Source organism: Erithacus rubecula (genome assembly GCF_903797595.1).
Source record: "Erithacus rubecula genome assembly, chromosome: 2".
NCBI classification, from domain to species: domain Eukaryota; kingdom Metazoa; phylum Chordata; class Aves; order Passeriformes; family Muscicapidae; genus Erithacus; species Erithacus rubecula.
In genome coordinates this window covers 43,220,406-43,508,763 of record NC_136685.1, presented here as the reverse complement: position 1 = coordinate 43,508,763, position 288,358 = coordinate 43,220,406, and the positions used below count along the sequence as shown (strand labels likewise).

General features: G+C 39.3%; 3 protein-coding genes and 4 long non-coding RNA genes across 21 annotated transcripts; 4 read left to right on the top strand and 3 right to left on the bottom strand.

The window, feature by feature from the left end:
• Window positions 1-19,480: 19,480 nt before the first annotated feature.
• LOC306798612 lies at window positions 19,481-60,306 on the top strand. Its single transcript, XR_013773413.1, has 3 exons — window positions 19,481-20,935; window positions 24,280-24,417; window positions 60,152-60,306. It is a non-coding gene; the product is annotated as an uncharacterized lncRNA (long non-coding RNA).
• Window positions 60,307-79,818: 19,512 nt separating this feature from the next.
• CEP57L1 (centrosomal protein 57 like 1) lies at window positions 79,819-97,286 on the bottom strand. 5 transcript variants are annotated; one of them, XM_079298747.1, is made up of 13 exons: window positions 97,140-97,285; window positions 96,450-96,587; window positions 94,413-94,537; window positions 90,397-90,541; window positions 88,478-88,657; window positions 87,773-87,894; window positions 87,243-87,359; window positions 86,894-86,971; window positions 85,073-85,171; window positions 84,273-84,350; window positions 83,940-84,169; window positions 82,420-82,564; window positions 79,819-80,331 (listed from the first exon to the last, which is right to left on the bottom strand). In XM_079298747.1, exons 2-13 carry the CDS (start codon window positions 96,466-96,468, stop codon window positions 80,116-80,118), a joined length of 1,554 nt encoding a protein of 517 aa, XP_079154873.1. In that variant the 5' UTR covers window positions 96,469-96,587; window positions 97,140-97,285; the 3' UTR covers window positions 79,819-80,115. The 5 variants fall into 5 exon arrangements, with proteins under 5 accessions (XP_079154873.1, XP_079154874.1, XP_079154876.1 ...); XM_079298748.1 differs by lacking the exon at window positions 87,243-87,359 and having other exon boundaries at window positions 97,140-97,286; XM_079298750.1 differs by lacking the exons at window positions 94,413-94,537; window positions 96,450-96,587 and having other exon boundaries at window positions 97,140-97,284.
• Window positions 97,287-103,643: 6,357 nt separating this feature from the next.
• SESN1 (sestrin 1) lies at window positions 103,644-178,781 on the top strand. 7 transcript variants are annotated; one of them, XM_079298731.1, is made up of 11 exons: window positions 162,058-162,548; window positions 168,984-169,111; window positions 169,482-169,547; window positions 170,441-170,641; window positions 171,532-171,714; window positions 172,834-173,076; window positions 174,300-174,447; window positions 175,282-175,394; window positions 175,633-175,823; window positions 176,054-176,198; window positions 177,662-178,781. In XM_079298731.1, exons 2-11 carry the CDS (start codon window positions 169,076-169,078, stop codon window positions 177,746-177,748), a joined length of 1,413 nt encoding a protein of 470 aa, XP_079154857.1. In that variant the 5' UTR covers window positions 162,058-162,548; window positions 168,984-169,075; the 3' UTR covers window positions 177,749-178,781. The 7 variants fall into 7 exon arrangements, with proteins under 7 accessions (XP_079154856.1, XP_079154862.1, XP_079154860.1 ...); XM_079298730.1 differs by lacking the exons at window positions 162,058-162,548; window positions 168,984-169,111 and adding an exon at window positions 103,644-104,325; XM_079298736.1 differs by lacking the exons at window positions 162,058-162,548; window positions 168,984-169,111 and adding an exon at window positions 126,944-127,109 and having other exon boundaries at window positions 169,482-169,945.
• LOC306798610 lies at window positions 129,833-134,155 on the top strand. The gene is made up of 2 exons (XR_013773411.1): window positions 129,833-130,037; window positions 133,835-134,155. It is a non-coding gene; the product is annotated as an uncharacterized lncRNA (long non-coding RNA).
• A 2,667-nt stretch (window positions 178,782-181,448) lies between the features above and the next one.
• ARMC2 (armadillo repeat containing 2) lies at window positions 181,449-243,159 on the bottom strand. Of its 4 annotated transcripts, none has more exons than XM_079298696.1 (21): window positions 242,963-243,159; window positions 242,666-242,718; window positions 241,373-241,464; window positions 239,914-240,145; window positions 239,228-239,300; window positions 236,860-237,031; window positions 235,383-235,605; window positions 232,209-232,259; window positions 222,825-222,895; window positions 219,098-219,190; window positions 216,136-216,314; window positions 214,766-214,868; window positions 212,088-212,308; window positions 207,768-207,913; window positions 205,477-205,576; window positions 193,054-193,375; window positions 191,506-191,628; window positions 189,651-189,764; window positions 188,213-188,345; window positions 185,888-186,045; window positions 181,449-181,802 (listed from the first exon to the last, which is right to left on the bottom strand). In XM_079298696.1, the coding sequence occupies exons 4-21, from the start codon at window positions 240,129-240,131 to the stop codon at window positions 181,669-181,671; spliced, it is 2,634 nt and encodes an 877-aa protein (XP_079154822.1). In that variant the 5' UTR covers window positions 240,132-240,145; window positions 241,373-241,464; window positions 242,666-242,718; window positions 242,963-243,159; the 3' UTR covers window positions 181,449-181,668. The 4 variants fall into 4 exon arrangements, with proteins under 4 accessions (XP_079154822.1, XP_079154824.1, XP_079154823.1 ...); XM_079298698.1 differs by having other exon boundaries at window positions 235,398-235,605; window positions 239,228-239,285; XM_079298697.1 differs by lacking the exon at window positions 242,666-242,718 and having other exon boundaries at window positions 235,398-235,605; window positions 242,963-243,153.
• A 14,494-nt stretch (window positions 243,160-257,653) lies between these two features.
• On the bottom strand, window positions 257,654-273,973 carry LOC306798609. Its single transcript, XR_013773410.1, has 4 exons — window positions 273,658-273,973; window positions 271,638-271,752; window positions 265,834-266,038; window positions 257,654-261,912 (listed from the first exon to the last, which is right to left on the bottom strand). It is a non-coding gene; the product is annotated as an uncharacterized lncRNA (long non-coding RNA).
• Window positions 273,974-274,247: 274 nt separating this feature from the next.
• Window positions 274,248-283,077, top strand: LOC306798607. 2 transcript variants are annotated; one of them, XR_013773407.1, is made up of 3 exons: window positions 274,248-274,903; window positions 276,091-280,412; window positions 280,934-283,077. It is a non-coding gene; the product is annotated as an uncharacterized lncRNA (long non-coding RNA). The 2 variants fall into 2 exon arrangements; XR_013773408.1 differs by having other exon boundaries at window positions 276,091-281,222; window positions 282,891-283,077.
• Window positions 283,078-288,358: the final 5,281 nt, after the last annotated feature.

The following is a 288,358-nucleotide window of genomic DNA, read 5'->3' as shown; positions in this document are numbered from 1 at the left end:
GAACAACTTTTCCCCATTTACTAACAATGCATATTGTCACCTTGCTCTTGAAGATAAACCTTCAAAGGGTTTTTACTTACTGTCTGCATGAAACCTGTCTGGGTCTGTATACAGATCACAGCTTGCAGAAAGGCAAAAACTTTCCTCATTCAGCAGCCATATCAGCTGATTATCAATGTCATTGTTAATGTCTTTGGTCCTAGATTGTTTCCTCTTATGTTATTGCTGCTTCTTGGGTGAAAATTGAAAGGATATTGCTGGTAATGCTGACAGCTTGTACCTGAGCTGCAAAACCCAGAGTTACTAACACAGAGTTAAAGTGGAACTCAATTAAATGCAAAAGCTGTTGTTTCTAATGTCTAAGAAAAGTGTTAGGGTAAAGGAAAAAAAAAAAAATGAACCCCAAGGTGTGAACATTTAGTATAATATAGTTGAATAGTATATTGCTTAAATATTGCAAAACCAATTCATGGATGATCTTGACAGAAGGTAAGAAAAAAAATATTTGCAAATACTTGCAACTACTCACAAAACCTGAAATTTTCTGGAAGTTTTGCAGCTCGCCCCATGCCCTTTCAATTCATAATAATTAGTGTATCAGCATTCATTCCTGCAGCAAGAGACATCTCAGTGAAGCAGAAGATTCCTGCTGTCCCAAATCTACTGTATCATATGAGACCACAATTGTGTCTTTTCTGATCCTGTTAAAAGCCAAGATTAAAAGACATGGAGAGGTGTTAAAAGATGGAGATCTGTTCCAAATGACACCAAATTCCCTAGTAAATTCTAGTATTCAGTTTAATTTCTGAAAAACAGAGATGCAGCCATTTAATGCCAACTCTTCAGCTACCAAGAAAAATCCCCACTGACTCAAAAGCTTTGCTATCAGCTTCAATGTGATTTAGCCCTGATTAATATCTCTGTGCAATATCTGTGTTTAATTAATATCTGTGTTTCTCACCTTGTGTAGCATCTCCCACTAACTTCAGCTAAAAAGATGCAAGTGTTTCTGCAGTGTGTAATCCTGCACTCAATATGTTTATTGAGACACTTCTCAGATATGATCCAAGGTGTTAGCTGTGGTTAGCTGTTTCTGGCATTATTTCAGGGTGTTTTTTATTTCAGGGTATATTTTATTATATTCAAGGGACTCTGGCCTCTTGCTGAAGAAGCAGGAGAGCAGCTGACCACAGTGCACAACAACCCAGTCTGGCCAGATGCATCAGGTGTGCACACATTCTGCAGCAGGGGCTTGAGAGGGCTGCCTACACAAACATCACATGAACCCAGAAAGAAGAACAGCAACTGTTCTACACTGCTGAGACAGGCCAGGAACTAGTGCAACAGAGAGGGGAGAAGAGGAAGATGTGAAAGTGAAAGGAAAAGGACTGGAGAAAATACCTGGAGGACATGGCTCAGACTGCTAATCTGTAGATTATTCTTACTAATTGGCTGAAGTCTTAGTGCACCCAGACAATTCCTGAAGTTGGCATGATCTGTTTCAAAAACGCTTTTGCCTTTACAGTTACAACTATGGCACATAAGAGTTGCTACCCCTATATAGATAGAGGCCAAGTACTATAGCTCTGAAGTCAGGTCAGTGGCACAGTGCAATCAATTGAACAGAAAAGACAAATCTTTACATGATGCAAGCCTGGATTGCCTTATCAGAAGTATTAGTGTTAACGATTTTAAAAAATAGCCATTTAATACTGACTTATTATCTGGCAAATTATTTCTTATACTGTTTGTACTGTGTGACAACATCTGGGCAAACTTCCTTCTACCTTTTTGAAATGGAAAAAATCAAAACTTCACAGTATCCATTAAATATTCGACATAGGAATAAAAATAGCACAGGTAAAAAGGTAGCTACAATACATTGCAGGGTTTTGATGCATTTCAGATTATGTGTCTACAGTTTGATAGTGCTCCTGTGTTGAGCACAGAGAAATACAAGCTCTTCAGACAATTTTGCAGCTCTGCACCATCTTTAACAATAGTAACTCACTGCAGGAAAAAAGAAAATCTGTCACAGATGCTCTCCTTGTGCTCAGTGGCATCTATGTGACTTACAGGTTTTGCACCAACTTTTACCCTGAACTTGATTGGCTTAAAGCCAGAGAAGCCAAATATATCTGTGCATTAAGTTATCTCCCATTTCTTGATTTTCCCAGATTTGCATTGTGTCTTGTCTTCAGCAGTATGCTAATGAGCATTTCTCAGTTTCCTGCAGCAGGAACAGCTAATGTTTTCCTGCAGGAGGAAACTTTAATTAAATTTGTAGTACTTTATACTCTTCATAGCATAGAAATGGACCTTGAAAGACCATTGGAGGTTTTTTCTGTGTTCTTAACTTGCTAGGAATTTGGGTATTGCCCATCGATTTTTCTGCATGTGCTTGTCTGACTGACAGCTGTATTTTAATAACACAGAAAAAAAAAAGCAGAAACTTGAGACAGGAAGGGCTAGAAATTCCTAATCAAACTTTTACAACCACATAAATATATAAGGATTACCTTTTAAAGTTACAAAACAAACAGCTGAGAAGAAAGATTTGTTAAAAGGTTTAAGTTCCAGGTTAATTCAATTAATGGTTATAAAGCTCTAACTGCTGTCTTGAAAGCCTCTAAAAAACTCCTGCAATCTTAGGCATATATCTAACTGAACTACAAGGATGCAGTCGTGTTTGACTCCCCCACATGGTTTCTAAGTAAGCTGTTCCAAGAACAGAACTACTCCTGAAGCCTGATTTCCTACCTCTTGGCATCCTTTGTCTCCCAATTGCCTCCCCCACTAAATGCAGCTCTCATTTTATTTCCAATGATACCCCTACAAAGCAAAAGACAACACAGGTTTATGGTTTAAAGTTATTAACTGGGTGTGTTGTGCTGCTTCAGCAGCTGTGGTTTTAGAAAGCTTAGATATGGCATTTGTGTTGTCTGACTTTTCCTGAAGGTTGGTTTTGGTCTTTCTCTTCTACCTAAATGCTTTCATTACAGAGTAGGTGGCCTGTCTCCTCTTTTATATTTGGCTTAAGCTGCCTATTCAAAGATTAAAGAGGCTTCTAGAGGCATGGACACATAACTCACAACCTGTCTTTACCTGCAGTCACCATTCCTCTGGGAAACCACAGCTTCCAGATCATAAACTTGACATTGCAGTTCATCAACCTATCTACCATTTTAAACTGCACCCTCGGGTTAACTGACTTTGTGTCTTAAAGATGGTAAAAGGATTAATGACAGCAACAAAAATTCCTCATCTGATAGCTCTGCCTCAAAGCAGGTGGCTAGATTGAAATGGAAAGATGTTGCCTTGTGCACTCAAGTGAATGAGTTCTCTCTGGTTGAAATAATCCATAATTACAGTTTTGCTAAGCATACCTATAATCCTTCAGAATGAAAAGTACAAAATGAATACTGCAATTTGACATTCTCATTATTGTTTAATAGGAGTCTGGCTTTCAGGCATTGCTGGAGGAAGACAAAACCAAATAAACCTTTTTCTCAGTGTTCTCTGCAGGTAACCCTAATTAGACAAGGCCCTACATCCATTTTCAGGGGAAAGATGTGTGGAAAAAAGCCAGCACCTCTTCCCTCAGCTCTCACAGAGACTGTAATTTGCTAACTAAATTCATATTTGAGGTTTGTTAGTGTTAATGACCACATAGGTGCTAGCTGCAGCTGGGACTGTTGTATGGCAATAAAAGCATGAGCACTGCAGTTACCCTTCTCTGTTCTGCTCTCCTCAAAGGCTGATACAGCTGTTGACATCTCTGATCTCTTGAAGGGTTATTTTTTAAACAAAACAAAACAGTTCAAAGCCCAATCAAAGATAGACACCTATGAAATCAGTGGCCTCGTGTTGTCTGCACCAACTGCTGTGACTGTGTAAGTCTCTCATATAATTTTGTTTAGAAAACATGCCAGAAGTCTGAGAAATTATTTCCAGCAGAATGGCATTTGTCATCCTGACTCTGGAAAATAAACAATTCATGCTTTCACCTTGATGCTTGAAAAGATTGAAGACAGAATATGTTTTGCTCAGTTTAGGGGAGAGGCATTCTGATACACTTTGAAAGTTTTTTTCTCAATAGACCAAGAAAGCAAGGGTGAGGAGACTTTTGAGGCAGCAAAATTGTCAGTAGATGGATTCATCCAATTAAAGTGTAATCAAGTAGTTTCCAAACATTATTTTTTTTTCTGCAGGCTGTACTAAAGAATAAGCACTGCACATTTCACAGCCAAGAAAGAACCTACTCTACTAACTGTGCTAAACAGAGAGATTCTATTTACTTGACCAAAACAGTTTTTAAATTGAAGCAGTTAAAGTTCTACAGCACCTTTTACATGGAGACAATCTTAAGAGTAGATCTGATTAAATCAATGATTAGCAAATATGCACCAAGATTTGGACTTGATACATCAGTTCAGTACACTGGCATCAGTTTAGTGAAAACTAATGCCATTTGTGTGGTCTGACTGGATTAAAGCAGTTCCCTCCCCAGTACATTCATTTGTAGTCCAGGGTTTGGGGAGTGGTGGTGTAATGTGTGACAATGTGAAATAGAGGTAAGGGCAGAGAGTTCATGTCCAGTGCAGAACAGATAAAGCCAAAGGACAGCAGTTTGTCAGCTCTGCAGCACTGGTGTCAAAGCTGTGCCTGGAAAATGTCACAGGCACTGCAAACCCAGGAACAGCAGGGAGGCAGTGTCCAAGTGAGGTTCCAAAGTTCCTTGTTTAGCTTTCTGATGAGAATGGCCATTATGGCAGAGGCCTGGGGCACATCAATTCCCCAGAGTCACCAAACCCAGCCAGCTGCTGCTTTAGCTGCACTGCCCTCAGCCTCCCCAGGGCTGCTAGCATGTTCTGTCTGACATTGCACACCCATTCCCTCTGCACCACCACCTTACTCAAATTCTTGGGCAGTTTACCTCTCAACTATGGAGAGTACTGCTCACCTTTAGAGCAAGGATACTGACCCAGGGGCAACAGGATGGTCCTGAGAGGTAGCAGAAAGACAATCACAGTATCATAAAATCTGCGGAATTGGAAGGGACCCATCAGTATCCTTGAGTCCAACTTCTGTCTCTGCACAGCACCATCCCCAAGAGTCACACCATGTGCCTGAGAGTGTCGTCCAAATCCATTTGAACTCTGTCAAACTTGGTGCTGTGACCACTTCCCTGGGGGGACTGTTGCTGTGCCCAGCCACCCTCTGGGGGAAGAGCCCTTTCCTGATATCAAATCTAAACCTCCCCTGACACAACTTCACGTTGGCATTCCCTCAGGTCCTGTCACTGGTCACCAGAAAGATCAGTGTCTACCCCTTCACTCAGCCTCACAAGGATGTTGCAGACTTCAATGAGATCTCCCCTCAGTCTCCACCAGGCTGAATAGACCAAGTGACCTCAGTCACTCCTCATACAGCTTCCCCTCAAGGCCCTTCACTATCTCTGTTTTCCTCATTTGGACACTCTAATAGTTTAATGCCTTTCTTACATTGTGGCAGCCCAAACTGCCCTCAGCACTTGAGGTGAGACCTCCCCAGTGCCAAGCAGAGCAGGACAATCCCCTCCCTTGCCTGACTGCTGATGCTTTGCCTGATGCCCAAGATGCCACCAACAAGTGGACCATGACCCTAAAGCCACAGCAGGCGCAGGCCAGCACAGTGCCAAGGCTCCTTCTGCAAGACATATCCAGCACACTTGGATGGCTACAGAGCAGCTCAGAAGTTCAGACACTTGAAGGGACACACTCAGATATATGGTCAGACAGTGTTAAAACTTGAGACATCTCTTCAGAAATGCTAATATTTCCTTTTCTCAACTGTGCATTATGAGTGCATGTGCTGCATTTCTTTCTTGTTCCCTTATTTGTGAAAGATCATATGTTTCAGAAGGTTTTTCAGCTTCCCTCAAAGAAATATTTCACTCTCTGCTCTTTTTCTTCCTTCTCTTCAAACAGCTTATCCATGTTTTTAGCTTTCATTACATAGATTACTTATCTCTTGGAAGTTCTTGGCTGTTTGTAACTTCTTCTATATAGCTTTTGTTTCTAAAACATGCCATTATAAACACTTCAGGGTTAATTGCTTTACCCCAGTGCCCATACCCACCTTTCTGATTTCCTTTTAAACCCTGATGATTAATCCTCAGATGGCATGGCCAGCTAAGCTGAATGAAGAGAGACCCAATCCCACATTGTCTTCATTGGTACTGAAGATAATGAAATGTTGGTAAACAAATCTGAATTATCCTAATATCTGACAAACCTAGTCAGACCTAAATCCAAAATAAAATCTGAGTTGTGAAAATGGGGAGCACAAGGGAAAGATAGGGTCTGTTAGAAACAGAGTGCTGTATTTATATCATGGCTTGTAAGAGAGAGAAGCCTCAGAACAACATTCGTGTGGAGAACTTATTAAATTGCAACTAAAAAGTTCAGTTGCTTCCAATTTCCTCATTCTGTTGTAATTTGCTTTCTGCAATCAGCCTCTGTTCTGCAAAATATGCAAAAGTTGTTTTTAAAACAATGTATAAAAAAGGAAAGGGGGGAAATGAGCACAGTTTTTTTCCAACATTGCTGTTTGTACACAGTTTATAGAGACAGACAGTATGTCTACATGTTAGAATCTGCACTTCAGCCAAATCCAGTGGTATTACAAGGCACCCATATCAGGACAAACCCTCCTGTACAGGCAAGGTTGGAAACTTGCTGTTGGCAAATTCGATCATCATAACATAAGAAAGGAATTAGAAAGAAAGGAAAGTACCAGGAGCTGATGTCAGAAATGAAAATAAAACCAACAGAACTGCTGCTATAAAGATGATAGATGCAGTGGGTCTTCTGGAAGTAGACAGCTTGTTGGTGAAGAAAACCAATTTATTAATTCCACTCTGCTGAAAAATCTGAACATGCAGAATTTAAAGCAGTCACAGCCCAAACATTTTTCACTGGGGAGCTCTCTCAGCCTTGCTAAGGTTGGAGTTTCAGTCTGAGAAGCTCAGAATGGGGCAATTGATCCACCAGATGTGAATTTTTGATATTGCTTTTACTTTCATTATCCTTGTACTTGAATGAATAAGTTGATTTGGCTAATCCATGTTTCCCAAAAAGGGATTTGTTTCTGATGATACTCCCATAGTCATATTGTCATTGCTTAATCACATTTTGAAAATAGTTTCTAATTCCCTTTTTTAAAATTTTTCTGGCCTTGGCTTGGAAGCTTCTCCTTTCCCTAAGTATTTTTTAATGTCTGATCTTCTCTCTCAACATAGTTATCCGTAGATTGTTGGCCTGCCACTCTTCTTTCAGATAAGCTAAACAGATTGAGCCCTCTGCTTGAAAACATTTCCTGCAACCCTCAAATAATTTTTGGAACTCTCCTCTGTACTCCCTCTTTTTTTTTTTTTTTTTTTTTTTCTCATCTGTTTTACATAGTACACTCTGGAACTAGCAGCAATATTTCTGTGTTGTACATAGAGCTACAAACTCTTTTCTATTATATCTGCACTGCTCTCTTTTTTATAAACTAAAAGATTGCAGCATCCATCTTTTCCAGTACCACACTACACAGCCAGTCACCTGCTCAATTCCCTGTCCTGTCCAGGGATGCAGTCATCCAGCTCTGCACAAGCCCTGCTTTCTTCTCATTCTTCATCTGAGCAGGCACTGAAATACTTCTCAGAGGGAGAACCAAGTCACTGAGTTACCTATGTGATTCTGTACTCCTGCTCTGCCCACATCATTATTCACTGTATGTGCCTTATCAAATTCACTTACATTCCTCCCCAAATATGTCATTGGTTATTTTTATAATCTATAATTTTATATTTCTTTCTAAGCCACTGACAAAAATGAATACTGATAGCTCTGCTACCAGCCCTTGCAGAAACCCATCAGAAACCAACTAAATTTAATGAAATGCTGCATTTTTATATGTAAAAAAATATCTAGCTCTCAATCCATTTAGCATTTTTATTGATATTCTATAATACTGAAATTTATAATACCAAATTTATGTCCAGCTAACTCACACAGCCCTTCCAAATATATTTTACATCTCTAGCATAATGTTTATCTATCTAGCTCGTAATTTTATCAGCATAATGAAATGAGGTGGGTTTGACAAGACTTATTTTCCATGCAGTAATGTTGCCTGGCATTAAGTATATTGCAAGTGAAGGGTGTTCTTTTCAGTCTGACTTTGAGGAATGGGGCATTTCAGCATGTGCAGCCATGTGTAGAAGTGAAAGGCAGCTTGCTGGCATGGTGTCCTTCATATCCATGAAGGTGTTCAGATTTAAAAAAAAAACCCAAACCAAAAACCCATGTAATTAATTTATTCTGGTTTCAATGGCAATGTCCTGAATATTCCCTTGAAATTTAATGATTGGGTAGAAGACTGTTAACCTCAAGATATGTAATTTAATTTTTTAATATCTGTGTAATAAAATACTAGTAGTGTCTTTTGTGCTACTAAGATATACATCCATCACTGTTGATGACAGATGTAAAAGTAGTGCCCGTAGGTGTCATTTTGGTATGTGACTCAAACTCCTTCCAAGATGCTACAGTTTTTTTCCTTAGTTCTCTCTGCCTGGGATAGTGAGAACACTCAGACAAACATATTGTTTCAATGCCATAAAATGCAATCCAGCTCCAGTATTATGAAGTTAGTTTTTAATGCATTTCTCTCATAGAATAACAGCAGGCAAATTGCTCATTAAAGTAGGTGAGATGAAGAGGAGAATTCAGATACCAGTTTACTTTAGCTTGACAGTGTTTTGCAAGAGCTTTCCTTACAGAGATGAGCTGCCTCTGAAATGAAGCAGCATTCAGACACTTTTTTGTTGTCAAGAGCTTCCTGTAAATAGAAAGAACATAACAGAAACAATATGAGAGCAGTCATTCTCTCTCTTTTATAGAGAAGTGGGTTTCTGGAAAGGTCAATCTCAGAGAGTTTTGAGTAAACTGGGATTGAATTGTTCCTGCTTTCTAACAAAAGCTGGACCTTTTTTAAAGCAGAGATGGGAAGAGGATAGACAAGAGGGGTCCCCTAAAGATGAAAATGTAAGATAATGTTTCCTATGGGTGCACCTGCAAATCTGTAATTATATTTATATTTCATCAATTCAAGTTATTGTGTGCAAATAAGCTCAGAGAAATGCAAAACTTGATCTTTTTATTAGAAGGACTTGTCCATCTACTAATCTGTTTATTCCTTCATTGTCTCTAAAGCAAAAATGTGTATGATGAAGCTTGTTTCTTTTAAACACAAACATAAACGTGTGTATATATACATCTTACTATGTCAGGCAGCCCTCTCTCCTTTCCCTGCATTTAAACTGGAAAAAGCAGGGTCCAGGATGCTCTGCACTTGGAGTGGGGGGCAATGAAATACAAATTCTTATCTTTTTGGGATAATTTCAAAGTCAAACACAAGAAAGCTCTGCCAGAGTGAGGTGAGCTAGTTTCTAATTTTTAAAAAAGCCAAATTCTTCCAATATTTTTTCTCAGTTTCAGACTTTTCTTTTAAACCCAGTGGAGATGGCTCTCATTTCTTATTTAAACCCAGTAATTTGCAATAATTCAAGCAATTTTTGACTGAGCTATTTAGTAAAATATTCTGGTGGTTTAGCATCCCCGATACAGTTGAACTAAGTCTATGCACATCCATTTTATTAGAGTTTAAAATTACAAGCACACAAAGCCCATTTTGTTTTCACCCTTTTTAAGTTAACAAATATGATCCATTCTGCTTTCCTTTGTTTGATATGTGCAGCTAATTGGCCACTATGACAATCAATAGCCTGTTTGTTCAATCCTAATCAGCTTTATTTACAGCAGACAGGCGCTTGTCTTTCCATCCATCTTCAGTTTAATTTAGTAATTTTTGTCCTTAATCTTGTATTTCTTTAATTAAGTCTATAAACCTCATGCTGTGTTCTGCTTCATTTAAGCAGATATTAGTTTTAAAGAAATAAATCAAATGCTATGACTTCCCAAACAACAATCTAGTTAGTTTTACTTTGTCTGCCTGTCTTCTCTTCATACCTTCTGGTCAGTTATGAAATAGTAAATTTTGATGCAGTGTCATAATTCACCTTCTGAGTCAATAACTGAATTAGGAATACTATAGACTACACATACTTCCTAAACTCTTGCTTCAAGAAAGCATCAGAGATGTGTTTCATATTCTTCCCATTTGAAGACCACCATTATACCCATAATACAGTGGGGGAAAATATAGAATTTTAACCTAAAATCTGCAGTTACCAAGAGCTCCTATAGGCTCATCTATTATTTCATGAGCCTCTCCACCCTGACCACAAGTTTTACAAAAAAATTAGGCATAGTAACAAATGAAATGATAGGGAAATATCATCTTTTCAGCATCTCTCTCTGCTTAGCAGAGAAGCCTTCTGAGGGTTCTTGTGCCTTCTTGTGCCTTCTGAGGATTTTGCTTCCAGCAGTTCAGAGCCTTTATCTTACACACCAGCTTGCTCCTGCATGAGCTACAGCTGTTCCTGCTAAAGAAGACATTGGTAAGAGTAGACCCAAAATGATTATTTCCCCAGCAAGCAATGCAGTTTGGAAGTAAATGCAGTTGTAAAAGTAAAAGCATGCAACACTTTATATCACTTTTTAACTTTCAAATGCTCAAACTTTGCAGTATGAATCAGTGCAGCCTTTGGCAATAAATTTCTATTTCTGCTTCTCTGGGGAAACAGGACATGTGAATGGGAAAAAATTGATAAAATTTAATCCAAAAAAACAAGCAGTGATCCCCTCCAAAATGAAGCCCTCTTAATGGTAATGAACACTATTATGCCAAATGGGGATTCTGTTTCACACTATATTCATATACTTGGTACACCCTAATTACAGTGTCCTCAGTAAAGACAGAATTAGTGCATTCATGGAAAGTATAGTCACCAGGTTTCCTTCTTCATTGTTCCAGATGGACTTGTCCAAAGAAGCTGTGGATGCCCCAACTCTGGCATTGCTCAAAGCCAGATTGAATACAGCCTGGAACAACCTGGTCTAGTGGGGAGTGTCCCTGCCCATGGCAGGGGTATGGGGACTAGATGGTGTTTAAGGTCCCTTCCAACCTCTTAACATTCCATGATTCTATGGCTTCCTGCTGAGAATTCTTACAGAGGTTCCAGAGGACTGCTGGAGAAGTGTCTCTGCACAGAAGGTCTGCCATTAAGTGTCCTCTTACCTTCTTAGCCTTTGTGCCCCATATTAACTTTATCTGCAGCTGGGCTTTGGCCTTTCTAATTTTACCACTTTGGGTCTGAACTCCAATACTCCAGCTCTGTGGCAGGCCCATGTTTCTACTATTTGCAGTCTCCCTTTTTATATTTCAGTTCCTCAAGAAGCTTCTTGCTAAGACAAGCAAGGCCAAATTTCTGCTAAACTCCCTGGTCTTCTTTCATAACAGAGTAGCTGGTTATGAAATCTTCTCAGTTTTATTTAAAAATCAACCAGTTTTCCTCTGCACTTTTCCTCTCTTGGCAGTCTTTCAGGGATTCTGCCTATCAATTCCCTAAATAAGTTGCAGTCCATTCTCCTGAAGTCCCAAGTCCTAACTCTGCAGCATAATTTTGCAACCCTTCTCCTAATCCTGAAATATTTTCACAGTCAATACAGCCTCACCTGGTTTTCCTTGTTTGTGAGCAGCAGAAGTAGGGATTTATGACAGTTGGCTCCTCTAGCATTTGCTTTTAAGATACTATCACTAATGCTACCTGGGAACTGCCTCAGCTTTCACAATACTGTTTCCCCCTTCCAGTACATTTCCAGATAAACCCCAAGATATCAAATCAAAACTATTTTTCTCTATTCCCTCTATAGACAAATCCATCTAATTTGTCCTCTTGACCAGACAGACTGTCACAAATTCCCCACTGCAGTCATTAATCTTCACTAACATTCCCCCCTCCTCTGACCCTGACTCATAGGCTGTCAGTGGTGCATTTCCACACTCACAAGCTTTGAGCAGGGAATGAACCCCTTACACAGAACCCAATCCTCACTCCTCTTCTTCCCTGCTGATCCTTCTTAAGCACCCTGCAAGCCCCCCTGGCCATGGTGTGCAGCAGCCCACTGAGTTCCCATGCTCTGCTCAAACTGCAGCCCTCTGACTGCCCATGAGCTCCCCCCTCTCCATGTCCACTGCATCTGCAAGCTGTCCCTTCAAGGAGGGACACCAAGGTCTCCCTGCAGCCTTCTCACACACTGACCTCTTCCATTTCCACTGGTTCCTCCTTTACTCCTGGCTGTGCCCACTCCCAGGTACATCTGGGATGCTGAAAGCCCTTCTCACCCTGATGGCATTGCAGATATACCCTGATTTGCAAGCTTCTCTGTGTGAGAGAGCTGCAGACATACTTGCTTTAGACAGAAGTATATTGCCATTATCCATTTGATCTCATTTGTATTCACTGGCTTACTACCATAATTTCAGTACTAATTGAACTTTGCTGAGGAGGAATATGTTTGACTATAAAAGGAATTGATCTGAAAGTTGCAGCTTGGAAATAACTTTCCAGGTTTTAGTTTATAATTCTTGAAAGATCAGTTTTGGGGGTTCTTTTTCAAAACATAAAGCTGAATATATTTTTTATTCTAAATAACCACTAGTGTGAAAAGGGATTCTGCCCCCGTTCTTTTATCTGGCCAGCCTGCACAACAAGAAGATAAAACTCCCATCAACACATTTATCAGGGTCAGTGAAACACCACAATCTCTTCCCCCTGCCCAGAAAAAGGACAGTGGCAGTACATGAAAACATTGACATTATGACTGAATGTGTGTTCATATTTATACTTCCTCAGATCCAAGTTCGACCTCTCTGATGTTCACCTGTGTAGAAAGAATAGTGGTGGTTTCATTCAGAACAGTTTGAAGGCAGTTTTTCAGTTAGGACCCAATCCAGTTCATGTAGTTATTCAAGTTCTAAGGACCCAACGTTTTCACATTTGGAGCCTAAACACACAAGGATTCATGACAGAAAGTCATGAATTAACAGAGTCTAGTAATGGATCAGCTCCAGCTCTTCACCCAGCCATGTCCCAGAGAGAACACAGTACCAGCAGCAACAGGTTCAACCAGCACATTGTCCTTGTCTTTGTTTGCTGACACACAGATGTATTTGCTTGCTTTAGAAAAATGTTCTTTCAAGTCACCATTATTTTCAGTAGTCAGCCCTTTCCTTCAGATCAGTCATACAGTCTACTCATCCCTTCTCACTTCACTGCAGATTTCAAACACTTGTTGCTCTGTGCTAAGGCAAGAGACATCCCCCTTTCCCTGCAATTACAAACCAAACCTGTAAGAGATGGAGCGTGCACATATGGGAAAGTGACATTCAGAAGATTTCAAAAGTCTCTCAACTACAACCAGATGGTTTTTCTTCTTTACTATTTTCCTAGAATCAATGTATCAGGAAGATATTCTTCTTGCCTCCAGGCACTAAAAAAGTGCAATTTCAATTGTGTCATTTGCAAGCAATCTATTGGCAGTCCTGTGATGTATGTATTTAATGGAAGTAGCAGCACTATGGTGAAAAATCAGTCTGTATGGTGAAAACTGGATTCACTCTTAGGACTGCAAAAGTAATCACAATGTTCCCAGAGTCACTATTGACATTAATGGGCTCATATACCATCACATCAAAACTCTGAGGATCTGATGCGGGTAGTTGTTCTATGGCCTCACTCAGGTCAGTTTTCATAGACTACATTGGGATGTCTTATTTTTGCAAAGTAATGACATATGTAGCCCCAAAGAAATCAGTAGACTACTTGAAAACAAAGGCATTGTTAGAGTGAGCAGTACAATTATGCAGCAGACATAAAGTTTCTAAGAAAAATAATGCAGAATATTACAAGCTGAGGTATATCCAAACTATTCCCTGTGCTGTAACTAAAAAGAGCTTCCATCACTCTCTCTAATGTGGTACCTGTTCCATTGGGAATACATCTCTCTCAGAGAAGGTACATTATTTTTCCACTAGACGTTTTTACAAGATGCTTCAAGCAGCAGGAGACAAATGATTCACACATTCATCCACCTGGCACACTGCAGCAATTTATTCCTTTGAGTGCTCCACTTGTGGTGAGTTATACAGCAGAACAGAAACACTGATTGAGTACTCCCTCTTATTTTGTCATTTTAGATGGACACAGTTACAAAAGGGTTCTGCACTAGAGATTCATATTCATCCCTAACTTTTCTAAACTGCTCTTTGAGACCAAGATTTTCTTTCTCTCAGTCACTGAGTTGAGCTCCTGTAGCAGTTATTTCCATAATCATCCCATGGCATGGTCCCACAATCTATCAAGCAGAGAAAGTGAATGAGCAAAGCTAGTGATGAGCAAATGCCACAGCCTAGGAGTAAACAATCCAGAGCTCAGAATATGCTCTGTGACACCTATTTAATTAAAGCAAGAATATTTTTCCTAAATTAGTAGCTTGGTGAAAAAAAATCCTTTGATGATGTGAAATAATCCATTTTGTTCTTCTCTGTTTGTTGAATAGAAACATTAATTCCCTGGAAGAAGATAAAGTTCATGACTAATATTTGAAGGTGGCAACTGCTTGAGACAGGAGGTTGGACTACATGACCCACTGTGGCTCTTTCCAGCCTTACCTATTCTGTGATTCTGTGAAATGTGTAAGTTTTATACATAATATCAAAATGTCTGTTTCTGGTCATCAGGAAAGAAAGATCTCACTGGTAGGTATGAGAATTGACAGAATGAAATATATGCTGAAGACAGAGGAGCAGAAAGATTGGGGAGCAGGATTAAGAAATCCAATTTTAGGAGAAAATCCTGTGCCTGGTTCTGCTACATCAGTGAGCCTGGCCTCCCATGGCATAATGTCCCCTGCCTCCAGAGAGAAATTCAGAGCAACTGTGACCATGCTTCTTTCAGCAAGCTGTGAGGTAATGCACTTACCAGAACAAATATGCTCTTTCTGATAAGTTTGTACATACAGACCATTTAATACATGATAAAAACAATTGTATGCTCCATTTGTTGATATTTGACAATCAAGCTGCCCTCAGAAAGGGCACACAGATTAACACAAGTAGGAAGGTATGTGACAAAACTTAGATTTAGATGACAGCATTGAAATTTCACATAGGTAGGTCACTGCTAGGTATAAATGCTTGGTCACTCTCATACCACTGAACAGCCCTCTCAAGCAAATGAACACAATGCAGGGAAGCTAGAAGCATTCCTTGCATATTATGTTTCTCAGATAAGAAAGAGGCACTACTGCAGACTGTGGGCTCAGCCAACAGCTCAGTCTGCTTTCAAGGCTGCCTGGCACCTCTGCATGCCAGATCTAAGCAGTAAATGCTAATAACTACACTGGGTTCTTGCTGAAATTTTCTGTGGGTGTTTTCTTGGGTTTTTGGGTTTGTGTTTTTTGAGTTTTTTGGGGTTTTGTTCAGTTTTGTTGTTGTTGTTTGTTCTGGTTTTGGTTTGAGGGGTTTTGTTTGTTTGGTTTGGTTTTTTTTAATAACAAACATTAATTAGAGATTTCTGAAAAATTAATGTTGGAGGGAAATACATGTATTTTAGCCCTGCTTAAAAATGTGGGTGATCTTTATTCAGAGCAGCACTAGCTTTTCTCTGATTTGAGTTTCTTTTTTCCAAAATCAGCAAAAAGCTTGTTGAATCCTAAGACTCTGCTGGAGCTAACAGAACAACCCAGAGGGCTCATATATGTTCCTTAGTTACACTTTAGTTTTTCAAGTATCTGCCATCCCATTTTAGCTGATCATGCCTGAATATTTCTTGTGGCTTCTACCAGCTCCATGGACCATCTAAGCTTGCACTTCAGACCTGCAGTGGCCTCTGTTGATTGCTTTAGGATAGTGAGAAGTGGAACTGGGAGGGGCATATCTCTTCTGAGGTTGGAGTAGAGCCCAGTGACATTAGGCAGCTGGTGACCATGGACCATTTTGAGTACAGCACAGGTGGCACAGGGATTTGGTGATGGTGAGCTAGCAAAGTGGAGGGAGTGAGGGGAGACTCCACTGCCCACAGGCTGCAGGAAAGTCCAAATGGCTCCTCCTGTATCTTTCCATCCAGCTGAAACCTCACATGCATTTCTCATTTTCTCTCTCACTTGAGCCTTCTCAAACATATGGAACAGGACAGTGAAATCACAAACTCTGCACAGAAAAGGATATAGGAGGGGGGGAAAAAAAGAAAAAGAAAAGAAAAAACATGAGAAAATATAGCAAAAAATCCTGATAAGAAGCCCAGAGAAGAACTGAAATAATGTAGTCAGTAATGAAGCCAGATTAGAGTAGGAGCCCAGGAAGGACATAAAAAGTGCAGGTGTTGTAACGCTGCTATGCAAACATCCTTGAAACCCAAGCAGTCTTGTCCTAGTGTAGGCTTCTGTAGAAGCTGACATGCCTGTAGCCATGGAGTTTGTGTTAATGGAGCTCTGCCTCCAAGTCAGCTAACAGACTACATGGATGTCACGATTCCACAAGACAGCATTTCTGATTTATTGGCTGGGTTTACTTATTTTCAAAATTCCACCCACACATAGTAGCTATCCTAAAACACACAACTGAAGCTGCAAAGTCAAGCTCAGAACTCCAGAGGAGTTGGTTATGCAGCCATATGGCAGAATATCTTTCACTGATCCTATAGTGCCTGACCCACTTCTGTTTTCTGTCTCAGCCAATGTGCAGAATTGAACTGCTCTGGAAAAATGCCTTGTGAAAAAAGAGACCCAGGTATAGAAGTTCAAGTTAGAAGGTTGCCAGTGTAAAATTCATTATGCACAGGAACCATGGATCAGCAGGCCACTGCTTCTGCCTTCAGGTTATCTTTGTTTCACCAGAGAAAGTTGTTGGTAGTTTCATCATGTCCTTCTAGCATGACTAAGCAACAGCCCCAGAGCCTCCGTGCCCTCCTTCTCAAAGGCTGTCACCAGCTGTCTGCACAGTGGGACTCTGTCCCAGCTGAGACCAGAGTGCTGCCACTCGATGGAACACCACCACCAGCCTGTGTCAGAGCTCTGCCACTTGGGCTGCCACCTTCTTCCACTGCCTGCAGCTCCTGAAGCAAAGCACCAATATACAACAGTGACTGTGCTGGTGCAGCCCAGCTCCCCTTCAGCAGCTTCCCAGACACACAGTTTGGCTTTAATTTTTACTTAGCAACTGCCTCCCACACAGAGAAACCACCTTCTCCTCTTCTTGGAGAGTAAGGTCAATGCTCTGAGAATAGTTTTTAAATTTTGGTAAAGTAAATGATGCTGCTGCTAAAGAATATTTTCATAAATCATGAAATGGGGCTCGAAGTTGCTGCACTCTCTGGCTGTGATGTCACAGCCCAGTACAGTGAAACATTGCTGTAAATTACTTTTTTAAAAATAACCCAGGGAAACAAAATAAGAAACCCTGTGGGTGGCCTGAGTCACAAGGGTTGCTATATACATGCATCAAAATGAAATATGGTCACTTTATTGTAAATAAAGTGCTTCTACAATACCAAAATGAAGCAAAATCAAATCATTCAATGTGAAAGTTTGTGCCCAACCTACAATTTCACTGAACTAATGGAAAACAGGCTTGTCATTTTTTTGACTGGTTTTAGCTGCAACTGTATAATGTTGTTCTTTCCAATTGAAGCTAAAAGAGAAATTTCAGTAGAGAAATTAAATCACCAGCAAAGAAACTGCCTAGATTGCAGTTGGGTCCCAACATCCCTTCTCTCGCTGAAAAATGTGGTTTGTGGTTTTTACCTGAAGTGATCATAATTTTTTTCCCCACATTTCCCTGAAAGAAGCTAATTCTGCATCCCAACATCATGACTGACCCCTGATTTAGCAATGGCTCAGGAAGAGAGTTCCCAGTACTGCCTCTGTGAATGAAGCCCTGCAATCCTGCATTGCGGTTGCATATGAGCCTCCAGCCCTAACTCATCTTCACATTATTACAGTCCTGAGAGCAGAAATAAACCTGTCAGAAGGCAGCTGGGCACTGCATAAATTTGCTGCCAATGCTGCTATTACAAACTAACATAATCTACATCTAAGCTCATAAGCTTAAGAAATGTGTTTCTCTTTTAGGTCACTGATTGACAAGAGCTTTAAGAAATAAAGCTGTAAACACGATTTAGCTGTTGCTTAGCTAGAAATGCAGAGTATTTACCTCCATATCTGATTCCTGGTGGTTATCCATCAACCTTTGAACAACAGTTTCAACTATCTGTGTGTGTACAACTGAGAATTTTTCTTGCTTTGCCCTGTGTTTCCAGGGCTCTACGGGGACAGAGGGAGAGAACAAAACAAACAAACAAAAAAATCCAGAATAAAACCACACATCAGTGGGTATCACTGTCACAAAATATTGATCCTTCAGTAATCCCTGGGATTTGACACTGGGTATGCTTTATAGCTTAGTGCTTCTCAGCTTTCCTAAAATGTTTACAGCAAAAAGTAAATGTCATTGCAAACAGATTGCAAAACCTGTGCTGAGCAGTAATATCAAATTCATTCTGGTATCAAAGCCAAAATGCAATTTCATTACAGACCAGTTCTGTCAATAATGACCTGGCCCATGGTTGTATATTGGAGTTCTTTGTAAATATTGGGAAAAGAATATTGCTTTTGTTTGGAACTGAGCATTTATGTGTACTAATTATTGCTTCCTGCAACCACAAGCAGTGGCAGTCGGGCCTTTTATTTTCTCTTTTTCTTTGTTTTACTGTTTGTGTCCATGAATACTCAAATTGCCCTCATCCGTGCAGTAATTGTACCAACATGACACCTAAAATACTAAAAATTCTGACATTTAAATTGCTCTGCTAGGCCTAAAATATTAACACTCCAACACAAAAGAGTAGAGAAATAATTTTTTATCAGTCCAATTCAGCCTGCCTGCAAACTCCAGTGGGGAGCTGAGAGCAAATGCATTCACACACAGAGCAAGGCTTTGCTGCCTTTATGCATCAAGGCTACTTTTCCCACACAAGAAATGAGCTCCTATATTCCCCAGAGAGGGTATCTTAATTCTCCTGACCAGATGGGAGAACTACACGTGTCTAGGTCTTTCAGATATCACTAGAGTCATCTCCTGATTAATTTTCTTCTGCACATCATGGATCATGTGGATTTTGGGGCTTTCCAGCAGCTTTTGAAGCTAGAATCAAGTTTAATACTTAGCCTTTACTCTCTCTCTATGCTGTTTATAAAGCAACTTGCTAGCAAAAATACCAGACTAAAACAAAGTAATTCTCTTGTTGTTCTTCTCCAAAATACAGAATTTCCCAATAGAATATCAAGGTTAATATTATTTTTGGGTGGCTGTATGCCTAGTGCTGTGCCACAAAAAGACGGGGACAGGTTTCACTGTTGCATTGGGATCTCCCAGGACCCTAGAGTCATCCACATCTACCTTCCTGATAGCCCCCATGGGCCCCTGCTGAACTTCACTTACCAAAAACTCCTCTTCCATGCCTGTCTGAATGTGGCTTTCACGGTTGGACACAGGATACTTGCACTAGAATCACTGAGATGTGGGTATTTCAAACATTCTCTCTCAAAATTACTCTGTTTGCATTTACTGACCTTGGACCTTGACTTTCCTTTGTCTTTTCCTGTTTGTAATCCATGCAGAATGTGGTTAAATCTCAGCTCACTGCATCAGTCCCTCTCCACCTACAAGCAGGACAGAATCATCTGTCTCTTCTTTGCTGGCCCTGCCTCACCACACAGTTCAGGCTATCCATGTTTATAATAACACAAAATTAAAACCAAGGGGAAGAAACCAAGGGGTCAAGCACATGAGACAGGGGAATTTGGTCACTGGTAAGAAAATGTCTGTTCTTATGCTTGATCAAATAGACCAAGAAGCTCCATCCAGCTTCTATCCTTGCTCTCCTTGATATCTGATCATGGCTTTGCTAAGTGCTTCTGAGTGCCAAGGGAGACAATCATTGTGCTCTTGGAAATGGAGGAGCCATTAGCAAGCCATATCCCTCAATTCAGTTTATTGCTTTAATCAAGCAGCATTTTAAACACTAAGTGGCATAACACAAAGAAAGGTCAGCACAGAGCACAGAGAGGGAATTAGAGCTCTTATCTGTGAAAGGAGATGGGTGGGGACTTGGAGGGGGGAAGGAGGAGAATTTTTCGATCCAGAATATTTAGGAGATTGCCTGCTGTGAAAGAGCATAGCATTGCTCCAACATTTCTCCCTCCACAAATTGCTCCTTGGCACAAGCCATGTAATGGCCACTTCAGCCTCTGGAAAAGGCTGCTTTTATTCCTCGCTTAGGGTTAGGGTGTGAAAAATCCATAAAGCCTTGAGCTGCAGGGAGCCTGAAACTACAAAAGGCACCAAGGGTATCATGGCACTGCCTCAACATTGCTCTCTCCTGTCTTGGTTTAAAAGACAGGTGTCTGCCAAGGAAGGTGGGAAGTTTCCTGAAATGGAAAATATGAACCCCTTCCCTCCAAATTAATATAGTTATGAATTTTCAGGGCTTTCAGGTAAAGGTCTAGTAAAGGACTATCAGTTTTTTACTAGTGTATATATATGTATAACAAGGCAAAAATACAGTAAATGATAGCATTAGCCACAAACAGAACAGGAGCGCAGTGACCCTTCTCGGCCGCAGGCAGTTTCCCTTGGCGCAGTTCCGGGCACAGCCTGCAGGGGCGCTGCTGGCTCCCGGCCGGGCGGGTTCCCCAGCCAGCAGGGGGCGCTGTAGCAGGGGCTCAGCCCCCTCACGCCCTGCAGTAATGGCGGCTCGGTAAGGGAGGAAGAGAGGATGGCTCCCTCTGCAAACTCATGGGGAGCAGCTGGTCTTGGTGCCACTCCTGGTGGTTAAATAGACTGGAGCAGGAATTTCAGACTGGCAGCTGCAACAGCAGAGGTGAGCAGACCCCCGGGTGTCGTGAATTGAATTGTAGCAGTAACCCCAAATCAGTGGCAGAAGCAGAAGTAGATGGGGGTCCCGGCAGACATAGGGTGTCAGACTGAAGTGTAGCAGAAACCTTGAAGCAATGTCAGGTAACAGTGGGGCTGGACAGGGAATTGCTCCTTTGTACAGCTCACAGGGGGTGGCTGGTGCCAGTGATACCGTTAGGTTTTTTTGCTTTTTAGCCTTTTATATTTTCTCTGTCTACACTCATATATTTGTAGCTTTGTAGCCTATTGCATTAGTGATTACTCTTCCTGGTAATTTTCCATGGCCTTTCCCTAGGCAGAAAGACAAAACAAATTCCAGAACTCCAAGCCCCACAGGGTACAAGGCCCCAGGGTGATTCTTGGTTCATGGTGGGCCATGGCACTGTGGGAGCTGAGGGAAAGGACTGTGGGGGGAAGGCTGCATCTATTTGAGTAAATGTAAACAGTGAAGAAAGCAGGTGTAAGAGATACTGGGAAAGCAGTTTCTTAAACAGAAGCTGTGACAGTAGATGGAATGGTGACACCTGGGAGTGATACCCAGAGCCTCAACAAAACCCAGTGATCCCAGTGCCATCCCAGCAGGGTCTTACTTGGTTTCTGGGAGCAGCTGTGGCCCAAGAAGCAAAAATATTTGCTACTTTGGTGAGTTTACTTAGGGATAGTCATGTGAAAGGTTTTATTTATCTGCAGGCTGCTGTCAGACTTCCCCACCTAAGTCTAGAAATGGTGAATGCATTTTACCATGTGGTTTCATATATCCTGGCTTTTGCTCAATTGGGAATTTCCCCAAATTGTTTTGTGTCTTAAATCCAGAGTCTCTGACCCTGGACTGGGGAGTGACCAAGAGGATTGAAAAGTGACTGAGTGCTTAAGCAGATGGTTCCAGGTGCAAAAGTGTAAAATGCTGATAGTGAGAAAGAGGGAAAAGGAGGAGATGGATTTCAAGTGAAGAATAAAGTCAAGATGAAATTTCATCCTTTTTTTTTTTTCTTCTGCATTTTACTTGTGGAAGGCTGTTGTGTTTCCACAGCATATCCACAGCATCACAGATCAGTCATGATCTCACAGAAAAACAATGCACCACCAGCCTGGGAGGTCTGCTCCTGTAGGGAACAGACAACATGGTCCTCAAATTGTTCTTCCACCTTTAGAAGTGCCTGCTAAACCATCTGATCAGCCTTCTTTACCAGAGGATTTGAAGCAGCAAGCTGGAGTTACTATAGTAAACGTGTCATTTCCTCTCCTTTCTTTCCAAAGGGTGGAACAGCTGAGGTGTGTGTCATCCTGCATGGAGACAGTACTGGTTTCCCTAAGAGCTTTGGCTTGTTATTCATGTCTTGACAACTGCAGGACTGGGGTTTGCCTGCCTTTCCTTTAGCAGTTAGCAGGGAAGTGCTGTGTAACTGCTGGCATCTCACCACGGGTTTGGTACCTCTGCTGTCACTGGACACCTTTGCAGAACACTCTTACAAAGACACCTTCAGCTGAACTGTGTTCATTGTGAGTGAGAGGAAAGTCACTTTGGAGGTGCCTGAGACTGCAGGAGCCCAATTAAACTTGATGTATGATAATTAGGCAACCAAGGTCACGTTAGATAATCCTGTCCCAAATACTGAAGTGTTCTTTTGGCATTTTGCTTTTCAGCCCCTGGAGTATTCTCACAGTATAATGAGCTGGAATTTCAAAACATGGTGTGTTATGCATACCATCTTCTCTGTGGGTGTGGGTGCTGCGTGTCTGAACTGTTTTCCTGTCACCAGGAAATATCCCTCTTTGTATATCTGTACATTTGGTGCTGCTCACATACAACTCAGGAGTAAAAAGTTTCTCTGCACAGCTTTCCTTTTGTCCTGGCATCTGTTAAAACTGAAAAATTTATCACAACAATTTGATAAAAACAATAAATTCTTCAATAGTTGGTAAAAATAAATAAAAGACCAGCTTGGTCTTTTAATGTCTCCAGATTTTATCCGTTATGTATTTTTCTTTTTTATGTGAATAAGATTTTTATTATCAGTTATGAATTTATCTTCTTGAATTTTCTTTTTGGAAAGAAGAAAGAAGTCAGTGAGTCATAAATACTTGTTACAGCTTTTATTTTACTACTGTGCTTATGGATGTTTGATGTTTGAAGTGGGTTTATTTTCTTCAACAAAAAGCCCTTCCTGTTCTGTGGTGTGTGCTCATTGTGCAATCAAGTGCATATCAGTAACTTCATTTGTATATGACTGAGAAAGTGCACGTAAATTAGCATGCATAATGAGCTTTGAAACAATCAAAAAGGCTGAGCTCAAGGATCAGTGAGAAACCACATAACCAGATGTAGGAGGAATATTATGTGTAATGTATGTCAATTTCAGACACATCTAATGTGTGCCTAACTATTACACTTTTAAGGCAGAAAATACGGGCAGTACTCTGCTGTCTCTGTAATACATTTTCACAGTTTTACTTCGTTGCTCACGACCAACAGATCTTTTGGTTGCTGCTGCTGCTGAGGAATAATTTCCCTCTCCTCCAAATCAGACCATTTAACTTCCCTGAATGATGGCAGACCCTTCAGTCTGACAGAGAGAACATTGGGTTTCTATAACAGGTACTTCCTAGTTAAATCACTTCTGCCAGGGCTCTCTTGGGATGCCATCAAGCCCTAACACTTCCTCCAAACACCAAGTAAGAGCAGGTGCTCTTGTAAGGGTAATGACTTGCAGAGACCCATTCCTTTGAGAAGTTTTTCCTAAACTTAGAGGGAATAAATAACTTCAGAGCCTCAGTAGGAAAATATTCCATACCTTGCAGGATTGAGCTACAATAGTATTTCATTTAAAAACTATTGGAAATGCCCCTCTCATCCCGACTCAAGCAGTATCTAGTCTTTGGAGTAAGTAAAATGCCATCTCTAGACATGATCATGCATGTATCTGACAAACCTAATCTTAATATGATAGTCAGTAGAATTTGCCACCATCCTTGCTTGGATTTTAAAGTGTTTTACTTTTTAATGGGAAAGGCTAATGAAAGAACCGCTCTTCTGAGTTGCTTGCAATTTTCATTACTATGCCTTTTCCTCCCCACCTTTACTACACCCTCATAATTCTCCACCTGCCATGATCTCTATTCTTACCTGGTTTTATAACTTTGAGAGGGTTGTAAACACATTCTTCTTCTGCATCACAGGGAAGGATGAAAAATTGAGAAAGTCCTGAAGTGCAAAACCTCTGGGGGGAAAATAAGTTTACAAAACTGACATCTTTTTATGTGCAGTTTCTGACATCTTACCTGATAAACTTACTCTTCTTGAGATTGCAGGGACTGAACTTCAAGACATACAGAAAATTATTGTAGCTTACAGAATCCACTGGATCTCAGCAGCATATCCCAGCAATTACCCATTCACAGAGAAGTGGTCTTTCTGCAGTTCGATGCAGCAATCAGGCATCAATTATGGTAGGAATTACAACTTGTTGGGGATGGGGACTGGCAACTTTTTTTGATAAAAAGATGCTTTTTCAGTTGTTCACAAAGAAAGAAAAAAATGTAGGAAAAATGAATTTAAATTTTGTCCACTGTGTCTGCTCCAAGATCATGATATGTGCCTTGTAAGCATTTCCTTTCACTTAAAAGTATTAATTTTATTTAACTAAAAGTGCTGAAGGTCTTTATGTGCCTCACTGAGGGATCTCAACTCATCATGTCTGAGTACAGCTGTCCTATTAGCTGAGCATTATATCACCTTTATGTTCTGATTCATGGTTTACTACATCAGGGAGATTGTGACTGCCACAGAGGTTGACTTATGAGTTAATCTTTTTGTTTTTCTGTGGGATCTATGTCCAATTTTATAATCTCCTCTGTCAAAATATGCTTAATAAGCAGGTAGATAACTTCCATACTTATACCAATTTCAAAATAAGAGACATAAAAAGAATACTTGCTCAAAAAAAATCAGAAGGCTTAGCTGAGAGAATTCTGTCATTGCAGAGGGCATGGAGACCCTTTGGGGGCTTACTGAAAGCATTCAAAAAATGCATACCACATGTGAAGAAAGCCTTTAAAAAAGGATGAGAGGATGCTGGCATTGCTAAACAGCAAGATTAAACAGCAAGAAGTCATCCTTCAAAAGCTGAACTTTTTTTCAAAAGAAGAGTTCAGTGGTTGGTAAAATAACATCCCTAGGGGAAAGAAACCAATCCTAATGTATAAAAGCCTCTAACTTGGCCATTAAATGTCAATGCATTGAGCATGCAATAGCAAAATCTCAGAATTACAACGGATAATTCTGTCAAACTTTCAGCTCAGTGATAAAAAGATAAGCAAATTTATTCCCTCTAGGCTAAAAAAAAAATCAGAACAACCACTTCACCACTGGATAAATCTGTGTTGACAAGCCCACACAGTTCTGGTCCCCACCTGAGGAAGGAGAGAGAACTCCCAAAGGTTCCATGTTTCCCAGAGGTGAAAAGTTGCTGGGCAGAGCAAGAGGTACAGCTGGGAGCCCTGTAAAGTTGTCAGTCAAGGTCTGGAGATAAATGAGGAGTGTTTGCTCACAGCCTTTTCCAGTGTAAGGTACAGAGGTGAACAGCAGACAATCATCTCTCAGCAGCAGCAGCAGCAGCAACAACAACAACAACAACAACAGCAATCATGTATTTCTTGTACATAGCCTATAATTAGGCTGTGGGATTTCTTACTATGTTGTGTGGTGGTAAAAGTTCATAGGGCTCAGGGAGCCTGCACAGGTTCATGGAAGACAAATCTACCAAGATTAAACATTTAGCAATCATGTCTGGCTGAGAAAATGCCCGAGGAGGCCTTGAGAACATCAGTGGGAAATACCATCATATGCTTGTTCTGGAGATTTTTGTAATCTTCTCACGAGTCTGCTTTTGATCACTGTGGGAGGCAGGACTCTGAGCTGATGGACCTTTGCTCTGACCCAGTACGATCATGCTTGTGCTATCCACTGGAGCTGCATGTAATTGTAGACTGAGGATTTTTCTGGAGATTTGCAAGGAGAGGAAACTACCTAGTGCTTTTATTTCTATTTTTCCCTGCTTAAAGTACTATAAAGGCAATTCATGAGGGAAATATTTTCCTCAAAGAAGGAATTGTGTGTTAATAGGAATTAAGACAAAATGCAAATATCAGATGCTTCATCTTTCTTGTTTCTTATTGCCAGCACAATCAGTTTCCATTTTCTTCACACCAGGGCTTAGTGTGACACTAAATCACATTTAACCTCATTTGAACTTCTCTGCAAAGTTCAATCCCAGAAACTGTTATTTGCTCCTGTAATTTTCTTGCTAGTCCTGCAACTGATACAAACTCCAAGCATTTGTGTGTGTTTGAAAAAAACAAAGAACAAGGTCCTTGCTTTAGAGTTGCCTTTCAAAGGAGTTATGTGCAGCTACAGAAAAAGTTGCAGTGTGGATTGCTTTTTATATTGCAAGAACTGGTCGAACAGTGACCCTTTTTTAAAAAAGCATGAGAATCAAGTACAGAAGGATTGAGAGTGACAAAGAGGCTGCAATGAGATGACAAAGTCATGACAAGTCAGATGACAAAGTAATCTTGGTTGAGTAATATATTTACATGATGTATAGAGTGCAGTAAAAGCTTGATGTGTGGCATTGCACAGCCCAATGCAATCCAAGCATGAGGAGTCAGCTGGGTCCTGGAAGCACTTGTACAACTGTATTGAAAGAGCACTTTGATGGTTTAGCTGGGACTGATGTCCCCTGCTCTGCTGTGTGAGTCCAGGTCTCGTGAAAATCAGTGTAGAGTGCTCCTGCTAAACTTGACTCTGGACTCCAGCTCCAAGAATCCTGTCATTTAGTTTCCAAAGTTTCACGAGCACTTTTGAAAACTTTGGAAAGCTTTAGTGGGTCTCCCACTTGGTATAGGAAATTATCTTAATATCAGGAATAGGAGGCAGTAGATCTTCTGAATTATTATCCAGTCCATTAGCTACAGTAACATTCCTCACTGTGAGCATTCCTCTCACACATATGTTTTGCTGTAAATGTCCCCAGTCAGAGGCACTTTCAAACATGTGTCTAGATCACTAATATTTGTGTCTATTTGTTTAAATCACATCTGCCACTATCCCCTTTAGTTGCCACCACATTGAGTTAAAATGAAGTGCAGGTAATTTTGTTACAGATCGTTTGGAGAATTTTGAAGTCACCTTACTTCTTTTTTTAGTGCAAACATTTTGATATCTTTACCAAGAGACATTTTAGTCCTCAGGGTATGTTTCAGCCTACTGGAGTGTTACAGACAGGGTGCACCATGTGCTGCTCCTCTATTGAGTAATGCTGTGATTCAGAGCACTTTTGCTTCACAGCTCTGACTCCCACAGCTCTCGGATCCTCAGAGCTGCAGGGTGAGTAAATCGGCACTCCTCATCAGCACTCCTCCTTCCTCCATTTGCTTTGAGCTCCTCGGAGAACAACCTCCTTTGTGCTGCTTACTCCTTCCCTACCATGGGGCAAAGAACTAACCACTAACAGCCAATTAATAGAATTCCCATGATCACAGCTTAACTTGATTCTCTGTCAGGAGTTCTAGAAAGCACACTCTACAGAAATGTATATAGAGAATAGTAAAATTCTGAGATAGAATGTCATCACACTGATGTCACCAAAATGGAATTATTCTGCATGACAAATGTTGGTTTTTCTACTGACTTTCAGTTTTGGTTAATTACCCTTCTGAGCTCTCTTACCACCTGGCTGCAGTTTTCATTGATCAACATGTCTGTTGTGGTTTTGTGCAAGATATTTAGGTGGAGTGGTTTTCTCAAATATAGCATCATATAGAGTTACATAATGCCAAATTACATACCTGTGTGCTTGAGAGGCGTCTTGAATGTAATTGGCAAAAAAAGCTGGTGCCTTGTTAGGGAAAGTAAAGATGAGTCTTGCTGACAATACGAATATGTTCCAAGGTAATAGGCAGCTTTAAGTAATCATTCTCACTTCATGTTTCTTCATTTTAATGCCATTCCACTAATTATCCAATGCTAGATACTATGATTTCACCTCTAATAATTCCTTTCCCAAACCATGATTTATAGGAATACAGTTTTCTGCCTTGATTTAGGTCCAATGACACATAGTACCTACTTAGCATAACTGAGAAACAGGATTTATACTGGCATGCAAAATCTGGATGGCTTTGATGAATAAGATGTCCTGATGTGTCTGAGGTAGGACCAACAATAAATGATTGACAGTAGCTAGGTAATGACATGGAAGCAGAAGTACTCCAGCATCTTGGCAGGACAAGTATTCTGGAATTAATCTTATTGGCTTTTTTCCCAAGGATTGGTAACAGATGCTCTTTTCTCATACATGGCCTAATTTCAAAGTCAGAACAGCGTACCATATATCAAATATCAATGTGGCCTCTGAGTTGCTTTTTCCTCAGATGGGACTCTCATAACTTATTGAATGTTGTTCTTCTTTACGAAAGTCATCTCTATTTTTTGAGCACATATGCATTTTCCTTGGAGGATATTCCTAAGAATGGAGGATTTTTCCCAGTCACTATCAACAATGTAATTTATTTAAATTCCAACATACAAGTATAGTGAGAGAGTACAGATAGCCTTGTACTTATGTCCAAAGACATTAAGATGATTCTATGACACAGAAAGAAAGTAGGGCTATCTTTTTTTTTCTGTCTTTATTTTTATTTTCAAAGGACAGAAGTGAAAAAAAATCTCCCCTTTTTCTGTCAAAAAGTCCTTTTTACCATTGGCATCATATCTGATCTTTCTTCAGGCAGAACAGAGTATTTTTATTGATAATATACCTAGCATTTTTTTAGTGTGCTAGAGCTACAAAATTTTCATGCATGGGTATGTGTCTTTTAGAACCACGGTGCTAAAATCTTGAAACCCATTTGTGTTTGTAACACAAAAGCCCCTGTGCTGACAGTTATGAGGTTTGCTGTTACTGGTGAAGCTCTGACAGCAGACCCTCAGAGACCTTGCCTTCCTCCCCAGCTGTGCCTGTGCAGTCTGATGAGTTGGTCATGCAGAGCTGGTGGTGATGTACTTTCTCCTGGGGGATGTCTTGCAGCAATGACCGTGCTGTGGAGGAGCACACTGACTGTCAGGCCTTGTTAGCTCAGAGCAAGCTGGTGCCTCTGACAGCTCAGTTTTTTGGGACTGTACAGCTTCTGTGTAGGACTCCTCTTAATATTTGCAACCACATCTCTGTGAACATAAGTGACTAGATCTGAATTGTGCCCTCACCTACACCTAGTCAGCTGGTAAGAAGCAAAGGGAGCAGTGTTGCCTCATAAACCCTGAGTGGTCTCAAGAGAAGACCGAGTGGCAGATGCCCTTTGAGGACCTGCTGGTGTCTCCAGATTTACAGAGAAAGCAGAGACCCCCATACTCCACCAAAGGACCAGCTCTTTCTTGTCAAGAGCTGCTCGGTGCAAAGGGAAGAGGAACAGGCTGGTCACTGTTTAAAACCAAGTGAAGGAGATGAAAGGTACTTCCATGCTGTACTTCCCCAAGTAGTACCATTCTGGATGTGTTTGTGAGAATGGTTCTTAGGAGCACCTAAGTCTCCCAGAAACCACTAAAGATTTGGTTCGAGGCATGGAATAGATTTAAACTGTTTGTGATGGAAAACATGCTATGATCAATTTTTAAAGTAAAATGAGTGAAAAGGCAGATTTCTGTAACAGCACTTTTCACAGCGATCAGGCAGAGATGCTGTTGAAGCAATCCACTTGAGAAAAGCAGCAATAAAACAAAGGATTTCACTTCTGTGCAATTTTATCCCCAACTCTGCTGTGTGTGAGTACCCATTGCAGTCAAAAAATAGGCCCTTTTTCCCTGTGCCATGCTCTGAACAATCCTAGTGTAAGGCTGCAATTGCACAATAGCCTGTCACATGTCTTGTCTCATTGGGCATCTCATGAGATTATATTAAGCAAAGAAAACATTTCCTTGTGACTGCCACTACAACGTGGCAGAAATGCTTGACTCAAGTACTAACTAGTTGCAGGATGGCAAAAAGGCATGCAAACATTTCCTGAGGGTTTGTGATCTGGTCATATCACTTAACTTGCTGAGATGTTTTCTGATACTGTGGAAGCAACATTAAATGCAGTATGGTGCTGACTGAAGCTGAGGACTGAGAATATCAGTACAAGTCTTCTCTACAAAGAATTTTGTGAGACATAAAGATGCAAGAATATTCCAGAATGACTGAAAAGATGAAAAATAAGAAAAGTCTCTACCTTGTCCATACATTTTCCTCCTGCCCTCTTCTTTTACTTTCCTTTTTTTTTTTTTTTTTTGATTTCTGCTTTTTTATTTTCCTTATTATTAGCTAAGTACTATTGCTTTTCTCTTAAGGCTTGAGGCTTACATTCTGTTTCAATACAGTTGTTTTTTCCCCTCTTTCAGTATCTGTTCAGCCTGTTTGCTGATGCTGTGTTCTAAGTGCATTCTTCTCAGTCATGTGAGTCGCCCCTCTATGTCATGTTCCACAAACAGTGTTAAATACAGTACTTGAATAAATGGAAATTTGGGAAGCTGTTAGATGAATTGTAGCAGGATTCTTCTTAACCCTCCCACTTGGCTCAACTTTGAGCAGTCAAGAATAGAAATTTGGAAGATTGCCATCAGAGAGGTCCTTCTGAAAGCAGAAAATGGAACATTGACTTTTAAAAAACCTTGTCCCCAGAAACCATGAGAAAGGAAGTGAAAGACCAAGATGACACAGCGAGAGTGAAATCTGTGCATGCAGACACTGGAAAACACTGTTGTCATGCAATGGGTCAGGGAAGAAGCAATGCTCAGTGGGTATGTCCCTGAAAGGCCAAGGCATTTTAAACTGACCAGTCTGAATCTATCACAGAAAATGTGTGTGTTTGTGTAAAGAGCTCGTATCTGATTTTCTCCATTCGGGTCTCCAGGTATCTGTATCCCAGAGCTATCTCTATCCCACTGCTATCAGTGTGGAAGACACCCAGTCCAATCCTGGGAATCCATGGTCTTTGCCTCCACTAATTTATGAAATCCGTTGAGGAAACAGCTCCAGGACAGAGCAGGACTTGGTTTCAGGAGGGCTGGAAGTATGGGATGCAACTTCTCTGTGTGAAATGAAAAACAGTTTGTGCATCATCCTGAAACTGGACAGTTGTGGGAGAGCCATGGCCTCAGCATGTTCCAGTCCTACACACGAGTTTTCTTGTGGTAATTCCTGATATACAGCATAGCAGTTATTGCCTCCTGAGAGAAAAAGTGAACTCTGTACCCCTGCCTTAACTGCACTGGCTGTTAACCATGATGAATATCTGTAGAAACAACTTCTGTTTATAAAATTCCAGTATCTCTGGAGCTCTAGGCTTTGTGGTATTCTTAAAGCATAAATCAAACCCTAAGACCTAACCTAAGCATAACACTAACCCTAAGCAGAGCAGTAAAAGAAGCATGAGCTGAGGCCAGCACATGGCTGATGTCAAGCAGAAAGAAGGAGGAAGCAATATTGGGGCAGTGCTGTACTACCCCTGGCATGCCTTTTGTAGTTGCAGTGTCCCTGGAATTCCAGGCTTTGTGGTTTCCTTAAGCCTAACCCTAAGCATAACCCTAACCCTAAGCATAGCCCTAACCCTAAGCAGAGCAGTAAATGCAGCCTTTTTTTCAGTCTGAGATGTCCATGACCCAGCTGGTGCCAAGGAGAAAGGTGTGGAGGGAGCTGTGTTAGAGCAGTGCCATGCTTCCTTTTGCATGCATCTCATAGCTACATCAAAACCCTTCATCTGTGGCTCACACTGATTGCATTTGGATTGTCACTATAATTGTTTTTTTCCCCATGTCCTGTTGCAAGCCATATTGTAATGCATGTGAAAAGCTGTGGATGGCTTAGTGCCCAGAACAAATTCTCTTCTAGTATTAACTGACCTTCTCTTGAGGCGTTTTGTACATGACCAGCACTTTGCTAGCATGAGTCATTATCCACAAGTTGAGGAATGTGTGCCCATACTTAGAGAGCAGAGTGTGTTTGAGGTTAGAAGAAGTTATTGCAAGAAGTATATAGTGTTTTGAGGCTTCTTTGTGCCTGTCATTTCCCAGAAATTCTTTTTTTTTGTTGTTTTATTTTAGTCAAACTTTTACTTGAACATAAGATTTATCTCTCAGATTTGAAACAAGTGTATTTTAGACATAACATGATTTAGCTATGATGTGTAGAGTACAAGGTAAAGGTTTGACCTTCAAAACCTGCTGAATTTGAACAACATTTGGAAGAAACTTTCTTAAAGCATCTAATTTATAAAGCATATATGTGAGCTGCTGCACTGAGGGCATTCAGGGTCTCTTTCTCTAGGAATGTGCTTTTGCTGGCTGGGACAGGAGACAGGCAGCAACTGACACATTAAAAATGTGCATCATTATTTTAAAATATGATGTGCAATTACTAGGAGGCAGCCCACTTTTTTTGCCAGAAGACATGAAAAAACAACATTTATTACATGAATAATGCATTTTCCTGTTTTTATATATAATATGCCATTTCTTGTCTTCATATACATGAAGTATAATATGCAGTTAGTACATTCTGAAATAAGAGACATCAGTTAATCTTGGAGATTAGGTTCAGGTCCTTTTGAAGTGAGTTTTACAAGGTTTTAATGTTTTCCTTTTTCTTTTACTCTGAAAAAAGAACAAAGTAAAATTGAATGCAAAAAATTAGACCTTTGATTTGGGTGGAAAGGAGTAATAAAAGATTAAGTACTGTCTGTTGTAAACATGGAAATTATAATTGGGCAGGGTTTGTTTAACCAGCTGTGACCTACTAACTTTTGCACAAGAATGATAAGCACAAACTGTACCTGAGGAAACCAGATCCTTTTCAGAGTGAGATGGGTATTTACACTCCCCATTTCCTCTGCTTTACATCACAACCTGTAAATGATACAAGCAGAGTGAGAGCAAGAAGGGCGAGCAGGGTCTCCTCCCAGGGCAGAAGTGCATACACTGTCCAGATGTGTGTCATCTTCACTGATTCTGGTGGCCTAGGACTGTGAGCTGCCTGTCACAGATGCTGTTCTTCTCCACCTCACTGCAGGACACTGGGTGACTTCTCTGTAGCCTTGTTTGCAAAAGAGTCCAAACATTTTGTCACTCTCCTGTGATGTGGTACGGGGCTTCTTCAGAGAGAAAAGAACATCCCACTGCAGTGCCATTTCCCAAGAAACAGCTAATCCCAAATAGAACTGATTTTCTACATTACGTGAAAAAAAAAACCCCAAACCCTACCCCCCTCACCCCAAACGTGCTTTGTCATGTTCACAGAGTGACTAGTACTTCTGAAACATGGCTAACAGCCTTGACCTAGTTTCATATGCCAAATCTGGGGACAAATAAAAAGTCTGGGGGAAGGAAAGAACAGATGGCAGCACTGCACTAAACCCACAGTCCTACATTGTCCTCTTTAACTCTGCTTCACATCTACTTTTAAGACAGCAGTTCCTGCAGGAGTCCTTTACTGTCTTCTGTAAGGTAACATTTCTGCTGCACCCAGTGCTTCTGCCTCTTACTCAGAGACACTGCTGGGGCCTAGGTAAGCCAGTAAGGGTGGATGCAGACTACTATATACAGCCTTTCATTCATCCTGCTGCAGCTCAACTATATGTAACTTTAAGACAGTAAAATCACGAAAGCAAGAGAAATCACTTGACAAAATGTAGGTTTTGACAACATCAGCACCTCCCCTGACTTCCTGGGGAGAGAAAGAGGGACTTCCAGGACACAAAACATCTCATCCAAATCCAAGAGCCTGAAACAAGTTCATGTCTTTGAAGCACCTCTTGATGATCAGGGGAATCTTCTCAGATACAGGTGACTACAGTGAGATGGGCTATTCTCAAACAGTTCCCATTACCATTAATTAATTATAGTTTTACAGAAATGCATATATATGTATATTTTCAGAAAGATTTACATTATAACCAGAGTGAGTAGGCGATAGTTCCTTCCTTCCTTCCTTCCTTCCTTCCTTCCTTCCTTCCTTCCTTCCTTCCTTCCTTCCTTCCTTCCTTCCTTCCTTCCTTCCTTCCTTCCTTCCTTCCTTCCTTCCTTCCTTCCTTCCTTCCTTCCTTCCTTCCTTCCTTCCTTCCTTCCTTCCTTCCTTCCTTCCTTCCCTCCCTCCCTCCAGCTGCATATCCTTATCAGAGGGAAGAAGGGAGAGTGGGGCAGGAAAGGCAGGGCCTGCTCACCCCAGAAGCACCTGGCAACCACAAATGCACGTAGTAAGAACAGTTCAGAAGATAAGAAAGCAATTGAATTGACTCCTGCTATAGCCCTCCAAATGCAGACGAGCTGAAAACTAAATTTCTGCTTTTATTATAACTAATTGGCAGTTGCTGTCTACAAGATGCTTCTTGGCTTTGGTTAAACAAAACCAGAAAATGAATCATTAACTGGTGATAATTGATAAAGCAGGAATGAAAAGAGGCCAGAGGACTGAAAAGGGCAGGAGCAATTCTTAAGTAAAGCCTTTTATCCAGAAACTTCCAGTTGCCTTTCTGGCATGAATGCCAGTTTCTGTAGTAGCCTGTGCAGGGCAGGTTGATGCAGAAGCAACAGATGTGCTGCAGTGGTCCCCATACTGCTGGGGTCCCCAGTTCACAGACTGCAGTGGCCCCATGCTGCAGGGGTCCCTGAAACCCATACTGAAGCCAGTTCCTGCATTCCTGTACTGCATACTGCTCTCTGGGCACCCTTATATCTGCCTCCCTCCAGTAGGTGAGGTATTGCTCTTGACTTCCTTTGTATCTGAAGTACAGAAAAGCAGCATATCAAGTGATCGGAAAGTGAATGTGGCTGATGGAGAGACACAGGTAAATGTCAAAGCACAAGAGGAGAACAGGCAACTTAAGAAAATTCAGTGCTATTAAAGAAATAAAAGGGCATTCATATGTATACATACATTTTCTAGGAAGTGTCAGTTTCTTGGATGTTTCATTTTAAAGTGTAAAAGGACAATATGTAACTGATTATAAGTTAATACATTGACTTTCTTGAAAAAGTGTAATAGTAGAACTCTACAAAGTATTATAAGGTACTGAAATATTTTCCTGCTATCAACAAATTATAAGTTCAAGAGGCACAAACCAGTATCTGATCAGGGTGCACAGCATTAGGATTTGCAGAACTCCGTCTTGTTTATCCCAGCAGAGTAAATGGTCTGAAATGCTTTCTATGTCACAAGATGGATCCTCCTGAAATGTACCAAGGCTTTATTCCTTACTCAAATCCTTGTGACTCCAAGAGTAACAGGAAGTGCATGGCATGAACTGCAGGTGGATAAATTCTGCAGCTGAACTCAGGCCCTTGGTGCAAATAAATCATGTTTGATTCAGTCCTTGGTGATAAACTAGGATGGCTATCAAGAGTTACTATGACAAGCCACCACTCTTGGTCCTTGCTCCCAATGAGTTCAGGGCAGGACACTGAAACCCTTGAACCCACAGACTGAAACCATCTGGGGTGGGGGCAGCATGAGCTCAAAACTTGTCTACTAAAATAATCTGCTCTAAGATTACTACTATCTCTTCTCTTACTGTGTCCACAGAAAACTCCTTCTAAATCTAAGAGTAATTGTGCTATGAATGGCCTGTGTACAACTTTTTATGAGACTACATAAAATATTATAAAGCTTAAAAGCTTCTCAGGGCAGTCTGAGACAGGGGTACAAAATGCAGCAGCTTAGACAATACCCAACAAAACTTGGCAGATAAAAGAAGGAAAACAGCCTGTACAAAAAGCCTGTGACAGAGTTACTTTCCAGCAATTATAAACCAGATAAGAGCTACCCTAAACTGGTATAGCTCCACATGCCTGCAACTGATGAGCAGTCAAACAGCAGGGGAGGGCTAATGAGCCCCTTCTCAACTTTTATTGTTCACTAGGCTTTTAATTACAGCTTCCAGCCTCAACAAAAGCCTCTGCCTGAGTCTTAACATGTGTTTTCCTGTGCTTTCTGCTAAGCTTCTCTTTTGCTGGGGAACAAGATGACCAATAGCAAAACCACTGTGCTGGGGATTAACTTCTAAACCGTCTGTCAGGGAGTCAGCAGAAGGGTATGCCTTGCTAGACACAAGTTTTGAGAAAGGAGATCCTTGTGACATGGTCAAAAAATTGTGCTTCCTAAAAGGAGCAGTTGATACAGGATCATCTCCTAAGCTGTTGTATGCTCTTTCTTTCCTTTCCTAACTTTCCAACAAGTCACATGTCTGCAGCTTATTAACAGGTTTCATTTAAATCTTAAGTAAATAAAATTTAAAGGGTAAACAGCCCTCACTACCTAAGCTTAATCATTAAAGAAGTAGATTTACATGCTGAAAATTAGATTATCTGTTTGTTTTTCCCTTACACATATTGCTGGGATTAGAAGCAAGAGCATTTTCAAAATTTTCTTTATCTGTATGCTGGTTTTTGCAGGAGACTCTGTGCACATTCTCTATCCACCAAAAATTGCCTGAAGACTGGCAGAACACATAGCTCAAGGCACTTCCAGACTATCATTCCCTTGACAGATATGTATTTACCTTTACTTAGCAATACACACTGACTGAGGACTTTGGCCCCCAGGAACATTTTTGCAAACGTAATGCAAACCTGGCATAGCTGCAGGGTTTTTCTTCAATCCTTGCTCTTCTTTTTTTTTTTTTTTTTTCCTTGAGATAGTCCAATTATGAAGTACTTGTCTCTGATAACAGGGATGTCATCAAAGATGCTTCTTAGGCTGTAGTAGTGCAACTTCTCAGGGCATACAGGGACATACAGTGACACAGCCTATAAAAGTAAAATTTAAATATGTAATTTTGTGCAGGGCATTACCAACCCAGATAAGCCCTATCTTTGTTGAATTTCTTTCTGTATGGACATTCTTGGCATCTTCTACAACCAGATTTACAAGCTGTGCTTCCTCTGTGATGACCAGCATGATAAAAATTGTGAAGCTGGGATTTAAGAACTAAGATAAAATTTTTATTTAACCCTTTTCATCTTACAGGTGTCATCATAATGCTTTAGAAAAATACACAAATTAATGTAGCAGCCACTTTGTGGTAGCTGCTGATACTTAAGTTACAATAAGGCAGCAGAAGCAGGAAGGAGCTAAGTGAGATGATGAGTTAATTGCAGAACTGGGGATTTGACAGTGTGACCCTGAGTCAGATTTCATCATCACTGAGCTGTGCTGAAACTACTCCAACCTCGGGCTGCAAGCTGCCTCCATACCCCTCAGTGTGCCTTAGCCACCCACTGTTACCTGGGTTACAGGCAGTCTGCACCCGCAGTGTGACACAAACCCACACATTTGCAAAACAAGGCTTCCCGGAACAGCTGTCCGGCTCACAGCTCTCTCCTTGCCAAGGTGTTTCCCAAGGCTGCTCAGATGCACCTTTCCGTTCCTGGGCGTATGAAATGGCAGATCTGGATGCTGCCCCATGCCATGTTCTTGCCCAGCCTTTTGACAGAGTAGAACATTCAGTTCTAGGTGGCTTCACAACAGACTACACACCCATAGAAAGGACACATAAACTAGGCTATGGGGTTATGCCAAGTGTGGTCTGTTTCTTAGTGAAAATACACTAAAAAAGCCTATTTCTTTTTTTCTTCTTTATTGGCATTTGTGCTCAATCTCAAGATACTATATGCAAGAGAAAGGTTTCAGACATATAAACTTATCTGGGAATAAAAACAATAAAATACTGAACATTTACATATGAACACAGAGTCAAAAAAAATATCAAGTCCAACTCTGTTTGAACTTTTCTCACAAATTGTTTTACAAGCTATATTGAATTCACTGGATAGCACATCCCACTCATTCATTTCTGATCTGCTGCTCATTATTTCCACTACAATTTATCACTCATATCAATGTTCTTTATCTGGTATTTCTGCTGAAGTACCAAAAAGGTGCTGGTGTTGTTGCTTAGCATCCCACCATCAATCCTTTCTCCTCACAAAGAAACCAAGGGGCATATTTCCTACCCATCAGCATGGCTTGTACTACCTGTAATGTTATCCCATTAAACCGCCAAAATCAGCTTACAGAAATATTAATAATATTCTGAATAAAGAGTCTGTAAGTTCATACTATCCACATGAAAAAGATGACCTCAGAACAAGAGTTAGGTTTAAATTGTGATGTAATTGTATGGAAATGGCCACACTAGGTCTGTATTAAACATTTATTAGACCTACAGTAAACATCTATATCAAATATACTTATGGCATCATGAAACAATCATTCTTCTTTTGAGTTTCAGAACTTTATAAAGACACAATGTTTTCTTCTTAGCATCATGTAGGACTTACATGCACTCTGAATCTAGCAAAGACAAAACACTTGTAACATTTTCTATTAATATAATTTTTAAAACCCTCTAGATTATGTACAGTATTACAAACATCTGAACTCCAAAGTCTTAAGAAGGCTAAGCATTACAAAACATTTCAACCAGTATGCCTGGCCCTGTAGACAGCTAAGTCAGTCCTGTAAATAAATTCAGAATTATTTTATGAAAGTCTGGTTCACACCAGTTTTGTTCGCAAATTCTATATATTTCCCCAAAAGAGCCTGCATCTTGCAGAAGTTTCCTTGTACACTCACTGAGCTGGCAAGAACCTTAGGAGTACATTAAACTAAATAATTTATGCTGGCTATTTTAAAAACAGAATAGGAATTAGGGGGTTGTGTAGAAGAAGTTTGATTTCACTACCAGAATCACAAGCAGTTTAATACAGGATCTATGTTCTCACCTTTAGACACTGGATAAATAGGTATTTGCAAAAGACAAAATCTATAGTCATAATGTATGTTTACATTTATTATTTTTAATAACTAACACATCCTCTTCTAAAATTAAAGTATTTACAAAAATATTCATTAGAGAAGCCTTTCTCACAAAGCGTCCTTTTTTAGATAGGACCACTGTTGGACACTTCATATGCAAAAGCCCAGAGCAGTTCTGCACCCATCAGCAGAGCTACAGCCAGAATTTATGTCCACACGTAGGCTGGAAATAGTTTAGGGGCAATGTCCATCGACATCCACAGCCTTAATCAGCCCTGTGCTTGGGGACTGCTGCTGTTTTCCATGCCCCTCTCCATCACAAGTCTTACAGCAGTGCCCATGGGAGCCCATGGGGAGACTGTGCAGCAGAAGAAAGAACCAGGCCACTGTCTAGACACCTTGGCCACATCCCAGCCTCCTCCCCTCTGCTGGAGTTTCCACACTGCCACTGGTTTACTCTTCCCCTTAAAGTAACCACTGAGAAAGTACAAACACTAACTCAAAGCTGTCACTTCACCTATGTGCCAAAACCCAACAAAATCACTTGGGAACATCCTGATGTACTTACAGGGCTTTGCAGACTGCTGCCCAGTGCTTCTCTCTTTTGACTGAAAAGGTTCAGCATCCTATCTTGGGGTCCCCATTTGAGCAGTCAAGGGAAAATGAAAGCCTCTGGAAGCCCAAAGAGGGAAGAAAAGCATGGGAGCTGAGAAGAGTCACCTTTTCAAAGGTGAACTGATGATCTACTTCTGAATGATTCGGCTTCTTCAGATAACTTTTTCAACAACATGCATTTTACTGATTCCTTATGCATAACAGGTATAAATACACAGGGCCTTGCGGATCAGCTATGAGATGAGTTCTGGAGAATGTTACACAGTTTTATGTATTTTTAATTTCAGTACAAGCAAAATATATGGTGAAAGAAATAGTGACAAAAAGCCCCCAAACAAATAAACAAAAAACCTCTTGATACTGGCATTAAAATAGTAATAAGAATCACAAGTCTGCCTGGGCTAAACTAGATACCCTTGAATGCCCTTTTATTTTTATCTTCAAACCAGGCTGTTCAATTAGCACACAGTGTTCTGTGCTCAACTTCCAGCTAATCAGCACTGTATAATAGAGAAAAATATATATCTATGTCTTGCCAGTACCTTGTTAGTACACAGTACCCCGTGTAAAAGCCAGGAAGTAGTAAGTGGGCATAAAACTATTGAGACCAAGCTCTGTTCTACAGGAGGAGAAAAATCATATTTAATGGCCTTATCCTGGCCCACTTATTATTTGTCAAAATTTTGCAGTGTTTTCAATTGTAAACTCAATGATACTTAGAAACTCCTGAGAGGTATCTGGATTTTCTCCTTTAGTTAACTAAAGGTTTTCTCTGTGGGTTTTAATGTGAAACCAGAGTCATACAGAACCATAAAATGGCTTTGGTTGGAAGGGCCCTCAGAGATCACACCCTACCATGGGGAGGAACACCTTCCACTAAATAGGGTTGTCCAAAGCCCCATAAACCTATTATTGAAAGCCATCAAAACAGCCAGTCCTCTATTTCACTCCCAGAATTTCCAAATTTATTTCATTTGCTGAACTGCTCTGACTTGTTAGGCTCAACATGTCATTCCTAAAATACAATGAACATCAATTCTGTGCTTGCTGTCATTAAGACTGGCAGCTCTTCCTACTAAATCATTGCAGATTTGTAATTCTGTGTGTTTCTGTTTACTCTACTTTTATGCTATAATAATTCACTGCGATCATCGAAAGTCACAGAAGAAAAACATTTCTCATTGAGAATGTGTGTAACGAAGCTGTAGCAGCAGCAGACTTAGAGGCAACACCCTTTTTATAAATCAGACAACATTCTCAACTTTCAATCAGCTGCAAAAAAAAATTAATGTTGCAGAGTCACTTTTTTCAAATACGTACAAATAATTGTTTCTCTAGATTACTTTTAGTAATTTTTAGTTTTCCTCTCCACAAACACAAAAAAACTGCACTCATCCCCTCACAAATCCTATCTAAGTCCCATTGGCTCTTGGTATGAAGGAGCCTCAGCAAATTTTGCATATATTTATATAAAAATAATCCTAATTTTCAAATAGGAACAAGTGGTAGCTTTCCAAATATTTTAAGTCATATTTCAAAAGTGTCACAGGCACTTTGAAGTCCAGGAGTGCTAAAAAAGCACATTAATTCCACTGCAAATCAAGGAGAATTATTGTTGCATGTGTATCAGGAAAGGGAAAGATGATCAAAGAGGGGGAAAAAGCCATGTTTTTGAGGACTGACTTCCTTCTCTTAACTAAGTACTAACTTGACTTGGATAAGTGGCAGCTTGCAGATAGGTCTACCAAAGAACCTTTAGCTCTGTTGTAGGAAATTGATTTATTGCCCAGAGAACAACTCTTCTTAGGACAAGGAATATAAAACTTTTTAAAATCAGTGGTCAGCAATTTCCTTGGAAGGAAATGGGCAGACATGAGCTATGTCTTCCTGAGCAATTCAGCCTATAAACAAAGGCAACATAGTAAATCTGGGCACTGAGATTTCAAATACAGGGAATTTCATAATTCTGAAAGTCCTAGACCGCTATCAAACAGACTGGTCTGCACGAGGACTTATTAGTCAGTGAATCTGGCCTGGTTAAGCCTGTGCCCTTCATGGCACAGTCCATGTGTCTTGGCTAACAACCAGCCAGGCCATGGCAGAGCAGACAGCTCCCTTGGCATCATACAAACAGCTTTCCTTCACACAGGCTGAAGGGAATCACCATGAACCTTGGCCTGTTTTGGGTGGGCAACCATGCCACTCACAGCACCATTGGGTCCCTCAGTGCTGACACAGTTTGTGACATCCTGAATACATCTCCTATTCCTATGTAAGATTTGTTCCATTTTTGCATATTACTCTGGAATAACAGATGCATGACCATCTTATCACTGCCTCTGTTGGTTGTATTGATTGCCTCCAGTGTGTGAGTTTGATAAGTTAGCTAATACCCACTGACGGTAAAACAACAAAAACTGATTCAGAATGGATGCAGCAGCCCCTAAATGATTTACAGAGGAGAGGAGACATCTGAAAATGAAAAAGAGAGTGACTGCCAATCTGTGCCAAAGAAACCATTATGCATTTAGACAGTAAGAGAGCTCCATATGTTTGGAAGATCAGTTCTTTTCAACCGGTTGTTCAGTTCCCCTTGAAGACTTCAGTGCTGCAGGATCTGATTAGAAATGAATATACGTCTGTGAGAGGGAATGGAAACCAGTCTGTTGGATGAAGGAGACCCTGGCTGGCCCAAGGAGGCTGCACAGCTGGTCTCAACGCCTGGGTGCCCACCAAGTGGCTGCAGAGTGCAGCAGCCCCCAAGGACATGGGCTGTGTGCTGCCAAAAGTTGCATTTCAGTGCTGTGAAGGTTCCTGCTCAGCAGCAAGCAGGCAGCTTTGACCACACAGCACTAGGCTTTTTTCTGGGGTATCAATTTGTTCAGGCCAGTGCATCTCATCCCTACAATGCAGAGTCACTGTCCTGCTTGTGCCGGGACAGGATGCAAACCATGTAGTGGTGGAACAAGTCTGTTCTGGCACAGTTGACAGTCTCTGGGGGCAATATAGACCCCAGGATGTTCTTTACAATCATCTCCAATGTAAGAAAAGACAGTGTGTAGGACACTGCTCTAGAAAGAGCAATTCATGCTCAGATGCTTGCAAGTAACAGCTGCAGTGCATGTGATGTCTTTCCCTCCCCTCCTTATACTACAGTTATGAGTGACACAAAATGAGACAATAGAATGCCACGATAACATCTATTTTTCATTTTTAAACTCAGAAAAAAATCTAGTGGTGTGTCACAGGAAATGGTTTAGCCTCATTCCCTTAGCTGGTTCATCTCCAACAACTTTTGAACCCTCTTGACTAATTTAAATACATTTGATATAAGAACAGAGATCTCAAGGGTAAAAAGTTCCTTCCAGTTTTGCAAAATCAGCGTTCAGCTAGTGAGGAGAACTCCCTGCTCAGGGAAAAGGCAGGGAGAGTTTGATCCCTGGCTGTTTTGTTTGGCTTGCTCAGCTCTCAGGAGGCAGCAGCCAGCTGGGTTCCCAGCATCACAGCCAGGCAGTTAGCACGTGCACAGCTACAAACCTGCTGCAAAACACAGTGAGTGTTTCTTGCCTGGCTAGACAGCAAACCACGGGCATTTCCTATATTCAGGAATGGGCTGAGGATACTCCCTGGTGGTGAGGAATTGAGCACAGGGTGCATCAGGGGAGACAGAAGAAGTGTATACTAAGGAACATGGAAAGATACATCAATATAAGCACAGAGAAGGCACAACAAGCCCCAAAGAATCTATCTTTGCTCATGAATTCAATACTGTACATGAGATCACTTAGCTCACCACTGTAAGGCAGCTGTCTCTGGAAGAGACTCTGGAAGAGTAAGAACATAGAGCATAGAGCTCAACAAAGCTTAGCATGTATAAAGCAAGGGCAGCTCCTGAACACCATATATTAAATACAGGATGTTAAAAAAAAGAAAAAAAAAGAAGAAGGAAAGCCATATATGAGGAAGAATAATGCTGGTAACCCTAGGAGGTAGCTTTTTCAACCAACACTATGGCATCAGCATGGCATGGATGTTTCCCATTGTGAATGGCATTGACCATACTTCTCTTTTTGGAAGACAGGACAAACAAAAATATTGGGAATTCATGGTTTCACTATGACAGAAAAATCATATATATATATATATAAATATATATATATATGATATATATAAAAATAATATATATCTCAGATATGTATTTCAAGGTCAGGTTATGATTGTTAATCTTTTGCATACCACAGGCTTTGAAATTCCACCTTTTGTACCTTTTGCATCTGATTCATCTCCAACCCCCATCAGTCCTGTCTTGAGCATTTTTAGCTGTGCTTCATCGCTACCCCAACTCATAGACTTTGAATAAATCACTGATGTGACACCATTTATTTTTTTGTCATATGGTAATACACACCCACTAGAGTTCTTACAGTCATCAGTGTTGCTGTTCCAAGTATTGTACAGGACTTCCACTCAACTGATTATAAACAAAATTAACAGATACCCTCTTAGGGCTAAGTCTGACAAACCCCATTACTACTAGTGCAGTGTGAGGAAGAAAATGCTGCTAATCTTTCTGCTCAGGGTATGGAGAGGCTGGATCCAGTTGCACAAGGAGGCTTGCTGAATGTCTGCCAGAAGGGCATTTTTCTGAATGATCTGACAGGCCAGGATAAGTTACATCTTCCTTATTCCAGATAGGCGCAAGAGCTAAGGAAAGGGAAAATGTGTTAGGTATTTCCCTTGCTGCTCACTTTACATAAACTGCTCTCTGTTTTGTAGTACTTCAGCAGCTTAATTAAAGAAAGGAGGAATAAGGGAGGGCATTCTGTTATATTTGTATGCAGTGTTATCATCGAAACATGAGTAAATGTAGAGACTGAGGAAACATTTCATTTGTGTTAGTAAGTTGTATGCTCACTTCTACTTGGTAGAGAAGAATGCTAGAGACTGCAGCCAAGTGCAAAGAGGCTGGGAAAGGAATAGATACCAAATAAAATGTACTTCTTCTCCCTTGGTAAATTTTTAATTACATGCCACCATGCTGCAAAGTACAGGTCATGACTTAATTGGTAGCAAGAAAGAGACCTTGTGGAAAGCTTTAAAGGAGAAATGTCCATGGCCTGGCAGTCTGTAATACTGTTTTTATATATCTGTACAAAGATGAAATAAGTATGCAAAAAATACCATTGAAGACTAAAGTAATTTTCTTTCATATTTTAATACACGTATTTTTGCTTATTCTACAAATTAAGTAATTTTCCTGCCTTATATGTTCTCTTTCACAGACACTCAACTTTCCAATATGATTTTCAATTTCTTGAATGTTTGTAGGTAAGTTACATGGAAAATATCTGCAATAAAAGCAAAATTATCTATCAACATGGAGTATGACAGAAAGAAGCCAAACTAAGAATAAAAGAAAAATTGTAATAAATTCAGAAACACTTTTTATTTATTTTCCCCTTTAGATTTGGAACAGTAATGGAATTGGTCACTCTAGTCCTTGATTTAGTGATATTAGGATGATGCTTTAGTTTTCAAAAGAATTTTGTAAGAAAGGAATATGTTCTCATGATATTTTGTGGTTGACTTTAGAATGATTCATTAATGTACAAATGGAACTCCCCCAAACCAGCTTCCACTGCAAAAGCCTTATATTAGCTAAAACCAAAATCACACAGATACATTTGAAAAAATAACTTTCCTTCTGCTGTAAACAATTCATGTCTAGAAATCGACCTCCATCAGGCTCATTTCAGTGAGACACCTGCATTCAATTTACAATATTTCTTGGCATCTGAAATGATGTGATGGATACAAAACAAACAAGTGTTATACCCAGATAGCTGATGGTTGCTCAGGATTGCCCATTCAATTGACACAGAGAACACTCACAAAGGACAGCCAATTGAAAGCCTGTAATATCATAAGGGAAAATAAAGGGAAATAGGCTACCTGTTCTTATTTAGATAGGATAGCCTTTGGCAGAGAGATGAATAACATTTATTGTAGACTAAAAACTGGGAAGAGGACTGACTGCCAGAGAAGAAGTCTAAACAGACAAGTAGAGCCCATAAACATCATGACTATTAAAACAAAAATTTCATAACTTAAGAAACATTTATTCTAGATGGCCTCAGTATGACACAACCCTAACATAACCTCCCTTATCTAATGAATTATAAGAGCAGTCCATCAGCAGACAGTAAACACATGGTTTGGATACAACCACTAGCTTAGGAAACTTCTAAAGCACCAAGTGTCAGAAGCTGGACACAGTTCTGCTTTTAGTATTCCTTCCCTACAGATCCATCATTGCACTGCTTCAGATGCAAGATCACAGAAATATTGATCTGGCCTGTGATGCTTCATCTCATATAGTGTAAGAAGATGTCAGAAAGAAAGGCTTTGACTTTTCAGTACAGAGTGCAAAGGAGTAAGATACTCCCTTGCTTCCTCCTAATGCCACATCTGGTGTTTTATCAGTCAAAGAATCAGGTCACAGAGAATCTATGCTGTGAGAATGAGATAAAAACACAAAGAGGACCTAGAAGACATAGAAGGCAAAGAGGAAAAAATAGAGAACAATAAAATATATTTTAAAAGCGACTGTGTCAAACAAAACCAAAAAGAAGCAAAATTCAGTCTAAAGTTGCACTGTCTAGTGCTAGTTTTCTACCAAGGGATGTCTATTGTCTTTAAATGATAGAAGAGGAATACTGAGAAACTGAGAACTGGGGAAACACTGAGAAACAAAGGGAAGAAATGGGAGCTGAAAGAAGCAGTGCATAGAATAAAAATGTGTACTTTTATCTATAAATGACCTTCAGGAATGGAGAGACAATCAAGTCATGGGAGTGTTTCAGACAGGTCTGACAAAAGCTATTTTATGAAATAGAGGAATCCACAAATTAACTACATTTAACACTGCATAACAGGAAAAGAGATCACTAACATTTCTGATATTTCAGTCTGAATCTGAGCCCCTACCAGTTCATACAGTAATGAGCTGTGAACTTCATCACATCAAAAGAAGATGTAAAAAGATCACCTCCAAGTACCACATTAAATAAGCTATATAGGTTTATATTAATATTTTGACTGACTTAACCTTCTTCTGAAAAAGAAAATGTTATGCTTACTGGTCCTACATATTCATATGAGGTCTCATTTTCTGTCATAATTTTCCACTCAGTTCTCATACTAGAAAATGATAATTTCCTGCTATTTCTTAGGGATTTGTAAGTAAGCCACCTCAAATGAGTATGTCCTCTTAGTCCTGTTCCCAAAAGAAATTGCAGACAGGCATTGATCTGGACTGCCCATCTGCTTGCTCTAGATGACTTGTATACCAATTGGTGAGTATGAATGAAATCTGATACAGAGACAGAATTTTCAAGATACTCATTTCCTACAGGTTTCATGAACAAAGGTAAGTGAAAAGTTTCAATATAACCTCACCCCCTATTAATTACCACAAAATACTTGTGTTTGTACATATGCATGTGTATAACTGAAGGAAAAGCTCAACCAGTAGCAGCTTAACTAGAATTTCTATTTTATTAGAAAGCTGAGTATCCAAACAAGAAACAAAAACTGCCAAGAAAAATAACTTCCTTGCTTCATGGAATTTTTTGGCTGAAGTAGATCAACCTGTTTGTTAGTTTGGTCAAGAAACTTCTGTGTGTCAGGTTTTTGTCCAAGAAGTTCTTATTTAAATGAAAAAGAGTTGTGACAGAAAATTTGATTTTCCACCAAACTAAGTTGAGTGGTCATGGCTCACATATCTTAAATATATCTAGGTTTTCAACTGCTGAAAATAAATGCTCCTAGCATTTTTGATACAGACTCTGAATTTTTAAGAGGAAAGTTAGAGAAAGGGTTAAGACAAAAAAACCTGTGACTGAAATGTCATCTATCCTGCACACCCAACTTTGCTATTGCAAGAAACCACATCCCACAAATCCTTTCCATAAATGAAACAAGCCCCACTTTAAATTTGTTACTTTTCTACTGTTTACTCTTTCCCTTCTAGAACTTCGTTGTCTGATTCTTAGAAATTCCCTATTAATTTCAAGATTAAATTTATTCACAGTGATTAGATCCATTTGTTCTGCTGCCAAAACTGGCCTTTAGTTTAATAGCTTCCCTCCATTCTCAGTGGTTATCTTTCTGTTGTATTTATGGAGAAAAATCTTATCTTCTCTCAGCCTTCATTTTTGCTAGGATAAACAAGACGATCTGTTTCATTTGCTTTTGTAAAATGTGTCCTCTATTTCACCCCAACATGCTGTATATCATCTTTGCCCCTATTCCAGGCTGGATTTATCTTACCTGAACACAAATCTTCAAATTATACTTAATAATGCAGGTAAGGCCTTACCAGAACCACATAGGGGCATCGATTTCCCCTCTATCTAAAAACTCATTGAATGACTCACAGTAAGAAATAATGACTTTCCTGCCCATCACAGTTGTGATATGTTGGCAGTTTACAATCATCCTGTGGTTAGCTCCATACCCAGTTCTTTCTCTTCCTCTGTTGCTTCCAAGTAATAAGCTCAAAGCCCACAGGAGAATTTTATATTATTATGCATAACCTTAAGACTTGTGTTATTGATGCTTATCTCCTCTCTACTTCTCTAATCCTTAGAACTGTGAGTTCTTCCTGCAAGGTATTCCATTTATTTTCATATCAGTTTTATCTGACAGCACTGCAATGTCCTGGATTTAATAACACCTCCTTATGTTTTCTACTGACATCATTGCTAAAAGTGTCAAGTAGTATGGAGCTGAACAAGAAGAATTTTCATCAATAACCTGCCTCTAAGACAGCAGTTCAACATTACCCTTTGTAGTCTCTCCATTACCTCAGTCCTTATCTTGTCTTCCTGTACAAATTGCCATCTCCCCCAGCTGATAACTCCATAAATGACACTGACTTCCCTTGCCTATCTTATTTCATTATCATTGTAAAGATCAGGAGAGCTAGAGCAATTTTGATATTTCCAACTTCTGGTGGCAAGCAAAACCTGTACTTTTTGTGTTCCCCTTCTTATATTGCACTATCTTTCATTAAAAGGTTGTTAAAATATTTAAGTGTGCAAAATTCAGCAGAAGAAGGCATCTTTGTGGTTTTTTGATTTGTGAATTCTGCCTGCTCCTTTTAACAGAGTTTTGGTATCTTTACTGGGAAAGAGATTCTCCTGTCAAGATCTGAGGAGCAGCTTGGCCTTAAGTGTTGGAACTAACCCCATTTCCCATCTCCATATGCAGGCAAACACCTCTCACAACAAAAATGCTTTTTTGCATTATCTCTGCATTTTTTCCCAAGTAGAGTAGGCAGCCCATTTAAAGGAAGTAATTTTTCCACTACAAAATGCAGCTCTCTGAAATCACCACAGCTAAAATAGCACTAAACTAGCTAGCCATGCCTTCTCTGTTGCCACCTCCATCAACCAATTGCAGAGTGTGACAAGGTCCAGGACAGTCGAGAGGGAATACAGGATAAAGAACTGTTTTCTTCTGCCTTTTTCTGTTCATCAGCTTCCATCTCTAATACACAAAGACAAAGCAATTTCTAGCACCAATACAGGATCTTCTACCAATATCTCAGCAAATAACTGCTAACAAAGGAATAATTAAAAAGGAAATTGAGAAATCATTTACATATAGATAACAATGGCCTTTAAATACTTTAGGCAACCATTCAAAAATCAATTGCAAATTGTGACTGGATTTGTTTCTGACTGGCCCATGCAGGGCCAGAATTGTGCCCACTCTGACCTATTCTGGCCCCTAAAAATATGCTGGCATTTTGTCTTTTGCTTTGGAGGTAAAAGACACTGAATCTATAAGTATGGCTTTCCTCAAAGTGTATTTTATCCATAACAAATGTTATTTTATCTATTTTTCTTATATCTAATGTAAGATATTTACCATTTGAATCAAAATTCAGCAGGCTTTCATCAATATATACCTCTCAAAAGTATAAATACCACTGTAACCCGGTTCACATATTACCAGCTGAGGCCATTTCTCCTCCAAAGACTGCCCAGATCACAGCACATGTGCCAGTGTACCTATGATGCTCCCAAAACAGGAACAGCAAACACCTATGGTCTGCAGAGTTGGACCCCTTTTCTACTGATGATGGAAGCCTCCAAAAGAACAGGAACCCCAGAAAATAAAAATTATCAAAAGCTGCTGATTGGTCATGTGGAGGTTGAAATGACAACAGCTCATCATCTATTGTGTTGTGAAAGTTTTGTCAGGAACAGCTCCTGGCTCTGTGCATGGAAAGATGCTCCTTCTCTATGTCTTTCTCAGCCTGTACAGCCTGGGCCACCCTGCTCACAGCAGATGGCAGATGTGGCCGATGCTATAGCTGAGTGGCTTCATACTTTGCTGCTTATGACCAATGAATCACAGATCATAAGAAAATGTGAACAATGCCATACAGTTATTAGTAATAAATGTTTTGATTTCAACACTAGCCATTCCCTACACTGAAAAAAAAGAGCTTGGAAAGACAGCACCCCAAAGTTCGGTGTCAGAAGCTTTGCAGCTTTACCCTGTCCCCTTTAACCAGTACTTCACAATGTGCTTTTGTAACTCTGTGACTCTGGATGGGTGGGACAGGAAACTCAGCTTCACACGCTTTTTCACAGAGCTGCTACAAGGAGAACAACATCTTTCCTTTTTCCAGTGAGGACAGGAGAAGTAGCAAGCAACAACTAAGATGACTAATTGAAGAGCCCCTAACCTGCTAGAGACATCCAGCGTCAGTAATTTCATTCACATTAATTAGCATTTATCAAAATTATACCCAACCAAATTCGGAGTCCTAGACCAGGAAATAGTAGATATTATGGCAATAATTTGCTTCAACTATAACAATATTTGCTTTAATTTCAAGGGTTTTTTTCTTTGCAGACTGTACACACACACACACAAACAAAATCTGGAGACTTACCATGATCTCATGATGTACATTTTCCTTCCCATTAAGCTGATTGTTTCTACTTCCTGTCACAATGAGGTCAAGAGTTCTACCTTTCTGTGGTCATTTGCCAGGAAAAAAATCTTGTTTTAAAGGTGGATGGAATGTATCTTCACCAATCTTGAACAACAAATACATAAATAAATCAAGAATCACATAGCTAGAATTTAGCCAGGAAGTGTAATTGAACTTGCAAGATCACACTGGGACATTCTACTTGGAAGAGTTATTACTAACATAAGCAAAATGGAACTTGTGGTTTTTTGAATCCAAGAATTGTAAAAAGATTCTGGGTTTTCCACAGATAGCCAATTATCAACTATTAGCTGCAGTACTTATTTTTCTAGAGTATCTCCTTTATTGTCCGTTTTTGGTCTGTAGATGCTGTAGAATTCCTGTTAGACACACTCAAGGGCTTTGGGGATTGAGTGCACCAAACTAAAACAAGGGTGAAACTCCAACAAAATAAATGTTCCTCAAAGTAAAAATTGCAACCAACAAAAACACAGAAAGAACAAATAGCTCTCAAATAAGGATTTTATAAATTTTCTATGTAAGGAACTTTGCAATAGGTTCATATGCAAGAATGAGCTGCAATGCTTTAAGGCACATCAGATATCAAACACCAAATAAGAAAATAGAACTGAAGCTGTAACAAACATAATTATATTGGAACACATCTAAGTAGTCTCATTTGCTAATGAAAACAGAAAATGTTTAAAATTCTCTTTTGTTAGCTGACATGGTTTATTTACCACAGTGTTACATCTACTACGATTATACCTGCCCATTAGAACTGCTTGCACTTGGAAACAAACCCTCAGATAATCAAGATAAAATCACAAGGTCTGTGGGGAAAGGAATATGGGTAACATGCTCAAGCCAGAGGCAGGAATCCAGAAAACACTTGAGGCAAGGAGCTCTTGGCTTCTGGGTGTGTATCAGTTGCTGTAAGGCTGCTCTGCATAACCCACAGTGCGGGATTGGGAAGGAGGGGCAGGCCTGTACTGCAGGAACATTTGGGTTCTGTACGGGAAATCACAGTGCGTACACATCCAGCTGGGCTGTGCTCAGACAAATAATAGGCTATGGCCAAAGGGCAGGGAATGTTGTGTCACCAGGTCAAAATACTGATGCAGCGACCCTGAGGCCAGGCTGACCTCAGTAATTACTTCCATTATTACTGTTTAATATTCTGTACCCATAGGAATATTGATTCCCCAGTGGACTGCAAGATGCAATTACCAAATCCATCGTCATGAAAGGACAGTGTAAAGCTGGTGGGGGAGGAATCACTTTTTCTCCTTTTTCTTATTTTCTGAGCATCTAAACAGCATGAGACTTTTTATCTGTTGCTTGATTCACCGTAAGACTGCAATTTTTTTAAACAGTCTTACTTTTGGGTGTTGGATCCCAACTTTTTTACTATAGTGGCTGGATGCCAGGTGCCCACGAAGCTGCTTTATCACTCCACTTCTCAGCAAGGCAGGTGAGAGACAATATAACAGAATTCTCATAGAGTGAGATATGGACCAGGAGAGATTTCACCAGTTACTGTCACAGGCAAAACAGACCTGACTTGGGGAAAATTAATATATTGACATTCAAAATCAGAGTAGGGTAATGAAAAAACCCAAATCTTGAAACAACTTCTTCCCACCCCTTCCTTTTTCCTAGGGTCTACTCCATTCCTGATTATTTTACGTCCCCTTAAACGTGGGGCAAGGGCACAGGGACTGGGAGTTGCAATGAGTTAATCACATGTTGTCTTTGTCACTCCTTCCTCTTTGGTGGCAGGACTCCTCATGGTCTTCCCCTGCGTGGGGTTGCTCCCACAGGAGACAGTCCTCTACAAACTTCTCCAACCCAAGCCCTTTTCATAGACTGCAGTTCTTCTCAAGCTGCTCCAGCCTGGGTCTCCCACAAGGTCACAAGTCCTGCCAGCAAACCCATTTCAGTGTGTGTTCCTCTCTCCATGAGGCCATAGGTCCTGCTGGGAGCCTGCCCCAGCACGAGCTTCCCACAGGCTCCCAGCCTCTTTCAGGCATCCACCTGCTCTGGTGTGGGGTCCTCCAGGGGCTGCAGGTGGGTCTGTGCTCCACCATGGACCTCCATGGGCTGCAGGGGACATCCTGCCTCACCATGGTCTGCACAGGGGCTGTGGGGGAATCTCTGCTCTGGCACCTGGAGCACCTCCTCCCCCTCCTCCTCCACTGACCTTGGTGTCTGCAGGGCTGTTTTTTCTCACTTCTCTGTCTGGTTGTAATTGCTGTTGCACAGGTTTTTTTCTCCCTTCCTAAATCTGCTATCCCAGAGTCACTACACTGTCACTGGGGGACTCAGCACTGACCAGGAGTGGGCCCCCCTTGGAGCTGTAGGACATTGGCTCTGTCAGACGTGGGGGAAACTTATAGAAGCAAACAAGTCTCATGGATATATTCCCCTCTAGGCCTCTACATATAACTGACCAATAAACACAGTGACATTAGCCAACAAAATTCACATATAGCTAGAAATCAAGGCAAAAATCAACTATTCTTTATCTAAACAGAAGTTAGAAAAAAAATCTATTCATGTATGTATATCTGTAAAATTTTCATGTCAATTATCTATGTACCCACTCTGGATGAATCATACATGCTAAAATCATTTTGAGTCTTTCATATTGTTTCAGAACAAAATTTGAGATCCAGTGATGCTGCCAACATTCCATTGTTATTGCTAGCAATGTGGAAGCACTGATGGCAACAGCAGCACAACAGGAGCCTCTTGTACCAAAACCTCAACTTCTGTCTGTGGACTAAAAGTCACATTACAAAAGTACATAATTAAGCTTCTCAGCCTTCAGCCTCTGAAATCAAGAAGAAATACCCTGTGACAGGATACAGAGGAAAGCTGAGGCAGATTTTTAGACCTAAAGAAAAATGTGAGGATTTGAAATGCTCTGCTTTAATTATTAGCACAGGATTCCCAGCTATCTGAAATTTTTCTAAGTGTACTGCAAAGTACAAACTTTGTTTATATTCTCTTTAAAGTCTCTTCTCTCTTACTCTAAATATGACTAGTTCCTTATTCACTGCATTACAGAAAAATATTAGATGATAATTTTACTTACCTTTCATGCCTCCCAAATACTATTTCTAGTTGTCTCAAACAGCAGCAGATGGGGCTTTAACATGACATATGAAGCTCTGCAATCTTTCCAATGTTTCATTTCTTATGATGAGGAAATGATAGCCTACTGTTCTTGAGCTTCAGGCCTTCTATTTACGAAACCTCTATGGGTTTCATTTTTAAATTAGAACCAATCCACCTTAACACTGTAAATCCATGCAGGCTTTAATCAAAGTGTCTCATTATGGATTTCACCTACTTGGCCAAGATGGCTATGCTGTAAATTCAACCTACTTGTTGGTTTACTATGTCCTTCTGCAGTGGGGTGAAGTTGCAAACACATATATTCATCTTCTTAGGTTTTAATATATATCGAAATTCAAGATCAACCCCTGGATGTTTATGCATGATGTGAATCATTGCTCAAGACAAAGTGAATCTTTCCTCTGGGTCCAAAACATTCTGATAAACTTCAAAGTAAACATTAAAAAGCTGAAGAGATACTCAGAAGCACATTTAGAAATGTTTATTTGCTCAAATATACATTCTTGTTTGGGGAAAGATTTCTGAACATGGAGGTTGCTGCCTGGTGTAGCATCATGTTTATGGTAGGATATTATTGAAGGCTTCATCAGAAGGTTCAAGAACAGAACATAGAATAAAATACTCATGAGAGATATTTCTTCCAAATCTTGGAAAGTTAACATTAGTTTTTTTTCCTACTGAAACATGAAGATTTTTATGATACACATTTTTATTTTAAAAAAAGTAACAGGCAGTGTACTTACTACTTTAAAAACACCTGCTTCTTTTGACAACTAATCCATTTTCATATATTTGAAGAGTTCCATTTCCCTCAGCCTGAAACCTGTTGACTCTTCCAAGCTTTCCATTATCACATTTGGCAATGACTGTCACTGTTACTTTGTATTTTTTGGAGAAATTCCAAATTAAATGAAGGTGTAATTAAAGTTGCACAAAGACTCAAGCCATCTTTAGGCTCCTCTACCAAGAACAGCTGTTAAGTTCTTTTTAAATAAAAATTTTAATTACAAATGCCCACAGCTTAGGTCAGAAAAATAAATATTCCAAAAACAATGGTAGGTATGAACTCTTGAGATGACATTGTAGTACTTTTTGGTCAAATGGTAATTAGAAGATTGAAAATATGAACTAGTGCTCTTCCTTCTGGATATACCAGTAATGTCACTGTGCAATCAGCTAGATCTGACTCTTTTGCATTTACACTTAAGTAGAAAAGCATTCACATTATTTCTACACTGAAACCAAGGATTCTGAGAAAGATGCAGAAAGGCCTGGAAGGTAACCCAGTTGCTGAGAATGCAAATTTCAACACTCAGTTTCTCTGATTTAGACCTTCCTGACCTGAGGTGTTTTGAGGAAGCTAAAAGAGTGCTTGAGCAATAGACAGATAGCAAGTTTTCCATATTGGCTAACCTATAATGCTGGATAAAGTACTTTTTTTTCCTTATTCTTCTGCATGAATTCTGTCCCAGATGGAAAGAAAGCTGGCTAAAATTTCAGCTAAAAGCAAGACCTCCAGCAACAGCACATCTGTACATTTATTTCTGCCTAGATAGCTGGATTGTGAGAGCAATTCCAGAATATGCCCTTTGATGCTTTTGAAAGAGTATTATTGTATTGTTGCTGTAGAGGTTTCATTACTATTTGGCTGGAGTTTTTTCTTTATAAAACCAAGCAAATTTCCTTGTACAGAAGACCCATGATAAAAATGAAAGTTAGATTCACAGAGATAGCATGATCATACAGCAATAAAAAGTGAAGTCTGTTGGGATGAGGGCAAAAGCTTAGTGAACTAGGCAATTAGACATCCTTTTACATAGCTCTGTAACACCCATGAAAACAGGAGAATGGCCCTAGGAGATTTCTTAAAGTACATATTTTTAGTTTTAAAAGGTTTTCTATTTAAAGCCTCTCCAAGGGTACACAGGAGTGTTCATAACACCCTCTACTATTCCTATTTTGAGAACTGCTCTGTGCTGCTCCAGGACTGAGAACACAACAGTTCAAGTGTGTGAAGATGACCTCAATTAGTGCCATTTTTCCCTGCTTCTGAAGTGGTTTATCTGCCCCTTTCCACTTCCTGACATTCACAGCATTGTCCTTGAGACTGCTGAGTCCCCTAGACAGAAATACACTTCCAAGCTTCTTCTTACAAGTCCTCTCAACTTGCACAATCTTAATCTTTCAAGCTGAAATCTTTGGGCAGAAAACCTGTATGCTTCTGTGGGCCATGGTAAAATACAGTCACATCTCTGGATTTAAAGAGAGGAAGGGGACAGCCCTCAGGACAGGCAGCTGCCCTAGTGAGTAACAAAGCAACACATTGCTTAATACACATTTTAATGTCAGTTTGTTAGTTGTTTTTCTTAACTACATAATAAAGCATTGCACTTTTTTCTCAGATTAAATAAAAATGAAAAAATGTATAGCAACCATAGAGTGATATTTATAGAATACATCCAGTTGATGACTCTAGCATCCATATGTATGTGCAACAGGAAACGTTGAAAGGGAGTCTTGCACAATCCAAAGCAAACTGATTGCAAATCACTGTTTTCAAACCAAAAACCATCTGTACCTGACTTTGTTTTTTCCAGGAGAGCAATTTCACAGGTCCAGAGGTTAAGCAGTATAGCACATTGATCCACAGAGGCGTGTGCCCAGCCAAGGATTGGCTTGCTGCCACTGAATTGCTCGGAAGTTACGTTGCCTAAGATGAACCAAAAAAGGAGAAAACAAGCAGATGTCAGTATCACAGGGATTTCCACATGTCTATCATCCCAGGGCTTGTGGTAATTCAGTTTATTTATAGCATAGGGTTGTGGTTTTTGCTTGCAGGGAACCCCAGGCCAGGAAAAGACTTCAAGTTCCATAAGCTTTGGTGCACCCCAGAGTATTCTGCAAGGAAAAGAACAAGTGCACCAGCCATTTGGTGTAGACATATCTCTTCCATCCTTGTTTAACAAATATTCTTTATGAGGTTCAAGCTCAAAAGACCCATATCAAGAAACATAAAACCAGACAAAACACAAGAAAACTAGGAGAGGAATGTGAAGAGAAGCTTAATTGTTCACAGCACCAAATCCTGTTGGTATCATCTTCATCCCTTCACCTTCACTCTCAGATCAATGAAAAGCAGCACAGACTACTCAAAGATAAATTTTACTTATAGGTATAGCAGGACAGAGAGCAGATTGAAGAGTTGATTTTCTTTTCAGGTAGCTTAGTATCAGAAAAGTCAGTCTTCATAATTTGAAAATTACTGTGAAAGGAGGAAAAAAACAACACTACAAATGTTTCAATGGTATCAGTCATGAGAAATCCTTAAAGAACCTTTTAAGCTTTTGTTTTCTTGGCTGTATTGCCATCTAAATGAGAGCTGTACATGAAAAATCATGTAGAGTGAATCTGAAAAATTTAGAGCTGCACAGTTAAGAATTAGCCATGGGGTTTCCAAGCTTCTTCCTCCTCACCCTTCTAGAAGTACTGCTGGTATTATTCAGCAATCTGTAGTAGTCTCACTTAAATCAGATCCTGCTGATTAAGAAAAAGGAAGTCTGGAACATCAAATAATTTATGAATTTTTATTTACAACTGTGAAAAGTTCAAAATGGTAGGAAGTTAAATATAGTTCTGTGGAAAAAGAAATCCAATACATTAATTAAAAGACATTCAGAAAAAAATTAACATTTTTTGTTTTCCAACTCCCTTTACCTAGAAGATGTGCTTGCTCATTATATTACTGAACTACATCAGTAAATGTCCCTTCTCTGCTATTATTTCCTCTGGTGCCTGACCAAGCTACCTAGAACAGAAGCTAGACAGTGTTAAAGAAATAAAGAATGTATTTATTTGAAGGATATACCTTGGACAGGAGCCCAGACATGGCTCCACCCAAGAAGTACCCAAGATGGACTCTGAGCCATGAGTTTTCACACTTTTATAAGTTTTGGTCCATTTACATGTTGGGGTTAGTTGTCCAATTACTTCTCCAGGTTATGAAGTCCCATCCTCCAGATTGCTCTCTTCAATTCGCTGCTGCTTACACTTTTTGGACCTGAAGCTGCAACAGTGTCCTTGGTTCTCAGGCTGGAAACTAAACTGTGAAGAGAATTTGCTAACACTTTATATGAACTTCAGAGTTGTATACTAATGCAGAACAGAATCTGGAAAATATGAAAGCTAAAGCTTAAGGCATTACCTCCAGGGTGACTTTGTTGTGTATGACCCTGAAAAAGTGCAAAACTGTGACATTAACAATATGTGACAACCAATTCCACATGTTCAGTTAGGTCTTTGTAGAACATTCATCACCTAACTAACTAGAAGGATAAATAAAAGTCCCAGAAATGCAGTCAGCACGTGGTCTTGCAGAAGTATAGCAACAATTCAAGCCCTGGTCTTGGCCTGTCTTGAAAAGAGCAAACATAACTGTCATAGGTTTTCTCACATGTGGATATCTTATGTTTATCTTTCTTAATATACTGTCTGGTCACAAGCAGCAGCTGCTCCCAACCTCCTCTGGATCCTCTAAATTCACATAATGTATTATGTAAAACCCTCACTGGTCCTGTGTGTGAATATATCCATCCTCACCAATGTGAGAATTGTCATGGTTTTCCACCTCTGCAAGCTGAGGTGGAAACTGAGCACTGTGGACCTGTGCCATGAAAAAAACCACCCAGGAAACAGCAGCCAGCTCTGCAAAGATTTAAATTCCATATAATGACCTAAGAGTGGATCTGGCGTCAGAACACGGTGTTTAGTCACTAGCAAAGAACAACTAAATTAAATATCACCAAAATACTACTTTTTTACTGGTAAGACTTACACTGTGGCTTCATTTATATCATCATAGAGTAAGACATACTATACAAATTTTTCATTGTGCCTATAACTTTTTTTTTTTCTAATTATCTAAAGTTTGGGAAAAAAGTCTAAAATTCTGATACTCAATATCAACATATTTTTAAAGCCTTTTTGGCTTTCCACTTGCAAGATTTGAAGATAAACTCACATAACACAAGGACTCTAGCACTAATTAAAAGTAATACTCATTGACCGGTGTCCCAAATTGCTGTGACATCAGAACTTGTTCAGTAGAATAGTTAAACAATGAGCTTATTTTTCTAAAAAAAAAAAAACATCATCATGTTTAAGAGAGAATTGTCTACCTTTGCAGTGAGTCATTTGTTAGGTTGGTAACACCCCAGACAAGAATCCAGTACTGCAATCAGCAGAAGTGGTGCTCATTTTCAAAAACTTTGGTTTCTTGACCAGGAGTGCCACAAAGAAAATGACATACATAGATCACTAGGTGTATAATTACTGAAGTTAATCTTCCAATATAAATAAGCACTTGGTATAAGGGTATAACCATGGAAATTTTTTTAATTGTTCTCCATGTAAGAATCTAGCAAACAAATTCAAGGTTCTGTTTTTCTGCTGGTTTTGCTATTTCCTGGTGTGTAATGCACCTTTTTTGTCCCTTCAGTGTCAAATAATGATGCACAATTGTCCTGGTTTGGGAAGTCACCCCAGGACAACAGTGTACTGCAGACTTCCTCTTTTCACTGTGTGTCCTAACATCTGCCTTGGCAGGATCTCCAGTGCATCCCAGGTGTCTCAAATTCTATTCAAAGAAAGGATGGAGAAAAGAAAATGTTATTTGCCTTAGTCATTGAAATCTTAGTAAAATTTAAATGTGCTGAGAAGGACCCCTTGCAGCTTCATAGGTCTATGCTGAATTAGAATTCATTCTTTACCATAAAGTCTATGAGACACCCCTGAAAAATGTTCACCTAATTTGAACATCATGTTGGATCAGCCCGGTCAGATTTCTTTCCTTTTTCTGATACAGTTCTCTGCACTCTGTTCTTCCCTTATTCTTCTGAACACACTATCTGTTTCACTGCTCTTAATGATGGGATGCAGAGTTTGTAAAAATTTAAATCAAAGCCCTTTATAGAAGAATTAAATTCAACTTGATTGAGGTAAATAACTGACCAAATTCTGGGCTGACTTCATCATAGCAGATAGAAGAGGTTATTGATTGTGTTTTTAAATAACCTTATGGAGAACTTTCATTGAAATATCTCCACTTTCAAGATCCTCACCCTTTTTTCTGGCTATTCCTGCTCTGAGTCCTAAACATCTCAGTCAAGACTACTGCACTTTGCAAAAGAGGTGTGTGACTACAAGACTAGAGACCTTTTTAAAAAAAAAGACAATGACACATTAAGACTTCTCCCTGTTGTGCTTGTTTTGGGAGTCATATTTTAAAGAGATTACCCAAGTCTTCTAAGTACTACTTATGACTATAAAAAATGTTAATACCCAGTATATTAGCAGCAAATCAAGTAACTGGATATTTGTGTGATGGTTTTTTGCTGCAGGTTTTGGGTCTTTTCATCTTGTTCTGCTCAGGCTTACTGGGCCTTAATAAATCCTTTTTTGGTTATAAAGCAGCACTAACACACCAACATATATCTTACCTACTTTCTTCCAAGCCAAATCTCAAAGTGGAACAGAAAATGGTTTTAACATAATGTAATTTATTGGTTTGCAGGGCCTTCAGTCAATGTAACTCACATCTCTGATCTCTGATCATCCCAAGCAGTCTGCTGGGGGGGGGGGGGGGTGCAGCACTGACTCAGTCTCAGTTTCAGATAGTCTGTGTGCTGAGCTGTCACACTGGCTCACAGCTTACAGTGTGGAGGGATTCATAACACAGGTACTCCTCCAATTTTGAGTGTTGATTAAATGATAATGTGTTTAAGAAACAATGACATACATTTTGTGTTTATAGCACATGCTACATACATGTAAGGTAGGTCTCAAGTAGGTTGCCAGTAAATTGGCTTTCCTGTTCCAGTTCTTGAAAGACAGTCTGTGCAGTATATTAAAAAAACCACAGAACAAACAAAACACATTAGAGACTGTTGTTAAGGAAACACTGTTGCCTCTGCTTCTAAATTCACTGCCAAATAAACTGTAATCAGATTAGTAAATATTTATATAGGCTTTAGTTAAAGTTCAAGAATATATATTCATATCCATGTATTAGTCCAGGGGAAAGACAGGCCCCTGTGCAATAATGTCTCTCTCATTGTGAGGACTCTCTGAAGTATTTCACATCTAATCTCCAGATCAGAGACTGTGTACATGGAAGGTCAGAACTGATCTTTGTATTATTTCACCTGCCACTGAAAAAAAGAGGAATGAAAACAAAGGAATATTATCTAGAATTCAGGAGATTTTGTCCCAGCACCTGCTCCCTGGAAAGCTGACACCTCCCACTGGAAAGCAAAAGTTTTCAAATTACTTTTTCTGACTTGAAAATTTGACAATGCTGGAGCACTCTGTTCAACATTTCTTTAGTGGAAAAATAATATTTTCTAGTTCTAAGTAGCTTTCATTTAGGAATTTTACTGATTTTATTTTTAAAGGATAAATGTGATCATATTAGAAATAAAACTAAAGATATCTTTAAAATATCATCACTTCCATGTCTGCCCCCCACATTTCATTTATTTTCAAAGAAGTTTAGGATTTTTCTTGTTTCCAGATGAGGGTGGTGTGGGGTTTTTATTTGATTTATTTGTTTTACTTTTTGGTGGGGGTTTTTTGGGGGGTGTGGTTTGGGGTTTTTTGGGGGGGGATGGGGTTTGGTTGGTTGGTTTCTTGGGGGGTTTTTTGTGTGTAGGGTTTTTTATTTTTTTCTTGTAGTTTTTTTGGTTTTGTTTTGTTGTGGAGGGAGGATGGATAGGATCTTTGAAGTCTCAACACAAGCAAAAAATGGGGGCTGGAAGCCTACTTCCTTTTTGGTTATAGCTGCAGAACTTCTGTATTTGTGTTTGCTTCTATGTGTTTCAATGGAGAAAAACACACAAACAAGTTTCCAGTAAATAAGAAATAAATATGGCTTCAAAATGCTAAAAAAGTTCCTTGCAGAATACTGTCATGCTTCCTCAGGTTTTCTATATGAGAACTTTGGGAAGAGTGTTAAGCAGCAGAAATTCTACAGCTCAAAGGACAAAATACTATATATCTCACATCAAACCACTAATATCATGATTCTGTTTGGGGTATTCCACAAAAAAACTTTGGAGACTCAAAGTCCAATAAGTCTTAGGAATTACATTTGTAGTTATTTTTTCAAATCTGTGAGGCAAATGTACACATTATCTGACTTCAGTCACATTCTGTCATCCAGGATGAAAAATCACTAAGTTCTCAAGTCTACATAAATCTAATAATACATTTTAGAAGTCATTAGGAGTTACTTAAAAACATTTCCATAAACTGCAAAATGCCCTGGATTTTTCAGGAACATCTATGTTATATTTTAGTCCCACACTTACAAAGGTTGTAGTTTAAGCACATCTAAGTGAATGTTTATCTAGTAGTCATTATTGACATTGTACTTCCACATGCCTGAACTTTCTCAGGTTTGTTACAGAACACTGGTAAACACAAGATTTAACTGATTAGGGCAAGACACAGGGTTCTGAGGAATCAGTTACCCTGAATCCCTCAGATCATTCAGCAATTGATCAGAACACTGCTGGCATGGAGAGATCCAGAGCACTGCATAGGGTACTCCTGGTGAAGAACATGCTTTGGAAGGCTTGGGTGGTACCTCACCTTGGTCATGTGGCTGAGAACCCAGGCCACCAGAAACCCCAGTGCCTCCTTTGGCTGCATCTTCTGTGCTGGGATTTAGGCAACCAGCCTTGAAAGAGTGGCCAGCAGCACTGATGGTTAGGCTTCTCTCCATGGACTTGAAATACTTAAGGATCCTCACATTCCAGCACATTCTCTGGAACAAGTGAACAGTTGCATTTTCAGTTGGATGATCCTCTTGAAAAAAAATAACTGATTTTTCCAGATTATATGTCCATTTTTTTAACCATTAGCCCATGGGCTTCTCAGGGGACATAAGAAAAGAAGGGACAAGTAGGCTTTTCTCCTCGCCATGTGCTCCCTGTGGGCAGCAGCTGTGCTGCCACCAGCAACTGCAAGCTGCCTGTATAACTATACCTTTTTTCAGACAGGAAAAATGTCATTACATTTTTTTACTATTCAAGGAGATTTCTGAACCTCTCCAAAGCAAACAGTTTGGCAATATCTGTTGTCTAAAAGAAGACTGATGCTGCCTACAGAGCTAAAAGTCATGGAAGCCTGCAGTATGGAATAATGGAAAAGGAGGGCACTACTCCTTCTGTTAATATGTTTCTATCATTGTTCTTCCTTCTTTTGGGCTTTATTAAATATATACATACACAAACCGTTTTATGCATAGACTTTATCATAATAAAAAGAAAAGGGAAGGAAGTTTCATACTGTATGAAATTCATAATCCAGCCAGTAGTGAAATTATCCCAGCATATAACTCTACAATAATCTATTCTTTTCCAATCCTTAGTGGTTTGTCCTTGGGCTGTATGAAAGTCCTGTCCCTGTTTCAAAGACAAGACTGTGACAATGGACAGAACAAGGAAATTTTCTGAAGAAATTCAAAACATCTGTTTCACTAAAACCTCAGCACAGCTATGGCTAGTGACATCTGACCTCCTAGTCCATCCTCTTTCCTCCAGACATAAAAGCAAAACTAGTTTCTGGTCTCCAGCAGGTCATAGGAGCAACATGGGGTAAAATCTTGGTGTGGAAAAAGAAGTAACATCAGACTAGGCTGTAGGAAAGTTTTACTGTGACATACACACAATATCCCCAAAATATGTTGTTATATCCATTATTCTGTAAAATGAAATTAAATACTTGGTTTGGGTTTTTTTTCTCACTTCTTTTCAGCACACTCAGCACTGTAGTAAAAGAATAGCAGAAGAACAGCAAGCAAGAAAACAGCTACACCTGCCTCGGTATCAATTCCAAACCTACTCAAAAACATCAGGAGGTACTCACCAGTATCAGTGGAATTAAACTGACATTAGTGTCAGTGTAAATGAGAAGATCACTGTGAGTGAGTCATGCAGTATTTATTAATTGTGGCTCATTATGGACAGTGATTTACTTAGCATTATCCATTTCATTGTCTCAGACAATCAAGTAGATACGAAAAAAAATTTGTATCTTCTCTAATCAAATTTATTTGGATGGCATAAACTGGAATTCTTTCCAATGTATTAAGGGTTTTATAGCATTAATCTTGGCCTTGGTTTCTCTGATTACAGAAAATCCTGTTAATGTATCTTTATAAATGGGTGTGTGTCAAATTTATCCTGCTCGACATGAGACATTCTAACGAAGCTTCTAATAGAAGTGACACAGATAAACTTAGGACTACATTGGCAGTTCTGTAAATTTGCAAGTTGACATGAGTGTTTTGTCTCCAAGAATTCCTCCAAGCCAAGCAAATCTTGATGACAAACTGTCAAGCAATGAATTCTTTACATAATCCTTGCAATGACAGATTATCTGTGAACCAATTCCTCTGTCTCACTTAGTATGATCACCCTCACTCATCCACTTTTCATTGACTCTAAAGGTTTAATTTCTCAAATTTGAGAAACTCTAGGTCCTTCCATCTCTATTACTTAAAATAACATGAGGTCGAATAGCATTAAAATATGTTTTCCTAAATCAATAGCATTAATTGTACATCTCTGTTAAATATCACAGTAAGTATTTGGACTAGGCATGGGATGAAGAATTTCCATTTAAAATTTCCACTCCTAAACAACAGACAATGATGTCTGAAAAATGTGTGGGACATGAGGAAAAAAGTGATGGCACATTTTTGGCTAGCAGCTAATGTTTTATCTTAAAAGAGAGAGACCTGGACAGTACTTTTTTTTCTTTGTGGAGGATCTGATTCTAGTATTTCAGTAACTTTGATGACTAGACTGTTTCATAATTTATCAGTCACATTCCTTGCATTGCCCTCAATCAGCTACTCTTTGCCAACTCAGTTGTGGATTTAGTGCACTTGACAAAAGATGTGCAGTGCAAACGTGCTTTCTTTCCCTTTTTTCTTTTTAAAAATTAATTTTCATGTTGCTTTCAAGAGTAAACCCAATGTTTGGAGTTTTTTTCTTAAGTTTGCACTTAGCAAATGAATATTTCCTGGTCTAGGTCAGCCTGAGGTAGGAAGACCTTTTGTATTTTTTAGCAAGTGGGAAATTTTCCTGACAGAAAGTGTGGTTATATTTTTAACACAGAATTGGTATCAAGCTTGGGACACATTAAAAAGCAGGAAAGAGGGAATGCATGAGACTAAATGCTCTCTCTCTTACTTTGTTCCCTTTCCCCTGCCCCTGTATTACTGCCATGCTTGATCCTGGCCAAGTGCATGGGCATAAGACCTTCTCATTAACATGAGGGCTGCCTCAGCTCCAGTAGCTGAGACCTTTCCTCTTCAAAAAGCATCAGCAAAATGAGGAGATTTTTCAGTTTTTTCTTACCTTGCCACCAGGGCCCACTGGTGCAGGCATGAGTAGAGTGAGCCAAATCGAACATTGGGCTGTAGGTACAAAAACTTCTGTGATGTAACCCTTCTGTGCAAAATTCAGCAGCTGTGCAGGGCTTCTCAGTCCAAAGAACAATAAAGAAATAGGGACTCAAAGCCCATCTGCATCAAAGGGATACCTTCACACTCATAGTCATAGTGCTTGCCTTACAGGTAATGCAATTTCCCCAGATACTGGAGAAGTAGGTTCTATTTTTCATTCACTACCCCCAGAATGAGGCCATCTGTGCTTTTCCCTCCCCTCTACAGAATGTGGAGATTTCCTGCAGCTTCTGAGCCTCTGTGAGATGATGTCCACAGATGCCACTTCCTCCTTTAGAAGAGGAACTTGCTATCACACCTGCCCCTGCACAAAGCAGCATTTGCTCTCAGGTCCCCAGATGCTCAGCTGCTGGACATCTTCCAGCAACCAGGCAATGCCCCCGTCCTTCCTCCCCTCCCTGCCATACACAGATGCTAACCTATTCCCTAAGACCATTATCCTTCAGTAAATACTACAAAACACTTCTTGTGGCCAAATCTACACCCCAGCCCTGCTACAGCCATGTCCCCATGTTATTTTTACAGAGGTGCATTCTCACACTGTTTACACTGTACAGGAGCTGGTGAGCTCAAGGAGCAGAGGACACTTTGGCACACCACCATACACTGCAGCTGGGCAGCTCCTGCTTAGCAGCACTAGCAGGAGACTGAATTTTGAAAAAGGGGAAGGCTTGTGTCCAAACAGAAATATGCTACAGAAGCCCTCTATCAAAGCTGACAAATGCCTGCTAGACATGTTAATTGTCCATTATCCATAACTCCTACCCTTCCAAGTATCTGGTGGGACTCTTCCCAGACATGATTGTAGCTCTACTGTCCAGCAGCATGAAAAGAAGGGTAGAACTTGACCACACAGGATGTGTTTCAAACACTGCTGCTGCAAGTTGCTGGAGATCATCCATCACTCTCACACCAAATACAGACTAAAGATTCACAGGGCAAATGAGTCAGCACACCAGACCCCATCCTGCAGTGAGTCACGATCAATTTAGAGCATCTGGCCACTGCAGCACTGTTTCTAACTACTTCTCCTTTTATTTAAGAAAGCCCTCTGCTGCCCCCTCTCCAAGGTGAAATGACTGCCTGTTACAGCATATGGCGGAAGTACACCAGATTGGAAAGAATACAGGAGATTTTTTTTTCTAAGATTTGTGGAGGGGAGGGTCTACCTCTCTCATTTCCTGTTACCTCTCATCCTTAAGGAGTGATGATCAAATTCAACCATACTATATTTTGTGAGCAAATCACTATAGAAAAATAAGGAGAGTGATCTATTTTCTCCCCCCACATCGTCTAGTGAGCAGCATAGCCAGTTTAACTTCTGCTAGTGTTGATGGCTTGTACCCAAGGTTTCCAGAAAAACTACCTGCTGTAGCAAGATTCGAAAGAATGGTTTCTTTGTGAAGTACCTGGCATGGGGAAAAGGTCTGAAGACAGGGATCATAAAAGAAAACTTATTTCAGTCCTATTTTTTTTTTAAAGGCCATAAACACCTAATCTTTCTAAGAGTATCATCAAAATCAAGCCCATTACATTAGTTAAAATATTGTAAAGCTAAATTCAGCTGTAAAGCCTACATATCCAATTTCTGAATTCTGCAAATTAAGATAAGTCCTCTCTCAAATGCTTTGTTATATTTAATAATAATGAATCTTAAATAGGAACCAGTGAGAATATTAATATATACAGTACTGCCAAACACTAGGTTAAATAAAATTAACAGTAGTACAATAGTAATTAAAAAATCCACACATCTCACTTTGCAGGAGTTTTTTTTTAATTGCCACTTCTATCAGAAGTATAATTTGAAGAACATAGCAATGTTTTAGCAGTTATTAGGATTCATAAAATTTTCTTGATACAACTTCTAGCCAAGCATTATAGGAATTCCAAGGATATTAAGAACAGGAGTTTCATAAGACTCTGTCATCTGTTTTGAACAAATGGAACTTTGCATAACACAGGAGAAAAGAAAATGAAAATGTTAGGGAAGGGGACTAGGAAGTCTTTAATAAAAATGTAAATTAAATATAAAACTCTATGGAAATTACATTGCCATTAATTTCCCAAGTATTTACTTTATTCTCTTTCTTAATGGTTGGGAGTCAACAATTTCTAATCCTTTATTGCTTCTCTATTAGCCACCAAGGGTCCCAAATGAACACTTACCCACAACTTGAACATATCCACAGCATCATCTGTGGCTCTTTGACAAGCCCACTACCCCCCCTTCTAGACAGCAGGGATCTTCAAGCCTGAGCACTGAGATATTTGGATGGACTGCAGCAGTGGTTCTTTGGGAACAGAAAACTGAAGAGCTCAGCAACCTTTCTGGGCTGAAACATCCTCACATGAGCTGGATACACCACACGAGTAATAAAAGAAGAAAGAGACAGCATGCCAAGGACTTTCCATTTGTCAGGAATGTGATTATTGATAGAAAAGAGCACATAGGGACACAACTCCTCCACAGCTTCAGATAAGGTATTTATTTTCTGTAAAACTGGGAGATGAGCTACATGGTGTTCTTATTTTCATAGTGCTTCAGGCTCACCAAAGTGACAAGAGGCAGTGACCTCTTCCTCTGACACCACATCAGTGTCACTGGATGAGATATTTGCATAGATCCAGCTGTTCAGTAGCAGTTCACTACCTTTAACTGCTGTAGTTTTCCTCTTGTTATGAAGGCAGAACACTCCTGTTAAACCAGTTTCACAGATGAGGATACCAGACCTGCTCCAATTTCTCTAGGAAAATGTGGCAAGACCCCACACCCCTGACCTGCCTGTTGCACCCTGCAGCTCCATCAAGCATCCACAGCAGGAGTGAATGAGCAGTTCTTGCTGGGCAGGTGCAGGTCAGCCCTGAAGGCTGAAGGACAGGCACATTGAATAGGATGCAATTACAATGAATGAATGAGAGGTGTTAGAGGTGCCTCAGGCTCCCTGTGGATGCAAAAGATACCTGATCTGTGAAGGCACATTGCAATTTTTCCAAGCAGGCTAGGTGGCAGGTAGCATGTCCTCCAAATGTCCCAAAAAGGGATTGTATCACCACAGTCAAGAGAACCTGGGAAGATAGAACCAAAACAGAGACACTCAGTAGCCACTCCCTAGGGCACATTGTGCTCCACCGAGTTGTACCTTATTATTAGAGAATTTCTCCTTGCCTTTTAAGCACAGGTCTGAACCTTGGTCACATTACAAAAAGAGCTGTTCTGAGCAATCCCTTTGACACAAATTCCAGGGCTGATTTTGACTTGACTTGGGCGAACTTCAGAGCTTTTGAATATTTATGGAAGTGTTTGAGCTGCCTTTTGAAACTGCTGAACTGGAAAAGGGGAGGGGGGAAATATCTCTATAGCACCTTTGTAATGGATCCTTAATGAATTCAAGCATATGATATATAAACCTGAGGCAACCTTTTTCTAGAGATTTCAATTTCTCTGGAAGTGTCCAATAAATAAAATAACTTTAGATGAAATCACTTTAATCACTTATATTACTTCTACAGATTTAGAATGGAGGTCCATCAGTTTATCTCTTTTTTTCTATTCTTTCATCAAAACTTTTGCTGCCAGGCATCTACTTTAGGATTAATCTGGTTGACATAAAAGTAACCACAAAACTTATGAATATAGCTACATGTTTGTATATAGGAGGCAATACATAGTAAAGCAAGAGCAATATATTCTGGTTGCATTTTCAGCAGATATGAATAGGGATTCTTGACTATACAGAAATATTGTAGTTTGATAAGACCAGAACTATGTAAAAAACAATCCCTCCATTTGTCAAAATAAATATTTTAGACTTTATTTTTATTAAATAAAAATGAAATGTATCTTGGTATATCCTGAAGAGTATTGAGGACTAACACAACTGAAAAAAGACAAGTTCCTTGTAATTAGCTTTAAATAAGAAATCCTGTAGTCTCTCTTTTCCAAACTCCTGGCTTCATCAGCATGCCCCAGCTCTCTGACTGAGAAACCTCTGCATCATAAGCTAGAAATGTTCTCAGCATCTGCTGTTTGCAGAAGATGCTTCTAAAGTTTTGCAGAACCTAAAGCACAAAAGGAGATGGTACTAATATAAATTTCTTAAGCTGGATACAAAATCCTAGAATAAAGCAATACTGCATATTATCAGCCAAAAATAAAAGAGGTGAAAATAAATGGAATGTAAGGGGACAAAGGAGACATTCTGGTCCTGTTTATTTTCTCTTCCAGCAGACACAATGAAACCCCCTGCTATTAATTTTAACACTTCCAAATAGAAAACCAGAATTTTCAAAACAACTGTCTTTTGACCAAAGTTAATAGCATATTTCTTATCAATGGCTTTGGTAAGAATAGCATTAGCCCAGAAGGTATACTTTGAAAGTCCTGTTCAAAAACCAAGAAGCCACAAAAACTAAGCCACAAACTAAGCCAGCCTACAATGAAGGCAGTGTACATCACTGCCTAGTTGGGTAAACATTTATGCCTTCTCTTATCTCTGATAGCTCAAATGCTAATTTGAGAAAACCGTTACAGATCAGTTTATGCAATCAAACCTTTGCCCTTTTCAGCTGATCTGTTGTGCTCATTCAAGGTGCAGTTTCTAAGGCAAGTCATGCATTTAAAAGCAGTCTGTTTTTTCTGTTTAACAGCTACACATCTCCTTTGGACCCTAGGTGCACAGTGGAAATTTTTGTTTGGTTTTGCCTTTTGGATGACAAGAAAAATGAAACAGAGTTTTCCTGCTGGTATCCCGAGAACTGTGGAGTCTGGTGAGTTCCTGGGTGATGGTGTGCTGCAGCCGACCTCTAGTGGAAGGACCACAGCTCAGGGAGACACCAAACAAAAGCAGAAAAACTCGAGAAAATGCACAGAAACCACTAGTGAGAGCTGAGAGAACAAAAGTACAGCCTCAGAACCAGTATACTGAAAATATGAATGTGCGCAGTTATTAGAGCTTAGTGGGTGTGAGTTGAGCCTTTCTGCTGCTTCCTGTCAAGAGCAAAAATAACACAATCTTATTTTCCATGATGCAAAACACTGACTAGTAATAAATAGAACTTTCTTCCATGCTTTTAAAGACTGTTTTTAAACTTTTTTTTTTTTCTTTTTTTTTTTCTTTTTTTTTTTTCATTGGGAAGTACGTTTAAATTACCAGAGAAAAGAGGTCCAATCTCTTTAGTCAATATTGAAATTTTTAAGGTTATAGTCAATATCAAAGTGAGAAAGCAGAAGCTGGAACTGAGGTTTCAGCTCCTTGGTTTCAGTGTTGTGCCAGGGCAGAGTGAAACCATTGCCTTGTGGTAAGACTCTGCAAAAAAAAAAAAAAATCAGACCAGCTGGAGAACATCAAAGCTTTAAGCAACATGAGTGCAAGATCTCTGAAAGCAATGCTGTCAGTGCCCTTTACTTTTCATCCACACCGTGATTTAATTCCCTGGGTTTTTTTATCCTGAAGCAAAAGTATGTCAGAGAATGGACACACTGGGTGCATTTTTATTTTTTTCAAATCTCTTTTAAGAAAGTGCTTTCTGCCAGACCCTGAAAGACAAACAGCTGTTGGAGTTCAAGGCACCTCCACAGTCCTTGGAGAAATGCCTATCCTCTGGGAAAGGACATCAGCTAACAAATCCTTCTGCCTGAACAGAGTCCTGCTCATGCATGTACAACATTCTTCTCATACACACACCTCCCAAATCTTCTCATGTCATGAGGACTTCAAGTATGTTACTATTTCAGGGTTATCACTCCTCTGGTATCTGATTCTGGCATGATACTGCTATCACCAGCTTCTGAAACAAGGGCGTCTTGGGGATGGCTGAGTCTGGTCTGATATCAGTGTTTAAGAGTCTGTTGGCATAACACCCATTTTTAGAAGAAAACTGTTTTCTCCTTCTTTATATCACCTCAGGCTTGCTGAAGGCTTTGAAGGATACCAGTATAACTTCATCCTTGAAGAGCCAAAAGTACTGTGCTCCTGCAAGTTTGGTCATATTTTCTTCCCTTTTCTCAGCTCTTTGATGGGTATATTTAACACTGGGAGTTTGGTTGGTTTGGTTTGTTTGGCTGCTTTTTTGTCTTAGGCAAAACCATAACAGCAGCTCTTTATCTGCTACTACTTTTCCAGAGACCTTTGAAAGTAAGTATCAGCTGATTCCTCTTTATCCAGTATTGGCAAGTATCACTTATACATGCGATGATCCTAACAGGTAAGCTAGAATTTGTTAAAGTTCAGCAAGACTCTTGGGGTTTACTGGAACTACATGTAATAGACTTTTAATCTTATACTTTCATCAATAAAAGGCCATCTGTGTTTCTGTTCCATGCTTTATTTCAGCTTTGTTTTTAGTGTCATGTCTAATCATTCTGTTGTTTCATCTATGACACTCAGATTTTGACAGCAGATGAATGACAATTATGATGGTAAGATGAAACTTTCCCTCAAATATTAGATAATCAGATACTGAAGATCAAAATGATCCAGAGCACATCTGAGTGGCTTTTAATACTAATAAAGGTCTATTCGACAGAGTGGCTCAGATGAACTTTGTAATGTTGTAGGTCTTGCTTCCTTCTCTATACATTATTAGGCCATTGAATCCAAGATAATAGATCATCCCTCCTTCTATCTTGCTCATATAAGAGAAATGTGACAGGTTCAAGAGGAATGAATTCAATTTGGAATGAAGAGTTTAACATTGCTCTTCCTGCCCTGGTAGTGTCATACTCTTGGGGCAATGCTGCCTTGTCTCCCCATCATGGGACCCCTTTGAGCTAAGGAGTGAAAAATAGCTGCACCAGCACCACCAGTTAGACCAGTCAGAGCTTGGTTAGACCACTAACTAAATGCTACAGACTCCTTATTGTCCCAGGTAAATCCTTAGCACTGCTCCAAATCAATTGTCACTGGTTGGGCAGTGCCACTACAGCCAAGACCTGTGCCTTCCTCCCCTGTGCCAGTCCACAGGTACATCCACTAGAGATTTTTGGTGGAGAAAGGAGACAGAGGACAAGTCAGAGCACCTTTTCATTTCTCCACCCTGGGCATCCCACTCCTCACCTGCAAGGACAAGGCATAGATCTGGCTAGGTCCCAGAAGTGAGGGGTTGTAGTTTTCCAGAGACAGTCCTGTGAACTACAATCCTGTGTGCTACAGTTCCACACTGTTCCTGCTCTGTAACAGCATAGTTTAAATCCTAGGTTTTAAACACTCTGCAACAGGAATGCTGCTTTGCTTGCTAAATACCACTCACACAAGTAATTCTATTTAAACAACTCCCTCCCTTCCTTCAAAAGGAAAGAGAATTTGAGAATAACCACAAGCAAATACTCCTCGATATGCAGTGAGAATCTTGCTGAGCAGCTAATTCTGATCATAAGCAGACAGCTTAGAGTGAAAATCTAGAGACTCCTAGAGATACTTCAGCATAAGTCTTAAACAAGAGACTTCTTCTCTTAGTTTATCCAGAAACAGAAATATTTTAAAGAACACTGTTACAGAAAATTGGAAGGGTGAGTTTCAGGGTTTGGCATAATTGAGACAATATCTTGGCTTCTCCATCAAGTTAATCCCACAAATATCCTTCTGAGCTGCCTGTTTCTGCAGTCCAAGACACAGTAAGTCCAGAGGAGCAACCACTGCAGATTCAGGGCTCCAGACTCTGGAATTTGAGCAACAGATTTCCAGGATTCCTGCTGACTTTAAAAGCCACACTCTGGATTTCTCAAGCATACAAACCAAGGATGGCAACGTTTACAGTATTGACCTTTCTCAGATAATACATATAAACAAGCACTTAATCTGTAGGACTGTGGTTTTAAAAGAAAGCTGAGGATTCTTCACAATTTCTTCCTAAAACTCTTGAACAGGGAAGCATAACAGTATTAAAAATATCTGAAGTCCTGTGTAGAGGACTTTATAATTTTCCCAATTGTCTTGAATCACATCAGAATATTTCTCATCAACCACATTCATTCCATGAGAAATAGGCAAATGCTGGAGAATTGGAGTTAAAAACATATCAATTATTTTTTTTAGTAATTTAGAAAGCATATAAACCGTTAAGCAGCAAATTGAACAAAAGTAACAAAATGAAACAAAAAAGAGAAAAAGCAAAACTGAAGCCATCAGTTGTATATAATAGCAGAAGTTTATTCACTGTCAATGACAGCACTGATAAATATATTGAAGAAATTGGATAAAATAAGGATGTATTTTAAACTATTTTCAAAAGATGATACTTAAACAAATACTCCTCAAGTCTGCAGGCTTCATTGAGATGTCTCAGTCCCCAATAGTGTCTGCTCTATTAAAACATCATCATAGTGATAATACAGAAAAAAGTCTCTCCTTCTCATCCCAGACCTCCTCAAATCCAAGCAGCTCAACACTACCTACACTGCACACAGGGAACTCATTAATTACCTAAATAATTTTTATCGTTGCAACATTTCCTTTCTAGTAAAATTAATCTGCTAAAAGAATTGAAAGTCACATATATGCAGACTAGCTCATTTCTTATAAACCTATAGGTTTCTTACATTGAATTTGATCTTCCTTTGTTTACATTTTTAAATGCTTCATAATTACACTTCACTGTTCGAAGGATGTTCATCTTACCTGGAGAAAATAACTTTGAGAGAGTGTAGGTGACACACTGTAACTACCAGGTGCAATTCAACAATCCTCCTGCATCACTATATTCACTGGATTTTTCTTTCCTGTCAGGAACTTTTCCTTGCCACTGAAAACCTTGCAGCCCTCTAAATTGCATTGCTGTATTCCTCCTTAATGTGACTGAATTGCTTCTGCTTAAGTATATAAAAGAGAGACTGTTAATTTTGCATTTCTGTATCTTCTTCCTATGTTACCTAGAAGGCCATTGCATTCCCACTGCATGCAGAATCCTAGCCTGAGGGTAGTCTCAAAGGTTTTATTTTATTCTTAAGTGCTCACAAATGTTATTTCCAACCCAATGAAGAAAAGGGAATTTCAGTCCCAATAGTGAATCTTGCTGAGCAGCTAATTCTGATCATAAGTGTACAGCTGAAAATGAAAGTCTAGAGACAAATTACTCTCAATGTTAATAGCTTTTTGTTTGGGTGGGAGAAAAGCCATTGCCAACACACTGCTTTTCATAAACAGCAGCTGTGCTAGATGTATGCATGATAGATCCTAGGTTTGGTTCCCTCCTGATAAAGGGGATAAAACTGTCCAACAGCTCTGCCATGTGTGCAAAATCTCTCCCATCTTAGGATGTGCAAATATTTACTCTGAACAAACTGAGTAATTCTGTCTGCAAAAAACTTTAATAAAATCAGAAATAACCAGCAAATCACACACTCACAAACAATAGCAGCTTGACATAATAGAAAACTTAAAGAGCTTATATATCAGCAGCAACAGCAGAGAGTAACACCAAAACAACAGCCAATCAGCCATCAAAGACACTCTGCTATTAGACTTATTCATGAAGTGTACTTCCCTTAAATTGACACAGTGGAAATATTACAGGTATAAATGAACCAAAACAGTTCATACCAGGAAAATGGCAGAATTCAGATCACTGAACCTAGAAATTTGAAATCCATTTGAAAACTGAAAATAAAAATAACCTGCTGTACCAGAACAGCACAAAACCACCAGAGAATTAAGAGAACCTTGGCCCAGCTCATCGGGTATGGCAAAGATTCCCATCTTTTCAAGAAACAGAGAAAGAGAAAATTTTCATCTTGTGCAAGGGAGCTGCAAATACTAGAATTTTCATGCCTGTTTTCAGGAAGGAATTTCATATTGGTTTTATTCTCAAATGTGTGCAGTGCAGCCAGCAAAAACTTCTGGATCCTCGCAGCCAGAGGGAGCTGTACCTGGAGAAGCAGCAGTTCTATTGTGTGCTCCCTTCTCCGGGCTATTCCCAGCACTCTAACTCCCTCTGCATGACAGCAGCCTGAATAACAAGGACATTTGCTTCTGGCACATGAAAAAGGAGAACACGTTGAATAATTAAAAAAAAAAAAATTCTAAAGTGGTAAATACAGGCACTTAATTTAACTGGGAGTTGCCAGTTGTCACATAAATAAATGCTGCAAAACCAGGTCCACAGTACTATTCAGATGAAAGAAGGGTTATGCTGTGTTACTACAGTGAAAACAGCATTATGATCAAGGGATCATATTCTGTCTTTACAGGACCATATTTCAAAAATCATATTATTTTCTCTGGTTTTAACTTTCAGTTACTTCTTGGCAAGATCTAACAGGCGTTTTTAAAACCAGTGTGCATTTTATCTACCTGCCTGTAAGCTTTTCTTCAGTATTACCTTCCTTTCCCTTCTGAAACAAGATGGATCCTTTGGAATTCCAAGAGAACAATAAAGGAAAAAATGTTTACAAACTGGCATAATCCAAAAATTCATCAGGATCAGCATGGCTCAGATGGTGAATTTATGAGTAAGCAAGTTTAATGATATGGGAAAGACTATATTAAACCAGCAGAACTTATTTAATTAAAATATTTTTGCTGGCAAATTCTTGTCTTCCACCTTTTTTTTTTTTTTTTTGGTCAAAGCCTTTTAAAAGTCCATCTGGATACTTGTCAATCCTATAAACATGTATTTCAATGCACAGCTATGCAATGGAGTTTCTTGACAAGCATCCTTCACAATTCTGTCACCTTCCTATTATGCCTGTATCACAGAAGGGGGACCTGAGAAAACCTCTGGAGGAGAACTGATTTTTAATTCTCATGTATCAGCACTGGTCACTAGAAAAGGATCTTCAGAGCACGGTCTGTCACTGGACCAAACTCCCAGGGAAATGGTCATGGCACCAAACCTCTCTGAGTTCAAGGAGCATCTGGATGATGCTCTTGATCATTTCTTTTAGCTTTTGGTAGTCCTGCAAGGAGCAGGAAATTAGAATCCTTGGTTCTTATGGCTCACCTTCCATCCTGAGATATTCTAAGGTTCTATGATAAATACACTTAGAAAGAACCATACACTACATAATTTTTTATCTATTTGAGTAAAATGAATGCATGAAAATTAAAACCACGAGTGAAACATTGGACCATTAAAAAAAGGCCCCCTAGATCTCATCCAAAAGCAAAACCTGGCATGGAACACTTCAGAGCCATAAAGAGATAGGACCAGGATGGGTTTTATGACCTGTCTACTACTTTCACTGCTCTTGGGCAGGAAAAAGTAAATACCTAAAGGTATTTGTTCATCCTGTTCTTAAAAATGCATGATCCTTACAGATGGTCAAGAACCTCCTAGCCTAGATGGCAGTGTTTAGCTTACACTATCTTTGGAAAGCTTGAATTTTAGCTCACTATTTTATGTCCTGTTCATAAGTGCAAACAGAACTCTATTCCCTTCATCTTTACAGTAACGTCCCATTTTTCTTAATATTTAGAACATAGAGAAAATAGAGTGAAAACATAAGTCCAGCTCCTTACTTTTTTGTCTCAACTATTCTAGTCAAATGTTCTTCACCTCTGTTTTTCCTCCACATATTTTTCAAGTAGTCTACAGCTTCCTTGAAGTGTAAAGCCAAACCTTGATACATCATAATTCCCGAGAAAACTCTCCTATGTAACCACTCTGTTTACACATTGCAGCAATATGTTTGAAGCTGCTTCCTCTTCATTCTAAGAAGGACACACTTGACCTGCCATGGAGATCTAAAGTTTTGTTTACAATATACAACATGAAATGAATTTAGTTTATGTCTTGACATTCCATTCTATTTCAGCCACAATTCTGTGGTAAACACACAATGAAAAAGCTGGTATTCCTGGCTCCCATGTGTGTATGTCTCAAAATTGAACAGTTGACAAAAACTGTGACCCAAAAAAAAAAAAGCACTGGGGCAGCTAACCCAAAAGTCAGGGCTGGGAAGCCCAAATGAAAGCAAGAGATGCCAGCTAAATTAAAAATTTGTAAGGAAAATAAAGAGCAGGCAGTTCTTCAGCTGTACAAATTAGAAGGAACCAAGAGAAAAGAAATGATGTAGCCAGCAGAGTTCAGATAAAAATAACACAGATAATGGCTATAAAACTAATGACCAGGCATTTGGGATAAGATTCATCTGACCTGTTACAGCTGTTCCCTCAAAGTAACATTTTCAGAAATGCTTCTCTCATCTCCTCACATCTAAAACAGACTGTGGCACTCACATGGGAGCCCATGGAGACTTTCAGGTAAGCACAAGAGCCACAACCCAAGTAACTTGCAGAATCTTCAGCAGGCCTCAGCAGAGGACTCAGCAGAAGCAACCTTGGCCACTTATGTACAGGCAAGCAGAGGGAAACAGAATGTGCTTCATCAAAAATAAGAGTGCTTGTTTTATTACCCTCACTTTCTTGGCTTTTTCTCTGCTTTAAAATCATCATGTGTTTGTACAATATTCTTATTCTGGGAATGTATTTCAGTCTACATAAACATCTGCACTTAGTTACGTTAGCCAGTATCCAAATCTCAGCGAGATCCTGCCCTGATTATTTAGCTCTGAATGTTTTTGCCAGCTTCTATTCCCAGAACAGGCTGGATTTATAGCTAATGTCCAACCTCCAGCTTTGCTGGTTAGAATTTTGTAACACACATGCTCAAACCAAACCAAACCTCTTTTGTACTAGGACAAAGTCTTTCCAGCAGGCTCAAGTAACAAGACATTAAATTGTGCTAGCACACATTAACAGCAGGAAAGCGAACTATTGTTGGATGCAATTTGTTGGTCTGTATTTTCAATCATACTGTTTGACCTACATCTTTTGTCCACCTTCCTTGATATCTAACCATAAAATACAACCCTTAATTCAAATACCAATAAAACCTGTTGTTGCAATTTTGCATAACTCAGCACAAAAGAACTTAGATCTCAAACAAATAAACTGATAAGTCTTTTTTTTTGGGATCACTGTGTGGTTTTGTCTGCTGCCCTGCAGAGCTAGATCCAAATCATTAATAAAAAAGAGATATATGCAGTTTCATCTGAGAAGACAAACAAAAACATGCAGGATATAAATCAAAACAAGGATTTGGAAAAGAATAGGGTAAGCATTTAACTAAGCCAAAAACATATTGTTCTTGTGAAGAAGCCTGCCTTGACCACTGTGCTTTCTCCAAATGTATGTTTATGGAGTTCCAGGCCAGAATATTTTTGGAGCATAAAGACATGAAGCATTCAATCCCAGCAAAATTCACTGTGATTTGCCTAATTCTCATGTAGCACAACTTCACCACAGCTGTACACAATCTTACCTTCCCAATGCAGCTTCTGGACAATTACTCTCTGATGGATATTTCCTTGAAGATTTCTTTTACATGACTGACAACTGCCTCTAACTGTGAACATGCTAATAGGTAAATACACAACCTGACCTCCTACCCTACTCCTCCCTCCCAAGATACAATCTGAAACCAAATTTTATGCTTTTCTTCAAGCAAGAAAACTGGTTTGGCACACATTTTCTTCATATCTGGTTTGGATCTCTCAGCCGATGCTGAAATGCATCTACTTTGCTTTGGTGTGTGAAAACACATGCACTATAGAAATAAAAGCTTCAGAAAGAAAAAGCAGAAAATAATTATTAAAATTTATTTAAATCTTTTGAGTTGAAATACAAGTGATGTAACCAGTCAGCCAATGTAAGCTCATATATTATCCATTCCTATTTTCCCCTCTCAAATCCCAGCTGCTGGCTCTGAGCAAGACAGCTTTTTCAGCTCCTGGCCCTGCTCTAAAGCAGGCAGAGATGAGAAACACCCAGCCACCAGCAGGACCAGGTTCAGCTGTTTCCCTCCAGCCACTCACCCCCACAGAAGGGCAAACACAATTTTTTTTCTGGGACTGGATAGCCCGTGTCAGCACACACATTTTGAAGACTGATTATTCAATGCTGCCATTGTTTAAATACTGTCCCATCCAGTAGCTGGTTGACAGACCCAAAGTTGCAGCCCTTCACCACAGCTCCTGCCCAAGTGGGGAGCCAGGGCCCTGCTTCATTAGCTCCAAAATAACCCCCTCCCCAGGATTCTGTAGTCAACAAAAATACCAGGGCAAAGTACAAAGGGAGCCAGAGAGATTTATGTACCCTATCCCTACCAGTATCAGTGATTTCGGTATCCAGAAATGCATAAACCTGTCTCAGAAAAGCTATCTGCACCAAGAAAAAATACCAGGCTTCAAATTTTGTCTAAGCAGCTTTAAGCATACAGTGTGCTTTTCTAAGCTAGAAATAATCCACAAATAAGAAGATTGGTAACAGGTATAGAGCTGAAGGTCTCCTCTATGACAGTCTCCTGCTCAGTCACTGTATACTGTGCTAGAAGTAGGTTCTGTTAAAGAGAAGACAAGCACCCAAGCGTTTGGCAGTGGCCCCTCCCACGCACGGATCAGGAACACTCCCATATTTTTGTAGTTAAACCAAGTCATGCGTTGTGCTTCCAGAGCCCAGCTGTCCCTAATACTAAGACTGTCAATAAAGCTTATGAAGTAATAATACTAATAATAATGAAAACATATATAAATAAGAAGACAATACCTCTTCTGCCTCATTCACAGTGATCTGAATCTTTAGTTATTAGAGAAAGGAAGGCCTTTGTTTTTATTTGTACAGAAGTACTAGCACAAGTCATTATGGAAAAGCAAGGTCTAAATATCTCCTTGGTGGCTGGGAAAATAGGACATCAAAGATCATATACTATTTTAAGTGCAAAAAAAGTATAAGATTTTATTTGACAAATTAAGAAATAATAACATTTCATTAGTCCATTAAAACACTTTATTACTTTATTAAGGAAGTATAGTTGAGTTACAGCCATACTGCATGAAAGTTAATTCTAAGGTGAACAAACTGACCTGCTGGAGAGTAGGCAGTTCAGAATGTACATGTCCACTGTATCCAGTTTATTTTTAAAAGGTATTTTGTACAACAAAAAATTTACTAGGTGTCAGACAATTTCAAAAACTTCTAACATAGCAAACTTCAGAACTATTCTTCTCAGATGGTATCATCTATTTTCAGAGATAGCTGAAGTTTCCTCACAGCTTTTAGTAGCTGAAGAGAACTTCCGCTTTTCTGCCCAGGACAAGATTTAGACATACTTTCCTTTACAGTGACTGCATTCCCCCTTGCTTCCTTTAGTTCACTGCACTTTAGTTTGACATGAGTTGCCCCTTGCTTCGATGTCTGAGTTTTTCTCTTTAATTTCTGCACCTAGGGAAAAAAAAATTACTAGTTAGCATGTTACATACTCCAAAGATGCACAGCTTTAGAGCTGACTGGACTTCTACTGAACTCCAAACTACAGATGACTAAGAGACATTAAAAAAGGACAAAAGTTAAAATTTAGTAATATTGCACAGTGGTCTCACTGTAACAGAAAACTGACCTTGTCCATACAGAAATCACCACAGTAAACTGACCTCACCCAGACTCAGTTGGGCGTTGAATCCCATTGCTCCCTAACAAAAATGCTTGCATGAGAGAGCTGGAATATAATCTCTTAATAATCTATATTTACAACAGTCTCTTTCTGTTTCAGATTGTACTATCCTAACAAAAAACCAAACAACTAATAAACCTCTAAAATGTATATTGTTAATTATCAGTTACTGGATCTAAGCAGCTTATTTTGAAGCCTCCTTAACAAAACAGAAAACAGAAAAAATAGGGTTAACTGCTGAATAATGTTTTTTAAAATGTCAAATAATGAGTCTTGACTTCCACTTGGCATGAAAAGGTCACTTCCCAAAGATAAAATTAAGCTGGATGCATTCCAAATTTAAATCCATTTCTAAAAATAATTAACTTTAATTGCATTCTAGAACATATTATTAACTGTGAAACACAGAGATTAGCACGGCACTTTTAGTATGGCAGGTTCTAGAAAAAGAAATATGCATAAGAAATATTAAGATTGGTCTGTACAAAATACAAATAAAAATGTCTATGTGCAAAAGGAAAAAAATAAAATACAGGCCAAGGAGTTAGAGGAATGGTCTGTGTTGATCACCAGGGCATGATGGACAGTAATTATACAGACAGCATGACCCTAAGAGATGTGCTCTGACCAGGCTGTACCAGAGCACAGAGGACTTGCCAGAAGATCTGCACACTGGGAAGAGGCAAAGATGAACAACAAGATTGCACTGCATTGTATGTGCTACTCTTCATCATCCCAAACCAAAAGCAAACCGTAGCCATAACAATATGGAAGAGAAAGAAACAAAGTGCAGTTGTTTTCCACTGTCTTAGGTTCCTGAGGATGAAGTCAGCAAGATTTTGAGGCAAGGAATAGCATGATAATTGTTGGGTCTTCAAGAATATAAGAGTTTTATCGAAAAAATCTGCTGACATTGCCAAGAGAAGCAGTGAGGACTCAGCAGTCAATGCTCTTTGTCCATATTGCTAACATGCAAGTCTCACACATCTGCAATGACACATTGCTTGCAATTACATGAACAATAAAATGTTTAAGTGAGTAAAATCCATCAAAAATTAATATGAATAAAACTGGTCAGATTCAAATGAACTATAACCTCCTCTTTTCATAAGGTCTCACGCTCAGTTTGGTTTTGTTTCCTGTATAAGCAAAGTTCTCAGGTGAGTATTTATCTTGAAACATAAGATGAAAAGACAGAAAACAATCAAGCAGAACTATGGATTGAATGTTTAATCATGCACCCAAACCAAATTGCTACAAAAGAGTTAGACTGTTCAGCTACAGAAGAGGGACTTTATATGGGCATGAATAAAAAGTTGTTATCTATGGCTCTAAATTAAATGCTGTCAGAATGAGGACAGTTTAAGGGTTAAAACTGAAAGGTTTGCCCAGCTATGATTTTGGAGAAGCTCTGGTCAGCCTAGTTAATAAAAAAGCTTCAATATTTCAGTAATACAAAGGACATTTAATCCAGCCTGCACAGAAATTGTAGCTTCTATTTTCTCATTCCCCTGAGGGACAGGATACAAAGGAATGAAATTCCAACACTTTGTCTTAACATGGTGAGCAGAAGTGACAGACAGTGCAACTCACTTCTGTATTGCAGAACTGCTACAGGGCAGGAAGCTTTCCCACCAGCATACATTCCTAACTGCCAGCTGTAAGCACTTTTTCTTGATCAAATGAAGAAATTTGAGGTACAAAAATATGAGCCAGCAGTCTAATTATAATCATCCATACTGGAACATCTTGGCTTAAAACATTCCAGTGACATTCTAGCTGATGACAACAGAAGGCAGAGTTGTGGCAGCATTTCAACCAGAATGTTAGTAGCTAGAGAGTTTACATTTCATTCTTACAGTAGCCTGATGCTTTTTCAGCTTGGATATTTGTTTTCCTTTCATCTCCATTTGTTTTACAAGGCAATCCATCTCCTGTTCCAGGTCTTCACGAGCTTGGGAGTCTTGAGTCTCCTGTACCTGCTTCAGAAGTTCCTGATACTCACTATTAAAGACAAGAACGGCAATCTAAGCATTCATGATACAGTCTCTAGGATTTATTCCTGCAGGAGTTCCCAGCCATTTTGTACAGAGTATAGAAATTTAGCATTATTTCCACTCTCACACAATACACATTAATCTGGAAGATATTAACATGAGAAAGGGAAAATGTTTTCCCGTGAGTCTGATTCTCTTGTTCCAAATTTTAAGTTGATGTCCATCTTACTTCTCCCTCTTCCCACAGGCATAACAACTACATGTGTAAAGTAAAAGAAATTGTGTACATCTTGATGCCAAGATACCTGAAAAATTGAAGCCAGAGACCCACTCTTATCTAAGTAATCCCCTTACAAAGATCAGAGCTTCTTTAATGACTTCTGAGTAACTGCTTCTCCTTGACAGTTTAATTGAAGCAACTGGTTGTTGCAATAAAAAAAAAAAAAAAAGTCTGTCCTTGAACTGCCATGAGTAAGCTCGACATTGCTTTTTGAACATGAGATTGCTTGCCAGTTTAAATTTTACCACATCAAGCATTTCAAATCAGCATCAACTTCCTAACTGGTTTAATCAGCACATCCTCTTCTGTTCAAACCACAGCTCATCATGTTGACATGTCTGCTACAACCAGCTAAAGAGCTTTGGCCCACAGCCCCACAAGCCTGCATTAACAGGAAGATACCTAAAATCACAATAGGTTGTAATGCACATTTACTTGCATGGCTAGAAAGACACATATACTCCCATCTGAAGTGTTAGCTTGTTCCACACCCTGCCCATTTTCTGGCAGGAGGCTGTTCCTCTTTCCCAGCCCTCTTACAGGACCAGCAAGTTCTCCTGCTATCAACAAGCAAAGGGTATGAGCACCAGACTGACTCAGCACAAAGACCCAGCAGGTACTGCGGTAAGGAAAGAGCACAGAGTGAGTACAAAGGAACAGGAGAGATGTTGTGACAGGATTGCTCATGCCAGAGCTATACTAGCCCATTCCACCAGCCAGACTGACTGCATCCTGAAGGCCTACTCAACACCAGCACTACCTCTGCAGTCTTCTCCAGGACAAAAAGTTTACTTTACTCTGTATATATCAGAATATGTTTAAAATGTCTAAGAAGCACAGGTCTGAAAGGCTTTTCATTTGCTGCAGCTGCTACTTCAGTAGCAACTTGTTTAAATAGAAGATATGGAAGCAGAAAAACAAGACCAGTGAAACACCAGGACAGAAAGAATTTTTTGCATGAGAAAAATCCTACTAGTCAGGCCTGCTCAGGTCATTCTGTCAACAGGTAGTCCTACAGCTGAAACAGGCTAGGCTTGACTACAGCTTCTGTGGGCTACTGCTGAAGTCACGTTTACTCACAACACCAATGAAGAGTACTCACGAGCTCATTTGGCCCAGCTCATCTTGTAAGGCCAACAGAAGGTCTGAAAAGCTCCTGGTGCCAGTGGGTGTTGTGGAACAAGAGGATACAGATTTTGAAAGTGCACTGTGTGCTGAAATCCCAGCTGTAGCTCCTCCTTGTCTTCGCGATGAGATCCATGGATGGCGATGCTTCATAATGTGCAACACACTTTGTACATTTGCACTGACAGAATGGCTGGAGCTGACAGACTTAAAAAAAGAATTATTAGTGGCTTACAGAAGTAATTAACAACTACACAGCCTTACTCAAACTGTAGATGTCACTTCAGTGAGAACAGTGGTATCCACCTACCTTCCCAGCCACAAAAGGTAGTTCACCAGCCTTTACATGTAATTGTGAAAGCTGCATTTTCTTCATGGTAGGATTTCTCTGCCATAAGAAAATATAACACAAGAAATTCCAATCTGCTGACTCAAGAGTACAATCTTAAACCTTTTTTTAGTAAGTAAAATTCAATATAAATACACAGCGAAATGCATCACCTCCATTTTCTTCTGGTTTAAAAAAAGATATTTTCCCTCCTGTATGTGTAACAAGTAAGACTTTTCAATAGCTGACACAAGTAAATTTTATTCCATATGCATGTAGGAGATTGTTGAACAACCAGGCTAACATTAAAGGAATTGAACTTTGTTTACTTAAGTTTTCAAAACTACAATTGCAAAATTTTGACTTATCTGTAACATGTGTTGCAAAATAATTTTTCTTGATTTCAGTAATCCCCCCAGAACACACCATCTTAAGATGCTGAGCTAAAACTCCTTTGGAAACTAATTTTGCCAGATAAACTGGAAGGCAGTTAAACAGGACATGGGGAATGGCAGCAAGACTTTACAGAGGTAATTGTCAAGCTAGTAAGGAAACGTTTTCCAGTGATATCCTACAAGCCCCAGTACCATTTTAATTAATGAAGGAAAGAAGAAAAAGGGATGGGGGAGAGAGTTATTTAGCACTGTTTGTCACTTCAGAAGTGGACTAAAGTGCAGCATATGAATCAAGTGCCTCTTACAGCACCATTTTTCACAAATTCCAGTCTCTGTGCAAGTCAGACGGTATCAGCAAAAGTATGTTAATAAAAATTTCCATGCTACCTTCCTAGGTTTTTTGTTCTTCCCATTTTCCTTTTCAGGATTGTGTTGAGATGTTACTGAGGGCACCAAAATTCTGTTTATATCAAATCCTGTTTGAAGCTGTGGCAATAAACAAAAAAGAAAACAGCAATTTAATGTCATACCAGAAGTACGAAATAACAAGGTTTAATTAATTCTCTCTTTCATGCATGTATATAAACCAATTAAGAGCACTATTAATTGTCCTGCTTGGAAGGCATAAGATACTCTTAAAATCCGAACAGATTACAAGGAAGGCAGGGTATCAGGCAGATCTTGCAACTCTGTCTTATTATTCCTCATTTTCATATTCAGCTGCAGTAGCAGCTGTATTTTTCCACTGGTGACAACCAGCAGCTGAGATAAGCCAATCCTGCCGCATGCTGAGGATCTGATCATAAAATCCAAATTATATGAACATTTGGCTCTTGCAATCTGGGGACAGAGAGAACTAAGCCTGTCTGTATTACACTGAGGTCAAACCTGCTGGACAATCCTCATTGCTCAGTGGTTCAAAGTTGCTATCAAGGCCCCTGATAAACAGGATGATAATCATTCCCAATTAAACATTGGACAAGGACTTTGTTTTGGCATGTGTTACAGTTCCAGCCAAACAACGCTGGAGGTCCACCATTGAAGTGAGAATATTCTGGCTTTTCTGTCATCAAGAGGAAATTAACCACACCACTTCCTGTGCTTTCCAACCCAGATCCAACAGACCTAAATCCATCCTGCTGCGTATTAAGAGGGTACTAACACACTTTAGGACTCAGTTTACTGCATCTAAGTCCTTTCTTAAGCAAATGTTTAGACTATCTGCTCCGGGAGAGTAATTCTTACCATGTTTCTTGGAAAATAAAATCTCTGTACTAGGCCTTTTACTCTGCAACAGCAAGCAGACTAAGTAAGAAACCAAAAAAACCTACAAGTTTTCAACTGTGTAATTCTGCTGGATTCTGGAGGTGGTCAGACATCTGGGCTACAAATCTGCATGTTATTTAAAGCTTCCTGGATTGATGAAAACCCATCATCCTTGGATGAGGTATATGAGCTGACAGCAGTGATGAATTAAATTCAGCTTTGCTTATGTTCTTCCAAAATATTACTCTTCAGCACTGCAGTCCCCACCCCACTCCCCTGGAATTCTCCCACAATTGGCCTCTCTTTCAAACTGGCTGCTACTTGTGCACAAAGTGAGGGTTGGAATAGGACTACCTTGCCCCTTTAACAAATGGTTTCATCATTTTGTTCTCTTTGGCAAACACTCTCTCAGATGGATGCTGGCCCAATGAACTGATTATGGCTTCACAGAATAATGAATTATACAAGATCTCATTTGATGAACAACATATTACTGATTAAGGTTTTTCCAACTACAGCCCTATGTATTAGATTTCTACAGACCTCAACAGAGGGAGGAAAACAAACATAATAACCGACCTCACTTGGTTAGTTTCATATGGTTTCATATGTGATCACTTTTGAGTTACTAAAAATTAAATTAACCTGATTCAGTTATAGATTTTCTAGAAATTAATTCCACCTGGTCACTTAGAGCACTGTTGAGGCTGATAAATTGTTTCACTAATACAAACACAGGTAGAATATTTCTTCATTGAGATAAACAACACACCTGGCAAACTTTCTAATATAGAGCTATAACTGATCTAGGTAGTATTTCAGGAGTTCTGCCTGGGTAATAAATACAAAGAGTTAAAATGTAATAAAACAAGAAAGGCATTTTGAACAGAGAGAATAGCTTTCTTCAGTACTAAAAAATAAGATAAAATCTTTTCAGTCTACCTGGGCATTTTTATCTTGTATTAGCTTATGCTGATGCTCTTCTTTACACAGCTTTTCTTCTAAGTGTTTGATCTTGTCCTGAATTTGAAGGCAAGAATGATTAGTCCCACTTCAATTTGTCATGCTGAATCAGAAGTCTGGAGGAGCTCACAATTGTAATGTGGGGATAAAACTGGACTGTAGGAATTTTTAAAGCCCAGACTGAAAAAAGACTTATGCACATGAAGCCAAGGTGGCATTCAGTCATGTATGCTTTAACAGAGGTAAGTTTGCAAAACTTAGTACTATTAATAGTGTAGCATAAAATGATACCAAATGACTTTCAGACAGTCATTCCATGCATGCTTACTTCAGCAATTCTCTGAGTAGCAGTAAGTTTAAGACACTCTTTTTCTAGCATTTCAAGCTTCTCAAGTTTTGCATGCAGTTCTAACCGGTTCTGACCTTCCTCTTTCTGAAGCTGAGCCTGGAAAAATAAGCAAGAATGGAGCTGGCAACCGACTGAAATTGTTTCAGAGAGAAAAAAACCACCAAACCACCCCACACCAGAGTAAAGGTGTTTAATTAGTTTAAATTCCTTATTTTTTAAATTGCAAAGTGATGAAAAATATCAGGCAGACAAAGACAACTTAAACTTCCAGCAGCTTTTTTGTCTACCCAGTGTGCAAGTATTAGCATGGTTTTGCTCATTAGGAGTTCCACCCAGGGAGCTTTTCATACAATTCATTGAATGGTTGTCATCAGCCATACACTAAATTGCTTCTGCTTGCTAGCAGCCTGAGCAGAGCTGAGGAAAAACAATGACCACAAAAAACTTCCTGCACATTTCTATAATTTTAAACTACGTCACTACTTTGTTATTATGCTGAAGGGCTTCACCTGTTGTTCTAAAATCATTTTCTTTTCTAGTTCTGCACTGGAAAGCATTTTTCTCATGTAATCCAGCTGTTTCTCCAGCAGGGAGCAGCGGGATTTTGCTGCATTTAACTGCACACTTGCATCTACAGAGAGAAACGAGACATTCAGTACAGCAAAGGGAGCTACACATTTAGCCAGACTGTTATTTCATTGAGGAATTCTCTGTCTCCAAAACAGGCAAGAACAGTTTTGTTGGTCTGAACAAGTCATGTGGTTAAAATGTATTTTATATATAAGACATGAGAATCAAAATGGTTTTTCAAAGCTAGTCCCTAATTTGAATTCCAAAGGTATGAGCACTGCAGTTACTTTAATCTGTATCAGCAGATATCTAACCAGAATCTGAGGCAGGAGAATCTTCTCCTATCTTTTCTCAAGTTAGCTGTGTTATGTAAGCAGCTGCTAGCTTATTGTAGGAGTTAAACACACACCACCTGAAACATGCTTAGTCTTTCAAACTGCTTCCTGGCTTATGCAATACTTGGTTGATATATGTAAAAAAAATCTCAACTTCATCCACAATTATCAAGTTCCTGTACCTCCTCAGTTCTGAAGCAAAAAATGAAAGGCAGCTCTACTAATTAGCAGTTTTTCAAAACAAAACACTCCCTGGATTATACAGTCTTAATGTTGCTGTGGCTACACCTTATCACTCAAAAGAAATACCTTTCCTCTGTTGCATCAGCTCTTGATGTGCTGTGTCCCTCTCATAGGAATCATGCTCTAAGATCTTCTTGTACTGAGCAGCTGCTCTGGAGAGGCTGCACAGTTTGTCTTCAGCCTGTGACTTCTCCAGCTCTAGACGGCGGATTTTTTCTTGCAGAGCTTTCAGGGCTGCCACTACAGCTAGCAAACAACACAACAGCTACACTTCAAGTAACAGTTCCTATTTTGGTGATGATAATCATTATTAGAAAACACTTCACATTACAATATACTACCTAAATTTTCTTCCTAGGATTACTCCTAAAATTAATTATATTCCCCAGCTGTACATCAACATATGCAGAACGTATATGGGAGAAAATGGATGTGTTTCCTTGCATAACTGAGGTGCGAAGCTCTGGCCCTATGAGCAAAATTCCAAATTGCAGCAAACACAAAGAATTCATGGCAAATAGAATATAATAAACCCTGGGGCTTCTCTTTAATTAGAAGCAGAAAACACAGATATCCAAGTGAGGTCACAAGTTTTGGTGTAAGGCAACTGGTCTGGACAGATTGAAAAGAGAAAACAAGCTCAAAATGGGGGGAGAAATTAGATACAATTACAATTTAGCAAAGGATACATTGTTAAATACTTTATTGTTTCAAAAGGTAATGTTTCAACATCTAGTATCTTGTGTTTGATGATTCTTTAAACCATAGAAACAAGTCTAGAAGATTTTGCTTTCAACCTCAATTCGGTATGTCAAATTTTACCAAAAATAAAAGCTGCAATTTCAGCTACAAGAAAAAGTCTGCTAGCTCTCCATACAGCATACAGACCTGTGGAAGCTTAAGACATGCTCTGTAACAAGTTAAGCTTATTTTCTGACATCTTATAATCGACAGTTTCTCTATTCCAAACTCATCAAAAGAATACCATCAGATACTGCTACCTCCTTAACTGTCACCATCTTATCACAGACCCATTAAAAAAACAACAAAAACCCCCCAAACCAAACAAAAACACATAACAGCAAAAACCAAATAAACATAAAATGAAAACTCAAAACAAAACAAAACAAAAATCAAATACCAGAAAGCAGAAGGATGAAGTGGGACCACCTTTTCCATCTTTCTATTGGTAAACACCTCCTTAATCACTTCACTACACAGCACTAAACTGATCACTGCAATCCAAATAAGCCCAAACTCTCTATGACATAAGATTACTACAGAAATCACAGATTTTTCAGGTGAAGAACAGTGATCACATGCACACTCATAGGCTATGTCTATGCAAAGTAGCAAAATTGTCCATGATAATAAGTCCAAGTATGAGTATCCTTAATATTCCCCACCCTCTCCAGATATGTTTAGCCACTGAGCATTGTCTTGTGAGCTCCAGAGAGCAGTTACCCATTAAGGCACATGACAACCATATTTCATATGGACTAACTTTCCTGCTACTAACTTTCCTGGGAGTCTGAATTGTTCAATAGTTCTCCCAAGGAAACATAACATGCAAGAAAAACCCCAAAAACTTAGAAGTGATTTTAAGCTGGAAGGAGTCAAATGCAAAGCCAATTTCAGGTCAGTGTACCATACTAACGATCTTTTTTTTCCTGTATTTGAAGTCATGAACTACTTCTGAGTTTGAAGCATTCTTCTTTGCTTTCAGAGGAAGTCTGACAATTTTAAGTTAAACAAATTTCAAAGCCAAAGTTTACAAGGATGTTAGAAAACTTGTAGAGGTTTCCATTCTAGACATATGACTTCAGGGAGACTACTCCCTCAGGACACATATACATCCTGTCTCAATGTCAGACTGATAACTGCAGCAAGTCATTGAACTCAGTCAAATAGGATGGGGAGTTTGCTCAAGAGATTTCACAAGGAACAATTAAAAAGATCATTTTAAGGACATATTTTGGCTATACCTTGCTTATTTGGGAGAGAAGGCCTGTCACCAGCAGCAGCTGCCAACTTCTTTGATTCTTTATAAACAAAGGCTGCAGGAAGCTTCCAATCTGGTGGCTGAAGAAAGCTTCCTATGAAACTGTTCTTTGATTCAGAGTCCATAGCCTGCAGAAAGAGACCCATTTAATGACATTATTTCTTTAACAGACTCCTTTTCAAAAGTATGTCACTGGGCTGTCCCTGGCTCTATTCATATCAAACCAGATCATGTACACCAAAACAATAATAATAGTAGTAATAACAACAACAATAATAATACCCACACCCCACCAGAAAAATCCTGTTTTTAATGCAATTATAAAACAATATCTTTCATAACACTAAACATAGCTTCCTTTGACTGACCAAAATTATCCAAGATTTTTTTCTTTTAATGCTTTTTAATATCTTATGTGGATTTTTGTCCTTTTAAAACCCAAGTATTAACAGCATTTGCTACTAACTATTTTAAAGACCTCAATGCATTGAGTCTAAGTGCTCCCTGCAGAACAAGCATTCCAGATTTTACAGCCTGTTTCCATTTGCTGTGTCCTTAGTGCTCTTCTCCCCATCTTTTTGGATGTAAAACCAATTTACACATGGTAAATAATGTACCATTATTGCATAATAATAATCTACAATTATTACATAATAAAGACACAGTTCTCCACATTCAATGTTAACAGGAGGATATTGAATATGTAATATCCCCAGTACCATCTCCATTACTAGGTGTGTGTATAAAGTCCTACTTCTTCACTCCCCTTCTGTTCCACCTTTTCACATTCTTTGTTTTATGAGAAGCACATTTGAAAACAGTTCATATCCTGTCAAATAGAATTTTTTCTTAATACTTAAGATAAGGACAGTAAAATGTGCAGAAAATACTTTAGGTTAATATAACTGGTAGTAAGTTAAAGCAAGTTTGAAATCATCCTGCAGCTACCTATCAAAGTAGTATCAAGCATTTCACTTGATACAGTGTAAGAAGTGAAGAAGTATACAGCTTCAGCTAATAGAAAAACAGTTTATTAGAAGGTTCAGTGATATAACAATTACGACTGCTCTATCATTTGTGTTTAAAATACAAGGCTGGAAAAGTCTTCCCGCTTGGGTAAGGCTATTTACATGTGTTAGTCCCCAAGAAAATCACCCAAAGGAGGTATCTAGTAACATGAGGAAGAAACAGGCCAAGACTAAAGCCTGCTGATGAAGCATACCCCAGGAGAAGCTATTGATACTAAATGGCAAACAAGGAAAACAGTTTTCAATAACAAAAAAACTTTCTAGGAGCACTTACAGCTCCTAAAGCCTGTTCCAAAGGCTGTATTAAAAAAACCCAAAAAATAATCTTCCAGCCACACTGCCTCTTCTACGTATGCACTAAACTGAGGCCAAGCAGAAATCTCCTTTCTTCCTCCAAAGAGTCATCACAGAAATGTCAACACGAGCATCTCTTCACCAGGGCTTGCCTGACTTGGGGTCTCTCAGATATCACACTTTTGTGTGCTAACACCCCTGGGGTCACACTCAGAGCAGCCCCCTTGGTCCCAAAGAGGGAGTCTATCCAGGCTGCCCTCCTGCCACAGGGCTTTTCCAAGGCCTTCTCCATGGGCCCCTGCTGCCATCCTACTCAAGGTCAGCCCACAAGCTCTTGGCGCTGGGTTGGCAGTAGCAGACAGCCAAGCACCCCACCATCACTTGGAAGAGGTCCCATCTAGAGACCCCACCATATATATGGCCACAAAGCCCTCCTACCTCTGTTCTGAAGGACTGAGAAAGATCATCCAGGGACACCTGACCAGGTCTATTGACTATGCCCAACAGCACAAGAGGCAATAGTAGTGAATGGCACACAGCAAGGAGCAGCAGAAACCTCAAAACATAGATGAGAAAGTCTTGTGGCCACAGGGGTGGTCAGGGCCAAGACGAGAGAGGAGATGAGATGGTCATGGCACAGTGCATCAGTATGGAGTTACAGAAAATAAGAGATAAGCAAGACTTCAAAAATTTCCTGCTGCTATCCAACTGCTTCACATTTGTGATGAAAAAGACTAACAAAAAAAAAAAAGTCCATAAAAATTAGTATATGCACAGGCAAGAAATTTCCTACCACTTCTGTGAATAAAAGCCAACTTTGGAAACAGCAGAAGAAGGTGGTTTGCTCACACCATCCAACCTTCTGGCAGTCAGTGTAAGTGGAGACTTGCTTTTCCAACATCCCCCAGTGGAACATGGCTCCTCTGCATGCCTGCACAGCTACACATCAATTACTTTCCTTATTACTTTCACATAAACAAGTTTTGCTGTTTCCAAGGAGATAGGTCTGTGGACAGTTTAAGGAAGGCAGTGATCCGAAGCAAATAATGCATAAAGCAGCAGAAAATTTGAGAGTTTGGGCACAAGCTCAGTAATACAAAGGTGAGGGGGCATAGGGAACACCTATTTGGCAGACAGGGAAATAAAACCCCCTTAGTTCTGCAAGTGAAACCAAAGGGAAGTGAAAAAGAAAAGGCCAGCTCACCTGCCTGGTGGTGGTGATTCAGCACAAAACCCCAAAACGTTGCCAGCACAGCAGGGGATAATAAACACCCACCAGCTGGAGGGGGAGCTCCCCAAGCTGCTCCTAAGAGCACAGGCTCAGCACAGGGTGTGAAAGCAAACACCACAAGACCGAGACACCTGTGTTTGCAGAAACTGCTCAGACACAGTTATGGACGCCTTGCTTTACCACAGCTTCCTCAGACACAGAGGCTGTGTGGAGCAGCTGAGGGCATGGTTGCTATAGTGCTTTGAGGCTGTGTCAGCATAATTACTCTGGTAGGAGTGCTCTGGTGCAGACAAGTCCTAATAGCTCAGCAGGTAAACAGAGTTTATAGCAACCAAACTGCACAGGAGGAACATCTACAACACTGCACACCTCAGGCAAGGAGACGTGTGCCAGGAAAAGGACCAGACCACTCTACACCAGCAAGACATCACTAAACATCCTGGCCACTTCCAGCCCACTGCAACAAGAAATATATCAGGAAATAATTAAGTAGTTTGACGTATGCTTGAACGTCAACTGGCCTACCACAACTTTTCCACCCCGAGTATTTAAAAACCATCACATAAAACCTTCAAAACCAGGTTTGCTTTTTAAAAAGTCTCACACAGCAAGCTTAAACCACTCTCTTATTCCATGGTGCTGCCATGGACACTTGGTACACAGCCCTAGAGAGGTGCTTTAAAGCAGATATTGCTTCCCAAACAACATTTGTACTAATGTAACTCCACAAGGCTTAGGGGGATTTAGCACGTGAACAGCACTTGTTAAAGCAGCCAGAATATAGTTGCTTAGACAAGCCCTTGGTTGAGGAAAGCAGTGCACTCCTTTGAGTTTGGGCAAGAGCCAAGGGAGAAGTATGCATGTTAAACAGAGGCTGACAAAATAACCCCAGCTACATGCAGAGGAGAGGGGAAGAAGGAAGAAATGCTTTATTCCCACCCCAGCAAGCTACACTGCTGTGGTGAGCAGGGTGAAGCACTTGTGCTGTTCAGGTCATATCTGGAGTCAACACTGGCCCTTTGGGTTTTTAATGGGAAATGGTATAGCCCATGTTGGTGGATGCAGTAGTGATGGTCAGATACTCAGTGTTATTTTATCCAGAAAAATACAAAGTAACCGGTTCCAATACCAGCTGCATCAAGCATGGGGTAACTTAGTTGCATGGGTCCTTTCCAACTCAGAATATTCTGCGATTAAACATCAGCCTGGGCAAGCCAGCTATGTTTTTCTCCAAATCTGAGCTAGGAGGCTCATGGAGTTTTGTGCCACACATTTGTAACCCTGTGCAAGGTGCCAGGCATAGTGCATTAGCCCTGTGACAGCACTGCACTAATGCAAATACTCTGCCCATCTCCTGCCTTGCTGCAGCTGAAGTGCTCAGCCCTGGAGAGTGAGCATGAGAAGGGCTGGTCCCTTCAGTGGGACCACTTCTGCCCCTTGGCTCACCATCACATGCAGGCTGAGAGTGAGCTTGCACAAAGTACACTGGGGAGCAATCTCACCATCAGGTCCATCCCAGTATATGCGATGGTCACGCCTTAAAAGACAGCAAGTAAACTGGAGTTTGGTACCTTAAGACAAAAACAGAATTTCCCATTTCACCACAGTCATCTAAGTACTAATACAATTTACCTTTATACCATTTCTATTTACTTTTGCTGAATAAGGCCAGCAGTAAACACCAGGGGTACTGGATTGGGTCAGTGTGAAAACCAATTGACATTTTAGTTACTGCTGTCTGGCCCAAGCAAGTATACTAACAGTGGAGAATTACTGAACACAACTGAAATCCCAAGTGTTACTGAAAGATCACTCATGGCTTCATCATCCTCCTCCCCTTCTCTGTTTCTCTCCTCCATTGCAAGCCACTTCATTACAAAGTTTAAAAAAATTGTCTCCTGAAGTGAAAGTCCGGAAATATTTTGCCACACATACAATTACGCCTCATACTGTAAAGCAGCATATGGAAAAGCTTTTTCCACATGTAAACAACAGCAGACTTAGGGAATAATGCTGGCTTAACAGTCTCCCAAAAGACACACTAAATGAATAACATGATAATGTAAGGGATACTTCCACTAAGTTCTCTGATGTTTGCTATCTCACAAGGACACTGGTTCATTCAAATTGCTGTGAGGGCAACCTTTTAGAACCAAAGAAAGAGATGCTGTCAGAACACCTTCAAAGAGGAAAAAGAAAAAACAGATCAAAGCATTTTTCAGAAAGAAATACAAAGATATCTATCTTCTGGCCTGACCTACTGGGCATGCACAATTTATAGTGGTTTCTTTGATAACTGAAAACAAAGCCTTAGATGAACCAAAGACAGATTCAGTATTTATCTGACATAAGAGAATTTCTAAACAACTGCCCCAGTACAGGCTATACTGAGCAGGTCCCAAAATTCTGGCTGCTGCCTTGTCTACTTGAGCCAAGCCTTGCTGGCTAATGGTTATGTGAGAAGCCATTTTTGTGACACAATCCAAACTGGTGTATTTTTTCCCCTTTCACTTTTTTTTTGAGAACTGGGAAAAAAGCTTGGTCAGCTGTACTAGCTATGCTGCAACACTCAGCCTTATTCCCAGCAGACAAAGAACAGCCCTTCCACAGAGGAAAAAAAAAAAAAGAAATAAATAATGTTGTGGGCAAACTGCATTGTTGTTTTGGGAACACCCAGTCTCCAGCATCCTAATACAACCACTTTAATCAGCTTGACACATGACAACGCTCAGGACATATCTAAGCAGCTGATACTCCCATGTCTCCTCTAATATAAGTGGGTTAGACATGAGATGGAGGCAGCTGCAAAACTAATAGGAAGTGAAACCTCACTGAATCATTAAGCATTTCAATGTGATTTTTAAATTTTGTCAAATTCCACTTCAAATAAGTTCAGAGCAAATGGGCAAAAATTTATTAAGAGAAATTAAGGAACCTGGGAGTGTTTTGAAAAACTGACACAGCCAAATCCATGGGAGGCAGTTTGTTTTACAAACTGAGAGATACACACTGGCAGTCTGAGAACTGGATACATAAAGGTTAAATTTCCATTCTATTCTCTGATAGTACTGTAGCAAAGCCCATCCATTCCTGAACATCAAGACTTAGGCGGAACTTTCCTACAATCATCGTTTTTCATTCTTGGAAGAAAAGGAAAAGAAATGCCATTCTCTGTTTTCTTATGACACCACATGTACTGTCAAGTAGGATAAAACCTGGCATTTTAATTAAAAAAACTCAAACCACAGACAACCCAACAAATGCCCACAACTCCTAAGACTTTTCACTGTGTCAGCATTTTATTTCTAAGCATTCACACTGATATTTCTCTAGTTCTGCTTTGATAGAGGGGAAAAAAAAAAGAGGAAGAAAGAAAACAGAGTGAGTTATACAAGCATTTTGTGAATAAGGCAAAGAAACAACCTGGAGGAAAAAAACAAAACTGTGATGTTTTTAACAATTTTTTGGGGAATAGATTCTAACCTGGCAGTAAATCAAGCATGCAAACTTGGGTTGAAATGTTATTAGAGTTTTGCTGTTTTCTTCAAAGAGTACAGCAGACCAAATTGCTCATCCAATTGGGCCTTCATCCAACAGCACACGATACACTCACAATCAACCCTTGGAAGGGAAATGAAATTGGTGTAAATGGCTTTAACCTCTACATGCAGATGATAACTGAACTTAGCATTTAGAGGAGCAAGACTGCAAATTCCTATCTAGTAATAATTGCTATCGTAGCATGAAAACATTTAGCCTGTAATACAGTGCTATCAAAATAATTACATTTATTTATCTTTAAACAGTACAAACTAATTAAACATTTTTTGTAATAAGCATCAAACAAACCCCAAAAACTATAAATGGTCATTAATATACTTCCTCACTTCACCCACAGTTCTGTTCCTCTTTTTTCACGTACCTTCTGTTACATTTGGGTTTCGTCTGTCATCTTCTCTGTCTTTATTGTGTTTACATGATCCTATAGCTTTGTTCCTTGCTCTTTGCCATTTGGTAATCTTTTTCTCCTACTCCCTCTTCTAGCATAAAAAGTTAGGAATTTTCAAAGTAAAAATATCCACTTGCCCACCCATCCCTCACAAGATTAACTATCAAGTTTCTTCCTTTTATACTTAAAATCCAGTTCCAAGACAAACTGCTTAGTATACTGACTGATGTGGAAATTGAAGGCGTTCTCCTCAGCACTCTACCTGAAGAATGCAAAAGGCTACTTGTTCTGTCCACTGTTATTTCCTGCTGATGCCACCACACTCTCTTCCTTACATAGTTTCTTTCGTTTACTGTGTCCTGATAGATTGGAAGGCAGGAAGGAATTCCTGGCTTTGGTTATGGACATTTGGGGAAGAAAAAAAAAAAAAAAAAGTTTGCTGCTGTAAAGGGAAGGTTTTCAAGCATAATTGACTCCAGTACAAAAGACTGTATCTGTGCACAGGCAGAATAATTAGATATTGGAAAGGCAAATGCAAAATGGAAACGGCATATTAGGGTAGGGCAGGGCAAATACAAGAATGGTTTGAAATGACAATCATAGTGAAGAAATGTAAAAAGGTAGGGAATGATTACTGCAGATGTTGACTCATTCACAGTAAACACTTCTACTGTGTGATAATTCTCACCTTTTATGTCTCAAATATTTAATGGTATCACTGAAAGATGGTTTTGAACGTTGCAACTTGCCCTCTAGGCAGATGAAATACACAGATTGTGTCCCCCACTGTTGCCTTAGAATTTATTTTTAAAGTAAAATTCTGTTTTTACCAATACTTTCTCAGAGAAAGTGTCAGTCTCTTCATCCACTATCCTTTAACCTAGCCTGAAGATGGAGTAGGAGGTAGATTTCAGACAGATAACCACAAAAGCTTGACATGGATGAGTAGAGAAACACAAAGAGGGTAATTATTCATAGGATTTGTCTCTTTTTACCACCTACCACACCTACATTTTTTTCATATATTCCTGTGCTACAGATAGCTAGGCACTTGGCAAGGAACAAAAACTCCATTCTGCATTTGTACATCAAGGAGATTAAGAAACAGAATGAGGAAAAAGAAAGTTAGCAAGGAAAAAGGAAAGGGTAAGTTTCACTCCAGGCAAGGAATTATTCCCAAAATCATATTTGTCTGAAATAGCTGTCTTTTAATATGCAGAAATAATGAAAGCAGATCTGAGTTAGAGCAATTCCTTGATATTATTTTGGAGACCAATTTTGTTGAAGAATGATTTTAAAAAATATCATCTGTTTCCATGATTCAGAATAATCATATCAATTCTAACATCCACATTGCACATCCTGAACAGGCACAATATTATAGATATTAATGCCAAATAGTTTGTATATCATATGGTATAATGAGTATTCAGAAATGCAGAAATGGTTTTATCACTACTTCTGCTCCAAGTTGCCTGGGGAGACTTAAAACAGTCAAAGGCATTACCTGTTTTATATAATCTGTATATTTAAACTTGCATGGCTTTGGAGACACAGAAAAAGCAAATCTTAATAAGACGCTACAAAATCCTGTGCAATAAAAGCTAAAACCCAAAGCATCATTTGCAGGTAGAAAACTAACTTCAATTTATAATAAACCTTTTTAGAAACATTTTTTCCCTATTAACTAAATGCAGTTTCTGAAATGCAAAGAAATTTAGCGAGTCTCTATGTTCTTGACTTAAATTCTTTCTGTTCTGTATGACCTTAATAAATCAGAGGGTTGGGACTGATAAGGGACCGATGTTTCAGGATACATGAGCCTTTCAGCCTCAGGGCTGAGTGTGGTAATGACAGGCTTACATTCCCTGCATGAAAAAGAAATGCAGGTATAGATCCAAAACAAGCAGCATGCTCAGTGAGGAGCTAACAAGAGCTTTGGTTTGGGGTGAGGAAACTCTGAACACAGACATGGGTGAAGTCCCACCCTGGTGCTTGGCACCTTTATCTTCTTTGGACTCAGAATTTTGAGTCCTCTTCTGGCAGTGAGTGCCAAAATCTGTTCTTTAAAACAATGAATAAAGAGTCTCTGTAGCTTTTCTGGTCTATGACTTCAGTTCATGTGGCTGCTGGTCACAGCATTTTTCTTTGTGTTATTGCTGGAAAACACCAAGGTCGGTGTTAACAGTCTGCCAAAGGTGCTTAAAGGGCCTTTTGGGCTGTCAGCAGATATAAAATTCCCAATAAGCAATGTTCCTTTTCTTTTAAAGAGCAGCTGGAGGAAACAGTGTCCACCTTCTCTGTGCTGCTACCCAGTGGTCAGAGCATTGGCCAGGAAGTGGGAGTTCCTGGGGAGCATTCATGCCTCATCCCTGACCACCATGCTAGACTGGGAGGAGGAAGAGCAGGAAGGAAACAGGGAGTCACCACCTTTTCGTTTGAAGTTATGACCCTGTTCCCAAAAGCATGAAAGTCTCAAACAAGGACAAGGCAGCTGAGGCAAAAGACAGTAAAACAAGGCGGAATCTCTCTCATCTAGTTCAATCATCAAAACAGGGTCCTGGGGTTAATTCATGCATTTCTGTTGCAAATAGTTCCTGGATAAAAAAAAACAAAAACAGCACTGGCTTGGGAAAAGTTATCAGAAATCAAGAATAAGAGCCTACAGATCCCTGGGTCATCTTCCTTGTAATTCCCACTAGTGCCATGTATTTGCTATCCTTTCCAATAGGACACAAATTCAACAACTGAGGTGATGAATGCTTCCCTTCCATTTTGCAATCCTCCTGAGCACCTGAGACACTCTCCTGGTAGTTAGGAGGTGTTGATGCAAATGCCTTTGAGCTAAAAGGCAATTCTTTAATCCCTGGGTTACTGTACTGAAGGTAAGTACTCTACCAAATTCTGCCAGGCACTGGAGCCATCTGTGGGTACAACAGAAAAACCTGACTTTTTGGGCTTGGAGAGGTTCCACTCAGCAGGACCTCTCTTGGAACTGCTCCACCTGCTTCTTAGATCACAAAGGAAACAAAGAGGAGACAGGTTCCAAGGTGCCCAGTTTGGGGCAATTCCAAACACTTCCATTCAGAAACAGATTAACAAGTACAGGTGGCTGCTCAGAGGAGCTCTTCATAACTGCACTTTTAGTTTACCCATACTGTTTTCCTAGTCGTCAGTGTTTCAGGTTACATTTATGCAGTTAAGTGGAGTGTAGTCAGAGAGCTGGCAAAGTCCAGCAGGACTTTAAGTGATCTGTTCTGGCACATTATAGCCCAGCTCTTCTCAAAGCAAGCCACTCTCCAGCATAAACTATTCCACAGACTTTCTGCATGGAAGATTTGGTCTCCTAAGAAAAAACTGGTGTCTAATTTACCCATCCCTGCTGTATTTGTGACCTTTGAGGAGACAGGGTGGCAGGGTTTGGTGCAAATGTATACCTGCAATACATGCAGAACATATTAGATGTACACACAGGTTCAGAAGCAAAAGAAGGACACATTTTCTCCCAAACAGAACGGTTTAGGCTTGACACCAAGCTTCAGCCTGGGTTCAAAGGTAATGGAGGAATAGCCTCTGGCTTTTTGGTGTCTCTTTGCAAAACAGGAGTCACAGAACTTTGTTTTCTCAGAGGGTAGCTGTGAAGAAAAGCACATTTTACTCTGGAGTGCCATTTATTGTGGCAACATGCCAAAACACAGATTTAAAAAGGGAGGGTGAATTTTTTGAAGAGTCATCCCATCCTAGGTATTCAGCAATTGAAGTAAGCCTTAACAAAACCAGGTGTAAAGGAAAACAGTTGAAGGAATGTAATTTAAAAAGCAGTTCCTTCTAGACTGCACAAGTTTTACTGTGTTATTATTAGTTCTCCAGTACTTGACTAAATGCATTCTAGAGTAAAGTGTTCTTTTGTAACACAAACTAGAATGAACTTTTAAAATAAATATAATATATTTTAAATCTTATATCTTAGAAAGGACATGAATACAATGACTAGATTTTCAAAATTTATTTTCAAAAATAATTCTGCAGTTGGATGTCATCTGCATATGGCTATAGAAGTCCTTATCTAGCTAAAAAAAAAAAGAAGGAAGTTGATAAATCATGAAGGAAGGAAATACTGAAGTTTAAAACAGCCACGAATTTGTTTTTTTTCAGCTTATCATTTTGAAAACTCAACTGCTGTAATTCTGGTTGAGTTGCCAGATTGTTTCCTTCATAATTCTGCCTCTCTCTTATCCATTCTTTATGGATCAAAAACAAGCATATTAACTTCAGTCAGTGAACACACAAATCAAACAAACACATCCCCCTAACTTTGGGCTCAGATTAATTCTACTGGTAGCCTTTGACCTTGATTTCCACAATGTCTTGCAGTGCATAAAGAAGCCTGATCTGGTATCAGAAAACTGCAGAGATTTGGTTTGGAAAAAAAATAAAGCCATCCTCATTGCTATTCCCTAAGTACTACATTAAAATCTATAAAACAAAGGACTGAAATCTGAAGTTAGGCCTTGGAGCCAGTTTCACAATCTGTTTCCTGTAGCCAGAGTTCATTTGGAGCCAGTGGAAAAAACAGCTTCAAAAAGATAAAAGGCAGTGCTGGGACTTTCAATCAATCTTGGCATTCAGTGTGTGAATAGAGCTGTACCAAAGTCTAAAACACCAAGGCTCCAGCTCTGATTCTAGTTCAGTCTACTGATCTTGGATGTATGTAGCCATTGTCAGAGACACCCAACAACTCATGATGGGAAAAATAAGATCTAGCCAACTTCTGAAAATCAAAATTTAGACAGAAATAAAGCAAACAGGTGTGACATGCCCATTCACAGGAAAATGGGAGACCATAATGAGTGAAAACAGAATGGGATGGGAAGCTGAAAGTGGTAGCTAATGTAAAAACAAAACAAACAAAAAAAAAAACCCTCCAATGACATAAAAGGCACTGGCAGAACTATTTTCTTTGAACCCATCAGCTATGGTGGGTGGAGGCCTCGAGTGCTTAGAGAAGTCAAGACTCATATTTATTACAGGTAGTGCTGATTTCAGCAGATACATTGTTCATGAGGGTGCCAAAGGCCTGGAGGAAGCAGCTGCGTGAAGCAGTCCAGGCCTGTCCACCCTGCCGAACAATGGCAATGCAGCCTCCTTGCAGAAAGGATTCTATGGGAAAAAAGAAACCGGTCTTCCTTCAGAGGTACAGGTAAGTGCAAGTCTTAAAGTTCCAGAAAACAAAGGGGTGTCAGATGAAGAAATCAGATTCTTTACAAATAAGAGCTGTCAATGGATGGTGTTGGTGAGCCAGCCCAGGCTGTCTTCCTGGACTCAGAAGTGGTTTCTGTGTCCTGTGGCATAAATAGCTTGTTCTGCATTTTACCTTCAGTTTTGACATCTGAATTTTAGAGTGGGAAGTGTGCATATGAGAAGCTAAAAATAATTATGCAAGACTCTATATTGTCCCAATACCCTGTTTCTAATTTACTGCCAAGTATTCTTTTGCCTTTCTGTACACTCAAAATTTTAGTTTCATGATTGCTTCAATGTGACAGCTGCAAACAGTTCTGCCCTTGTTTTCTTCTCTGCCAAGAGGTGAACTGGATCGAGAAACTGACTTGGCTGAAAATTAAAATTCATCATAAACAGCACCATTTGTTTTTTTGCAGGAAAAGCAAGGGAAGCAGCAATGCCAGCCCCTTTAGTGGCAGATAACATTTAATCACAGAACAGCTGAGCTTGGCAGGGACCTCTGGAGACCATCTGGTCCCAGTCAAGCAGGGCCACCTAGAGACAACTACCCAGGCTGTCCCGTGTCCAGGAGCTTCTGAATATCCCCAAGGACAGCAAGTGGAAAACCTTCCTGGGCAACCTGTGCCAGCGCTAGGTCACCCTCACAGTCAGAGATGGGCTTCCTGATGTCCAGAGGGAACCAACCCCCTGTGCTTCAGTTTGAGTCCCTTGCCTCCGACATCCAGAACACCCTGGCTCTATCCCTACTGCACCCTCCCTCCAGGCTCTTATAAATGTCCGGATATATACACGGGTAAGATTCCCCCCGAGCCTTCTCTTCTCCAGGTTCCTCAGCCCCTGCACAAGAGGGATTAAAATCTTCTGGGATTAATTTGGATAAAAACACCGCGAAACTGTTGCTCAATGTGAATATTCCTGGGATTCCCCCTCCCATCCCTCCTTTATCCCAAGTGATGACCGGGCTGTGTTTCGCTAGCACCGACGGTTTTTCCCTTCCCGCTGACGCGCTAGTTTAGGATTCAGCCCAGGCTCCGCCTCTGACACGCCCTCCCCGTCGCTGGAAACACGAGCGTGCTTAAATGCTTGACGGTGCAAAGGTGCGAGGCAAACCCGCTACGGGGACTGCATCACCCCCGGCTGCCGCCAGCCATCGGCGCTCTATAACCCGCTGCGATAGATCACAAAATCGCCCCAAAACCATATCACACAGGATGACGGGAATGCCGTGCGCGCACCCTCAGCGAAAGCTGTCCCTTTTCCTTTCCACTCCCCGGCAGGATCCTCGCCGTGCACCGCGCTGCCTGCCGGGACACGTAGTCTCCCTCACCGAGAGCCACGGGGCCGCCCTTTGACCGGACTACATATCCCGGCCGGCCCTCCTGAAACCGCCTCTCCCGGCTGCGATTGGTCCTCTGCTGCGAGCGCTGAGAGACGATTGGCTAACCGGCCTGTCGGTCATGCCGGCTCCCTGTGCTGGGCGGGGCTATTTCCCCCCAACCCCGAGTGCGGGGACTGTCGGGGGTCGGTGGCGGCCCCGGCGGGGAGGGCTGAGGGCCGCCCCGGGAGAGGCAGGGCCGGGGCCGCCCCTTCCCTCCATGCCCGGGGCAAGGAGGAGGAGTCGCCGGCGCCACGGGGTGGTGGCCGCCCCTCTCCCTGCCGGGGAAGGCGAAGCAGCAGCGGCGCCGCTCGCTTGGCAGCCCCGGCGCGAGAGGGCGGCGGCGGCTGTCGGGGGCACCGGCCCGTGCTGCCCCCCATGCGGCGCGGGCAGCGGGCTCTGCGCTCGCCGTCGTCTGTGTGGGCGGGCTGGCGGCTGCCGGGAGCCCGCCATGGGGCGGCCGCGCCGGGGCTGCTGCTGAGGAGGAGGCGGCGGCTGCGGCGGGGGAGCGGCGGCCGGACGGCCCCATGGAGGAGCGGGAGGGCGAGGTGCGCTGGGACGGGCTGTGCAGCCGGGACGCCGCCGCCCGCGCCGCCGCCCTGGACACCATCGGGCAAGCCGCGCTCCGCCGCGCAGAGAGCATCGCCGCCGGGGCGGCCGCCGACGGGCTGCCGGTGCCCGCCGCCCGCGACGGGCTGGGCGAGGCGCTGGCCCGCCTGCTCATGCTGTCCAAGCGGTGCCCCTTCCCCGACGTGAGGGAGAAGAGCGAGGCGATCCTCAGCGGGGTGCAGGTGAGCGCGCAGACCGCCCCCTTCGGCTTGGGACCGGGCCGGGGGCTCTCCGGCCCTCGCAGGTACCCTCGGGTTTGTGTGTGCCACGGCGTGCGCGTCTGATCCACCCTGTCAGGTTTATTCCTGCAATTAATACCTGCTAAGTGCTCTCCAACTCTACGGCTCTCTCTCCGAAGAAACACTTGGAAAAGCGTTATTAAAAGGCGGGGGGGTGGGGGAGAATATCCCACTGGAAATACTCAAAAAACACCTGGATGCATTTCTGTGTCACTTGCTCTAGGTGACCCTGCCTTGGCAGTAAGACTGAACTGGATGATCTCCAGAGGTCCCTTCCAACCCTAACTATTCTGTGAAAAAGCATGGAGTCTTTCAGTGAAATCCAGCAGAGAGGATTTGGCAATGAATGGCTAGAAAGTTGGGGCATCCCCAAGGAAGCACTAAAATGACAATTTTAACACTCTAGTTTCAGTCTGTATGACCAGTGCTGTGGTATTACCCAGTTAGCTTTAAGAGAAAAGCAGGAAGGATTTCGGTATTAATATTAGTGTTGCCAATTGAAAATACAAATGGGAAGTTTTGGAGCTTGTAAAAGCTTTATGAGCTTGTTGGTAAGGCAGAGCCTGTCAAAATGCCCTTCTTGTTGTTTATTAGTAAATAGTTTCTCCACTGGCATCGATAGCATCCAAACTATTTTTTTTTTCCATAGCTCATAGGCTGCCCAGCCAGTAGAGGATTACATTTACTGACCTAATGCTAACAAAAATAAATGTTAGTTTGTACTCTTCCACTCTTACAGTCTAATTATAGTTACTTGCATTGTGATTCTCTTGCTCACCTCAGGTTTTTGCTCAGGTCTTGGAATTCTTGTATCAACGGGTCCATCAGCACTGCTAAAAATACTACTTTTAGCTGTAGAGTAGGAAAAGGAAATTCGGGTATTTCTTTTAATCACAAATGAATACATAGAGCTGTGCTTGGAGATAGCTGCCTGATTGTCAATACTGTGCTTTTTCTCCCTGAACTTTAACAGGGAAGCATAATAATAATAATATATGAAAGTATTACAGATATAATAATTTATGTATGATATACATAAATATGAATAACATAAAATTATGTATTATCATATATAGAAACACATTCTGGGTTTGGATTATGGGAGCTGAAAGACTCTCTGTTTATTTTGTTTAACTTCTCAGTAGAGAAAAATAAGTGTAATAAATAAGCATAACTTATTTTACCCTGTTTAGGCTGTGTGTGGAGTTATTCTCAAAGCTGATGGTTTCACATGGTCTAATGAAAAAACTTGACAGCTTTTCCTTAAAAACCGAGGCCAGTGAAAAAAACAACCATCCCAAACTTGAATATTGAGTTGTAAACTTAATCTGGCATCTTCCCTGTTAAAGGTTCATGTGAAAAGTGAGTCTGTTACCAGTGAGAATGATGAGTTACTGCAACAGACTGCTAAGGGAAGACTTGTTTTTGTCAGGTTCAAGATATCAGAGTCTATTCAAAGGCCAAACAGATGGTGATCTCTCACCTAAATTGTGGGAGGAGGTCAGAATACAGGACTGGGTGACTCCCTTTTAAGTTTTATGTATTTGAAGTTAGTGGCCTGTTGAACTATTGTGTGTTTAGAAACTTTGTTACCAGCTTTTTTTTTTTTTTTTTTTTTTTTTTTTTTTTTTAGCTAGGCCAAGAAGTTCTGGCAGAAAATGTGTATCTTTATACAGCAAATGCAAATTCAAATACTGTGGTCATTGCTGGCTTGATTAATAAACATAGGTGTGAAAAGTTTAATAACTGTGAAACCAGTTGTATATACACAAGGAGCAGTAAAAGTTTACCAGCAAGTTAAGCAAAATAAAACAAAATATAACATTATTTTAAGAATTTTTTTATAAGCTGCTTTTAAAGTTTTTCCCCTTTTTGGAGTATAGATCTAAGAGAGAATTATTCTGTATTTTATGAATTTAGAGTGGCAAATTTTAGTTCTTGTGTCTGTGCTCATAAATGAAAATTTTCATTGTAATCTTTGGATCCACATTTGTTGGAGAAATAATCCAGTGCAAGTACTCTGTTTTGGATGCTGAGGACTATTGTCAGGCATGAAATTATTTTCTGTTGAATAACGACCAAGAATAATATTGTTCAGATCTCTGCAGTGAAGATGGCAGATAAAGCAAACTATTAAATTAAATATTATCACCCTATAGAACTTGCAGCTTTCAGCACTGCTTCCAAAGGTAAATAGCTGAGTAACATAAAAATGTGAAATCCATTAAGAACAGAGCCAGAACTTGTATTACCTTATCTCCCTGTTTTGGGATCTGAAACAAGTCCACAGCAATATGTACAATTGTGCTGTCTCAAGTTACTAAATTGTATAGAGCCCAGGGCAGGAGAGGCAACTTTGTGTCCAGAAGTTCTCCTGTGAACTGGGTCTCCCCTCATTCTCTCTCCTGTAGAATGGTCCATCCCAGATTAGAAGTCTGAGCCTGGACTCATATATTTCTTTTTATTCCTCCCTACCCCCACTGCCTCAATATGGAAACCTGCAAAATGTGCTTTATTCATCTTTCAGATTTGCTTCCAGCGTAAATCAGTGAGGAAATCAAAGATTAGAATTTTCCATGTGGTCTCATTGCTATTTCTTTCCTTGAGTTGGTGCCCTCTGGCCTGTTGGGGCAGTCAGCAAATATTTAGCATGAGTAGCTGGTGCTCCTGGTGATTTTGCAGCTTTGTGTCTGGAGGTTGGTAGAATGCATTCTGTGGCTGGTGTAAGCTGCAGGCTTGGCAGCAGCCTCTGTCAGCATGGAATCCTTTTAAGCCTGCTTTTGTTATGTTTTGGGGTTTTTCCCCCACCCAGATAAAAATTCCTCTGATATATGGTGGACTGCTAAGTGTGCAGCTTTCTTCATTGTTAGTAATAACATTAATAATGCTGTTATTAATAAATAATATTGCTTGCATCAGAATCTGTAGAGTTAATTATTGCTTAACATAAATTCCCCTTGATTTGGCTTATGTTCAGGATAATGAGTTTTCTCACCGTAGGCTATATATATATTTATATATAGCAACATACATTTTTTACCTGAGAGAGTATATCTGATTTCCCATTTAGAATAGATAAATTGTTTTTATAAGCATTATTATAAAGACAGTGCCAGCAAACTAGTCCCCTTTTTTCTAATTTTTGCTCTTATTAATAAAAGCAAGCTCCTAAAGCCACTTTCACCTCAATAGATAATTTAAAAAATATTGTGAAGGTGTTTAAATTGCGATGCTTTAACCAAGTGAAAAGAGTTTCAGTGTTTGCATTTGAAAGTGTTTGATGAATAGTTTTTGAGGCAAAATCCCCAATATATATCATAGGCTCTTGCTCATGGGGTATTTTGGACATATTTATAGCATGGTGCCTATGACCTTGCAGAATAGTGCGTCATTCCTCCCAGTGCACTGGGTGTCCACACACCAACACAAATATATTGGGAAAGAACAGCAGTGGAATGTCTAAACACGTGCTCATTAAACGTCTTCTGCCAGCCTCAGCTGGATCAATCAGATCTGTATGAGTGGAATATAAATACAAGGAGTCTGTCCATAGCTGGAGAAGAATCACTGAAAGGATGAGATTTGGTAATTAAAATCTCTTGTAACCATTCAGTGGAGAAAACTCATCAGAACATACTGCTCTCTACGGGTATGTAAATTCCTTCTCTTCATAAACAAAGAGAATACACAGATGGAGGGCAGGTTCTGCAGGTGCAACACGATGCTAGTCTGCATAGGATAAAAGAGGACAACAGCAGAATAAAACCCTTAAGTGTCAAAAAGCATAGAATTTGGCACACAGAGCTTGACTGGGGGCAAATATAAACAAGAAACAATCTCAGCCTCTTTGAGAAGTAGTCTAATTATACCAAACACTTGCATTAAAGGGGAGAATTAATAATAAAAAAAGGACTCTGCTCTCTGTTGCTCTTTTCATTGATGTAAACAAAAGAAATGTGTAGAAAGTCCACAAAGGTGTATGAATAAAGCTAGGATGGTCAAAAACATAAGGAGGCATATCTAAAATGAATATTGGAAGAAAGTAAGAAGTAAAAGATCCACAGATTAGTGGATTAACAGATAATGCTGAGGTGATTGAAATGTTTTCTGAAACAGTTAATCTGGCCTGTATAGTCAATAGCCATGACAAAAGCATAAATAGTACCTTCCTAGGCTGGAGGGTGGGAAGAAAATCTGTAGGTTGCTTGGATAAGCAACAGATTTTCAATCTGGTAGGGCCTGATGAAATTAATTCCAAGGTGCTTAGAAAAGCAACTAGCTGAAGCAATCTCATGTAGTGGATTGCAATTTCAAGATAGTAGAGGAAAGTAGCAGTCTCACATTACTTGGTGCATACCTCTTCAGTATGGGCTAAAGGGGGTGAGATGAAGAGGAAGCTGATGGATTTTAACTGTAGCTCAAAGAAATAATACTGGACCAGTGTTGGAACAGATTTGTAGTGCCTAGGAGAAGAAGTTGGGCAACAGGCAAAGCAGACTTAGCCAGAATAAATTATTTTAAATCCAGCATTTGATAGAGTAACAGGCCTTGTGCTGCAGAGAGATTCTATTATATTAATAGGTTGATATACTGGAGTCCTCAATGTTCACGTGGTATCCTTATTAACAAGCTAGGGAATTGTGATCTATAAACTACACTTTAGTGGGTAAAATTAGCTGGAAAACCATCCCTGGAAGGCAAGCGAGGTCAGGTAACGAGTACTTGGTACTGGCTCTTCAAAGTCCTGTCCAGCAAAGTCTTGATTAACTAATTTTTTGCTGCTTTGAATATATTACAAGCTGGGGGGAGAGTAGCAATACTGGAGAGCTGCCATATAATTTAAATTTTACTATAATTTAATGTAATTTTAACATAATTTGTTATTTAATGTGAGCTTCACCTCTTCTAGTCCTTTGGAGTTTTTTGTGAAGAAAGTTTGAAGTACTTAGTGATGGTGTGGTTGGCTAAAAGGAGGCTTAAGATAATATGTTCCCAAAGAAATGGGGATGAAAAGGGATGAAAAGCCTGCTGCAAAAGCAAAGAAAGCATGAGTTAGAATGAATGAACAATGGATCTAAATTCCAGAAAGACTTGGGTTGGACATTTGGGGAAAATTTAAATATTAGGATAGACTATCCAGTCATGTTCATCACTAGATCTAAACTGTTCTTAAACATCAGGCAGGAGCAAGGTACTTATTCGATCTCTCCCTGGGAAAGGCAGAGCATTGCTAGCTGGATGATTTTTCTTTCCAGCCTCTTTTTCTGTTTTGTATTGGTAACTGCTTGGAGGGACTTCAATAACCATCTAAGTCCTTTCCTTTTGATCTTCAAGACTGTATTTACCAGACAAATACTGTCCAAACCTGTGGTCTGAAACCTGTTTCATACATAAAAGCATCAGGTGGGCTTGAGGGAGTGGTTTTGATTTCTACTTGGTTTTCTCAGGCCTGCTGCTTTAGTGGATAAATGTATCAGAATTCCACAGTTTGCCAAGAGCTGTTGTGGCACAGAAGAGAGGGGTCGTGTCAGCAGCCAAATATTTTTTTCTTGTTGTAAAACCTTGAGGGACTGATTGGGATCTAGGCTTGCTTGGCAGAGTACATGGAAGGGAATATCCTTCCTTTCCAAATCCTGACAAAACACTTGTATGGTTTAAATTAAATCCAGAACATCCAGAAGGGATGGGAAGGCTTCTAGTCATAGCCAAAGCAGACATTGTGTCCTCTGCCACTGTGGTAGGACAAATAAAGCCTCTGCCAAGAGAGGAGGTAGTAATTCCCCTGTGTGCATCCATAAAGGATAAAATAGGAGTTACTTTTCTGTTTCACTTCTATAATTTTTCTAGCAATGTGAACTCACAAGAGAATTCATTCTTTGCCTTGTGAGTGCTCCACGTCTGAGCTCTGTGGTGCATGCTTGTTAAGAGTAATGAGGATGGAAATTACACTCATTGCTCCCAATTGGTTTATCTTGATGAGTGATGTTATAAAAGACTGGCTGACTTTCCAAATCTTTAATCTCCTTGGGGGTAATCTTTGATAAATGAATTTATAACTTTGTGTGAAGTCTTTTTTAGCCATCTTGTAAAACACTGGTAGTTTTCTTTAGTGAACTTTGAGATGTCTAGCTAGGCAGATCTGTTAGGTTTAGGATTTTTGTCCAAGATAATTTGACTGTGTCCTGCTGCATGATAGGGATGTTTCTCTGTTGGTCAGCCACCATGGAAAGATGTCTCAGTTTGTAGTCTATTCAAGCTTAAGAATTTAAATATGGTATCCTCACTGGTGGTGGTGAATCTGATCCATCTGGAAGCTGACTAGTCCCTCTGCACAATACCCATAACCGAATCAGTTCCAGTTTCCCATAGTGCTTTTATATGCAATGAATTAAAGCATCCTTTTTTGTGAGTTCACTTCATAGAAAAAGCATGTTCTGTCTCCTCTGGCCATTGGATGGAATGGATTTAATTAATCATTGTAGGTTGCTCCCTTCAAAATCCACGTGTTGCTTTGCCAGATCACTAGTTTAGAAAACATCTGTCTGTAATGGGCTTTTTTGATGGTTTTTGATACTCGTGCTCTTCTCATATTGGGAGAGAATACTGAAGTAATGACATGATACTTTAAAATGTTTAGTCTTACTTACAGTGTTTGCTTCTGCAGTATTAATTGTAAATGTGTTCTGATGATGTGTCTGTATCACACATGTGGGGTGAGGCTGGCTGGAAATGTTAATGGAGTAGAATTAATCTTGACATGTCAGGAAATACTCTGAGCAGGGGTGTGAACATATTTTTTAAAGACTTAAGGACTCAATGAAACGCAAATGGCCTTATCTGACTCTTCCCTCCTTCAGCCTACTTGCCTCCTTTCTTAATGCTTCAGTCTGTTGAAAGAGATGAAGAGAAATTTTCTCTTACTGAGCTTGTCAGCTGCAGAATTGCCTGACCTTAGGAATGTCTTTGGTAGGAATAAGGAGTTGCTTGAAAACAGTGGAGGTTCTCAAAGTGATGCAAAGTAGGGCATCTGGGGCACTTCTAATGCTGTTTCTGTGTTCAGAGCCTTTCTATAATTTTCCATGCTAAGGGTATTCCACTTCTTGTGTATGGAAATGAGCTTTGCTTAGTCAGCTTTTCCTCATTATTGCTCAAAATGACTCAATCTGTAAACTTATGAGTTTATGTGAATCTGCTGAATTGATTTTCAGGACATCATAACTGGAATTTTAATTTTCAAAAGAAGTGAAGCATAAAACACATTTGATAATATCTTGGTTGATATGTATTTTTTGACAGCTTTTTTTTTTTTTTAAGTGCTTTAAAACTGAAGAAATGAAACACAAATGTTTCCTTATCTCTTGCTGTTTAGTAATGAGGTAAGCAATTACAGGATATACATTGGTGGCTTAGTTAAAAAAGATTTGTTTCCTATCTTTTTTGGTTTTTTAATAGGAGCTAATACCTAGAGATCTGTAGAAACCAGAAATGCTTCAGCTTGAATGCCTTTTGTAAATAGCAGCATCTGTTCTCCTGATCTAGCAGTCACTAAGTCACATGAGCTATTTTTTAGATTTTTTTAAACTTTCTTTTGATTCTGTTTCTTTCTAGAGGTAATTTTAGAACTTGACTGTTCATTTCAACTCATAACTGGATATGATCCTTTCCAGTCTACACTCATATTCTAGTGTCCACTTAGGTCTCTATCTGAAATTGTTTTTCTTGCCCTGACACTAATAGTGTATGAGTAGCATGATCCTTCCCATCTCTGCATTGGTTTTCCTAGAAGTTCTGTTTTAAATTTCCAAATAGCCAATTTATTTATATTTTTAAATCATATAATTTGTTTGTCCTGTTTATTATGTAAATAACTGCCTTCATTTTGAGCTCTTGGCATACATTTAGATGCTTTTTGCTCACAAATAGGGAAATTTTATGTATCTTGAGGAGATGTTCAAGCAAAGGGAAAAGTAAGATTTTTGAATGCTTTGTAAATTAGCATACAATATTAAGTTAAAAAAAAAAGTGTAGACATCTAGGTTATGTAAAATAATGTATCTTCTGTTAGCCTGACCACAGTATATTAGTTTAAAGAAAATTACATTGTCTTACTGTGACAAGTGCAAAGTAAGCACTGAAGAAATACTTGCTGTTTTGTCATGTTACTCTTGACTTTTTCTTCAGGTTAGGGTTTCTCCTTTTAAAATAAACATAGTGGAAAAGTACTGAATATACCATTGTGGGCCACAAAAAGTAGTTTTGAAAGCTTGATTATATTTTCCTGTGGATACTGAGTGTTTAAATTTCCAAAAATATGGTTTGCTGTCAGTATGGTTTTCTATTCCAGTAAATTGTTTACAGTTTAATAGGTTTTGGAGAGTGGGAAAAGCTTAGGTCTTTCTCCAGAAATCAAGGGAAACATGGGAATCTTCACTTGAATCTACATAAATGAATTAAATCCAAAAGGTTCAGTGGTGACATTGTTGCTTGTTTATTGCCTTCCTGATGTTTGCAGTGACTTTGACCTTTTTTTTTTTTTTTTTTTTTTTTTTTTTTTTTTTTCCCTCTGGAAGGCTTAGGTTAAATTTCTGCCAAAAGTTGGTTTGGGAAGGTGAACTGGTTTAGTTCTATTTAAACCTAGTAAACAATTTACAATTTCCCTTACTTCAGCTTTATGTAGAAACCAAGATTGTTGTTTCATATAATTTTGGGTTAAATGTATCACCCAGTGCTGTGTTCTAGTGCAAGAATATTACCCAAAAATATATTGTGCTGGTATTTTAAAAATAGAGGTGATGCTACTTATGTAATATGATAATGTGTCACTTCTGTGCAACTGCAAGAACTTACTTTCATTTCAGGACTGTACTGTAGAAAAGCACTGCAAACTGCTTCTGAAAATGTGTGTTTGGTTTGTTGTTTTTTTTTTTTTTCCCTGTAAATTAGTTAGGAATTGTAACTTTTTTTCACTATTCTATGCCTTCTGGAGTTAGTAATAAAATTGTGTTGGTTGCACGTCTTTCCAGGCAAGTCCTTTGTCTGCTTAAATAGCTGACTGGCTTTGTGGGCCTTAGCTTTGAGACTCAAGGTGTAACCATCTCTTCACCAAATTTCTTTCCCTAGGATATTCTTGCTTGCTATTGAATTGGTTTTAAGCAGTTTTCTTCTGAGACAAATATTTTTCTCAAGGATTCCTTAGCTCCTAGGAAGTAAACATGGAATAATATGACATTTATTCAAAAGAGGAACAAACTTGAAAATGCAAACTTATTTAAAGCTCAAAAGCCTTTCCTGTGTGCCTTTTTGGTTGTTTTTTTTCTTTTGTTTTCTTTTTTGGGGGGGAGGGGGGATGGTGTTTGTTTTTGGGAGGAGGAAAACCTCTTTTCTGAAAGATTTTTTTTTTCCATTGCAGCTTGTTGCTGAGCCTGTTGTTGGTGTTCTGGTGCAACAAAACTTTTAGCTTTAAATGCAGCCTGTTTGCCAGCAGCACATTCCACTCAGATTAAACTGTTTGTTTGGATTTTCCAGTTATTTAAATTTTACTTCTAAACTAGTTTCACACTGATATCCTTGTAGAAGAAAGACTGAAGAAAGAAAAAAGTTTAAGAAAAACTTTTTATTTCTGTGAATTTCAATTTGATGCTGAGTGCAAGCTTATGTCCCTTTAACAGTACTAAATATTTGGCAACTGCTGTGCACAAAGCATTTTCTGAAGCACATCATGTTATGAGATAAGTCCTTACCAGGATAAAATTGCTTTTGATATTTGCTGTAACTTCCTTTGTGTCCATTCTGTCCTTCCTACTTGTGTCACAGAAAAGGCTTTGGAAACCTTAGCATTTGGCCTAGATTGTATTTTTTTTAAAGTGTTATGTTTGTAATGGTTGCTTATATTTACCTAGAAACAGATGTATACATAGTGTTCTGTAAGAAAAGCTCAGTTCTGACATTTGTATTGCTACTGTTCCATTCCATGAGGCGGAAAAATAAACGAAATTGGAAGTGTTTTTGTCTGGCTTTTAGAAGGCATATTGGTATCTTGGCTTTTAGTGTTCTGCTTTTCATGGCAGAGCTGCTTGGCTGATATTGTCTATAATCTGTCAGAAGAGTATGTGTAATTTGGGAATGTCAGATGTTGCTTCTTTTTCCTTCATTATTTGGTGTCAAGCCTTTCTGTTAAAGGATTCAAGGTTTTGAGTAAGGTTTCACAGGATTGAAAGCTGTTTTTTAGTGCAGAAGATACCATTTGTAATGCACAATATAAAAATCTTAGTTTTAGATTCTGTGGGTAGTTAACTCTGTAGCTTATACCTTAGTGAATACTTGAGATTGAAGCATAAACTGTTTTGCCTTCTTTATACTTTTTAGAGTTTTCTGTATGTGTGTAGTGCTAGAAGACTGGGGAAACTTGCACACTCTGAATTCAGTGTGCAGGTCATTACTCCTAAGGACAGTGGAAAATATGGGTACTTCATGATGCAAAAATTACTTTTGAACTGGCAAGATACTGGTAAGATTTTGTACTGGTACTTGCCATATATGTGGCTTCCACCCATGTTCCTCCTCACAGAGCCCATGGTCTGCAGTGCAGTTTGTCACACAGCTGCATGTTTTGGGAGAGAGCTACAGTTCTTGGGTATCAGATCTCTGGGGTAGGGTAGCCACATGGCTCAAAAGTAATTTCCAGTAGCAGTAAATTTTCATGCATGTGCATAGAAACATGCCAAGGTGATTGCAAAGTTCTGCTGGAAATGTCTCATGGAAGCTAAGTGACTTGCTGTCTGTTCCCTCAAAAAAAAACCAAAACAGTTGCTAAAAAATAATTGGTAAGATGTCCAGAGGTCAAAGAAACTAAATCATTTTACAGAGAATAAAATCAGATTTTAATACTATCTTCTAAAGCTCTTCTTGATTGTGTTGGGAAACTGAGAGTTTCTCTAGAAACGCACTCACTGAGACTCAAATTCCCTTTTTGCTGATGACTTCATGAATAAAAGTGCCCTTTGAGGAATAAAATGCCTTCAAGAGATAATCTCAGAATTTGTGTCAGGGACATTGGTGTGGGAGGGCTAAAGCTTGCAGTTGTGGTGAAAGTCTATGGCTTGAGTACAAACTTATCCAGATTATCCTTTGCTAATATAACCTGTCTGGTTCTGTCCTGTGTGAAGGTCTGGAGTGAGATTTTTCTTTTCATATGTAGCTGTTTTAGACAGCTGTAAGGAGACACCTTCTTGATTCTGTAAAAGAAACAAACATGCAAGTCTATATTCATGTGCTTTCAAAATTCAGCAGAAAAATGAATACTAATCTTAAAAATATTTGCTCTATGTACTTGTTGAGGGTGGTGTGACAAGTCCTGCTGCTGAGCCATGAGGTGCTGAAAGGAACCCCTTGCTTTCTGAATTCCTTCTCAGAGAGGTGTCCAGGTGTGGCTGGATGCAATCTTAGCCCCAAAATTCTTCCCTGCACACTATAAAAGCTAAAACTGCTAGCAGTGTATGTGTAGGATAGTACAGTGTGCTGTTGCAATGCAATAATATTAAAGCTCACAAAAGGAATAATTGAGTAGATGTGGATGTAACTCACCTTATCAATGCTCATGGGCAGACCATCTCTTAACCTTGAGGAGTGTCAAGAGGGAATATGCTAGAGAAATCTAGCCTTATGAAAGTGGACTGGACTTTCATAGTATAAAGTGGCCAACTGCCAGTCCCATGTTAGCCTAGCAGCTTCTCTGCCAAATCTTTGCCTCACTATCAGGATACTGATTCAGAATTAGTTAGCCAGACTGGTTTAGCATAGTTCAACACCAAAACCAGCACCTGGCCTGATCTCAGCCCACTGCTGATAGCTTTGCAAATAGGACATTGTCCAGGTTGCTTGACCACATTCCAGGGTACAGTATCCTGCTACAGTACTGCTTGAACATTTAAGAGTGGACGATCCAACTAGTCAGGACTTGTAAAAAGCATTGAGCTCCTTTGTTGTCTAAAATTGCTAAGAAATGTAAGTGGAATTCAAACTGGAAAGAGCATGTGCTGTAAGTTTCTATTATGAGTATACAATATAAGAGGCAATCCAACAAAAAACTAACTCTAAATTCTTAAGCCAAGCATAATTAAATTTGAAATAGAATGAAGTGATTTTCCTAGGAATAGTATCATGTTAAATATCTTCTCTTTCTGTATGTAATAGAAGCCAGGGATAATATAATTTAATAGCCTCATTTGAGACTTGATTCCTTTATCTGGTGCAACAGTAGATTCTGATTAGATGGGTCATGAATCTTCAGAGTCTGATTTGGAAATCCAGCAACATCTACAGGAGGGCATCATAAAGGGAATGCTCATTATTGATGCAAATTCTAAATTTCTAGAAGGATCTTACAGAGTTGTTTTTTTATTTCTCTCTTGTAGTGGAAATGAAGTCCAGGAAATGTGTGGGGCAGATTATTTAATAAGGAATGGATTTTGGTTTTTTACCCCTTTGGCTCTGTATTTGTATTGGGTTTGCATGGCAAGATTTTGGTTTTGCAGCAGCTACAGGGGTGACTTCTGTGAGAAGCTGCTGAAAATTTTCCCTGTGTCCAGTTGGCTCCAGGATGGGCCTGTCACTGGCCAAGGCCGAGCCCATCAGTGGCTGTGTTGGTACCTCTGGGAGAATGTCTTCAAGAAAGAGGAAAAAGCCCAGGGCAATAGCAACTGCAGTGGGAGAAGGGAGGGATATGTGAGAGAAACAGCAGACAAGGGCAGTGAGGGAGGGGGCAGTGGTGTTTTAGGCACCAGAGCTGAGATTGCATTGCAGCCCATGGTCCAGACCATGGTGAGGTGTGATGTCCCAGTGGAGGTTGTGGTGGAGCAGATCTCCACCTACAGCCTGTGGAGGATCCCACACCAGAACATGTGCATGCCTGAGGAAGTCTGGGATCCTGTGCTGGAGCAGGCTCCTGGCAGGACCTGTGGCCCTGTGGAGAATGGAGCTGTAGGGGGTTTGCTGGCAGGATTTGTGACCCTGAGGAGAACCCATGCTGGAGCAGTCTGTTCCTGAATGGCTCCACCCCACTGCAAGGGACCCAAGCTGGAGCAGTTCATGAACTGCAGCCCTGAGGAAGGATGCACTTTGGAGAAGTTCGTGGAGAGCTGCCTCCCGTGGGGAGGGACCCCTGGAGCAGAGGAGGAAGGAGCAGCAGAGACAATGTATCTGACCACAACCCCATTCCCTGTTCCCTGCATTGCTGGGGAAGAGGAAGTAGAAAAAATTGTGAGGGAAGTTAAGCCCAGGAAGAAGGTGGGGTTGGAGGGGATAAGATGCTTGAAAATGGGGGTTTATTTCTCGTTATTTTACTCTGATTTATTAATAATTTAATTTCCCAAAATCGAGAATGTTTTGCCTGTGATTATTAATAATTTAATTTCCCAAAATCGAGAATGTTTTGCCTGTGATGGTAACTGGTGAGTGAGTGATCTCTCCCTGTCCTTACCTTGGCCTATGAGCTTTTTTTGGTTGCATTCTGTCTCCCTATCTAGCTGAAGAAGAGCATCTTTAGTGAACACTTGGCATGCAGCCAGCATCAACCCACCACAATATTGGAACTAGTTCTTTGGTGTGTCTTCTTGAGTGAAATTTAGAATTTGCTGGAATGTCAGTGTTTCTTTGGTTGTAACAAAGTTGATTGGTGTCTCCAAAAAAAACCCCTTTTTGTGAAAATTTGCTGCTTTTCACAAAGTGCCTGCAGTGAAAGGCTTCCTCATTAATGACTGAACATCCTATGAAGAAGAGGAAGAAAAATACACTTGGAGTAGCCAAAAACTATGAGCACGAAGGTCTCACATTCCAGCCTCTTGGTTTGCCTCTCTCAGGTAAGTGACTTGTGGAGGCAGTTGAACAGACAAGGCAGATCTTCTCAGGCATTAGGAGTTTCACATTTTCAATTAAAGTTGTAAAAATCTTAGAGCAGTTGCCTTGGGTGTATGAGTATCTCATTCGAGCATGAATAGGATCTGTACTGAAACTGGAGTTTGAAACTTGCTCTGCCTCATCTCAAAACTTAACTTGGCCCTAAAGGTCATTTTTATTGACAAGATGTTACATTGAGAAAGAAGTGTCTGAGGTCTTAAAACTTCATCAAATTAGGAAAAAACCACATTTTGTCCAGGTGCTGTGAAATTTATTTACCTCAGTCCAAAAATGCCTTATATTAAAGCCAAAGTAGTGAGGAAGCTTTGAAGGCCTTGTAAGTTGATTGAAGAATTTAACCTAAGTGAGTAGTGGTAATCCAGTTACATTAATGAGGTGACAACAATTGAACAAGAATTGTGGTGAAGACTGAAATATGCTAAAATAATTTTTCCAATCATAATGTTGTTTATCTTCTCTTTCTTTTTAGAACACTTCTTAATATGTTGACTTCAGAAAAGGAGAGTGAAATACATGTTTGTGTGGCTTTTTTAAATTTCAGCTTGTGGGATCTTTTTTTAAAGAGGAGGAAAGAGTGTGTTGTGCTACAGAAATAGGACATGTTTTTTTTGTACTACAAGAGGAAAGCATTTAGTCTTTATTCTGATGAAACTTATTATGATATTAAACACATATCTTTAATTAGATTGTTGTGGTAGGATCTAGGGGTTTTTTCCTTGATTTTATTTCCTGAAAATTTTTATTTTGAACTGAAGTATTTATTGTATTAGCAGTAGTATTTTGGGAGGGAACTGCTTTACTGACAGTACTTACATTAATACCATCAGATGATCTAAAAACTTATAGATTAAAAATAAACCAGCAGCTACTTCATTCAAAGTGTTGTGTACCACAGACTGTCCTGAAAAAAATCACAACTGCTGATTATTCCTGAGAGCAGCCCTAAATTTCCAGAATGGCTACTCCTTTCAGTGTGCTATAGTGAAGCATACATGTGCTTGCAGGATCAACCCTGTGCTGGTTGATCTGTCCAGAAGCATCTTGAAATGGTGCTGCAGGATTCTGTTTTTTAGTGCTTCCATTTGTTATGAGCAATCATCTCTCCTCTTACAGGTTTCCTGGTGTTTCAGTGGCCATAAGTGTGATCAGTGTGCCAAGCTGACACTCACACTTGTCTCTTAACCTGAGAAGTTACACTATGAGTAGAGAGATGCAGGAAGCAAATTTTGGGTTGGCCATAAGGAGCCTGGAAGCACAGTGTCTCTTTTTTTGTGGTGGTGTATCTTTCAGCAGGGCCTGAGATGTTAAATGTAATGTCTCATGAATGCAGTTGCAGTATTTTCAGGACTAAATGGGCTCAGTGAGGGCTACCAGGTGTGCCAGTTACCACAGCAGTAAATAGACATTCCTCTCTTGTACATGCTTCACAGAATTCCACATAGAATGAACTTAAGCTGCTGCACCTGCTCCAGGAAGATGCAATGAATTTGAAGGAACACTTGGGGGAGACTTCATGTCTTATGTTTTGTTGCCAGTTTTTGATTTGTTTGAAGTAACATCAATATGAATTGAGATATATTACTCGAAAATTATTGAAAAATGAAACCTTTGTCTCATGCTATTTCTGTTTGCAGGATAGTAACATGAAATCATTTTGAGATGGGGCATATTTTTAGAGGGTTTTTTTTGTTGGTGATGATATCTTGCTAGTTTTGTTTAGAAATAATGTAATTGTGACTGACTTAAAGCAGTGATGATTTACACAGTATAGGAAAGAGGAAAGGGAGAAGAAAAGTATTTATGAATAAGAAGTTTGTGATAGTAGGTGAATCAGCACTGTATATATTAATTATGAATACTCACTACTATATTCAAGTTTCATGCCTATTTCTAATTTAATTCATGATTGTTACTATTTCAGTTTTGTAAGGCATTTATCTCCAACTGAAACTTCTATAACATAACATATTAGTAAAGCCTTGGCATCAATATGTCTTTTACAAAAACAAAACTGAAAGAAGGAAAGAAGGCACTAACAGCAAGAAGTCACCTCTTCTGAACACAGGATGCATACATTCCCATGTATTAAAAAAATACCCAAAGCAGCAACAGAAAAAAATCCCCTACCCAACTACAATAATATTTTAATAATTGAAAGAGTTGGGGTAAAATTGCTGGGGTTTGTGAAGAAAATCAGTCCTGAGTATGTGTGATGGTGTCTTCTATTGCTGGCCATGGCATAGACTTTCCCTGATCTAACCAGAAAATACTAGTATAGGTACTAAATGAAAGGAATAGCCATAATCAGTCTATCTTCTTTTTCTGAAGGGGATCTATATGAAGGACTTTAAAGGAAATGAAATTATTAGAAAACTTTGATGAATAACTCCTAACTTTGATTTTGAGCTTATCAGTGAGGAATTTTAAACTAGCACATGTCACATAACCAGTTTCCTAAGAATAGATTCAACAGAAGAGTAGATTCTACTTGGGAAGAGGGAGCTGGCATTTAATGTTTTAGGACTTTTTAGTTCCTGTTAAACAAAATTAACCAATAAACATGCTTAAGCTATCACTGGAATAAAATATATTTTTTCTGCTGAACTGTATTATCTTAAGTAAAATAATGTGTTGTGTGGTAGTTTTTTTTTCTTCTTCTTTATTCCAAGCAGAGTAAAACTACTGCATTGTCAAAGCTAAAATGTATTTAAATACTGTTAATTGTCCATTATTATAAAGAGATAGTGGAAAATAGAATTCTTTGGCAGTCCTCACTTGCTGGAAGAAGCTATATTATTTGCTGTGTGACTGTAGTGCACAGGAGTTGCTGATGTGTGCTCAAAGGGACCCTGCATGGTGAAACTTCCTGGTTGCATTTTAGCTTTTATCCTGTTGTGTAGAAAGGCCTCATCCAGTGGCAAAGGTCCTCTACTTAATTCAACCCTGGCTGTAGCAATGACCCAAGAGACTGCTTGAGTCTCCAGAGATTTACTACCTGTGTCTAGTGCATGAGAACAGAGGTGGTATTTTACAAGGGGGCTGGAGTTTGTGGCCTCTTAGATGCTAACACTCTTGAAATTGTTTCAACTGCCTTACTATAAGTATGCAACTGAGAGAGTTACCTTGTATCCTGGAGGTACTTTCAGGTGCAGTGCTCTCTTGTTTCTTGTGCCTTGTTACTTACTGTTTCTTACAGACTCATTCTAGGCAATGGTTCAGCCACTTGGGATACATTTAGATAGTGATTGTGGCAGAGTTTACTATGCAGTGGTTTCATTGACAAGATGTCCCTTTTTATATTTTTTTTTTCCAGGTTTTTTTTTTGTTTGGTTTTTTTGTTGTTGTTGTTTTTAATGTAATAAGATACCTTCAGATTCAGATTTCTGCACTTACACCCACCAACATAAGGGTTCCTCTGTCTTATGTTAAAATTATTTGTCAAGACAAAGGTTCTGGTTTTAACTAAGTCACTGAAAGACAATTGTGCAGTCTAAGGACAAGAGCTGAGTTCAGAAAGTTTGTGTTTATGACCCAACTCAGAGCTTCAAAACTCAGGATCCTTCTAACTGTAGCTGAAGTCAGTGAGCATCTAGGCAGAACCTCATCAGATGTTCAGCCATGCTTAAGGGTGTTCCAGGTCTGGAAGTGGGCAGTAGTTCCACACCTGTGCTCAAGTAGGCTCACTGTAGATCCAGAGGTTAAATGTTTCCTTCTATCTCCTCTCAGGGCTTGCAGAACATGGTGTTCTTGGAGCATGTTTACTGAAGACCTATCAGATGGGCTTTGCACAAAACAAACCAGAGCTACCCCTCCCACTCCTGAGTAATAGCTCAGTGGTTTAGAGCATTCCCAAAGAGTGAGGACTCTGAGTTCAGCACCTCTTCTCCCTGAGGTGGTTCAAAGTCATGCCCTTTACATGCCTGGGCTCCCAAGATGAGAGAATTGAACTAGCTTTTGCTCTCATTTCCAGGCCTGTGAACAACTTAAGAATTGTGTGTAAAGCAGGACTAATGCAGTTGGAAGTGCTGGCTGTGTTGCCATCATTATGCATCTTTATTTAGAGAGGAGGTGAAATCACCTTGGGCTCATTAATGACTTGGACTTGGCCTCTGTTTTGTTTAAGTGATCTCACTGCTGAGGTGAGAGCACCAGTCTCTCAGTTTGAGGTTGTGAATAGATGCAGTTGCCTTTTTGTGGTGGGCAAAAAGCTCTAGCACAGTGAGAGATGAGACTGATAAGGCACTCCTGTCTTTGATGCTTCCTGTTGGTTAACTTAGGTGACTTCCAACTTGACCTACAGGTTTATGAATGCTAGTTAAGATGCATTAGCCTCCTCAATTTCTGTATAACTAGAAAACTTTTGTGTTCCTGGGTAGTAGAGTGAAGTGTGATCTTTGCTAAGAGATTCAGACACTTTGAAGAAATGTTGTCTTCAACATGGTTGGACTTGTCTGCACAGTGTTTGTTGTATTTGTAAATTTGACCTTCCACTAAGGTGGTACTTCCCTGAATTACTATTTAGAGGCTTCTGCACTAGATAGCTAAGCTGCCTGTATTGTGTTCCTGTGGTAAGAATGCACATGAAACTTCCAGCTCACAAGCATCTGAAAAGGCAGTTGAAAGTGGAGATATTTTTTCATTTGTTTATAGTACACAGTCTGTCCTAATGCATAAGGGCAATTATCCCCACATGCTGGTAAACATCATTCTCTTCAGTGAGGGTCCTTCCTGAAGGCTTGAGAACTTTTTTCTCCCTTCCTAGATCTCCAGACTTCTTCTTAATCTCCAGAATTTTATCCCCTCACACTTGAGGGCACTGTAGGTTTGTTCTTCTTTTATAGCTGACTGGTGCTAGAAGCTCTTGGTGGAGGTTTGAACCAAAACTAGGTGTCTGTTGGTATTTTTTATGAGTTTTCTATTTATCTTTAGTTTCAGAGAAAAATGTTTGCATCTAAAAGTTTCCATTAAGGGAAAAGAAGAACAATTCTTTAAAATATCGATGGGTTTTTGTATAAGACTTTATAGAACAGTTTGACCCCTAGAAAGGAAACATTTGGTCTTGAGTGGATTTGCAACTTGCCTTCAAAATCCAAGTGCACTGAGATGTGAGTAACCTGCACTACTGCAGCAAAGTGGCTGAAACAGGGTTACAGAACCAGTAGGACTGTCTGGAGGAAGAGCAAAACAGTGTCAGTAAGTATTGTCAACTGGGTTGAGTTTAATAGAGGGTGAAGCTGAAATTCTTCTTGAAGAGAACTGTGTATTCTTGTTACTATTTAAGTTTTCCCATGTCAAGCTTTTTCAATTGACTGTACTGTGCAGGAACTAGATCATTAGCATTAAAAGAACCTGAAGTTCTTCCAAGTTTATATTCAGGCCAAATGAAGTAAGCCTCAAGCAAACATGCAACTAGATGACATAATAGCATATATTAAATATGCAGAGGCCTTTTTATTTCCCCATCTCCTAATTATATCAACCAATGGGAGATGAAATACATGACTCTTTAGTAACACTGTGCTTCAACTCTAATAGACTTTTTTGCAAACACAGATACATGTGCAGTTGAATCTTGCTCATAGTGAATGGCCATGGGCATTGTGAAATGCCAGAGGTTTCATGAACAGTACCATGAAAATCTGCAACTTGAGGAGCACCTGAGTGTTTCTCTGTGACTGAGCTCACAGAGTATTCACTAACACTTCCTTCACACTCAGGCCTTTTGATTTTAGGGTAACTCCCCATGATTGCATGTGAACTAAATTACCATTAACTTTGGAGAGCTCACCTATAAAAAATTGACTGGCTGTGTCGGATTGCTGTGTGACACGTATCAGATGGGGAGCATGCTGTCAATTGCTGTGGCTGAAGTGACAAGATTCAACTCACAAGATGGTGGTAAATTGATTGTTTGCAGTTGTGTGAACTTACTATGATAACAGCTCTTATTAAAGTTTATTTTTCCTTCTGTGTTTAAGGATGCCTGCATGTTAAAACATATATTCCAGCATCTTCAAAACTTCTTCTTAAAGGATTTTGGAAAGGAAGGAAATGTAGCAAATGCCAAACATCAAGTGGTGCTGTAAACAATTATTGGTTTAATCTATTGGCAGTAGATTAAAGAGGGTGGCTGATGATAGCCAGTTCTTCCCCATTTTCCCACAAGACTGGGGTAATAGTTTTCTCCCTACCTTCCCCAAGTGATGTGAATTGGTTATGTGATACCTGGGGTGACTGTTTAGTGACCTCTCAGTTGTAAAAGCTTTTATGAACATCAGAAGCCTAGAGTTATAAATATGGAACTTTAAATAGTTTTTTTTGTTGTTTTTTTTTTTTTTTTTTTTTTGGTTCGTTGTTGTTTCTGGAATAGCTAACATAAAACCAGAGGCTGGCCCATTGTCAGGTTAACAGACTTCCTTTTTGACGATTCCTTCCCTCTTCTGTGAACTTGTAATCTTCAAAATATCAAAGAGAGAAACAAGCAACAAAACCAAAGGAAAACAAAACCCCATAGGTTTCCTTTTAACATTAAATTATCAATGTCCTTGAAAAGGTGGGAATTGGGAGTCAGCCCTTTTGTTCTAGATCATTATGCTTTGGGTGTGGAACCAGGGAAAGTAGCACTGTGCAAAATGGAAGCTGGTAAAGCTGTGCTTGTGTAAGGGTCTGCTTGATTTCTCCCTGCTGGAAATCTGGGTGTTTCCCCAGCCTAAATGGTGGACATTTATTAATTTAATCTATCCCACAGTGACTTCCTTCTTGTGGACCCCTTATGCATTACTAGACTCATCTGGTTTGGAAAGGGTGATTTATAGAGGCGTCAGTGAGTGTACTTAGATCTGTACCTGGACCAGAGTTCAGGAATAACACTGGGCTCCTACAGTTTACATTGTCCATGTGCTGTTTTACTTTTTACCTTTTAGAGGAACCACTCTATGAGCTGAAGAGGAAAACAAGTGTAGAACTCTGGCATTAGGCTTTCATGGAATGAAGACATAGTTCAAGCTCAAATAGTACCATTTCTTCTAGTGATTTCATCCTTCTTGGGGTAGAAGAATTTGAGATGTGGTTTTCAGCAGATGACACTCTAGCAGGTTGCACCTCTGGCTCAAGATACCAGCCTCTTGGAGGACAGAGGCTTCTGGGCTCACTGCTTCAAGTGAGTTTGGAGCCAGGCAGAGCCTTGTGCAGCAGGGCTCAGAGCTGAGCCGGAGTTGTAGTGCCTGCTGCTCGCTTGCTTCTCTGGAGAGGAGGCTGAAACAAGAGGTGAAGTCTAGTTACTGTTTCTGGAGTGGGAAAGAAAAGTACAGGTTGGTGAGGGAGAGCAACACAGTAGCTTGTGAAGTTAGGAAGACTTTTCTGATGCTTGTTCAGTGTTATCTCCCCTTTACTGTTGTAAAGAAAGAAAAAAATCTGTGATCCATGAGGTTGTGAGAACATAAACCCTTAAGAATCTTTTCAAAGCAAAGCAGTATTTTTCAGTAAGAGCTTTGTGTGAGTGTTTATATGAGGCATAGAGAGATGTATTAGGGGAAAGCATAGCCAATAGTAATACAATAAATATTGCTTTGGAATTTATGCACCTGTGGCTGGTTGTTTAGTGTTCTTGTTCTTGAAAAGTGCCCTGTGAAACAGGAAGATTTCTGCAGAAAAAAAGTTACAGAAACCTTTTTTTTCCTGTTTTAACCATCTAATAGTCTGATTACCAAATGGTAGAGAGATAAAAGTTCATTCAGCATTAGATTTTTGAGACAGCCAAGTACTGAATCATAACCCTAATGCCTGTTCTGTGCCAACTGCCAAATAAAATCATGTTAATGGAATGAAGTGCCTATATCCTGCTAAGGCACAGGAATACTTGGCAGTTAGCAGCCAGTCACTTCACTAAACTCTACAGCCAGGGATTGTAAGGAAAGAGCAGAACTTGCAAATATTAGATTGGCAGAATTTAAAAATGAAAGCAACATGAATGGTGAAATCCAATCAATAAATGTCTTTAGTCCCAGGCTAATAAAGATATTTTGATTCTAGAGTTTTTGTGCAAATTCTCAATGTTCATGTTAATTAAATATGCAGGGTATTGTTGCAGCTTTTTTTACACTTACTCTGCACTGTCAAACTCATCTATATTTTCCTTATTAATTTTCTTTGAGGTAGACCAGCTTTGGTCTCTGAATTTCAGATTCCATTTTCTGTCTCAGCTGTCTGGACATAGATCATATTCATGTCTGACTTGATGGCTACCTTAGTTAGTGTATCTTAAACTGAACTCCTTTCAGCTTTTCCCTTCCCTGTTCTGTCATCATCATCTCATTGTTCTCGCTTCCTACTTTGCCATCACCTCACTGTTTTCCTAGTGTCACATGATGCCAACTTTCATGTTGCATCATTAAATCAAAAATTTCTTTTTAAAGGTCAGTTCATTTCCACTGGTGCTTACTACATAAAGATATTGATTTCTGTATTGACTGTACAGACAGGATCTGCCCAACTTTGTGTGCCCATAAGGCACATACCTTGCTGGGACTGTATCAATAGCAGCCCTTTAGATTGCACGCTGTTGCATCATGCAGCGCGCGGGGCTGCAGGGACGCATCCTGCTGACGCACAGTAGCATAACAGAAGAAGGTACTGCTGAGGCAGGACAGGGGGGTGGGGAGGTGAGGAAATAAAGCAAATGAGGTTCAGCTGTTTGAAATCCCAAATGAAAGAAAAACTGTCAGCGAGGAGGTCACAATTTAGTGCTGCAGCTCCTTGACAGAGTGTGACAATTCAGGATTATCTGCATAAATCTCAGATACTGCTAAGAGCAGGTAAGTGAAGTAGAATCTTTCTGCTTTGTTTGGAGTTTTGTTTCGTTAGCTTGACTTGGTTTTTTTCATTCTGGTTGTGCAGAGGCTTTTTGCACAATTTTTCAAGTCCTTACTGGTGAACCAAAAGAAAACGCCTTGGTAGCATGACTTAACTGTGTATTGTGTTATCGTCGGAATAATATTCAAAATGTCTACTTTAGGTCTGTCTGAATACAGAAAATTACAATTTCTTTCCTGAAATTCTCCTTAAAGCTGCAAAATGTTTCCAATAACTTCAAACTAATTTACATTTTAAAATCATCTTTAAAATGAAACTTGGGAAATAATAGAAGCTGTACAGACAGTTCTCAAATAATTTTGATTTCTTCCTAAGAGATTAGCACTGGGATTGTAGTTATTTTGTTGTTTGGCCATTGTATTTGCAAAGTTTTACATTGAAACTATAAACTTGTCAGCTTTAAATTCTGCTAATCAAAAGATACTGTAGTTTGCCTTTAAGATCAAATCTTAACTTCTCAAGCCTTTGCCAACTTGGTGTCACATTCACATTCATGTGTCCTGCTGTTGAAAGACACTTTCAACGAGTTGTCTTATTGCAAGGAGGGGACAGAAATATAATTGAGACTTTGATCTCTCAAGAACTTGGCACATGAGTGTTTTCTCTGACTCCTTACTAAGAAATCTTCCTCTGGCATTTCTCCCCAAAATGTACTTTCTCCTGCTTCAGCAATATTGAAATGGGCTTAGCAGTTCTAGGAATGGCCTGGGAGGTGAGTTCTATTCCTGGCCTTGTCACTCTGTGATTTGCTGTGTGATCTTTGATGAGTTATAGCCCCATTTCAGTTTGGCTCTCTGAAAAATGTAAATAATGCTCATGGAACTTCACAACAGTTTTGACTTATGTGAAAAGCTGATAGGTTGGATTTATAGAATTATATTTCGCTGAAGTTGAAATACTTTCTGGTAACTTTTATATATCATTGCACTTTAGAATACTTCTATAGCATGATGTAATCGTGTGAAGAAAAATTATCCATAGATGGAGTATGGTGGAAATTATCTAAGAGATGTAATTTTTTGTGAGACTTTGAAAAGGCGACCTACAGTGATGTTTGCAATTTCATTTTATTGCCATTTAATTTCACTTTTCGTTTAATTCAGAAGTGGCTAAACATGTTCAAACTTTTCAAAGAAACTGAATTTAAGGTGGGGGAGAGAAAAAGTAATAGGAAAAGAACCATGTTATATCTTTATTTCTTTGCAAGAAACGTGTGCTAGCATTCTCCTTCCTTAGAATCCTAAAACATTTCAGTTTGGGGGTAGGGTAGATAGTCTTATCAAGACACTAACCTTTGTTTTCCTGGCATTTGAAATGTAGCTATCTTTGAGAAGTGAGGAAGCTGTTTAACAGAACACAGCCGTGCTGCACAGTGTGTCAGGAGGCGAAGAACAACACCGTGAAAGTATAAGTGAAAGCAGCATTTGGCCACACTGAATCTGACCAGTCAAGAATGGTGTTTATAACCAAAGGAAAAAAACACTCCAAACCATGGCTTGTCTCAGTGTGTTTACCAGTCTGTAGCTTAAAGTCAGTAATGGGCTTTATTGCAAGCTTTCCTTTAAAATGGTGACCTTTGGAGCCAGGCTGGATTGGCATACCTTACATTAGTGAAACCTCATCACATTTACAGGATAAGTAAGGGTAAGGCTTACAGGTTAGGCTTTTGTATATTTGAGTTGCATTTCTAATAAATATATTCTGTTTGCATATTTATTCTGCCATCTTACAAATTGTATTGCAAAGTGAGGCTAGGCAGGAGAACAAAATGTGGAGAACACTGTCTTTGAAACCAGCTATGGCTGCAAAGTAGACCTTGTAAAAACTGTAAAATTGAGCTATGGTTATGCCATATCTTCTATGAAAGGCAGATACAAAATAATAGTAAATTTTTGCAGCCGTTTGCAGAAGTTGCAGTGTTCAGTTTGAGAAAGGTTTGTCCTCCCTAGGTCATGTTTTCAGTTATAGAAATGTTTTCTCTTGCGAAATTCACATGTATTAATGTAGGGTGCCAGGCTGATCACTGCAGCTGTTTAAAATAGAAAAGCAGATGGAACAACTAGGAAGATTTACCACACAGCTTGATCTCTTCCCCTGAAGCAGCCATTCATCATCAGCGCCGCCGAGACAAACAGCAAAACGAGTTTCCCTTGGTGGCTGTGATTGGGCTCTGAGAGGTGGCAGAGCTGCGCGACAGCCTCGGGATTGGCTGGGCGGGAACACACCTCTGGAATCTGTTTATTTCCCAAAACCAAGATACAATCTTTTACATTTCGCCTAGAGATCTTTTATCTTGCATTTAATATCCAAATAAAGTAGAACAAACACAGTTAACCTCTTTGGAACAGATGTATTACTTTAGATGAGTGGAAAGAATTAAAGTTTTTTGGGTTTTATTTGGTGGTGGTTTTTTGTGTTTTCCTCATTTTCTCCTGAGAAAATTATGCCTGTGTGAATTGTCTAAATCTGTTGTTTGCATTTTTCTGGGTGACTACATGTGATATTTGAGAACTTTCTTGCACCTTAACTGGAGCTGAAAGTTGTTTTCACATTTTATAATGCATTGACTTCAGCTTATATTAAAGGCAGTTATTCTTTTAAATATGTTTTTTTGTCTGCTCAGTAAAATGTTTACACTTGCAGAACTGTCTTTCTTTTTTTTTTGTAAATATCAAGTTGCTTTTTCTGATCATGTTTTAGTGAGCTATGGCTTCTTTTTTAATTATGTTAATAGATTTAAATAGATCTGGAATTTTCTTGGAATTTTTTTTTATGTTAAGGACTTAAACTATTTTGATGCTCTATGTAAAATAACTCCAGACCACAACTGAATGAGAGATTTGATCATCTGCAGTGAGTGTTCCAGCTGAGTAAGTATCTGCCATAACTGAATACATCAGAACTCATTAACCTACTTCTTCTCTCTCTCAAAAAAAAGGGGTAGAAAATTATATGGAAAACACATATGACTTTTGTTGTGATTCAGATGGGATGCATACAGAAGCAGAAGGCTGTGAAAGGCTAGTTTGTGAAGCAGGAACTTGTGGTTGTTATCAAGTAACAAGGATTTGGATAAGCACCAAACACAGGAATATTGACTGTAGGAGTTGCTGCCTTTAGGAGAAGAGGCAAAGATACAGAGGAGAATGGGAATGGAAATGAATGAGAGGGAAGAATAAAGGCAAGAGAAGCTGACTACCAGGAAGCTCTTAAAACCCAGGTTCAGGTTTTTTCCTCCTCCCTGAATAATTTGTTTTGCTTCAGTTATATTTAAATATGGATAAAGGCAGTAATTAGTAATATTTAAATTGCCAATCAGCTTTTGAAAAAGCATTTATTTTCCTGATCTATACAGAATTAACTGTTGAGATTTTTAAAAGATTAGCTGTGATACCTTATTGATGTTGCTTAACTAATATTAAACATTCCCTATTAAATCTTTGCACCCTCAGTGATAGTTTTATAAGCTTTCACATTATCCTATTAAAATTCCTTGCTCTTTGGGGAAAGTGAGGAGGAAATAACATGTGCACTTATGGAGGAATTACCAGCAAAAGATACTTTAAATTCCCTGATACACAAGTCTCTTTAATTGTTTTTTTAAAATCATAATCCAGAAAAGTGACTGGGAAAAGCCTTCTTCAGAAGCTTAAAAAAATATGGAAATCAACAGCTGCAAATGGAGGAGTGGGATGGTAATGGTATTGTTGATTCTTGATTTTTTTTTTGTTAGCTATCAGCTAGATAACAAGCAAAAGTAACTCTTTCTTTGAAAAATGTCATCCGGTTGGGTAGGAATGGGAGAACTAGCAGGCTCATTCCTTTAATGCTTACTTTCTAGCTGTTAATTGGAATATGTTCAAATTAAGGTAATTAGGGGGCTGTGTGAAGGAGGGAAATCTTGTTCAGTGCTATAGAGATTTCTGAAGACTTGCTTTAAGAAATGGCTTCTCTGGCTGCTTCCCTTTTCTGAGCTGTAGGAAGTCTTGGAAATAACCTTTTATATCTGTGCCTTAAGGCTGATACAATTTAGAGTTTCTTTGGCTTACCAGCATTATGTTTGCATATCCTGAGACAGTGAGACTGAAGGATGAACCTATGCTTTCAGATCTAAATTTGAAAGGCAGTTTCATTATTCTATTATTATAGTCTTCTGTATTGCATATGAAAATGTTGAACTGTGCCCTCCCCTTTACATAAATGTTGCTGCTATTTAGTCACTTTTGTGGAAAAAAGATGCATATCTTCTCTTTCTCCATAGGTGTAAAAGAGCTAGTGAGGCAATTCTGGGAGTTCTTGTTTTGTTATCTTAATGTACAGTCTCTTAACCTCCTTAAAATATTTGCTGATACTAAGTTAGTAAAATGGGAAGCTGGTAGCAGAGAGCTTCAAAAAGTGTGATTGGATAGCAGATGACATTTCAGACTGATGACTGCAAGATATGCATGTAAGGGGAAGCAAATTCTCAGTTTACAGGCTGTGCTTCATGTGTTTTCAGAAAATAATGAAATTACAACAGAGCTGTGTGTTCATATCAGAAAATTCTAATTCCTGTTAGAGAACGGGAACAGTATTTCGCTGTTTTCACCTTTATATGAAAGAATAAATGGTTTTCAATATCTTTGTTGGGTAGTAGCTTGCAAGCAAAATTAGATTACTTCTTTTTTATTATTTTTCTTAAATAAGGCACAGCTAACCTTTGAAACTTTGTTTCTGTACACTAGTATATCTCTCAGTAGCTTATATTATTTCAGACAACTGCACAGAAACTGGGAGAGGTTTTTGGGAGGGTGTTAAAATGCCGTGCCCAACTCTGTCTCTCTCTGAGTGGCAGAAATGCCATGAAATGAGAAGTGAGTAACAAAAAGCAAACCCTGGAGTGGCTGGGATAGCTGTGACTGTTCAGGAGAACCGTTTCCCCCCATGTCTTGAGTCCTCCTCGTGTGCAGAGGATTATAAATGAAAGGAGGAAGGGTGAAGTAAAAAATGTCAAAATTATATTTTAAGGAATTTCTAGGAGATTTGGCTTCTGTTCCCCTCTCAAACTCAAAGTCAGAACCAGTATTTATCTGCAGAAGTGACTGTGTTATTCAAATAACATTTTACAATTCTTGGACAAATCAGTAAATTAAGAAGTTAGTTTTAACTATTTAGAAATAGTGGGTGATAGATATCTAGAGATACTGATAGGATAATTTAGTGTTGGTGTGTTTGCTGTTTATTCAGAAAGGCTGTCATCTCACAGTGACCTAAACAGTGCCACATCTCTGATTTTAACAACTAAACTTAGCAATTTTTTTCTTTTCAATGTGTAGAGTAGTCCTGGATTTGGTCAGATCAGTAGTTGTTTCCAATACTTAAAAGAAGCACAAGGCTTAGCATTGTAAAATGAGTCCTTAGAAGGCAAAGGACTCAAACCCCAAGACTGTGATTTAAAACGTTGTGGGGACTTTGGAAGCATAATGCTATTTATTTTGCAGGTGAATGTTTCTAGATTATGAATTAAAAGCCCATGGGGAAACAAGTATGTTCAAGAACATTCCCAACTGTTCTTTTTCCCCATAAGTATAAAAAGAACACATTGAGCTTGCTGTTTCTAATATAAAAAATAAATCAAAAGTTAGAAGAAAATATTACACATAGTATTCCTCTTCCTGGAAGAAGGGTTAGAGAGCAATATGAATTCCTATTAATTAATTTTCATGACACTTTACATACTGCTGTAAGGCAGCAATGTTCTGCTAGTGGTGAAAGACAATCCTACACAAAGCATAACTGAAAGTCTGTATAAAGTGGTTTAACATCATTGTGTGAGTCAAGTCAGTATGGAATTAACTGTTGGCATGAGATTTACAGTTCCAACAGCTCACAGACCATTCCAAAAATAACAAAAAGTTCCCAAGAAATACACTTCAGAGTTTGCTCATGTATATTAGTTGCAAGGAAAGCAGGAATTATGTTTTTTAGTTGTTTAGTTTTTTTTTGTTTTTTTTTTTTTTTTTTTACTGTAGTTTAAGAAAATTCTTTTAGGTCTTTTATTTTAAGGTAGATCAAGATGATAAAATGGTGGGGTGGTTTAGTTTCAAAGCTGATGAGTCTGCAGCTAGGGAAGTTCTGTTCCTCCGTTTGATCTGCTGATCCATTCTTGGCTCCTAGCAACTCCCAAAACAGTGAGACTTACAGAAATAGGCTGTAGGTTTTGTTTACTGCCCTTAGGCTTTTCAGCCTGTAGGGTTCATGTGTTACAGATTTGTTTTATTTTTTATTTAAAATTCTCATGTTTACAAGTTTGTATAACCTGGGCAATACATGTGTGACTAAAATGTGTCATGAATTGTCTACTCTGGCTACTGTAGCATCTCATCACACTTTATTAAATATAATGGAAATAGCTTATTGGGTAATACTGCACCCAGGCAAAACCAAGTAAATGTTTAACACTAGTTACAGTGGGTTTTAGGAATGTGTTTATGTTGCTTTTAAATGGACTTCTTCCTAGTCTGCTTTAAAACAAGTGTTTATACGTGTACATACATACATTCATATATATATATATGTGAGGCCCTTGCTCTTGTCTTGTCTTTGCATTTGTCTTACTATTTTTAATATCTTGATATTAAAAACTAGCATGGATAGTTACTGAGAATAAAACAAATTTCTCTTTTAGAGTGAAGGAGATAAGCTTTTGCTAGTGGTGTTTCTTCTTATCACCTCAGGCTTGTGAAGGGGAAAGATGGAATGTTAGGAAAGACAAAAGGCAACCTCATTCAGGAGAGCACCAATCTATTGTTTAGTGAAACTGAAAAGGAAGTTGCTGTGATTGAGGTGGTAAACTAACTCAACAAGAACAGCAGATGGGGAAAGGCAAGTGCAGATGTTTGGCTAGGAAAATGGAAAAGCTCAGAGAAGAACTGATTAATTCTTTGTGCTGAGAGGATGCAGGAGTTTACAAATAATAAAGATAAATTTAAGAGGAAAAAATTCAAAATCCCCTTGTGTGTAAGTTTCTTCTTTTAAATCTTAAAGGAAAAGGTGAATTTTTTTTAAAAAGTTGAATTTCTTTTGGATGATAAAGGTCAAAATTTTATTTTTGAATGCTGGAAATGTTTAGCTTCAATTATGCAGATTTGTCCAGACTCTTTCATCATGCAGCCCAGGGAATAGGCAGAGCCCAAACATTTAATGAATTCTGGAATTTACTTGCATGTTTCCTGAAGGAAGTAGGAATATCTCTCTCTTGTGTTGGCTCGAAAAAAAAAAAAAAAAAAAAAAAAAAAAAGTCTGCAGTGACTTCAAATTTACTGTGAACTTTGTACCGATTTCAAAGCTCAACCAAAGTAATAGCTCCATCAGCTGGTGCTAATTGTTCCTCACAATGAAGAATCTCAATCTAGAAATGAAGGTAAAAGCATTCATTTGTTTGGATTGTATTTTGGAACAGCATGTGCACACCTCTGAGAAGGTGAGACCTGACAGAAGAAAATGTGGCATTTTAGTAGGGAGTGTTTGTACATGTGTGCATGTATGGGTATTGGTTTGTGTGCATACACAGCTGCTGGTAGGTAAAGGTGGTATCTGCACCACTTAATTAGTGGCTTGTCTTCATTTTCTTGTGTCTTCACTCAGAGTCAGGATTAAAAACACAAAGGAGATTAATTTTCTCATATTTGGGCTTGGTTGTTTATTAAATCTTATCTAAAGTACAGAGAGTTCTGCAACACTTTTAGCTGCCAGCTAAAAGCGAGCAAAATGGAAGTGAATCTAGCTACTTACAAGGTCTTTTAAATATAAACAGTCCAATAGAGAATTAATACCTATATTATTTATACTTTTGATGCAATAACTGAACTCCTGTGACCCACAGTGCAGCACCCATGGATTCAGGGCATGAAGGGGAAAAAATGTAGAAAATGCTAGTTTGCTTCCCAGAACAACAGTATCATAACATTAATTTGATATTAAGTAGAAAATTCAAATCTGATTCTGGAGGACTGAGTATTTATCTCCCAGGAATTTTTCTACTGGTGGTTAAGGTAGTTTGACTAAGAAACAATTACACACTGTTGGTATTGGTAAAAAAATAAACCTATACTCTGTGTGTTTTGCCAAATTTAAAGTTGTTTTTCCTACGTGGGTGCTCATGTTCTTAGTTTTCATGTGGAAATTAGGTATTGACCAAAACAGAAAACTCCTGGTTTGCTTGTTCAACTTGACAGATGCTTTCCTTTAATAAATGTACAGCATAGCTCAGTAGGGAGGTACTGTTGCTAATGTGTCCCTTGGGTAATAAATAAGAAATAATTTCAGATTTAATTTCTGACTTAAAAATGTTTGCAACATTTAATTGGAGTTCAATAAATATGAAGTAATGTTAAATACATTAAATGCAGTTCTCCAAAATAGAGAATACTTTTCTTTTAATGTATGGGCTGTACTGTCATATAGAGTTTTGCTTTAGTGATACTATATTGTTCTTCTGCATAAGAAGTACTGTTTATAAGATATATGAAGCTAAATTCCACTGTTATGAACATTTAAAATAATATTTTTAAATGTTTTGATAATCTTAGAAATTTTAGAAGATCATAATATTAACTGGCCAGATGTTTAAGTAGCTATAAAGTACCCAACATTGCAAAGAGGACCAGGCCTACCTTACAATGCTGAAAAAAATTCCCCATCTCCTAAACAAACACATTGTCTCAGTACACTTTGTGGAGCATTTTATCTCTCAGAATGTTTCCCGTGTTTGTTAGATGGCTCAGCTCCAGAAGAGCTTTAACATAGTCAGCCTGCCCTTTCCTTGTGTGCTTTGCTGATGATGTTTTCCTGCTCTTCATTATTCAGGTCTGTAATGAGTGCTATAGTATAATTACTTTTTCCCTGCATATCTCTGATACATGTATATTTCTTCTCAATTCTTACATATTCTGTTGTTCCCATATCATGTAGAACAAGGTTTTATCTTTCTGTCCCAGGAGCTCAAAATTACATTCAGGCTGAAATACGACTTCAGGACTGAGCTGCCCTGGAACTGTTTTTTAAAGGGCACCTTTCCATATCACCCTCTATTTCATGGGTGCCTGGACATACTATTCAGTCAGCCATTCATTGATTCGTTATGATCTGAAAGTCCTAGGAGATGTTTAATGTATTTATTTATCTAATATACTGATCTGAGGATATAGAGTATGAGTGTATTCTGTATTTCTTTTAACTTATTCTGACATGTCTTTCAAAACAGCAAAAATGTCTTAAGGTTCTCCTGTTCTGAGTAACTATCTTGGTTTGGCTTGTCTGGAATCCTATACATGTTGGTACATAATAAATCTTCCTCATTATTAAACTTTTAAGAATCCTTTCTACATTAATGTCTTAATTTAAGAAAAAAGCTAATTATATTTAACTTAGGTTCTGTTTTCCAACCACTTTATAATTTACTCTGGCATACAAAATTTCATTACTACTATTTATTTGGGACAACATTGTGATGGAAATATTGAGACCTTAAGCCTGGGAGTTGTAAATTATAAGCATATCAAATATACTATTTTGCTGTCACAGAAAAGATCCTGCCTGAGCTGGCAATATTAAATTTTCTTTAGCAGACAGGTAGCATGAATTAATTGCATTGCTGAAGTCTTCTGCTGAGCATCCATTAGCAGCCTTGACAGTATTTTGGAGTGAGACTTGATGCATTGCTGGCCAAAGGGAGAATTTGTTCTAGCAATGGTTGTTAGGATAGACTGGAGGTTAAATTGTTATGACAATTACCACACATGGAAACATAATCTATTACTGGAATTTTTTTTTCCTGGTTGTTACTGTAAGGAAGGGAAAAATTTCTTTGGAACAACTTGTACAGTAATAAAATGTAAACAAGGACTGTATGTGATGTACAGGGTAGGTTCAGACATGGATTAATCAGTACAGCAATAACAATAAAACACTTGTTTTTTGTAATGTCCCTGACTTTGGAACTGTTTTGTCAGGCAAGTCTGAGCCTATGGAGGGACAGCAGAAACCCTGAGATATTATTGACTTGAAACATGTCAGGCAGCCCAGACTGTGGGAGCAGTTTTATTTCTCTTGCACATATTTCAAGCCTTCAGAACCTTTTCAAGAGGCAACTCACCATTTCTTCCCTGATGGATAGCAGTCATCTTCCTTCTGATATGTTGGTTTTTCTCCTTGCATCTTTCCTTTTCCTAGGGCTCTTTGAGTTTTCCACTTGCCAAGTATTAAAGCTTTCTTACTTTGTGGAATTTAAGGTGTTATTTTTATATGGCTGTTGCTTGAGGTACCTGTAAGAATATTCTTCTTGCCTGTCTGCATCAGGTCACTTTTGTATTCAGTCCCTTCTGTTGCACAGACTAGGAAGCATCTCTTAGAAGCCGAAAGTGTTCTAAGCCAGGTTAGAGAATTGTATTAATCTGATTCAGTCTTGTGTATGTAGGTCAGAGAGTTTTGTTTCTCTCCCAGAAGCTGAATATAAGTTAAGTTTCTGAAAGGTATCTAAATTTACTTAAAAATTGAAGCAATGATGTCCTTTTCCTGTAGTAAGAGCTTTCAAGAGTAATTTTCTTGCTGCTAGGAAGTGAAACCTCTGTAAGACACATTTGTGTAATGTCAGTTTCTATTCATTGCAGTTTTCTGTGCCTTAACTTATGAATCAAAAAAAAATTGGAATTTTTTTCCCCAATCTTTTTTCTTCTTAGACATTTTAATGAGTCTTAAAGATGTGTATATATAAAAATATATGTGCATATGCAAAAATATCAAGTCATCTCTCAGCTTTCATTATTTTGCCTATAGTGAGGTTTTTGGGTGTGTACTGAGGTTCTTTTTCTTTACTAAATCAACAGGAGCCTTAAAAATCCTTCCAGTATTTTCAAGTAAATTCTGACACTTTGAAAGTCAACAACAATACATAAACATAACCAGATTGCTATAGTGTATGCAGGAAAAGGGGTGAGTTGTTCTACCTGATATTTCTACTTTTATACATTTTAGCTCAAATTAGCCTTCTAGGCAGCTGAACCACAGTAACAAATACACAGTGGAGCCCAAGCTGCAGTTCCCAATGTTCTTTCTGGAGACAGTGCTTTCCAATTACTTTCTCAAGTATGCATGTTGATTATTTTCTTTGTCCTTATGTGTGGGATGGCTAAATTAAAATGTGTTTTCACAGAACCACAGAATAGGGAAGGTAGAGAAGGTGCTGAAGAGAGCTGTTAGGTCAGTTGAGATGCCCCAGGAAAGAAACAATTGCTATATCCAGGCTGTGTATGAAAAGTTTATCTGACTGTTTTTAAACTACCAGCAGCATGTGCCTTCCCTTGTTCAAACCTATTGTTTGTTAGGGAAAGCAAGCTAGAAAGGTTTCAGGATCTGTCCTCAACATGCATGTCAAACTGAATTTTGCCTTTTACCCCATTGCATATTATTGTCTAGGTACTTACAAACTGCTTTGCCGTTTCCCCCCTCCTTTTTTTTTTTTTTTTTTTTTTTTTTTTTTTAGGAATTGAAATTCAGCTGGCTGAACTGGTTCCTTTTTTGTTTCCTTCTTTAAATGGAAGTATTGTTTCTTGTTTCTCTAGTTTTTGGTACTTTGCCCATCCTCCATAAAATCTTGAAAACAACACTAGCTATTTCATTTAATTCTGTATATATTTAAGGTGAAATGTAAGTTATTTTTTTAATTGCCTAAGCTGCTTCTCTCTAGACTGACTTTCTGTCTTCTGTGTTGATGTTGAGCTTTGAGGGTTAAAAAAGGAAATTCAAATGGTTTTGTACAAGTTATATTGCCTTTTTGTTATTTTCCATTCACTATTACCTCATCCCAGAATTTCAAAATTTTTGGTTTTAATAGATGCTGAAATTCTGACGTTTTAACATTTTTTTTTAATTTCAGGGCCATGAAAGTCTATGTTCCATGATATAGCCATATGACTTTGTCTGCCTGTGTTACAACATCCTATTAAGTCTTAATTGCTAGTGAAGTAGAAGCTGTACCAAATAATTCAAGTTATTTTTAAGTATTAACAATATAGACAAAATACAATAAGCAAGCAAGGATAATGTTGTTTCTAAGTGGAATATGGACAGAATGTCCTGACAAGGATTTCTAAGATAGTACCAGATTGCCTTTACCTTCATAGTTGAACTCTTTAATTGGATGTTAGATGGGTTGTACTAATGTTTTCCTGGAGAAGCAGAAATGTCCACACTTTCTTTATTTGCCTTGACTTATTATTTAGGTCCAATGAAAGAGCAGGAAGTCAGCCATGGCTTTTCTAGCTGGGTCCAGTTTCCTTGTCAGGAAAATCCTTTTATTTAAAATACATGTTGTGTTTACACATGCTCATAAATTTCATTATGGCTAACACAAAAACTTAAAAAACAGATTTCTGAAATGCAAGCTTTTTAGACACTTTTATGGAAGAAAGTCTTGTCAATTTAGGACTAGCATTTAAATAGTGTAGTGGTCCCTAAATTTATCAAATAGCTTTGAATTGTTTACTAAAGCAATTTTACAATCAGATTAATTATAGAAATTTTTCAAGATAATTGTTTAGATTTTTTTGTTTATGCAGGCACATTTAAGAAGGCAAGTCTTGAAATTTCAGGTTTTGAAAATCAGCTTTTCTGGGTAATAGATTTTGACAACTTTTCTGTAATTAAGTTGAAAATTAAAAGAGGAATGTTCAAAGTGAATATAAAAGTTCCATTATAAAGGAATTATTGCATCATGTTAATTTAACCTATCAATAAACTGTAAATATATTTAACTTCTTGAGATATCACTCTATATTTTGTCTCTAATCTTTGCAATGTATTTGTATTTATTAAGTAAAAAATAATGTATCTTTTCTTAATGGAAGATGAGTGAAGCTACCGGTGGTTCCTTCCTCACTCATTTTCTGTAAATGTCCTTCTCATTCAGAATTAAATCCTTTTTTAGCCAATATTCATTGTAATTTTCTGCTTTTGCTTGCCTAGGTGAGTATTATTCTCTAGTTAGTCCTGTGGCCTAACGCTGGACCAGAGGAACAAAGAGTCTGGAGGAAAGTGCTTGTCAACAAGGCTGACACAAACTGGGGGCACTGGTACTCACGCCTTTGACACAGCTGGGCACATCAGGTCTTGGGAGGCAGAACCTGAACAAAAACAAAAGCCTGGAATTCTACTTGTGATCATTAGGCAGGTGTGCAAAAAAGATGATATTCCTGGAAACAGGCTGATGAACAGGGCCTTTTAGATGTTAAAGCACAGTTGCAAAAGGAATGAGTCATGCCTGCTGGGCTATATCCACTGTAATTTATGGCCATAGCTCAACTTGCTGAAAATTGCAGTGTAGCTGTTCTAGTTCTCTAGACTCTCAGGTAAACAAACTTTCTAAGCTTGTCAAATAAAACTTCCTTTAGCTCTCCCATTTGTTTGAAGGGGGAAGAGCAGCACATTAAACATGGTTTCTTGGCTCCTTCAGAGACTACTGCAGATCTAATTCAACTTTTGAGCTAGACTCATTGAGCAATGATGCATGTTTTTGCAGTAACATGACCAATATCTCCAGTGGTTGATTTAAATTGTCTCCATCTGGTGTTTTGAAAAAGTATTTGCATTAAAGTATTCTTATTAGATAAGTATTTATCATAGGAGGTATATCCAAAGATTAATTACAGATTATACCAAAATTTGCTGGTTTGAGCTCTTATCACACAGACTATAAAATAAGCAGGATTCCTTGGTTTTGAAGTTTACTATTTGTCAGTTCTATAACTTCCTCATTGTACCTGAAGATACCTGAAGCAGAGAGATCCATTTCCCATTCATGCTTTGATTATACATATCTCTGAAACCATATTTCTACAGTTCAGGTAAAAATTCTGGTTTAGAAGGTATATTACCATATTTGAGAAATAAAGGGGGCTATTTTTTCAATATATAGACTTTGTGGATGTCCAGGTAATGGCTGAATGAGTAATCCTTGGGAAAGGACAGAAAAGAAATGCATTTATACTCATTGTTTGGAATTAGCATTTCAACAATAAACTGACATCAGTAATCAAGCAGAATCTTTGGAGTCCAGTTACAGAGAACTGGATTTTGAATAATTTTGACCTACAAGTAAACAACATGCAGATATTTGGATTATGCGTATTTAAATTTGCTATTTTGGAAGCTAAGCTTTTCATAAACTTCTTTTCTGAAGCTGAAAAGGGACAGAGTTTGAAATCTTGCCTGGCTCAGCTACTATTGATAAACAGCATCAAGTGCAACTACTTAAGCTTCAGATCTGTAGTATTCATATTTAAACCCAGAATTACTTGCACCTATGTATTATGGGGCTTTTGTTCCACTAGTGAATTTCAGAGGATGAAGAGTTGGAACTGAAATTCTGTCTTTATTACAATATACTCCTACAGTGTCACTTATCAGATCATAAAGTGCTTACACTTTCACAAGGAAACCACAGCAGTAGCTGTTCCCAAGCTGACTTGACAGTACTGCCAGAACAATGTTTGCATAGTTTTGTCAGTAGTCTGTTTTGCAAATGCTGTTCCATGCATAACCATCAGTAAAGTGTAAGCTGTTATGAGTCTTGATGTAAATAAATGTACACTGGATAATAAAAGCTTATTTTTAATTTGGTTTTATCTCTTTCTTGTTTAAGCCATTTATAAACAGTGTTTAAAAAGGTATGGACATAGCTTGTGGCAGTTTAACCAAACCCATTTAAAATAATCAGTAGCAGTTTACCCACAAATACTGCATGTAGCTAAGGCCATGGAAAGACTGCTTTCTCAACAGGTCTTGTCTCCTCTCACAGTACAGCTATCTCCTGAGCATATCTGCATGAATGCTCACTGCTTTTCAATCCTGTTAGGTCAGTGAACTCTCCAACAGAGTACAAATGAATCGTCCAGGATTGAGCAGCATCAGCAAAGCCATTTTAGCTGCTTGAAATCTGATACCATTTCTAGTTTTGTATGGTTGTTAATGACGTGAACAGAGTGAAATTACAGGTATGCATCTGGGATATAACTTGACCTTCATTATGGTTGAATGTCTTCCAGGAAGTATTAGACCTGTTTCTCATGTTAAGAAGCAGAGTTTATTAGCTCTGAAATGGTGAAAACAGTGTCACAGTTATATGGTTTCTGCTCTGAATCTGGCTTGTGTTCAGATGCCTTCTTTCACTGACAGTCTGTAGAGGTGCACTTTAGACTTTTGGACTTGGATGAATTTGTAAGCTCAGCTGTACAACTGTAGAAAACTGGTTTTAAATAAAGCTTTGTTTATGGACCAAGTGTATTTCCCATGGAATCACTGAGATATTAATGCAGGGGCAAAAAAATAATAGAACTACATTTTTAAGCAGAAGAGAACTCTTTGAGATGTCAACTGTAGGAAAAGAATTGCCTCTCCTGATGGTAAGATAAGCTTTCAGTTTCAGATAACTACAGCACTTGAGTAAATAAGATCAATGTATTTAAAGATGACAATAATAAATAATAAGATATTTGTAGAGAGGGATTTCACATTGAAAATGATCACGTATGTAGGCTCTTTTTCTTTCATGGATTGCTTACTAATTCATATTATAATTTAATAAACAATGGGTTTTAGTCTTTTTCCCTATATATTAATTTATTGTTATTATGTTGTGACAGTTCCCAGACATCGTAATCATTGACTGTGTTTCCACTGTGGTAACTGCTCTAGCATGATGTTTTATTTTTTATGCTTTCCAATGAGATTGTAAGTTTTTAAGTAGGAAAAAGTGTCTTAAGACTTTTTATAGGAAATTACTTCATACAGACTGAAGTGCCTGATCTTTACCTCAAACTCATATTTGCCTCAGCCATAATGGTGAATAAGAAGCCAGTTTAACAGAGAAGAAAAGCTAGCACTGTATGACAAATAAAGGTGGAAATAGGGCTTGTGTGCATGACTACAGACAAAAAGTTTTTCTTTAAGGAGTTCTTGAAAGGAGACAGGGAGTCCTAGGTTACATGTAGGATAAAAGAAAAGGAACAGGGTGTTAAGAGACGTACAGTTTTGCAGCCATCTTCTTTCCCTGTCTTTACTGTGCCATTGTGTACACACCTGCAAATGTTCACAAATTAGGGTAGTCTAAGGCTCCAGTGGAGGTAAAGGTGCTCCTCTCGGCTACACCACTGTCTTTCAGAGCTGCACTCAGCATTATTTCCTCCTTTTTGTCCTGTAGGATTGATTTTTCTAGTTGCATATATTTAAAGTGTCCTTGAGCCCTTTTCCCTTCTATCCTGAATTTCTTTTGTAGTAACGTTAGAAATCCCTTCACACTGACTCTGTAAAACTCCTGCAAAAACCTACTGTTATCTGTCCATCACCTACATCTTACACCGGCTGGGGTCTTGGACTTCCATATTTCTGTTTCACCTCTACCCATAAAAACTTGAAAAGAGTTTCCATGCATTCCTTCTTTTTATCACCTGTGACTAGTTGTTTGAAATCTGACCGTCATGCACTTGGGAGAAGTCTTGCGTGGAAAGTCATTGGTCCTGCCTTTGTGTGAATTTTTGTAAGAATACCAAGGCTCCTCAACAAGACTTATTGAACAGCTGCATGTGTTTGTTTGCCTTTGTGTGTGCCTTGAGAGGCTTGCTGATAATCATCACTGCTCTTTGATGTGATGACATCTGTTGTGTGAGAAAAAAATATATGGGCCTTCCAGGATGTAGGACAGGATTGCTTTCTGTTGGCAGAGTTTGTGTGAACAGGGAATAGGGATGTAATTGAAGTAAATTACCACTGAAAGAAACAATAGAGGAGACTGCAGGTGGAAAGTTCCATCTGAATTTAAGCCATTGCTAAGGAAGCCCAGAGAGCAACTGCTCCCTGGGCCAGGCAGGCAAGGGAGAAGATTGTCCTGCTTTACTTTGTGCTGCTGCAGTCTCAGCACGAGTCCTGTGTGCAGTTTTGGGCACCACAATACAATAAGGATATAATGGTATTAGAGAGCATCCAGAAGAGGGCCATGAGGATAGTGAAGGGTCTGGAGGGGAAGCCATATGAGGAGCTGAGATCACATGGCTTGTTCAGTCTGGAGGAGACAGCAATACATCAGCCACCACTTGTTTTCTTCAGTAACAAGGGTTGCACAGAACAAGTGGAACTTGTTGTCCCCATCTTCTTTGGCAAAAATGAAGTAACAAACTTGCTGTCCAAGGTCATTACTTATCTGTCTCTGAAGAAATAACCTCTCCCTGACAGAGTAACTAATAGTGGAGAAGAGCAAGAAATTCTCAAAAATTAGCAAGAGCTGGAGCAAAAGTAGGATTGAATAGAGATGGCATGGAAGCTTTTTGTACCACCCTTTTTCTAATGGTGTACTGCAACCAATTTTATTATAGAGTAGGAATAGACCTCTCTTAATCACCCATCCTCTGCAAAGTATTGTTCTAAGGTGCAGTAAGATTGTGTACTGCTACTCTTCCTTGGAGCTTCATTCCCCTGCTCTGAAAAGTTTATCACAAAGCAGTTATCACTTAGAAATTTAAAATCACCCAATTATTTATCCTTGTTCCTCTGTATCTTGGACACAAATCCACTGCAGCCATAAAAGAACAACAAAGAACAACAATGCTTTGAGCCACACTTAGGTTGAAATACCTGCTGTCACTTCTATTCTGTCATGCACTGTATTTGATGCTTTTTGCTTCTAGACTTGACTTTGTTTTGCTTTATATCTGGATGAAAAGACAATCAAGCAGCTGAGTCACGCTGCAAGAACATGATAAAAGCAATATGTTCTTTGACAACTGTTGGTGTGTTAAATTATTCAGCAGTAAGAGAAGATAAATTTTTTTTAATAATACTAAAGAGTCATTCTGTGTTCACAGAGTTATTCAGGTAATGGTTCCAGGTAAAATATAGTTCTTAATAATAAGGTTACTTGAGCACTCCTTTACTTAAGGACTCATGGCATTTCTGCCAGGTTAGGCAAACATCTGTCAGGATGACAAAGCTGCAGTTGATTCTGCTGAAACAGGAGGTTGGTCTCAAATAGGCTTCAGGGGTCCCATCTGTCCTTCTTCTACTGCTGGAATACTTTTGTAATTTCCTTGTGACTGTTTCTGAAGTATTCTGCACAGTGTGCTGTACAAATTTCTTTCAAATTTCAAGATGTATTCTCTTGGTGATCATGAAGATTAAAACATTGAGAAGTGTGCAATAATTTTCTGTCACTTGTCAATCAGTTTTTGCACCCATCATGTAAACCAGGAAGAGTTCAATAGTTATATATTGAAAATAAATATCTGTTCATTTTCCAAATTTGCATCAAAAAACATCAAAGCTGTTGGCTAAACCTCTTTATCATACCATTTTTCTTTAAAATCCCACTTAATGCAGAGTATGTATCTCTAAAATAAACTGTCTGACCACTATTTCTTCTCCTGCTCTGGTATTCGTAGCAGTGGAGCCTTTTAGAAAAGAATTATTTGTTGTTTTGATGGAAAGGAAAGAATCCAACTAAAAACATTTAGCAAAAATTCTAAATTTGTTCTTTCTTTTTTGAATAAAAATAGTGTTGTAGCTGTTATAACAACAAATCAGACTTATGTGGAGAGGTGCTCGCTTTTCTTAGATGAGCTCATACAATTGATAAAAGTAGATAAGCTTCTAAGCCTGATCTGAAGTAGAGCTTGCCCCCTGTAGTTTTCCAGCTGCTTTAGCTGATATAATGAAATACGTTATATAAAAATAAACTTTATTTTCTCACAGGATTCTTTGGTAAATACTTTGCAAACTAGAAATTTCACATAGAGTGACCTTCATATTGACTTTGATGGAATTTCTGTTCTTTAACACATCTCCACATGAAATAGAATTCTGTTTTTAAGTATTAAAATGGAAGATGTAGTATAGGGGAGATTAAATGCTGATAAATAGGATTTACCCTCTTCTAATCTGGACAGAACTGCAGTTTAGCATTTTCTCCATGAGACCATGAGACAGTTGAATCTACCCATTCTTGGTTTTTAATGGTAGACCTTGTAAATAACCAAAGACTTTATTTCCCTACCAGTTTGCCAACAAGTAATATTTATTGATTTAAGGAAGAAAGTAATGGATATTTATAGCTTCTTTCAAATAGTTTGGACTTTTTTATCTTTCAGAATTTAAATTCTGTTTCACTGTTTTGTCCAGGAAGCTTTAAAAGTACTTTTCTAAAATACATTAATGGGGAGAAGTGGTTCTTAGTTCCAGCAGTGCTCATTTGTTCAAATAGGCCACTGGAAGTACCATCAGTTCTTGGCTATAACACCAGAATACTTCCTAGTGGAAATAGGTGTTCAGAAAGGAAGATTGCTGGGTTTGGAAATGCTGTAGAAAAGTCAACCTTCAGAATATCACAACAGCAAACCCCTTCTTTGAAGGAATTCTTGGTCTAAATTTTCTTCATGAAAAATTGGAAGGGAACCCCCAAAACCCTATTTATGTATTTTCAGAGTAAATACTCTTGATGGAATAACTTTAAGCATGCTCAGAAGCTCGTCATATTTCTGTGGCTGAGCTGTGTTTACATAAGCTGCCTAGGTGAGATCACTTGCTTTGCAGTGTGATTGGTACGTGCCATGTTATTAGCAGCTCTGGCTATTCATAAATGCCCAAATAACATCATGAGGTTACAGTGAAGGAGCCAAACTGCACGTTTTTAGACCATAATCCTCTTAGGTACGTGCATTGAGGCAGGGGACCTGTGAGGCAGCTGACTGACTACATTCAGATGCAAGGTGGTTTTTCAGTTTTTAAGGTTCACCTCATCTTTCACAGCCCTTACAGAATGGCAATCCAATCCTTTTTTAGTGTCATGTTAAGAAGGTAGGAACCCTAACAAATAGGGAGTCCTGACTATCTTACCTATGCTGGACCATGAAAGCGTTGCTACACAATTAATAGTCACAAATGTATTTTGAATGACAATATACTTCTTACTCTGAAGGATATAAAGCCATACTTATTAAATGAAAAATGTATTTCCTACAGGATTTTTATACAGGTTTATACAAACACAGCTGATTGAATATAAGCTCATTGAATCTCCCTGGGGCAATTGTATATTGATGTTCTTCATTTCCACTCTAGATTTGCATGGAGGCAATGTACTCATAAGTATCTGTGGCTTGATTGTTTGTTTCTTAAATATTAGTTCTCAGTGGAATAGCTTTCCCCTTCTGCAAGTAATAGTCTCTTTATGTAATGGTTTCTGTGATGCCTTGAAAAACAAAACAGGCTGAAAAATGTCACAGATAAGTAATTGGAATATGTTTACATCATGTTTTGTGGTGCAGCGTTGGACACACCTGGACTAGCTCTGACAGGCTGCTACAGTGAGGTGAAGGACTGTGCCAGGAGACAACCTCAGGTCCCAGAAGCTGCCCAGCTTTGCTGCTGAGCGCTGCACTCCTGTTAAGAGCCTGCACTGAAAGGGCAATGCTGCTTCCAGAGCTGGCATGTGGAGAAGCTCTCTTTGGTGCTGTGTCATGGCTAAATAGTCCTTGTTCAAATCAATGGCCCAGATTCTTACAGAGCTTTTTCATAAAGCTCTTATTGTGTCCTGGATGAGACCAAAGGAAGCAAATCAAATGTTAGTCTATGTTACAGGCAAGGGAAACCAAGACAAGACATGGCATTGTACATTTTCACCTTAAATGCTCTTTGGCTTTGGCCGTTTTACAAAAGGCATGTCAGAAATAGGCAACTTATGTTACCAGAATAGGCTGGATTTTGGATGGGATGAGAAGATGAGAAAGAATAGGGGAGGGATTAAGGACTGAAAAGAGCTAGTTTTGTGTTCTTTTCTGTTGTCTTATTCTAAGAAGTGATACATAAATGAAAAGCCATCGTAAGTTTTGTGTAAAGTGGAATATTACAGGATACTCTGGAGGCAAGAGGAAAAAACCCTTAAAACAAGTTCTCATCTTCTTCCTCCCTTCTCTCAGAAATCCTCACTTGCCAATTTCCATTGTCAATATTTACACTGGTTTATATTGGAAGTGTACAGTTATAAATGTCTAACAGAGAATAGCAAGATCATCAGTTAGACAAAGGAAGGGAAAACCTAATCATTATAGCATGCCTGGACAGATTCTTGCAATTCATGTCTCTCTGGTATCTACTAAATGTAACTGGTGGGATGGTTAAAGATGACTTTTGGTATACAGTTTGGAAAAACAGAGAGTGGGAGAGTGAAGGGACAGGAGAGACTCAAAGCACTGTACAAGCATTAAATAGCCCAAATGCAAAGCCCACCTCACCAGCATAAGGCAGCCTGCTTTACCCCTGCTGTGTGCCAGAAGACAGAGATAAGGTTAATCGCTCTGTACAGAATTCAAGGGCACAGTTTCTTTTTGCTTTCTTATCTGTACAGACTTTTCAATTGACTTTTAATCCTTCTTACACAGGCTGTTTAAATCCCATCAACACTGTTTATAAATGGAGATTTCTTTAATAACTCAGCCTTACCCAAGGAGACAGTTTTCAAATTGCTGCTGAATGCTGTTGTTTTCATTAAATCTCTTGCCAGCTGGCCACTATTTCCTGTCATCTGAAAGGCTTTGAATCCCTCTTTGCTGTGGGACTTGACTGGTTTTGTTAAATTGTGTTAACAGGTACTCCTGCATCATTTGTCACTGGCCTGTAGTGTTAATTGCGAAATCGATGTTAATTTGATGTCTCTGAAAATCTCTGTGATAATTAGATGCTCTGTGGAACTCTGGCTTACTGAATTTGTTTTGAAGATGAAAAATAAAAGCATCTCAATTTTCTTTTTCAAATGCTATAGATTTCCTGACATAGGTTGTCCCTAACATTGCAGATTTTAGAAGGAAATTGTAATAAAGTCAATAGAGTAATATGAAGGCTAGTTTTTGTCTGTAACTACTGCTGTATAAACTGCTGATGTAACCATCTGGAATTGTCCCAAGTTTGGGTGAGTGTTTGTCCAAAGAGAGAAAACAAATACAGTAGCCACAGTGGAAGGAATAGATAGGCTGCCATTTCATTTTCACATCAGATTTGTGTGTTTCTGTTTGCTAGTAGCTCTGCTTACTAATAAAACTTGGAAGTTCAATTCTACAGATTGAATCCATCTGAATAGATTATATAGCAAAGCTCTCAGACCATTAGGAAGGATTTAGTTGCATTTTGGTAACAGACTCAGGTAAACCCATGTTTTCCATGAAGTCCCTGCCATATCTTAAACTTCCATGTTTGAGACTTCAGTGAAGTTGAATCACACCAAATCTCACCCCATAAAAGCTGCTTGTAGTCTCAGAGAGATGCTTTCCACTAGTTGCTGATAGACTACACAGCAATTTAGGAGACTGCTGCTCTGTGTGAGTCCCCATATTAAGCAAGGCTGTCCCTAAGCCCAGCAAGTACAGGGATGCCTTTCCCTAGGAGTCCTTGGTTCTGGATGCTCATTTTTGCTCTCCCCATTTAAGTCTCTGCTTTGCCATCCTTCATGTCCCCAAGCTGCCATTTCTGGCTTAATGATCAGTGGATCCAGCTGTCAGGCACTGGGGAGGAGTGCAGCCTTTTTTCTTTTACCTTTGCATGTGTATATGGAGACTTTTCAACCTCTACTTTCCTAGTTCTTCCAAGGCAGAAGTAAGTTGTGGTGTGATACTAGCTGAGACAAAGCCTATATTTATTAACTTTTGCAAGTTTCAGCTTCATAACAAGTTCAAATTTAGATAAATTCTCCTGGACTTTGTTTTTCCTGAGGCAGACCAGACATTTTCAATGTGCAAGTGACTTTGATAAGGAGACATCAGCAAAGTAATAATGAACACTTGCAGAGCTGGAATTATTATTTTTTTAATGTCAGTGACATAGAGCAGAGCAGAAATCAGACTCTTCCATAATTAAAGAGTGACAAAAGGTCTTTGCAGGTGGAAATTTAGAGGAGAACTGGGAGGCTGCTTTGGTTTTTGGGCATTGACCTGAAACCTTAGTACATTGCTCTAGCTCCTTCTAGTTCTCATATCATTGAAAAGCTGGGCTAGTTTGGGAAGCAGTAGGGTCAGGAGAGACTGAAAACAATGAAGCAGCAGAAAACTGACTTTTGTGTTCTTAATTTTGAGTCTCATTTTGTTGAAGGGGCCTCCTATCAGGGAAGAACATGATGTACAAACCTTGCTGGCACATAAGAGAGCCACATATAGGTTGATATCATCTCAATGTGAAAAGTTCTTGTATCTACATTAGAATCGAATTTAAGCAGATTTCCATTGCATAAAATAGGTCATGAACCAGGGTTCTACTGAAATGTCTTTCCTGTGCACTCTTCTGGGCTGCCTAGCTGTGCTTGGCTGTACTAGTCAGTTTGGAAAAACACTGGGCAAAGAAAACAGTTGGAAAACTATTTCACTGTATGGAACTGACGTGCCGATTCTTGGAAATGCCACTTGGAAGTTAATTGAAAACCTTTGAAGCTTTTTTCTCTGTGTCTTTCTCCACCTACTTTTCACATAATTGCAACGCTGCTTTAATAAGTTTTCAAATTGGTTCAAGGGCATCTAAGATGGGACACTTAGCTTGATGTAAACTGTTGTTTGTAAGCAGCAAACCGTGGAGGTCAAGCACCCTTCTACCACAGGAACCGTAGGCTTTGCAGGGTGATGTACAAATACACTTATGTAATGCTTGAGGTTGTTACCAGACTAAAAATATGTGCTGTCTCTTCAAGCACTTTGCTTAAAATCTTCAAATCTAATTTGTTTACTCTAGTTGCCTTCATGTTCCTTTCACAACGTTCTGTTAGTTACAAGCTTTCTGAGGAGTTGCCCACTCCCTTTGCCCCCTGAGACTACTGGGGACATGGGCTAAAGGTTGTAGACAGTCTGATGAGGAAGTTCATATTAGAGCCAGACACAGCAGGGGAGCTTTTCCAACAGTTGGTGGAAGTTTTGTATAGTGAGAGGAAGAAAACTTTTGGGGAAACACTGGTCTAAAACATATGGGAAAAATGGGTGCAGCTGTATTCCTTCAAATCTGATGGTGACCAAAATAGCAGGATAAATGCCAATACTATTTAGTTGATACTGTGCTAGTTAACATAGAAAACATGAAATAAATTTGCTTTGAGGGGCTTCATTTACTGTTTGAAAACTATAATGTAAGTGCTGTTGCTCTAGTCTGTCAACAAACTTCATGGAAAAAACAGTTACAGTTTTTGTATTTTATAAAAAAGTTTTAACCATACTTAGTTAAGAATTTAATAGGCTACTCAAATGCAAAATTCAATTCCTTTAAAATAGATAACTTCTATCAAGGAAGTTTGTCTAAAAAGGAGTGGAAAAGGCATTTACTTGCCAAGTTCAGACTTCTGTTTCTACTGCAGCTTTTTAATATTCCTGACTTTTAAATAGACTGCTGTCTTTCCCATGCTCTAGGTGCTTGGAATTGAATGTTTTTAGCTACTGTTGACCGAGAATTGTTAGCCAGTAAGGCTAACAAAGTGAGGGTGATTGCTTTAAGACTGGCTTGGATACCTCTGTGTCCAATGTTCCTTAAAATTGTACTTTTAGAAAAAAGTTTTGCATAGTGACTCGTTTGTGGTTGTTCTTTCTTTTTTTAATAGCCACATAAATGTCAACAAGCTGGCACACAAGGCACTGTAGCAGGGTTGTAGGATAACTGTGTCCAGCACCTTTCTGTCATTCCAGTACCCAGATAACTTCAACTCTCTCTTGGCCAGTATTCTTGTGATTCCTCTATGCTCAGACCTGTATTTTTGCCATCTATCCCATACATGCTGGTTACTTATTACCAGGCAGGCCTGTCAGTGCCTGAGGATGTAGTGTCCCTCTCTTGGGAAACTTGTGGCTGGTAAGGCTTTTTCAAAACAAAGGATCATTTGTTGATATGCAGAGCAACAATTCAGAGACAAGAATATTGAGCCAAAAATCTAAATGTGTGTTTTGTTTTATGTGAACGTCTGTCTTGGTATGAGGCAGAGCAGGCAGTTGTGGGTTGTTTTTTTTCATCAGTGAGTACCCATGCAGAGAGCTAGTCTGTTTTTAGGACTTCATAAATAGGGCTGCCATTACCCACACACATTCTTGTTCCTTCCACCCCTGCCATCCCCTCCCCTCCTGGAAAATGGCATAGACAAGGGAAAAAGGGAATTTGGTCATTCAGGGCTTCTAATAGCTAGTTACAGTCTGTAAAACGATGTCTGCATGCATACACACATGTGTCTGATGTTTTTGGAGCAGGTTCAGACCTGTGACACAAATTATACCTGGGAGGTCACTGGCAGTACCCAGTGAACTAAGATGGTTCTGTATGCACTGCAGTTACATTTTGTGTTTTTTCAAAATTTGTTGATTTCACATCATGTATGCTGCCCACCTGGGCTGTGCCCACATTGCCATGCAGAAATATCCTGACCCTATCCTGTCATATCTTTTATGGAGGTGCTCCCTGGGAATCACCTTCCCAGCTTGCCTCCAGTTAATTTCTTCTTCCCTCTGCTTTCAGAGCAGCCTGTTTGAGGTTCTGAGCCGTTAGGAGAGTTTGTCCAGTTGCCGTATCACGTGAAACCGGGCAAAGTCCTTCTCTCCTAATATACTTGCTGTACAAGCTTATATGGGGGTTATCTTTCTTTCCTGTTCAGGTCATCTTAGGTGTGGTCAGGTGATTAATTTTGGTTGCTTGTACAAGACCATTTCCCTCAAGCAGGGCAATGTGTTGCCAGAAACAACCTGAAGTCTCAAGTGACTCCAGTTTAAAACATTCCCTCGCAGCAATGTCTTGATTGTATTTCAACAAAATAATTAGAGCAGGACAGCTGGTAAGAAACTGCCAGCCTGTGTGTGTAATGCTGCATTATTGTTCTATAGCCCCAAGAAAAAATTCATTGTAGAAAATGTGGCCCTTGCACGTGGAAGAAAGAATATAGATGATACTGCAGTGTGAATTCAGGTACAAAGGGTTTTATTTATTCTTTCAGAGCAAAGAATCAGCCTCTTCTTGTTACAAGAGGGGACTCAGGGAGCCCTCTCATTTGCCATAATTGAACCTCTCTTTCTGGATCCTGGTTAGTACAAGTTCTACACTTCAGCTGCTGCCTGTGGACATGCAAACACCTTGTCTTAGCAAAATGACTCCCACTAGGCTTAAGTTTAAATCTAGAGAGATGATGCTAAGGAGTTCTCTCTCATTCCCTAGCCAAAGCCTGAATTCTGCCCTGCTAGTGGTGGTTCAAATCCTAATGCAAATCCTCACTCTGATTTCTCTGAGAACCCCTGGTCTAGCCTTACCAAAATGATTTCTCCGGGACACATCTCAGTCTTGTATGTTTTAGCCATTGTGCAGTGATCCTTGACATCTCCAGACTTATGCTTTGTCAAGCAATTCCTTATTTGCTGCAGCTCTGAGGGGTTGGCCTCTGGCCCTTGTTTGCTACAATCCAAATTTGGTTTAGTCTCACCCTACCAGCTTCAGAGGACTGTGGTGGGAGTCACATTTCACATCAAGTTACAATATGTTACTTGAATGAAATTTACATTTTCAAAAATAATAGAGTGAATTATTTTTGTGATAGTCTCTCTCAAGAGAAGGACTGTTCAGGAAGACAAATGCACCCAGATAAAGAGAAGTAATCCTCTCTGCTGTTGTTAGTAATATAGGCAAGTTAGCAAATGAACCAGAGCTTTTTGCTAACATTTTAGTTTGCAGACTTCAGTGATTACTTTGCATTTTCATCAGTAGTGAAAATGTGGTGCAGTTCTGCCCAAGTTTTCTGCACTGTTTTACTGGTTTGGAATCCCTGCTGAGTTTCCAGAGGGTAATTGTCACACTGGTGAGGAGCAGAGGGACAGGTATGGATTTGTAGGTTTACCGACAAAATGAGAAGGTGTTTGAATGCTTAAAGCTTCGTATTCAGATTTATTTTAATCCTATCTTAGTAAACTTGTGTATGTTTGGTACAGTATGCGTGCATTTTCATTTACTTACTTACAATTTATTTACTTAATTTGCATTTGAAAATTGCTATTAATCATGCGTCAGTGGTAGCTTGATTACAAGACACTGATTCTGATAAGGAGATCTGAGAACATCGTGTCCCCTACAGCATATCTGCTGTGTGTATTTTGTGTGTGGTTTCAGCATGTATAAATCTGAGGGGCTACACAGTCAGTGCTGGCCTTTCCCAGGACTTTGGCAGAATCCATCATGGGTTTAAAATGCTTTATTGAAAGTTGACAGGTAGGCAGTGGTAAGAGGCTTTTCCTCTCTCACAACAGCAAGTGGCTGATTTAAAATTATGATTGTAACAAACAGTGGATTTAAGGCTAAGTTCCAATACTGTGGTTAACTTTATATAGGTATTAACAGTTGCATGGTTTAGATGACACTATTGCAGACAGCAGTGTTACAAAGTCCAGAAGAGTATGTGGGTTTACTCAGATCCTGAGCAGCTCAGTTGCAGAAATCTCCTGTGACTTTATAGTTGTCCTGAGCAGACCCAAAGCCTTTGTGGCCAATGGAAAAATGCCAAGGTGGCAGCGGCAGTAGGAGGATGATAGTCCTGCAGGAGCTTGGTGCCAGGCCAGCTTGTCCCAGAGGCCTTGAGGGAGCTCTCCAAGCTCTGAAGTTATCCAGGATTGAGCAGGATGCAGAAGTTGTGCTGTGTGAGCAGGGGCACGTGTACCATGTCCTTGAAGCACGTGCTGGCAGGGGCACTGCAGTTTGCTGGGGCTCGTCACAGTGGATGTTGGCTGGCACCGGTCACAGGGCAGGGGTGGCTCCTCTTGGGCTGGGAGGCTTCTGCTCCCTGCTGTGTGCCCCCAGCCAGTGTCAGGGACTTCTTAGCTCACTGCAAGAGGAAGAAATGGCACATTGCTGCAAGTGGCAACAACCCACTGTAGGAAATGGGATTGATTCCTGAGTAGGAGACGGGCCAGATCTTTTAGGGCTTGGATCAGCAGGAAAGCAGTGCTTTTCTCAGTTCTTCTGATTTAGAAAGCAAAGGCCAGAAAAAGATCTGTTTTAAAAATTTTAGCCATGTCTTCTGAAAATGGGAAGACATCACAGTGCTATCTGAATTTAAACAAAACACTAATAAAAATTGCCAAAAATGACAAGAAATACATGGTTCATCTGACTATTTTTTATGATTCTCCTCATGCAGAGGTCTTCATGGGTTTGTCTCTGAGTACAAAAGCAAAAAGAAACAGATCTGATATGAAAATGACAGATCTGGTGTTATGTCCTTAACTTATAGCAATCAGTTGTTGAATACTATCTAGAGGATGATCTGTTTTCTTAATGGCTATCATTAAATCAATGATGTGGGTTGCTCTTTATGATGAGCTGTTTACTTTTGTACTTAACTTTTTGCCAAGATACTGTTCTAAAGGAGTTGATAAATCCTATATGATAGTATTGTACTTGGCTCCATATATTAGGTAAATAAGGAGAGAGAATCAGGAGAGGAACTTGAAACCTTCCTGACAAGATAGGTCATTACAGACAGGCAAGGAGAAATACAGCTTTATGGTTATTTGGATTTTTCTCCTAAAAAAAAACTGTCATGTTTTTCCAAAATTCCCAGACTCAAAAAAATAATGTACATTATGGGGGACACAGCTAGACTGTGAAAACAAAAAATAAAAGAACTGGTTTTTCTTTTGTCTTTTCCTGGCTGCTGTTCTTAGGCACTCTGAGCATATGCCTGAAAGTGGCAAGTGCAAGAAGAAAGCCACAAAACAGTTCCCCAAAGTGCAATTCCTGACAGAAGGGTTCCTGAATCTCCAGCAGTAATTCATATTATTAGTTTAGTACTATTTCACTTCATTTATCTCATTGTAAAATCAAGTTACAGATAAATAACTGAATCTTGAGGTACACTAAATGGCATGACATTTTGTCATATTCCATTCTTGTTACTTGTGGTTTGTGGGGAAAACATTGCATTTATTTAAAAAAATACCAACAAGACACACACACAAAAAGAAAACACACAAAAATATCCTAGTTTTTGAATGCAGTGTGAATATATATATGAAATTAAGATTGACTTGACTTCTTCACAAAGCATTTTACAAATTTCTAGTTTGTTCCTTGGTGAAGGCCCTGCAAAAGTAAGCTTTTTGTATGTTGTACCTGTGGAATCAGGTCAGGCATGAGCCTCGGGTCAGAGTGTGAAGCAATTTTCTAGAGACACACTTGAGCCCCTAGGAGTAAAGATGGCAAAAAGCTCCTGGTAAGATGCACTTCTGGGTTGCACAGCTGTATGTTCCAGAATACCAGAGCAGGTTTTAGATGCAACTTCTTTACAGGACACTTGCACAGCATTTCCTGCACACTCGCTGTAACCTCACAGCAGTGCATCTCTGGGTCACTTGCTGTCATGGTCTCAGCCAATTCCAGTAAGCCAAGTGTGTACACTCCAGCACTGCTAAATGTCTTTTCTTTTTCCCCATGTGCTTGCTGTTGTCTTATTTCTGTCTGAAGCTGGTAATGAGATGCATTTCACTGGTTTTTTCTTCTATTTTTATATAAAGACTATTTCTGAGGCTAAATGCAGTTAAAAAAAAAAACCAAAAAACAAAAAAGCAAACAACAAAACAGAAGCCTTGCAGTCACAGAGATGATTCAGCTGGCCTTCCCTTGCTTTGAAGACATATGTTTGTGTTGTGTAAAAGGTTGGTTGGCAGTTGATTGCTCAATGAGTGACAGGGACACCTCCATCCATGCAGGACAGGCTTTCCAAGAGCATCTTTACATGGTAGTGGTGAGGCAGGGTCAGACAGCATTCCAGGCAGCATAGCAAGTAAGGTACTGAATTGTCCCATTGCTCTTCACTGAATCAGTCATGAGGATTAGCAGTTGCAGGAAGTTCCCAAGGGTGAATTTTCACTCAGTGGACACAGGATATTCATCCCTTTTCAGTATTCATCGTGGGGAGAAGGGACACGAGTATAAGATGGTAAAATGTGTCCCAACTCCAAGGACACTGGTATTACCCAGCAGTTTGCTACTAAAGGAGAGAGGTGACCTATTTAGGCCAAACCAGTTCTAGACAGCTGTAAGCTAAGTTTTATTTTTCTTGTCTGAACTCCAAATACACTCTTTTATTAAGGTAAACTAGTTTTGTTTAACCTTAATGCTTATTTAATACTGAGAGACTGCAGACTGACTGGCAGCCTGCAGATATTCCATTCCCCAGGGAGTGGTGACAATCTGCAGCTGGACAGCCAATCCCCTCTCTATACAGCCTCTAGCCATCAAAAGTTCAGAAGTTACCTGTGAGATACCAAGGTCAACTTTGAAGCTAGCTGATACAATCTTTGATTTTGGGAGAGCTGGGTCTGGGGGGACTTGTTAACCAGAGTATTCTTATATGGTGTGTGAATCTGGAGCCACCTCAGAACAGCAGCACACAGAACCCACAGCCAGACAACTTCTGTAGCTCAGCTGCTCTCTATCAGCCTAGGAAGAGCTGTGTACCCGCATAAAAAAGGGGAAGGATAATCTGGTAAGACACTCTTTCAATCTTTCAAGATTTAGATATGCATCTTTAATCTACCTACTTGCAGTAGTCTTAGAAACCATACTTCTGTTTTCATGTTCTTGCCAAAGCATGAATAATCTCAAGATCTAAACTCCTTATAGCTCCCTAAATTAAACTTTGTACTTCTGCTACCCAATAACTGCAGAACAGAACGTTAAATTTGGACAAGCCGTGCTGACATTAAAAACAAAACAACTTGTGGTTTAAAGGTGACAGTGAGCTGTAGAAATATTAAAGGCAGAAATTACCAGAGGAAGGACTCTTTGGGGGCAGTAAGAGTCCTAAGTGATGAACCAAATAGTTCAGGCAACAAATAAAACCACTGGAGTTCTTGCAGCATGGTGAGTTCAAGTCAGTCAGTTGTGAGAACAGCTCAGGTGAAACAAAGGAGTCTCACAGCCTCTTGCAGCTCCAAGAGAAAAGATGGTGTCTTTGGTGGGAAATACAGTGGGTAGGAATGACCTGATTTATAATTGCTCACAAAGCAGCATGATTACTTGCAAATCATTTGCCCATTAAAGCTGAAGATTAAGAAATCTGAAAAGAAATTAAGAAAGCAGCATTTAAGCAGGGTCTAGAAATAGAAAAACAGAATTTCAATAAGGTTTGAAGAAAAGACAATAAATCTGATGTATGAATAGGGTAATATGTTCAGTCTTAACAAACCTTACAATCCTAGAGACTATGAAAGGAAAGCTTCTGTATATTGGTCTAAACTTATCTCCTGACATGGCCAGTTGTCAGCGCTCCATTCTAATAAACAACTTGTTTTTGTTATTATTATAAAAGTATCAGGTGTAGTGACATTCCTAAAGGGTTGGTCCTTTTTGACACATAGAGCAAGAATTTAGATTGGACAAAGAATACAGTTTATTCTCCTCCCCTAGAACTGTGTACCGATTCTAATAATAGAATGATTTTTTTTAAGCCTGACAATCAGATTAAGGTTAAATCAAGAGGAATGCTTTCAAATACTGGCTTTTTTTCTTTTTCTACTTGCATGCTACAAGGATACATTCTTGTATTTAATTTAAATTCTTTCTTCACAGTAATGAATGGTTTGATTGCTGTGCCATATTGTTATAATGATTAAGATTTTTGCTGTTTGAGAAATAACAAGTGTATAATCAAGGGATAGAAAAGATTAATAGACTCATGAAATTTGTTATGAAAAGGGTAGTGGCTGTGGACCGCCCGGAATGAGAGGAATCCACAGGGAAATGTTCATAGTGGCCAGTGTGGGGCTGCTTAGTCGTTGCTGAAACACCTGGTGAGTTCATTAAGGCAACATATTAGGTGGAGCTAAAACAAATCAGCTCAGAGCCCTAAAGAATTACCTAGTTTTACTTGAAAATGAATCTTCTGATCATCCTCCGAGAAACTAATTTGATGTCCAGGGTATTGCAGTAACAGGCTTTTCAAATGCTCCTGCCTGGATGGCTTTTCTGTGGAAAGAATTTAAGATCTAGGTTTTCCAGTTCTTTGGAGTCATATGCTTGTGCCAAAGTTGACTCAAAAAATTGCCCTATTGGACTGAAACAGAACTGTTTCAACTTAAACCAGCAAAGTGCAGACATTTTTGTTTGCAGAATTAGGCTTTTCATACTGTAGCTGGTTGGTCTCATTTTAGCTTTCCCAGGGCTTTCCTTTAAATGTAGCAATAAGGAAAAGCTGCACTTCTGATAACCTAGAGTGCACAGATGTTAAATGCCAGCTTCTAGGGATGTGCTTGCTATGAAGGAGTATGCTTCTATGCTTTAGGTGGTGTTTGCTTTGAGTATATCTCATGCACGCTTTCTGGGTGAAAGGAACTCAGTATCTATCGATATTTTCACGTTAAACATCTGCTGCGTTTTCCCTTAGGAGCATTTCACTAGATCTGTGTTTACTTGCATCAATACATGGTCAAACATACTGTTGTGTTTCCCCAGGGGAACGCTCCAGTTATGCAAACCAAACCATGGATCTGTCCCCGTGTTCCCCGGCTGTGCTGCGGTTTGCACTCATCAGTACCCAAGTGAGCTCTGTGCCATATTCTGTTATGAAACTGCTCGTGTATTTGGTCATACTAGCTCACAAATAGGAATAATTTCAGTTTGCAATTATGCACTGATTTATAGATAAGCAGGGGACACAGGTTTGTGTGGGCTTTTTAATTTGGAGGAGTTGCACTTTGTGAGGGCTGGGATAGAGAAAGGGCTTGCACCAAGCTGGGGTGATGGGATTCTGCTAAGGCAGAGGCATACCTGGAGCCTGAGCAGGGCTTGTGTACTCTGGCCATATGGGAGAGCTTTTAAGTCCATTATTATTTGTTTGCTATGGCTGTGCAACTTCCTCTTCCCCTTTGTACACAGTTTTTCTGACATGCTGTCACTGCCTCCATCTCTCCTGACGGAGAAAGCGAAGAACACAATAAAATTTCCTACCTTCTGTTATTGAGTTGGTTGTTTAAAGAGAGAAAATTTCCCTTGGACGATGCCAGAAAAAAATCTGTATCTGCCAAGGTTCTTTGTATAGGAGCAACTGTTAATATAAACAGGTTTCCTCACAAATGCCCAGGCAGTACAAATGACCACAATGGGACAAAACCACTTTGGAAGTGAGGGGGTGCTGCCCCTCCTCCCCCACCCCTTCTTCCAAGGATATTAACAAATTAATGGAAGGGGATGACCATTTGTCTGTCATCCAGGAAGATTTCTCACGGTGAGGCATCTTCTTGCATTGCTTTCAGGTAATTACTTCCCTTTTCAATAGTTTTTCTGAGTGCAAGCCAGTTCTTTGCCTGTGTTGAATGAGGAGCCCTTGTTGTAATACCTTGGCCTGAAGTAAGGAAGCAAGCAGAGGGAATTAAACACTGTTTTCCATTAGTTTATTTTATTAGCTCACAAAATGCAACCTTCCTTGCCAGTATTGCATTATTCTTTCTTCATGCTTCTGTTGATCATTTTATAAAGTGCAAATAGGTAAGGACACTCTGTTTCTTCTGGAGAAACATACCAGCTTCAAGCCAAGGCCCCAAATAAGGATGGAGCTGTGCTGCTTGGGCAATTTAACCTTATAGCTGCTGCTAAGCCTTCAGCAGTGGAGTATCCCTTGGTTCCCCAGTGTTAATTGCATGACACAGAGGTGTGGTGGTATTTGAAAACTGGAGAGGAAAGAAAGCCTTTAAGGCTCAAGAATGAGAGATGTGCAGAGCTGCTGCCTTGCGTCATGCTGCCCTGTTCCCCTGGCAGCACTGTCCTCAGTGTTTTCTGCATTTAGCTGTTAGGTTTGATAACAGGAACAGCCTGTGAGCAATTTTGCAGTGTTCAGTTTTACATTTAACAGAAGTGTAAAGTTCAGTGTCGTGGAATTTCCCTGCTTGGTTGTTAAGATAACTTGGTACAGCTCAAACCGCACAGCCTGAATTGTAGGCAGAAGCCTTCCTCCCCCAGGAGAGTATGTTTAGGGGTTCAGAGCTGTCCTAGCCCTTCTCCCATGAAAACTGCAACAGAAGATCTCTTCTTGGCATCTACCGTATTGTATTTTAATTCAAATTATTTGAAGAAAAAATATCTAACAGAATGTAGCTTTATAGATCTTGTATTGTTGTGAAAGAAAAAAGAGGAAAAATCACTCGGGCCAGCTCAGGGACTTGTTTCTTTTGAAATAATTGATGACATAAAATCCCAGACCAAAAGAGGTGGGAGATGCAAGGCATCTGGCAGAGTTTACAGCCCTGGGGGGTCGGCAGGCGCAGCACAGCCTGCTGCAAACAAAGGCCGAGTGTTTTGCTGATGCGATTGCAAAACATATGTTTGCCCAGGACTGTTATGATCTTGGGAATAGGCAGGAGGCCAGATTTCTGCAGCAGCAGCGCACTTAGTCACACAAATATCTGCAAAATGTGAACCTCCTGCGATTTCTCGGTTTAAAAGCCGTAATTATTTTGTTGCTTAAAGAGAAGATAGAAACTCTTGCATAAGAAACAGGAGAGCGGGGCGGAAAGCGTTGTCCAAGGAGCGTCTCTGTGTCGGGGAGGAGAGCGGAACGGAGCCGAGGGCTCCGGGGCTCCAGGCTGTCCTGCCGGGCCCGGGTGGGCTGCACGGGGCTGCCGCCTCTTGTGCCCCCGCCGGGACATTTGGCGGCACTGCCGAGCCCCGGGAGCAGCCGCGGGGTCGCGGCGAGCGCCGGTCCCGGCGGGGCAGCGCCCCGGCCCCGCTCCGCCCCTGCCGTGCGCCGGGCGGGCGGGACGGGGCTGGCACCGCCCCGGCGGCGCTGGGGCAGAGCCCGGCGGGGCTGCGAGAGCGGCGAGCCCGGCCCCAGCTCCAGCCGCAGCCCCGCAGCGCCGGCCGGACGGTGGCGAGCCGGGCCGGCAGCACCAGGTACTCGCGGGTGGCCCGGGTGTCCCCGCGGCGCTGAGCCCCCCCCGGGGCCGGGGGTCCCTCTCCCTGCGCGCATCCCCCGCAGCAATCCCTGCTGGAAGGAGGGGCGGGGGCGCGGGCAGCCCCTGCGGATCATCCGCGGGCTGCGGCGGCAGCTGCGGCGTTTCCCTGCGTTGCCTCGCTCGGAGGGTGTCGGTCGGGGCTGCAGGTCCTGTGCAGCCCTGGGATAAGCAGCAGCCGCTGCCTGCGGTGACCGTGCGGATGCTGTCGCTGTCCTCCGCCACCCGCTGGTCCCAGGGGGGCTGTGTTCCGCCGGTGTGTGTGCTAACCGGGTGCCTCTGCAGAGTTCTTGGGCTCGTCCAGGTGGTTTTTGCCTCGCAACTGCCCGGCGTTTACGTCGTTCTTGCATAGATTTGGATTATCCTTTTGAAACAGTAAGGCTGGTCTTGTGTTTCTCATGGAGAAGAGCGGGCTGTAATTACAAACAAATGCAAGTCAAGAACATTATTTTGGGCAGGAATAAACCTTCTGATTTGGATCTCTCTTGTAAATTTCTTAGTGTCACCACGTTAGGATTCTTCTTTTTAAGGAAAATCTTTAAATCATCAGAACTGCTGTAGCTGTCTGCAGAACCCGTTTTGTATTTTTCTGATTTAGAATAATCCGGTACTTCATGGATACATATATATGGATATATGCTTTGCTTTGACATAATCCAGCAGTAAAATCTATGTAATGTAAACGGTTCCAGTCACGTTTAGACTGTTTCCTTCTGTGTCACCAATTTATTGGCATTTAAACAGTGATTACAGCAAGGAAATTGCAGGCATTCATTCGAAATCCTTTGCCCTATATGCTTTCTGTTTCATTACAGAAGTGCCATATAAAAAAAGGTAGGCACTAATCATTGAAACTCAGCCTCAGTTTCAGTGAGCTCATATCAAAAGTAAATTGGGTTGTGGACTGTAGGCAATTGTGCCACAAAACCACTTCAGGAAGAGCTGTTACTGCTGGGGAAGAGTAGGTACCCCATAGGCACCTTGAGATAACTGCACTTGGAGCTGCTTGTACCGCGCCGTCCTGGAAGACGACCAGAGGAGAGGTGCTAAAGATGGAGACGGGAGTCTGGGCTTTGTGTGGGATCTTGGACACACTCTCCCTTGCTTTGATTTCTGTCTTGAATCAAGTCTCATAAAATAGATGGGGATGTTTTTATAATCAGGTATTTCAAAGGACTTTGAAACATTCAGAGAAATGATAATGAAATTGAAGTAATTTACATCTTTAGATTCATGTAAGAATAACATACTCTGTATGAAAGAGGAGCAGTTCAGCATTTGCCATGCTCTAATTCCAGTGAAGAGCGGTAGGTCTGTGTAACAAAGTGCTTTGTAACAGAGGGGGAGTACTTGTTCCCAGTTCTTCAAATCCGTACAAGTAGAGACATGTCTGTTGCTTCAGCTGAATGACAGTCTGACATACCCAGTAAGTGGAACCGGTGCAAAAGTACATGATATTTCTAGGATAATTTTTGTTCTGTCATTTTAATGTGAATCATGGTTTGTTTGGGAAAGCCGCAATTGCAGCTACTTGGGGATTAAGTAAACAAATAAAATAGGAAAACCAGCCAGCTCTGCATAGCCCCACATTTAGAAAATATATAGGATTTCTCTGTGGACAGGGAAAGAAGTATTTAATCACCACTCTTTGTTCTTAATTCCCTTCTTCCTAAAAATTTTATGTCCAGTATGGAAACCACAGTAGCTACTGCATTTGGCAGAACTGAAAATACAGTTTTTAAGCTATGTATCAGCTTGGGGACAGCTTGTCCTGTGTGGCCAGTTGTGCCAGTCCTTGTTGTTAAGGTCTTAAAGGAGGAAACTCCATTTGTGGCCTCAGTGTCACCAGTGAGATTTTGCTGTCGGTGGCCTTTAAAGGGGAAGTGGGAACCAGACGGTTCACAGTGAGCACAGCAGCAGCAGCATGAAGCCTCTTAGACTGGTAAGTGCCAAATCTCCCTTGGAAATGCTGCACAACCTTCTTGGACATGAACACGCTTAGCAGAATTTCATCCTATAAGCTTTTAAAGCCCTAAATGGGTATTTTTAATGCCTATGCTTCAAATGATCATCATATTATACTAAGTTGAATTTTCAGTACAGGCATGATGGAGGAGTTAATTCTACTGGGAGATTGTGTTGAAGAGTTTTTAACTCACAGCTCATTGTGCCTTTCTTAACCCTAAGCTTGGGTAGGAAAGCACTTGGATTATGTAAAATGATGACTAGTCTGGGAAAATGTTACCTCCAAAAAATTCACCTCAATCTCATTTCCCTTCTCTGGTTCATTACATTAGATTGTTTTATATTGTATTATGGGGTGTGATTTTCATATAATTTGAACCTAGCAGCACTTAGTACTTAATCAGGACATAGATGATTCAGATAAAGATGTTAATTCAAATGTACTTTAGTGAAGTAAATTGATAATTATCATTTTACTTTGCCTGTGGCTTGTCTATGATAAAATGTTCCCTTTGCCATTAAGAGACAGCCTAAGTAAGTATGTAAATAAGTCTTTCTGGTAGATAGAAATCTGGTGGGCTTGATAGTGGTACTGGCTGTACTTGAGGGGAGTAAGATGGCTTGCTGTGCTAACACCAGGGAAGCCATTTGAGGGAGAATTGTGGATCATAGCTCATCAATCCTGAATGAAAATTAGCAGTTTGATAACAGTCCCCAGATTCATTGGACAAAACTACCACTGAGTTTTGGGAGAGGTTTTGTGATAAGGGGCAGAGCTCTAGCTGCAAGGAGCCAGGAGTGAGGGAACCATAAGGATCTGAAAAAGCATTTTAGGCATGCAGTGCAGAGAGAACTGTAGCTTAGGTTAGATAGCTGTTCCTGTTCCAGAGGCTCTGTGACCTGGCTTGTAGCTTAGTTCTGTTTTCAGTGTTTCTAGTGAAATTTCTGATCCTGGGTTTTTGTTTAGATTGTGACTTTTTTTTTTTTTTTTTTTTAACTTACATTTTAAAGAGAATCAGAACCAAAGCAGCCAATGTTCTATTACTAGCAGAAGTAATGTGTGTTGTACTTAAAGTATTTACAAACCTCTTCTACACAATTGCAGTTCAATTTTTTATCTCAGGCTTTTTACATAAATTTGACAGGAATCATGTTCCTGTCAAGAGGCTTAAACAAGCTACCTAAAAATTGGGCTGTAAGATACAGAAGAGCTCTACATTGTGTGAATTTACACGTTTTAGGCTTTAGAGTAGTCTTCCCTGAGCATGTGTGTGCAGGCAGTACAGACTTCTGGTCTGGTTGTCCTAGTGGAGTTGGATGTGCTAATTGAGCCAGACTGGTGAGAGTAAGTGGTAACTGGGGAGTATATAATTAAGCTTGCAGACTTGTCTCATTAACTTTTCTGTCTCAGCTCTTCAGTGCTGTTTCTTGGTGTAAATTTGCATAAAGCATTTCCTGGCTGAGAAGTCTCTGAACAGGCACACAGTCTGATGGTTAGGACATTAGCCTGTGACTTGAGAGATCTCAGCTCAAGCCACCAGTCTTCTGTAGCAGCTTCTCTAAGATGTGTAGCTTTTCCATTTCTCAGGGATTTTTTTTCTCCTAGATGGGAGACACCTCACAGAAATCTTGAGCTATCTAAATGCATGAAATGTGATGCTGGGCTGATATGGCAGTGGTTGGGGATGTATAGATTGAAAATGATAAATATCTAGTGAACATAGTTCCCATGGAAATAATAATAATGACTGTACAGAAATGCAAGTTACATAAGGGGTAAGAGGAGGCTTTTCTGTGTTTTTCGAGGTTGTCAGCACAGCAATGCAGCATTTACATGGCTAAAGTCTTGCTTTTCTGCCAAGGTGTGTCTGGAAGGTGAGCAGTGGAGTGGATTGCCACCCAGCAAGGCTCACCTCCTTCCATTAGCTTGAGCTTCTGGGTGTTGGGGGTGAAATCTGTTCCACCCTTGGTGCTCAGCTTCGCAGCCACCCGATTTTTATGTTCTGGCTTTGAAGATGGAGTGCGTCTGATGCATCATCACCACCATTATTGTTATTATTGTTATTGTTATTATTTATTTGCACCTAAAGCCTCAGTTGTGGTTGGCTTTCTGCTGAGCTTTGAGCTGTATTCAGCTGCAGAGTTTCTAGGCTGAATGAAAGTGGTGTGGTGAGGTTGACAAACAGGAGGAAAGGAGCCAGGAGAAGTTTGATGCAGAGAATGTGTCACTAAGTAGGTCACTTTGGTGTGCAATTCTGTGGCCTGGAATCGCATGAAGGTTGCTTATACTTTTGGAATAACCAAAAGGAATACAGGCTTTTTTCCAGCTGCTGCTTGTCCTAGGCACAACTGCTTCACCAAGAGTTTGTAGGTGCTTCAAGGGAAATGGTGCTTTAAGAGAAAGGTGCAGGAGAGAGATGTGGTGGTGTGTCTGGTCAGGAGGCAGGTCTTGCCTTTGAGAGGGAGAGTGTTGCTCCCTGAGTGTATTTGGAAGATGAAGGATCTCATGAAGCATAGAAATGCGTTCAGAACAAAGGAGAGATTCACTAGGACTGTTTTGAGAATTATTACTGTGTTATCAAGTATTTGAAGTGCAGAGATGCTGGAAGCACACAGCTATTTCTGAAGTACTAGGTGGACTTAATTAAATGCTGCTTCTGAAAAAGAGAGGGAAAACAGTTTTTATAAGGTCTGTCATAGCTTGTAACTGAAGAACAAGTTTTCAAAAGGCTCCTAATGGGTCAGATTTTACACAACTCTCGTGACTGTGTTAAATGTGCAAGTTGTTTCTGTTCTCAGCACCCTCTGGAAGAAGCCCCTATTTTGCAGACAGGAAACAGGCTCATCTTCACAAATTCTTTGTTACATCTCTGTCACAACAGAGCCTTGACCCCAGACTTCTCAAGTGCTAGGCTGGTGCCATGATGTCAGGGAGATGATCCATCTCCTGATGGAAAACAAAGCAACTTTTTAATCATTAAAAAAACCTCTTAAGTCACTTTGCAGTGAGGGTTGAGTAATAGAACCTGTTACATGCTGTGTAATTGTAAGCTTGACCTCTGTATGCTTTAAAAAACAGAAGTGTATTTATTGTGATGTATTTTAGATTGTGGAGCAAAATACATTAGCAGTCTGCTGATCTCAGGGTCCTAAAGTTGGGTTTCGCTTTTTTTTCCTTCTTCTAACTGTTCTGGGAACAGGAAAACAGTTGTTCAAGAATTAAACTTCAAGGTATTTGTCTTGGAGAGCTTCATCTGGCAAACTGCAGACATCTGCTAAATTAAATGCTGCTTACAATTTAAATGATCTCTTTTTGCTTGCTGTTGTTTGGCTATCAGATGTTGCTCTAGTGTAATTATAGAAAAATAAGAAGCTCTGCTGAACTTTTAAAGAGAGATGCTGATAAATTCCATCCTACAAGTGGCATTGCTTGGCTGACAGGCAAAATTTGCTTGTGTATGTTGGGACCCATAGCAGGAAAAAGCTACATTGAGGGGAAAAAGTGAAAAGACTATTTGTAAGAGGTGCCCTTTGATCTTACATTATCCAAGTAAGACTTGAGAAATGAAGGCATCTGACTTCAGGATTTAAGGGGACTGTCAGAGTCTGAAGAGTTTGGCATGCCCCTTAGGTCTGCACTCATTGTTTCCAGCTGTCTGAAGCTGTTTTTTAATCTTAGGGGAAAGTTCAGGAAATGGTAACTGATTAATAAAATTGCTTCTCATACAGTGAACTTGTGCAAATAGAAACCTCAGCTAAAGAGAGAAAAAGTGCAGTAGTGAGTGCAACCAGTACTGCATGTTTATAACAGCCTTTACTTATGTGGGGAAAATGTGGCCAAGTTAACAGCTGTGTTTGGCAGGCAGCTCTTGGGGCATCATCTGCTCTTGAGGCCTAAACCAGCTGAAGGTGCCTCTGCTCTGTGTGGCCTGGACTGGCTCACTGCATGGTTTTTATAAATCATGGTATTTATTCATCTAAACCTGCTTGAGAACCTGAATGAAGTTGGTATCATCACAAAATGGGTGGGTTGGCTAAGGAACAGAGGCAATAGGTATGTTCTAAAAGGTGATTGGGAAAGAGGGCTTGGGTAAGGAGCCCAAACCATTAGTTTATATAAAGCCTAGAGTTTAGCACTGAGCTCCATCCTCAGCTTTAATCCCAGGTCTCCCCCCATCTGCAGGAGTGCCATGCCATCAGCTGGCAGGGCTCCCATCCTTCCTGGGGAAGCCAAGCTGCTCACTGGGGAGTAATCCCTTCAGGAGAGCTGGTTTGCAGCAAGTGCCACACGCATGGCAGAGGGGCCTCGGCAGCGATGGCATGGGGGGAATGTGTCAAAGTGTAAGGTGAGGCCATGCCCTGCTTTGGTACCTGCCCCCTGGAACCTGCTGTGCCTTCTCAGGGGGCTGCTCTGTGCTCATAAGGACTGCCCTGGGACACACAGCTCCCCCTTCCAGAAGGAATAGTGTTAATGGCCAGGACACAAATGCACCCAAGTCTTCTTGTATTTGCTGCTTGGCTGCAGGAAAGGCCCAGGGTGCCACAGTCCTGTCAGAAAGCTTCACCCAGCTGAAGGAGACAAGCAGTGTACTGCCAGGGTTATCCAGCCTCCACCTTACCTGCAAGATAACACATCCACACAAGTGGGTGCAAGGACGTGGCTGCCGCAGTTCTGATGGAGCAAATTCCCCTCCCTCCTTCCCTGCCAATGTGAATAGCTTTTTATCCTGTCTTGAAAAGAAAGCAGATGCAAATGTAGATCAGGTACTTTCAGCAGTTTAAGTGCTCTTTGAGGTTGGGAAGAAGAAATCTGATTAGGGTTACAGCTGTTTCACTTCCTGACAGATGCACAGGGTGTTGTGTGCTGGCGAGCTGCGGATGTACACACACACAGCAGCCTCGTTTTCTATCAGTGGCATAACCACACAGCAGCCGGCATGTTCAGAACGCCTTGTCCTGGACACCCTGCCAAAGTGTGCTTTATGCAGAATTTTCTGTGGGCCAGGCTGCAGTGTGTGTGCGTGTGTGTGTTTGTGTGTGTGTGTGTGTGAGCATGCATATAAATTTGTGTGTGTTTTCTTTGGTTGACAGGGTCTTTGTTGTTGAACATTTTGTTGCTGGAGTGGGGCAGTGTGCTGTAAACAAGCACAGCTAATTATAAAGCACTTGTATAAAAAAATGATTTGCATTTGTACAAACAGTACTAGTAAAAGTGCCTGAGCAAGGGTACCACAAGTACCCAAATAAGCCCAGCTCTGAATGGAGAACTCTTTTCTTTCCTGCAACCACTGTTAAAACGATGTTTATAGCTAAATGCTGAGGTGGTGTAATTTTCTTTTCTAGGAACTTGGAATAAGAATTCCTAGACCACTGGGACACGGACCAAGCAGATTCATCCCTGAGAAGGAGGTGTGGTAGTGTTTTCAAGTACATAGTGAACTTTATGCTTTTAAGGAACATCACTTTAATAGTAGCCCAGAGTGGTTTCAGGACAGCTGATCTGCAAAACATTTTCAGTAGTGATTACATTCAGTCCTGAGACTTTGGCCAGTTCTAGTGTACAGAACAGTGAGAGCCTTAGGGAGCTTTAGAATAGTTATGACCCCTCCCATGCTGCTGTCTAGTATGAGAGAAACTTAATACTGTTTCCTTGTGAACATCCGGATGTAATTTCCTACTGGTCCACAAGGTACCTGCCCCTCTGCTCTGGGACTGCTTTTTCTTGAGCTGTCTCTACCACTGAAGAATCGGAGAAGCTCCAGAGTGCTGTGGATGAGCATTTCTGCTGCTTCTCTCCTGATTGTCTGGTAAGAGAATTTGGAGCAGAGGAAAAGTAATAGCAATATGCCTGTGGTTTTCTAGGAATTTTAGTCTTTTTCAATTTGCTTTTTTATTTCTCTCATCATCTTAGCTAGCTTTTTACCTCTTTCCCTCTTTTTCCTTTAGTAAAAGTGATTATTCAATTAGCTTTTAGTTACAGTAAACTAAGATCAACCCTGGGGTATTCAAGAAAGTGAAGTTGAGACAGTTAAATATGAGAAGTCAGTGTCATATTAGGGAGAGACTAAAGCCAAAAATCTTCTTTTGCTGATATAACCACTTGTGATCTCCTAAATGAGAGATCATTTGAGAGGTATTACAGGGATTTAATGTGCCTTATGTGCACTGATTTAACTCCATTAATAGATTTATAGTATAATTCCTTTCACTTGGGGCCTCTGGGTGCTGTGGCAATGTATTTATTTGCTGTTTTATTGGTGTCACTTGGACAGTATTGCTCATTGCTCTTTCTCTCCAATCAGACCATTCAGGTGGGAAAGGAGGACGCCACGATGCACACGCTGTTTGCTGAGTCTTTTGCCACTCTGGGCCGACTGGACAACGTCACCTTGGTGATGGTTTTCCACCCACAGTATCTGGAGAGCTTTCTGAAAACTCAGCACTATCTGCTGCAGATGGATGGCCCGCTGCCGCTCCATTACCGGCACTACATCGGGATCATGGTACGCGCCACAGCGCGGGCCCTGTCTGACAGCAGCTGCTCCTGCGTGCTGCAGGAACAGTGTCGAGCTGGAAGGGCACCTCACCAGCAGCTGAGGCAACAGCACGGTGGCTTTGTTGGTGTCTGCTTTACAGATGGCTTCAGGAGAGCAGCACTTTATGTTCATAGATTTGGTAGGACTGTGAGAAAGAGGGGAAAAGTGTGCTATAGAAATGAGACAATTGTTATTGGCTTCCTTAGTATCTCAGAAACTGTTTCTCAAGAAAGCTTGTTTTTGTGTGTGTGTCCTGTCACATACACCCCTCTCTAACTCAATAGTTGGTTCCATCATGCATTCCTAAATATGTAAATTCTAAGCAAGTTTTCTGCCAAAAATGGTTGATTTCTAATTTTTAATCTGCCAGTTCAATGACTTTTGCTTGCTGAAGTTGAATTAAAGTTTTGGCTGTGTCTTAATTTGATACAGAAAGTGTTGGAGTAAATGATACTGGGCCTTTCTCTCCTGAGAAGCTGCCCGTAGTCTCTCTTGCCATATTCAATCTAAAACCTGCTTTTGACTGTTGCTGGTAAATGTGCAGCTAGAGATGGCTTCTTCCCCTGGGGAGTCTGATGCAGTTTAGATTACTTGCTTCAGGATATGTAATAAATCCATGCCTGTATTTCTCCCTGGGTATAGGAATGTTGCACCTGTAGCCAGCATAATATTTGTGCTGTGAGAACAATAATCAAAACAAGCTGATGTGTTAATCTCAGAAATCTTTTTATACTTGAGTCTTTGATCAGTGCAAATCTTATTCTTGGATGTTTTGAGGAAATAATGATTTACGGTATTTGTCATAAGGTACTAACTTTCTGTAATTGTTTTCTGCATCACACTGTTTTCCTTTCTAGGCTGCAGCACGACATCAGTGCTCTTACCTTGTTAACCTCCATGTGAATGACTTCCTTCATGTCGGTGGAGACCCTAAATGGTTGAATGGTCTGGAAAATGCACCTCAAAAATTGCAAAATTTAGGAGAACTGAACAAAATGTTGGCTCACCGACCCTGGCTTATCACCAAGGAACATATCGAGGTAGGTCTTTCATGGAGTAATGTGAATGTCCCCTTTTGTCACTAGAGCAATCACAGATTCTTGGGGTTCAGAGCCACACAGAGTGAAAGATATTCTATGGTAATGACTTTGATTTCAGTTCTACATCATTGCATGATAAAGTATCACTTGTGCCCTATTATGTAAAACGAACAGGATCATAACTGCTCTTAAATGAGTAACAAATTTAATTTACAACACACTGAAATTTCTGTGTCATGTCGTAGTTCTGTTGGTACAATGACAATGTGCTCAGATGTGCACCTCCCTCCTCCACCTGTGTGCTTTCAGTAGCCAGAACCCCTGTGTATTTCTGAGATGCTGCCAGAGGTCGGGTGGAATCAGCCACATTTTTGTCTGGCTTGCTGCCAGTTTAAATGCTGAGTTTTCAGGCTGGTATGGAGGGAGCAGGCTGGCAGAGCTGCCCAGGGGTTGGTGGTGGTACAGGACAGCCAGGACTGCAGCACCAACAAACCACCAAGGGGCTGCTTCTTCCACCCCTCTGCTGTCCTCTGTGCCCATAGCAAGGAGCACGTGGGTGCTCAGACTTCCTGGGTGCTGCTGGTGGGAGGTGGTGACAGGTCCAGCTGGAGGCTGTGGGGGAGGATGCACACTCTGCCAGAAGGCCCCAAACCTCCCACACTTTCCTGCCTTAAGGGGAAGTTGGGGTTTGAAGTTTCTTGTTGAATCTAGAGCATTCCACCACAGGGACAAGGTGGAGGGAGCCTGGCCCTAGAGCCAGGTTTTCACTTGGCTGATCTGCAAGCAGTTGCCTGGGTTTTCTGATGCTGTAAAGAGCATTTGAACAAACGTGCAACAACTGTGGTCGCATCTTTATTGGAGGTGTGAAATGTCAATGCAAGTCAGTATGGCCTCGATAGAAACCACAAGGAGCAAGAGAGAAACCCCAACTTAATTGCCCAGGTCTGGCAGGTCACCTGGTAACAGGTCACTGAGCACGCTAATGGCAGCAGAGAGTTAGGAAGCACATTTTGATGTCAGAAAAATTATTTTACCTGGCAAAGAAATGTGTTGATAAACTGCATTAAAGTGGGGTCAAATGAATTACTTTTATACTTTTGTCTTGCATTATTTTTAAAGCAACTTTTGAAGACTGAAGAGAACAGCTGGTCCTTGGCAGAGCTGATCCATGCAGTCGTTCTCCTTACACACTACCACTCCCTTGCTTCCTTCACGTTTGGCTGTGGGATCAGCCCAGAGATCGACTGTGAAGGGGGTCACACCTTCAGGCCCCCCTCTGTCAGTAACTATTGCATATGTGATATAACAAATGGTTACCACGGGGTGGATGAAATCCATGCCAGCCAAGCTGGAAGTATTCCAGTAAGTGTCTGAACAAACAGTCTCTTCCAATAGTAGTCACTTCTTAATATGTGGAGGGTGCCTGTCTCTTTTCGCTCTTTGAGAGTGGGATTGATGAACCTAATCCAGATGTGGGTATTGAAACAAATGCACTTAGGAGAATCTGAAATGATATTGGGAAGCTGGGCAAAGCTACCAAAGGGAGAAACAGACACAACCTGTTGTCTTTTTTTTTCTGCCTGTCATTCATGAAGGTGAACTGAGATGAGTCCCAGTCTCAGCTAGTTCATGACACGTGTCCTGAACAGCAGTGGCCAGGAATTCGTTTTTCATCAGCCAGTGGAAAGTTGGCTCTTCCTTTGAGTCCAGGCTCTGACTTTTTTGCCTTTAGGTGTTTGTCATGCATCACACAACAGATCATTCACTTTGTGACTCTTTAAAACAATCTCTCCTGCCTGCAGTAGTTAGGCTGATCTGGACTTGTTTTCCCTTGATGAAAACCACGGTGTGCACTAAGTGTTGGTTTAAGAACAGCCATGAGGGTATTCTCACTGCAAGATCCCTGCCTGTGATATTTTACTGCAGTGGTGTGGGTGGCATTTAAATTTGTTTGATGGAGCTTTCTGGCTTTCTGAAGGAGCAGACTGCAAAAGACAGGGAGGAAAGGGGCAGAACTGTATAAATTAAAGATAATTTTACTTCATTTCGGTGTTGATGAAAGTTTACAAGATCAATTACTGAATTCTTGTGGTATTAAAACAGCTCTTGTAAAAGATTATTATCTTGCACTGGCTTTCTTTTGAGGCTTCATTAAATCTGCATTTATACTCACCCTTCCTTTTTCCTTCCATGTTTCTCCTCTCTGAGCAGAGGAGGGAAAAATACAGTTGAGTGTTAAATTGTGGTTACTTCCTCTATCAGAATTTCTGTTACAGCTCCTTGTTTTTCAGTTGCTGAACATTTAGACAAAGAGTAACTAATTTTAGTGTGAGAACAGCTAGTTCCAAAATGCTGTGATTTTTAAATCATGCTAAAAATACCAGGGATCTAATTGAGAAAAGATGATGACTAAATGTAAACCACTGGGTCAGTACAGGTTTCTTTCAAAAACTGTTCCTTGAAAAATCTGTATTTAAAGATGTAAAGGACTTCATCACTTGTGTTTAAACTTTCTGGCTTGGCAATTTCTGCCATCGTTGTCAGTTCCTTTTGCATGCAAATGAAATCTCTTTTTCTTCTTTTAGTCTACAGAGTCTGTCTGTGAAGTTGAAGCTCTTATGGAGAAAATGAAGCAGCTGCAGGAGTGCAGAGATGAAGAGGAAGCCAGCCAAGAAGAGATGGCCACACGTTTTGAAAGAGAGAAGAGAGAAAGCATGTTCGTGTGTTCTTCAGGTAGTGCAGATATAGTCTGAATATGTATTTATTAAGACACTTCCAAATTATTTGAAGAAAGCCTCCTGCAAAAGGGGAAAGAAGTGCTATTTGATGTCTCAGAAACATTACCATTTCTTTGAAGGAATCAAGATTAGGGATGCCTTGTTTTCTTCCAGGAACACTTAAAAGCAAAGTAGTGCCAAGATTTGTGACTGCTCGCAGACACACCATAACACTCTCTGACCAATATTTTATAGAAATATCCAGAAGAAATGGAATCTCTCTCTTGAGAGTTTTAGAAGTTTCACAGGAGATTTAAGCATCCTGCAAGATGCTGTAAAAACAAGACACTTGACATACTTTGCTATTTAAGTGTACAAAACATTACTTTTCAGATGACTGAGAGACACTACTTAATCTATTACAAGTTTAGGGTTGTCATGGGCTTTTCAATGCAATTTCCTCTAACACAAACTTGGCATAGAAGCCTCAGAAATTTCTTTTTTAATAAGCTCTCTGTTCCAAACCAGATTTTTCCCCTGACATTTTTACAGACCTCTTAAGTTGGGGGAGAATGTCCCCTAGATTTAGGGGATAGGATGAAGACTGCAGCACAACAGAAGGGAGAAAAAGATTTTTGTCTGTAAGAAAAAGCCTGAGTATTTTTCAAGGAGTTGCCTGTGAACACCACAGCTGCAGTCACAGAGCTGTACTAGAGAATCATAATATGGGTAGTACAGTGAAAATGTATTTGATTAAAAGGCACATAGACCCATTCTTTTGCAGAGTTTTGCTCACACACTTCCAATTTGTTCTTTCCAAATGGTGTGAAATTCTGTTTGCCATTAACAGAAGATGAAGAATCTGCAGCAACAAGGGATGTGTCTCGTCACTTTGAGGATACCAGCTATGGTTACAAAGACTTCTCCAGACATGGAATGCACGTGCCCACCTTTCGAGTTCAGGTAAAGGGCTGGGGGCTGCTGTCAAGAGCCTTAGGGAACAACCTGCTCATTGTGCCACATACCAAACCTGGAAATGGCTGTGCTCTCACTGTCCCATGGGTGAGGCCTAAAGCCAGCAAGTGAACAACCCCCACCCCCAGTGAAATATCTGCCCTGGGATCTGTAACTATATTAAAGCTCTGGGTCTTCACAAGTTCATTTCTGAAATGCTCTACTCTGCATTTTTATTTACTCTAAGGATTATTCCTGGGAAGACCATGGCTATTCCTTGGTTAATCGTCTTTATCCAGATGTGGGACAACTACTTGATGAGAAGTTCCATATTGCTTATAATCTGACTTACAACACAATGGCCATGCACAAAGATGTGGATACCTCAATGCTAAGACGAGCTATTTGGAACTATATTCACTGTATGTTTGGAATAAGGTCAGTTTTACTGTTTTTGTTTTAAACACACTGGCTTTTTGTTCTCGGGTTGAACCACAACTATTTATTAAGCAAACATCCATGTATTTTTAAACATATTTTTGTTTATGAGGGAGGGCCACTAGTGCTACACTTACCCAATAATTTGTTTTGCCATAGGAACTTGAAACAATGCAAGTGGAGTAACTGCTGCTTGAAAATGAAAGTGTTTTTCTTTCAATTCCAAACAGATACGACGATTATGACTATGGTGAAATTAATCAGTTGTTGGACCGCAGCTTTAAAGTTTATATCAAGACTGTGGTTTGCACTCCTGAAAAGACCACAAAAAGAATGTATGATAGCTTCTGGAGACAGTTTGAACACTCTGAGAAGGTACAGTTGGTGTGCATGCTGAGGGACCCAGATCAGTGTCTCCTTGACAGCAACAGAGCTTAAGCTTTAGCTGATGCTCCTGGGGTTCTGCTCACAATCAAGTCATTGGGAAATGTCGTGTTCTCAGGCTGAAATAATCTCCCCTTTCCTGCTGCTTGTGTGCTGGCTAACAGCTGACATGGACTGGGCAAGCTTTGAGCAGTAACAGGGGGTTAGACATGAGAATGGTATAGCTTCACCTCAACTGCAGTCAGTATTGCCTGTATCTCAGAGAGGCAGGGAAGTGGTGCAAGATCCATCCATCCATCCTTTGGCAGCAGACCTGGAACAGCTCTGGCTGCCGCAGGGTCTTTCCAGTCCCCTGCTCCTTCTGGCATGGATAGTCCCAAAGCAGTTTCTTTGTTAAAGCCCAACTGGGTTACAGTCTGAATTGTACCTCTCAGTCACATTTCCTGCTGTTAACTCCCAGATATTGAATCTACTAAGTTTATATCCTTCAGTTTTTCTTTGGAAAGATATTTCTTGGATTCACTTAAACTCAATGCTGAAACAAAAAATGCAGAAATCACTAATGTTCATATTATTAGAGATTCTGATAAACCCCTTAAAGCAGGGTTCTATAACTGCAATGATTTAAGATGGTTCAAGTAAAACAGTGTCTATGTTTTGGTTAGACTGTGATTGATAACCTTCCCAAGCACACAAATCCTTCCTTAAAGCCCAAAACTTTGGATCTCCATAGCCATCAAAGTCCAAGGCTCATTTCCATATGTGTCACTGAACGTACATCCTCATGAAGATCATGCAGCTGAAACCACACACAACCCTTACATGCCAGAGCAAACTCACAGCAACCTGCTGTCAGTGAGAAAATACTTTCACACCCTGCCACAAGTTTCTGATCTCATCCTCAAAGAAATGCAGTAAAAGCATTGGGGGGATGATGTGGGGAACTAAAATTCCTACCTCCAGTAGCTACTGAACACCTGTGGCTTGTGTGTAACTCTCAGTCCCCAGGGGCCAATGTCCTCATCACCTCTGCCTTTGTTAGCACCACCCTCTGCTCCACAGGTATTCAATGCCCCTCTGCCTTTAATCATTAGCCTCATCAAAATTGAACAAGCTCTGCATAATTGTGCTGCTGAAGAACGGCTTGTGTGCTTGAAAGCTTGTCTGCTTTTTCCTGCTAAACCATGTGGTCTGATAAAGGATGAATGCCTCTTCCTATGGTCTAGCCCTACCTAAGTGTGCCCGTGAGCCAGAGCCATGCTGTGCCACAGCACCAGGTGTGGCATTGGTTCCTGTGCTCCTCTCAGTGAGCTCCACAGTGAGGTCCGGGTGGTGACATGGGCAGTGCTCCCCTGCTGATGCACCAGTGCAACATCCACAGGCCCGAGGCTTCCCTTGTGCAGCATATGATGGTGAGCACTGTGCTAAAGCGTAATTTCTCCTCTCTCCTGAAGGTCCATGTAAATTTGCTTCTGGTAGAAGCTCGGATGCAAGCCGAACTACTTTATGCTCTGAGAGCTATTACTCGCTATATGACCTGATGTCTCTGGCTGCCTGTCGACGTTGGAATGTTCTGCAGCTGCAGTATGGCAGAGGAAGATACGAAGCCTCAGGACCAACAGTAGCTATAAGTTAAGATGCCCATTGTGCCATAACTCCTTTAGTTTCAGCTATTTCCATGTTTGGAATATCATTGCTGCCACTGGGCAGCGAATGCTTGGCAGTTGACAGACAGGGTTGTGCAGAAGTGCTGCCTGCTCATGGTATTTTGGCTTTAGACAGCCCGGGACATTCTCTGAACTTGTGGCAATATAGCAAACCATAGATACATAGATCTTGTGTTAAGGCAAATATTGTGGGAGTCGGAGTGCGAAAAGAACTGGGACTTGATGCCATTTGCTTTCCCTACGAGAATAATTTTAGAAAATCTTGATGCTGCTATTTGTGCAGGTGGAGTGAACAGACCCAGGCTGTTCCAGTTGAGCTAGAAGTGAAAGTGAGCACTGCTATTGTCTGAGCCTTTACTGTGTGTGGTTTCAAAAAAGCCTTGTTATTTAGGTTCCCTTTTTAATCAGAACTAAACCTCCTCTGTCCACACTGATAATTTGAAAGATAGCAGTCAATTTTCTCAACTAGTTTAGCCTTAAAAAACAGGATGTTTGTTCAGCATTATTTCGTGAGCTCCAAAGTGCAATGGTCTTCCTATGGAAAGAAGGGGACTGGAGTCCTCAGAGCTTCTTAGAGATCTACCTACACAAAGTGTCGAGTAGCTTCTTGTCCTCCTTTTCACGGATGAACCAAGAAGGAGCCTAGGACAAGGTGTGGGAATGTTGTTCTAGACTGCCAAACAGTCCTACTGTATTACATGCCCAACGCTGGTCTTAATGATTTTTGCAGTTGCTTAAATAACTAGGCTAAAAAACATCTATTTTTAGTAAATCAAAACATGATTTAAATGCTGACATTTAATATACAGTGGTTTTGGAGAACACATGAATACTTTTGTATGAGTGTGAATTGCTTTTTAAATTTGTCAGTATTACTGGTATTTTTGAAATAAAGGTAACAACTTTTTCTCTTGGTGTTTCTGTGTAGTTTAACTTTACGCTTCTGTTCTTACGGGTTCTAAGACCATTTAAAGTGTTTGAAACAGTAACTGAGCAAACATAGTTAAAATCACGAGCCATAATTTTTTAACTGAGTCTAAAATGGTGGGAGGAGAAGTTCAAAAACTGAGCTAGAGCTTCAGTAACTGTAGTGGGGAAACCTCTTCTGTACTGCTGATATTTTCACCCATTTGGACTAGGCTCTCAGGCACAACTTGTCATTCTTGGGGTGAGTGGTGCAGGGCCAGGAGTTGGACTCAGTGATGCTGATGGGTCCTTTGCAGCTGATTGTATGATTTTCTGTGACTGTGAAATGGATTTTCCCAAGCCCACAAGCAGCATCAGTTTAATTTTTGTCCTCTGGCCTGGGTCTCATCTCAGATTGGTTTCTCTTTCTACAGAACTTTCTGAGAACAGTTTTAAGTTTACAGTCCAAGAAGCTAAAATATCTAAAAAGATCTGGGGGAGAAAGATTAATAAACTGTCAAAAATTGTGACTAACAGGAAGCATCTGGTGTTTCCTCTTAACTGAAAATACAGGATTTTTAATGTTCCAAAAACAGAGCAAAACTTTCCTGTCTTAAGGGCATTGTACAGCTGAGCTGTGCCTTTCCAGGCTGTGAACAGTTCCTGCAGCACTTGAGTCTCCAGGTGCTTTCTGAGGCCAAAGGCCTTAATTTTTCCAAGAAACCCAAACTGGCCATTTCCATCCTATGCTCTCCAGCCACATCCAAGTGCCCTCTCGCTTTCCAAGCAGCAAACACTGCAGTGGATCTGTGTGTGAGTGGCTTTATCTGGTCACAGCTGCCATCAGAGCACAAGCCACAACCTGCAGGCAATCCCACCTTGCTGCCCAGTACCCCAGGGCAGCTCTGGCAGAGCCCCAGCCCATGGCTGTGGAGTGCAGCAGCCTCTCGTGCACCTCAGCTGCAGTGCTGGCAGCTCATCCCAAGGAGAACAGGAATAGGCTCCTGGACATGAGAGAGCTGCTGTGCTGAGGTCTGTGGCAGAGACATCTACATGGTAAACAATACTGTAAGAACACACCTGAAATCCAGCAGTCTGGGGCTGCTTCTTACTACCCACGGGTTTTTCTCCAGAGGAAGACTGAGGCTGGTATACCTCGACCAGAGGGGTGGTCAAGAGTCCTGTGCTGCCCCCTCTTCTCAATCCAGCTCCTCTGAACATGCCTCTTCCTGCACAAAGGCCAGAGCTCACACAGTGGCTGTCCCAGGAGCCCCAGCTCTGCCCTGTGCTGCAGACACAACACTTCAGGCTCTTGGTTACAGTTTGGTCAGTAATACTGACATAATTAGTGTTGTATTTGAACAAATCTTAATTGTCCAAGTACCACCTTGACTTGAGCCAGCTGTCAGTTTCAGCTGCCTTGTGACAAAGACTCAGCCCTTGTCAATTCTGATCAGTCCTGCTGACAGGGCTTGCCCACAGGCACCTTTTCCAGTGCCCCCACCCTGCCCTGCCCAGCGGGTGTTTGCCTGCCGTGCTGTGACACAAATGCCAGGAACAAATGCCTCCAGCTTCTTCCCCACAGGGACTACTTACCCATCATCCCTTCTTTAATACTCTCTCAAAGCAAACCCATTCTTTTCTCCCAGAAACAAATGGGATATTAAAGTCATTTATCTTCCCTTCAACTTCAGCTAAAATTAAAAAGGGATGATAACTGAGATAATTTTGAGCTGAGCAGAGCAGTTGTTGGAGCCAAACCACATTGAATGCTGAGCACTTCTCTCCTGGGGATTGCAGTGACAGCGGCTGCCACCACGCAAGCTCCCAAAGCAGGGCTGAGCCTTGCTGGGCACAAGCAACACCTGAGCCTCTGAGACACAAAGAATGGAGCCAATTTTATCACTTCCACCGAAGTTTCCTCCTCACCACTCCCAAAACCTGGACCACAAAATCTCCCTTTCCCTGCCCTGTAAAAGCAGGGATCTAAACTAGGAAAGAAGTCTTGCTGCCCGTCTCCTATGGCCTCCTGGCCTCCTCCCTGCCTCTCCTCACCTGGAAGCAGAGATGTGGGCACTACCAAAGGTAGAAAGAACAGTACTACTGAGGGAGCTTTGAATTGCTGCCTCCCAACAAATTTCTCCAGTCTCCTGGGATTGCCAGGCTGGAGCCGCAGCCATCAGGAAGAACAGGGTAAAAGAGATCTGTTATGGCCCCACAGATGGGGACACAGCTTCAGGGGAGACAGCTGGACAAGAAGTCTGAGAAGCAGAGGGCACACAGGCAGCTCCTGGCAGTGTGGGACCAACTGAAAGAAGGTAAAGTCTTCTCTGACATCAGGGTATTGGTGTTTTGCCAAAAGATGTGAAGTCCCAAGTCAGGAGAGACAGCACAGCTGGACCTGATGAGTGATGCTCATGAAGGAACACAGGTCAATATCCCAACAGCATTCTATCACAGAAGTTCCTTAAGGTAAAAGTGTATCAAAGTCTGCTGGAGTCTGTGGCTCCCGTCAAGTAACATTCGTTTGCAGAGAATTTTTGGTACCACGTAGGTCCCAGTGCTCACTCATAACTCACCTTTTAAAAATTAGAAGTTCAGCAAATATTTTGTTTCATTTTTCCAGTCAAGAAACAATGCAATTACTAGACAAGTCACACTGAACAGCTGCTTCATCAGCTCAAGTATATTGTAAAACACATGCAAAAATTTCATACAAGCTCTTCAAAAGATAGCATCCAGTACATAAATGCCAGGCTTTTCTAACTTCTTTTTTTTAAACAGTCATGCTCTCCAACAAGCTTTCCAATGGCAATGTATAGGTATATTAGAAATATAAAATTTACCCGACAAAAAAAACCCTGACTGATTAAACTGGAGTGATAGACTCAGCTGGAAGAGTGATGGCTTTGAATTCTGTCACGAAGTTTTTCTGCCACAGGTTTGAACTCTCTTTCCCAATACACTCTTTGGCAGTCCTTTATATCTTTGTCAAGGCTGCACACCAACTCTACCTCTTCATCTGTAATCAAGAAAAATACCATCATCAGTTCCAGATGAAAATATACTCAACAACACATTTTGTGACACATGCACCTTACCAGCTATGTATGCTGATGTCTTAACTGCACTTGAGATAAGTTAAGCATCACTGTCTGAGTGTCTTAGATTTAATTGGAAATAGGGATGGTAAGGTCCATAGAACAGTGAAAATGGTACTGCAGGTTCTTTTATTCTCACACCTCACAGTGTCTCTGAGACAAAAACTGTCTCTGAGATTGAATATTTACTGTGACTGTCAGTCTGGAAAGTTCCCAGGGTTTAGAACTGCCCACAGCAATCTTGCTGAAGTAATCAATCCATTGATCTAACTATAATTATGTTTTTCCTACCCCAAATTGCTCTGCTAATCTGGAGATTCTTTCAAACTCTATCTACTCTCACACTGAAGGAACTTGAACCACTCTAGTTATTGTATTTACTGATGCTCTCCCTTCCTTGCAAATTTCAAAAATAAAACAACAGGACAGTCTTTAATAAAGACAAGGTTGGGAATGAAAGGAAGTCATCAGTCATTTTTCCCCCTCCCCTTTGCTTGGCATTGGATGTGGCAAAGAGACAAACTCTTGAGAAAACAGAAATCAGTCTATAACCAGAAGCATTCTCCTGAATCAGGAGAATCCACAAACACAGCTGATAATGCTGAGCAAATGTTTTCACACAGTTTAACAGAAGGGTATTTGACAGCCTTTTGGCCATAAACAGGCCTGAAATGAAGGCAGAATCCTGTCCCAAATGGGCAACACTTAACCTTGGCCTACACTATGAAAAAGCACCAGATTCACAATGTGATAAATAAATAACTCTTTAGGGAGCTTATTGCACAGTCACAGCAGGTAAAAGCAAATTGAGGCTGAAGAAAACTTCAGTTACCCACATTTTGAGTCAAACTCTGTGTAGAAGAGATGCTCCAACAGCACTTACTCCCATCCAAAAGCATGCCAAAGTGCTCATGCAGATCAGGTGGCCTGAGCTGAGACAGGTATGAAGGAGGAAATGACATTTCTGTGTGTGGAGATGGGCTCCAGCTCACACAAAGTTACCAGCAACTGGAAACAGTACTTGGCTCTTGTGCCACTAGACTGCAACTACCAAAATTAAAGACAGGCTGATTGTGAGAAAGATTCCAAAAGGGGTTCTAGGTAAGGAGATGACATTTAGAGTTTTTCTGCAATAAAATAAAGAGGAAAAGAACACCCATTATTTAAAGAAGAATGTCATATCTCTGCAGGAAGAAAACGTAATTGGAGATAAAATCCAGCCTCCGATATCAAATCTGTATTTGATGATATCATAGGATAATTCAGGTTGGAAAAAACCTCTGGAGCAGAGTCACCAGGTATCAGTTTGCCCTACTCCATGTACTGTTGAGTACTGAACACCTTCTACAACATAGCCTGTTCCAGTGCTTAACCCTCGCCACAATGGAAATCTCTTTTTCTAATGTTTAATTGGAATTTTGTCTTATTGCAGCCTGTGCCCATTAGCTCTTGTTCTATCAATGGCACAGTAACCCAACATACCTAAAATCAATCTCAGCAGCAGAGAACCCAGAGACCCTGAGGTGGAAAATAAGGGATTATGGGGTTTGTTTTCAAGGGGAATTGCTTTGCTACTCCTGTTTTCTTCTACCCAAATTAACTCTGTTCTAACACAGAGTGAGAGGCATTTCTCCCTTTTATTAGACAGCTGTGCTCCCCCAGAAGTCGACTGAGTATTTATGGAATCACTGAGGTCGAGAATTCCAGCCTACAAGAACAAGGGTCAGAAGCAGTTCAAAGCTGAAGTGTTGAATTGAAACAGTAAATTTCCCAAAGCAGAACGTGAGTAACGCTGTGGATCAGTGAGGATCAGTGTTCTGCATGCAAGCTGTGCATCCTCAGATAATTTAATTTTCCCACGACTCTCCTCAAAAACCAGAAATATTGGGTCCTGGCCAAAGAGCATATGTGCTGGCTGCAAGCCCAGGAACAAGACAAACACACTGGGCCTGCATACTGTGGGGGAAACTGGAGACTGGAGTGCAGACCCCTGCAGTCTGCAAGGGCTGCCCATCCTTGAAACACTGGCAAGACAGGGGCTGGGAGCCCTGCAAGCTCTGTCATGTCATGTAAGAGTTCACATGAGCTGAGATTCCAAAATAACTTCTTGGAATTGATAGTGGAGGTAAAAGTCAGCCCAAGAAAAAGTCTGGAGAGAGAGGGAGAAACTTTCTTTCCAGTGAAAGACCAAACAGAAGAATGTTCCCAAGACAAAGGCTCATCTTCATTGCTGCTCATGACGGGCCAAGGCAAAGCTGCTGCCAGGGGCTTGGGAACAGCAGCCTCCAGAAGCTCTGAGCCAGCAGAGTGACATGAAACTCAAGAGCAGCTGAAAGAAGTTGAATGACAAGTGCCATTGGAAAGCAGGGCCACTGCATCCCAGGCTGCTGGGACCAGGCAGGGAAAAAAACCCAAAAAACAAATAGTGCCCTTTGTCTAGCCTTTCTCTTGGGCACATCATCTTTTCAGGCCATTTCCATTCCCTTTGCTTCCTTGTATCTTTTCTCATCCTGTGCCAGATGGGGAAGGGAAAAATAAAGGGTAGGAGGCCAAGCACAGCAGGTGAAGCGAGGTGTCTGCTGTGCCATGCTCCACTTTTTCCGCTTCCTGAGGGTGTGCTGACGCTCAAGTACAGTTCACTGGCTGTCAGCAGTTGCCTCCTGCTTCCTGAATGATAGAATCAGAGCAATGACAGTTCAAGGCTGTTACTGGACACAATGGCAGGAGGAAGATGTAGGACAATATTAACCAGCTGCTATTACTAAGATCTGTTGGCTCTCTGCACACAGAGGAACCAGATCCAATGAGTAAGATGTGCTTTTCCCACAGCTCCTCTTCTGACTAGTGTGAAGAATGACTGGCCTTCTGATTTAATTCTAACCTATTCCTAATTAATTACCATTACAGCTGCATTACAATCACAGCTGTAACTGAAATTGCAATTGTATGTGAACTTCCAGTTCAGGAAAGTTATACTATTCAATGAGAGCTACAATTGCTATCCAGCCTGGACTGTGCAGTCAAATCAATTGCTTCAATAAGCAGTGTTAATTGCAGAAGAAAAAAATAAGCACGTACTTTCTAACACAAATATATATACCCCTTGCTGTGTGCCAGAAAATGCAAGCATAATTGTGCTGTAAAGTTTGCAGGTCTCTTGCAGAATGTTAAAAAGTGCAGTAATAACTTTGAATCACTGCTGGTTTTGGATAAATAGATGGAATTACTGCACACATAAAGTCCACATAGCAAGGAATGTAATACAAGGAACTATTACAGCAGCAAATATCAGTAATTCTGCTTTAACTGGAAAAAAGTTCTCACAAATCCATCCACTTTTCTGATTTGTCTACAACAAAAGACACCATGAGATTTCACATTCTGTGCCTGACAGTAAGCATACATCTTAAATCAATTTCCAGTTAAAACCATTGTCAAACATAGTTAGTTTCCTTTAATTTAGTTTATATTTTAAAGATTTTTTTTTAAGAGAATTGCAAGTGACCTACCCAAAATAAAATCATAAGCAAAGCAGCGCTTAAAAACTAAAGGAGTAAAATTACATATACTGGCTACAGGACTGTTACACAGCCATTAAACTATGTAAAATTTGAAGCAAAAGTAAATGCCCAGATGAAAATATGCCACTGGGTAAGCAAATCAAGGTCCTTACATTCACCTTTTAGCCTTTGTGGAGCAAAAAGCATGCCCTTCCTGACTTTAGAGTGCAGATGAGACATTGTCAGATGTTGTCCTTGCCCACATGGAGACCATGGAGAGAAAAGAAAGGTGGCCAGGCAGCAAACTCAGCCTGCTGCAGTCCAGAAATGCCATGACCCCAAGGGACCAGTGTGTGCTGCACAGGGACCACTGTGCTGCTGGACACTCCACACTGGCCAGCCACTGAAAGCTGCAGGACAGACTTCCCACCCAAACCAAGCCTGCTTTGATTTTGCTCCTTGCATTTCTTCTATTGAGGAAAAGAGACCAAGAGCAGGAGTCTCACCCAGAAACGCTGTGAGCAGCAGCAGCAGCGTGTTGGTGTCCTCTCCAAAGCAGGAGGCCGCGCTCGTCATGTCCTCGCTGTAGTTCCACAGGGTTTTGCAGATCAAACACGAGAGCTGCCAGTCTGCTGGCCCAAAGTCTTGTAGGCAGTCAACCAACCTGTCAGTGCCAAACAAAACCAGGGGTTTGTTCTGTGGAATTTTCTCCTGAGCTCTTCCAAATCTGGCAGTCCAGAAATGTAAGCAAGCTCCATGGAGGTTTGCAGGAAAATTCTACGTTAATAAACTTCAGATGCTACTTTCTTCCTCTGTAACTTCCCCCTTTTCATTTAGTGTAGTTGCCCAAGGATGTGGACATGCCTTTTGTCTAACCATGTGTGCCTGCCTGCAGCTGCCCATCCTCTAACTTTCTAACCAAACTGATCAATTGCACTCACAGACTTTGTAAATATAACTACTTCAAAGACATTAAGCTTCCATCAAATTTCATTATAGTCTGTGACTGCCCCAAATCTGGGCTACCACTAAAGCAGAGATTGCAATCCAAGCCAAACTTTATCAGACACTAACGATTCATCTGGAAAAGGTGGTGAGAATGCAGAAAAATATTCAGTCAGAATACCCATCTTACTACACATCAGGTCATCTCGCATAAAAAAACAAATCCAAAGGAATTTTCTACTTCCATGATCAAAGAATTACCTTTCACATCCAGCCAAGTCTCACAATTCTGCAGGTATCACCCATTCTTGCATTTCCTCAGCCTGCATTCCCAAGGAACTCCTCTCAGAAATGCCTTTTTTATTAAGGACCATTAGGTTGCAGACCTTTCTCCCCATCTCCCTTCCTTGAAGATACCAAATGAAGGCTGGATCCTAAACAGGACTTTGAAATGAAGCTGTAAATTTTCTACCTGCACCAGCTTACACACAGTAGCTATCCAGAGCTCCCATTTCCAAACTGCAGAGTTCCCAGCTCCTGGGGCTGCAAAACTAAACCTCTTCCACCTGCTGTCCCTGGTGACCTCTCCAATAGCAATCCCTCACTGCTGTTCTCTTCTTCAACCTTAGGATCCCCTCCTTCCCTCACTTCTCCACTTCACAGAGAGAGTTATAATCTGTTGATTAGTAAAGGATAACTACTATATTCAGGTATGGCTGAAAATAACAGTTATGGAAGACCATGCAAAAAGAGGTTTGCTTTTTTTTCTCCTCTGTGAAGGCAATCATTGTGGAACAACAGGAGGCATCTAATGAAAAGCCAAAAGAATTTGCCCTATTTTTTTTTTAATTTAACTCTCTCATAAGACTAATTTCCTATTGTCTTTGGGGCACTATATAATTGGTATAATAACCACAGTTCCAGAAATGCATAGAGCTGGTTTGGTACAGTCAGGATGATCTCCTTAATAATTCCTTCCAAATTCTCTAGATTCATTCTATGCTGTTACTGCTTTTTGTTCCTTTCCTCACAAATTTTCAGATACAGTATAGAAAAATCTGAATTTATATGATTCTATAGGCTACAGAATATTCTATATAATAGAAATTTCTCACGTTTATTATTCAATTTGCCAGCAACTCTTTTTTATTCTCCTTTTCCAGCTTTATATTGTACATGGGACATGGGAAGGAAGGACGAGGAGACTATGCATTGTTTACAGTGTATAAAAAAGTAATTATGTGATGTATGAACAGGAAAGCATTTCAAAGTGAGGCATATTGTTTCATAACTGTGGGCTGTACCAACTGCTTTACAAGCACAGGAACATGATCTTTCATGTTGCTCCAATTAAGCTGGATCCGCTATTATCTGAACATCAAAGCCACAAGTGTTGCAGTGGTTTTTCAAGGTCTAATATCCCTTACAATGTTATAGTGCCTTAAACTTGAACTCCCAAAGAGAGGAGACTCAGGAGCTGTTCTCTGCCAAGCATGGCTACTTCAGGTAGCTTTCCCTACAGAACCAAATGATTACAAAAATTGCAAGGGACCATGTGGGATATCAGTTCCTGAAGCACCTTCACACTTGGACCAGACACACACTGACTGTGCTGTTCACTGCCAAGCACAAGCAGCTGCTGCAGGCCTTAGTTGCTTTCTTCAGTGGTACCCTCTGCTGGGTACATCACAGAGTGTCTTTGGGAGACTTTTCTGTGGGGTTTGGCTTGTATGAAAAGTTTGTTCTCAAAGAACTTTAAATACCAAATGTCTATTATGCTGGCATCTTTATTACAAGCTACTGGCCTCAGTAAAAATGATTCCAATTGAAACCTTTCAGCTAAAATACTCAGAATTGCCTTTTCTTAAGCACAACCAGGAACTTACTTCTCAATTCCTCCTTCTTCCATCAGAAAAGCTCGTTTGTTCTCATCTACTGTGAGATTGAGCAGAACTCCACAGGCAGAAAAACAGACCTCTCGGTTCTTGGAATCGAGCAAAGCAATCATGAACTTGTATACTGGATTGTAAAGAAGGAAACAATATTACTAGGAATATATCATACAAGTGGCATTACAATACACTTCTTGAAAGCAGTTGAATGCAGGATACCCTATCCAAAAATTCACCCTTGCAGTGCATTACTGTGACATTTTCAGAGGAGGAACATGACAGAGCAACATCATTCAGAACATCAGTTTCCTTCAAAATGACAAACCAGAAATTCTAGTAATAAAAATACACCTAAGAAATGTGAAAATCCCACCAGAAGCAGCCAAGTTGACCAAACTGAATTGCAGCTTAGTTCTTGAAAATATCACCTCCCCTTTCCATCCCAGAGTCAGCAGAAATTGCAAGGATATGGCATCTGGCACTCAGAGAGGGAAGTTCTTTCCCCTGTGAGTGCAGGGTTGTCCAGCTGGAAGTGCAGCAGCCTGGGGCTCCTGTGGGAGCGTCCTGCAGCACCTGCTGGCACTGACTGCAGAGCTGTGGAGCCAAACCCAGCCAGGGAGCTGGTCTGGCCTCACTGAGAGGAATCCTCTCAGCAATTCCTGAGCTTGGCACACCAACACCAGAGTCTTTCCCAGCTGGGAAATTCAGTCCTTTAACTGAGACTGTTCAGCGGAACCAGCTACTAAGGGTCACTTCTCCCTTCAAATATAGTAGTGTGCCACCCTTGGATCCCCTCACTTTCAGCACCAAGAGGCAGACCAAAAAATCCACAAAATTTACAGTGAACTGGTGTAAAGCTGATGATATGCTTTCTGTGGAAAGCAAGGAATTGCCATTTTCCCGAAAGCTCTTTAGATACCCAAAGCAAGAGGACTTGAGAAGACTTGTATCCTACTTCACCCTAAGGCAAACAGGAGGTTTTTGCTGAGGCAGTCAAATCCCAGCTGCATGCTACAAAGTGCTAACAAGCTGTCGACTTTGGGAATCAAAAATCTGAGATTATGACCCTAAATGAGTTGTTAGTTGGATTTTCATTTTATATCATATCACTACTAACCTGCAGGATCCAAAAAGCTATTTGAGTAAAGGGAAATTTCAAATCTGAAACTTTAGGAAAGCCAGAGTTATTGCAGTATTTACCTTTGTGAAAATACCATGGCATATTTTTCCTACTCCAGTATTTCCATTTTCATGAAACTGAAATAAAATGGTGTTTATAACTACTATTATTGGATTCAATGTTTGCCTAATTTGCAAAACATCAGGGAAGATTGCTTCTACCCTTTAACTGAGACAGCTTATTAACAATCTTTTCTTTTTAGAACCATGGACATTTAAAAATAGAACTCCTACAATTGCAAAAGTAACTCACTCTTTTTCTGCATGATGAAGTCACGGATCTCATGATGCAGGGAAAGATTGCCAAAGACTCTGACAGCCTCCACAACTACATCCATATTGTAACTCATTAACAGCTTTACAAGCACTGTTGGTTTGCAGAGAAATTAAATAAAAATAATTACTTGTAAATCAGAAATACATGGTTTTGTTTTTTTTTTTTTATCAGTGAATATCAAAATTCAAACAGCAACAGTGATAAATGTAATAAATGGGAGAATTTGTCTGACTGTCTGGTGGCAGCAAATGTGAACTGATGATAGAACAAGAATGAAATTGTGTAGGGACTTGACAATAAAACAAAGAGCTCCAATATGGGACTAAATGCAAAGAAATAAACAAGGAGTTATGGAAACAATCTAAGAACAGTTGTAATAATGGGAGCCAGTTCTGCTGTGCAGCTTTAAGTGGGCACTTGTGAAAATCAAGGAAGACATAATTTTTAAAATGCTGTAATATAGAAGAGAATTGATTTAGATCCTGAACAGATGGTTTTATGGTGGGATGTCTCCTAAAGCTCAAATTATTATCCCACATTAGCTTTGTTTTCTCTCAGTGCTGCTATAACAAGCAAACATATTTTCTCTGAACAGCTACTTAATATTGTCCCAATCTGAAGCATTCCCATCCTTGCTGCTTTTCTGCTTAGTAGTTTCAACATGATCAGTGTGTACTTCAGCAGTAGGAATGAGACCTTCAGCACTTCCTAGGAAGAGCTACCACCATGGAGGATTTTGGTGCATGGCAGAGGAATGATGTTACAGAAGTTACATTTATCAGTCTTCTGTGAGTACCAAGCAAAGCACTAAAATCAGTCCATCACACAGAGGATTCAAAGAAGTCAACCCTTAGCCCTTCGTACAACAGTAGAAAGAAAAAACACATCTTGGACTTGTCTTAGACATCTGAAGGGATTTTTTCCACCACTGTATCAAACAGCAAATATTCTAAAAACAACTGCAGGAGCAGAAAGCCTGCTGATCTTCCAACAAAAGGCTTCCTCTTTCCTCAGCTCAAGAAGGTAACGGGACTAATTCCACATGCCAACAAAAAGGACAGGAGAGAAGTAATTTGTTTATGACCAGCAACAAGAAGCAGCTGGCTTATAGGTGATAAAATAAGTCATGACAGAACAGTAGAGCTGTTACCTACAGAGAACATGATGTCTACTAGTCCAGGCACTGGGCTGACAACCAGGATATTTTTTCCTGTTCCTCATTCTACCTGCTGTGTGAATTTCAGGTTTTGTCTCTCCCCAGTGTCTTGTCTATTTAGACAGAGCAATATGCAACTCACAGCCTCTCTACCTTTTGTACAACATTAGCACAATAGTCCCAGAAGCCAGTGCAGTTCCTACACTGTTGTCCATGATGTCAGAGGGGAGAGAATCACTCAATACAATATTGCCAATGGATTTACAAGCCAGAAACAGACAGAAATCAAATTTTACAGGTATAGAAAGTAACAAGAAGGAAAAAAGATCCTCTTGCCATACTGTGATTAAAATGAAAAAGCAACACAATTATTTTGGCTCAGGTATACGAATTTTTAACAAATCTAGCAAAAATTGCTGAACAGAAAAGAACACAGCAAATTCCTCTGTGGAGGAAAAGAAGGAGCTTTGTGAACAACCCAACTATTTTCATCTAAGTCACAGAGTTATTTTCAAAAAAAATGGGAAATAATTATTGAAATAATTTAGCTCTATGAACTTTACTCTCCTGCAATATAATACCAAAAACTGTTATCATTGTCTTTACTTTCTGTTGTGTAAAAATGTTTCTGCTTTCTAAAAGCTACACAAAAAGCACTAGTTTAAAAGTGCTTACTTTCAGCAATGTGCAGCTTCTCATCTTGAACTGCAGAATTCTCCACTTGGTAGTAGGACAAATTGTTGATTGTTGTTGCAGCATTGATGACCAACTCTTCACAGGCATCAACTGACTTGTATTCTGAGAGTAAAAAAAAAACCCAAAACATGCATATGCAGATAAACACACACATCTAATTTTGCAGTGCATTAGATACCAGAAGCAAACTGAGTAATAGTTTACATGGCCACTACTGCAGTCAAACCTTCTGTTGTTCAGTAACATGGCAGAAGCTAACGTGGACACCTGATCAAAAAATGGCAATACAAAACCACTCTTTCCCATTATTAATTTTCAGAAATCATTGTGACTCAGGTAACATAAAATTTGGTTGGTTAAAGCATTTTACATATCCTGTTTGCTGTTTTAAGAGGGCACTGAAGAGAGTCCACATGCAGAAACAGGGCTGTGTGATTGATATGGAGAAATGCCAAAGACTATTATACTGAACTTGTTTTTTCTAGGGAAATAAAAGGAAAAAAACCCTTCAAAAATATCTGAAAGATTTTTCTCAGAGTTCCTGACAGAATGTTAACCCATGTTAAAGTCTGAAAGACTTATTTGTCTGAGGTCTCTGGCCTCAGAAGCCAAGAGTGAAGGAGACAAGAGAGAGATAAGTTCATAGGGAGATAGAATATTTTCTAATAAACTGACTGATAGAGAGCTCAATAAGAGGAGAGCGTGACAGAAAGAAGCTTTTAAGGTCAAAAGCACTTATATAATCATTAAGACATTAAGACAGTTTCAACCCATGAGCCAGAACCAAGTTGTGAGTCTGACTTGTCTCATCCCTCATGACTGGATGACAGTGTACAAGCAGGTTGGTTATCTTAACATAATATTTAATGTTCTCATTATACAGTAAAATATGAGCTGAGCTCTTTAAGATGTATCTTGTCACAGCTAAACTCTGTAATGGGGAGAACAGACTAGCCCTGGGTCTGTAATTAAATTTACAAGGGGATCAGTAGGTGGTAAAGGAACTGCAGTCCTAATCCTCCATTTGTAGGGAGACATCCTCTTCCATATTAAAGAGATAAAAGGTTGGAAGACCGAAAAAGAAGAAAAAAAGTAAGAGAAAATTTTTTGAAGAGGCTGAAAGTTATGGGTGCAGAGATAAGAAACAATCCAAAACAGTCACAAAAAGTACAAATCTTCAAAAAAACCAAAACACCACCAAACACATCTACACAGCACCTGATATGAACAAACTTTCCTTATATAATAACTCTCAATGAGATATGCTTAAAATAAAATTTGTTTTCTTATCTTTAATGATTCTATCTGCAAATTTGATCACTGAATTAAAGACTTCTACAGCATCTTTCCCCAGATACTGAAAAGTCAGTACCAAAGCAGCAATGCTTCCACTGTCTCAAGCAGGTCTTTTACATTAAACAGTTTATAAATATCAGCCAATTGGCTTAGGGGTCTTTTGCAATGGAAAGTCTTAAACTCTCCTTAGAGACTGAACAAAGGTAACAAACACAACATAAATTGTATTACCTAGTACTGTAACAAGTAATCCTACAAGAGGACGGGCAGCTGCCAGAGCTGCACCTACTCTAGGGTGAGTGGAGAGGTTGGCCAGCACTCTTAACAGTTTTATCAGAACATCTTCTGCTTTTGAAGGATACTTTGGGTGTTTTTCTCCTTTTCCTTTTCTATCATGGTGCCATGTCAGTGCATTCAAATCAAGTTCATAGTAGGTTTGGAATAATGATGTCAAGGTGTTAACACTTCCTTTTTCTTTAAAAAATTGCTCTGGGGACTTGTCATCCTTTGCAGTTAAATTACCAAGAATGAAGATGATACGGATAACCAAATCCTGTAACAAAATAAATGAACAAACCATGTTACATGGAAAACATCAGAAGGTGGTAGCTGCTTAAAAAGAAGATAATACTTCATTTGCTTCTCAATTCAGATAATATCACATCCAGAACAACTGAAGGAATGCCAAATACAGCAACTAGAAATAATTTCTATGCTACCAATTTTCATACCCTGATTTACAGAAGAAATCAAAAACATCTAACAGAACTAGCAGAGCACTGGAGTAATTACTAATGGGATATATTTAGTACAGGTCATCTATTTTTACCAAGCCCACAGTAATCTTAAAATATCTTAAGACTGTATTTTATATAACTAGAATAATCATATGGGCCAGAATTTACTAATCCTTCAAGTAAGCAAATGTCAGCTGTGACAGGCACAGACCACAACCTTTCCTTTTCTAGGCCTGGTAGCCACTTCCCCTTGATTTGTTAGTTAAATTCAAATTAGCTTTTTTTTCATTTTGTTGTTCATTCATATCTGTTCAATTTCTTATAGATAGTGGAATTATTTGTTCCAGATTTTTACCAGAAATATATTCCAAATTGACTGGTCTGTCATTCCCCAGTTCCTCCTATTCCTTCTTTTAAAAACAGGCACCCTACAACCTTATAATTCTTCATAATTTTTCAAGAATCCCAGAGATTAGGATCTCCTTTCTGTCTTTTAGTAAACACCAAAATGTTAATTTCATCAGCTGGTTTGATGACATTTAATATGGTTCAGCTTGTTTAGTGATAAAAGAATCCAGGCTGAAGTAGAGATTATTTATTTGGTCATACATAACCCTTAAAAAAAAAAAGAAAAAGACATTTCATAGCTCAAGTTTCACAGTGGTATCTGTCAGTAATGCTCACCTTCTGAACACCAGAGCAATTACTGCCTTGTTGTCTTCTCACTGTACTATAAAAGGTTTTGTTTCTTCTTACATCCCTTTGTGGTTGCACCTCATATTGTGCTCTGTTGGGATTTTTTTTTCTGATTTTATATGCTCTTCCTACCCTTCTATTTTTATCATTGCTGAATGAGACCTACTTTTTATTTTTGTCAGGTATCATGAGATCTTATGATTTAACCAAGTTGCTCCCTTAAAGCACTTTCTAGCCTGACCTTCATTTTGTATATACTGAGATACAACCTTTTAGTGGCAAGACTAGTGGATCCTAACTGAATGGCATTCAACAACATCCCCATCTTTTTCTTACCCACCAGTATGTGACAAGAAAAAAAAATCTGAAAGTCCAAAGTAACTCAAGTTTAAACTACTTAAAACATTTCCCTCTGTCACTTGCATCAAAACATACTCATTTTCTTAAAAGTCTGTAGCTTTACCTTAATGGTGCAGGAAAAGTAACAGCACTTCTTCAAGTACATGAGAATCACCCACCTTTAGCTGCTAACCTGCTGTGCTTGCACACTAACCTAGAATTTTGCTAAACAATTCATACACTGTTTTTCTTCAAATATCATAATTATATTTACACATATTCTAACCCTCCCTGGTATTAGTAACATGAGTTAACCAGGCACAGCCTGACTTGTTAAAGTATATAAGTTAATACTGAAGGAAAAAAGATGTTTAGGTAGCAACTCCTTCTTTGATACATCCCTTCATCAGTAAGTTTCAGGTCTTAAGCCTCAGCCACAAGACACTGGCAACATCCTCTCAGTAAGATGAGTGCTATGCCTGAACATGAGAAGCAGCAGTCTCCTAAGTAAGGATATGGTTTTCACATCCATGTATTTAATAATATCACTCTGTAGGACCCACTTCTACTTCTTTTTTAACTAGGGTTTAGCTATCACATTTTTTTTAGGATCTAAATGTCATCAAGACAGTTTTTTATGAATATTCTTAATGACTAACCACTAAGTGCTTTCACCTTTGCTGGCACAACAGCCAACTCACAAAGGCTGTAAAAATTTGAAACAAACAACTGATGAATCAGAAGAGAGAACTGAAAAAAAGCAGGCAGTCTAGTTTGACTCGTTTATATTGACTTTCTAATTTTGGTCAAAATGGTATCAGCCCAGCAACAGCTCTACCCAATCAGGAAAGAGACAAACAGGTACCGCACAGCAATCAACTGATATTTTGAGAAGTGTGATCTCAGCTGTGCTTTCCACCTACAGCCCAGCAAAACAAACTTATAAAATACTTCTTTTTTAGCTGAGCACATCCGGCTTTAATAGAATAATACCGATGTTTCATTATCTTCCAGTGAAAATTTAACTAGCAAAGTTAAAGAGGAAAACTGTGCAACTTCTCCTGAGTAGTGCAGTGCCCAAGGGTTTGTATAATTTTTGGCTATATTTCTTTAAATGCTTAAGGGTAAGGACTGCAAGAGTAAGAAACACCATCTCAGAATGGCTGTATAAAAAATGCATGCAAAGCTACATGATCTTTTGAAACTGCCTGCAAGACTAAACCTGTGCAAGGCTCATGGGCCTTTCTGTATGTGGAAAAAAAAAAATCAATATAATAAATGAGATTACTGTGCATTTCCACATGTTTGGCGTATTAACTGCATATGGGATTTCAGACACTCTTTCACACTCACAGAAAAATTACATTTATTAGATCAATTTATATAATATGGAAGTTTAAACATATATTGCACTAAAGACAAACTAGATTAAAGATAGGAATTACACTCAGTTATTTAATCTTTTCATAGTGAGGCATTCATGTGAGACATGATGAACACAGAGTGTACTCAAACCTGAGTGAAAGGCTATATACAAGAGCACACAGCTTCACTTATACAAATAAATTTGAACAAACAAATCAAGAAAATCTTGAGAAGTTAATTTTCTTTGCTTCCTATCTGTGAAGAAACTGTGATATTTTGGGTTTTGAGGTGGTAATGGCACCGCATATTCCATCAGCATTTAACCCTTATTCCTCTGGCAACTGAAACATAAACATTTGATCATCATGGATATGAAAGATTTTTTTGCTTATCTGCTTCTAAAACTCTCTTCTTGCACTGCCCTACTGAGTCACAGAACATGACAACAGTTTATCTTGGCAATTAAAGTACACCTGCCTTTCAGTGCAAGCATGATGAGCACAGGTACAGACTGTACAGTGGCCTTATCAGTACGGAAGGAAAGCAAATTAGGTCAGTAGTTTCTAACTAAACCAAGATCAATAAGGAAGGACAGTCCAATTTAGAACCTGTGAATGGTGGCCAAGTTCCTGTTACTTTATTTGGTGTCTGGGCCTTCAGAATGAGGGGTATAGTACAAAACAAAAGGTCAGATGCCAGCAGCTGAGCTCCTGTTGAATCATCAGCTGTAAATGAAATCTGCTTTACATGTTACACAAATTTCAGTGGAGTTAGTCAAAATTCTGCCACCTGCCCTGCTTTGCATTCAAATCTAATTTACACTTCACTTCCAAATTTGTATTTCTGCTTCATTATGCACTTTGGAAAGAAAATTTGGGAGTTTTCTTTGCAGGTCTGATAGTCAGTCTACTTATAGACAAAATCAATGTAGTTATACTAACCCATAGTTAATCTCTTCCAAATACAGCAAAGATTCATTTTATAGTGACATTATAGCTTGAAAAATTTTTGTTCAAGCTCAGAAATGAGAGCTGTCACAATATGAAGCTCAATTTAAAGGATAAAAAAGGGGGAGATGGCATTGGTGTACAACACCCTGAAAGTATTTAAAAAAAAATAGAGAACTTCTTGACTGAGGAATGTGAAATAAGAAGTTTTGCCACAGTGACAGCAGTGAGTACCTTGCCAGTAAAGAGAATCTCTTTCTGCCCAAATATTAATGCATTTGAGGCGAAGGAGAGACCATTAGTAAAATGTAATTATATTTCTGTGTATCCACACCATAAGACCCCACCCAATAATTTATACATGCCAAAATCTGATCTGTTCAGCTAAGCTTTTCAGAAAAATATTCATTTGCACTTAGTGAATTTCAGCAATCAAGAATTTGTGCTTATGTTTGTTTGTGGACACTTGGAAACCTGGGAAAGGTAAAGAAGAAAAGCAAGCACACTGCCACCAGAACAATATTTGATGAAAAGCTGTGTAGGCTCTTTAAAAATTAAATTAAAATAAATTAATTGAAAAAAAGAGTTGAAAACCATATCCTTCAGGGTATTGCTCCAATGACTACTGATCTCTCTGGCTTTAGCCCCTATTTCTTATCAGCTCTTTTTTTTTCCCCCTAGATTAAAGACTGGTCTGCTAACAGAAATATCTTCTTTGTGCAGATTCTATTACTAGGCAGCTTGCTAATAGTCTGGCCTTTGTCATGGATAAATTAGTTTCCTTGTGGCATTTTAACTCTAATAATTCTTTTAGCTTTGTTAGAGTTGTTCCCAAGCTTTCAGCATCATAGAGAAAAATTAAATAAAAAAACTACAATAACATATTTTTATAAGACTGCCTCACCAAGCAGAATTTTCTTACTGTTATTATTGATATTCTATTGTTTACCTATCTAGTGATAACATACATTCATTTGTATCTTTTGATACACCAGAACAGCAGGTTTCTGTACGATACATACCAATGAAGACTGGTTCATTACAAACTTTGAACACTGCATTTGTGATAATTTTATACTCAGCATACAAATCAAATATTCTGCACTTTTTAAACATTTTTGCTTTTCCTTTCAGCCAAAAAAAAAGGGAAAAAAAGGAAAAAATCACAACTAAAGCACTAGGAAGATGCTCATACACTATTCAGCTCAGCACACTACCAGAAATCATACTGTAGGGAAAGACTGACCTATAGTTATTCACATTTATCAGCAGGGAAATTCCTTCAGAGTTGTCAGAACATCTATCCTAGAATTGCTACTTCCTTCTTAGAAAAGCATATTCAGAGAGAATGATTAATCAGTAATGAATATGCAAATACACACACAAAACACCGGAGAAAAATTTTATATTTTTTGCTCTTTAATGATAATTACATTAATGATCACTTCCTTTAATGATCAATTCCCTTTTTTAAATTGTCCGAGGCACTGTTATAATGTTGGGCTACACTGAGGAGGAATACAACTGAAAATATGCACTAGTAAATGTAGGAGCAAAGAACCACCTTATCACTGCAAGTTCTTTGTAAGGCTGCCTTGACAAGCATTTCAGCACAAGCAGTGGCATAAACAGCACTCAATCTCCTTCCCATACACAGTTTCTTTCCTCTCCCACATTGCTGCCTCAGATTTGTCATCAAGGAAACATTTGTGTGGCTGTTTATAAACTACACAGTAAAGCAATGCACATGATAACCACTAAAAGACTGGGGTTCTTTTTTCCAGTTTTAGGGTTATTGGAAGCTGGATTGGTTCTCTGACATGATGCATTGTGCTGCCACACAAACAACTGTCCTCAGCCCAAATGAAGGATGGCACAGAGGAAAAAGTGAGTAACCAAAACACAAAGAACACTTGGGTCAGAACTAATAACCATTTATTTAGAAGCAAGCAGTAGACACAGGAACACACCATTGCCCCCAATAACAACATTAATAAAAAATTCCTTTGGTATCTCAGAAGATTGTGATGGCATTGAGCAGAATGCCAGTAATACTCTCAAAGTATTTAAAAGGCAAATGTGGACCTGAACTAAACACAGGTGCAGCACTACACTGTATAAGGAAGACAATGTGGTTGCTTTTGGACATTACATGACTTATGTTTCATGACTGACTGAAACAGACAGATGGAGGGCTGCTGGGAGCTCATCACAGAGTTATCCATAAACCAACCAAAATACCAGCCAGAAAGACCAGTCACCACATGCAGGTAAGCCTTTGCCTAATCAACAAAGCCAGAAACACAGTGGGAAAATTCCCTGCAGTCAGAGACCTCACCTGTGACAACCTTCCTCATGGCAGTGCTCCTAAGAGGAGCAAGGACACAGCAGCCCTGAAACAGGGTTTTTTTCTTTGGGGGAGACAAGAACAAGTCTCACAAGCAAAAGCCTGCTTCCTCACAGAAGACAATAAGCTGATTTGAGGGACATTACCTGGCAGATGCATTTGAGAAGGAAACTGGGCAGACCCAGGCACCTGAACCTGATAAATGTGGACATGTCCTTAGAGAGGATGACAAGGCAACATCTCTTCATTTAATAAATTGTTTCTGACAAACTGCTAAATCAACCAGGTAAAGCACTGTGCAAATTATAACTGAAAATGAATGCAGTTCTTCTCACTGATGTAAGAGAGCAAAAATAATAACAAATCTTTTCAAACATATCAGGACTGGGAAGTTTTCCAGAATCTGCAGAACTAATTGATGATCAGGATAAAACAGGAGCACTGAGAAAAGAAAATGTCATTGCAGAGAAGCTAAATGAGTTCTTTGCATTGATTCATTCCCACTCTGGAAGCAACTGGGAAATCTCTATGCGACAGCATTCTCTAGGGAAGGCTCATCAGAGCCATCTGTCCAAAACTGAAGCAATCATAAACAACTTTAAGGAACAAAGTGACAAAACAGAGAGTAACCAACCACCAGCACTGGATAATTATCCAACAGTTCTAACAGAACTAATTAATTAAATAGCTTAATTACTTACAGCACTATGCAACTTCCTAAAACTGTAACAAACATGAAAAGATTCCAAGAGAGAATCAAGTCTGGTGTCTGGACCAGATAAATTATAGAGACCACAAAAAGAAAGATTAAAAAAAAAGAAAAAAAGAGCAGACAGCCAGATAAACATGATCAGCTTTAAGACTTCTAATTTCTGACTTACACATTTGCTGAGTTCTTTGAAGGGATTAACAAACATGCATATAAAGACCCCTCTGATACCACCCATGTGACTTTCCAGGAGATTTTCAACAAAGTCACTCACCAAAATCCTAGTGAAACTAAGCAGTCATGCTATAAGGAAGAATGTCTTGGTATAGATAAACGATTACAGGATGGAAAAGAGAGTAAATTAGCAGTTTCTGCAATGGTGGAAGACGATCAGTGGAATTCCCAAGGTTTTGTGCTGGCATCAGTTGCATTCAATTTGTCCATAAACAAAGAAAAGGGGCAGCAGCAGTGATGTGGAAGAACGTACTGATTTCACTATGATACTCAAAGTACCAAAGATGAAGATTGACTGAAGAGCAGAAAAAGAATTGTCCGTTGGTAATAAAATAGCAGATAAAATTTAAATGCATGAATTTAAACATGAAAGGATCCGTGGAAAAGAACAGAGCAAACATATCTTCATGTATAAAATCACAGCCTTTGAAGCAACCATAACCACCTATAGCACAATCTTGGAGTTAATGACAGAGTTTAATGATCACAGATCAAGAAAGCAAATAAAGTATTGGGAATTATTGGGAAATAAATTTATGCAGGCATGTAAAACCATGATATGGCCACATCTTAAGTGCTGTGTTCTGGTTTCCTCCTCTCAAAAAAAGAGACAGAAACCAGGATTGGAAAATGTTATGAGAAAAGCAACATGGATACACCATAGCATGGAACAATCTCTTCATCAGAAAGAGTTAAGTAACCAAGGATTCCTCAGCATGGAAGAGAGGTAACTTGAAGAGGGTAGGATAAACATCTAGAAAATCAAGGGAGATGTGAAATGAACAATGGACTTCACCACATTTACAATACAAGAACCAGAAGGCATCAAATAAAGACAGTGAAGGCCAAATTCAAAATAGGCAAAAGGAATTGTTTGCTATGCAACTCTTTGTCAACTTTCACACATTAAAAGTTGATATGGGGTAGAAGAGAGACTACAATTTCACAGAAAATAAGTCAGCTGAGGTTTATTTCATACACAGCTGGCTGAGGGTGTTTCCAAACTGGAAAGAATTGGAGGTTTGGTAAGTACACATAGGAAAGTTCATACATACCTGCTCCATTTTTACTGTTCTATAGACATCTGAATCTCACCATTGTTAAGTGTCAAGAGCAGACTGGATGAACTGCTCATGTGGTCCAATGTAACTACTATTTTGCTGAATAGGCAATTAATGCATCCAGTGATTTCAGATTCTTAAACAAATGCTCCCCAGTTTCAAAACTAGGATACATTAAAGTTAAGGGGACCTTTCTATACAACAGGCATAAGATTGCTTCTATACAAATTTCAGTATCACACCCTGTGTTTGTACTCTTAGGATTGAAAACAGACTCATAACTGATAAAACATTACACGGAAGCTGGCAGGGCTCCAAAATGCCACATAAGCTCAGGTAGTGCCTGACTTATTGACAGAAGCTACTGTCCTATTTAGGCAATGTCCCTGTTCCAAAAGCATGCCTTGCTTGTGACTTGTGACATTAACCACAGCCCAAGGAAGTCACTTCTTTATGCAGTTTATCTGGAAAGCTTAGGGATGATAATGATGTGGGAAAGCAGAACAGAACCCTGCTGTTCCAGATTTCTTGAGATGGGCAAGAGTCTACAATGCTGACTAGAAACAGAATCATGCAAAGTTTATCCTGCAAACACTTCTGATAGTCTTGACAGCATGTGGTAACCACCAAGGATTTTTTTTGTTACTCCACACAAATAAGGTCACAAGCCAACCATGAACACATACTTCAGATGTGTGTAAAAGCCCAGTTGACTTCCCCAGTCCTACCCTGAAGATTCAGTTTTTCCAGTCTTCTGTATTCCCTACCTAAGACTACAACACACAGTATTAGCAAGTCTTGCCAACTCAATTTCCCCAAAAGTCTCTCACAGAGCTGAATCATTACTCTTCCACCATTCCTTCTCACTCTCATTTGAGAGAAAATGAGCTGAGAAAAAAAGGGAAAAGACATGTAACTGCAGTGTGGAGCAAAGAACAGAGACCGGGTTGCAACTGTGGAATTCAGTGTGTGGTGAGGGTGCAAGTCATTAATCCTATTTCCAGTGCTCCCATTTTACTTTCACAGTATTTAATACTTACCTTTAAACTCACAGTTATGATAGCCCTTGAGAAAGTCTGAATGCTGCTTTTCCTGTATGTTTCCCCTGTATGTTTCTAGCTGCTAAGACTGCCAGTAAAAAACCTGGTCCCACAAAATTTACAACCTGAAAACTCAGAAAAAAAACACACACACACTTCCTTTCTTCACATATCAGTTTTTAGTCCTGAAGATTTTTAATGCTTTAATGATGATGATGTTTTTTCACTTTGATTCTTCCCACAGCATACAATTGTACTCACTGTACTGCTGTTACTTCATTTCTTTTCAACATATACCAACTCATACTGTAACTCACTAGCTGTCAGCATTAAAAAAAAAAAAAGGTTAGCAGTGCCTACTACCTCAGGAACACATTTGCACTCCTCACAGCTCAAATGTTTATTATATACTACAGAAAAGTGGTGCATTACATTATCTATGTCCTTTCTTTAATTTCTGCAGGGCTTCACTTAGCTGACAACTGACAATTGCACACTTTTTTCAGAACTGCAGTAAGAAATAATTATTCTGAAGACATTTTATATATAACCAACACAATGTAATGAATGGGTAAGTTTTTTTTTAATATACAAGCTACTTCTTTACTCATTTGTATTTTGATAAAACAACTGACAATTTAGCACAAAATGTAATGCTAACCTTGTGAAGAAAGATGTATTTTTGGACCACTTAATAGACAAATGAGAAGCTAAATTCTGAATACTACATAATAACAAACAATTTGAGGCAGACATAAGCCTAAAATTCATTATGAGACAAAGCTATTATCTCAGGAACCTAGAGAAGCTACCCTTAAAATGACAGATTAAGTTTAGGAGAAAGATGTTACTTAATCAAAGAACCTTATTCTTGGTTCCATAATTTGGTGAGTTTTTAATACAACAGTCACAAGGAAGAACAACTATAAATCTAGGAAAATATAATGCCTTTGATATTTTTCATGTTATTTACATAGTATTTACATAAAATTTTACTAAAGTGTCTTTGAAGCCTAAACTATGCAAGAGCAGCCTGAACCTAGAAACAGTCAATAGATATGCTACAAAACTGTTAATCAGCAAATATTTAGAAGAGGAGAAACAGTCTAATCTTTGTTCCTCTTCCATGTGCATTATCACAGAAAACAGGGATGCTGGAAAACAGGAAAGGAACAAATTATTTTTGTATTTGGCAGGAGAAAATATATTGTGCAGTACAGCTCATCTACTTACCTTCATTAACTCCATTCAATAACAGCAACACAAAAGAACTTCCAACAAATCTCCAAGGATTACTAACCCTTGAATAAACTGTATAGGATAACTAAATGATCTCAAACTAGTTTAGATGCTGGACCCGACAAGAAAAGTTTCTTAGTTTTAAGACTGATCTTAATGTAATTTAATATTCTGTATTTTTATACCTTGTTCCACCTTTGAACATCTATGCTTTAGATAAAAATTATTATCTTCTTAAAACTTATCTGGCAATAGAGCTGAGTCATTTGCCCATAGGGCACTCCACTCTTACCAATGCATCAAGACTGGGATCCTGCACCAAACTCTGAGAACCTGGTGCTCCAGTAAATGTAAGAAAGATCACTGTGACACAGCAGGACAATAGAGCAACACCCTTGGTGTTCTTATAAAGTTGGCAACAACTATATTCAGAATTTTACTTCATCATATGAGGCATTTTGACAAAGTCTAAATGTTTATTTCTACATGAACATCCCAAATGTGGTGCTCCAGGCATGTGGTTTTCTTTGGTAAAGGAGAGATACCTTTTGATATCTTATGCACTTAGAGAGTATGGGAAGATGACTGAGGGTAAAAAGATAATGGTATGGGAGTTACAGGGAAAAATAGTTGTATTCCCTGGATGAAACACAGTCAGTATATCTGACCTCCCACACACTATGCAATCTAAGGGGGACCCACCAGAGGGTGGAGCAGAGTGGAGACACCATGGCCAGGCACTGTGTCAAAACCCTTGAGGAGAGGGAACTCAGTGGTACTATCTAGTTGATAAGCCCCATAGCAGCTGAAAACCAAGGGAGATAAAGGAAAGTGTCCTGCTCTTGAATCAGCAACTGCTATGAAATCATTTTACTTGGACTAATACATGTCCACATCCTAAGGTTATCTTGGGTATTATCCTGAAATATCCATCCCCTAGTCCAGCCACCCCTCACTGATTAAGAGGTATGAACAAAGCCACTCAAATACCACTTAAATATAAAGAAATAGTATAAAAATGGGTTAAGAATGGGAAGAAATGGGGGAAGACTCCATTGTAACTCCTGGGATCAGTTGACAAGCCGAGCCTGTCTTCTCCCTCACAGGGATGCCTACTGTGTAAGAAATGTGATCTCTTCATGCTGAATGATTGTCTCAGACCAGCTTTTGTTGGGGATTAGAGCTTGTTAGTACATTGCTTTAAATTAGTATACTTTTGCTGTCTGATACTATCACTGGCAAGTCTCAAACCTCAACCTTTCACAATTCTATTAATAGTGTTATTCTGCAAACTGCTAATGTGAGTCCTTCAAGGGCACTGCCTATTGCCCACAGAGGGTAAAGGAGGAGACTAAGAGGAGGTTTCTCTGTTAGGTGTGTGACCCTGAATAAGTCAGTGGAACAGATCCTGCAGGACTGCTAAGTGAAAGGTCCCATAATGGGGCACTGACAGATTGGTTAGGCACAAGGGTCACAGATTTCCTGGGGCTCTGACAGACTAATCAAACACAAAGGGTTTGACTAAATCTCCCCTTTATACATGACAGCAAGGATTATAGTTCCTCTGCTTTCACATTGCTCAGCTCCAGAAAAGTCACACTTCTTTTGCAGGTGAGCAGGACAGAAGAAAGTCTAACAATTTCCTACTATTAAATATTAAAATAGTTTTTTGCTTTAAAAAAAGCATTTCTTAAAACTAGAAAAAAGATAGGTACTCAAAGGACTGTTTCTGCACATGGACAGACAAGTTAATCAACTGTCCTCTGTATTGCTTTGAATTTTTAATCTAAATTATTTCATTACTTAGAAATGCTGTCAACCATTTAAAATTTGTATTTGGTAAATGCATAAAAGTAGGTCACTGAAAACAAGCTGGTACACAATAATACACAGACATGTCAGAGGATTAATATATAAAAATCAAGAGATGAAAAACTGACCTGCTGCTTCTGGTATTTGTTTAGTAGGGCTAAAAATAAGGCGTAACATCTGGAGCAGTCTGCTAAAGCTGCACAGAAGTCATTGTAGGTAGAAAGTTTGCTATTAAAAAAAAAAAAAAAAAAAAAGTAAATGAATGAAAGGACTTTTTTTCCTCAAAACATTTTTAAGAAAGTCACTTTTGACTCTCAGAGCTGTATTTTCCAACAAATTAAGATAATGCCAATACTCTGACTTCTAGCAGAGGCATGTGCAGTTATATAAGAGCACAACAGAAGCCTAGCTACCCTTGCCACAGTGAATTATGGGAAGAAGCAAACATAAGGAGCTTCCCAACCTGCTTATCATATGGGCACAGTATGCTAACACCAGCACTTCTTAGTGCTAAAAGGGAGAACTGGAATTTCAAGAAGATGTGGGAAGTCAGATGAGAGGAAATAAGGGGTCTCCTTTCCTAGTGCACATCTAGTAGGGCACAGCAACAGCACAAAGAGAATATATCTCTCATCAGCAAATACAGAGAATGTGCTTCCTTGCAGGTATGATTTATTTCTGCACATTTCCTAACAGCTGCTCCAGGACAACACTGCTCACCTTGACCACTGCCAAAAGTGGGAACTAGATATGCTTTGGTCACACCAGAAAAATGCAACAACAGAACAAGCTAGGATAACATCTTACTTCTCATGTCAAAACCAGAAAATATCCATGTTGATGTTCAATTGCAATTAATTACAAGAAAATTTACATTCTTATTGAATGAATAATCTGAATAGATGGAACATATTCTCTACAAAGAAGCTGCCTAAAGTTGATTGAGAGAATAATCATTCTGTATTACTAGAAGACAAAACAAAATTCAAATCTGAGCTCTGTACTGCATAATACTTTGGTTGTGGTTTGTTTTTTGGGTTTTTTTGTGACTGCAGTTTCCAGGTAGGTAATTAAATTGATTTTATGGCTAATTTGTATTCTTGAAGCATGCAGTTCTAATCTTCAGGAAAAAAACTGAAACAGTAGGAAACTTTAAGTATGGCAAGTTATTTTTCCTTCATATTGAATTCTATATCAAGTAAATGTCCTTATCAGAATTACAGTGTAAGTATCAATTACACTTAATTACAAATCCATTATTCCACTTTTCATGGCATTTTCCAAGTAAAAGAAATGCTCCCTCCTCAGAAGAAGTAAATATGCTCAAAGTGTTATAATCATTGCCAGAGTTCATTTCCAGGAACAAAACTAGAGAGATGTGAACAAGGTAGAATGGAATTAGGGAAGCCATTCACGTGCTTTACAGGTAGCACAAACAGCAGCAGAGCAGATTTGCCTGGTTTCAGCTGTGGGGAGGAATGCATGGCAGCCCTTTATGCAGCCACTGTACAAAGCACAGCTCGACCTCATGCAGATAGGAGAACGTGATGGATAATTTAGAGGAGCTGAACAGAAGTCCATAACAGAATCTCACTGAACATAGAGCCACAGGTAACATGACTCAATGCAGTAACAAAGCAGCAATGGTAAATATTTCATCCAGCACATCATTCATAGACTGTGCTTATAATCCAATTACTCCTGAAATTACCAACAGCCGATTTCACAACTTCTTAAAAATCCATAAATTGTTTGCAAGTCTATTTAGGACTGAATATTGCAAGCTGATGCTTGGTAACTGGAAGACTTTTGATTAAGAAACTATTCAGACTACAAAATTATCTTTCTGGTGACTAACTCATACTGATCTCCCTCTAAAAAGCACAACTTGGGAAGCAGTCGTTGGCTGCTCATAAAACTGAGATTCTTTCAGCATTTCCATCTGCACACTCAAGCCCTGATCCCAGGGATTAATCTCCTCAAACATTCTGTAACAGCTCAAAACAATGAACACTGGTCACATTTTCTCTCTTGTGCATTTCATTTCACAATACACAGTTCCTTGTGTAATTTCTTTCATCATTTTTTTTCAAACATGGCCCAATCCAGGATTAATAAATAATAAACTGCATAATAAATTATGCAGTTTTATAAGAAATGATACTTTTAAAAACTCAATCAGAATCTGTGTGATCAAAGAGTGACACGATATAACAAAATACTTTTCAGGCGGATAATGAATCCAAGTTTGTATGGTTACAATTAAGTAAGGACTAATAGACACAGTATCATTAAAAGCTGCACAGAGCTGTTTAAATAAGAGTTAAATCTCCCAATGCTAGCGCTCGACCTGCCTCCTTTGGGGCTACTCAAGCAGGGAGAGGGAGCTGCCCGCACGCAGAGCCGTGTTCTCACGCACCTGAGCACCCTGACAATCCAGAGACACGTGTCCTTGTCGCTGCCGCGCTGCTCCAGCGCCACGCAGAGCTCGGGGATGGCACCGCTGTCGCTGAGCCGGCGCCGCGCCAGGGGACAATCGGCCAGGATGCGCAGGGTGGCTGTCACCTGCACACGGAGCGTTTGAACATCCATTAGCCACAGCTGCTCACAGCAGAACGCTCACAGAGAACGCCGCGAAGCGCAGCTCTCGGTCACAGCATCTCGGGCAGGCTGCATGCCCTGCTCACATTCTGCAGCCATGTAAAAACCAGGGAATAACAACAGGAAACGTGCAGGCAGCAAGCTGGTGTATTTGGGATAACTGTTTGAAAATGTAAGATTGATACTGGTCTTTGCCTGCGTGTAACCTCCTTCTTTGAGGGACACACGATCCTTCATATGCTTTAACATCTTGCATGTATACAGCCATGTACCAACTGGAATGAGGTGATGGTTAAAGTAATTCTTTGCATAATTCTTCAATAAATCTTAGTATTGAAAATTTATATTTAAGTCTTGAAAATACAAACACAAATTTTGATGATAACTAAACTGCAAACTAAAATGAATTGATTTTAAAACACAATCAGATTTATTCAAATTTAAAAATTAAAAATTAATCAAGATCAAGAAAAATTCACTGCTTGAACAATATAAGAACAAAAAGCTTAAGTGCTCAAGTCTGTTTGAAGAAACACTTGTAGACGTACAAAATGCATCACCTATTGCGTATTTTGGAATATTCTGGCTCTCTTCCAATGCAAGAGTATTCAAATGACAAGGTCAGAGAGGAATGACATGTAAGTTAATTTTGATCTAATCCAGAACTTACCACAAAATGAATGTGAAGTCATTCAATCTTATGTGAATATGAGAATCCTTCAAATTTTTCTTATTTAGAGTGAAGTTATTAACTTCAATTTGATTTTGAATGTAGTCTGATAAGGCATAAAAACCTATCTGTTAAAATTGTTTCTTACCACAAAAAACTCTGAAAATTAAGCATTTTATCACTGAATTGGACTGCTCATCCAGTGATACATAATTGCTAATTTTAAAGAAATATTCTTGACAAAGAGCAGGTTAAGACATTGTCTTTCAGCTTTTGCACATAAGACTATGCATATTCTGTCCATTCTCCAGCAGCTTTCAAATTTGCTGTCCTACTTCAACAAATCTGAGAGCAGAGTACAAATCTTCAGTGGCCCCATGATGCTCCATAATGGAGTAACAGGGATGCAACATGTCAAAATGGAGAAGCAAGGCACAGAGGGAAAAAATGTATAATAACGCGATATGTGAATGGATTTAACTTTGGTACTAAAAATGCAATTTATACTGTATTCATAACACAGAGAATCTGAACCTACAGAGGCTATTTGCTTCATATCACTCATATTTTAAGAAGACATCTGGAGTTATTACTTTAACTAAACAACGGCAAAAAAAATTTCCAGATGCACACTCCTTCTCATGATGCTTTAAAAAAATCAACACAATGCTGGAGATATATTTTAATAAATACATTCTGATCAAATGCTTCACTTTTCAAAAGTTTTGATAGAAAAATTCCTGTCACATGGAATAGAGACAGGAGACTCCATTCAGTGCTTACACACAAGATGTTCACAGTTCAGCCTAGGATGATACTTGTTGAATTCCAGCTAAGTTTCAAAAGAGACAATAAAGGAAATGAAGGATAAGCCACATATTAAAAGTGTTGTTCAAACCCAGACAAGAGCTTTCACTGCAGCAAAGAGACTTACATACTGGATAATGAAAAAAAAAAATCGATATACCATAGTACAGAGGTCTCCAAGAAGAGAGTAAAATTTTTCAATGCCTGATACAGTAAGATGGTTCAAAATCCTCAAGCAGTAAATTCTATCAAGAGCCATTCCCAGAAAGACAGGTTGGAAAGGAAAAGCAATGCAAAATAATATATACATTTAAATGTGCAGGAAAACCACATTCAGCAGTTCATAGAAATATACATCCACAAAACACAGTTAACGTGCCACTGAAATTTGATGAGTACAGTTTAAAAAGTAATAGAAATTAGCCAGACAGCAGTTGAATTCTAGACATATTGTGATTGCTTCAAGCAGACCCTATGTTTCAGGGAGAAATGCATAATAATTGTCTTTAGCAATTCCCACCAGCCCTAATTCTTATATTGCCATACAAAAGATCAAATTCACCCAAACAGAAAATTTAACTGCTGACAAATGTTGTTTTTAAAGGAGAAGATATTTAAGTGCTTTTCAATTAAGGAACACAGAGTACTTATTAAGTCTTGACAGAGACCCTTCAAAAATCTTGGTTTTTGAATAAGCATTACTATATTTTTTTTTTAAATATTAGCAGACTGTTAAGGAACATAAAATAAATCAAAGATGACCCTGGTTTCATCATGTCGTCTGTTAATGAAAATAAAAAATTACAAACATATTTATTCTTGTATTGTATGACTTCTGCAAAAAATCCATTGTGAAAGAATGAAGAAATCAGGTAGAGACTTTATTCTCACAAAAGGAGCTAGCAAGATTATGTATAACACTGCCATCTGGTGATTGTGCAATTATACAGTTAAAGAATGAAGAGTTGGTCCCAATTAAATGGGATACTTAAGAGATAGCAGAGCTTCTTTCAGAGACCACTGTGACTATTTACATTGGTTTTCTCCTCCAGTATAATTTTCTTTCTATAACTAAAGACAATATTTCTGTCTTGTCACTGGCTATTGAATCTGTTGCTACAAGATGCTGTATGCTACAAAAACTTTATTCTGAAGACATCGATCACAGAAGAAACTTTCTTCAATCATCCCTAAAACAGAACTACTTGTTCATCTGTCTATGATGAATGATAATTAACTCACTTGAAGGAAGTAGTGTACACGGATTTGTTGAAGGAACCAATATGAGAAAGTCACACAGGAAATCCACAGAAGTAGGAATCACTACTTTTCTCACAAGAGGAAGAAAACCGAAGTATCTGTACTACTACAGAAGAGAACACAAACAAGTGAAAGACCAATCTCAATAAGAGAAGCTGTCAGTATTGACTTCTCCACTAAACACTCAAGAACTTCTTAGAAACAGCCAATCTATTCAAACAGTACAAAGCAGTTTTGCTGCACTTCCATTTCTACTGAAAAGAGCAGAGATATGAGAGATTTGTTAAAGAAAGCATAAAATACAACATTTTTCTTCCACAGATTTGCAAACTAAACCCTTGATTAAAAAAACCCTAAATTTATCCACTGGCAAATAATGGAAGAAAAACATTTCTGTGAAGTTGTGGGGAAGTTCAGACAGCTAGTCAAAATCCTGGTAATAAACTTTCAGGAGTTTTATTACTAAGACAAAGAAAATCAAACAAAAATCACCAATAGTAATATGGTGATATAAGCTGTTTTCTCATACAATTTCAAGAAGTATAAAATCCCGTGCTTATAAATTAGTAGAGAATTAAAGAAATCTGGCATAATTAGCAAACCTAGTGCAAACACTACCTCAGAAAATTGTCCAATGTATTTTCCTATGAAGTATCTGAAAGTTTACAATTAAACCATTCATTAATCATTACATCAGTAACTTCCAAACAAATGCCAGGAATCTCCCTGGCAAATCCTTGGTAAACAAAATACCCACCCCCCAGTGTTTCTAAAATACATGGGTTTAAACAGTTTTAGGGCCAAGGATTAGTTTTCAGAGCCACTGCTTATCCAGGTGCTTTGTATAAGAAAACAGTTTTGAGCATGCTGCCTTAAAAGATTCAAAAAGTGTTCACTTTTGAAACTGCTTTTCCCTAACATTAGTTGTTCAAAAACTCTTTGTCAAAGACACACAGTATGTTTTTTAAATGCATTATTCTTGTAATAAAAAGCCATTATTCTTGTAATAAAAAGCTTTCTGTAATCTCCTAGATAACTGCAGAACCAGTTTGTATTTATTATTTCAGTTTCAAGAGTTTAGAGTACACATTTTCAGCTGTTTACTATAGTATCCAGAACACTATCAACACAATAAAGTAGTAACGAGAAACTGGTTTACTAGGTACCTAAAAATATTTCTATTAACTTCAGAATTTCTAAAGCCTTTAAAATTGACTACACACAAACATCTGTGGTAATTAAATTAGGTCCTGTACAGCTTCATTAAACATCTTAAAAATAAATCTATTGAAATATAGGTACAACTCTGTCAGTAGCACACAGGGTTAGCTTATCTCCTCTAATTAAATTTTTAATTTGCCCTTGAAGTACATACTTTTCGAAATAAAAGTAAATGCTAACCTGGACTAATAAGTGGCCCAACTTGGAGAAATACATGTCATTTTCTTTTATCTTATTAATCTGCTTCATTAATTCCAGAAACATTTCAACAGCTCCTTTGCTGACCATTTTATAAAGCAGTGCCTCATTTTCAGACATGCATTTTATAGCTGCCATGCAATAGACAAGAGCTTCATTGTTTGTTTGCAGATCTTCATTCCACAGAACCTGCAACAAATAATCTAAAAGGAAAAGAATATTCAGAAAAGCTAATATTAAAATTTGCATTTGATACAGTCCAGTCATTAAAGAGATTAACAATTGGAAAACACCCTCAGATTGAACTCTTACATTTCTAATAAGTGGGCTAGAAAAATTGCATATTTGGACAGAAACCAAGAAACAATTATTGATGAATAAGAGAATGGGCCCAACTTTTGTTCTCCTAGACTTCAAGAACCAGTGTAAGCTGGAAACACATAGCAGGAATCATTGAAATCCTCAGTCAAGATTTGCAAAAGTGATTGTGTGTGCCTGGAAGTTTGTGTACTAATTCCCACTACTTCCTTAAAAATCAAATGTCTTAAAGCATCTCAAACACTAAACACTAAAAAGCACAGGGACTTAACTCTCACGTTTGAAATCTGTTCATAGCCTTTCTAGATTTACTTTCTATCCAGGTAAAGTGGACATAAAAGTTTTGTTTTGTGCAACCACTGTCAGACATCTGAAATACTAAAATTTACAGCTAACACAAGCCCAAAGTACCTTTTGCAGTCAAACTGAGATATTCCGATTTTAGTGGGGTATGTTAAACAAATGAGTAATCCTAACCAACTTTATACTTTTGAATTTCTAGTAACTGATTCAAAGAGATATTTATTTCTGCTTCCTATGTTCCATTCAGTTCCAGTTGAATAAAAACATTTTACTGTATCATTAAACTGAAGAAATTTAAATTATTTTCCTGTCTCAACTGCAGCTGAAAGTCTTGTCAAGTATATATATATGTGTATATGTACATATGTATATATGTATATATGTATATATGAATGAAGTATACACACTTTAGGCACTTGCCCAAACTCCACCCTCACCAATTAAATCACTTGGGTTGTGGCAACATGAGAACTCAGATTCAGGTTCTTGCTCTGCACAGTATAAAACAGGGTCTTGAACAGTAGTTGTCTATTCTGGAATGATGGAATAACTTATTTCTTCTACTGAAGCTGCTGCACTGCATATAAATTGTTCACAGGGACAGAAGAGGAAAAAGAAATTGCATCTATAATCCAGTGACTGAAACAGGGATCAGGGCAGTTGTGAGGACAGGCCAGGGTCACGTCTTGCTCTGGGTCAAGGTGACACAATGAGTGAATAAACAAATAAAGCAGTACCTACCAATGCTCTTTCCTTGACTAGTTTTTAAAACTCAGGGAAAGAAGAGCAAGTGAAAGAAAAGTGAATGAGGATGGAAATGTGAGCAAAATGCAACTTATTCAAATGCTGTGTATCATGCTGATCTCTACAAAACTGTACTTCTCAGTATCCAAAGTCAACCCAGCTGTTCTCTTTTCTGTGAGTCCTTTCCTTACCACTTGAAAGGCCTGTCTTTATTTCTAACAATTGTGTACTAAATTTTAAGACCATGAATACTCTCCACTATTTAAGCAAATATATGTATGTGCCTTAACCAATACACAAGAAACAACTACTTGCAAGATCAAGGCCTACATAATTAAAACACATTGAAGTTTTAATGAAAGGAATGACTATCAATCAATTCTGAGTATCATTCACACACTTCCACTTTCTTCATATTTCTCATATTTTCAAGGGGCATGACACAAACACTGTTACAAGCACAAAAAGAGAGCCATTGCTGACAGTTCTCCAAAACCACTGGCTCAATGTGCAGCAGCAGCTATAAAAAATATAAAAAAGCCAATGACTGTTCTCAAGATCCTCCCTGATTATGGCCAACACCACAGGCAGCATTATTTTACATCTATAAAATCTGGTGCAGACACAGCTTGAATTCTATAGACAGTTTTGTTCCATAAATTTCAAGAAGGATCCACTGGAGTTAGAGAAATTACAGAGAAGGACTTAGAAAACAACTGAATGACACACTATCTGTTCAATGAGCTTAGAGGCTGAGATGCTTCTCCTGAAAAGGAGAAGACAGAGATATGTGATAAGAATGCATTTTAAAAAATTGTGAAGGTGAAAGGTAAGTTGACTGTACCAACTCTTACAAATCCTGCAAAACTACAAGCAGGGGGATAAAGAAAAATATATAGATTTAAAGCACCACATTCAGAATTTCTAGAACTTGTTCTATGACATTGTAGAGGCAGACAGAATCAGAAAATCCAAAAAGGCAAATTAGTGAACAAAAGATACATAAACAGAGACTAAATAGGGATTAGGCAGGGATGTGTCATGCAATGTCCCTAATAGCATAGAACATTTCTGGATGCTGAAGTAGTGTTGGGGAAACAGATTGCAAAGAACACACAGGCTCCCATGCTCCCCCTAAACAGCATTCCCCATCCCCACTGCTACTTAGACACAGAATACTGGACTAGACCAACCACTAGTCTTACCTAGGCAGGCAGTATTTAGTCTGTGACAAAGTTAACTCTGAAAGTGTTTTTTCAAAGATAAACAATTTTAACTGTTGAAAGAATACATACCCAATAATGTATCATTTTGAATGATGACATCATTTTTTTTGTTCCTACAAATTTTAAACGCTAGCTTGCAAACACCAAGAAGATTTTTTCCATCTACTTTAATCTGCAAAGAAATTAAAAGACATAAAATCACAATTAAAATCTGCATGCAAAAATGCACCGTAACATTCTGCAAGATCAGACACCATGGCAAACTTGTATTCTCACAAAACTACTACATTACAGCTGAAATCCTAACAACACATTAAAACAAACTGCAGATGCATGCAGAATTAAAGAAAACTGAAATATCTGAAACTCAGGTATTTTAAACTCCATTTAGCAAACTCTGCTGACTTTAAAATAACAGATTTTAACTTTTAATGTATCCATATAAACAGGTAGTGTATCAAGAACTTGCAGGATTTTTTTTCTCCAATTCCCTTACAAAGAAATTCTGTATGGAAATCAGGGATTTGGCATCTGTGGCACTAACACAAAGAACTCCAGTACAACAGTATGTATCATAATAAAATTTACTTTCAGCTATCGGAAAAGGGAAGTAAATGTGGTAAAAATACAATGACATCTCTCTTCCTTTCCTCTGCATTTCAAGGGAAGTTTCTTCTAGGTTCATGCTTTTTAAAAGATTACACAGAAAATGTCTGTAAAGGAACCTTTCTTTATGATCAGTACCACTTAGCATCTCTGTGGTATCTGAACAGATAACTGAATAATTTTAATAATTTTAATTTACTGAATAAATTAGCTTACACCACCTTATAGAGAACACATGACTCCCTCAACACACACACAAATTACTCAGATGCCTGCAACAAAATGTTAGTGGGCATCCTTTCACCAGTGACTGTCCATACATGCTTTGCAGAGCATGAACAAAGAAGTTCCAAAGCACAAAATTTCCTTGAGTTTTAACCACAAATACTAAAGCAAAAGATTATTTATATTCCTTCATTTCCCAAAAAACCCCCCTCCATTTTGGTATTTTCAGACCAAGATATTATTCAAAAACTAAGCTTAATTTCCATGTGTACATTTTATAGTCATCAGATTTTCCAAATCCATGCATATGTATCCCAGTTTAGGAAACTATGCGTTCTCCATTGCCTATACAATATTCCTGCCACCATACACCAACTGTCCTACTTTGTGCCCCTCCTTCCTCCCCTAGATGTAACTTCTCTGCAGAAAATGAGTTACAAGTGTTGATCTAGATGCATGGGAGAGTAGTATCTCTGTGGTAGCAAACTGTACTTAGGAAAGGGTTAGTTTAGACACAGCTTTCAAGTATGAAATGAAAAATTAAATGCAAGTTGTAATTCATTATTTTGAACTTCACATTCTACCAAAGAGCATTTCAAAACACTTACAGCCAGAATAAGCTTTGCCAGCTTCAGTGAAAGTGGATCTGAATCAATGTCTACAAGTTTATATAATGCCTTCAGAAGGATGTTTCTTCTTTTAAATCTTTTTCCAAGCATATTTCCTTCATCCAATGCTTGATATAGCTTGGTACAAGCTAGACAGAGCTGTTCTATATTGTCTTCTCCTTGAAGGGTGCAGGAAGGGAGAGAAAAATAAAAAATAACTATCAGTGCCACTTTATCCAGACCATCTCAATATGTGAAGACACCAAAGCACAAAATAAAGAACAGGCTGCACAACAACAAAAATAAGACACCAAATAAATGTCTTCACATGATAGCATGATCCTTAGAAATAATTTTATTCTGCTTTTTTTTTAAAACAAAAGAGACTCAAGCCAAGGTCAAAATAATACCTACAGCTAAAATTAAACTAACCTTTGATACTTAATAATCAGATTGACCAAATGTCTACAAGGAAACTGTGTCTGGAAACATTCTTTGAAGCACTCCACTAAACATTAGATGAGAAGAGGGATAGATAGCTAAGGAGCATTTTTCTCCCCATATACATAACTTTACACACCAAACCTTGCTGGGATTTAAAAAACTGAATGTAAAAACTTGCTACAATTGGTCTTCAATGTATAGGTGCAAGATATATTGGAGTGGAATGTTGTCATATGGACAAAAAAGTGATCCACTTCCTCACCCAAGTCCCTGAGACTGTTTAAAATACACAAAAATAAACCAGGAAATTATTACAAAAACTGCATCTCAACACAACGGAATCATGCATGTGTTTATTTTACAGAGAAAAGAAAAGTCTTGTCGATTTTTAAAACTGAACAGTGAGATTTTTTTAAAACTTTTTTTTTATATTCACTTTTTTCCATAAGGTGACACTTGCAAAGTCCAATGTAAATCCACTTGAACTGGCAGTATAAACACTGCATTTACTTCACAGCTGAAACAGCCATATTCAAGGAGTTAAAGCACTTGTGATGAAATATGTATGGACAGAAAATTACAACAAAAAGCATGTCTAAGGCCCCAAACCTGTAGGCAGATTCAAGGACCAGTCTCAGGCTGAGAAGTGCCTGGAAGCTCTCAATTTGCAATCATCACACTCAAGAAACTGCAATGACTATTCCATTCCTACTGTCATCATGACAGAAAATTCAACAAAATATAACATGATTCTAAATGCTCTGCTCCAGCAAACTCCAGGAGTTGCAAAGAACTAAAATGGAAAGGTCTTACACTCCATTTCATCAAAATTAACAACAACAAAAATTATTCATCACTCATCCCATGGGGCATTTTAAAGCTTAACCTCCTGAGTATTGGAATGTAACAAATAAATTATTTGTTCCTGTAGAAAAAGAGACTTTGGGGGCTTTTGGTCATATTACAAACAACTCAAGCACATCATATTCAGAAAAATTTAGGCAATAAATAAATTTCAGGTTAACTTCAGATTTGTTTTTGAATGGAAAGGTTTCTGCAAATATTTCTGTGTGAGGAAGGTTAAGAAAAAGGCTTCTCTATTAACATATGAAAAACTAAGCATGAACTAAGTTCATGTGCAGGGAATTAGCTAAAGGTACAAAGCAAACGATTGCACATGAAATTAAAAAATATTAAATTACCAATAGACCCACTCAAAGCATTTCAACTATGGAATTCTAATATTCATTTTTATAAGAACCGTGCAGTAAATAGTCTAAAGAGTGTTAATATTTGAAAACCTGCAAAACTCAGGTTTTAAGGTTTCTGTAGTACTACATTCAATCAACTGGTGAGGAAGTATCCTTAGATAATGTCATCTATTATTAAAAAAACTAAGCCATAGCCAAGTTTTTTAAAAAGCTAAAAAAACCCCAATACACTAACTAAATCAAGTAAAGACTGAGGAAAAGAGGCATGAAATCTGATTTTCTTACCTACATTCATGACAAGGGAAAGACATTATTAGATTTTACCTCTAAATTTCATTTTGCTTATGAATAAAGAACATCTCACCACCCAAAGCTGTAACTCAGTGGCTGAATTCTGACAATCTTGGCATTAAGCAAGGAAAATGTGAGGTTACATAGCTGTTTTCAAATTTCCTGATCACTATTTTCTATACACCAGTGACAGATGTGGGAATGAGAATGCTGTCTTCTTTAAACAATTCCATATACTGGGAATCACTTAGCACTGTACAGGTGTTTCATACTCATCAACATCTGCAAAACTATGTAAAAAGTTCTAATCTGTACCATGCTATCACAAACACTGCTAAAGATCCAGTAAAACAGAATTACTTGTAAAAACAAATCTACTTTCTGTATTCCCACCATTCAAATAAATACAGTGTCTACAGAAGGCAATTGAACAACTTGTTCAATGAAAAATGGATTACAGAGTTAAATCTTTCAAGCTATACTTAATTTTACTCCATTCTGCTTCAGTATTCTGAGTCATTACACACTTTTCTGGCACATCTAACACTTCAATCACAAATAGAAATTTTCATTAAGATCTTAGTTTTTTTTAAATTAATTGAGACCTTCAATAAAGTCTATGGTTAAAGCAGTGAATCTGTGCAGTACTTTATTCTTAAAATTATTAGCTCAACACTGACTGCTAAGCTGGCAGAGCTATGTTGTCTAAAATAAAGTAATTTATTCAGACAAGATAAGATCTTCTCTAAACCAGTTTTGGGTTTTTATTATGGGATCACAGAATGGTAAGGTTGGAAGTTACCTCTGAAATGACATCTGGTGCAATCCCTGTGCTCCAGCAGGGCCACCTAGACTGCCCAAGACAATTTTACACTGTAAAGTCACTGAACATATGAAAGCATAAAAGGCCACATACCCAAATTACTGTTATTATTTTGTAGTAAACACAAATAAGTCCCACGCTCCCTGCAAGAAACAGTACAGAAAATACACCCATTCAAAGCAGTGTTACTCACTTTTTTCCAGATCATGCAGAATTGGTAGAATCCTTGTATGCCAAAAGAAATCTTCTTCTTCCCATTCATTTATTTCTGCTTCATCCTTTAAGCCTTCAAAATACATTCAAAACAAAAGCACACATTCAGTGAAGGTTTCACCTTCTACAATAAGGAATAGCTCCAAATACTTGTTCATTAGTGAGAAAAAAAAAATCTAAAAATGTCATGTTTTGCTATATTCTGGGTTATTCTATGAATCCAAGCTTTTCTTTTTATTTACACGTTCTTAAAACAAACATTTCACACAAAACTAGATGGATAAGTGGTTTGATATGTAAAGCTGTACTGTGAAGCTTTTGTTTGCTGACATTAATGTTTCATTTGATCACTGAATTGGAAGGTAATGACTACTTAAACATCAAAGTGTGCTAGTATTTTTCAGCTCTCTGTTCACGTGACAGCTTATTATTTGTTTAAAAATGCATACTACAGACAATCCTCTAGAACTGTAGAATTTTATCTAGTACACATGCATGACATTACACTAAGCTTGGATAATTGACTGGTCAGTTAGGGAAAAGTCCTGTTAGTTATCACATCCTGTTATCAATTCTAACTACTTCATGCAATTAGTTTGGTGAACTTCATGACTAAACCTTTATAAAATGTGTTTCTTTCATATTCTTCATTGCATTCAGCAGTTTTTCACATGGCAACCTGTGAAATGAATAGTAAACTACAGATATGTGAATGAGATATTGCCTCCAAAAAATATCCAAAATCCTGAAGGCAACAAACTCCCACGGTTCTTGGCTGCCTTCAGTCAAATATCCCTGGGACTGAGAAATACTCTTCACTATCAGAAACCTTGTCCACTTCACAAAGAGAATGTTAAGAAATATTTAAGCTTTTTTTATACTTGGCTTCAAAAAGAAAATACAATAAAAAAATGTATTGTAGACATCAAGTCAAAAATTGGCAGAGCTAAAAGCCAGTGGACTAGAATTTTTCTGGAAACAAGACTGGGAGCATGGATCTGTTTTCTTACTGGAGAAGGAAGTTGGTGAAAATATGGTTTATTAAAAATTGAATCCAGGATTCACTTTCATATAGATGCAGTATCAATGGGAATTATTCTGACTTGCTGAACATCTGTTACACCTCCACCTAGTATTTTGTGAAGTATTTTGTCACAAAATTCTGGCTTTACCCATTGGGTCACTAGAGATGAAGAGCCAGAGCTTCTGAGAAAATTGAGATGTAAAGGATCTAACAGTTGCTTACAAGGTGCATGCAGGCATGTGTTTGGAGATGAAGATTGGGTTAAGCTCTTTATCTTGAAGGCGAGCAAAGCTGTTATAATGACAGGGTCTGATTTGTTGTGTTGATTTTGCTTTGAGGTTTTTTTTATTAGGGAAATAAAAGTCACACAATTCTACTAAATAACATTTAAAAAGCCATTAACACTGGATTACAAACATTTCTTTAAGTGACAGATTTTTCTGAAAATGTCTCCTGTTGTTCATTATTAGCTCTTGCATTTAAAGGACGATGTAAATTCTTAACAAAAAAAAAATAAAAAATAAAGAACACAAAGAATATTATACTACCTGAGAATTAATAGCATTATTTGGAACAGTAAAACAATCTAAAACTTCCTATTTTAAAAGCTTGCTCTTTAGAAAATAATCCAGACTTTTTTTGGGCCTATATTAACTGTCTACCTACATCTTACACACAATTAATCTATCAAATATACCTATTTCAAAAGATTATAAAAAAATGCTGCTATTTCATAACTAATATACTATACTTGTTATATATATTATATATAAATACATGTTATTAGCAAATATTATTATTTTGCATACTATTTTTATTCTCTAGATCAAACAAGTTGACAATCTTATTTAAATTGATGAGTACCCTAATTAATGAAACATTATGCAGTGTTTGCAATGAAGTGAAAATTCTGCTTTAGATAATGTAAAAGCCCAGCTGAAATGAGAACACTAGAACAGTGTGCACTCTTCCTTCCTACCAGAAAACCCACCTATTAACTCAATTATTTCCTTTCTATCTGTAGCTACCTCCCTTAAACTGAAATATGGGACTGGCTTTTAAACTACATATATACTTAACTTCATTAGACAAGAAATAGAAAATTTCAGGCATGCATTTGCAGATAAAGCCAAACTTCTCACTTAAAAAAAAATTTACCAAAGCCATTTAATTTTCAGTTCAGAATGAAAGACAGATTTATTTTTGCACTGCTCTGCTTCACTTGTGTCATATTCATCAGAAGAATACAGCAAACTGAAAGTCATAATGGTATAATTTTTTTAAAAAAGTATTTCTTATACCTAAGTAAAAAAGAAGATAAGCAGCTTTTACTAAACAGTATAAATCCTAGCAATAAGAATGACCAGACAATATATGACTAAAAAGAAAAGTAACATTACTAAATTGTATGTGTCTCAGTCATGGCAGATTTTTAAAGCTGCTGATGAAAAGTTAAAGTACTAGCTATATTTAAAATATGCAGAACCTGTCCAGAACTTTCTAAAGAGCAAACCACAATTCAATAGAAAATATACTCAAGCAAAAGAATGCAGCAAGTTCAAGTTGGTTGCCTCAGTTTTTCATAGGTCTTAACCACTGCTTTGCATTCTGGTCAAAAAAAAAAAAAAAAAAAAAAAAATCACTAATCAGTCTACATTTATTGGTTGCTGTTTTTAGCATGTAAATACAAGAGCCTTAGCAACACTGAGCTTTCAAAAGCTGAGTACTGCCTGACTTATAATGTTTAGCCTTTTCACTGAATACTGAGTGGCCACGAATAGATCAATATTAGAACAGTCTACCTCCTCTCTAAAATGTCAAAGCATAAACACAATTCCTATCAGAAAATAGAAATAATTTGTAAATGAACACTCCACCCAGAATCCAATTATAGAGAAGAAATGATGGAGAATTCCTACTGCTATCCCACTCTTTACTGTGGGATTAAAGATGAAGTATGCACAAACTAAACAAGCTACATAATGTTAAGAAAAGTAGATATCAAAAGAAACAATCCTAAAACCACTTTATAACATCAATAAAATAGCACAAACAAATTAAAAGGCTTATAAATATACTAACTCGCAAGACATGGTAAATGCTCTCTGTTCCTCACAAGGAAATGAGAGCAGAGCACAGAACACCCTTCCAGAATGATCTGGAATAACAAAGTTTCTCAGTTCTAGAAAAATAATAATAATGCATCATAATAGTACAGTAGAAACTTCAGACTCTCAAATACGCTCTTGTAATGTATTAAATGTGCCAGCTATGAGAAAACATTATTAAAATCTGTTATGTAAAATTAGCAAAATGCATCCCTACACAGCAATCCAAAATCTGTTTCTTCAGATAATACAGGCTGGCATAATTTTATTAGTTTCTGTGCAACTATGACAGATTACAAAATGTGATGGGCAAATAAGGTGTTAATGGATTGGCAAATTCTTAAACCTGGATATGGGAAAAGCAACATAGGAAATACCAACAGATTTTTAGAGTGAAGATCTCTTCAATATTGTTTCTCTTTACTAAGAACAGTAAGAAAACCCAGTATGTCTAGAAAACAAAAATTATTGTTCAGTAAATAATAAAGAACAATATTGACATAGTCACAGGAATTAGATTATTTCTATTTGACTGCATTTCACAATTTTTGAATGGAGATTGAAATTTCTTGTACCTGTTACTCTTCTCTTCCAGCCTGAAGCCCTTGACTGTGATGACCTTGTGCCAGGCACTTTCTTCTGGTCACTAAAAGATACAGTATGAACACAAAAAAGCATTATCAGAAAACTGTGCTCACAATTCTTTCCCATGCACTGAGTTGTGCATATTAACAACTAATTGGAAAAGATAATGATATTTTAAAAAGTTAGTAAATTAGCTGTTCATTAAAAGTTACAAGTAAATACAAACTCCTCCCATATTACAGAAAGCTCCTTCAGATATACTGACATATTCACACCACAAGAGGTCACCATTATGGAACAAAACCTAAAGTATTTCTGCTTGCTCAATCAACTGAAAGAACAACCGAACTAAATTCAGAAAGAGACAATTTCTATTTTACTATCAGCTTCATTAAATGAATATAAAACTCAACTAGCTTAAAACTGTATGTTTACCCATTCACTAGGACAGTATTTTTTTCTGACAGGATTAACACTTTTAAAACATTTAATGAGAAGACCTTTCAAGGAAACAAACACTCAAGTAACCTTTAAAGCATACATTAGATTTTCTGGGTCTGCCAGTAAACTATTGCTAACTGCATAGTGGTCACTAGTAGTTAGTATAGGAAACAAATACGTTGCCATTTATATTGTTTTACAAGGTAATGCCATAATTCCTGCTGATTTTATGGTCAGTCTTTCTTTGGACACAGGAAACTACTACATACATCTATAATTAAATGTATTTATTCTGTTTGCCTAGCTACACACTCAAGTAGCATTTATCTAAAAGAAATAATACAATATATAGACTCTCTGCTATGACACTGGAATCTTTCCTCATGTTACTACAGAGGGAAGTCTTAATCTATATTTTCTATTCTGAGCGTATGTTTAATTTAACACTTCTTATTCCATTTAAAGTTCATGTACCAATACAACCTAATCTCCTGAACGCCCTTCTACAGATGAAAGTAGTGTGTTAGCAATGTTATTTCAATTTTTTCTAGCCAGGTAATTTAGTTACTCTAAGGCTTAAAGCTGAACTGTTGTTTAAGTAGTTTGCTGGATTGGTGCCTAAATCCTGTCTGTCAGTCCAGACAGAAGATGTAAGTCATTCTATCAACAGATGGAGACAGAATAAAAGACAAAGCTCTTGCAAGATCAGTTCCCCACAAAAGAGACTAGATAGCTCACTGGGATCAGTCAAAAATTTCCCAAGCAATCACATTACAGAGGAACAGTTGCTCCATAATCGTTAACAGTGAATAATGCTTCATTTTTACAGCATGAGGATTTAAGTGCTCCAAAATCCAAATGCTTACACAAACTACCTTGAAATTGTTTCAGCTCACATATACCAATTTCTACCCCTCTGGGGAAGCAATACCTTATAAAGAAAAAAAGACAAGTGCTTGCATCTCTAAAATTGTCTGACATCTCGTAAGAAAGAAGGGGTTTACAGCACACATTACAGACATTTCAATGTATTGGCAGAAATAAAATTTTGATTTCATTTCTGTGAATGACTTATCCTACAAACTTTAAAAGTTTCAGAAACGTTTCTACAAGTTTCAGCCATCCCTGAAATCAAGACTATAACTTGAAAGGACGTTGGATAAGCAAGAGAACAACTTCAGTCACCTTATACTAAACATGGTTGTATTCAGGAATCAGTACCTTCAGAACTGTGTGTAGGCATGATGATACTACCTGCGTATATGAATACGGATGTTTGAATTTGCTTTCCTCAGAGAAAGAGTTTCATAACTATATATTCTTTCTGTGCCTCTTCCCTTAAAATGTAAATCCAGGATGAATCCAAGAAACTCAACACAAACAATCCTGTAAGTTTTGTTGGACGCAAAAGCAGATTAATATAAAAAAGCCACTGAAGCAAAGGATGAGTTAACTTACCAGACAGAAACAGCACATGTAATTTGCAGAGTAAGACCATGTCAATTGTGCACAAAAAGAAGCTGGGTTGGAATTATTGTAAATTAGTAGGAAAGAAAATTGTTCTGTGAATACCAGTGGTACAACCATCTATGCTTTTGGGAAACATCCTCATAAGTCACCCAAACTTCCACTATTTTCAGAAAATGAATACACTGAATACCTATATAAATGGGAATGGTTGGTGACAGGCTTATCTTTAGGGAATATGTACAATTCAGGAATTCTGTGAGAGACAATAAAATCCCTTTATGCATCTTTACCACTCTGTCAACTTCATTTTAGTTACACAGACTTTTGGTTCATTATCTTTGCATTTTCATTTAGGATTGAAACTTAAATAGAAGTATCTTATTAAGAACAATGCAGTTAAAATATAATCAACCTATTCTAAAAAAATAAGTCAACTACTATTGAAGGGAACTGGCTTGCCAAGAGAGTGGTTGTCTTGGAAACAAAGTCAATTGGCAGAAATCTGATCATCTAATAAGGGACTCATCAAGAAATCAACTGAGAGGTTCTGATGATTTACAGATGAAAACGAACTTGGCAACTGGATCATTTTTATCTTTCTCATATAAAAGAAATCATAGCAGCCTCAATGAGGAACACTGCTTTCGTGAATGTACACAGAATGTGAGGACTTCCAAAAGGAAAGTGAGCCAGTACACAGTCTGGAGTAGTGTAGTGTGGTGGGCTGACCTTAGACAGATGCAGGGTGCCCAAATCATACCACTCTTTTCACTCCTCTCCTCACAGAACCAAGGGTAGAAACAAGATGGAGAAAAACCCATGGGTAAAGACAAAAACAGTTTAATAAAGAAAAAGCCACTTGCAGAAGCAAAGAAAAACAAAAGTCTTATGCTCAACTTCCCACTAGTAGGCAATGTCCAGCCATTTCCAAGGATTGTAGGGCTTACGTATACATAGTGATAGCTCTGAAGGACAAACCTCATAATAATAAGTGCCCCCTCACTTCATAATAATAAATGCCCCCCACTTACTTTGTCTTAGCTCTTTCATTGCTGAGCAGACATCATACATTATGGAATCCCTTTGGTGAGTCTTGTCCAGCTGTCCTGGTTATGTCCCCTCAAAAGACTTTGCCCACCCCAAACCTACTGGTGACAGGCTTGTGTTGGAGAGACAGCACTGATGCCATGGAGTGCTGCTTAGCAGTTGCCAAAATGCTGGTGTGTTGTCAACAACACCCTTCTAGCTACCAATGCAAAGCACAGCACTGTGAGAGCTTCTCCAGGGAAAATCAACTCCGTCTCAGCCAGACCCAATACGTGTTCAGTATTTTCCCCTGGTGAAAGAATGGATAATTAAGTGAAAGCTGCTTTTACTAAGAAATTCTGCATGTTTAGACATTTACTTGTTCTTGCCATGAGCCTCTAGTTAATAGCAAATCTACAAAGTCTCACCCTTCCAGGTATTCCAGGGAAAACAACATTTCTACGCGCTATAGCCCAGAGGAAAGGAATTGAACTAGTTAATCTCCAAAGAAGTTGCACACAGCAGCAAGGTTTGAATCACAAATGTGAAAGTAAGATCCAATAAAGGAATGGTGCTTGGGTTCCTTCCTTAAACATCTGAGAACTTGGCTATCTCTTCACCTGCCAAAGAGAAGCCTGCAATGGGCGTGAATTTTGTCTCACAGACCCAAGGATTTAGACGCTTAGCATCATCCCTGCTACAGTTTTGGCCCAAGAATGGTATTATTTTCCTTGACAAATACCTAGGCACAGGGCACAGATAAGCAGAGGTCGGGATGTTCCCAGACACTACCTAGTGTGTTGGTATTAAAAAATGGGAGGCAATTCAGAATAGGTTCATTGCATAACATAACCTATGACACTGCAGATAGCCACCAAGCCAGAGACTTTAATTTTTAATAATTATCAGTAGAAATGTACTGCTGATGTTCCAGATAATTTAGTTATCAGTTAAGAGAGACACATGATAATACTGAGAAGTTAATGCTTCTCTACAGAATTGTATCTATCAAGCACCTGTGGCCAGCAAGGTAGCAAAGCTCAACAAGAACAAAAAGACAACATGACCATCTTTTCTGAATTGTCCAGCTTCAAGGCTTTCCCACCCGACATTATCCTCTCCCCATGAATGAATGTCACAGGTAAGATGGCTGAGTGTGTAAGCGTTAGGCTGTAGTCCTTTTTACAGAGGTTTGATTCCTCTTCTTATCGGCTCTGTGGTGAAATTCATGGTGAGTTGCAAGCTCATTGATGTATGTCGATTGCGTGCCGGAGCCTTATACTAAGGATCCTGTAACATCTTACATATTCTTACAGCTTTGGTAGGCAAAACTAGATAACAAAGTAGGAGAAGAACTGAGAAGCACAGTAACAGATAGTGTAATAAAGTATGAAGAATACACAGAATACTTTTCAAAGAGAAGAGCAGGAATAAAGGGCAATGAGAAAAACATGAGGGCGGTGGGAATGGAAGATGTCATAAGCCCCACAGTATCTCCTTCTGCAAGTGCCAAGGCCTCACACAGCTTTGCTCATCCAGATGTTACGAGGCTCTCCTTTTGCACTCATGTAAACTCCTAAAGTAGATAAAGGAATTGGGACTACCCAATGTTAACTAGAATCTGAAGAGATTTTTTACAAAGGTAAAGAGTTACTAACCCACAGACTGTGCATAGCATAGCATGCTGTAAGGAAGCCCCAGACTGTAGACACAATGTGATGTTTGGAAACAGATTTCTTCTCCATTTTTAAACATGTCCTTTTTATTATGCCAAAGAACTTTAATTGTGAGCATATGATTTCTAAACCTCTGTTACTGCAGAGCCCTTTCTACATCTATAGAACCACCATTCTTATCTTTAAGTTACTTCCTCAGAAGCAAATCTAAGCTCCAGATAGTTTAATTGTTTCATTTTTTTATTTTGGGTCTTTATTTTGATAAGGTAAACAAAGCTTTTTTTTTTCTTCCATTTTCCCCTCATAGTCATTCAGTTTCTCCTCAATGTATTTTCCTTCATTATCCTCTTCAGCTCCCACAAAATTCCTTTTTCTAGTTTATTTAAAATACAAAAATGTGACTGAAAATTTACAAGTTTTCTTTTGGATCCTTGATATATCAATGTTTTCAGGTCTGCAAAAGTCTAGGAGAGCAATTTCTAACTTTTCACAAAGCTCTAAAAACAGTCTAGGCACTGCAGTAGATGCAGACTGTCTATAGATAAATGCAAGCAGTGAACATCTGATTGTACCAACATACGCTGTGTGCATTGGAAAGCCAGACATGGTGTATCTACACCCAAAAATCACGACATTTCACTGAGTGTTAGGAAGAACAGATTTCAAGCAACGCTAAAAAGATCCTGGGGGCCTGTTCAGGCAAGCCAGATGTATCAAAATGACTACTAGGCACAAAGGTGTTCTTCCAGACTAGAACAGAGTTCAGTTCCCTTGATTGTGGATAATCCTTAAACAGATAGGCCATTTAGAAAGAATCTGAGATTTTACTCACTTGTATATTCAGAGTGTGACTGCACATATACACTGTAATCTGGGTTTATTTTTATTGCTAGCACTGTCCAGGATGGCATGCCATACAGATATATATATATAAGGATCATTTGGCTATTTAAGCAGCTGAGCACTCTTCTTTCAACCCAAGACTCACAATTCTATATGGACTACAAAGGGAAAAGCTGAAAGAAGGTGTTGTGGAAGTATGTACAACCAATAAATCCTTAAAAATAACCCTCACAGGTAAATAGTTTTTCCTGTTTTGAGTGCTTGCCAGGGGAGAGAAGTAGCTCTTGCCACACAATCAATGATGGTGTCACAATGCACCCTCCCTCCAGGTATTGAAAGATGTTGTTAAGAGCCCCTGCCAAGCCTTCTCTTTTCCATGCCAAACAGTTTCAGCTCCAGCCTTTCCTCATACAAAGGGTTCATTCACATTTTAATAGCTGGACTGCCTCCAGCCATTTCATATCTCTATTGCTCTATTGCACTGGGGAGCCTGGAGCTGCTCCCAGCAGCCCAGGTGTAGTGGAGGTTTTCAAGACACAAACAAACAAGGTGCTAGATAATCTCATCTACTCTCTTTTCCATGAAAGACTGGGCCAGATGATCTTCTGTGGTCTCTTCCACCCTGAGCTGTTCTATGAATCTGGTGTAGACCAGGACCTCCAGGTCTCTTTCTGCAAAGATGCCTCCCAGCTGGATCACCCCCAGCATATAATGGTGCCCAGGCGTGTTCCTGCCCAGATGCAGGACTTTGCATTTGTCTTTGTTAAACTGCATAATGTTCTTGTCAAACCATTTCTCCAGGCTGCTGAGGCTCTTCTGGACCCCTGGTGTATCAGCCAATCAGGGTTATCTACTGACTGCCAGTTAGCATTTTTTCCCAAGTTATTGAGAACTGTGGTCTCACGAGCAGCCCATCAGATCTCTTGGCAGGAGCACAGTGGACCACTGTGCAAAGAGGTAGGGCTCTAGACCAGATTTATCAGGGCACAGCCAAACTCAGCAGCTTTGTCTTAAAAAGAACAATAGCAGCTCCAGGCAAAGTTAAAGGAGCTAATGGCGACCATGGGAACTAGGGCACTAAGGACAAGGCAGCAACCCTTGAGTCAGCAGCAATGGACAAAGTGGTGCAAGGGCCCAAAGGCAAAGAAGGGTAGTCAAATGCAGACCTGCAGCAAGAGAAACTGCAATGGATCTTCTCAGAGCAGGTTCATTTACACAGTGCTTTCAGGAGCCACTGCTTCAGAACACAATCCCCTCCTACCATGATTCTTCCACTGTGCTTAGTGATCAAGAAACAAGAGTTCTAACTCTAAATCAAAATTACTGATGTTAACAATAAGACATTGCTCTGTAGACTTTGAAAGAAAGAATAAACAACATCACAGTAATTTTGCCAAAGCAACTAGGAAGCAAGCAGGAAGCGTTTTTAGCTTTTGGCAAAATGAGAAAAATCAGTATTTTGTTTTGTCATTTACTCTCACAGAAATTAATTTTTCCACATACCAATTAACATTTGCATTTCTCATTAATCCCTTTATTCCAATTTCATTATATTATCCAGACCTCTTATGCTACCAGAAGGACATCAAAATTAGTTTCTGGTATTGTCTTTCATTAGCTGAATAGTACGGAATATGTTTTTGTGGGTATTATTACAAACCAACTGATTTCTTCCAGACCCATAACTTAGCACTTGAAAAGCACCCTATCCTTTTAGACAAAGAACTGACCTTGACTGAGCCCTTTAAGAGAATATGTCCCTATTTTGCTCAGCTACCTAAGAATCTTCCATTTTGTGATGTCATCTGAGGAACAAACAAGACAGATAAACACAATCAGGAAATAAGCCCCAAAGAAAAAAAATCCCAGTATAGCAGCTCAATTTTTAAAGACTATTTTCCTTTTCAAAAGAATCAGTGGAAACAAAATTATTTGCAGACAGCTAAAAGAGATATAAAGTATTAAGCCAATTACATGCAACTTGAGTCAATTTTATTTCTCAACCACAAAACTTCTCAAAAGCATAAAAATAATTAAAAAACTGGTAATATAGATGTCCTGAAATTATTTCAGGAACTGTAGAGGATTATAAGGAACACCATAAGCAGAGAAAAAAAACCAAAGGGACTGAAAACTATAATCAAGTGTATAACTGATACCACTGATACAAGAAAAGATAACTAGTAGAAAGACAACATAATTTGCAAAAATATATTGACGAACAGACCAGCTACACTCTGAGTCATCTAAGATGAGTAAATAACAATTCTATAAACACAATCATGGGAATAGCTCATTTCTTAGGACAACTCCAGCTATAAAAACATACAGCATTTCTTATTTATACAGGCTGTTGATGGAGAACCGCATGCACATGTTAAACAGTATGACTTAAAAGAATAATCAAGGTTGATGAAAAACCTCTATCCTTATCCTTTTTATTCTTCAGTCTTTGCATATTCTGTCTAATATTGAAAATATTAACAGTATCTATTTATGGGAGAGTATGTTTAGGCAACCAGGCAACTGACAGTCTAATTCTAAGCATTAAAAAAATATCTAAAACACTAGCCTAAATATATTTGAGTCTGAAAACCACACCCTCATCATCTTCCTAACTTGAATCTTGCATAAGCATTGCATTTCTAAACAGAAAATAAATTAAAATCCATTGTTACTATAGGTCTGCCTAGACTGAACTGACATTCCTTCTCTACCCTCTGCATGGCACATTTACCCATTCAAGAATTGCAATTCAATTGGTATTAAGAACTCTCAAGGCCTAGATCTCCCAGATTTGGAGACCAATGACCCTGGCCTGAAACTAAGTACTAGAGTGGAAAGACTCTGGAGTATATTGCAAAAATGAGCCTAAATTCCACTGTCTCTTTTGTGAGTTAAGAGACCAGAGATAAGTTACCTTTTACCCTTTTCTTTAGAATTCTATAACAAGTTCTGAAAAATTCTTTTCCAGTGCTTTCTCAGTATCCCTTAACCCTATACCAAACTGGGCACCTTCTTGAAAGGGTAGGTGTCACAATCTGAGAAACACTGTAGAAAACTCTACCTGTGAAAGAATTCCGACCATTTAAGTGTTTACTTCTGAAATCAGGGGTCCAAATAGCCAGTGGAATTGAGGCAGAAATAGATAAGAAATAGTTGGGAGTAAGTTAATTCCCAGTTTCCCTATCATTATGAAAATTCCAGAAGTTGTCAATATACATAATAAAAAAAAATAAAAAAAAAAAAAAAAAAGAAAAAAGAAAGAAACAGAAAAATACTGAAAAAAGTCTGGAGAATCATCTACACCATACAACAAATAAACGTCCACATCATGTCACTCATTTCCAAATATTATCCAGAGCAAAACAGAATGGGTGTTCCCCTCAGGAAAAAGTCTCTCTCCTCTGCTGGAATCCTTCTCTTTGAAGCAAAAAAGAATGTATATTTTGAGTAGAGACGTGAAGGTAGTTTAGGCAGAGAGAAGTGATTTCCAGTGGTCCCCTCCAACTAACCCTATTCTATGAATGCAGGATTCACTTTATCATTTAATCCTTTGCTTTTATCATTTTCTATTGAAATATTACAAAACTTTAAAAAAGCACAAGAAAGAGAAACTACTCTCGTGGAAGAAGAATATATTTCAAGGATACTGTAGAACAGGCATTTAATAAAGAGAGCAATGGTGAAAGAAAACAGGGCACAGTACATCTTCTCTACAGCACCTGGTAATCCTTTTGTAGCTCTTTATAAAACTCACTTATTAAGAAAAGAACAGGCCACTTGGGAATGAACTGTTTGCCTCCAAACTCTTCCTCACTCAATGCACCTCTGCTTTTAAGAAGTCCTGGAATGACATCTAAGCTTTCAGAATATTGAGAAATTGGAGTAGGAAAAAAAATCATCATCTTTTCTCACCAGGGAAACTGTTGCTCTTCATCAGCAAATCTGCCATCACTGTTGACACTTCTGTTGAAATATATGAATGCAGAAAACATTTTAGAAGTTTCACTTCTAAAGCAGTCACAATAGATGGCAAGGCACAATGGTTAGAGGAAGATGTAAACAAAACCCAGCTTCCTTATGATTGCCAGAAATTGTTCCTAGGTTTCCTGAGGCAGTATGTCAATAAATTCAATCTGCTTCAATTAATATACCTATTCTGTCACAACTAGACTGTTATTTGCAAAACAGAATTGCAAACAAAATAGCAAATAACTTTTCCCCTCAAAAGGTCCTTTTCTTCCCCCCCCACAGTACCTTATAAGGCAGTTGTGATTTCGTTAGCACTGTTCATTTTTTTCTTCAGTCTTTGGGACAACAAAAAAATGTGAGATAGAAAGCGATCAAGTCTCTTGCTGGAATAGAATAGCTCCCTTCTATTCTCTTTAAAATAAATGCAATAGCATTAATGGCAGGAATCAGCCATGCTATTTTGCCATGTTCTACTGTTTCCTCATTAGCAGAAAAATGGTTTCATTAGGGAAGTTATTTCAGTACATACATAGGAACATGAAGTGCACGATTTCTATAGTCCTCTTGTTTAATTCCTGCAAGGATTTTAAATCAGTGCAATTCAGAATTGAGGCTGACACTTGCTTCATATAGAGAATGCCAGGACACTAGGTAATAAAAGATTTCATATTCCTTTAAGCTTTCATCCTACTACTCCTGAATGCAATGTATTTTCAATAGAAAATATCTTGTAACACCATACAAGATGCCTCAAGTATTTGACACAGAACCGGATGCAATCTAACCTTACAATCATCTAGTAAACATGTTCTACTGAGAAAGAATGCTGAATCTCTCACTGCATGACCCCTCTCTGGTTCTGGAGTCTTTTACATACAATTATCATGAAGACTCATGATAATAACTCAACAAACTATATGGAGGGCTAGGTCTGTGGTATCTTTCAACTGCCTTGTCAGATGAACAATGACACCTGTGAACTCACACAAGCAACAGAAGAAGGTCTGCCTGACTTGTGTAGTATCATACAAAAACACTGGACCAACGTGCTCATTGGTGTAAGTCTTAGCAAGGAGTTAGAACCTATGAGAGCAACTGAGATTATCCACAGCCATCCCATCACATGATGGCATGAACTGCTTGGGCTGATATAGATGAGAGACCTTTGTCTGTGGCTAAAGGGATTTTGTATTATTCTTGTGCTTCTTGCAGAATTGCAGGTATATATGGTGCTCTAAGCCATATGAGCACCTAAATGGTGTCAGGAAGTTTCGCTTAGGCAGCATTGGCAAAAACCAGCTCTGACTCAAGTACACAGAAAGCATCCACAACTCACAGGAGAAGTAAAAATGGGCAATTCAAAAATACAGATCTTGCACTCAACACAGAAAGATGAAGGAATGTTATATTCTTCTTCCATTTTGGAGAAAACTACTCAGAACAATATTGGAAAGCAATTTTTTTTATTATCTTAAGGCCAGTAATTTGAGATCTAATTTCACTGATGTATGAGATTCGTGATTGCAAAAAGCACCAGTAACAAAAAATGCAAAATCAAAAACTTGCAGACCTCTTGCTCTTATAAAGAGAAGTGTACAATTTTGAACAGATAGGAAACATGCCTAATGGGTTAGCTGTTTAATTATACATGCAAGTCTTAAAATCATGACTGAGAAGGAAGGTCATTCTTTTCAATTAGCAAAAGTATCAACCACCTCTTTCCTATTAGAGGCACTTGGACACCATCAGCTAAAACAGCAACCCAAACAGAAAGCAGAACTGAAAACAGCAGGATGCATATTCCACAAAATGAATTACACATTTCCACTGCAACACTGAAGTACTTCATACCACACCTTTATTAAATAAAATTCAAACTACAGTAATTTATGTACTACAGTAATCCAATCTTTAAGAAGGTATTAGACCACTGATTTTAAAGGCAGAAAATTACATTGCAGTGTTCTCATTGGTGCTTTACTTTTCTTTTTTCCACCTATATTCTTCATCTCTGCACTTATTTTCTCACTCTTCCTCCACACTCATGGGGATTTTTCTGTGCTACAAGTCTTCATTCTTTTAGTATCTGTCTTAAAATTCTGCTTACAGTTTAATATAAAAGAGTGCTATGATAACTCTGTTACATATCATTTACTATTACAGCCTCAATGGACAACATTCTCTTAAACTATTAAGTGCTATCATCAAGTTAGTAAATGAAAGGTTTTTTATTTTATAACATTAAGAACATATCTTTAATATCAAAGGTGCTTAAGAATATCCAGGGAAACAGCTTTTCCCCAAGCATACAAACATGCTAGAAAGAAGATACCTACTGGCAAATACGTATTTTTATGAGTGGATGACTTTTACAAATATGTGTTTTGAAAATAAAGTGTTTTTCATTCTTTGTTCTTGAGATTGCCAGATCTGTCAGTGTTACTAGCACAAAATGGTTGTTCATCTGACTGCTAATGCAGCAACTGATACTCCAATACATACTGCCACGGGACTATTTCTCCCTGGGCAAGAATTCACATCAGAATCAAATTACTTGATTGTGAACTGAAGAACTGATATGATAGTCCAGGTTCAGCAAAAACAGATTGCAGGCACATGAGTCTCATTATGCTCTTACAACAATTTGGTCATGCAAAGAAACAAAACAAAAAAAAAAAAACAAACCAAAACTAGAAGTCCAAAGTCACAAAACATTCTGCTTCTATGTATGATCACCTATCAGAACTGAAAGCATGGATCTACTTATCTGTCAAACTATGTGAAGATGGTACAGCACCTTAAAACAGGACTAAACTGTAAAAGCAAGCCCATCAAATTTAAACTTGAGGATCTTCTGTGCAGTGATTAGAAGATTTAGTTTTGAAATATTAATGATCAAACAAATCATACAGGACAAATTTCTACCAACAGTATTTTACAAATAGTCTTTTGAATGTAGAAACTTTCTGAAAGAAGGAACGTAAATTTTTTCTAACCACAGTTTCATTTTAAAGCATATGAAATGTTTTCTTCAGCTTCCATTAATTTAAGCATTTTGATACTTGCACAATTGAGTATATAGGAAGAAGGTTGTATGGCAGATGCACATTACCATACTTGACCAATGCTGACCTTTCTCCTTGCAGCTCAAGTAAAAATTTTCCTGGTGTCCCTTCCATGAAGTCTTCAGTTCCTGATCTGCTGGTATGCTCATCACAAATTAATTGTCTACTCTCATCATTAAATGATGTGTACAACCTTTGTTCTGCTAAGTAGTTATTACTTCTGTCAAGATTATTCATCATCATAGTTGGATCGTCAAAATCTAGCTTCACTTCATCTGAAATAGTCAAAGGGAACATATTTTGTTCAAATGTTATTAATTATTACTTGTCGTGTTACATTATCAAAATTTGCTTGTATCAATTTAAAAGGTAAGAAGGCTTAAAACTATGAAGAGAATGTAATTAATGTCTTCTTACAAACAGTATTTCCTAAAGTCTTTTGGGGTTGTGTTTAAAGTTTTAACATTTCATCTTCTTTATTACCCTTTTACAAATAGGTAGATTGTATCTTGAGAAAAAAAAAAGTGATTGTTATTTTAGGACCTGAATATTATGAAAGAATGAAGGAACTCAGGAAAAAGGTAGCTGCTAATCCTGTAGTTTCTGTTTGCACACAATAAGAAAACCTCCACAAATAAAACCCCTCACAAACATTTGCATGATCCCAAAAGGGGAGAAGAGACCAAGGCAGCTTACAATGACACCAGCTTCTCAACTTCTTCAATTAGTAACATCAACTTATTAAGGCTACATGATGAGGTACATTATATAAAAATATATTTATAAAATAAATACATAAAAATGAAGTATAGTACTTTTTATGTAAGACTTATTTTGCAATAAGATAAAATGTGACATATTCAGTTTATCATGTAAAGTAACAATGCCAGACAAAGTAAGAACTACTTTGTAGTTCATTACTATAGTTATTTATAGTTCATTACTATAAATGAGTCTTCTGAAATTAAGACAGAGTCCCAGCACACTTCATTATGAGTCAATATGCAGGAAGCCAAGATGCCATTTCCCATCTTCAAGAAAATTGCTTCTAAACCCCACACTTGGTGACTTTTAAAAAGTCTCCACTAATGAAACTCTGAACAACAAATACGATGTAGTTGGAGGCTTGTCAAGACATATAATTTCTTTTTATTATTCCTTTAATGCTTAATAATCCATCAGGGAATCTCCTTAGATGATGGCATCTCATTATCTCTTTAAGCATATCAGCATTTAATGTTAATTCTACTCACTGAAGACAACTTTCAGTAAAATTCCATTACTTGGAAACCTATAGGAAGAAGAGGTACCTGAGTAGCTTACAATCCAATTTTAGTAGTGCAAACCAGCATCATTTTGGGAAACTACAGTTTCAAAACTGCCTTAAACCCGTTTAAGTACTTCCAGAACTCACACTGAAAGGACACATTAAAGGCTCTTTAATGTATTAAGAAACAATGTAATTACCAATATTAAACCCATGATGAAGTTATTTTTCTAGCAAATAATATGTATCAAAACATTCTTACTCCGATCCAGAGGAACCACTTCAGCAGAAAATAAATCTTTCTGAGAAGGTGTTCTAAATAATCCTTTCCAAGCACTGCTGACTCTTCTAACATCTGAAGCATCAGCGGGAGGTGTTGGAAGGAAAACAAAAGAAGCTTCATCTTTTTTTTCGGAAATTATTAGTGTTGGTTTCTGTGACAAAAATAAAGAAGACTTTTAAACAAAAGCACAGATAATTTAATTTTAATTTAAGTAAAAATTTTTAAAAAAAGAAACCCACATTATTTCTAACAAAGGGCTAAGTTCAAAATAGAAGAGAAGTTATGTTGGCTTGCTCATTAAGAAATTTTCATATCCTGAATCTAGTGATACCATTCCACCAAACAAATCAGATGTCAATACCATTATCACCACAGAAAGCCATTTAAAAGCCAACATTCAGGAGTGCAGAAAACAAAAACTAGCTTGAGTAGAACAACTCAGAATTATTTATTCCTCATAAATACTCATTTAACTACATCTGCAGAAAGCTTATTAATCAAAGAAAATATTGTGCCAATGACTATTGCTAACGATTCTAGAAATAAATCTATTCTTTGATTTGCTTTTGAACATTCAAACTATTTCCAAAACACTCCAAGTATGTTCACATCATATGTACTACTTTCTATCACACTGAGACAAATCATGCAGATCCAAAAATGTGGAAGTCCTAGTTTTATGCCAGTATCTTGCCTCTTAAAAGGAGGTGAACAAGACCCTGAATCTCTAGAAGTAAGCACTTGTTGTGCCCTTGCCCTATATAAAAGCACTGACCTCTAAAATCAATACCAATTCCCTTACAATAAAGAATCCACTAGAAAGCCTCCAGCTGATCCTTCAGAGCTCTCGACAGTATTAAGAAGCCAACAGGTGAGACTGACTACCCACAACCACCATGATTAATACAAGCTCTTAATTTACAGTGTACTAACTTATAGCCATTGGTAAAGCAAAAAAAGCAGGGTTTGCATAGGTCAGTAGTTTTCTCTAATTTTTTTTTCCAATCTCCCATGCAAAATAAATAAAAATTTATCTATATTTGGATTGAAGAACTGGTGTTATACTTAATCTAAATAGAAGAATGGTGAGAATTTTCAAACTTGATTCATATAAATACATTACCTTATCCAAATAACTGAAGTATAAAATTGCTTGGGTATTTCCCTTAAATTCCTAAAGAATACTTTCCTAAAGAAAAAGCAGTGTATACAGCAAGGACATTTAATTGCTATAGCATGTTCTATTATCTTGGGCACTAAACAAACAATTGTGACTTAATCTTATATTTGAAGACCAAATATTAAAAAAACTGTGGAAGAGCAGATACACTTATAAATTGTAAACAATTCACAGCTTTTGCAAAGAGAGAAAAGAGGTTCTTAAAGGACCCCTATCTGTTTTGAAATAGACTACAATCATTATATTTTATAGAAATTTAAAAAAATAGAAAGCAACCACCTAGTTACCTCCAAGTTACTGATCACAGAACCACAGAGTAGATGAGGTTGGAAGGGACTTCTGGAGGTTCAAGCCCCACATCCCCACAGCCACCTAAACTCAGTTGCTCAGGACCATGCCCAAGAAGCTTTTGAAGATCTTTGTGCAACTTGTGCCAAGGCCTTGTCACCTTCCCAGCAGGACAACTGTTTCCTGAAGTTCAGAGGAAACCTCCTGCATCCCAGTTTGTGCCCTCTGCCTCTGGTCCAGTCATGACAAAGAGGCTGGCCCCATCCTCTTTGCACCCACCTTTCAGGTATTTACATCCATGAATATGATCCTCCCAGTGGTTTTCTCCAGGCTGAACATTCCCATTTCTCCCTGTCCCTTCATCACCTTTGGGACTGTTCATCAGATGCTCTCCAGCAGCTCCATGTCTTTCTTGTACTGTGGAGCCCAGGATTGCATACAGCACTCCAGGCATGGCCTTACCAGTGCTGAGTAGAGGGGAGAATCATTTCCCTCAACCTGCTGGCAACACTCCTCCTAATGCAGCCCCAGATACCATCAGCCACTTTCTTAACAGCAAAGGCACATTGTTGGCACATGCTCATGCTCATGAACATCTATTTTAGTAAGTTTACACAAGAAAGCTGACTCAAGTATCCATCTTCTGACTCTTGTTAATGTCATTTTGAATCATAAAGCAATACAGCAATATTTAAGAAGCTTAAATTATTTTCAGGTTTCTTTGGGGGGAAAAAAATGATAAAACTGACTTTATAGTCAGACTAATGCTGCAACAAGTCTCCATTTTTCCCAAATGTCTTTAAACCATTTATTTTCCTAACACAACCAAGAAACATATTTTTATATCAGTACTGCATGAGTTATTTCCAGAGTACTTACATCAGCCAGTGGACTTAGACAAACACCAGAAGGCGGCCTTGATTCAGGCAATTCAGAACTGGATGTATCAAGACTAACAAAGAAATGAAACATAGTTAGAATAAAGCAGACCCAGAGTTGTGTGATCAGATAGTTTTTTTAATTGCATGCTTCTTTCTTTTGCCAGTGAATACAGGGAAAGGGAAAAAAAGAAAAAGTGACAAAAGCACTTGATGCTAACAAAACTCCACCTAAAAATAATTTTTAGGTAGCAAAAATTTGTTTGAAAATTAGCTTTTCAAACTGCAGGACCTAAAATTTTACATTTAAAAGATCTCAGAAGGCTCTGAAAAAATATCCAGCATATAGGTTATAGGAAACAAGCAAGCTTGTCACATGTTCTAGGTAAAAAGCTGAAGACTATCTCAATTAAAAGCATTCAATTGTATCAAGAAAAGGTAAGTAACATACTATTTTATACTATTCTCCACATAGAAAACTAGTGTAATGACTGCCTCTGGTAGTTCTAATCCACAGGAACTTCCTGGACATGTAGATTAACACCAACAGTAAAGATCATTAGAAGAAGGCAAAGGATGTCATTAGGTATACAGATTATCACAGGGAAAATAATCACCGGAACATAATTAGAGAATCAAATCTCTTGCTGCTAAAACATATTTGAAAAAATCTTAAACTCACAGTACCTAAAAATTGAAGATGATTTATTTTGAGGACATAGTGAGGACTGAGACCCAAAAAGTTTCCTATGTTCATCTGTAGGTGTGAATAGTCTTTGAGTTTTTACGGTTCGTAGAACATCTCTGGCTTCATTTACAATCTCAGAACTGGTCCTAGGCTTTGCCACTGACAGCCAGTAGAATGGTTCTGCTTTTCTTCTATTTTCAGTCATTGAAGCTTGCATTCCTATGCTAAGTACTGCACAGGAAGAACAGTGAAAAATATATGTGAAAGACACAAAGTATTCTGCTAGTTTTAAATTACAAACTATTAATTCATCACTGGTTATACTACCACAATATAGTTTAAAAGGTTAAGTAAATCCTAGACCGTGCTGAAATAGTGGGAAACAAGGTACACTGATACTGCATTTCCTCTCTATTCCTCAGTTCTGTAGTAAAATACTCAAAACCAGAAAGCATCTGACATGGAGGATCTATCTTCAGTTTTTTACAGGAAGCCAAAATACGTCACTGTGCTTCATGGGCCAAATGTGGTCCTCTACAATTCCATAGAAAATCTGTTTCTTGACACCTGATTACTTAAGAAACACCACAGCCAAAACAGGAATTCAATAATATGCTGCAAAGGGACAAGTTTGTCCAACTTAGGAAAAACCTGATATATATTATTGACCTCATCATGGGCAGCTTCCTAATATGTCAGAGGCATCATTATCAGTAACTGAAGCACAATTATCAGCAATTGATAAGCAGAGACAAGGAAGAACAAGTAATCCAGATTTTTTATTCTGGAAGAAATTACTCCCTAAACCCACTCCCAAGGCAAAGAAAGCTAACACTGATATAAGTCATAAACCCAAACTTCCAATCACCATATTGTCCTGCTGTAATTCCTGGGAAATGCAAAGGGCAGTGACAGACTTGCTCCATCACCCCCTCGACCCACACCCCACCACCATCATGGTGCAGTTCTCTGTAGGTATCATCCTTGTCATTTTACAGTAAACTCATCATGAGTCTTACACCATGCAAAATTCCTCTTCTGCTTTCAAGCTTACCTAAAAACAAAACTGTGTTTCTGAACTGTGACTCAGACCATCTGGTAACTTCTATTCTCTCACGCTTTTTATGACAATGAATTGACAGTAGATCAGACACCATCATCTGGGTTATTTCTAAACTATGGAGTAAAAAAAAAAATCTTATATTCTTAGTTTCTTAGTTCAATTCTTCCAGTTCTACAGTTTAACTTTTCCAGCTGATTCTCCTTTCTTTGAGACCCTGCACATACTGGCACAGTAACTTTTGCTCTTGCACACCCAACATAAAATTGGATGCTAAGGAGAAGTGCACCAACCTCTTTCATTTCATGATGCATAATTAAAAATCCTCAGGAGCAGATCAGGAGCCTGAGTCTATCAGTGTCTTTCATATTTCCAGCTACCATTAATATATTACTTACCTTCACCGTGACTGAATTTTGTTCTCTATGCTTCTTACTTTTCCCTCTATTACAATGCCGTTTAAAAAAGTAAGGAGTTCCACTGCACCTGTCTGTTTGGAAAAATTATACAGTCAGTCCTCACTGAAAAAAGAAAGGCAGACTATCACTCCCTATTCCCCCAGCTTCTGGGAGCCAGAATGTTGACCTTAAGTGGAAGGTCTTCTCTGTAGGCCTAATGTCTGATACAGCTGGGAATGTTCCTGTGCAGGGCCAGGAGCTGGACTTCATGATCCTTATGAGTCCCTTCCAACCCAGCATATTCTGTGATTCTGTAATTTTGCTCCTCAGACCCAGCAGGAAACAGAGAGAGGGAATGCTAAAGTGTCAATGGGAGCACCATAACTGGTACACACAGATCCTGTCCCTCACTACTGTCACCATTTCCCAAGTAGCCTTTAACTTGCACAAGTGAAGAGTTCCTCTCTGATTCTCTGCTGGAAGGTAGAAGAGCATCACAGCAGTGTCTGAAAAGATATACTGGGCCCTTGTCTTTATTCCCCAGTTGTTTACTCCATAAGCCTGGCCTTTGATGTACAGGAAGATTTTAAGGCAGTAGATAACAGCACAGGATCCACACGAGTCCCAGCATTGTCCAGAAGTGAGTCAGCTGTACCCGCACAGCCCTTACCTCAGTTCAATCAACATGAGAAAAGCATGGCTGACTACATCACATATGGCACCACACTGGCTCTGCCCTCCTCTTTCCCATCTCAAGACTGGTGTCACTTAATTGCCAGGGTGCAGAGTGGGTGTATTTGCAATCACTAAACACAGTGAGGAGAAGCCCTACACTCAATCTGGGAACACTCTGCTCTCTGGCATCCAAATCCATGCTCTGTCTGCCCAAGCAAATCTCTGGAATAGTTAGCACATAGATTAAGGTTTAAAAAGAATCCCAGAATCACCGCGATTGGAAGTGACCTTTAAGATAATCTAGTCCAATCCTGCACTGCTCCTGTAACCCCTAAAAACATCATCCAGTGCCAGACCCAGATGCCTTCTAAACATGTCCAAGGTTGGTGACTCCATCACCTTCCTGGCCAATCTATTCCAGTGCATGGCCACGCTCGCAGTGAATTTTGTTCATCTAATATATAACCTGCATCTCCCCTGTTTCAGTTTAAGGCTCTTTCCTCTCGTCCTTTCACGGCAGGCACGATAGAAGAGACGGGCCCCCATCTCACCACAACCTCCTTTCAGGAATATGCAAATAGCTACTATCCAACACAATTCTGAACACCGGCAATTTACCAAACACAATTGATACGCTTTTACCCTAGTGAAATTTTGACGCAGAGAAATCGCTATCAAAGAGAAACAAGAACGAAGTTACGAGAATTGAGTTCTCAGCGGAGTTACGTTTCCACAGCAGTCCAGGGACAGCATGTCCAAGATGAAGTCCCCAAATAAGCAGCACCTGTGGAGTAAACGCTATCCCGACCCACACCCGACAACCAAGCCTCTCTCCTGAGCACGGTAAAGCTGCCAGGAAGCGGCACAGGGATTATCAGTCTCCGGCCGCTTTCTAAAGCCTCCCGCCGGACTTACCGCACAGTCCGGCCCTTCGCCGCCGCCAGACCAGGCGGCACCCCCAGGTGCGAGCGCTACAGCCGGTGAGGCACCGGGTGCTGCCCGGGGAAAGCGGTCGGGACCCGGCGCCGCCTTTAGGGCCCAGCCTCGCTCCGCCGCCCGCCGTTCCCATGGCAACCGTGCGCACCGCGCCGCCGGGCCGGGAGCGGGGCCGCCCGGGCACCCCCAGGCGCACGCGCCAGCCCCTGCGGGCGCCTGCGCGGCGCGGCCGCCGCTTTGCCGGGATGGCGTCCCTAAATCCCTGGGCAGCGCGGGCTCCTGCCGCGGCGCTGCCCGCTGCTCCGTGGGGTCCTGGTGACAGCTCTCCCCGTGGCCAGTCCTGCCCGCGTTAGGGAAGGCGTGGTGGCGCCTGGCACAAGCGCTGGGCGCAGCTGGCAGAAGTTACGCGGTGTGACATGTTGTTGCCAATTTAGGGACGCTAAACACAGACACGGGGCCCGGTTTAGGGAGGGTATGGTTTTTGTTCTGTGCAGGGTGGATGCACATCTGATGGATGTGTTACACAAATCAAGCGCTCAGATTCTCAAAAACTTAAAATCTATTAGCTTGGAAAAGACTTCTGAGGTCGTCGAGTCCAGCCTGTGACTGAACGCCACCATGTCAACTAGACCGTGGCACTAAGTGCCACATCCAGTCTTTTCTTAAACACCTCCAAGGGACAGTGACTCTACCACCTCCATGCGCAATCTGTTTCAATCTATACTAAATGTACGTTTTCGCAAATAGAGAAATCAGAGTTCACTCGTGAGTTCTCCTATTAATTAGATTTTACCTTCTATTGGTTTAATGATTCTCTTGCCTCTCATGCTAATCAGTCTTCATGCTCAATCTGTCTCTAATTTTGAGTTTGTGGATTTCTTGCGTTGGTGGTCAGTGGTGGCTGAGTCTCCATGGTGGAATCAAGATGCTGTGAATTGGCACTGGTTGCTTGCATTATAAAGGGCACGGGACCTGTGGCCAGACAGGTGGCAAGAGACACAGCAAGTGACGATAGACAGACGGGTGACACAGCAGGAGCTGAACACTCACAGGATGACCCCAGAGTATTGGATAAACGCCCAGGTGATCCTTTTGTTCAGGGTCACTCCTTTAAAACTATGGTGCCTGTTTCCCTGGTAAGGCAAGACTGTGTTTCCCAACACCCTTCTCATTCTCTGGGCTCTCTCTGTAACTCTCTGGGAATTGTTGGCTATTTCTGACTATTTAGGTGTCAGCATCATTGTAATACCTTCTTGCTGAGCTCAGATTTACAGGTCCAAAATGGAGATATTGAAAGTTTTCCATAGTGAAGAGTCTGAGACATGGTGTAGCAGCAGCCACAAACTCCTGTCCTGGGTCTCTCTGGTCAGGCAGTGAAGGTTGGATTGCTCACCTTAGCAGTTCCCTGGCAGGGCAGAAGTGCTGTCATATCTCCCTTGCCTCCTGTTCTCTGGAAGGCCAAAAGATGGACATCTTCACATTGGCTGTAGCAGAGCTTCACACACATGGATCCCACGGGCCATATGGCTTTGTTGGAGTGGCACAAAGGGTTCACTTGCAGTGATTTCCCCAGGCTGCCTCCTGGCAAGGTCCTACCAAAAATGCATCCATCTCCAGGTTCTGGGATCCCATTGGACAGATGAACCAGACACTCCCTGAACAGCTCCCTCGCATGCCTCCTGCTATTGCAATGAGTTATGTGATCACAGCCTGTATCAGAAAATCTACAGACATGTAACAGCTACAAGGACAGGCCTTTTGTGGCAAGTGGGTTGTTTGTGACTGACTTTGTTTGTTATCTCTGAATGTGGTTTGAAATTTATCTAAAAACTGCTGTAGTAGTGTAGTTGTTACCTCTGTGAATAATAGAAAACCACAACAAATACAGGTCCATCTGACCAAGTTTCTTTGTTGGTTCCTTAATTATACACTTCATATATATCTGAAAGCACTCCTCGAATAAATTAATCTTGTATATATATTTGTATGTAAATATATATATATATATATATCTTACTAGCTCGAAATTCCTTTTAATAACCACTTGCAAATGTAACTTTCACTTTTCATATTTGCTAGACAAGAACCCTGTGGATATTTCAAATTTAATTTGTCTTTCTGATTTTTATTATAAGCTTTGTTATGCCCCTTTCTTCTAGAAAAATACCCTCTTCTAGTTCCATTTTTTATTCTGACAGGCATTATGAAAGCAGCAAAAAGATCTGTGTGTAATGCTACCTGGTTTACATAACACATGCCATTATCTCTGCTAGCTTCTACTTTATCTCTAATTATTAGACATCTAGTCCTCTTTCTTTCGCAGCCAAGTTCAATACCTCAGAAGTAATGAAAACCTTGCTATTATTGTACACTCTTTTCTCTGTATATTCTTCTTTAAAAGGCAAAAGAATGCGTGTGTGCACATGCATGTATGCTATTTTCAGATCATTCACAGTTAGCTCATTTTCTGTTACTTATTTCAGAACTTTTCTTTTATTGAAATAATACAAGGGAGGTTTCAGAGAAAAATGTGTAGATCTGTTTCCTGGTAAAGCCAGTTTGAATTTCCTTTCACTGTTATCTCATCATTCTTTAAACAATTTTTAAATCCACCCAGTTAAACCCACTAAGCCTCCTTTCTTGGCTTCTTCTTTAATCCTTTTCATATGCACATTATTTCTCCTCTCTATTTTCTAGGTCATCAAATTTAAGAGTTAAATTTTATTCATTTTCTGAGCTTTGGCAATTATAGGAAATATTTATTTTGTGATCTCTCTGTTCAGCTGTTACAACTTTCTCACGTAAATCCCTTATATCCTGCGATTTTTATTGAAGGAACTCTCTCAGCACCTCTTTTAAATGCAGGTACATAATTAAATCTTGTTTGTGTTAACAGTGCTTTAGGATGGAAATATCAAAACCTATAAATTGACTTGGTCTAGGTAATCTAGTATTGGCTGAAGTGATTGCTAAGGTAAAAGCAGTGTATTCTGAACATTTCTGCCAAACTAATGAAAAAATAATAAGTATTCAATTATGTCATATTCATTCAAATTACCTTTTTTTTTTTTTAATTTGAAAATTCAGAATTAGTTAACAGTGTTAAGCACTTTGCCCACCAAGTGTTCATTGGCCACATTTGCTGCTTCTAGTTGCTGACTTGTAAAAGCAGCCCCCAGTGAAATTTGAGCAATACATGTGATAGTGCAACCCCCATTTGTCCATTTTTCTTTCCTCTTTTTCAAAATAAAACAACAGTTCGACCCCCAATCTGTACAAAAATCTTCCTGTCATATTCAACCTTGCATAAACCATCTGGTATGTGCTGCTAAATAAGCTCAATATTTTGTATCACTTTGTATTACAAAGGCAGGTGGAGCAGTTCATTTTATAGCAGTTAGAAGCAACCCCTCTACCAAGTAGCCTAATAAGTCTTAATAAAGCAAGTTTATGAAGATCTCCATTACATGCAGCAGGGAAATCTGTCACAGGAAAGAATTCTGGGTATATGATGAGATGACTAGTTGGTGGATAAAGGGAGAGTGGTGTATGCTATTTATCTTAAGTAAGGCTTTTGACTGTCTCCCATTACACTCTGACAGACAAACCGATGAAGCATGGGCTATTAGAATGGATATGGAGCTGCAATGAAATCTGGCAGAACTGCAGAGCTCAAAGGGTTGAGACTGGCCACACAAAATGTAGCTGGGGACCCCTCATCCTCAGGGTGTGCCCTCAGCAATATTACAGATCATGTAAAACTGGGTGGAGTGACTGGTACCTCATATGGTTGTGCTGCCATTCAGAGGGACCTGAACAGGCAGGAGAACTGGGCCAAGAGGAATCTCAAGAAGCACAACAAAAGGAAATGGGAAGTACTGCACCTTGAGAGGAATAATCCCATGCACCAGTACATGCTGGGGGCCAGCTGGCTGGAAAGGAGCTTGGCAGAAAAAGACCTGGTGATGCCAGATGACATAGTTGAACCAGCAATGTGCTCTTGCTGCAGAGGTGGCCAACAGCCTCTTGGGCTGCATTAGGAAAAGCACTTCCAGGAGGTAGACAAAAGTGATCCTTTCCTTCTGTACAGCACCAGTGATGCAACAGTTGCAGTGCTGGGTTCAGTCATGGTGTCCCCAGTACAGCAGGGACATACTGGAGTCTAGAGAAGGGCCACTAAAATAACTAAGGGATTGAAGCATCTTTCGTATGAGGAAAAGCTGAGAGAGCTGGGACTGTTCAGCCTGGAGAAGAGAAGGCTCTGGTGGGAAATTATCCATGTGTTTCTGAAGGAAGGGTGCAAATAAAATGGAGACAGACTTCTTGGTGGTGCCCAGTGAAAGAACAAGAGAAAGAAGGCACAAACTGAAATACAGGAAACTCCATTTAATAGTAAAACCAAATGTCTGTGATGAGAGTGGTGTTCATCTCTAAACATCTCAAACAGTAAAACAGGTTGCTCATAGAGCTTGTATGGCAATATTAAAAATTTGATTGAAAAAGTCCCTGAACAACCTTCTCTAGTTAACTGCTTTGATCAAAGGGTTGGACTAGATGATCTCCAGAGGCTGTTTCATACCTTAAATATTCTGTGATAGATGTAATTTTTTTACATTTCTGAAAATGTTATTCAGATTTGGCTGAAATTTTAGATTTTGGAAATTGCCATGATCAATCTCTAGCTTGCATTGCTTAATGTGGTTTGACCACTGCATCCTGTAAACTCTGCCCCTTGGCCTCTCTCTGACCAGCAATTGATTCCCTCCTTGCTCAGTGCTCAACTCTCCAGCCAAAAGCTGAGATTTCCCAGTGAAGTCACACCAGTTTCCCAAGTGAAATGAGCTTCGGTTGTACCCGTGTTTGTGCTGACATACAAAGACCCACAGCATGCAAAGACTTTTTGTACCAACTAACTAAGCACTGTGAGCAATCTACCAGCTGCACACCCTCTATGCAATTGTCCCTACACCAATGATTGCTTTCATTGATTTCCTGATATTTCTGCTGCCTCTGCCAGTGACTGGAAATCCCTGGCATGTTAGTGAAATGCCTGCTTTTCCTCTACTCTGCCTTTTGACACAGCTAAACAAACAGAACTCCCCATGGCATTAGTGCTGCTTGTTAATTTAAGACCCAAATTTCTTCAGGCCAGGCAGAAAGAAATACTGGAGAAACAAGCTTCTTTGAAGAATAAATAAATTTGGAAGAAAAATGTTAAGGTCATTGAAGGTTGCCATCCAACGTAAAGCCTAAAGAGCAAGTTAAGAACCAGTGAAGGGTGAAAAAGAAATGGCATTTTTTTTTCTCAAAAGACACAACATTCAGTTTAGTGATCCAAGGTATTTCTTTCATGAGCATTTTGTTGTGCACAAGTTACAATGGCTGTGCATCCATTATGGAGCTTGGACACTGCACTTAAAATTCACAGAAGCTTATGGTGAAGAATACCAAGAACTGACTAAATTGGAAGGGACTTTTGGGCACAGAGATGTTTAGGTACAGGACCCATTAGGGAGCTCACTGAACACACATAGCTAATTGAGCAAGGGGTTTCACTGAATAGAGCTGATGCATTAACAGGGTGATCTTATTTGCTTTCTCAAGGTATCTACATCAGCATTCCTTGCCTTTTCTCCAAACAGATTCTCCTGACAAATTGTATCCAGTGGAAGGGCATCTTAAGATTGCTGAAATAATAGTTTTCAGCCAAAGTTCAAAAAGTCATAGGATCATAGAATAGTTTGGGTTGGAAGGGACCTTAAACATTATCCAGTTCCAACCCCCTACCATGGCCAGGGCACCTTCCATTAGAACAGGTTGCTCCAAGTCCCATCCAACCTGGCCTTGAATATTCCCAGAGATGAGGCATCTACAGCTTCTCTAAGTAACCTATTCCAGTGTCTCACCACCCTCACAGTAAAGAATTTCTTCCTAATATCTAATCTTAACTTGTTTTCTTCCAGTTTAAAAACATTGCCTCTTATCCCACATACTCTTGTAAAAAAGTCCCTCTCCAGATTTCTTGTAGCCCTCTTTAGGTACTGGAAAGTGCTGTAAAGTCTCCCCAGAGCCTTCTCTTCTACTGGCTGAACAACCCCAATTCTCTCAGCCTGTTTTCATGTACACAGAGGCTGTCTGCAGACCATGGGTGCTGCAGGTCCATAACACGTCAAACTCATTGTTTGGAATTTGCCTTACATGTGTGGTTATGCACAAGTCCAGCAGAGGTTCCATGCCTACATATGGTCTCTAGGCTCTGTGTATGTTCCATCCCTGTGTATATTCTACATGTATAGAATGATAGCTAGCTAAGGAATCCATTTGTCTCTAATATCTGGAAATGTTATGGAAAAATACAAAGCACTGCCACTGCCTCTGTGTTGAATTCAGGAAACAGGATGAAACTCCACTCAAATGGAGAGACCCTATGAGACCCTTCCCATGTTTTGCAGAAGACTGCTAAATTAAAGGTTTGTGAGTTGTTTTTTTGGGTTTTTTTTGTCCAGTTACAGCCTTTTTTGTTTTCACAAACACTGTTCCAACCAGATTTGCCTTGTCTTTGCTGCCAGAGTTGGCTTTGTAGCTCTGTTAATGACAACAGTATAGATAGGAAGGAAAGCATGGGCTTTCTCACAAACAACATTGATATAAAACACTCTCTAGAGAGGTCACCACTGCTTTCATTTTATGTATTCAAAATAAGATGGGACCGAATTGGACATAAACCTTATTTACTGTTCCACCACAATCAGCAAAGCTCATTGGATCAGGTTAATCTCTGATTTCCAGTACATTACCCAACATGAAAAGACTGTGCAGCAGAAAATACTTAATTTTGTTTATCTTACTGGAGTCTGAGCACCTCAAATAATGCCAAAATGCCCAGATTGGCTCAGCTTTCCAGACTGCTGGCACCACCTATTTCCCCACTGTCTTTCGTTTAAGCAGCTCTCACCTCAGAGTGAATGTGCTGAAAGGATAACACAAACTTTATATCCAACCCTGAAATTTTCCCTCATCCAGTGTTTACAGTATTTCTCAAAACTACAATATGTTCTTGTAATTTAGCAAATACTTACTGCAAGTAGTTAGCTACCACTCATTGTCTCTGTGTCCCACTTGCCCACAGTACCCAGTATTTTAAGCTCGTCTTTGGATGTGAAAGAATTCTTTCATCTGCTCTAAATGAACAAGAGAGTTGTGCTGTTGAATGCAGTCTGGGTTTCTGGCAGTGAGAAATCTGCAATATGGGGAAACAACACATATAAAAATAGGTTATTGTACAAGATAGAAAAACATTTTAAAGTCTGACCCAATATTTACACAGATTTTAGGATGAAACGTACCTCACAGTATACAGTGCAGTTCCACAACATGCTGCAAAAGCAGTCTACAAAATGTGGCACAAAATACTCTGGGTTAGGCTCCCGTAGCACCAAATTTCTCTTACTGATAAAAGCCTGATGATCTGAGGACATACTGAATCTTTAAAAAATAGCCAAATGTGAACACATCCTGCCAAAACAGCTATGTCAGTAGCACATGCCAGCAGAACTTCTGCCAGTAGAACTTTCTAGAACTTTCTAGTTCAAACAAGGCCTGTAGCAGCAGTGGTGTGCACAGCCTTGGGATGCCTCATGAGCACAAACATAGGGTTAGACACAGCTGAGACAGGTACAAGCTTCAGTTTGGCTGCTCTAAGTGGGAATTCTCTTTAACATTTTTTATGAGATGTCGTGTACTTCAGTGACAATCCCTTTGCAAATAAATACCAGCAGGAACAAAAGAAATATAACTGATAATTATTGAAATATTTTCATTGATTTTGCTGACACTGAACACTCCAGCTGGGGGAAAAAAATAAAAAAAAAAGAGAGAAGGGAGAAGTAGAGAAGGTCATGAATCTAGGTCCAGTGCTTCCTGAAAAAAAAATGGTATGGCTGCTGAAAATGGAAACATGAGGAAATTTGAAATTTCAGACCCACAGAGAAAAGGAATTCATGGAGAATGTCATCTCAAGTCTGAAGATCGTCTTCTTCGGGGAGTTATGACTTGCAGGAATAGTATGAAGGTGATAAAAAATTAAATATAAGGTTGGATAAATGGTAAAATTGACTGCTAAGGTAGTAATAGCTTTAAAACAATTGTTTTAACTACCTATGTCAAATGCTTAGAAACAACCAAAGGAACCACTACATCATAAGTACAATTCATATACTCCAGATTTTTGTAGATGGAAAGAGGTATGGACATGTATTTATGAAAATTTTTATTCTATTATTTTAAGTAGGTGTTATTAAATTTTTGATAATTGTAGTTATTAAATAGTTTCAGATTTTTGAAGATAACAGTTTGGAAAGTTTAGATCCACTAGGATCTAAAAATTAATTTTCATTGAGCTGAATTTTATTTCCTCCAAATGTGAAATTGGAGAATTCAGTTCTGACTGTTGCGATACCTGACTTTGAGTGGTGTTTTTCCAAGAGTTCCTCAAGGATACATCTTCAATCATATTTTTATTCATTACCTTAAAATAGGAAGACAGAGTTTGTTAATAAAATTTGCTGATGATACGGAAGTGGGAGACACCATTAATAAGGAAAGGGATGGCAATATGATACAGGAAGACCTGAATAACCTTGAGAACTAGAGTAATAAAAATGGACCGAAACTTAATAGTGCAAATTGCAAGCTTGTGCCCTTCTGTACTAATACAAATTTCTATCATAAGCTGCAGGGTCATCAGTTCAGAAACAGAAATATGTGAGTTGTGCCTGGAAGTGCAAGTTAACCACTGGCTTCAAATGTTAAGGGCATGTGGAAAAGGCAGATTTGATCCTTGGGTCTGCTGGGTGAGATACTTCCAGAAGACATTGAGAGTGTGTGTCAGGAGGAAGCAGTGTTAGGAGCCCCTCTGTAGCTCAGTGCCATCCAGAGAACCCACATTTAGGAGAGAGAGAATGAGACTGGGATGAGTGTAGAGAGGGATGGTGAGACTGATCCAGGGACAAGCCTATCATGCCATAAAGCTACAGTGGCACAGCTTGTTTATTTTCCCAAAGGGAAGGGTGATAGACTGTTCATATTAGCTCTTTAAAGAAGATAAAAAGCAATTTATACTTTATGTTCAGGAACAAATGAGCATTATCTGACCTGGAAAAACTATAATTCAATTCTTTTTAACAATTTAAAACTAGTAGAGTGGTAAGATTCTGAAGCAGAGTCCCAGGAAGACTGGAGGAGTAAAAAACCAAACTATATTAAGAGCTGTATTAAAGTTGTATTTAAAGAATGAGGTGGAGTAGTTTCTGGAAATAACTGAAGCTGAAAGCCAGTTATTCCATTCAGTATTACTCTGAAAAAAATTGAAGTGACTTAGTAGCCATTCATAAAAATACCCCACACAAGTAAACAGCCTTCATTTCTAAATGAGCACTGCATTTGATGAATTAGATGATTTTTTGACTGGTAAGCTAATTTCTGGTTTTTCTGGGTAATATGAATAGCAGTACCACTACCAAGGACAAGATGAATACCCGTGGAATTTTGTATTTCTAGCTACAGAACTAAAAAACTAATTACTATTTCTCCTTTAGATAACACTGAAGTTCTTAGAGCATTACTTTTCCCAGTAGATTGCTTGCCTTCGTTAAAGAGAAAAGCTCAGGGAAAAGACAGCATAGCACTGCAAGCCTTGAAAAGAAAACAACTATTTTTGTGTGTGTGTGTGTATGTCTGTGTGTTTTCTGTTATGGTTTGTTGTGCAACAGCAATAATCTCTATTGCTTTGTGGTATACTCACAATAAATGGCTTTTTAGATTGATTACATGCCTCAACTTTGCTTTGGCTATTAATCAATCTCAGCAGCTGTTTATTGCTTTGTACATTACAAAGCAATAAAGATTATCCCTTAAAGAGCTGTTAATGCCTCGTGGAAAAGTTTGGAAACCAGTATTTTTAGAAATAGTACTGCTGATATATAATTTTCTGGCTGCCATTTTTGTTGCTTCTATTAGTTTCTGTCTGATTGCATCATATTTCTCTCCTAAATTGCTAATCACTGTGCTTCACTGCTGACGGTGCTTTGTGTGATGGTCCAGATTTGTCCAAAAAGGGCAGTGGATTTTGCAAACAAGTGTACCATCCCCAGAACACAACATTATCAATATTGTTCCTGTTCTTTCTCAAAGGTTGGGGGGGTTCCCATGAAGTAATAGTTTTAAGACTTGACTCACTGAAAAAATGAACCGCTAAAAATCTTACAGTATAATTATGAAAGTAAAGCTGCCTGTGTGGACACTTCTATTCCATGATAAATAAACTAAGGAAAAGGACATTCTTTGTTATTTTGGAACACAAACTTTCCTGTGGAGATTGATCCTACGTACAAGTATATATTTTTGCCTGTAGAATTACATTGGAAGAAAAACCACTTTAATTTCTAGCAGCAGTTGCAGTTCAAATATTCATGGATACTTGAATGATATTTGCATGACCTTGTGACTGCTGCAGATGTACTCTTCTTATACTTGTTCTAAACCCACCTCAGTTTGCAGCCTTGCTGACCTGCTGAGCACCACCTCTGAAGAAAGGCTGGCCTGCTTAGTATTTTTGCAGCTGCTGTTTTCATCACTTCTTGTATTCTACAGTCTTCATCTGAGTATGGAAAGGAAAGACTAGGTGAAAGACTTAATTTTTCCTTCTCTCCTTGTTCCTATGCCCAGCAAATCACAATTTGTTCCATCCTTTCTGTCTTAATGCACAGGACATTTATTGTCAGTGTTAAACCAGACTTAAATGTTAACCCAATGTTAAATCTAAAGCTTAGGTTTTGCAAGCTTTTCTGTAGTCTCCTGTCAGTACAGTTTTCAGTCATGGTGTAAAGAAAACCATTCTAGTGGCGAGAAGCTGTTAAATTCAGTCATCTACTTTCTCCACTTAAAGTACCACCAAAGCTCAAATGTAAGCAATATTTTATAATCATTACTCTTTCCTTCAAAATTTGACTGTTATCTGCTCATTTTTATCAGAAATACTAAACACCTCTAATCAGCCATTGGTTGATGCTGAACTTGGTTCCAATCTCATTGTCATTAATAATAAAAATACAGGAAATGCCTGGAAATAAATAGAAATATTATCTCACACAGTAGTAGTGTAACCTGGAGCATTGTCCTGGTTTCAGCTGGCATAGAGTTGATTTTCTTCCTAGTAATTGTCACAGTGCAACGGTTTGGGTTTAGGATGAGAATAATGTCCATAAAAAAGGGATGTTTTAGTTGTTGCTACATGAAGTCCAGAGGAAGGCCTTTTCTGCTTCTCACACCACCGTACCAACAAGTAGGGGGTTGGGAGGACACACAACTGCACAAGTAACCTAAAATGGCAAAGGGAACATTCTACACCACATAGTGTCATTCTCAGTATATAAACTAGGGGAAAGATGGCCAGGGTCTGCTACTCAGGAGCTGGCTGTCCATCAGTTAGTGGGTAGAGAGCAATTGCATTGTCAACATTTGTTTTGCATATTCTGGCTTTTTTTCTTTTTCCATCCTATGAAACCATCTTTATCTCAGTCCATGAATATTATTTTTCTTATGCAACTCCTTCCACCATCCCACTGAGGTGGAGAAGAAAGAGTGAGCGAGTGAGTGAGTGAGTGCCTGTGTAATGTTTAACTGCCTACCAGGTTAAACCATAACAAATATGCAAAAGTAAAGGAGAGGAGAGAAAAGAAAAGATATACAAAACTGATGCAAAATTGATTTGGTGACAGAAAGCTTATCTGAGAATAGATGCAATAAAGGGAAATAGTGAACCAGAGGAAATAAGGATGAAAGGATGTATGGAATCGTTCTTCCTTTTTCCTTTTAATTGACATGTATCCTAAGAAATCTTTAAATCATCAAAATATCCCTGGAGGATAGTTTCCCATTCTGTTTGTAGGTGAATGCTGCCCATTCATCTTATAACTCTTCAGTTTTGTAAAATTAGCTACAGAATTAGATCCTGCAGACTGACACATACAAGAGGACAGGACTCACTGTTGTGGGTGGACAAACCACCACACTCACTCATCTAAGAACAGCTATTTTTAGTAGGTGTATCAAATGGAATGGTAGGTAACAGTAGGTAACATGCCAGGATAAATTTTCCTGGTGAACCTCATGTACAACATCTAGAGAACTCACTGTAGACAGAGGGTATGTAGTGGAAGATTACTTATCTTTTGAGACCTGTCATCCCTGTTTCTGAAGAGATTATATAGAATACAGGCAGTGCAATGAATTGCTCTTAAATGATATAAAAAATCCCATTCAGCAAGGCTCAATAGAATCAGAATGGCCAGTTGTGACATGTTGTGAAATGTTAATAGCCCATGGAGGATAAAAGAAACCCCTGAAAACAGCCCCACTGTAGATTCAGTGAGATTTTTCAGGTATGTTTAAGTATAAATATGCTGGAAGCAAAGTACAAGTTGCTAAAACCAACATTACAACATGATCTAATTTACTTTAATTTCCACAATATGAATGCTTTAAAAGTATATCCCTTATTCTGAAAGCTGAGGTTATGCTTCTGATGATAAGCCATAGACACAGAAAATGTTTTTTCATCACGGGAGGTAGCATGGCTGTAGTACTGGTGGCTGCTGCAGCATCACTCAACCTTGTCCAGGCAGAATGTACTGAGGAATCAGATTAGACTATCAACAAAGATCTGCACAGATACATTTTCTTTTGCTCTTCATATAATGGTTATGAATTTCTGTTCCTTTACTGCAAAAATCAAGCAGGCATCTTGGCATCAAACAACTGAACCTTGTTTGTACTACATCACCAGTTTAAAAGTAATCAAGTCCTTCATGTATTAAAAGGATTTGGCACAGATTCAAGCAATGAAAATTTGCCCAAAATGTTTCATCTCTGTCAGGTACAGGAGGTCAGTTGTAACAAGACTATCATTAAGTGTACTGCAGAGTCACTCTGGAAAAATGACCTTTGCTGTTTAGCATATGTTTAAACATAATTGACAGGAGACACAATCACACCCTACGGGGTCTTACAGCTGCTGCTGCCTCCAGTCCAAAGCTGGGGTAATTTTGAAAGGTGGGCATATTGGTAGCATAGATTGACTATGAAAAGCAAATGAAACTGAAGGTTCAAGAAACAGCATTGCTAAGTGGGAGGAGTTTAAAGGCTTAAAAGTTTAAAAGTATTTCTCTTACTGTCTTCTTTTACCACAAACTTTTTCAGACAGTTCTTTTCTACCTTTCAGCTCTCCACTTACTGCTCCTGGATCAAGCTTATACAAGGGAAAAACACAAGGAGTTTTGTTCAGTAGGCTCCCATATATTTTCTAACATTCTCCAGCACAATGAGAATAGAACAACATAATAATAATAAATGTAAGAAGCAAATAAGGACCTCTTATTGTAAAGCTGCGCCCCTAAGGCTGCAAATATGTGACAAAAGATGACTTTGTGCCAAGCTAAAGACAGCCTGTTGAGTTTTCTGGTAGTGTATTGACCAATAATCCTTTTCCACTCAAGTTTACAGTCATCTTCAGGATTGTTTTCAACAACAATTGTCTGTGGGATAGAACATAATTTTGCTAAGTGTGTTTATACATCCTCTCGCATTATTAAGACCCAGCTGGCCATGACTGGACATCAGGGTATTATCAGTCTGCAAGTAATAGATGAACCAAACAAATTAAGCTGAACCCCAGAAAACTGGTTCAAAGTGAGAAGTGTGGATGTATGGTCACTAAAACAAAATTTTATAATTCTGTGATTTTTAGAAAACAACTTTTGAAAACTTCTGAGATATTGAGGTTTCACCTGACATCAAAGGATGTGAAATTAAAGGCATTTATGAAGAACCACTAAACTTCACTTTAGAACAGCTGTGCCCTTCCCTTCAAAATCTTACCACTGGCAGATCAAAAGGGAATTTTGGAGTCATCAAGTTTGATAGAGAAGTCCTCTCTTCATACTCGGCCAGTAATGTCAAGTGCAAGATACCCTGATTTGTACTCCACACTTCCATCACCAGGCCTGTGGGAAGTCCTTGACAGGATATTTGGAGATGGAACAGGAATGCTTATAGCAACAGACTAGTTAGAGACATGCCAAGAGACTCTGCACTTGCAAAAAGCTGAAGTTGGGGCAAGTGTGAAAATTTTACCCAAAGAGTTCTCAAACTCAGTCAAGTTCTTCAGCCTTTTTTCTTTCTACTAGATCTTCTTTATAGTAGTTGAAAGTCCACTTCCAACATTTCACTATTCAGAACAAACTGTAAGCAAAACGTTATTTCATGCCTGACCATTGGTAGTTATTGCAGAGCAACAGCTCTCCCATATTTCATATAAAATCTGGGTTCATTTTTAAAATAAAAATTAATTAATTTAATTGATTGATGAGAGGCACTAGCCCTGAAGCAGGTCTTGAGGCTCTTTTGGAAGAGCAATTCTGTTCTGCATGGACAGATGTGTTTTTTTGAATCTACTTTGCAATAATAAATGTCACATTACTGGTCAGTAAAATTCCAAATGACTGAAGTGAGATAATAGCCAGAAAGATCATAGTCTACAGCAGCAGACAGTAAAATATTTACTATTTTAATGTTTCAAGTTTTAAATATGTGGGAACAGCTCTTTAAATTGCTCCACTCCTTTTTCTACTGTCCATTCTAATATTTTCTATCCCTGACTCAAAAGTCATGAATTCATCCCCCAGATCATAACATCAGATCAAAAACTCTTCATGTTTAATGTGTCTTTTAATGATTTTTAAAGTATTGTTCTACTTCTTAAGCCTTTGCACATTTACATTTTTATCTTTTCTCCATAGCACAAGGCTAGGGACACATTTTTTCTTCAAATGAAAACTGAGATTCTCATGTGAGTCACTTGACCTTTTGAGCTGATGCATTAATAACTATGATAAATAAAGGAGTCAAATCCCCTGATAATGGACTTAGCTACATTCTCTTAGGCCAGGCAAAGTCTTCAAAACAGAATTTCAGTGACACTCCCCACTTGACCTTGCACATTGCTCCACCATGGAGCAACTCAAGAAATTCCTGCTGAAAAGCCACAAGCAAGTGACAGAACTGGAACCTGGACTCACAATGCTGCTATCATGCTCACAGTAACTTCCCTAATGCATGTTAATGTGAATCATTGAGTAATGATTCAAAGTCGAATTTTCAATGCAGCTTATGTTTATTTTTCATACAGAACTTCCGGGTTCCAGTTTTCCTCTGTGGAAATTAGAAGTCCACACTTATAGACAGGAATCTAATTTATATCAAAATGTAAACAACAGTTTTACCATAGTGGTACTTAGGGGTATTTGAAACGTTGTCTAACCTGGAACAATCCCAAACCAAAACTGTGGAGCTGACATGCCTGTCTTTCAGGGTCCTTAGACTATGTCACTTTGTAAAGTAAAGATAAAACAAACCAGACAGGTTTTCTCTTTAAATAGAAGGAGTGGAGATCATTATTTTGGCTCTCACTGCCATGAATATTTGTAATTAAAAGCAGAGGAAAGAAAGAACTGGGAAAAATTAAAATAAGTCCTCATCTCAGTAAGAAATAATTTAAAGTATTTTTCTGTCAAATTATGGGTTGTCATCCCTAGCACACAGAGCAGATGCAAAAAAACAAACAGACAGCCTACTAAGACAGACAGCTAATTACAATAACATTGTGAGTCTCAGGGATTTTATTTGAGGGACTTCTTGGGCTCACCTGTACTACTTAATTCCTTTCAAAATTGCAGGTACATATGGTAAAAGATGTTCACCTACTATACAACTCTTAAAGAAATGGTCAAACTGGTCAGTCTTAGATTTCATATTACAGTCTACACTGAAATGTGACTAAGCATCTGGAGATGATGCTGGACACAGCTGAATACTTTCTGATAATGGAGATAATTGTGTCCCTGGATTTCTCATGAAACAGCATAAAATTTACAGTGGTGCTTGTATTGCTGTTCATCAGCAGGTGTGTTCATCAGCAGGAGGTGTGCAGCCAAGGCATAGTATCTGCCAAAATTTTGCTTCACATTTGGGAAGGTAAGCAATATTGTATTTTATGGGTTGCTGTTATCTCTGAGATAGTATTGATGTGAGCAGTAATATGGAAAGCCTTGTATAAAGGAGACTTAAGATGTAATTTTTTTAATTGCCTGGTTTTTCAAAAGTTCTGGGTTTTCAAAATTACCACTGGACAGTATACTGAAAATTGAGGGGTTTATTGTGTCCCATACTTATTTTTCTTCTTTTTTTTTTTTCCCCCCCTTTCTTGTATTTGAAGTATAGAAGTCTTCTGCAAACACTTCTTTGTTACAACTTCTTATGATTTCACCTGGTATTGAACAATCTAAGGGCTGTTGTTAAAGGCATGTATTTAAAGCTGGCTGGTGACCAGTCAGCAGCAGTATTCCTCCAGGATCAATTCTAGGGCCAATTCTGTTGATTGTATTTATAATATGATAAGTATTTTCTTACTCCAATATTCTGCTTCCCTAAAGTGTACAAGCAAATTTAGTCTTTTCAGATTCTGCACAGTTTCATAGACACAAAATCCCTCATAATCCAGATTGGTTATTTCTGCCATTTTTCTGCACTTGGCCAGGTTCTTTTTCACCAGTTGGCCAGGTCTATGAAAGTCTACAAAATTTTACAGGATCTGAAATGGCTAAATCTGCCTGTTCACTTTAGGACAGCAACATCTGTTGGCTCTGTAGGATGGTTTCTATACTGGTAAATTACTCATAGATGGCATTTAGTTTGGGTTCTGGCTTGCCACTATGCATTTTGTTAAACTCTTTGACTGATACCTGCCATGACTTTGGCTCAGACCCCAGCACTAATCAGGAAGGATTCCCACTGGGCACCTTGGCAAGTTCTTACTGTAAGAAGCACAAAATGCAACCATGCATCACAGTTACAGGAACATCCATAGATAGATGGTACAAAGGTAATCATACAGTGCAAATTTTTTTTGTGAGTTTTACTTCCTTTTACCCCAAAATCCTTGGGGTAAAATTGTGACTTCACTCAGCTGAAAGACATGTCAGGGATTTTGGCAATAACAGGATTCAGCTGATGGACCTGGAGACATTTCAACTCATGGTTGCAACGTACTACATGCTTCCCTTGTCTGCATCTCAGACACAACAAAAATGATCCTTTGCATTCCTCTAACCTTTCTGCATTTCAAAGGAAATTCTGATATTTTTCATTTTCTACCCCCAAAGGAATATGGCATGCTGAGCAATAATTCCATTTTGTTAGCTCATCCTAGCAATTTCCAGTATAGCAGCATTTCTTGTGTAGTCATATTTATACTGAAGTAAAGAATTATCTAAATGCACCATATTTTAAATAATTTCAATTATGATGCTGTCACTTTTAATAATGGATGGTAGCACAGGAAAACAGTAGTCCATCAGTTTACCAATGTAAAAAATTAGTTGTGATAGGATGAAAAATTGAGCATTTTTCCCTATGATTTAAGACATTGGAGACAGGGTTTTCTCATATAAAAAGTAAAATTTCACCCATAAATCAGTAAAAGCAGCTTTTAGACGTGCTCTATACTTTCATCAATACGCTTTTTTAGATTGGTTGAGTCTCTTTCTGTTTTGTAATTAACTTATCAAGGAGTAATGGTCTAATTTTAAAAATCCAACTGGATGACAGAAATACTATTTGTTCTAAATTGAAAATATTTCAGCATCTGCCAAGATAGATTTCTTTAAATTACCCTTTAAAAACATTGATTTCTAATACTGTATTTCCTTTTCTCAATAAAATAGAAATATGTGTTCAGAGGAAGCTGTTTTTAAGGAGGCATTGCTGAGAAACAAAGCTATTCTAGTAATATTAATCCCTCTATGATGAGCTGCCAAAAACACAGTCTCCATTTAATGCTCCAGGTTTGGTGGGTAGTCATTTTTTATTATCCACCAGACTGAAAATCTGAAATTAAATGTTTAGCAATATTTGTATAAATGAAGAAGCCCCCAGCTCTATACTTTGACATAACTAGGACACTGTAACGTAATAACTTTATAAAGACAAATCTCCCACAAATTAGTGCCTGATAAAAACATATGGCATGGTGGTTACCAGGAGAAAGTGTTCTGGTCTCATACAGAGGTTTGTTGCATCCATGGCATAAGATCAGTTCCATCTGAACGATGCCAAATAATGCCCTTTGGATATTTCATAGCTGTTAATCAAAGGCGATATGGAATTAGATGTAATATCTAAAATATTGCTTACCTGAGCTAACCTCACATTATGTGGCTGATATTAGAAGCCTCATTAAAGTAATTTACTGTGTTTGGAAAGTAGAAGTCAAAATGCCTGTACCTGGGCAGACCAGTCTTTGTAGCTCAGTTCCCTCTTCCCCACAGTGGTCAGTTGTGGGTGCTTATGAAAAGCACATTAGACATTCAAATCTATGCTTTCCAGGGCATATCCTGTAGCTCCCAATAATTCCAAGCTGAGATTTCTTTCTAGACCACTGCATAATAGTCTTCAATAGGCTTGTCTTCAAGATAAGATGGCTCTGATTCCTTTTTTAACCCATTCTCATTTTTATTATCACAACAATTTTATTCTACGTTCATTTCTATTTTATGGGAAAAAAATATTTCCCTGTGTTTTGAATCTGCCGAACAACAATTCCACAGACTCCCATTCAATGGACTTATTGTGAAAAGTTGTATGTGATTGCTATCTGCCCTAATACCAGTCACCATTTCATAGATTTCCTTCACAGTACCCCCTCAGTTATCCTTTCTCCAAATAGAAACATCTTGGTCTGTTTACTTTTCATTTACTATCTCCTCAGATGGAAATGTTCCACACCTTTGATCATTCCTCTTCATCTTCCTTGTAACCTAGAAAAATACAAGATAGAGAAAAGTAGAGTGCTTTAACAATGTTTTTCTGCTTAATCTCAATTTCTTTCCATGTGATTTACTTTTGAACTGTGACTATTTTAATCAAACTGGTCAAAATTATTCTATAGCCTCTTTCTTGAATGTTAGTGATGTTTAGAAACCATTAGTCTGTATTGAAAAGTTAAGATTTGCCTATGTTTACCTAATTTTGTTGGCTCTTTTTTCATTCAGCAATTTGTGGTGTCCTCCTGTGACACCTTATAGCTGGCTTTTGATTTTAGCATCCTGAAGAACTTAGTATCATCAGTAAACCTCATCACTATCTTGTATTTGTCACCTTTACACTGGGTAATGAAAGGCTAATTAATAACAGTGAAATTGTTACAAATCTTTGTTGTGAAAATGCTTGTATTTTTATCCATTGCTGCACAGCTTTTAAACAGTTGCTAACCAACAGATTTTGTTTCTTGGTTCATCAGACTTATTTTTTATGAGCTTTTACTGAGGGACCTGTTAAAAAGTAGTTTTAAAGCCTAGCTGGATCCTCTCTTAGCTCCTTGTTTACTCTCAGACACTCAGCATAAAGAACTCTAATAGATTTTTGAAGTACAACTTCCTGTGATAAAACCATATTGACTCTTCATATTCTATCTACCTGCTGTATACACTAGTTCTAGTGTTGGTTACAGTTTTAATTTGTTTTCTTGGTACAGAAATCAGACATACTGGCTTATGCTTACCAAAAATATCCCAAACCCTCCACTTTAAATTCCTGCACCTGATTCAAGTGCTCCACCACAAAAAGCAATAGAGCAGTTTCATATTTTAACCATGGTGGAATTGAAGAATAGATGCTGTCAAGTCCTGGCAATTTCTAAATTCATTTTTATCAGTCTGTTCTAATGCCTTTTCAAGTGGGAGATTTTACCCACTTAAGTCCTCTGCATTGCTGCTAAAGATAAGGACAACCTTATGTCCTGCCCCTGCCCCCTTGTTGTGTGTTGGTGCTGACTTTAACAGGGCTATGTAAGGGGCAAGGGACCTGCCTAAGAGGAAAACAGACACTCTCCCCTCTCCAAAATCAGTTGGCTTTGCCAAATAGGGTGGCTTATCAGTATGGATGTAATTTTAGGACCACTTTTGCTGCTGGCAGGTGTGGGGCACAGGGGAAGGATGTGGCAAAAAGGACTGAGAACAGCGTAGGTTAATTGTGAAACTGCATCCTGATACTTCACCTTGAGGCACTTTGCTGTCATTATCGTTCTACTCATTTATGTGCATGAGGGATTCCCACAGAAACCCATGCCAGCACACAATTTAATGGTACTGTTGAGAAAGGAGATGGAGTGATGGTGTCCAAGAGTGTAGGAAGCTTCTCTGACTAGGAACATGACATTCAGAGAACAGCTCCTTTGCCTTCACGGGTACAAACAAACAGTGTAGGAATTGGTCAGTTTTAAATATTTAACTTTTGTTTCTTGCCCTGTTATTCCCACAGTACGTGAAGAGATCTGTATAACGATTTTTGTCTGTAGTACAGGAAGAATGGTGTTCCTGAGTTGGGATGACAAAGGACAAGCTTTGTTCAAATTCCACATTCCCATCAGGTCTAGGGAGGAAAGTCCCACAATCTTTCTCCATTTTGTTGGTACTTTTATCTTCAAAAACACTGTTAAATTTCTTAAATTGTGAAAATAAATTCAACAGTTATGATTAAAAAACATCTTGCATTTTTTGGGAGGGGGAGGGCATACTTGGACTTTTGTGATGGTACAGACAGATGGTGTCCTTTAAGAATCTGCTGAGATTATACAGCTTAGAAAATCTATTACTTTAAGTATCTAAAAGAATGCACAGTTGCTGAGGTTTTGAAGCTGTTCTGTCCTGTATGTTCTGCAAAATATCACTGCAGTCCCACAGTGAAGGTTTGTCCAGTTTATGGTCTTGTGGTGATAGTGCAAATAAACACTAAAAATGTTTAATATTGGCTTTACAAGCAAGGTAAAAAGAACTCCGTGGCAATTTGAGTGGTAGAAAAAAACATTTTATGGACAGAATCCTGAGTCACTGACATTTTGTATTTTCAGGAGTATTCCACTAAAATATCCTAAAATATTCCCTTAAAACACATACTATTTTTTGAATGAATACATGATTAATTTTTTTTTTTAATTTGTATTTCAGTATCACCTTGGAATTCCAGTCATGAATGATAAGCCAATTGTAACAGACCTCTCTAAATACAGAGCAATATGACAATGTTCTCAGTAGCCAAGATTTTGCAATTTAATTATTAGAAAAAGGAGAGGCAGATGCAGAGGTAGAAAGAGATGGTATTTATGATGTAGCTACTATGATGAGTGTAAATCCTAGAATGTCTGCAACTAAACTCTGGCCATGATAGACCTATCATGACAGATAGCTTTGGAGAGTGACTGGAAGGGTAATATTTAAAATGTCCTACTTTACCTATTTGTAAGGACTATTCAGACTTCAAGACTAGTGAGGAAGAAAGCATTTTGAAGCATGAGTTGAAACTCAAATAGACAAGCCACTATGGGAGCATTCTGAGCAAAGATAGGAACCGGCTTCCTGGAAAACCAGGAAAGAAAACAAAGAACTTCTCCAACCACTGAACCTCATCTTTCAATAATAAAGCTGTAAGTCCAGGTAACTTTCTATTGTCCAAGAAGACTGAATTATTTTAGGGACAACCTAGTGGGAAAATCATCCAGTTTTACACTCTGCATGATTATGAGGACCCTGAGAAGACCAGAGGCAATAAATGAATGAGGAGATGATTAGTCATTTAAATCAGGGTAATTAGCAGGAAATATATACAGCTGTGGTTTATTTATGCTAGGAGACAGCAAACATTATCCATGAGGTAGGGATGTCAACTGGCCAAGATTTTAGTTTGGCTAAAAAACAGGTCTGGAATGAAGCAGAAAATGTTTTATTCCATCCATGCACATTTGGTTAGAAAGTGAATGTTACCAATTTGAACTAGATGCAAAGCTATATAAATGTAACCTCTACTTACACACAAAGGTGTAGAGACAAAAGAGGCTTGTGTGTCCATCAGGGCTCTTTCCAGTGAGCTATGATCCTGATGTATCTGATAGCCACCACTGCCTGACCATCACTGCACTGGATAACAGACTTCAAAGGCAAAGGGCAGAAACTGGGACAGAAACTTGCAAAGAGTGTGCAGAAAATACCTACCATTAATTGATCCTGGTTAGAAACCTACAACATGGTCTTGAACTGACTCAAGAGACTTCAGCATCTTGTGGTTTAGGTCAGGATGGGCTGAACTACACATTAATTATTGTGCAATAACTGGATATATGAGAAGGAGTGTGACTATTCATTACCTCTAAGAAAGAGTGATTAATAATGCAAAGGATACAACAAAGTTACAGAAGAGTGGCTATCTCTATGTGCCCTCTCCTTGCTGACAGGATCAGTGATTGTCAATAGATGGGAGGAGCAGCATTTATTGTGCTGGTTCCAGCTATACAGGCTTGGTCCCAGATGTCCCTGAAGATAGGGCTCTGTTACTGCCCTTCAGGGTGAGGTGTAGAGCACCATCCAGGTTGGCTAATTTTTACTGGCTGGTGGTTCAGTCTGAAGTGTTGTTTGATGATAGGTACATTGAGACACTGAGCAAGTATTCTTGTATTAGGTTAGTTCTGCTACTGCTATCAGTCATGTTTTCTTAATAAGACTTGCCTGATCATGATTTACCTAACAGAAGTTAATCCCTGACAGCTACATAGCAACATAATAAAGACTAAACCGTGAGTCTCTGACATCAGTTGCAGTGTGGTCAGCCTAGTAGGGGCAGCTGAAGACTCTAAGGGACTGCCTTGGGATACAGAACCTGCTGTTCTGGCCTAAATAATCCTCACTCACCTTCTGCCTCCTCTGTGCTCTGTAACAGGAGCCACACCAGCATCCTCTTCTTTCAGCAGAGAATAATTAGAGGTTACAGCAAAGTCACGAGAAGTGCTTTTTCTAGGTACAATTGACTTGATAGAGGAAGACTATAAGGTGGGAAATTGACAGTTGTGGGCTTCAGAAAAAAGCTCGAATCTCCCAAGAACACGAGGAGCCACCCCTGAGGAGGAAAAGATGAGACCATATTGAGAGAAGGGAAAGAAACTGAGTAAAGCCTCCCCTTCATTGCAGATCTACCACGGACCCATGACATCCTGCTGGCTTCTCAGACTTTCTCCCTATCCCTACATGTATCTCTTAGGTGTCTCACAAATATTTTCTGAAATTTCCCTTATGATTCCCAGGAACCTGCTCCACTGCCACAAAAGCTGAAAAATGGCAACTGCTGCCAAGGAGATTTAAGCTGCAAATTCCTAACAGCATTGTAGCCTGGAGGTTTGCCCCAGGCAAGCAGGCCTGAAGAGTTTTAACCCAAGCTAACTCCAAAACAAGAAGCACTATTGTTTTGACAGCTGTAGCTGTTTGAAACGTGGAACCAAGTGCACTGTGACTCTCCTTTACTATGCTTCCTCCTCTCCTGCCAGGCACATACCAGATTATGAGGGACCTCAGGCATCAGCATCTGCAGATCCAGCAGATGAATTGCCTTTATTGCTTTTCTCCTCATTGCAGTACAGATTGCACATTACTTATATTCTAGAAATACCAGAGATAAAATAATTGGACAACCAGGTCTGCCATGCTAAGCAAAGATCACTCTTCAGGTTCCCACAGATCCAAGCAGCCCTAGGTAACCTCTTAAACTGTATCATAATGGTACATAATAGTACCCTTCTGTTCATTCTTTGCACTTCAGGCTTCTTCACTTTGGCTTCTCTCCATTGCCCTCTGCACTTCTCTGTGAATCCTCTTGCATCTTCCAGCAAGGTTGTCTTCTCCAGAGTCCTTCAAATAACCTCAAAATGGCCATGAAACAGCACCATAAAGTCATAACAAGCCAAAACTAGAGGTTAAGATGCTATCTAGTGTTCCACACTGGGTTTTTTGGCAGTCACACAAAGCCGGAGACTCTACCACAGCTCAGACTTTTCAGCATTTGAATTCTGCCTGATCAATAGCATGTGACACAAGTTTATGTGGGATACTTCAGCTAGGTGAAGCATCTCATGGTGTCCAGCAACACACTTCTCCACATACCCAATCAGCTTGTTTTGCTGTGCCTATTATTCCCACCCACACCTCTAACCTGGTTATCCCTATCCAACATCTAATCATAGCTGATTTTCTGATGAATTAAATTTGCCTAAATTAATTTGAAGAGTAACACACATGCTCAGCTCCCTGCAGAAGATCATAACTTCTTGGCTCTCATTTTTTAATGATGCCATGATGCCATATAGAGTTGTATCCCTTTCTTTGAGCAGCAGCTCACTTGCCACTTGTTTAACAGTTATTGTTTTTCTTGCCCTGGAAAAAGTAATGTAGGATTCAGGCAAATAATTAAGAGGAAACAGGTTTTCTTTCTTTTTGTCTTCTGCAGCCTAGACTGTCACAGTCTTTATGACATCTTTACAAATGCTGTGTGCTTTGGTGCTGTATGATCACATATTGAATGCAACACACAAAATCAAGATACCAAAGCACTTGTGATACCAATGTGCCCATAATCACCTGTTTTCTTTGTTTTCCTTTTTTGATGTGGGCATTAGGATAACTTAGAAATTAAATTATATCCTGCTCTGAGATCATTCTTATCATGCAGAATGAAAAGGGTACTTCTTTTTCTTTCTACTACTGCATGCTTTTCTGTCTCCTGAGCACATCATTTAATTTATCTGTTATTAATCCTGGTATGTGTATTTATTATGGATTAGGAATTGTTGGTGCAAATGAGTTGTGATTCCTGTGGAAAAACAAAACCAAAACAAGACACCAATCAAACACATGGACACAGCTCCTAGATAAGAAATGCTGGCTTCACTCCAGGGGCTTCTGCTCTGTGTTGGGACAAGTTAACCCAGTAGCTTCTCAGTGTTCTGTACTGCTCAGGACAAGAGGCTGTAAATGCTTCCTTGCCAGTGTTGCCTTCTGAGTGGTTGATGATATCATTTTGATCCTTAAATCTAATATGCACTTGAATCCTGAATTTAATTAATTGAAAAGTACTGTGTACTTTAAAACTCCTAACAGACTAGATATTTAAAGGATGCAAGAGAAGTTGGTACCAGAAAATAGATATATATATTTTATCTTTGAAATTAAAGACCTGTGGAAATAGCACTAGAGATATTCTTCTCTATCTACTCAAGAGTCAGACACAATTTCAGTTCTTGTGTTAAAATTATCCCTTTCCTTACTACAAACCCCTAATTCCACAGAAACTAGAGGAGAATGGCATTTTAAGTGGTTATAGAAAGGAAAACAGTCCCGTGCAAGTATGGTAGAGACTATAAATCAACTCTGAAAACCATGGAAGAGGATGTGTCATGATTCCACTCATGCCACTAAGGTGAAATCTGTCATCTAATAAGTGAAAATTGTTGTCTGACGGTACTGAAAATCTGATTTGCTCACCAAGTCCTCTATCCTCTAAGTATATGGCCATTAGGAAAGAGGTGGACAATAATCATCTCTGCTGTTTCACATTCTTGACTGGAAATAGCTCTGTGCTGAGCTCGGTAATCTTCCATGTATGCTAAAAATGCAGCTGCCTTCATGAAGACATTCCACATAGGATTAAAACAGTGTCATAAAAATGGTAGGTGTCTGCATATGCTCAGATGATGAAGAGGTGATGAGTAGTTTATATGGCTTTGCTTTTTTGGAACACAGTGCTCAACCCCCAACTACATCATCCTCTTGTACCAGTACATACATATGCATACCTATAGGATCTAAGATTTATCGCAGATATTTTTAGGCAAGAATTTATATTAAATGTCACACTGGTATTTACTGTAAGAGTCATCTCTGGACTTAAATTTTATGCCAGTGATTGAATAATCTGTTTTTCCGGATTGTGAGAAGAAGAAAGACTACAGTGAATTGTGACAGCTAACTTTTAAAAACAAAAATAATCCACATACTGGGCAAATCAGATGACAAGCTTCCCCCTTCATTATAGGGGATTGGAAAAGGAACATTTCTCTCAAGTTCCATACTCTTTATGGAAAATTATGTAGAGATTAATAGTGCCCACTGACATGATATCACATCTCATTGTACTTCATCCCAAATCTAAAAGTAGTTGCTCAAACAAGGCAATACTTAAAAACAGACTTTGTTATACACACAGGGATAAGTTTGTGAAAGAATAAAGTAAATTTTTTCACTTAGGAAAATTATAACCAGGAAATACTACATAGAATTCTTCCTTATGCTATTTTGAACACATTCTTACAGCCTTTTTTGGTGACCCATGTCTTTTGATAAGTGGAGCCAACCTACTAATGAAGAAAGTATCAAGACCACAGTCATTCAGCTTTATCACAACAGCAGACTTACAGTTCAACACCATTTTGGAAATGCTGATCAATAACATTAAAACAATCCTCTAAATCTCAGAGATGGTGAATAACCCCTGCAGTCCTCATAAACAGATTGGTCTGTTCTATTCTTTTCAGCTCACAGGAGTTCACCATACTTGAATTGCAAATGAACATCATGTTAAAAATGTTTCTGCCTGTTATTTTCATTGGCATCAGTCTCAGCAGTGTTTTGGAGATAGAAGGGATTGCACAAGCTGCAGCAGGGCTGCAAGGAAACACGCATTTCCCCAGTCTGATTGCCAAAATGCAGAATTAGTTTTATTTAAGCCCTTGATTCTTCCCTGCAATCCTCATTGGCCTGACTAGGGACCTGGTCCTTAACAGACCACTGAGTACCACTGCAAACATCCCCATTATACTCCATGATGGTCACCAGCATCCTGTGTGTTCCAGCAAGCTGGAAGAGACTTTTCTAAAGGCTTCACAGGATGCTTATTGCAAGTGCTAACTAGGCAACACCAGGCAAGAAACTGATTTGGGCAAAATACATGACTGAGCCCCAGCATGTGCAGAGACAGCACACAGAGATGACCACTCTCTGTATTACACAGCTTACAAAAACAAACTGGAGCAACCACCTAAGCAGTGGCTGTGAAATTAGCAGAGGTCTGCTTAGAGACTAGAGCTATTGGTGCTACACCAGGGAGGAGACTGGGCAGTTAAGTTACACTCCTAGAGAACTTTTGTGTGCTGTAGGCACATTGGGTAAATCAATAATTTGTCTGTAATCTAGAGCAATTTCTTCAGGCTGAGGAACCCACATCTGCATTTACTGGCAGACTAAAGGCTCACATAGATGGCCAGGAGGGATGTTAGGCCCAACACACATGAGGATTCAAGCACTTTTTTCCTTTGGGAATGGTGCTGCCCGTTGCAGTGCTAGGGACATAAAACTATCTCAGAATTCAAAGTTTGTCTTGAATATAGGACAAAACTTCCTAGGAAAACAGATGTGACAGTTAGCACTCTGTTCCACCAAGGCCTGCTGGTGTAGCCTAACAGCAGGGAGATGCACAGAAATGCCCACAGCAGAACCAAGACCACACTTCTGACACAAAGAGCCTCAGGAACACAGATCTGATAATCAAAATTACTTAAAAGGTGATCTTATCCTTCATTCCATTAAAAGAGTCATTTGCAACACCACTTCTGAGAGGAAAAGCTAAAATCTGAACAGCTTCTTATGCTGAATTCTTCATTTTAAACACAGTTAGTGTCCATTGGTACCTCAGACTAATTCATGCAACAGAAATTTTTTGGGTTTTTTTTTCTGCCTGAGGAAAATTTACACTAAAATGTGGAATAAGGCTATGTAAAAGGTAAAATAAACAAGCCACCCTAGCCAATGCCTGCCAAGAAAATAAAATCCAGCACTGGAATTGTTTGTACTGCTGAACTACTCAGTCTCTGTTTTTCACATTTACAGCTTGTGCAGATTTTTTTTGTAAACTCAAATGTCCACTGGGACTGGGAATAGAAGAAAAGGTATGGCTAAACCCTTCTTCTGTCCAGCCCCATTCCTTGAGTAATTTGATTTAAAAGAAATAAACTAAGAAGTCTCTCTTCCAGCAGTCAGAATATTACAAAATAAATTGTCGTTAATCTACAGCAACATAACTGTCCATTTCTTCCAGGCAGACAAAATATAAAATATGCAGTAATGCTCAGAGCACTTGCTAATTATTTAACAGAGGGATTTTCCACACAAAACACATTTAAAAATTGAACAGCCTCTCTAGTCCTGACCAGAACATAAAAATAAGATTTCTATCAGTGATGTCTAAAGCAGAGGACTGCAGCCACCCCATCTTGTATCCTGAATTCAGCTGAATCCTACACTTCAAAATGTGTTTTTAACAGGAAAAATGACAGTATTATGCATCACTAGTCTGGAGCAGGAATGATTTCTAAAGATTGGCCAGGAAGAAGCAGTGTCGAGACTGGGAAAGGATTTCCAGATGAGTTCTGCCTGGTCTGAGCTTCAGCTACATAGTTTCTCCATGTCTGTTTACCCAGCTCTAGCAGTGATCTTTGCACACCTTTCAAAACCCTGAAGTGCTGCAACACACTATAATGTCAGTGAGTATCATATAGAGTGATATTTTACTGCTCATCATTCAGCATCCCTTTCCTTAAGCATGCTAAAATTTGGGGGTTGGTTGGTTTTTTTTTTCTCCTTTTTTCAGTGGAACTGCACCCAGCTGTCCCTACCTTTTTCTTTAGAGCTGATGCCATCACAATAATTCATCCATCTTCCCCTGTAGTGTGTGCTACTTTCCCAGGGCTGCAAATTTCACCTGCCAGTAATTTTGTTAATTCACCATGCCTGTTGAGCGAGAAAAAGAAATAAAACATTGAGGAAATGTTGACATAACTCCTGGCCATTTTTATTCCAGACCTTTCTTAAGCAGATGTGTGGAATTAAGTGAGGAAGAGTCAGGGATTGCAGTGTCTCAGGGTCATTAAAAGAGAACTAGAGTGTGCTAAGCTAAGGAAAGCAGAGCCCTCAAAGAGATGCATGGGGAGGTTATCAATTTCATCCCTAAACATACTTGCATAATTTGAGTATTTACCAGGAAAGAGATTGGATCCTGCTTTATGGTAGTAAAATCATGGGATGGATGCCATTCACATTCCTTTTCACCCCTGTAAGTTTATGCCATAGCTGTGAAGTCCAGAAAGACCCATTTGTCTTCCACTTACATATATTAACCTCTTTCCCTCTACCCCCTTGCCAAGACATTTAAGGTTTATACTGCTCCAGGCTGAGGACTCTGTCCATTCCAGCAGTTCTTGTCCCCAAAGCACCCAAGTTACTTTTAAAAAATGAACCACATTCCATCTTGCAGAGTGGGGTGAATGCTTCCTCCTCCTTCTCTTTTTTTTTTTTTTTTAACCTCAAATACAACAGTCCACATTAGAGAAGAAATTTCTTCTCAAGTCAGATCTGATCACTAGTTCTAAGCATTTGAGCAAGATGCATGTGTCAGAAGCAGGGCCACCATGAACACCTCTGCCCAGCTTTTCCTTACTTGCTAATGCTGATTTTATATTTTAGAGGAAAGTAACGCTTCCCCAAGTCACCTTGGAAGTAACAGAGCTGGGAACCAGAGGGGAAAAGTGCAGCCAGAGCAACAAAAAATATTACTCCTGGCCCTTGTAGGTTACTCACAGAAAATCTGGAGTATGGTGGCATTGATGGACAAATATAATACATAAACAACACACTGAGTGTAGTGACTCAATCTATACTCCAAGCAGCTTCCCAAATAGGGAAAACAAGGGGTTGAAAACGCACATGGAGTTAATTCCTGAAAGGGGCTCTTGCATTCTTCCATCTGACTCTCAGTGAAAGAATGTCCTTAAAAGAATATCCAATTTATCTTGAGGATCCCAAGTTATGACATGCCATCCCTAACCTCACGGAAGCCATCTCCATGACCAGCCTTCTGCTGTCCCCTACCTCTGTTGTCATACCCTGCCACAGCAAAGAAACAAACACACTTTCAGTGACAGCCTCCTTTGTCCTGGCTTTTGGTCCTAATTACCACATGATAAATCTTCTTTGGGAATTGCTTTTAGGGAACCACTTCCACATATCACCGCACTATAAGTCCTTCTCAAGGCACTGAACACATTTTTGGGCAATCAAAATGCCTGTAGTTATATGGGCCAAAAAACTATTGTCACAGCACACACCCATGTGCAAACTGAGCAAATCTTGCAGTTGTGTGCTCCCATCACGGGCAACATACCTTTGTGTAAGGTAAGATGCCTGCATTTTGGTCACATCATGGGTAAGTTTCAATCACAATTCCAGGAACAGTAATTCCACCATGTCCCTTGGCAGTCCATTCTAATGGACTCTAATCACTCTTTCTGTGAAGAAATTCCTCGAGTTGCCTGAACCTCTCCTAGCACAGCTTGAGGCTGTGTGCTCTTGCTCTTGTCTTGCCACTGACTGCCTGGGAGAAGACTGATCCCACCTGGCTGCATCCTCCTTTAAGGTGGCTGTAGAGAGCGATAAGGCCTCCCTGAGCCTCCTTTTCTCCAGGCTAAGCCCCCCCCAGCTCCCTCAGCCGCTGCCCACAGGACTGTGCTCCAGCCCCCTCAGCAGCTCCACTGCCCTTCTCTGCACACGCTCCAGCCCCTCAATGTCATTCTGGTAGTGAGGGCCCCAGCGACAGCGAGGCCACAGAGAGGCACTGGCTGTAAAGTACAGTGCGAGTACCTCTCCCTCTGAACAGCTGGCAGAAGTGTTTGTAACGCGGAGAGCTGCCCTTCTGCTTTCTGCGCCAGCGAGGGCTTAGCGCGACACTCGAGCAACCAACAAGCGCACCCAGCACTCCGAGATGAACCCGCACCCTCCAGGAGCGGCAGAGGAGCAAGTCAGCGTGGAGTGAGCGGGGCGCTGCCGGGCGCCGTGAGGCGGGGCCGCCCTGCAGGTGCGCCGGGCCCCTCCCGCTCCGCTCCCCGCGGAGGGAGCGGCGGCCGCGCTGCTCCTAACGCGGCCTGACAGGCGCGGCCGCCGCTCCCGCGCGCCCTCCCCGGCGCTCCCCCCGCGCAGCCCGCGCTGACATCACCGGCCAGGATTTAAATAGCTCCGCAGCCGCTGCCTCCCGGATACAGCGCTTCCCATTGGCCGCCGCCGCAGCCAATGGCCGCGCCGCGCCGCTGCGCTCCGCCAATGGCAGGGCCGCGGCCGGCGCGCGCCTCCCCTGTCGCTAAGGGAGGGAAATACAGCGCGCGCGGCGGGCTGTCAGGTGCGCCGGGATGCGCCGGGAACGGGGAGCAGCCGGGGGGCTCCGGGCCGGGTGGGTGGGTTCTGCTGCCTTCGCCCCCCCCTCGTTTTTCATCCGTGCTAGGCGAGCTCCCCTAGCCAGCCGCGTTACTCGGCACGGGGAGGGAAGGGAACAGTGCGGAAAGTGGCTGTTCTCCGCTTTGTTTTAAGCGCTCCGGCGGCGGCGTCTCCCGGGCGGTGAAATGATGCAGGACGAGCGGCCCCGCCGTGCTGTTCCCTCCTCGGGGAGAGCTTGAAACGAGAGAGAGAGAGAGAGAGAGAAAGGGAGCGAGAGCGAGAGGGGAGAGCGATCGGTGGTGGCTCGGGGGCCGGCCGGGCTGCTGCTGGGGCTCGGCGGCCGCAGACGGTGGATTTGTGGGAAGAGGACGGGATGAGAAATAAACGCACCTGGCCGGCGGTGTTTAGGGGAGCGGGGGCCGGGTGTCCCTCCTGGCCGCCGGAGCCCCTGGACCCCGGCCGCGGACCCGCCGAGCTGCAATGGACGCTGCTGGCCGCAGAGCGGAGCATCCCCGCCGCCGCCGAGGAGGGAGAGCTGCCCGCCCGGAGCCGGCCCGCAGCGCGCCCCTCGCCCGAAGAGGGACCGGGAGTTTCCTCCTCGGCATCGCTCCGGTCACCGCGGGCTGTGCCAGCCGGCCGCCCACATAGGGTGCGTGGCAGCCACGGCGCGAGCGAATAGGTAAACGCCACTGTGTAGATGTGCTGTTTGGAGAGGAGAGAGAGAGAGAAAAAAAAAAAAATTAAAAAATTAAAACATGCTAGGATGCGGTCATTGGGCCTGGCACAGGGGATGGGGCTGCGCGGGGAGATGGAATAGCCTCCTCTCCCGTGCCTGGCGCGGCGGCGAGATGCAGGCGGGCGAAAATGAAGTCCTTACGTAAGGCGGGCTGGCTGGATGCTGGGTACCTGCTGCTCCCGCACCGCCAGCCGCTGCCCCGCCAGAATTACCTGGGCTTCTCCTGCCGTGCCGCAGCCTGTCACTGCGGGACCTGTCCTAAAAGCAGACTTTCATCCGCAGGAGCTCGTACATTTCAGAGCTGCGTAGCATTGTGGCACAAACATAAATCAGTTGCATTCCAAACTCAGAAAATTTAACCCATTTCACTCGTTACCAAGCTTACCAGCTTGAAAGGACATGGTATAAATCTACTTTGCTGTCAAGCCATGATAGCATTACGTAAAACATTTCTTCCTGGTTACTGTTTACTGCTTCACATCCTACAAATATTTCTGACTTATTTCTTTCCTGTATCTACAGTATTAATGCGTTGCCTGAATATCCTAAAGATGTCGGCCTGCATACTCGAAAGGCAAATGCATGTGTAAGAACTGTAGGAAAAACACAGACCAGGGCTGAGACCTTTTTGTTTTTCTAATTTGATTTAGGTTTCTGGTTCTCCCTACGTTTTAGAGTAGGGGGATAAACTTTCTGCCTTGCTGATTTTCTTCCCCATTCATCATCAAATTAAGAACGCAGCTTAAGTCACAGTTTTGTTGGAGAGGGTTTTTTTTATGTAATCAGGAATTCCTATAAAACATGAAACGTTAATTATTGCAGCAGAAGCTGCAAATTCTTGCTGTAGAGGCCCCGGTAAAAGTAAGACTAAAAATCAAATGAATGCTTAATCTTTCCCTGAAACAAACCCACCAAGTTATCAGAAATCTGATGTGCCTCCCTATCTACATCTCTGTGATATGATGAAGTTTGTGTCAAGGTTTCTTTCCCTTTGGAAAAGGGGAGCCTCTAAAATGAAATCGTTACCCCCGTCCTCCCCCATGTTTCTGTTTCCTCTTTCTCCTTACCTGTTATTCCTCCAAGTGAAAGATGAGGACTGTGAAGCCTTGTTTCCCCTTCTGTTGTTGCAGAACTCCTTGGATGTGTTGGAAGTGAGCGCCGGGAGCATTCGGTGATCTTTGTGGGAGGAAGGCACAAGCCACCCAGGCCCCGTTCCCTCCATCTTGAGCCTTCCATGGTGATTTGCAGCAGCACAGGGAAGTATGAAGCACTGAGGGACAGAAGTCAGTGTTTAAACCTGGCTTCAGCATTAACAATCACACAAGTTTCAGATAACAGAGGACCAGGAATAGAATAGCAGAAGTACTTTAGGTGCCTCTTTTAAAAGTTTTCTTTTGCATATCTAAAGATTAGGGAGCTATTTAGAAAAGATGAATATACAAGTGTTTTTATTTACTGTCCTAACAGAAGATGATGATCCATATTATCTTACATGCATCTTGGATGCATCTGTATCACCAGATAGATTTCAGGGGAGCTGTATTGATTTAAGTTAGTAAAGAAACCAGTGAAGTTTTAAATAATCAGAATAATATTCTCTCTCTCTTTCAGTCAGATTTGCCCTTCATGTTACTTGTGTTTCATAATCCTCCTAGCTCTCCATTTCGTCATTACAAGACCAGCATCTCTACTGTTAAAAAAAAAAAAAAAAAAAAAAAAAAAAGAGAGACAGAGAGAGAAACAGAGAGGGCCCCCCCCCCCCCAAGGAAAAAAGTCTTTTTGCAATCTGTTATTTATATCAATGTTTAAATAAATTAAGGGCACAAACTGGTTCTGTTTTTTTTAATAGGCTTATTTAGTTTCATTACTTACACAGGTATTTTTTTTAAGCTCTCTGGAAGGAATGTGTTCACTGCACCAATACCCTTTAGGGTTTTGATAAAAGACATGATATCATGAGTATCATCACCACTTCTGTTATTCTTCTTATATAGTAGCAACAAGATTGAATCACCATTTTTAGCTATTCTTCAGCAGAACTCGTAATCTATCAATGTGTCAGCTCAACAGCAGTTTTCTCTTCACACTAATGTGAACCAGAAGGTCCAGCTATCACCGATTTTGACAATTTTATTTTATCTGAGATTGCATGTATTGCAGAAGTTTGAAGCAGATGAATTATAGGGCCTATCATATTTTCCTAAAGATGTACAAAACATAGATACGTCATCCAAACATTTCAAACTAATTTGGTACCGGTAAGATTCCTATGCTTGGGTGTTTCATAAGCCTTATGCTAGAAGCACTATTAAGTATTGTTTGATAAATAACAAGAATGAGATCAAATGTGAGTCCTGTAGTTTTTTGAATGCCTCACATTGCCATCTCTGTTGTTACATAATGCATCATAAAGAAATACGTGCCTTCATTCTCTTTAAATCACTCCGGCATGGAGAGTACTAAGCCTTCCTTCAAGTCCTTGTTATGCAAGTCCTTGCTACTGCTAATAGCTGCAGCTCTGCATGGTTACTTAAAAACAAGGTAACTGCAGACTTTTTGTGAAGCTCCTTGCATTTCTGAAATTTTCAGTAACGTGATTCCAGGTGTGTTGTTCTCTTTCTCAGCTAAAAAGTAAATTATTATGAACAGACAGTTTTCCCTCATTAGAATAGTCCCAGTCATTCCAGTACATCAGAAAGTGATCAGTTTTTTGTTGAGTTACCCTCTACAAGCACATTATGAGTATCTGAATGCACTTCAATGTCAAAACAGTGAAATAGGACCAGAATTGCAGTAATATTTTGAACGTCTGTAGGAGAATGCAGGCATATAACTAAGTACTGAAAAAATACATAGCACGGTGAAAAATCCATGAGCAATCTAGCAAAGATATTAGGTAACAAAAAAATCCGTATGGACATTAAGTACTATTATTTAAAGTAAAATCTGTGTTATACATATAAGCAGCATTCAAGTGAAATTGATGAGGCATCTATCTAGAACAGAAAGAATCATTTTTTAAAGCTATGATACGACGTCCTATATTTCTTTACTTGGAAAGTGGAATTTTACTTGTCGTTTTGTAAAGGTATAAAATTAACAACAAGCACTTCAGACAATTAGGAAAGCTGCCTGATTTCTGGAATTCAGTTTTCCCTCTGTAAAACATAGACATTATTGGCGGCAAAAAAATCAGGAAAAACCTGTCTAGGTTTTCCAGTGTCATGTAGATATTTTCGAGTACCCCATCCTTTAAGATGGCCTCGGTTTTAAAGAGACTGAAATAGGCATATCTCAGAATTTGTCATACTGATAATACTTAAATTTTTTTCTCTCCCTTTTCACTTGTAAAATATGCAAGTAATATCTGAGTGATGTGTCACCAAGAAAGGAGGTTTATTTCATATTCCCTTAGCAGATCTGTTAGTTTAACAACGTTTTATGGCATTTCTACATTTCTTTACCTTTTTGTTGCTTTTGTAAATTTGAGGTACTGGCTTATTTGTTTATTTCCATTTGCCTACTTCTAATTATTTTGAAAAGTTCAACTATGATTGTTCAGATTTTGGTATGACACATGGAAAACATTTTTTTTCAATTACTTTTGCAAGCAGTAGGTTGGTGGGAGTAGGTCTGCACTGTAAAATAGTGTACCTACGAAATTGTACTCCAGTGGGAGATTAAATAAGAAAGAGCAAGATGACTGAAACAAGTCATTTGTCATAGATGTTCATGCAGTTCTGGTGTTTTATTTTAAGCTGGATTCATCAAACGTGCTAAGGAGTAATTTCTGTCTGATATGAAGTTCCCATCAAAGGAGATTTAAATTTAAACCGTGATTCGAAAATACAGGGAAATGTTATGGATCGGTGATAGTTGGATTCGGTAGCCAAAGTGGACACAAGGAAGTAAATTGAAGAATGCTATTTTTGGCCTAAAATACGTCAGGAAAATACATCACTAATGTATTACTGTGGAGCAGTGACTTTACCTAGAAGATGGTTTTATCCATGAAGCACAAAGATTTTACCAGAGGCATCTGAATTATGTAGATTGTAAAGGGTACCGACACCATTGGAAAGCAAGCATGAAATGGTGATGTGTGAACCTCAGATATCTGAGCGACATTTACTGACCACTTTTACGGTATTTTGCAAGTTTATAATGTAGTTTTAGTGTTAGTTTCATTTAGTGAAAATGGAGGAGGTAAGCACTAGTGTAATATTGATTCAGGGTTTTTTAGATCGGCCAACTATCATATTTAGCAAAGTACAATACGAATGAGAAGGCCTGAGACTACGATTACTTTAAAAGGGAGATTTTTTAAAAAATCAGAATTGAATGTATTCATAGTTTGTATTAGTTGCTCTCTCTTTTAATATAATTTTCTCTTTTGTTAAGTTCCGTCTCTCTTCCTTCAGAAATGCTGTCTCCCAGACCCAAAATGGAGAAATATAATGGCTACAATTAGCTTCTGTTTACTGGAGGAAAAATAATTTTTCCCCAACTGAAATACCTGCATTAATTTGCTATACTTCCAGCAATTTTTACGTGTGGTATTTCTCAGAAAGAGATCATAATGTCCATTTTAATGCAGCTTACCACAGTATACTAGCCGTAATCGAGTGGGTTTTTTCTTTGGTAGTCGGGTTTACAGAATTTTCAGGCTGTTTGCTTTTAAGCACCTGAAAACTAAATCAGAAAAAAGTGTATTTGATATGATAAGTTTGGCTTTCCAGTCTGTACTTTCTTTTGAGTTTTCCAGGTAAATGCTGCGCAGATTGATTATCAGAAAAATTGAGGCTTACGTAATCGGGACATAATTTTTTTCTACTGCCTCCCTTCCCCACTAAGCTTTCATTGTACTATGAAAAACGAAAAATTTTGAAAGAAAATTACTATGACATACTGATTATACACACATTTTTCATGGAACTGCACAGCTAAGCTATTTGTATGTATTTAGTAAAAGAAAGCAGCAAGCAAAATATTAAAAGCTTGAGACAGCTAAACTTTAAAATTATAGTCGTCATTATATACAGCTTTATCTAAGATGCTGTACCTAGCTCTGTAGCAATGAGTCTTTTTCTTTGCATAGGGAATTAGAGTACTTCTGTGTAGTATTTATTCAGAATAAGAAAATTAAGAATGTTGTACTCCATTTTTTTATTCGTTGTAAAGCTGAAACTACTTCGTAAGGGTTAATTTAATACCTAAATTTCAGAGGATGATTTTCAGTGATTGATGTTGACAAAATATAAGCAAATGAATCAGGATGCTATTCTGGTAGAGAATTACAAATTGAATTAACTAAAAAGAATAATATTAAAAATTTATCTAAATATGTTAACATGGCCTCTTACCCATAGGTGGCAGTCATCTTTCACTGTAGCAGGGATGCCAAACTTTTGGTTCGTGGTATTCACGCTTATGCTGAAATAATTTTGATGAGGTATGCGTATGTACATAAGAATATACATGTCTGCATTTTGGGAGAGGGGGAAGGAGGTGAAATTAATCATAAAATTAGGCAGTAATTAGTAGGGATCTGAATTGCTGTGTATAAGCAGTAAGGTAAGGAATTATCATATTCTGGAGAAGAGGTAGAGGTATTTATAAAATCACAGAAACACATTTTTTATCAATCCATTTCTGACGCTCCTCAAAACAAAGTAGTGGTAATTCAGAAACCAGTTATCCCTACAAATTGAGCAGAAAGGCAAGTAAAGTAAATCCCAGCCTTAGCGAGCACAACCCCGTATCGTGCCCAGTCCTCCAACACTTCTGTTTGTCACCCTTTATCCATAAATTACAGAAGCACCACAGGGATGATGTTGCCCTGGAAATCCCAGCAATAAGGTCCCTTAAATATTGAGCAAATACAGGAAAGGTGCTCTGAGTGAGGGTGTCCTTTCAGTGATGGAGAGCACGCAGAAGCTGCGAGCTGCTGTGCCGTCCTCTGTCTCTTTGCAGGGCTGCGATCGACACCCGTGGCAGTGCTGCGCAAGGGGAGGACGCTGCCTGCCCGAACAGAGATCTGCTCAGTTTTGCCATCAGCTTTTTTAGGCATTTATGTGGTTTATGGGGATTTCCTTTTGCAATAACACTAAGGAGGCTCTCGGGACCCCACCAAAACTGGAAGGAGCTAATAAAGCCAGGTCATCTCAGGCTAAAACAAACAGAACTTGTGAAACTACAAATGTGTCATAGCGAGACGATAACATTCTTCTGAGAAAAGAAGACCAAAACCTGAAACTCATGGGTAGGTGAAGTCATATTCTTTTTTCTATTACAGCTGCACTGAAACTCTTTTCAGTTAAGATTAATCTAATATTGTGTCAAGGTAGGCCACTGTACACATTCAGTAGAGGTCAGGAACTAGCATTTTACAAAATAGAAAATTGGAAGAACAGACAATTATGTGTTGCTGTTGCTGTGTTTCACTGTGATGCAAGATTAAGGGCTCAGAATTGAGCAGAATGGTGCAGTATTATTAAAACAGAAGGACTAATTCTCCTTATGCAAGAGTCGCAGCAACACACATCATTGTATAAGCCAAAGCAGGCAGTATGATTTCATAGTCACACAGGGTATTTCCACAGACAGACAACCACAATGTGACTAATTAGATATTTGCATATGCATGGCCCCATTTGCTCCCCAACTGTAATAATTAGAAGTATTGCACTCCCCATTAATTTACACTCTTGTGTAACACTATTGAATATAAGATAGCGGGTGGTGATAAACTGGCCGGTGACAAATGGGTAAATTTGATATGTGTTTTGAAAATCAGAGCTTTCATAGCCAGCTTTGTCCTTGACAAAGTGGGCAGGGCTAGAGAAGACCTCCTCTGCTGTGGGGCCTGATCCTCTCTATCGCAGGCAGCCGTGTCGCATTCTTCAATTTAACATGCAGAGACACTGGACTCCATCTTGAAGCTACCCCCACCATCAGCCTGCATGTTTTTTCGTTCCTCTGCATGGTTAAAGATTTCAGATCATATGTATCATGACCAGCTGAACCTCTCACAGTCTGCAAGGTCTTTGCCTGCAGTTTAAAGAGCATTTCTCTCACCCAGTATAAAGTCCGTTCCCGTCTGTCGTCCCTTGAGTTTTTCAGTTTACTGCTCAGCCCGAGTTCAGCCAAACCAGCTGTGCTGTACCTGTTGTAGAGAAGGGCACATTTCCCTAACCACTCTTCTAACCCTCCTTTTACCTCCACTTCCAGTAAATCTCTTAATCTGCTTGGTTAGAAGGAAGCAGTGATGCAGATGGGATGTTACCAGTGCCTCTTATGGTGGCATTAATACCTTCCTATACCTCCTAGATATAAAGAAACTAATATTTTGATTTTTAATGAATTTATTTTTGTATTAAAGCTACCTGCTCTCAGCATCTCAAAAGCCTTAAGGATTGACTGAAACACCCAACTGACCCCCTTTTTTATGGATACTGACAGCAAAACTTCTTCATTCCTAGCTTGTGACCTTGACCTTTGCACTATCATAGTGGTATTGCATGACAAGGGTGTCAAAAGGCTTTTTTACAAAAGGGTGTCATCACTTCCATACAAGCCACGGGCTTCCCCTGAATTTCCTGGCATGTCCAGATTTGTTTGGAAATCTCTGCACTTTGTACAACTATGGATGTGAACTGGCACACATGCACGATACAGAGCAGGGCACTGCAGGTGAGCTAGCTAGGCTCATGAAACAGAGTTGTCTCTGGAATTAGGTTACCTCCAGCACATCACAGTGTGTTAGCTCAGGTAAGCCTTCCAGAATTTGTACAGCACTTCTGACTCACTGTCCTGCACTGGCTTCATTTGACAGCTCTGGGAGCAACAGACCAAATTCTGAAGTATTTTTACAGAAAAACAGAGGAAATGGACTTAGTGTCTCATTATATTGTTTCTATTGATCTTGTAGGTTAATCTCCAGTTTACAGGTAATGCCTGGGAAATTGATGGAGGAATGGATGCACAAGACTTGTGTGGCACTCTTGAATATCATCTAAAAATAAAAATTTTATCTTTTTGTTTTTTAGCGGAAGATTCTGGAGGATTTTGGTTGTTGTGTTTGTGGAAGTTAGCTCACATTATGACTGTCTCTCATTAAATAAGCAAAAATCTGTTTGTTTTTGTTTGTCTGTTTTCGGTTGGGTTTTTTTTGGTTGGGTTTTTTTGGTTTGGTTTGGTTTGGTTTGGGTTTTTTTGCCTTCCCTTGGAACTGGCTACATGGCGTTTGTATTGTGGCATTTTAATATAGAGATTTTATTTGATATATTTGACTTCTGTGCCTGCAGGACAACTGGCAAACTTGACCACTTGTTTTGTCTTTATAGTGAAAATACCATACTGAAGAACTTTTCCTGGGTTTGTTCCTAGGCAGAATTCCAGGGTACTGAGTCAAGCTCATCATGTAAAATGACTCTCATGCCTGTTGTACAATATTCCACTTTATGCAGGCAGCAGCCCAGCTTTGTGTCCTCAGTTGATCATTCCTAATTTAAGGTAGTCAATGAAAATAATAAGATCAGAGATCATTCTTTAAGGAAATCCACTATAAACTTTCTGCTAACTTGATACTTTCCCTTCCAAACTACTTTGCAAGCTTTTATTCATATTAAGAGTTGATTTAACAACTGATATCTTCCTCAGTTTATTTCAAGTAGCATACTAACAAATATTTTCCTGAAATCCAGTCAGATTAGGTCAATTTACTTCCTTGATGTGGAAAGTAGGGTTTGGTACATTTTTGTAAATATCAAGTTAGTGTGCCATACCTATTATTAGGAAAGCTTTGTAGTGTTTTTTTTTTCTTTTTTTCTATTTATCCAGTTTTATCCCACACATCCTTGCACCCAAGCTTTTGATGGGCAATCCCTATTTTTCCTCCTGTTAAATTCTCATTGCTTCTAAAATCTTAGTTGAGGTGACTACTCTTGTGCTTGGATTCAAGGACCAAGTTTTCCCACCCAGAAATTAAGAAACCCAGAACAATTTTTTTTTTATTTTTGCCATTTCACCTACATCTAAAGGATTCACGGAGAAGCTCACTCACAGAGATAGTAATAAAACATGGATTTTTTTCTTGGGGTCTTCAGCATATAGCTGAGAAGACCACATATATAAGAGCCTCTAAATCCTGCCATTTACTCCTCCTCTACTTTCACACTTGACTTGTAGTCCAGCCCAGGGCTAATCATATCTGGGAGGTTTTATAGAATCTTAAAAAGAATGTGAACATCTTGGTCAGGGTTGCTACAAGTTAAAAAGCATCCTTTAAAAACCTCATGTTATACCCAAATGAAGAAATCAGAAAAGAGCATCTAGCTGGCTGCATACATATACATATACATATACATATACATATACATATACATATACATATACACATACACACACATATACAAACACTATTAACTGTATCAAAAAAGTATTTTGCAGAAAACCAGCGTGACACAGGGGAAGAAGCAGGCAGCTTTTGCAAAGGGAGGCAATGCCTTACAAGTCCCTGTATGGGGACCGGAGGTCTGATCGACACACTTAAAAGGAATTAAAGACATTTGATATATTTTACTCAAAAAAGACTCTCAAAAACCTTAAGTTGCATGGGCAAAGAGGCAGCTTCTCACATGGACAAACATCACACAAAAGAGAGATAGCAAAGGTCAGAAACAAATGGTCACTTTTTGGGCTGATGGGAGTCCAGTAGCAGAGCCTCTCCAGCAGCAAACTCAGAAATGTTCTGTGAAGGGGCAGGAATAGAAGTTGCAGAGATTACTGTGAGCATGAGGAGAGGATGAGACCATGAAGTGAGTGAGTGACTGAGCAAGAAAACAGCAAATGAGCCTTGCTGTGGATAAATGTCCTGTGATACACAGAGGGGTCTTAGCTGGTTCCCATCCCTCCAGAGCAGCGTCGTGGGGTTGCCACAAAAACATCAATGCACAGCTTGGCAGTGGTTCAAAAAGCATGCAAAATGTTAGGAATTGCAAAGAAAGGGACATGGAACAAAATCTAAAACAAATTAAAAATCTCATTATGGTGCTGCGTGAAACTCTTCCATCACTTTCTAAGTGCTGCACATTTCTTTGGTCTGTCTGCCTTTAGCATAAAGGCATGGCAACGCGTGTGTTTAAAAACACCGCAAAATCAAAGCTGGAAAGCCAATATCAGACAAACAAACAAAACCCACTGCACTAAAGGAAAACAACAGTTTGCTTTGCAGACTTCTTCCCCACCTTCAGAAAAGCCAAAAGGAATAAAATTCAATATAAGAGGAGATAGCTATAACACTACTGGAAACATGCTAAGGGTTGGTGAAGGTGAGTATGTAGAATAGTCTGATCATAGTTTGACCCTCACTTGCACCTCTCTTCCTCTCTTTTGTCCGCAGAGATCAAATCTACTAATAATGGGAAAGCACTTGTTCAATGTCATGCTAAAAATCATTGATGAGCAAGAGAGAGCATCGGATCCATTAACCTGTAGATGGACAGGAAGGGCATAGTTTTTTTGGAAGGCTTTTATTCTCAGACTTCAACAGCCTTCCCTGTCACTGCTGCTCAGGGACACATGGAAAACTGTAGGTGAGGAGAAGCAGAGCTGGATGCACTTGGCAGCTCCTCCACAAGGTGTGGAGGGTGATTGCAGAAACTGGTGTTAAGCCAAGGGTTCTGCCATATGCATGATGGATAGTAACATATTTCATGTTGTAAGGCAGCAGCAAATATTTTTAAGTGTGGTGATCAATTTTGTTCTCTAGCATCTAATTGAACATCAGTAAATATGTTATTAAGATGCTTGACAGTGCTCTTTTGCAATCAAGGCCAAGATGTAGCCAGATACTCATCTTGATCTCTTGAGACACATTTCTCATGAATTTTTACAGTGCCTAGAGGAAAGGTCCCTGGTCTGAAGTGGGACACCTGGATGTTAAAAGCAAATTATAATTAATAATATATTGTGTTTGTGATGTCAGAGTGTCATCTAAATACAGTGGTAAAACCTTGTACAGGCTACTGTGGAATCCTATTAATAAAATTGCTTACTTTAAATCACTCCCGGGGCGTAAGATATGATGTTCCTTTGTTGACAATACTTTCTCCAGAGTATTTATATTTATGGTTATGAAGGAGCCACCCAATATTGAGAGAAGCAGTGTTTTGAAATAACTCCATTGTATTGCAATGTCTTTGTTATCATTCTGCCCTGTGAAGATATGGATAAACATCCTCTCTGCTTATCAGAAATAAGGAAGAAAGCTGAGGCTCTATACCTCCCACTGCAAAATGCAATTAGGGAGGTAAGCTATACCTGCTTAAGATAGGTATATACTGTCTTCTTGATTACTCAATACACTATGAGTAATCAGTCCTCATTTCTACAATGGCAACTATTTGATCTTTTTTCTGCTGCACTGAAGGAACTTTTTGACTCCAATTTTTTGGAATAAAATGTACAAATTTTACTCAAAAAATTCTACCATATACGAAAGCCAATCACTGCAGTGATTTCTACAGAAATGGATTCTAGTTCTGATTTAAATTCACATTTCTAGTCAATGTAATTTAATGGCAAAAGGATTTTGTTTTCCTTTCACCTCTAGATTTTCTTGTTATTTTTGAACCATTGAGAGAGGAAGGATGGCATTCTAGACCTGTTGCAGTGCTTGAAAATGTGCAGAGAGCAACACTGAAATGAGAGCCCAAGGTGCCCAGAGTTCAAACAAAAGCAGTTTGGCTAGTGTAGTCAGTTTTGAGCAGTCTTCTCAACATTTTAGTTCCAAAACCTACAGAACCAATCTAAAAAAAAATTAAAATCCATTTATCACCTTGTGCACTAGCCACAAATGGTTTAAGTAATAGCAATAATAAAGACTGAACCACGAATTTCAGTGGTCTGCCTTTATGTTTTTCAATTACATAATTTTTACCGTTGTTAGTTGACTCTTACATGTGTGCAAGCAGATGTATGTTTTGGTTTGGGGTTCACTGTGATATTGCTTCTGAACAAACAAATAGGTGCAACAGTTTTATAGGCAAGTATCTAGCATTTCACAATCTCCAAACTGCTCCTGGACAGCAAACCTGAATTAGAAGACATAAAATTTGCCTTCATCAAGGTATTTATCAGAAAGCCTGAAGTGACATATGTTAGAGTAATTTGCAGCAAATCATTATTACCAGATATGAAGTAAATTTTCCATTAATTAATTAATTAGTACAGTCTTTGAACATTCATCCTCAATCTATACATTATTTTAATCCCATTTTTAGGAGACAGGACAATGTGAAAACTTTATTATTGTAATAACATGTCGAAAAATAAAAGCCAATAACATGGTAAAAAAACCCCTGAGGTGGTAACAGGACAAGTCTATCCGAGCTGGGAACAGCCAGAGGAGCACATCTTCTGTGCAATAGTTGCAGGCAGAGTTCAAATGCATAAAAGCAGTTGTTGAACTGAAGCACAGGGACCTCCTAAAGAAATGGGATTCCTAAGGTGATCACGTATCATAGACATAGAACGGTTTAGGTTGAAGAGGATCTTAAAGAGTATCTGTATCCAGTTCAAGCCTCCCCAGCTTCCAAGCTACACCACCATCCTTCCCAGAAAATTCTCATAAGTTGTCCACTGTCTCCAAACAAGCCAGCAGCAGAGCAGCCCTTGTCCCCTCAGCCCTGACCTACCAGCTGGAAGCAGATTGAATGTTTGGCCCTTTTGCCCAGGTGAAGGTGGCTGAGCACAATACAACTTAACTTCAAACTGAGCAGTGCAGGCTGCAAGAAAACCACTTGTGATGTCCCTGTTCTGTCAGCCTAATGAAACTGCCACTTCCAACTGCAAAATCTGGAGGCCTGATTTGAACTTTTTTAACCCTGGGGCATGGCCATAGAGATAAAAGCACAGAGTGGCAGAGTATAGTAATCTTCAGGATGTGTGGTATCATTATGTTCAGATGCTGTGTAAGCCTGATACAATAGCTCCTACCACATCTTATTTGAACTTGAACTATACCTTATTTAGAGGAGAGAAACATTTTCAAAATTGCCAGGACATCATAGAATTTTTTAGAGGTATAATTCTCAGCTTTTCCATTGATCATTTTTTTTTCAAGTCACTAGTTCACTTTCCCCTCATCTATTTGACTTTACCATAGGAATAGCTGTATTTTCCTGCTAGCATGAAATGTTAGAGGGTCCTACAATTTTTGTAGTTTCAGATTTTGGTTTATCTTGCCAAAAAATACAGGTATGGGGATGAATACAGATATATCTTGTTCATCATATTTGCCTTCTGCTCAGGGATACAAAGAAGCTTTCACTAGATGCAGAACATACTGTATTAATTTCATAAATTTGGTTTTGCATGTGGTACAAGTATTTGTTT

What these genes read in the sequence shown, in the direction of transcription:
- CEP57L1 (XM_079298747.1), bottom strand. An exon ending in AAATGATTTTAGAACAACAG is followed by an intron (nt 87,360 to 87,772) that starts GTGAAGCCCTTC and finishes TTATTTTTCCAG; the next exon opens with GCTCAGCTTCAGAAAGAGGA. An exon ending in TACAAGATAAAAATGCCCAG is followed by an intron (nt 85,172 to 86,893) that starts GTAGACTGAAAA and finishes TTATTGCCACAG; the next exon opens with CTTCAAACAGGATTTGATAT.
- SESN1 (XM_079298730.1), top strand. Translation starts at nt 104,062, where the DNA reads ATGGAGGAGCGGGAGGGCGAGGTGCGCTGGGACGGGCTGTGCAGCCGG. An exon ending in CGATCCTCAGCGGGGTGCAG is followed by an intron (nt 104,326 to 169,481) that starts GTGAGCGCGCAG and finishes TTTCTTTTCTAG; the next exon opens with GAACTTGGAATAAGAATTCC. An exon ending in GATTCATCCCTGAGAAGGAG is followed by an intron (nt 169,548 to 170,440) that starts GTGTGGTAGTGT and finishes CTCTCCAATCAG; the next exon opens with ACCATTCAGGTGGGAAAGGA.
- ARMC2 (XM_079298696.1), bottom strand. Translation starts at nt 240,131, where the DNA reads ATGCAAGCTTCAATGACTGAAAATAGAAGAAAAGCAGAACCATTCTAC. An exon ending in GAAAGGTCAGCATTGGTCAA is followed by an intron (nt 232,260 to 235,382) that starts GTATGGTAATGT and finishes ATATTTCAACAG; the next exon opens with AAGTGTCAACAGTGATGGCA. An exon ending in TGGCAAAGCTTATTCTGGCT is followed by an intron (nt 214,869 to 216,135) that starts GTAAGTGTTTTG and finishes ATTTCTTTGCAG; the next exon opens with ATTAAAGTAGATGGAAAAAA.